Genomic DNA, 288358 nt, shown 5'->3' with positions numbered 1-288358 from the left:
AACATATTCCCAGGCAATGGGCATTGTGCAGTATGCAGATATACACTTAATGGTTATTGGCACTATTTCATAATGACTGCTTGTATTTGCTTTTTTCTTTGTACCTTGGGAGTCTGCAAGCTCACTTTTCGTTGTATTTATTTTTATGCACGATACAAGGACAATAAAGTTGAATTGAATTGAATTACCTGCAATCCCATGTGTCATTAGTGACACTAATAAATACACTAATGTAACTCAATGCATAACCCACTTTGTGACACGTTGGTTAGCACTGCTGCCTCACAGTGCCAGGGACCTAGGTTCAATTCCTGGCTTGGGCGACTGTCTGTGTGGAGTCTGTGTGTTCTCCCTGTGTCTGTGTGGGTTTCCTCCCACAGTCTGAAAGACATGCTGGTTAGATGCATTGGCCATGTTAAATTCTCCCTCAGTGTACCTGAACAGTGTGATGGCTAGGAGATTTTCACAGTAACTTCATTGAAGTCTTAATATAAGATACTTGTGACTAATAAATAAACTTTAACTTAATCTATTCAGGTAACAACTTAGCTGACTGCAGGTTCCCTGACTGTCAGTTGTTTTGCATCTCCATTGCGTTTAACAACTAACGAACATCACATGCTGGAAGATTTAAAAGAAACATTCTTTTAAAATCTTTTTTATTCATTCGTGGGACAGCATTTATTGCTCATCTCAAGTTGCCCTAGGAGGGCAGTTGAGAGTCAACCACATTGTTGTGGCTCTGGAGTCACATGTAGGCCTGACCAGGTAAGGACGGCAGATTTCCTTCACTAAAGGACATTAGTTTTTTTGTTCATTTTTATTCCAATTTCAATCAAATCAAGTCCAATTCAGAGTCTCAACAAGTTGGGACATTCCCGATCCAAGCTGACAAGACAGCTGTCTTGGCTTGATCTACGTGATCCAAGCTGATTGGAGTAGGCATAGCTCCTCCTCCAGGCCGAGATGCCGCTTTTAAAAATTACTTCAAATGAAGCTAAAATGTAACCTAATGACTTCAACCAAGCACAGCATGTCCATACTACACTTGCTCTTAGCCAAAGATACAAAAGACCAGATGGGTTTTTCTGACAATCCATTCATAGCCATCAGTAGATATTTAATTCTCAATTTTTTTTATTGAATTCAAATTCCACCATCTGTGGGATTCTAACCCAGGAACATTAGTTGAGTCTGTGAGTTAATAGTCTAGTGACACTGAGCCACCACCTCCCCTTGTGTTGCTCCCCCCCCACTCACCCACCTCAAGTGGTGCCCTGATGGCTGCCTGGGGACTTCTCCTGAGGGGGGGAAGCAGCTGGTGGTGACGCGGAACCTTTGTGCGGGGCTGCTGAGCTCCAGCCGGAGGGGATGGGGGGGCCGGTTTCCTGTTTCCGGTCCGTCGCCCTGGGCGCTCCGCCGAGGATGGGTCGCGGGGAGCTGCTGCTGTCGGCGCTGCGGGCGGTGAACCGGCTGCTGCGGGAGCGCCGGCTCCAGGCCGCCCTGGCCACCGTCAAGGGATTCCGCAACGGGGCCGTGTGAGTGCGGGGAGGGGAGGGGAGGGGAGGGGACGCTCATTCTGTCCTCAGGACCCCAACCTCCTGTCATATAAACAGAAAGCAAAGCCTTGCATTGATGTAGCGCCACCGGCCTCTTCAGAGGGATCTTGGAGTGTAGTCATCGTTATCCTATTGGATGGGGGTGGGTGCAGTCAATTTGTACATAGCAAGATCCCACAAGTAGCGGTGTCCAGAATCATAGGAGACCATTTGGCCCATCTAGTCTGCTGCTAACCCTATTCCCTTAGCCCCTCGTGTTTATCCTGCAGAGTGTGGGGATTTTCACAGTAACTTCGCTGATTTAATTTATTATTGCCGCACATATTAGTCTACACTCTAGCTATGACTGTTACAGTACATTCTGCACTCTCTCCTTTCCTTCTCCATGAACGGTATGCTTTGTTTGTATAGCGCACAAAAAACCAATACTTTCACTGTATACTGTTCATAGAGAAGGAGACAAGAGAGTGCAGAATGTAGGGTTACAGCCGGAGCTAGGGTGTAGAGAAAGATCAATTTAGTGCGAGGTAGATCCATTCAAAAGTCTGATGGCAGCAGGGAAGAAGCTGTTCTTGAGTCGGTTGGTATGTGACCTGAAACTTTTGTATGTTTTTCCCGGTGGAAGAGAGAATGTACAGGGTGCGTGGGGTCCTTAATTATGTTGGCTGCTTTGTTGAGCCAGTGGGAAGTGTAGATAGAATCGTGGATGGGAGGCTCATTTGCGTGATGGCTTGGGCTACGTTCACAATCTTTTGCAGTTTCTTGTGGTCTTGGGCAGAGCAGGAGTCATACCAAGCTGTGATACAACTAGAAAGAATGCTTTCTATGATGATCAGTAAAAGTTGGTGAAAGTTGTAGCTGACATGCCAAATTTCGTTGCAGTGTTAATGTAAGCCTACTTGTGAAATGTAAACGTTTTGCTCATCTCCCTGACTCTCAGGTCAGTTTAGCATGGCCAATCAACCTAACCCGCACATATTTGGACTCCTACAGTTACAGTTTAAAGTGTATTTATTTGTGTCGCAAGTAGGCTTATACTAACACCACAATGAAGTTACTGTGAAAATCCAGTGGTCGTCACACTCTGGCGCCTGTTCAGGTACACTGAGGGAGAATTTAGCGTGGCCACTGCACCTAACCAGCATGTCTGTCGGATTGTGGAAGGAAACTGGAGCACCGGGAGGAAACCCACGCAGATACGGGGAGAATGTCAGATCCACACAGATAGTGACCCAAGCTGAGAATCGAACCTGGGTCCCTGGCGCTGTGAGACAACAGTGCTAACCACTGTGCCACCCTGTTGTTTGAATGATGCCAACTGGGGGCTTAATATTTGAAGGCGGCGATGTGCGATCATGTCCAGCTTTTTGTTTGTTTGGGTGAGATTGATTGAGGGAATTAACATCAGTGCACAGCAAGATCCCACAAGCAACAGTATCCAGATAATCTGTTATTTCAGTGATTCTGATCGGAGGATTGGTATTTGTGCACAGCAAGGCTATGGGACAATTGCTGGCAAATGGGATTAGCTGGGAGGACAGGTGCTTCTCATGTGTCGCTGCAGATTTGATGGGCCAAAGGGCCTCTTTTGCATGGGATTCTGTGATAAGGTCCCATGAATAGCACTGTCCGGATAATCTGTTGTTTTGGTGATGATGATTGGGGATTACTATTTGTGCACAGTAAGATCTCATGGGCAGCAGTGCCCAGATGTTTTTTTAGAAAGTGATATTGATTGGAGATAAACCTCAACCTCACGATCTCAAGGAGGACTTGAACCTGGAACTTTGTGATTTCGAGGTGAGGGTGTTACCCATGCAGCCACAACTGATGCATTAGACTAAAATGTGGAGATGCCGGCTTTGGACTGGGGTGGACACAGTAAGGAGTCTGTCAACGCCAGTTAAAGTCTAACAGGTTTATTTGGTATGACGATCTTTGAGTGCTGCTTCTTCATCAGGTGAGTGGCCCCTTGTGATACCAAATAAATCTGTTGGACTTTAACCTGGTGTGGTGAGACTTCTTACTTAGACTGAAATGTATGCTGACAAGAGGAATTACGGAAGAACGTAGAATTTAGAAGCAGGACCTGGATGGTTTATCTCTGTGGAAAAGAAGATGGAGGGGAGGTTTTACAGATGGGAATTTGAGAGCGTGTGAACTAGCTGTCTGGTAGGGATACACGTTCTAGTTTCCTCAGCATGTTTGTGCCCTTACTAACTTAATATCGTCTGGTGGTCAAACACACCATCTGCCTGGGGTGTATGGCTCTGTGAATTACTGGTTAAGCTTGCTTTGCCATTAAAGAATTGTTCATTAATCAAATTTAAGTTGTTTTGTTAAATTTGGCAATGTTTGTGAGGATTATTTCTGATGAATTAGTCAAACTCTACTTTTTCATTCACTGGTAGTTGAGTTGTCATGGGAATTTCGGTGGATTAACAGTCTCTGAGAGTTTATTTATTGTAAAGTAGAATGTGGCTGGGGAGAAATGGATGGACAGAGCCCTGGAAAGCTGCTGAAGAATGTGCACTAATCCGAAATAAATCTCCTCCAGCTGCAGTCTTGCTGATTTGATCTGTGTACAGATATCAGAGGGAGCGGGACATGGTAGGGGCGACACGGTGGCACAGTGGCTAGCACTGCTGCCTCAGCGCCAGGGACCCGGGTTCAATTCCCGGCTTGGGTCACTGTCTGTGTGGAGTCTGCACGTTCTCCCTGTATCTGTGAGAGTTTCCTCCCATGGCCCGAAAGATGTGCTGGTTAGGTGCCTTGGCCATACTAAATTCTCCCTCGATGTACCTGAACAGGTGCCGTAACTTGGCAACCAGGGGATTTTCACAATAACTTCATTGCAGTGTTAATGAAAGCCTACTTGTGACACTAATAAATAAACTTAAAAAATGAAGAAGGCTGTAAGTTCTTTGCGTTCATAATTTGACGATCATATTGTGTGTAAGACTTACCTTTCTGCCACTTCATTTTAAGGTATCATTATGTTTTTAAATTAAATTCAGTTCAACTAGTTGAGCTGTGGCTCAAGTTGGTAGTATTCAAGACACTTGCACACAAAATCTAGATTAACGCTGCCAGTGCAGTACTGCTGTGTTTAAAATGCCCTTTTTTAGCTGAGATGTTAAGCTCCAACCCATTCCACCCTCTCAGTTGAATATAAAAGATTCCATGGTTACTATTTTGAACAGGAGTAGGGGAGTTCTCCCCAGTGTGCTGGCCAATATTTATCCCGAACCCCTCCTCACATTAAAACAATTATCTGGTCATTATTATATTGCCGCTGTGTATCCTACATTACAACCAAGGCTACATTTCAAAAGTACCTCATTGGCTGTGGGAGGTTCTTGAGTCATTAAAGGTGCTATAAAAATGCAAGTCTTTCAGTGGGTGATTTGTAACCACAAGCTGTTGAAGTGAGTGTTGGGCAGCTGAGGATATGCTGTCCACGAGTGACCCAAGTTCCAAAGGTTCTGTAACATCATTCTACAGTTTGAGTGAATGAAATAGACCAATTTTGCATTGCCCATTACATGTTATTAAATGACAGAACTAAAGCTATATGTGCTGAGGTTATATCCCCAGTGATATAGAATTGGAGATTAATCACACTAGTTATAAAGAAAATGGCGCTCGCTAATACAAACTAGATTTTAATTGCTATCCAATACTTCCCTCTGCCCTAACGTCACTCTATCTTTCCTGTACCAATATGTTTCTTCCTTAGTCTGGTCTCAATTGTCTAACAGTTAGAAGTAGGTAGAGGGGACAGCTGGAGTAATCATTGAGAGTACAAACCCCCCAGTTTCAACTATTAATTCAAATAATCCAACTGTTAAGAATGAGTTTTATTTTTAAAAAGTTATTTATTAGTCACAAGTAGGCTTACATCAACATTGCAATGAAGTTACTGTGAAAATCCCCTAATTGCCACTCTTTGGCACCTGTTCGCGTACACTAAGGGAGAATTTAGCATGGCCAGTTCACTTTTGGACATCTTTGGACTGTGGGAGGAAACTGGAGCACTGGAAGAAACCCATGCAGACATGGGGAGAACATGCAAACTCTACACAGATAGTGACCCAAGCTGGGAATTGAACCCGGGTCCCTGATGCTATCAGGCAGCAGTGCTAACCACTGTGTGCGTGTGTACTCCTTTGTTACAAGGAAGGAAATGATCTTTTAAGTAGATCTCACAAACATAAGAATATAACAAATGTGCTATGTCTGTGAGATATCACTTTCTTTTTGGAATTTTGTTTTATCAGTTTATATTTTTGAGCTGATGGGCTTTGGGGTTGGCGTATTAGATTTCTTGTTCTTACCTTTCCCTATTGTTAACTACCTGCACCAGGTGACATTCCAGGTAAATTGGTTGTCCTGAGATTAGGGCTGTCTTCATTCAGAAGGTCCTTTGGAAGATGTGGCAAGGGAAGAGATGGATCTAGAATTCTAAATGTGGTCAAAAATTTTAGTGAAGAAATTAGAAGCCTCCAGCATCTATAATTGGGTAATATTGTTTTGGAGGAAGGACGATGAGAATGGAACCTGCACAATGAGTACTTCATATAAATGCAATCTTGAGAAATGGGTGATGGTGAAGACTTCACAGATGTTTTCAGACCCTGTCAGTTTTAGGTGCACATTATGAATTGTGTGCAATTCCTTTTTAGGTATGGAGCCAAAATCCGAGCCCCGCATGCCCTAGTGATGACGTTCCTGTTCAAAAGTGGAAGGTAAGGGCTACTTGCCTGTTGTCTATACACATTGTCATTATTGGTGCTTTGCCTATCTCGATTGGAAAATTAGAATTACCCAGTGATTCCGAGGGATTTTATTTCCCTCAAGGTCAATGCATTTAGTTCCAGTATCTGCCATGGCTCAGTTGATAGCATTCTCTCCTCCCTGAGTTGGAAGGTTCTGCACTCAAGTCTAATACCAGGGCATGAGCACAAAAATCAAGGCAAACACTCCTAACTCAGTACAGAAGAATTGGTCCCATGGTGTTATTTTGAATCGTAGAATCCCTACAGTGCAGAAGGAAGCCATTTGGCCCATCGAATCTGCACCGACTGTCTGACAGAGCATCTTACCCAGGCCCACCCCATCCCCATAACCCCACTAATCCTCCTAACCTATACATCTTTGAACACTGGCGTCAATTTACCAAGGCTAACCCACTTAACCTGCACATCTTTGGACTGTGGGAGGAAGTTTGAGCACCCAGCAGAAGCCCCCACAGACACAGGGAGAATGTGTAAACTCCACGCAGACAGTCACTCAAGACTGGAATTGAACCTGAGTCCCTGGTGTTGTGAGGCAGCAGTGCTAACCACTGTGCAGTGAAGCAGAGTAGGGGATTTAATGTTGGTGTTCTGACAAAAAATTATGCCTCAATTAACATCACGTTGCTGTGTGTGGAAGCTTGTTTTGTGTAACTTGGCCGCTGTGTTTCCTGTGCGCTGATAGTGACTACACTTCAACAAGTACTTCATTGGCTGTATGGTGCTTTGCGATGCTATGTGGTCACGAAAGGCACTATATAAATGCAAGTCCACCCAAGTCTCAAATGTTGATTTATGAAGTTAAATCTGTTCTGCATACTAGGCCCATGCAGGCACTGGCTGTGCCCTGCACTGCTGTTCCCTCTGTGTTATGGCTGTGCAGCATTCTGAGTGTTCACACTGGCTGAGAACAAGTCTGGCCCCTGAAGTGTCACCAAGCAAAAAAAAAATTCAAAACTTCCAAGTGCTTAAAGAAATAAGCTGTCAGTAATAAAAAACAAATTTGATGGAATGTTGCTGGCGAACAGTTTTTTGTCTTCTGTTTTAAATATCGGCTGACTTAAAATTCTTCATAATGGTCTGATGACTGTCTGGCATTTATAGACTGCATCAGTTGTAAGCAGGGTGTTTGTGTCTGCCAGTCCCTGTGGAATGAGCAGGGAGTGTTTGTTGTTTTATTCTGAGCTGCGACACTGATGCTATAACCCACAGGGAGAAGGAAATTCAGGGCAAGAGTCAGCCCAGACTACTAGTCTTAGACATAGGATTATCAATGTCTTACCCTGTATCCTAGGATAGGGTTAGATTAGGATGCAGGAAATTAGTTAAACTGAAGCCTTGGAGAGCGGGTTAGGAGAGAAAAAGATTAGAAATAATGCTAATATTTGTCATTTTGTGTTCAGTCTATTAGACAAACTGAAAGCCATCGCACAAGCAACGTACACTCATTCCCGAAACCTGGCCATATTCGTCTTCCTGTACAAAGGGGTGCTGGCAGCACAGCAATGGCTGCTGGGTGAGAAATCACAGTTCCACTCGTTCTTCGCAGCTTGCATGGGAGGCTGGTTCGTGTTTGGAGACAACAACCACATCAACAGCCAGGTAACCAGGAAAGAAAACTGTTTGTTCCTCATGTATCAATAGAAGTGAAAGGGGTGGGGGTGGCCTAAACTTGAGCTTCTTGGCGACATTGCTTTGGAATTTGGCGTACGGGGTCTGAGTGTCATCGTATCTCATACATTACCTCTGCATTACCATCCCTTTCCTAAAGGTGGCGTCTTGCACTGCCATGTTCTCCCATTTGTGACACCTCATTCAGTTGGCCGGTTTTGTCAGAATGTTGAACCATACAGAGGTGTACTTTATATAACATATAAAACGTAAAGTTAATATTCTGGCCAGTATTTATCCCTGAACCAGCACCATTAAAATCAGATTATCTGATCGTTATCTCATTGCTACTTGTATGAAAATTGTCTGCCTTGTTTTCTTGCCGCAAGAGCAACTACATTTCAAAAAGTTACTTTATCGGGTGTATGGAAGTCCTGAGGTCCGACAAGGTGCTACATAAGTGCAAGTCTGTCTTAATGGTTTAACCAGTGCTGCCATTACAGTTGATGGGACTTGCTTGTTTTCTGATATATTTAGTTGCTATAAGATAAGATGTAAAAGCTACACCTGAGAACTGTTACACTAGTTAGATAATTTCATGGTTACTCAAGCGACAGCCTTTGGGTCACTGCCTGAAAATCTCTGGGGATCAATGTGCTGGATACCCGGTTTTATACACCTTCCAATTTTTCCATTTTGTTTTTCTTTTTCGCTACTGTGGCTTCTGGTATCACCTTTACTAGTGAGGGATGGGGTTTATTTATTAACCTAGTCAGTGAGTGTAGTCACTGGCCTATCTCTCACTTCATTCATGGGACATGGGTGTCACTGGCTGGCCAACATTTATTGCCCATCCCTAGTTGCCTTTGGAAGGCAGATGAAAGTCAACCATGCTGCTGTGGCTCTGGAGACACATGTAGGTCAGACTGGATAAGGACATTAGTGAAGCAGATGGGTTTTTCCGACAATCGACAATTGTTTCATGGTCATCACTAGATTCTTAATTCCAGATATTTTTTATTGAATTCAAATTCCACCAGCTGCCGTGATGGGATTCGAACCCAGGTCCCCAGAACATTAGCTGAACTTCTGGATTAATAGTGTAGCGATAATGCCACTAGGCTATCACCCCCCCTTGTACCTAACTCTGACTTGAGCCTCGTTCTGATCTACCTGGAGGTTAGACCATTTTGTGCAGTACACCGATTATAGCTGGGACCCTTGCTGGATCGATACCTTAACTGGAATCAGCACTGTCAGGGAAAGAAAGGATATTGGGTAAAAATGATGGATTAGTAAGAAGAATGGCAATGTGTGGGTGGTTGGCAGAGAGGGAATGGTCAGATAGTGCTGATGTAAAACAATTTAGCCGTTTTGGAACAATTTAGCGGCCTCCTTGTCTGGGTGCTAAAACAGAAAATGCTGGAAAATCTCAGCAGGTTTTCTAGCCACGTTTGCCCCAGATCTGGACCTGTAGGTCCACATCCTGTGTGCTACGATTCCTGTGGCAGGTGGGATGAGAAAACTGCCCAGAGCCAACGTTTCAAGTCTGGATGACTCTTCGTCAGGACTTCCAGCATTTTCTGTTTTTGTTTCAGATTCCATCATCTTCAGTATTTTATGTTTATCTTGTCACGGTGGTTAGCGCTGCTGCCTCACAGTGTCAGGGACCCAGGTTCAACTCCGGCTTCAGGTCACTGTCTATGTGAGTTAGCATATTCTCCCCGTGCCTGCATGCGTTTCCTCCGGGTGCTCCAATTTCCTCCCACACTCCAGTGATTTGCAGGTTAGAGTGATTGGCTGTGCTAAATTGCCCTTCGGTGTCAGGGGGATTAGCAAGGTAAATACATACGGTTATGGGGATATCGCTAGGGTGGGATTGTTGTTGGTGTAGACTCAATGGGCTGAATTACCTCCTCTTGCACTGTAGGGATTCTGTGTTTCTAGGTGCATTTGGATTTGTTAAATGAGATTTTAGAAACTTTGGTTAAATGTTGCTGGCTGGGAGGAATGTGATTTCAGCAGCATCTTTGCATTCCATTCCGTTAAATTGCTTTCTTGATTGCCAGATTGGTGTCTTCATCCAATCCCCCTCTCTCCATGTCTATGGTAGAATAGCTTTCTTTTGATAGGCGTTGTTTTATAATGTTCTGTCTCTCTAACTTCTATTTTCCCCACAGATAAACATGTACCTGTTGTCGCGGATTCTCTTCGCTCTTTCACGACTGGCCGTTGAAAAGGGTTACTTTCCTGAGACAAAGCGAGACCCTTTCCCACTGTTTGCTACATTGGTGTGGGGTGTTGTCCTGTGGCTGTTTGAGCACCATCCGCACACGCTTCAGCCATCGCTCCAATCTTCCATGACCTACCTCTATGAAGACAGCAACACTTGGCACGATATATCGGACTTTCTCATTTATAATAAAAAAAGCACTGGCAAATGAGTGGGGTTTCGTTCTGAGAAAAGTAACTTCTTAGCAGGATAATATTTCCATTAATTTTCTCTTCTGTCCTGAAGATGCCATTTACTGTAAGTGATTTAACACTAAATGCAGTTTGACCATGTGCTTGCAGGAGTTCCTGACAGTCGGAGGTGATACATCTTTGACCAGCAATTCTGTGCGCTTTTGAAAATAGCATTTCTCCCTCAAAAATGAACTGGTGAAACTTCCCTTATCCTCGATTTTAAGATGGTTACTAATCTGCTGGAGTGTTTCGATTAGCCTGGCAGGGCCCTGCTGCTATGGTTGAACAGGATGTGTGGTTTAGGTTAATGTCCTACACCTTGACTGCCATTAATGCTGCTTTGCGGAGCAGTCAGTGCTAGCTTTTTATGATTGATGGATCATATGGACTTATTTTTTATCTTGACTTATCTCCAAATCCACTTTGGGATAATATGGACTTATTTTTTATCTTGACTTATCTCCAAATCCACTTTGGGATACTTAGGCTTATCAGTGGCTGACAAATTGATGGGCTGGGGAGAGAGTGTGGAACAGTGTGATTATTGGGCCCAGGTACTTGTTCTTGAAATTGGTTTGTTTAATCTAGCTGAGTCTTTTAACGTGTACCGGAGAGAAACTTGCCCATCCCTGTGGGAGATCTCTGTAGCAAGAGAAAATTTATTACTAATGAAAGGATTAGTCTTTGATTTAATCAGGGCTTTTGTATAAATGTAGCATAACATTTGCCTCCTTATATTGTTGTCCACTAGATATAAAGGCCAGTGTTTCATTAGCCTTTTTGATTATTCTTGTACCTGTTGAAGCTGTAATTATCTGTTGTAAACCTGAGGTCATCCAAAATTCTGAGCTGTGTCCTAACTCTCAGCAAGTACTGTTCCCTGTCACCCCTGTGCATGCTGACCTACATTGTCACCTGTTCCAGCAATATCATGACTTTAACATTCTCGTCCTTGTTTTCTTCCATGGCCTCGCCCCTACCTCTGTAATCTCCTCCAGCCCCAAAACTTCCCAAGATATCTGCACTGCTCTGACCACAGTTGAGTTTCCCCAACTTTAATCACTACACTATTGGTGGCTATGCTTTCAGTTGCCTGATCCCCACGCTCTGGGATATCCTCCCTACACCTCTCCACCTCACTTTGTCCTTGGAGAGAATCTTTGACAACTTGCTTCTTTGAGCAAGCTTTTGATCATCTGCCCAACTGTCCCCTTGCGTACTTCGGTGTGATGCTTTGACTTGTAATGATCCTGTGAACTGTCCAGGGACTTTTTAGATATAGAAGGTGCTATACGAATTAATTGTTGCTGTACCTGGATCTCCAAGTCTCTTTAGACTTCCACTGTTAATAGCTTGGCACCATTTAGAAAATACCCTGTTTTATCCTTTTTAAGTCCATGGATAACATCACATATGATACAGGTCTGCCCGTGATATTGCTACATAATTTTATGTTTCCATTTACAATGCTGACTTTCTTCGTTTTGTGGGCAATTTTGGCTTTCTATCTAATTATCTTAAGTCATTAAAGAATATAGTGAGTGCGAGTAGTTGAGGCTCCTACACAGGTCACATCCTGCCCATTATCTCTCATCCTGCCGCTCACAGTCACTTGTCCAGCCAGGTCAATAATTGGGTGTTGTATATTTTGAACTTCTTTAGATAACAGCATTTCATAATCAACTTGAATCAAATGCTGTAGCCACTTCTTTATTCACTTTGTCAAAAAATTCAGTCAGATTCATCTGGCACAACCTCCCCATTCCAACTCCGAGCTGGCTCTGTCCAGCCAGCTGATGTTTGGTCACCGTCTCCTTAATTATAGACTCTTTGCTCCCGGTGAGCTCTCAGCCTGACTCATTCCAACTTTTCCAAAACCAGGAACTTCCTGGTTTTGCAGAATTTGGGTCCAGTCACATGCTTTAACACCAGAGTTTCTCTTCTAATAAATAAGACAGAGGCAAAGTTGTTTTGGGTCGAAACATTAAAACTCTGTCACATTTGTACAATGTTAGGAAAAAAAGTGTCAGTTTCAACTAAAGCTACTGAATGTGTAATTGAGAATTTAAAAAGTTTAGTGTGGTTCTCATCCACATATTTTAATTTTAAGTCTTAAAACTGAGTAGTTTCAAGATATTTATTGTACTATAATTTGTGTGTGCAGCTCACCAGTGAGTGGCTTAAAGACCAGCCTGCTGTAACAGTCAAAACTGTTTTTGTTAATTGATTTTCTTCCTGTTAAACTATTGTTTGCTATTGCACCTCTTAATATTTAATACAGATTATTGTACAATTTTTCCTTCTGTTTTGACTAGCTAATTAATGGTTGGTTTGTTTGCAGAGTGGATGATGCTCTCTGGGTGTGCATTTTACAGGTTCTGTCTCCGGTGTTAGACCATAAGACGACAAGATATAGGAGCAGAATCAGGTCATTTGGCCCATCGAGTCTGCTCCGTCATTCAATCATGGCTGATATGATTCTTATCCTCCTTCTCCACCTCTCCCCTGCCCCCACTGTACCCTTGATCCCCTTATTGATCAAGAACCTATCTACCTCTGTCTTAAGGACACTCAATGACCTGGCCTCTACAGCCCTCTGTAGCAATGAATTCCACAGATTCCCCGCCTTCTGGCTGATGAAATTCCTCCTCATTTCAGTTTTAAAGTAGCGTCCCTTCACTCTGAGTTTGTGCCTCTTGTGTTGGTAGCTTTGTCTGGTGGGGGTGGGTTGGGGAGAGCGGGGGGGGTAGACAATGGTCAGGGGGAGGGAAGCAAGAAGACTTGTATTCAAAACCTCTCAATGCTCAACCTCAGCTGAATAAAAGCCAGGAGGTAAATCACAGAGGACATGATAACAAAAAATATGCTTTTGCTTCATTTACTTTGAATACTTCTGTTATAAAAATATTGGGAATGGGGAGAAAAAGCCATTGGGACATAATCATCCAATTGGATGATGTCTGTTTGCTTTCCAATTGGTCTGGGAGGTGGTGCACTGTCAGGAAGGACGATGCAGGAACTATTGACAGGAATGACAGGGAGGTCACATGGTGAAACCTCTAGGATTACATCAAACCAGAGGTGGCAACCCTCGATCTCTGGGCTGACCAGAGTTTCACCTTCTGACCACTTTTCCATCAAATATGTTTCAGATGTGTATGTCCGTGTTGGAAGGTTTCGGCTCCGTTGTCACAAACTCCGCAGCCCAATATCGTGTTGCGCCTCCTCTAAATGTCGAGGCTCACGTACAAAAATAGCCTCTTGGACAAGGTGCCATGAGAGGCTGATGCCTTTAGCATCCAAAGATGTGCGGGTTGGGTTGATTGGCTATGTTAAATTGACCCTAGTGTTGGGGGGATTAGCAGGGTAAATATGTGGGGTTACGGGAGTAGGGCCTGGGTGGAATTGTGGTCGATGCAGACTCGATGGGCTGAATGGCCTCCTGCACTTGTAGCAATTCTATGATTCTCCACACAATGAAGCAACTTGAGATAAAAGTGAGGGACTTAAAAGTTTGGGTAGTTTTTTTTTGTTTATTTATTAGTATTACAAGTAGGCTAACATTAACACTTTAATCCCCTAGTCGTCACACTTAGGCACCTGTTGGGGTACACTGAGGGAGAATTTAGCATGGTCAATGCACCTAACCAGACTTTTGGACTGTGGGAGGAAACTGGAGCACCTGGAAGAAACCCATGCTGATATGGGATGAATATGCAAACTCCACACAGACAATGAGGCCAGGAATTGAACCCAGGTCCCTGGTGCTGTGAGGCAGCAGTGCTAACCACTTTGCCACCGTGTAGTGTTTGTGGGATGATAGTGGCATAGTCGTAATGTCACTGGACGCGTAATCCCAGAGGCCCTGGCTGATGCGTCTGGTCATTACCACATTGCTGTTTGTGGAAGCTTGCTAAGCACAGAATTGGCTGCTGCACTACAACAGTGACTACACTACAACAGTGACTACACTACAACAGTGACTACACTACAACAGTGACTACACTACAACAGTGACTACACTACAACAGTGACTACACTACAACAGTGACTACACTACAACAGTGACTACACTACAACAGTGACTACACTACAACAGTGACTACACTACAACAGTGACTACACTACAACAGTGACTACACTACAACAGTGACTACACTACAACAGTGACTACACTACAACAGTGACTACACTACAACAGTGACTACACTACAACAGTGACTACACTACAACAGTGACTACACTACAACAGTGACTACACTACAACAGTGACTACACTACAACAGTGACTACACTACAACAGTGACTACACTACAACAGTGACTACACTACAACAGTGACTACACTACAACAGTGACTACACTACAACAGTGACTACACTACAACAGTGACTACACTACAACAGTGACTACACTACAACAGTGACTACACTACAACAGTGACTACACTACAACAGTGACTACACTACAACAGTGACTACACTACAACAGTGACTACACTACAACAGTGACTACACTACAACAGTGACTACACTACAACAGTGACTACACTACAACAGTGACTACACTACAACAGTGACTACACTACAACAAGTACTTTAGCTGCAAAGCACTTTGAGAGACTTTGGGGTGAGATTTTCTGGCTTCCCAGCTGTGTGTGTCCCGCCAGCAGGAGGTGCGGCAGTGTTTGCTAGCGGAGGGATTCTCCAGTCCTGTGATGTCAATGGGAATTCCCCCATTGATATCATACGCCAGCGGGAAATCCACAGATCGGGGTACACTACCAGGCAGGACTGCAGAATCCTGCCAGTGTGAATGGCCAGAGGATTCCAGCTCTGAAAAGCGTTATATTAGTGCAAATGTTAAAACTTGGGATAAAGATGCACTTGCTTGATTGGCCAACTCTGGCAGTTGATGGGGGTCATAAAGAGTACTCATTAGTAAATAGTTCACTAATGACAAGAAATAGGAAGGTGCTGTAAAAAAAAGCCTCTGGAAATATTTGAGGAAGACTAATGTTTTCACCAACAGAACTTTTGTAGTGGGAAGTCTTGTGATGTAAGTGGGTAGCGTCCAGGTCTCTGAGCCAGAAGCTCTGGCTTTTAGTCCCACACCAGGATTTGATGGCCAAGGAAGTTATGTTGATGACGTGGCCAAACCCCAGGTTGGAGTATTGACCTGCAGATCCTTCCAAGCTGTGCTAATGGCAGATGGTAAGAGGAGATCCTTGGTCAGCCATGCGATGGAAAGAAAGTTGGAGTCTTGACCATCACTATCGCTATCTGCAGACTACAGAATGCATGTACAAGTGTATGTTTTCCACAGCAACTCAGACCTTCAGGGGTGACTGGTTGGGTCAGTTGGCCGGACAGCTGCTGTGTTGATCATTTTGGCACCAACGTGGCATCCGGTTGGAATAGAACCCTACGGTATAGAAGAAGTCCATTCGGCCCATCGAGTCTACTGACCACAATCCCATCCAGGCCCTATTCCTGAAACCCCACGCATTTACTCTGCTAATCCCCTGACACTTTATCGTGGCCAGTCAACCTAACCACACATCTTTGGACTGTGGGAGGAAACCCACACAGACATGGAGAGAATGTGCAAACTCCACACACTCAGTGACCTGAGGCTGGAATTGAACCTGGGACCCAGGCAATGTGAGGCAGCAGTGCTAACCACTGTGCCACCGTGCGACCCCAGATGGATTTGGAGTCTGCTCCTTGTGGAGAAGGTCATGATGCTGTGGTTGCCTTTGGGCTGAGAGCTGAAGAAGAAACAGTTTCTCAGCCCCATTCAATATGATGTCATTCAGGGGTGCAAGGGACCCCTTCTATGAAATCGGCAAGAACAGTGTTGCTTTCCGTTTGGAGGGGATCAGACTAATTAACCAGAAGAGCTTTCTGCAATCTATTCCAAACTACTTGCAGTCCATCACGTTCAAAGGGTGGCCTGGTGGCAGCTCCCACTTGTACTTTACCTGAGAATTTAGACACAACCCTTCCAAGACTTGAGTAGCAAAATAAAATTGAGGCTGACGTCCCATTGCTGTACATCTTTTAGATGTTAAGCTGAAGTCCCATCTACATGCATTGGTGGATTCATAGAATCCCTACAGTGCGAAAGGAGGCCATTCAGCCCATCAAGTCTGCACCAACCACAATCACATGTCCTGTAACCCCATTTTACTGTTTTACTGTTATCCCCTGATACTAGGGTCAATTTAGCATAGCCAATCAACCTAACTCCCATATCTTTGGACTGCAGGAGGAATTTGGAGCACCTGGAGGGAACCCACACAGGCACAGGGAGAATGTGCAGATTCTACACACAGTGACCTGAGGCTGGAATTGAACCTATGTCCCTGGTACTGTGAGGCAGCAGTGCTAACCACTGTGCCAATCCCTAATGTAAAAGATCTCATAGCATTATTTGGAAGAAGAGCAGGGTGAGTACTGCCTGCTGTCATGTTTAATATTTAACCTCAATTAACATCTCAAAAGATAGAGAATCTGGTCATGATGTAGGAGCTTTGAGAAGGCTAAGGAAATGTGGCATGTCTGCTATGGGTCTCACCAATTTCTATAGATGCACTGTAGAAAGCATCCTTTCTGGATATATCACAGCTGGTATGTCTCCTACTCTGATCAAGACTGCAAGAAGCTACAAAGGATTGTGAACATAGCCCATTCCATCATGCAAACCAGCCTTCCATCCATTGACTCTGTCTACACTTCCCACTGCCTTGGAAAAGCAGCCAGCATAATCAAAGACCCCACGCACCCTGAACATTCTCTCTTCCACCTTCTTCCATCAGGAAAAGATTTAGAAGTCTGAGAACAACCAACTGACTCAAGAACAGCTTCTTCCCTGCTACCATCAGATTTTGAATGGACTACCTTATATTAAATTGATTGTTCTCCATACCCTAGTTATGATTGCAACAGTATGTTCTGTACCCCCTCCTTCTCCCCTATGTACTCTACAAATGGTATGCTTTGTCTGTATAGCGTGCAAGAAACAATATTTTTGACTGTATCCCAGTACACGTAACAATAATAAATCAAATATTTTTCAACAAATGGGATTCAGCAGTGGGGATTTTAAATTGGCCTGAATTTCTGAATTTTAAATACAGTTCAGTGGTTTAGTAAATTAAGTGGCCTAATGTTTGCAATTTCTGAAAAATTGTCTCATCAGTAAAATATTTTGTTGGCATGGCTGGAATATAGAGTCATGTCAATGCAACAATCGTCTTGTTTCAGGCAGTGGGAGAGAAATGGTTCCTGGTCAGGATAGCTGGAGAACTTCCCGTCTCTCTCTCAAACCGTGCCCTGTGATCTTTTACATTCACCTGAGGGGGAAGGAAGATGGAGGCTTTGGTTTAAAGTATGGCATCTCTGACAGCGCAGCACTCACTCAGTACTGCACCAAGATATCTGCTTAGATCATATGCTCAAGTCCTGGATAAAAGCAAGTTACTGCAGATGCTGGAATCTGGAACCAAAAGAGAAAATGCTGGAAAATCTCAGCAGGTCTGGCAGCACCTGTAAGGAGAGAAAAGAGCTGACGTTTTGAAAAATCAGGCGGGATTTTACAGCCTCGCTCAGCCCGAAACCATAAAATGCAGCCTGAAATTAACAGACTGTTCCATTGTCCGCCCCCCCCCCCCCCACCTGCTCCAATTCCTGTGGTGGGTGGGGTACTAAAGTTCCAGTCATCGTCTGAGCAGCTAGCCAGTCAAACGCTCTCAGAACTATACATGTCTGGGGCAGCACTGCTGCCTCACAGCAGCGGGGACATGGGTTCAATTCCTGGCTTGGGTCAGTGTCTGTGCGGAGTTTGTACATTCTCCCCGTGTCTGCGTAGGTTCCCTTCCTCTGGTTTCCTCCCACAGTCTGAAAGATGTGCTGGTTAGGTGCATTGACTCGAACAGGCGAGTCAATGCACCAGAGTGTGGCGACCAGGGGAATTTCACAGTAGCTTCATTGCAGTGCTAATGTAAGCCTTACTAATAAATAAATGTTAATGTTTCTGTAAGATCGTCTTGCGTTATTCTAAACTCCAATGGCTATGGGCTCAATCTTCCCTAATGCAACTCCTTTGTCCCAGGAATCACTGAGTGAAAATCATCTGAACTGCCATCAATACAAAAATGTCCCTCCTTAAATAAAGAGGCCAAACTGTATGCAGTTCTCCAGGCAAAACTCTTGCAAGGTGCTGCATACCTGGTATTGTGGGCATGCTCAGAGTGGTGACCTTTCAGGTGTAGTTGACTCAAGGTTGCAATCACTGGGTAAGTCACGTGGAGGATTCCAGTATACCAGGAGCAGTATCCTAGAGCCAGCCCAATACAATTCTCACCAAATGTGACAGATGCACCATAGAAAACATTCTTTCTGGTTGTATCACAGCTTGGTATGGTTCCTGCTCTGCCCAAGACCACAAGGAACTACAAAAGGTTGTGAATGTAACCCAATCCATCACGCAAACAACCTTCCATCCATTGACTCTGTCTGTACTTCCTGCTGCCTCAGCAAAGCAGCCAGCATAATTAACGCACCCCAGACTTTCTCTCTTCCACCTTTCTCCGTTGGGAAAAAGATACAAAAGTCTAAGGTCATGTACCAACCTGCTCAAGAACAGCTTCTTCCCTGCTGCTGTCAGACTTTTGAATGGGCCTACCTCCAACTAAGTTGATCTTTCTCTACACCTTAGCTATGACTGTAACACTACATTCTGCACTCTCTCCTTCCCTTCTCTATGAACAGTATGTGTTGTCTGTTTAGCACGCAAGAAACAATACTTTTCACTGTATACTAATACATGTGACAATAATAAATCAAATCAAATCAAATGTCTTCATGCTTGGCATGAATCGTGACTTTAGCCCCAACGCCTGATTCAGCTGGCAATCAGGATTCCCACCATCAGCGAATGGGGCCGGTGAATCTATGGGATGGCACAGCGAAGATTCAAATTTTGATTCTCTCTTTTACGGAACTGCCTTAAACATACAGGACCGCTTGCTAATTATTTGTCATATCGACTGGACATTATTCATATCCAACAATTTCCCACAAAAAATACTCTTTAAAAATCCACCAAACTGCAAAATTATGAAGGAGGCTGGAAGCAAGTGCCTCAGGAAATCTCAAAAGACAATGAGATATAGGCTGGAATTTCACCAGCATGCCTATCCCGGAATCAGGGCGGGTGAAGCTCGTGGAACTAGCTCTGTTAGCCTCGGGTGGGAGAGTGCTTAAAGGGTGCAGATTTTTGGATAATGTTTAAAGGGGGCAGATTTTTGGGTAGTGTTTAAAGGGTGCAGATTTTTGGATCGTGTTTAAAGGGTGCAGATTTTTTGATCGTGTTTAAAGGGTGCAGATTTTGGCACAGTGTTTAAAGGGGGCAGATTTTTGAATAGTATTTAAAGGGTGCAGATTTTTGGATAGTGTTTAAAGGGTGCAGATTTTTAGATAGTGTTTAAAGGGTGCAGATTTTTGGATATTGTTAAAGGATGCAGATTTTAGGATAGTGTATAAAGGGTGCAGATTTTTGGATCGTGTTTAAAGGGTGCAGATTTTTGGATATTGTTTAAAGGGTGCAGATTTTTGGATCGTGTTTAAAGGGTGCTGATTTTTCGATAGTGTTTAAAGTGTACAGATTTTGGGATCGTGTTTAAAGTGTACAGATTTTGGGAATGTGTTTAAAGGGTGCAGATTTTTGGGTAGTATTTAAAGTGTACAGATTTTTGGATAGTGTTTAAAGGGTGCCGATTTTTGGATAGTGTTTAAAGTGTACAGATTTTGGGATTGTGTTTAAAGTGTACAGATTTTGGGATAGTGTTTAAAGGGTGCAGATTTTTGGATAGTGTTTAAGTGGTGCAGATTTTTGGATAATGTTTAAAGGGTGCAGATATTTGGATCGTGTATAAAGGGTGCAGATTTTTAGATAGTGTTTAAATGGTGCAGATTTTTGGATAGTGATTAAAGGGTGCAGATTTTGGGATAGTGTTTAAAGGGTGCAGATTTTTGGATAGTGTTTAAAGGGTGCTGATTTTTTGATAGTGTTCAAAGGGTACAGATTTTTGGATATTGTTTAAAGGGTGCAGATTTTTGGATGGTGTTTAAAGGGTGCTGATTTTTGGATGGTGTTAACAGGGTGCAGATTTTTGGATCGTGATTAAAGGGTGCAGATTTTTGGATCGTGTTTAAAGGGTGCAGATTTTTCGACAATGTTTTAAGGGTGCAGATTTTTGGATATTGTTTAAAGGGTGCAGATTTTTGGATGGTGTTTAAAGGGTGCAGATTTTTGGATGGTGTTAACAGGGTGCAGATTTTTGGATAATGTCTAAAGGGTGCAGATTTTTGGATATTGTTTTAAGGGTGCAGATTTTTGGATAATGATTTAAGGGTGCAGATTTTTGGATAGTGTTTAAAGGGTACAGAGTTTTGGATATTGTTTAAAGGGTGCAGATTTTTGGAAATTGTTTTAAGGGTGCAGATTTTTGGACAATGTTTAAAGGGTGCAGAGTTTGGGATAGTGTTTAAAGGGTGCAGTTTTTTGGATATTGTTTAAAGGATGCTGATATTTGGATAGTGTTTTAAGGGTGCAGATTTTTGGATAGTGTTTAAAGGTTGCAGATTTTTGGATATTGTTTAAAGGGTGCAGATTTTTGGATATTGTTTTAAGGGTGCAGATTTTTGGATAACGTTTAAAAGGTGCTGATTTTTCGGTTGTGTTTAAAGAGTGCAGACTTTTGGATAGTATTTAAAGTTTGCAGATTTTTGGATATTGTTTAAAGGGTGCAGATTTTTGGATATTGTTTTAAGGGTGCAGATTTTTGGATAATGTTTAAAGGGTGCTGATTTTTCGGTTGTGTTTAAAGGGTGCAGACTTTTGGATAGTGTTTAAAGGTTGCAGATTTTTGGATATTGTTTAAAGAGTGCAGATTTTGGGATAATGTTTAAAGGGTGCAGATTTTTGGATAGTGTTTAAAGGGTGCAGATTTTTGGAAATTGTTTAAAGGGTGCAGATTTTTCGATAGTGTTTAAAGGGTGCAGATTTTTGGATAATGTTTTAAGGGTGCAGATTTTTCGATAGTGTTTAAAGGGTGCAGATTTTTAGATAGTGTTTAAAGGGTGCAGAGTTTTGGATATTGTTTAAAGAGTGCAGATTTTGGAAAATTGTTTTAAGGGTGTAGATTTTTGGACAATGTTTATTGGGTGCAGATTTTGGGACAGTGTTTAAAGGGTGCAGTTTTATGGATATTGCTTTAAGGGTGCAGATTTTTGGATACTGTTTAAAGGGTGCTGATTTTTGGATTTGTTAACAGGATGCAGATTTTTGGATATTGTTTTAAGGGTGCAGATTTTTGGATATTGTTTAAAGGGTGCAGATTTTTCGATAGTGTTTAAAGGGTGCAGATTTTTGTATCGTGTTTAAAGGGTGCTGATTTTTGGATCGTGTTTAAAGGGTGCAGATTTTTTGATCGTGTTTAAAGGGTGCAGATTTTTTGATCGTGTTTAAAGGGTGCAGATTTTTGGATAGTGTTTAAAGGGTGCAGATTTTTGGATAATGTTTAAAGGGTGCTGATTTTTCGATCGTGTTTAAAGGGTGCAGATTTTTGGATAGTGTTTAAAGGGTGCAGATTTTTGGATATTGTTTTAAGGGTGCAGATTTTGGGATAATGTTTAAAGGGTGCTGATTTTTCAATAGTGTTTAAAGGGTGCAGATATTTAGATATTGTTTAAAGGGTGCAGAGTTTTGGATAGTGTTTAAAGGGTGCAGATTTTTGGAAATTGTTTTAAGGGTGCAGATTTTTGGACAATGTTTAAAGGGTGCAGATTTTGGGATAGTGTTTAAAGGGTGCAGATTTTTGGATAAAGTTTAAAGGGTGCTGATTTTTCGATCGTGTTTAAAGGGTGCAGATTTCTGGATATTGTTTTAAGGGTGCAGATTTTTGGACAATGTTTAAAGGGTGCAGATTTTGGGATAGTGTTTAAAGGGTGCAGATTTTTGGATAATGTTTAAAGGGTGCTGATTTTTGGATATTGTTTAAAGGGTGCTGATTTTTGGATAGTGTTTAAAGGGTGCTGATTTTTGGATAGTGTTTAAAGGGTGCAGATTTTTGGATAATGCTTAAAGGGTGCTGGTTTTTCGATAGTGTTTAAAGGGTGCTGATTTTTAGATAGTGTTTCAAGGGTGCAGATTTTTGGACAATGTTTAACGGGTGCAGATTTTGGGATAGTGTTTAATGGGTGCAGATTTTTGGATATTGTTTGAAAGGTGCAGATTTTTGGATAATGTTTAAATGGTGCAGATGTTTGGATAGTGTTTAAAGTGTGCCGAGTTTTGGATAATGTTTAAATGGTACAGATTTTTGGATAGTGTTTAAAGGGTGCAGATTTTTGGATAGTTTTTAAATGGTACAGATTTTTGGATAGTGTTTAAAGTGTGCCGAGTTTTGGATAATGTTTAAATGGTACAGATTTTTGGATAATGTTTAAATGGTACACATTTTTGGATAGTGTTTAAAGTGTGCAGATTTTTGGATAATATTTAAATGGTACACATTTTTGGATAGTGTTTAAAGTGTGCAGATTTTTGGATAATGTTTAAATGATACAGATTTTTGGATAGTGTTTAAATGGTACAGATTTTTTGATAGTGTTTAAAGTGTGCAGATTTTTGGATAATGTTTAAATGGTACAGATTTTTGGATAATGTTTAAATGGTGCGGATATTTGGATAATGTTTAATGTGTGCAGATTTTTGGATAATGTTTAAATGGTGCAGATTTTTGGATAGTGTTTAAAGTGTGCCGATTTTTGAATAATGTTTAAATGGTGCAGATTTTTGGATAGTGTTTAAAGTGTGCAGATTTTTGGATAATGTTTAAATGGTACAAATTTTTGGTTAGTGTTTAAAGGGTGCAGATTTTTGGACAGTGTTTAAAGTGTGCAGATTTTTGGATAATGTTTAAATGGTACAGATTTTTGGATAATGTTTAAATGGTACAGATTTTTGGATAGTGTTTTAAGGGTGCAGATTTTTGGATAGTGTTTAAATGGTACAGATTTTTGGATAGTGTTTAAATGGTACAGATTTTCGGATAATGTTTAAATGGTACAGATTTTTGGATAATGTTTAAATGGTACAGATTTTTGGATAGTGTTTAAAGGGTACAGATTTTTGGATAGTTTTTAAAGTGTGCTGATTTTTGGATAATGTTTAAATGGCACAGATTTTTGGATAATGTTTAAATGGTACAGGTTTTTGGGCAATGTTTAAATGGTGCAGATTTTTGGATAGTGTTTAAATAGTACAGATTTTTGGACAATGTTTAAATGGTGCAGATTTTTGGATAATGTTTAAATGGTACAGATTTTTGGGTAATGTTTAAATGGTGCAGATTTTTGGATAGTTTTTAAATGGTACAGATTTTTGGATAGTGCTTAAAGGGTGCAGATTTTTGGATAGTGCTTAAAGGGTGCAGATTTTTGGATAGTGTTTAAAGGGTGCAGATTTTTGGATAGTGTTTAAAGGGTGTTGATTTTTGGATAGTGTTTAAAGGGTGTTGATTTTTGGATAGTGTTTAAAGGGTGCTGATTTTTGGATAGTGTTTAAAGGGTGCAGATTTTTGGATAGTGTTTAAATGGTACAGATTTTTGGATAATGTTTAAATGGTACAGATTTTTGGATAGTGTTTAAATGGTACAGATTTTTGGATAATGTTTAAATGGTACAGATTTTTGGATAGTGTTTAAAGGGTGCTGATTTTTGGATAGTGTTTAAAGGGTGCAGATTTTTGGATAGTGTTTCAAGGGTGCAGATTTTTGGACAGTGTTTAAAGGATGCAGATTTTTGGATAGTGTTTAAATGGTGCAGATTTTTGGATAGTGTTTAAAGGGTGCTGATTTTTGGACAGTGTTTCAAGGGTGCTGATTTTTGGACAGTGTTTAAAGGATGCAGATTTTTGGATAGTGTTTAAAGGGTGCAGATTTTTGGATAGTGTTTAAAGGGTGCTGATTTTTGGATAGTGTTTAAAGGGTGCTGATTTTTGGATAGTGTTTAAAGGGTGCTGATTTTTGGATAGCGTTTCAAGGGTGCAGATTTTTGTATAGTGTTTAAAGGAAGCAGATTTTTGGATAGTGTTTAAAGTGTGCAGATTTTTGGATTGTGTTTAAAGGGTGCTGATTTTTGGATTGTGTTTAAAGGGTGCAGATTTTTGGGTTTTGTTTAAAGGGTGCAGATTTTTGGATTGTGTTTAAAGCGTGCAAATTTTTGGGCAGTGTTAAAAGGGGACGAGTTTTTGAATTGTGTTAAAAAGGTGCTGATTTTGGGCTCGTGTGTAAAGGGTGCAGACTTTTGTATTGTGTTTAAAGGATGTAGATGTTTGTACAGTGTTTAGAGCGTGCAGGTTTTTGTACTGTGTTTGTTTGAAGGATGCTGGCTTTGAGCTGCAGTTTAAAGAGTACAGAGTTTGGGTAATGTCTCAAGGTTGGATGGAGATTTCACTTCCTGCTTCCCCCTTCAGTTTGAATAAACCCGCCTCCCGGCTCAGGGGAAAGGCGTTCCCATGCCTGATTGGACAGCAGCGCCTGTCAACCTGAGGGTCGGACCAATGGGGTGCGGAAGGGGGCGGTGCTCCGAGTGTGACGCGGGCGGGTTGCAGTTTCGCGGCAAATATTTGGCGCGTAAAGTGTTGCAGCTCCATGGCCGCTTCCTGGAGAGAAACGCCTGCAAATATCCTTTTAAAGTGCAGCAAAGTGCCGGGTTAACAGGGCAAGCTGCTGGAACTATACTCATCTGTTCATGCCTTCCCTTGCAGCGAGAACCAGGATCCAACACAGCCACAAACAGGGACAAAGACTGTAACAAAAAAAAGCTGCAACAGTAGCAATGTCCAGACAGATGTTACCGGGGAAGCCCCAGCCCGCCGCCGCTGCGGCCGCTCCTGCCGATTCCCTGCTATCCAGCCACTCCGACACGGTGACCGTTCCTTGCTGCGGGCCCGAGGGGCTGCTCGGGCAGCCGCTGCTGATTCTCTCCTCCCCGGCAAGCGGGCAGCCCGAGCCGGAGGCAGAGCGGACCGGGCCGGGCTCGGGCTCGGGCTCGGGCTCCGGCGGCGGGGCGGAGGCGGCTCAGGGGCTCCTGCTGTTCGCTGCTACACCCCAGGGTCCCGGCTCAGCCGAGTGGGGGCAGCGGCCCCCCCTGGGGCGCCCACCGGTAATTGGAGTGAATGTATGTGTGTGTGTGTGTGTGTGTGTCCATCCCATCCACAGCAACATAACTGAGTGTAACTCAACAGATTGTCTGTATCTCTGTTTATATAGACTAAGCACCAGTGTCCACCCAGAGAGATGTTTGAGTGTATCTGAACAGTGGTGTGTGTGTACATCCCACCCACAGCACCATAATTAAGTGTAACTCAACAGATTGTCTGTATCTCTGTTTATAAAGACTGAGCACCAGTGTCCACCCAGAGAGATGTTTGAGTGTATCTGAACAGTGGTGTGTGTGTGTACGGTGAGTACACCAACATCCGTCCCAGAGGAACAACTGACTAACTCAACAGATCCTTATACCTTCTAGTTATCCATGTATGTATGTTTGTGTGTGTGTGTGTTATATATATAGACAATACCAATATTCAGAGAACTTTTCTGAGTGTATGTGAACAGTCCCATGGCTGCTTCCTGGAGAGAAAAGCCTGTTTTGTGTATAGTCAGAGCACCTAACCCAGAGCAACATAACTGAGTGTAGCCAGACAGATGGTATGTGTGTGTTGATATAGACTGACTACCTGTATCCGCCCAGAGGAACATAACTGAGTGAATAGATAGATCCTTGTATCTTCTAGTTATGTATTTATGTAGATTGACAGCACCAGTATCCATGCAGAGGAACATTTCTGGAGCATGTCTGAACAGATGTGTGTAGTCACAGCACCAACATCCCACCCAGAGGAACATAACTGTGTGGCAGAACAGAGATCCTTGTACTTCCTAGTTATACATGTGTGTATCTATGTTTATAAATACTGACAGCACCAATATCCATCCAGCTCAATGTTTCTGAATGGATGCCTCCCAGCACAAGGGACATGGGCTCAATTCCAGCCTCTGGTGACTGTGTGGAGTTTGTATGTTCTCCGGTGTCTGCGTGGATTTCTTTCGGGTGCTCTGGTTTCCTCCCACAGTCCAAAGGTGTGCAGGTTAGGGGGTTTGACCATGTTAAATTGCTCCTTAGTGTCCAAAGATGTGTGGGTTGATTGACTGTGCTAAATTGACCCTTGATGTCAGGGGGACTAGCTAGGATAAATGCGTGGGGATAGGGCCTGGGTAGGATTGTTGTCGATGTGGGCTCGATGGGCTGAATGGCCTCCTTCAGCACTATAGAGTGAGAGTGTGTGCGTGTGAGAGGGTACGTGTGTGTGAAGACAGCACCAACATCCTCTCAGAGCAACATAACTGAGTTCCTGAACAGATCCTTTCTCCCTTCCTTTCATTATACGTATGTGTGTGTTTATGTCTACTGACAGCACCAATATTCACCCAGAGGAACGTTTCTCAGTCTGTGTGAACAGAGGGCAGTATAGTTTAATATGTTTGCGTTCAAATATTTTCTGGAGCATTGAGTGGGAATGAGAACTCTTCATATTGGGCCAGCTGTTGCTGTAAAATTGGTTGTTTTACAGATGTTTTGAGTCTTTTAAGCAAGTTTTCTCTTGTTAGTTGATTGGTAAGTTATCTCCCACCACATATATGGCCCATGTTTATGTGTCCTTCGATTTTTTTTTTCCCATGTCTTGCAGTGGAACTGTTTTTGGGGTTAGGATGATACAGTCCTGTGCAAGCAAGTCAAGATGCCTAGATAATTTAATGAGAGGTGATGCCTACCTATCTGCACCAGTTACCCTGTCTGCGAAATCTCCTTGTGCTGGAGTGCCACTTAAAAGAAGACTTGAAGACAGGGCCTTCAGGAGTTAGTGAGGGCAGCACTGATCTGTATGCTGTGGTTTAAAACTGTTGTCCTGATCCCTTCGTTCCAACACTGCCCCCCCCCCCCCCCCCCCCCATCCCCAGTTTATGGACATTAAGTAATGTGGCTCTGGGCACCAGTCCTAGAATAGTAAGAAGTCTCAACACCAGGTTAAAGTCCAACAGGTTTAATTTGGAATCACGAGCTTTCGGAGCGCTGCTCCTTCCTCAGGTGAGTAGGGTCCACTCACCTGATGAAGGAGCAATGCTCCGAAAGCTCGTGATTCCAAATAAACCGGTTGGCCTTTAGCCTGGTGTTGTGAGATTTCTTCCCGTGCCCACCCCAGTCCAACGCTGGCATCTCCACATTACGTCCTAGAACAGGAAATCAGGGAATGGTAAATCAAAGACCTATGGGTGCTAGTGCCATAGACGCAGATTTTGTCCATAAACGCTACCTGAGTGTCAGGGAAATTAGCAGGGTAGATGTGTGGGGTTAAGGGTATATTTGGATCACCTGTCATGCCATCTATCTGCTTATGTGGCCTGGCATTAAATTTTCGCTAATGATGCTCCCACAAAGTGCCTTGGGATGTGTCGCTATATTAAAGATGCTTTATAAATGTAAGTTATTTAACTGTGTGAAAGGTGCTGCAAGTTGTTGCTGAGAACACTATCCCCTCCCCCCCGGATACTTTGCACGTTGAGTTCTTGCCTTTGTAAAGCCACTCCGGGCACAGCGGAAGCTCGAGGCCTGGTCACCTCGGGTGACTCTGCAGCTGTGGAGGGGGTGGTGAGTTACAGAAGTGCAGCCGGAGAGGCCTAGGAGAGCTGGCCGGCTGCACTGTGCTGGGAATCAGTGCCTCACAAGGTAAACAAAGGGCCCTAGATATCGTTGTGGAGGGGGAGGAGCTCCCAGGGTAAAAGCCATCCCTTTCCATCCTGCTGCCACAGTACTGTGTCTGAGGTTAGATAGCTGTTGTGGCAGGAATCACTCAGTCCTGAATTCTGCCTGCTTTGAAATTGAATAATTTTAAAAAAAAAAGCACATTTTTTTAACAAGGTTATTCAGCCACAATCTGTTTTGGTGCAGTAAAAAAGCTGACATTTGATTTGTTGCCCAGAGCTCAAACTTATTAAATTGCCACCAATTCTCTCTTGAAAAACAGTCTCCTTTCTCGGTGACTAATATGTCCAATACTAACTATACTGACTGTTTAAAAATTAAGTGTGCCTGATTTCTTGGAGTTCCTGAGACCTTCTCTAAACCCCCTGGTTGTTGATGCCATCATCACGTTGAGGATTTGCTAACTCATTCCCACCAGTTGTCCTTGAGCTGTCTGGAACTTATCTGGACGGACACATGAACAGGTGGGGAATAGAGTGATACAGGTGGTCGGTCTACATAGGACAACATGATTGGTGCAGGCTTGGAGGGCCCAAGGGCCTGTTCCTGTGCTGTACCATTTTTTATTTGAAGGGCAGAATGGCCTACTCCTGCTTCTATTTTCTATGTTACCAGAGTTGGCAGCTCAGGGGGCGGTTATTTTCCTCTTTAAATGGTGAAATAACATTCTATCTGATCAAGTAATAAAAAAAAACCCTTGGGTGTTAAGATGGTTGAGTGTGACGTGGGTATTGGGTCTGATTTGGTTTCTGGATAGTTGACTTCAGCCAGAGGACTGTTGTAATTTTGCTTCTGCTGGGGTAGGGAAGTGAAAGAATAGCTAGAGTTCTTGTTGGATCTTATTGTGAGGAAATTGTGGCACCAGAATAAAGAAGTCTTGCTACAACTGTGCTGGGCTTTGGTGTGACCACATGTGGAGCCGTGTATGCTGTTTGCTATCCACCTTTGACAAAGGAGATACTTACATTGGAGGGCGATACAGTGAAGGTTCACTAAATTGATCCCTGGAATAGGGAACTGTCCAATGATGTGAGGCAGAGTAAATCGGGCATGTATTCTCTGGAGATGAGAAAAATGAGAGGCGATCTCATTGAAATCTACAAAATCCTGAACGTATTTGATAGGGCGGATGCTGAGAAATTCTTTCCCCCTCGCTGGGGAATCTAAAACAGGGGGGCACGTCTCAGGATAAGGAGCCCACCATTTAGGACTGAGATGAGGAGAGATTCCTTCACTTCAAGGGTCGTGAATCTGTGGACTTCTCTACCCCAGAGGATTGCGGTTGCTCCATTGTTGAATGTATTTAAGACTGGAATAGATAGAGTTTTGGTGTCTGAGTGAATCATCGGATATGGAGAGAAAGTTAGAAAGTGAAGTTTCACTCATGTACTCCCTACTAGGGATGCTACAGTGACTTGATGTTGAGTTATAAGGAGAGGCTGGATAGACTGGGACTTTTTTCTCTGGAGCTTAGGAGGCTGAAGGGTGATCTTATAGAGGTCCATAAAATACTGAGGGGCAAAGATCAGCTAGGTAGTCAATATATTTTCCCAAAGATAGGGGAGTCTAAAACTAGAGGGCATAGGTTTAAGGTGAGAGATACAAAAGTATCCATTTTTTTCACAGAGGGTGGTGAGTGTCTTGAGGTAGTAGTAGAGGTGGGTACAATTTTGTCTTTTAAAAAGCATTTCGATAGTTAGATGGGTATGATGGGTGTAGAGGGATATGGGCCAAATGCAGGCAATTGGGATTAGCTTAGAGGTTTTAAAAAAGAGAAGATGGCATGGACAAGTTGGGCTGAAGGGCCTGTTTGCATGCTGTAAACCTCTGTGTGGGATGGGCAATAAATGCTCATGTTCCATGAATGAATGAATGAAAGAAAAACCTTCATTGGCTATTAAATCCTGGGGTGGGACGTGAACCTGGAGCTTTGGGCTCAGAGTTAGGGACTGTGCCACAAGATCGCATCCTATTTTGATAAACTGTTGGGCGGAGATGTGAGAGGGAGTTCCCTTCTCTTCTCTCTTCAGTAGAGTGAGTATTTTTAGACACTGCACCCAACAATATATCAGTATGTATTAAAGGTTATCTCACCTTGGCTGGCTAGCTGCTGGGGGTGACAGTGGGGGCAATGAGTACATTTATTCTGCCATGTTCCTGCCCTCGGTTGCCAGCTGTTTCCCACGCAGTCTGTTTCCTCTGAGCCATGAGGGGTGCTCCCTGCGTCATTAGAAGGTGGGCACTTGTAAAGGTAGGGGGTTGCCTCGTGAACAATATCTGGCAGGAGCTCTGTAGAAGGTACCTGGTGAAGAGGAATGGGGGAAACTGCGGCAGTCGCTGTCCTCACAGTAAGAAAGTTCCTTGTGGTCCTCTCTGCAGGTTAAGAGGAAGTTGGAGCTGGATAGTGATCATCAGTATCTCGCTGTGGAGATGGTGAGCCCCAGAGGGAAAGGGAAGACATCTGGGAGAGGTACGGTGCAAAGTAGCAACACTCGTTATGGGTTTGTGACCAGCTATAAGTGCCCAAGATAAAATTGCCGTGCTTTCCAAGGCTAGTTGTAAGGGGTGAGGAGCTTCGACTGGAGGCTTCAAGTCTTTCGCCCACTGCCGCCTCCTGGGCAGAGCTGAAGAAAATGACAAACTAGATGGTACATTCACCTCCTTTCAATCCATTGAAATCAGAGGGATGCTGTTAAAGACACAACCTGCCTTTCCCTCGTTACCCCATGTAGCTCACCAGGCCTTTGGGGGCAGTTCAATCATGTCCAGAAGACACTCGGACAGGTTTGTGGGTGGGAAGGGTTTGGAGGGATGTGGGCCAAACACAGGCAAATGGGACTAGTTCGGTTTAAGAAAATTGGCCAGCATGGGTGAGTTGGGCTGAAGGGCCTGTGCCCATGATGTGTATCTCTATGACTCTTTATGACCCTGGGTGTCACTGGATAAAAATAGTCATCAGTCTGGGAGAGCCAGTTGAGTTTGACCTCTGGGTCAATAGTGCAGTTCCATAATCACTCTGTCACCCATTGTTCTGCTGGGGAACCCTTTTTTTTAAACTTTATTGCCAACTGTTTGATTTATTGAGCTGCATGATTCAAAGGTCTGGAACGTGCGTGTGATTCTGAAATGTAGGTGACGTGATTCTTGTCTCTGATTGTCAGGATTTGCCAGTTGAAGTCTAAACCTCTTTTTTTTTTGTTCCCTCCTGGGATGGTTATGTCACCTGGGACAGGAGACCGTGGGTTACAGCCCCATCGCACAAAATTGAGTCCACAATCCAGTCTGAGACTTCAGTTCAGTATGGAGGGCGGGCTGCAGTTAAAATTCACAGGCATAAGTCGGAGATTCCTAGGGTACTGTTTTAAAGAGCAGGAGAGTTTGCACTGGCATCCTGACCAGTATTTATTCTTCTGCAAACATCACTAAATTTAAAAAAAAAGAGATTTTCTGGTCGTTATCACCTTGCTGTGTGTGTGGGAGCTTGCTGTGCACAAATTGGCTGCTGCGTTTGCCATGCAATTTGAAATGTCCTGTGTTGGGGAAAGGTGCTGGATAAATGCAGAGTATGGAGTAGCTGTGAACAGTAACACAGTATTCCAGGTGTGGCCTCACCAGCACCTTATACAGCTGCAACATAATCTCCCTGTTTTTAAGCTCCATCCCTCTAGCAATGAAGGACAAAACTCCATTTGCCTTCTTCATTACCTGCTGCACCTGCAAACCAACTTTGAGATTCATGCACTAGGACACCCAGGTCCCTCTGCATGACAATATGCTGCAGTTTTTTACTATATAAATAATAGGCCATTTTGCAGTTATTAAGAACATAAGAAATAGGAGCAGGAGTAGGCCATCCAGCCCTTCGAGCCTGCCCCGCCATTCAATAAGATCATGGCTGATCTGTCGCTGCTCAGTTCCACTTTCCCGCCCTCTCCCCATAACCCTTAATCCCCTCTCCTATCAAAAACCCATCAACCCGCGTCTTAAAAATATTTAGCGAGGTAGCCTCCACCACTTCAACGGGCAGAGAATTCCAGAGATTCGCCACCCTTTGAGTGAAGAAGTTCCTCCTCAACTCCGTTCTAAACCGCCCCCCTTTTATCTTGAGGCTGTGCCCCCTAGTCCTACTGTCTTTTTTGAGCGGGAAGAGTCTCTCCACCTCTATCCTATCCATCCCATTCATCATCTTATACGTCTCAATGAGATCTCCCCTCATTCTTCTAAACTCTAACGAGTACAAGCCTAGTTTATTCAGCCTCTCCTCATAGCTCAACCCCCTCAACTCCGGTATCAGCCTAGTAAACCTCCTCTGCACTCCCTCCAAGGCCAAAATATCTTTGCGCAGGTGCGGCGCCCAAAACTGCACACAGTACTCCAGCTGCGGCCTCACCAATGCCCTGTACAGCTGCAGCAAGACCTCCCTACTTTTATATTCAATCCCCCTCGCTATGAAGGCCAGCATCCCATTCGCCTTCCTGACCACCTGCTGCACCTGCAAGCTGGGTTTTTGCGACTCATGCACAAGGACCCCGAGGTCCCTCTGCACCGTCGCCTGCTGCAGTTTTTCGCCCCGTAAGTAATAGTCCTTCCTACCATTCTTCCTACCAAAGTGGACCACCTCACACTTGCCAACATTAAATTCCATTTGCCATTTCCTGGCCCATTCGCCCAACCTATCTAGATCCTTCTGTAGACTCTCCACACCCTCCGCACAATTTGCCGTTCCCCCAATCTTGGTGTCATCAGCAAATTTCGACACTCTACACTCGGTTCCCTCCTCCAGATCATCTATATAAATGGTAAAAAGCTGAGGCCCCAGCACCGACCCCTGGGGCACTCCACTAGTCACCATCCGCCAATCCGAATAGCACCCATTGACCCCAACTCTCTGCCTCCTATTTGACAACCAATCCTCTATCCACGCTAACACCCTACCCCCAACTCCATGTCCCTCGACCTTCTGCAATAACCTCTTGTGAGGCACTTTGTCAAACGCCTTCTGAAAATCTAGAAAGACCACATCCACCTGCTAAAATGGATGACCTCACATTTACCAACATTGTACTCCATCATCCAGACCCTTGCCTATTCACTTAAACTATCTATATCCCTTTGCAGATGTTCAGTGCCTTCTGCACACTTTGTTCTACCATCCATCTTAGTGTCATCTGTGAACTTTGACATACTATACTTTGTCCCCAACTCCAAATCATCTATGTAAATTGTAAACAAAGGGCTTGGAGGGAAACTTGCAGGCGTTCCCATGTCTCTGCTGCCCTCGACCTTCTAGATGTTAGTGGTCATGGGTTTGGAAAGATGCAGTCTGAGGAGCCTTGTTAAGTTTTTGCTGTGTATCTTGTAGATGGTGCACACTTGTGCCAATGTCCTTCGGTGGTGAGTATTTGTGGAAGGGGTACCAATCAAGCAGGATGTTTTGTCCTGGATTGTGTTAAGCTTCTTGAGTGTTGTTGAAGCTTCACCCACCCAGGCAATTCCATCACACTCCTGACTTGTCCCTTGGCGAACCTTTGGAGAGTTAGGAGGTGAGTTACTCACCAAAGGGCTCCCAGCTTCTGACCTAGGGGGAGGTTTCAGTGATGGTCATGCCATTGATTGGCAATGAAGAGATTCTCGCTTGGGACAATGGTCTTTACCTGGCACTTGTGTGGCACAAATGTTTCTTGCCACTTAACAGCGCCCAAGCCTGGATATTGTCCAGGTCTTGCTATATTTGGGCATGGACTAAATTTCTGAGAAGTTGCAATCATTAGTGAACATCCGACCTCCTAATCTTACGATGGAAGGAAGGTCATTGAAATCCTACGTTGCAGAAGGAGGCCATTCGGCCCATCGAATCTGCACTGACAACAATCCCACCCCAGACCCTATTCCCACAAACGTGCACATTTATCCCACTAATCCCTCTAACCCACGCTTCCTGGGACACGAAGGGGCAATTTAGCATGGCCAATCCACCTAACTCGCACATCTTTGGACTGTGGGAGGAAACTGGAGAACCTGGAGGAAGCCCACGCAGGCACGGGGAAGCAGCTGAAGATCGCTGGGCCTCGGGCACTACCCTGCGAGCTCCTGCAGTTGCCCTGGAGCCGATAGAATTAAAGACTTGCATTTTTCATGATGACCGGAGAGTTTACAGTCAGTGAGGATCTTTTGATGTGTGGTCATTGTCGCAACGTAGGGACCACAACAGCCAACTTGTGCACAGCAAGATCCCACCAGCAACCATGTGGTAATGGCCAGATAATCTGTTTTTAATCGAGTTGACTGAGTGGGGTATTACCTCCCTGCTCGTCTTCAGAACTGTGCCGTGGGATTTTTAACATGACCCGAGCAGCAGATGGGTTCCCAGTTTAGCATCTTATCGGAACCCCCTCAGTGCCATGCTGGGGTGTCAGCCTGGTTCTTGTGGGTGGGAGTGCTGCCAACTGTGCCACTGCTGCCAATGGGTGACGTGGCATGAAGTGTGGAGCCTGAATCTAGTTGGGCCAAAAGGCCCGTTGCTTTGCTGTGTGTCCTTTGTAATTCTATGTAAGTTCTTTTGCTCTTAGGCCTGAAATCACCAGTGGAGAAGACCCGATACGACACGTCGCTGAGCCTGATCACCAAGCGGTTTATCCAGCTACTGGCACAGTCTCCAGACGGCGTGCTGGACCTGAACTGGGCAGCGCAGGCTCTCGAGGTTCAGAAACGCAGGATCTACGACATCACCAACGTCCTGGAAGGCATCAAACTCATCACCAAGAAATCCAAGAATCACATCCAGTGGCTGTGAGTGGTGTAGCGACTTGAAGTTTAAACTTTAGTTATCAGTGTTATAAGTAGGCTCACATTAACACCGCAGTGAAGTTACTGTGAAAATCCTCTAGTCACCGCACTCTGGCACCTGTTGTGGGCACACTGAGGGAGAATTTAGCACAGCCAATGCACCCAACCAGCATGTCTTTTGGACAGTGGGAAGAAACTGGAGCAACCGGAGGAAACCCACGCAGACACAAGGAGAATGTGCATACTCTGCATAGACAGCGACCCAAGCTGGGAATCGAACCCAAGTCCCTGGTGTTGTGAGGCAGCAGCGCTAGCCACTGAGTATTTTTCCAACACTCTTTCGAAAGTTACTGTTGTTAGTTACAGTCGTATCTAGGGTGCAGAGAAAGACCAACTTAATGCAAGGTTGATCCATTCAAAAGTCTGACAGCAACAGGGAAGAGGCTGTTCTTGAGTCGGTTGGTACGTGACCTCAGACTTTTGTATCTTTTTCCCGATGGAAGAGAGAATGTCAGGGGTGTGTGGGGTCCTTAATTATACTGGCTGTTTTTCCAAGGCAGCGGGAAGTGTAGACAGAGTCAGTGGACGGGAGGCTGGTTTGAGTGATGGACTGGGCTTTGTTCATGATGCTTTGTAGTTTCTTGTGATCTTGGGCAGAGCAGGAGCCAAACCAGAAAGAATTCTTTTTATGGTGCATCTGTAAAAGTTAGTGAGAGTCGTAGCGGACATGCTGAATTTCCTTCGTATTCTAAGAAAGTAGAGGCGTTGTTGGGCTTTCTTAACTATAGTGTTGGCATGGGGGGACCAGGACATGTTGGTGATCTGGACACCTAGAAACTTGAAGCTCGTGACCATTTCCACTTCACCCCTGTTGATGTAGACAGGGGCATATCCTCCACTACGCTTTCTGAAGTCGATGACCATCTCCTTCATCTTACTGACATTGAGGGAGAGATTATTGTCGCCGGACCAGCTCACCAGATTCCCTATCTCATTCCTGTCCTCTGTCTCATCATTGTTTGAGTTCTGACTCACTATGGTGGTGTCATCAGCAAACATGAAAATCGAATTGGATGGGAATTTGGCTGTGCAGTCATAGGTGGAGAAGGAGTCTAGTAGGGGCTGAGAACACAGCCTTGTGGGGCACCGGTGTTGAGGATGACCGTGGAGGAGATGCTGTTGCCTGTCCTTGTTGCGGGCTGTGGGTTAGGAAGTTCAGAATCCAGTCGCAGAGGGTACTGGTGTTTGAAGAGACGAATCTATGGCAGGCGTTGTTCTTCCACCTGTCATGAGGTGTTATTGGGGGTTGCTGTTTTTGGCATCTGTTGCCAAGCTGCTCTCGTCACATAGATGGCAGCCAGTGACACCTGATGGCATAGTGGTAATGTCACCAGATGAGTAATCCAGAGGCTCAGGTTAATACTCTGGGTTCAAATCCCACCATGGCAGCTGGTGGAATTTGACTTTTAATTCATAAAATCTGGAATATAAAATTAAGTCTCAGTCATGTTAGTCATGACAACTAGCATTGACTGTTGTAAAAATGCCCTTTTGGGAAAGGAAATCTGTCCTCCTGACCTGGCCTTGCCGGATTCATGATGTGGAGATGCAGGTGTTGGACTGGGGTGAACACAGACTTGCCAGATTCACCAGACTGATCCCTGAGATGACAGATTGAGGTACGAGGTGAGATTGGGCCTGAATTCACTGGAATTCAGAAGAATGTGAGGAGATCTGTTTGGAACGTAGAACATTCCTGCATCAAGTTTGTCCAACTCGGTCAGAATGTTGTTCCCTCTGGGGGGGGGGGAGGGGTGTGGGTCTCAAGCAGGGGTCACAGTATCAGGATATGGGGTAGGCCATTTAGGACTGAGCTGAGGGCGACCAACTTCTCTCTGAGGGTGGTGAACCTGTGGAATTGTCTACCACAGAAAGCTGTGGAGGCCAAATATTTAAGAAGGAAATAGATTTCTAGATGCTAAAGGCACCAAAGAGTACGGCGTTGAGATGGAGGATTATGCTGAATGGCAGAGTGAGGTCAAAGGGCCGAATGGTCTACTGCTGCTCCTATTTTCGATGTTTCAATGGCCTACCTGTGACTCCAGATTGACATCAATGTGGTTGACCTTTAATTGCCCTCTGAAATGGCTGAGAAAACCAGTCAGTTCAAAGGCAGTTTGGAATGGGCAGCAATTGTTGGCCTTGCCCGCGATGCCCCACGTTCCACGAATTAATATATAAAAAAAATTCACTATCGTTGGCTAGTCGTGATGGTTGTGAAGTGTGGGTGAGTTACAGCTGTCAAGAAGGGAAACTCAACTTTCATCCTTGTTGTTTGCGGCACTTTCTGGGCATCTCGTGAAATAACAAAATTAGGAATGGACTGTCATTCCAAAGGCACAACTCCCAAATATCTCATCAAACAGAGACAGCTTCACTGGCTTGGGCATGTTCACAGGATAGATGGTGGGCATATACCCAAGGATTTTCTGCATGGTGAGGCAATCAGGGCACCAGTAGGGTGCCTGAAAGCTGACAGGACAGTCCTCAGCAATCATTGTGACACCCTCCTGTGTATCTACCAAAACATGGCCAGTTGGGTTTGGCACTGGAAGATCCCAGACTGATTGAGGCAATCGCTGCTTAAGCAAATTTTTAAAAGTTTATTTATTAGTGTCACAAGTAGGCTTACATTAACACTGCAATGAAGCTACTGTGAAAATATGCTAATCGTCACGTTCCAGCGCCTGTTGGGATACACTGAGGGAGAATTTAGCACGGCCAAACTACCTAACCATCACATCTTTTGGACTGAGAGAAAACTGGATCACCCCAAGGAAACTCACGCAGACACAGGGAGAACATGCAGACGGTGCACAGACAGCGACCCAAGTTGGGTCCCTGGTGCTTTGCGACAGCAGTGCTAACCACTGTGCCACCCAAATTCGCACTAAAAGGTTCCAAACAGGAACTATGGAGGAGTGGAGGGATTTAGGGATTCAGATACAAAATGATTAAAAGCTAGTGAATAGGTACAAAAAAAATAAAGAAAAGTTAACTGTAATGACCTGAATGAAACTCATGAGATGCGCCTCTTAGAGTATGAGCTCCCTGATTGAGATAATTATTGCCTGCCTTATGAAGGCGTCTCACCTGTGTGTTTATATTGAGGACTGTCTGACTTTGTACCTGAAGCACTCTTAAGAGTGGAATTGGGTTTGTAATGGAAGGAATCTGGTGAAGGAACACCGACCACTGAGGAGTTGCTTCTGTGGCGACAAGGAAAAAAATGACCCAAAGCAACTTGCTCGCTAACAGCTGACTTCTCTTGGGTTAAGCCATTTTCAGGCATCATGACACTATTTGGGAAATTGGAAGCTTTTGCCCCTGTTGTTGAGGACTGAGCCCAATATGTGGAACGCATGCGTTACATTTTTTAGGGCCAGTGACTTTGTGGCAAATGAATAGAAACAGTTCATTCTTCTGACTGCTTATGGACTGTCGATATTTGCCATTGTTCGCAACTCAACTTTCCCGGGGGCACCCGATACCAAAACATGCCAGGAATTTGCAGACCTAGTGAGGAAATATTAAGTCATCTCTGATCCTGAGAAGGTACTGGTTTTACTCGGCACTCCAGAAGAGGGAGGAGTTGAGATGACTGGCGGAAGCATGGAAATTCGGGGTGATGCTGAACGAAACGCTTAGAGATTATTTATCCCACGTACTGAACAATGTAACTATCCAAAATGTCTGTTAGCTGAAGCCCAACTGGACTGCAAACACAGACTCATTGTTGGAAAATGCTGCAAGTGGATGCTGCATAGGTGATGCAAGGTATCCAGATGGAGTTGGAAACCCATTGCAGTTCAACTGAGTTGGGGGAATCACCACTTGAGGCAGGTGATTACATAATCGCCCTCCGGAAGGATCCGGATCGAAGTAAACCCAGGTCTGCTCGCAGTGTTTCTTCAAAAGGAACTCTTCAAAAATGCAGCTAATAAAAATACAGCAAAACTTATTCCAACTTACAAATCGAAGAAAGGGTTTAATAAAGAAACATCATTACTCCAAGCTTGGGCCTCGCTCTGGGCCACTCCAAGCTCCCCCACAATTCTACATAGTTCCTTATTTATACTGAAGCAGCTGGTCAGCTGACTATTGCGTCACTTTAATTGGTTCTATGGTTTATTGAGTCAGCTGACCATTACATTTTATCCCCACTGGTCACATTACATCCAATACAAAGTTGTCACCGGTTACGTTCTGACACGCAGAATCGCCCCAAGCAAAGCCAGACTGTCAACAATCCCTTCGGAATCCCACCCGGGATTTAATTGTTCCCGGTACATGAAGTCGGAGCTGCAAAATAAACCTTCGAGACCTGGACTTAAGAAGATGATACGTAAGCCAGTGCGCAGGAGAGTGAACCTTCATCCAATGTGGAATAATTAAACTGTGATGCAATGTCCAAATCTGACCTAGTTAAAATAACCGTAGGATTAAATGGGCGCCCAGTATTAATGGAGGTCACCCAGCTGTATCAATGGTCGGAGGATCAGTGTTCCGTAAAATTCACACTGGAGTCCAATGTTTAACTTTAATCAAGACTGAAAACTTATGCAGGGGAATCTGAGAATCGTGGGTACAGTCTTTATTCTTGTCTCTTACAAGATGCAACTGGTTTGGTTACCATTAATGGTAGTGGAGGGCTCGGGCCTGGATTGGGTAGGCCTTGGACTAGGCTGCACTTGGATTAAGCAGGCCCATTCACGGGCTCGATGTTTGTAATCAGTGGACACCCAATCCAAGTGGATGGACGTCCATAGGGTGCATTCGGCAACCACAACAGTAACAGTAGAGAAACTTCTCACTTCCTTTTTTTTTGATGGGTGGGTTCCCAGCGGTGCTGGTCTCTGGCAATGGATCAGCTTTCGCCAGCCAGGAGTTCGCCTGGTTCATGAAATCGAATGGGATTTGACATATCGCTGTATCCATCCAGCATTGAAAGCCTTGTGGAGAGAGCGGCCCAGACTTTAAGTAACTTCAACCAGGCCCATGACGCTAGCCTCTTCGAGTATGAACTCTCTGGGCGGGCAATCAGAAAGCCTCACCTGTGTTTATATTGAGGAGGGTCAGGTTTACTGACACTCAGGAACCTTGACTGTGTCCCTGACACACTCTTAGGACTGAAATTGAGTTTGTAAATAAAGGGAATCTTGTGAAGAGACATCAGCCTCTTGAGTTATTTCATTAACATTATGTTGACTTGTGGCAATAATAAATTAAATCAAAAGATACATGTATTAACATTGTGAAAAGTATTGTTTCTTGTGCGATATATAGACTAAGCATACCGTTCATAGAGAAGGAAAGAAGAGCGTGCAGAATGTAGTGTTACAGTTGTGGGTAGGGTGTAGAGAAAGATCAACTTAATGCAAGGTAAGTCCATCCGAAAGTCTGACAGCAGCAGGGAAGAAGCTGTTCTTGAGTCGGTTGGTACGTGACCTCAGACTTTTTTGTATCTTTTTCCCGATGGAAGAAGGTGGCAGAGAGAATGTCAGGAGTGCCTGGGATTTTTTGAATATGCTAGCTGCTTTTCCAAGGCAGCAGGATGTGTAGACAGAGCCAATGGATAAGAAGCTGGTTTGTGTGATGGACTGGGCTTCGTTCACACCCCTTTGTAGTTTCTTGCGGTCTTGGACAGAGCAGGAGCCATACCAAGCTGTGTGATAGAACCAGAAAGGATGCTTTCTATGGTCATATGTAAAAGTTGGTGAGAGTCAGAATGGACATGCCAAATTTCCTTAGTCTTCTAAGAAAGTAGAGACATTGGGCTTTCTTAACATGTTGGCATGGGGGGAACCAGGGCAGGTTGTTGGTGATCTGGACACCTATGATGTAACTCCATGCTGGAACAGGGTCAAGGGGGCATCCTCCTGTTCTGATGAACTTATATTTTGTACAATGGTAATCCATTCAAAACTGGGGATAATTAGTGATGTTTTCTCAGTAAGACCTCCTCGCATTCTAAACTCCAGTGGGTATAAACCAAATCTGTTCCATCATGGGTGGTACGGTGGCACAGTGGTGAGCATTGCTGCCTCACAGCGTCAGGGACCTGGGTTCAATTCCTGGCTTGGGTCACAGTCTGTGTGGTGTCTGCATGGGGGTGCTCCTGGTTTCCTCCCACAGTCCAAACATTAGGTGCATTGGCCATGCTAAATTCGCCCTCAATGTACCTGAACAGGTGCCGGAGTTTGGCTACTAGGCTATTTTCATAGTAATTTCTTTGTACTAATGCAAGCATACTTGTGACACTAATAAACATTAAACTTCAAAGTGTATCTACACTTCAAAAGTGCTGCATTTGCTGTGAAGCCTGAGGTGGTGACAGGTGCTACATCACTGCAAGTTGGTGCATTTAATATTGTGATTTTACAAGCTCGTTTTCCCTCCGACCTGAGAGTTTGACTTGTCTGGGAAGGAAGGCTGACGGAGGGCGGAATCGAACCCGGTTCTGACTGATAGTAATAGATAAAGTGCAGAGTCATGTGAGGATGAGACAGCAAAGTTGTTGTGAACTGGGCAAGTGGGTTGCCATTTGACCTCCCCATTCAACTTGTGCAATTGGTTTGTTTTGCTAAGTGCAAAACTGTGAGCAGGCAGTCTGCGTGTTTTAGACTGTTTTTAGACTGCATATGGGTTCTGATAACTGCAACACTGTTCTGTAGGAGACTCTCTTACCTATGTGACTTTTTTGGTTAGAGGGTGTGTGAGTGGGGGAGGAGGAATGGGGTAATGAGGTTTGCCATTCCTAGCTGGGGCATTGAGAGAACCCAAGATACAACGCCCAGGGCTGCACCCCTTGCTGCGTGATACCCAAGCAGCATTCCTGACGTGCGATAATCCTGGAGTTGTATCATCAAGAAAGCCCGCCACTGCCTCATCTTTGGACTGTGGGACTGTCGATCGCTGTTAAATTTTGTTTAGTAACGATAGGTAGATAACTGAACAGGGTCAAGGGGGCTTCAGTAAGAAGTCTTTGAAAAATCACTAAGAAATCTCACAACACCAGGTTAAAGTCCCAACAAGTTTATTTGATAGTAAACCCCACAAGCCTTTGGGGTTTGCCTCTTTGTCAGGTGAGTGGAAAGTTCTGGTCTCAAACAGAGCATATAAAGGCACAAACAGTTTACAGAGTACTGATTGGAATGTGAGTCTTTACAGCTAATCAGTTCTTTAAAGGTGCAGACAATGCGAGTGGAGATAGCATTAAGCACAGGTTAAAGAGATGTGTATTGTCTCCAGACAGAACAGTAAGTGAGATGTTGCAAGCCCAGGCAAGTCATGGGGGTTACATATAGTGTGACATGAAAAATCACCAGGGTAGGAAGTACTGAATTAAGATGATGCAAATAAAACAAGTAAAGTTTGTTTATTAGTGTCACAAGTAGGCTTACGTTAACACTGCAATGAAGTTACTGTGAAAATCCCCAAGTTGCCACACTCTGGTGCCTATTCGGGTACACTGAAGGAGAATTTAGCATGGCCAATGCACCCTAATCAGGACATCTTTCTGTTTGTGGGAATCCAAAGATGTGCTGGTTAGGTTGATTGGCCATATTAATTGACCCTAGTGTCAGGGGGATTAGCGGGGTACATATGTGGGGTTATGCGGATAGAACCTTGGTGGGATTGTGGTTGATGCAGACTTGATGGGCCGAATGGCTCCTGCACTATAGGGATTCTGTGAATTCTAAACCAGAGCATCTGGAGGAAACCCATCCAGGCTCCCCACTGACAGTGACTCAAGCTGGGAATTGAGCCTGAGTCCCTAGCAGTGTGAGGCAGCAGTAATTCTAACTGTTGCATTACAATTAAAATTAAACCAAAATAGAATGTAATACAAGGATTGCACAATTATGACCATTTCAGTATTGCTAACAATTACAATATGTTGCAAAATGTAGGTCTTTCATTAGTAGAATAAAATGTTGCAGCAACAAGCCTTTGGCTGTTTCACAATGTTAAAGATGCTACGTAATGCAAACTCTTGTTTTCTGGGGAGTTTTAGTGTGGATGATTGAAGTGACATTGTTGACGGGCAGTGTTTGTCATTAACCTGCTTCTGAAGTTCAGAAAGGCCAGTTGCACAAACGTTTCCTGAATGTAAACGGAAGTCTTTTTCTTCCCGAGATTACAGCGTTGCGTGCTGACCCTGCACTCGCAGTGTCATCACCTGCTTCACATTCTGAAGGAATGGGGCGTCAGATTAACCTGTTCCATCCCAGTTACCATCAGTGACGTTTGTTCCCCCCCACAGGAGAACCTCTTTCAGTCTTGCTTTTGGGTTAGGTTGCTTGGCTGTGCTGAATTGACCCTAGTGTTAAGGGATTACCAGGGTAAAAGTGTGGGGTTATGGGAATAGAGCTTGGGTGGGATTGTAGTCATTGCAGAGTTGATGGGCCGAATGGCCTCTTCCTGCACTTTAGGAATTCTGTGATTCAACAGCACATAACTGAGTGTGGCAGAACACATAGATCCTTGTACCTTTTTAGTTATACATGTATGTGGATGTGTTTATATATACCCATAGCACTAATATTCATCTGGAGAAATGTTTCTGTGTGTGTCTAAACTCATCATCAGCATGTGAACTCTTGAATCCAATTCTGGGTGAGTGCTGCACTGTCAGTCTCGAGATCCTGCACCCTCTAAGGTGAATGTTAATGTTTGTTTATTAGTCACAAGTAAGCTTACATTAACACTGCAATGAAGTTACTGTGAAAATCCCTTAGTCGCCACACTCCAGCACCTGTTCAGATACACCAAGGGAGAATTTAGCATGGCCTATGCACCCAACCAGCACATCTTTCAGACTGTGGGAGGAGACCAGAGCACCCGGAGGGAACCTATGCAGACACGGGGAGAACATGCAGACTCTGCACAGACAGTGACCCAAACCAGGAATCGAACCTGGGTCCCTGGCACTGTGAAGCAGTAGTGCTAACCACTGGGCCACCATGAAAGATCCGTGGTGTTTGAAGAGGAGCAGGGAAGTTGTGGGTGACGTTTTGTATTTGTTTCAAGAAGGTGGTTCACCATCCCATTCTCAGGGGCAACTAGGGATGGGCAATAAATGTTGGCCAGCCAGCGATGCCCATGAATGAATGAATAAATTGATTTTTGTCCCTCAGTTGATTATTAATGTCATGGATGTTTGTGGGAGCTTGCTGTGCACAAAATGGCAGTTGTCTTCCCACAGTTATGATATTTCAAGTGCACTTCATTGGCTGATATGCCATGTCTGTTTTCATTTGGTTGGTTGGCCATATAAATGCAAGTTGTTGTTGCATTGCACTGTTGAGTTAGTATGGGCGGGGGGGAGGGAGATGTAGCTGATTTTTCTCCAGCCAGATCAGGAAGGGGTGGGAAAAGTATATGGAAGGTAATGAGGGCAAGTGGATGAGGCTTTTCCACATTAACCGCCCCGTCTCCCATTTGAGGTGGCTTGTGTTGATAACTTGTCTGTCTTCCTCCCTTTGTTCCCCCAGGGGTGGCCATCAGTTCCTGGACGGCGAGATGCTGGCCCGGTACCAGACTCTGGTGAAGGAGATTGCTGAGCTGGATGAAAACGACCGGAAGCTGGAGGAATTGATCCAGAGCTGCTCCCTGCAACTCAAACTGCTGACGGAGGACTCGGAGAGCCAGAGATATCCTTATGCTTACTCGGGGAAACCAACGGCAGCTTGTACTGAATGGGATTGGCTCTCGTGTGCTTTTAGATGTTTCATCTCCTGTCTCTGCTTCACCCCTTTCTTTCCCCCAGTGTGACTCACGAGGTCCGAATTGCAAGAGCACCAAATCTCAAAGGGAGCAACAATTTATACTGCACAAGAGAGTGCTGATTGGCAAGTAGACTCTGATTGGAAGAGCTGTTGCCATAGAGAATGCATCAGGGAACAGTTAACTGCCAAAGTTGACTTTAAACTAGGCAGATTGATTCAGATTGGTGAAGACGTGATGTGGAGATGCTGGTGCTGGACTGGGGTGAGCACAATAAGAAGTCTCACAACACCAGGTGAAAGTCCAACAGGTTTATTTGGGAACCTGAGACTCCAAAAGCTTGTGTTGCCTAATAAACCTGTTGGACTTTAATCTGGTGTTGTGAGCCTTCTTGCTGTGAAGGCGCTAATATGGGTACATGTTCACACATTCCATCTTTGTCAGTTAAACAAAAGCTTGGGGTTCAGTCACTTCCTGGTTTGCTCATCATGACAATGCCTTGACCAATCAGAATCAACCTGTCTTGTACAGTATAAATTGCTGTTTCCTTTGAGATTCGGTATTCTTGCTGATGAGTGCAAGTCGAAAAGCTTTGACAATTGTCTCTTTTGACCTCAATAATCAGGCTCTGTACTACCAAGTGACAACCAATGATTTCCTACGCTTTAATGCACATTGGCAAGGCTGCCGTTTAATCGCCAACCTTGGTTGCCCCTTCTCAGAAGGTGGTGAGCTTTACTTCTTAAACCACTGCAATCGAGAGAGACAACTGACGGCAAGCGAGAGGAGATCTGAGGAGTTGGGGCGAGTGAGAATGAGAGAGCAGATTGCTGAGGGTAGTGGAGTGGAGGGAAGATCCAAGACACTGGCTGTGGAAGAGTCAATGAGGCAAACTGAGTGGTGGGATTGGAAATGGTTGGAGTGGAAATCAGGGTACGCAGAGACTTATAATAGGAAGGGGGAGAGAGTTTCAAAGCTGGACTACTGGACAGTCTGTGGAGTAGCATTAAGCTGCGTTTGATCTTGACTTTGGGGTGAACTAACATTTGAGGCCAATAAAGGGAGAAATTCGGGGGCGCAAAAATAGCAATTTAATTTAGATGTTAGGAAGCGATGAATTCAAAGCAAATGTTACATATGAGGGGGGGAAGCGTGTGGTTATGTCGCAAGGGTTAGATGAGGAAGTGTGAGTGGGGGCTCCTTCGCACTGGCGAATTATCTCATTCTGGGTCACAGAATCATATAATTCTACATACTCTTCTAGCGTAAACCAAATTGCAGTGGGCGGCATGGTGATTAGCACTGCTGCCTCAGCGCCGGGGAACATAACTGAGTGTGGCAGAACAGATAGATCCTTGTACCTTTTTATACATGTATGTGGGTGTGTTTATATATACCCATAGCACCAATATTCATCCAGAGGAATGTTTCTGTGTGTGTCTGAACAAAGAAAAGTACAGCACAGGAACAGGCCCTTCGGCCCTCCAAGCCCGTGCTGATCATGATGCCCTGACTCCCCCTATTCCTTCCCTATGTATTGGGATACAGTGAAAAGTATTATGTGCTATATAATTAAAGCATATTGTATATAGAGCACATAGGGGAGAAGGGGACAGAATATAGTGTTGCAGTTACAGAGAGGGTGAAGAGAAAGATCCGCTTGATACGTGGTAGGAGCATTCAAAAGTCTGGCAGCAGGGAAGATGATGTTCCTGAGTCAGTTCTAGAATGATGACTCTTTGTAGCCTCTGGTTCATGAAGTCTTAGAGAATTCTGGCCTGCTGCCTTTGGAGATGATTGTTTCGGCAGGGAGCTGTGAGGAAGACACTTGATCAACATCTTGCTTTCTCGTAAATTTCTGTAACCCATTGCCGTAAGGCCAATATCGTCTAGTGTGGAAGAGGTGGATGTTACCTGGCTCAGTCTGTCTCAGCTTCTGGGTTTGCTTGACTGCTTGCACTCTGGGCTACCAGCTTTGGATGAGTAGATGCAAATGTACAGTGGTGACCATGGGGTACGGTTGGTAGGTGCCCTCAGACTTTTGTATCTTTTTCCTGACAGAAGAAGGTGAAAGAGAGAATGTTCAGAGTGTGTGGGATCCTTGATTATGCTGGCTGCTTTCCTGAGGCAGCGGGAAGTGTAGACAGTGTCAGTGGGTGGGAGGGACTGGGCTACATTCACAACCCTGATGGGGGAGGGAGCTTGGTTGCAGACAAGTGCTGTACTGGAGATGGAATCCGATGGCGATGGTTTGGGATTGGTGCTTGGAGGTGAGTTCCTGAAGGTCACTGTGAACTGCTGGAAAATGGGCGTGTGGTGTTGATGGAATCTGAATGGTTGGAGTGGGATGGTGGAGAGAAATCAGCTTCCATTAGGGCTACTTTGATCGTGAGCAGAAGTTGTTTTGTTCTGTCCGGCTGGTATGGAAACTGTCCAGATTGATTTCCGTGCTGCTGCTTACACTCTGAATCATCGAAAACTGGGGCGCAGAAGGAGACCATTCAGCCCATTGTGCCCGTGTCAGCTATTAAAGAGCTGCTAGCTATCCAGAGTTCCGTACTCTGTAGATTCCAGCTCTTGTTCCGTACTCTGTAGATTCCAGCTCTTGTTCCGTACTCTGTAGATTCCAGCTCTTGTTCCGTACTCTGTAGATTCCAGCTCTTGTTCCGTACTCTGTAGATTCCAGCTCTTGTTCCGTACTCTGTAGATTCCAGCTCTTGTTCCGTACTCTGTAGATTCCAGCTCTTGTTCCGTACTCTGTAGATTCCAGCTCTTGTTCCGTACTCTGTAGATTCCAGCTCTTGTTCCGTACTCTGTAGATTCCAGCTCTTGTTCCGTACTCTGTAGATTCCAGCTCTTCATGTTCATGTCCACATGTTTATTAAACGGAGAAATTCTATTCCTTTCGGACAGTTCCAGAGCTAGCCACCCACTGGCTGCAAAAGATTCTCCCCCAGCTTCCCTATCTTCTACTGATCAATTTAAACCTAATCTCCCTGGCTATTGGCTTATCCAGTAAGGAAAATAGTCCCCTCTTCTCCACTCCAGACAGGCGCTGGGTAATTTGATATACCTCCATTATATCTTTCCCCCATTCTCCCCTGTTCCAAAGCGAACAATCGCAGCTTGTCCAATTTTTTTTCCCCTAGTTAAAGTTTCTTCTCCTGGCAACATGTTTGTACATCTCCTCTGTACCCTCCCTAGTGCGATCACCTTCCTGTCCAGAACTTAGATCCAATGCACCTAAGCAGCATGTGGATGGAAACTGGAGCACCCGGAGGAAACCCATGCAGACATGGGGAGCACCCGGAGGAAACCCATGCAAACTCCACACAAACAGTGACCAAAGCCAGGAATCGAACCCGAGTCCCTGGCGCTGTGAGGCAGCAATGCTAACCTAAAGGGAAAACATCTTGTATACTCTTTCAATCCCAGTTGAAGTCAGCAGAGAGTCATACTGTAAAGCTGGTGGCCTGCTAGAACCCACAGTCAGCTCGTTAGGTTAAACTTCCCCACAGGGTATGTGTGATCCTATAATCAACAGAGAGCCTTGTAGCTTTGATCCATGGATTCAAGTGGACCCCAATCCAAGGCAAAATGGCGGATTTATCCAGAGACTGCGTCTCCTACCAATCCCTAAAATCTCTCAAAGTTGGGCTCACGTTATCAGAATGGGATATTTGCTCCTTTGCCTCCCGACCCCTCCTCTCCAGACACTTGGGCCTCGTAAGAGGAATTTCCTGAGGTGTCCCACTGGGTGCCCTGTATTTAGTTGACCTCACTCAACCAATGCATAGGTTACATTATTCTGTATCAACCCTGCGCCGTATACAGCCTGATGCTCCATGCAAAGTCGTGGCCAAGTCATCCATTCCCCAGCGCTAACATTACTTGTTAAATGATTCCTGTTTTAAACTTACTTGCTATTGGGACCTGTTGATACCATACCGGGATCTCTGTCAGTTACTGTATTTAGACTTGAGCTAATACGGCTTTTGGTTCCAGTGCTGAGTTGGTTGTGTGGTGTTGAGGAAGGTGCGCTGGGCCACATTATTTCTGGTAGTGTAAGATAATTCCTTGACCTTCTCGCACGTTTGCCTACGTCACTTGTCAAGATTTGCGTAGTATTGAAAACTTGGCTGATGAGATGGTGATGGTGATTAAAGCACCAGCTGATACCAAGCTCCAGGTGACTGATCCCTCTGAGGTAAGCCATGTCCGTAGAATTACTTGAATACGTCAATGGCTGAGTTCAAACAGAACCCTGGAGTCTCCAGGAATCAAAGATTACTCTTCAGGAGGGGTGGACTGGGGGGGCAATCAGCCGTCATAAGAACTAGCAGCAGGAGTAGGCAATTCAGCCCTTGATCCCACTTAACACGATCATGGCTGATCTCACCTCAGCCTCAACTCCACCTTCCTGCCCTTCAAACCCATTACTAATTAAGAATCTCATCCTTAAATTTACTCAAAGCCCTGGCATCCACTACGATCACGTGAGGCAACCTCTAGGAATACATCCAAGCAAAGTTGGCAACCGTCTACCCCTCTCAGCCCTATCCCCCTTGGTCCTCAACTGGAAAGAGTTGAACGTAGCCATCGTCTCAAGCTGTGAACAAACCATCAGCTATTGCGAGACTAGAAAGTCCCAAGACTGGTTTGACGCAAACAATGACACCATCCAAGACCTCATCGACAAGATGAGGAACATTCTAGCAAAACAACATCACCGGCAAGACAAAGAGGAAAGCTCACCCATTAGCAAAGATGGAGGAACCATGACGAGCCAAGGATACCAAAACCAATGGTGGTCGAGGAAGGCAAAGGAGCTGCAACTCCTCACCGACAGGCACGACACCTGGTGACACCCAGTGCCACCAAGGCAATATATGGACCCAACACCCTAGGCCTCAAACCAATGCAGAGTAAGGAAGGGACCCTCTTGAGAAACAGAGAGCATCAGCTTCGATGGAGAGAACACCAAAATCATGATGTAATCATAGATGATGGTATGTTTGAGGAAATCTCCTAACTCTCCACCAAAGATGACCAAACCGTGGACGTTTTCACTGCTCAACAACTTCAAGAGAAATTCCAGGAGCAGCATCAAACACCCTACACAGCCATCATCGATCTGACCAAGGCTTTCAACTCGTGGGGAAGTACAATGGACAACCCTGTCAAAGGTCAGCTGGCAGAGAGATTCATCCATATCCACCGACTCCTCCACAACAAGGGCCAAAATTCTCCCATCTTGTCCACTGTGGGAATCTTAACAGGTGAGACAGAAAACTCCGCAGATAGTTCAAAGGTTTGTTGTGCTCGGGCGGTTATTGGGGCACATGGGTCTGGAAAATCCTGCCCAAGATGTCAGCATGATGTGGAGATGTCAGCGTTGGACTGGGGTAAACACAGTAAAAAGCCTGACAACACCACCAGGTTTCAGTTCAACCAATTTTATTTGATAGTAAACTCACAAGCTTTTGGAGTTTGCCCCTTCATCAAGCGAATGGAGAGTTCTGGCCTCAGACAGAGCATATGACAGCACACACAGTTTACAGATCACTGAATCATTCTAATCAGTAAACTGCCTGTGCTGTTATATGCTCTGTCTGAGGCCAGAACTCTCCGTTTTGCTTGACGAAGGGGTTGACCTCAAGCTTGCGAGTTTACTATCAAATAAATCGGTTGGACTTAAACTTGGTGTTGTCAGACTTCAAGATGTTGGCAGCAGCCTTCACCGACAGGAAATAAAATGGAAATCTTCAAGAATGGAGTTGATCAGGGATGTGGCATCACCCCAGCCCTTTTCTCGATTGTCTTTGCCACCATCCTTCACCTTTTTTGGGAACAAGCCTCCCAGTGGAGTGGACACGTGCTCCAGGATGGGTGGAAAACTTTTCAACCTCAACCAGTTGAAATCCAAGAAGAAAATGACATTGACATCGCTGTGCGGGTGACGTAGCCATCTCCACTCTTTCAGAAGAGAATCTCCAAGCTACACTGGATGCCAAAACAGAACATGGGTGGGGGGGGGGGGACTGGTAATGTTAAAATGGCGACGCGGGCTCGTTGGGCCAAAGGGCCTGTTTCCCCGGGCTGTTTTTGTTCTTTGTTCTTCTGTTCAGAAACTTACCAAACAATCAATCTCAGCCTTAACCTCAAAACTCCAGTCCTTTACCAATCCATCCCAGGGCAAGGCTGGAGATCTCCCTCTATCAAGTTCAATGGAGAAACCCCTCCAGTAGTGGAACATTTCCCCCACCTGGGGAGCCACCTTTTAGCTAAGGCTGACATCAGTGCGGAGACCTAACATCGTGTCCAGTCCCCGTGCATTGCCTTCAGATACCTAAGGATGAGAGTCTTCGATGATTGCGACATCTGTGCTGATGGAAAGATCTCGTGTACAAGGCAGTCGTCCTCCCAGTTCTTCTATACAGCTCAGAAACTTGGACTATGTACAGGTATCCGAGGTCACCATCGCAGACGTCAGATTAACCTTCTCGATTGTTAACCCACGGGAAGTGACTGGCCAGGATGGGGTATCCGGATGAGTGCTCAGATCCTAATGTAGATCAGCTGGCGGGAATATTCACAAACATCTTCAACCCCTCTTTACACCAATCTGAGGCCCCTACCTGCTACATGATGACCATCATCCCTATACCAAAGAAAAACCAGGCAGCGTGCCTTAATGACTATCACCCGGTGCCTCTGACATCCATCGTTGAAGTGCTTCAAAATGTTAGTCATGGCACGAATCAATTCCAGCCTCTCAAATTGCCTGAATTCACTGCAGTTCACATGTCACCGCAACAGGTCTACAGCAGTTGCCATTTCTTTGGCCCTGCACTCAACCCTAGAACGCCTGGACGTCGATGTCAGACTCCTATTTATTAACTACAACTCAACTCCATCTTTCCGTGGAGTTTGCACATTCTCCTCGTATCTGTGTGGGTTTCCTCCCACACTCCAAAGATGTGCAGGTTAGGTTGGTTGGCCACGCTAAACGGCCCTTCGTGTTCTGAGATGCGTAGGTTAGAGGGATTAATGGGTAAATGTGTAGGGATAGGGCCTGGGTGGGATTGTGGTAGGTGCAGACGTGATGGGCCGAATGGCCTCTTCCTGTACTGTTGCTGTGATTCTATGAAACTCATCTCCAACTCCGTGGCCTTGGGCTCGGCTCTTCCCTGTGCAACTGGATCCTGAACTTCCTAATCCAGAGACTGTAATCAGTAAGGATAGGCAACAACACCTCCACCATCATCCAGTGCCTACAGGGCTGTGTTCTCAGCCCCCTGCTATACTACTTATACAACTATGACTGTGTGGCCAAATTCCCCTCCAAGTCGATTTTCAAGTTTGCTGACGACACCACTGTAATGGATCGGATCTCGAACAGAGTACAGGAATGAGAGAGAGAATCTGGTCGACTGATGCAGCGACAGTAATCTCTCCCTCGATATCAACAAAACGAAGGAGATTGTCACCGACTTCAGGAAGCGTAGTGGAGAACATATCAACAGGGACAAGGTGGAAATGGTCGTGAGCTTCAAGTTCCTAGGTGTCCAGGTCACCAACAATCTGTCCTGGTCCCTCCACGCCAGTGCTATAGTTGAGAAAGCCCACCAATGCCTCTGCTTTCTCAGGAGGCTGAGCAAATTTGGCATGTCAGCTACGATTCTCTCCAACCTTTCCAGATGTGCCATAGAAAGCACTTTTTTGGTTGTGTCAGAGCTTGATAGGCTCCTGCTCTGCCCAAACCACAAGAAACTACACGGGCTGTGAATGAAGGCCAGTCTATCACTCAAGCCAATCCCCCATCCATTGACACTGTCTACACTTCCCACTGCCTCGGAAAAGCAGCCAGCATAATTAAGGACCCCGTGCACCCTGGACATTCTCTCTTCCACCACCTTCCATGGGGAAAAAGCTATAAAAGTCTGAGATCATACCAACCGACTCAAGTACAGCTTCTTCCCTGCTGCCATCAGACTTTTGAGTGGACCTACGTTGCATTAAGTTGATATTTCTTTACATCCTGGCTATGGCTATAACACTACATTCTGCACTCTCCCCTCTATGAATGGTATGCTTTGTATAGTACACAAGAAACAATACTTTTCATTGTATGCTCATACATGTGACAATAATAAATCGAAACAAAACACCACTTCAAGGCTCTGGAGAAATACCATTGATGCTCTTTGAGATGCATTCTTTGCATTAGCTGGGAGGACAAGCTTACTACCGTCGCCATCCATGCAGAAGCAAAGAACACCAGCACTGAGGCCGTGAGCATCTGAAACCAACTCTGTTGGGATGGCCCTGTGCTTAACATGCCAGAGACCTGACTGCCAAAACAAATCATCTTCGCCCAGCTCAAAGAAAACTCAAACGAAAAGAGGACAAAGGAAACACTTCTAAGACACCCTCAAGAAATGCAACCCAGAACCAGGGGCCACAGTCTGAGGATTCAGGGTAGACCATGTAGGATGGAGATGAGGAGACATTTCTTCATCCAAAGAGTGATGAGCCTGTGGAATTCATTACCACAGGAGGTTGTTCATAGCAAAACATTGAACGTATTCAAGAGGTCCACAACCCTTGGGGCAAATGGGATTAAGGATTATGGGGAGAAAGCAGGATTAGGCTATTGAATTGGACAATCAGCCATGATTGTGAATGGTGGCGGAACAGGTTTGAAGGGCCAAATGGCCTCTTGCTCCTGTCTTCAATGTAGATGTCAATGCCTGGGAGACCCTTGCTCAAGAGACCTACTTGGGGGAAGCTCCTGATGGAAGGGACATAATTCTTTGTGGATGCCTGATGGTAAGAAGAGGGCTGGAGAGGAACCTGAGAGAGGAATATGAGCGATCCAGAGTTCAAGGGCCGAACCCACCTCCCAGAAACACCTGTCAAGTGTGCAGACAGTGACTGTAGAATCAGGTTCACCAGTCACGCAAGAACCCACCCATGACCAGTGACAGAGCGGACAATCATACTTGCCAGTGAGTGACCACTGAAGAGAATGAAAAGTGATTTAAGACTAGATTGATTTATCTCCAAGTCTTCTCTCCCAACCTACCCGCTGACACTGAGGCCATAGATCATGTCCCAATTTTAACCTTGCCCTGGACCCCTCAACAGGAGGGTTCAGTCCCTCAAATGCCATGATTGGTCTGAGCATTATTCCACCTGATCACGTTGGTTCTGTGACGCTAATACCCCCAGCCTGACACACACAATCTGAGTTTTGACCTTTTTCTCAACTTCAGCAGATTTTTGGGGCGAGAGCTTCCACATTTCCACTGCGCTTTGAGTAAAGTACTTCCTGACATCACCTCGGATCTCCTTTTAAGCCATTGTTTCCTCCTTGTGCTATTACTCACGCAATGGTTTCAGTTAATTAGGTTTAATTTTTGTCACGGGTAGGCTTGTGTTAATGCTGCAATGAAGTTAGTGTGAAAATCCCTGTAACGACTTTAATCAGACGATTGAGGTGGGCCTGGTTAGAATATGAACTCTCTGATTAAGGGCCAAATTAATGGGCCAGTTAGGGAGCCTCTTGCTTTGTACTTAATCTGTTCCTCTGGACTCCGAGCGTAGGCTGCTAACTGCGAGCACTCGGCATGCTGCTGCCAGACTTGTGAATAAAGGGATTTTGGTGAAGGGACTTCTGCTCCTGAGGATTTCCCAGTCACCACACTCCAGCGCCTGTTCGGGTACACTGAGGGAGAATTTAGCATGGCCAGTGTACCCAGCCAGGAGAAGGAAGCTCTCTGTGGTACCGAGAAGAACTAGCATAGTAGGAAGCTGATCTGGTGTCATTCCTGCCTCTCTCGGGCTTTATTCCACTCTGCTGTGGTGCATTTAAACATTGAGCCGCTACAGGTGGCAGTGATCTAACTGTGGAAAATTGGATCTGTAATTGTGTGTTTTGTCTCTTCCTCCTCCCTCCCTCCCTCTGAAGGCACTGCAGATCTCATTGCAAAGCAGCAGGGGACCGGTGGATGTGTTCCTGTGTCCGGAGAGCAGTTCAGGCACCTGCAGCCCCGTGAAAACACTTACCAGCCCGGTCAGGGTCAGCCCCATCAAGATTAGTCCTGTCAAGGTCAGCCCCATCAAGATTAGCCCCATCAAGATTAGCCCCATCAAGATTAGCCCCATCAAGATCAGTCCCATCAAGATTAGCCCCATCAAGATCAGTCCCATCAAGGTTAGCCCCATCAAGATCAGTCCCGTCAAGATCAGCCCTGTCAGGACCAGCAGCCTTTGCAAAGTGACCAATCAGGAACTACCAGGACGCATATCCCAGGGCACAACCCTCTCGTCAACTTCGAGTCACAACCAAGGTCTGTGCTTTTCCTTTTTTGTCAACCCTTCCTCTTCTGACGCTCGCGCTGTGTCCTGTGGTTCAGTGGATAGGATTCTCACCCCTGAACCTGAAGATTGTAGGTTCAAATGCCACTCTGGAAACTGGAGCACGTCACCTTAGCTGATATGAAAGTGCTGCGCTGTTGGAGGCCATGTTTCAGCTGAGGTGTTAATGGAGGCCTTCTCTGCCCTTTAGACCGTAAGACATAGGAGCAGAATTAGGCCACTCGGCCCATCGAGTCTGCTCCGCCATTCAATCATGGCTGATTTATTTTTTTCTCATCCCCATCCTCCTGCCTTTTCCCCATAACTCCTGATCCCCTTATTAATCAAAAGCCTATCTATCTCTGACTTAAAGACACTCAATGACCTGGCCTCCACAGCCTTCTGCGGCAAAGAGTTCCACAGATTCACCACTCTCTGGCTGAAGAAATTCCTCCTCGTCTCTGTTTTAAAGGATTGTCCCTTCAGCCTGAGGTTGTGCCCTCTGGTTCTAGTTTTTCCTACCAGTGGAAACATCCTCTCCACGTCCGTTCTATCCAGGCCTCACAGTATCCTGTGAGTTTCAATAAGTTCCCCCCTCATCCTTCTAAACTCTTAATGAGTACAGACCCAGAGTCCTCGTGCATGGATGCATGTAAAAGATCCCACGGCACCATTTCAGCTAGCAGGTAAGGTTTCCCCTGTATCCCGGCCAGTGTTTATCCCTCGACCAACTTCACTTGAAAATGGTCACGATCACATTGCTGTTTGTGGGATCTTGCAGAGATTGCACGCAGTACAGCAAAGACTATACTCCAAAAGGGCTTTAGTGGCTGTAAAACTCTTGGGGTATCTTGAGGTCCCAAAAGGAGCTGGAGACGTTCTTTCTTAAAGCACCTTATGTGATATTTTTAACGATGTACATTATAGCAAGAGTTATGCGTTGGATCTGTCGAAGACACAAGAAAGGGAGGCGATGGCCTCGTGGCCGTTATTGCTGGAATATTAATCCAGAAACTCAGCTAATGTTTTGGGGACCCAGGTTCGAATCCCGCCATGGCAGACGGTGGAATATGAATTCAATAAACAATATCTGAAATTAAAAATCTACTGATGACCATGAAACCATTGCCAATTGTCGGAAAAACTGGTTCACTAATGCCCTTTAGGGAAGGAAATCTGCTGTCCTTACTTGGTTTGGCCTACATGTGACTCCAGAGCCACAGCAACGTGGTAGACTCTCAACTGCCCTCTGAAATGGCCAAGCAAGCCACTCAGTTCAAGGGCAACTAGGGATGGGCAATATCTGGTCAACTAGAGATGCCCATGTCCCACAAATAAAAAGAAGACCAGTCTTGCATTAGTTCTTTGCCAATATGTTGACTTGCAAAGGTCGTTTGAAAGTTTACATTTTAGTTTTGGTTTGTGGTAACTGGGATGTTTTTAACTTGGTGACTTTTCAGGCATAATGCGTGCGATGGTGAGATCCAATCATTTTCTTTAGTTTGTACTGACGTTTAGTTCTTTCGTTTTCACAGGGACTCACCTGGCAAGTAATCCATCGTCCCCATTGGCTGGAGTTGTGGACATTAATCTTTCACCTTTGACCTCAGCTGCCAGCCTACTGCAGCAGACGGAAGATGCCCTCCTCCCCGTCCCATTTGATGAGATGTTTGTCAATCTCTCTCCCCCGTTGTTTCAGGATTACCATTTTGGCCTGGATGAAGGAGAGGGGATCAGTGAGTTGTTTGACTGTGACTTTGACACATTACAACCCTTGGAGTTCTGAGTGGGTGTTTGTAGGTAAGTTGAAAGCAAAGTCTGTACTGTCCTGAGCCTGGAATGTTCCAGGACATCTTTTAGAATTATAAAATCTCTACAGTGCAGAAGAAGGCTGTTCGGCCCATCGAGTCTGCACTGACAGCAATCCCATCCAGGCCTTATCCCCGCAACCCCACACAGTTACTCTGCTAGCCCTTCTAACCTACGCCTCCCGGGACACCCAGGAGCAATTAGCACGGCCAGTGCACCTAACCTGCACATCTTTGGAATGTGGGAGGAAACTGGAGCACTCAGAGGAAACCCACGCAGACATGGGGAGAACATGCAAACTTCACACAGGCAGTGACCGAAGCTGGGAATCGAACCTGGGTCCCTGGCGCTGTGAGGCAGCAGTGCTACCCACTGTGCCGCCCATTCATCTCATGACCAGAATTAGCTGGATTCCTTTCAGTTGTTCTATGGGCTACTGAGTTACAAAGGTTTCTGACTTTGTATCCATTACAGCTGGGGCCGTGTTGAGTGACTATTTCTAGTTGCCGTGAATTTGCTCATTCTGTAGTTTTTGCTCTGTGTTAAGGTGGCCTCTGTACCACGCCACAGGAGCACAAACAGCACTTCCCCCTCTCTTGTCCATTAGCTTCCCTGGCTTTATTCTTTTATGGGATGTGAGCATCGCTGGCAAGGCCACCATCTCTTGTCCATTCCCAATTACCTGGAATTGAGCCCCTTGCTAGGTCATTTTGCAGAGCAGTTAAGAGTCAACCACATTGCTGTGGCTCTGGAGTCACATGTAGGCCAGATCAGGTAAGGACAGCAGATTTCCTCCCCCAAAGGACATTTGTGAACCAGATGGGTTTTTCTGATATTTGATGACCGTTTTGGGGCTCACCATTACAAAGAACAAAGAGCAACCCAGCACGGGAAACAGGCCCTTCGGCCCAACGAGCCCACGCCGCCCTCTTAACAAAGCATTTTCCTACACCTACCTTGACCCGTGTGTATGCGAATGGTACCCCTATTGTAACTAGATTCAGGGGAGAATAGTGTAGGGTCAATTTGGTACGCCAATCAGCCTAAGAGCACATCTTTGGGGTGTGGGAGGAAACCGGAGCACCCGGAGGAAACCCATGTAACCACAGGGAGAATGCGCAAACTCCCACAGACACTGGCCCAAATCCAGAGAATAGCTCTGTGTGTGTTCCTGGTCTATCAACTTGCGGATTTATGAATTGAATTTAAATTCTACCAGTTGCGATGGTAGGATTTGAAACCATGGCCCAGGACAGTAACCTGTCCCTCTGGATTAAGAGTTCAGTGATATTACCACTCTGCTGTGGACACCACCTCATGTGGCATCTGTCTGTGCATCCTCAATGAATGACTGACTGGGAACAAGGCCTTGCCTGGTGACACGGTGGCGCAGTGGTTAGCACTGCTACCTCCCAGTGCCAGGGACCCGGGTTCAATTCTCGGTTTGGGTTGCTGTCTGTGTGGAGTTTTCACATTCTCCCCGTGTCTGCGTGGGTTTTCTTCCACAGTCCGAAAGACATGTTGGTTAGGTGCTTTGGCCATGCTAAATTCTCCCTCAGTGTACCTGAACAGGTGCCGGAGCATGGCGACTAGGAGATTTTCACAGTAACTTCATTGCAGTGTTAATGTAAGCCTACTCAATAAATAAACTTAAAACAAATGCCAAATTTCAAATGACCACAACTACTTGTACTACAGGAGAAAAGGTGCTGGTTGGTTGACAAGTTGATTCTAATTGGCTGGAGTGTTGCTGTGTAGGATGCAACTGGTTACTCCAGGCTCCCCAAGTTTGGAAAAGGATGCTGATTGATTGGCAAGTGGATTCCGCTCGAGTTATTTCCATGGACCCTTTTCTCATGCAGCAGAAATTGTTGCTCCCTTTGAAATTTGGCTTTCTTGTGTCAGTCCTGATGAGTCCAAGGGAACAATTTTTGACAGCATATTTCTTTTTCAGCAATACTGCAGTTTTATGTTTGTTATGAAAGTGTTTTCTTTTTAAATTCCCTGATCAACCCCATTTTCTTTTCCCTCTTGTTTGTTTTTGTCCTTGCAGTGCCTGAAGCCCCTCTTGCTGGGTCGTGGTTTGAATTTTCCTGACACCGCAGGGGGAATTTTTCTGGTGTAGGTTATTCGGGGAGGCGGGGGTGGGGTGGGGTGGGGGAGAGCTGGACTTGCCGCGGGACGGCATGCCCTGGGGGAGGGCTCTGAGCTCCTGGAAAGCCAGGCACCGGCCCATCTCGGAGAGCTGCTCTGACTGACTTGCCCCAGTGAAAAGTGCCCCTCACCCGAGTTACCGGCGCCACGACGACCGAAGGAGGCAAGTGTTCCTACGCAAAGATTCACTTCACGAGGAGAAACTGTTTCTGCCGCCCGAGAGGTGCCAACCTTTCAGTTGGAGTTGGAGTGAGATGTTAGACTGCCTCGCTGTTTGCAGGAGTGATGCCGATGCTGCGTTACCATGGAAATGGGGCCTGGTGCTGAGGGCCTCGCCCTCCCTTGGGTATGTTTGGAAGCCAGGCGTCGCGATAACCGTGGCTCTTACTTTACAAGGTCTGATTGGAAGCCGGCTGAGTGGACCAGGGCGGCTTGACTTTTCCCCCGTTTCCAGTGCCGATCCTGAGGTTGTGACGGGCCTAGCTCGTGTGCAGGAAAGGGGAAAGGCAGCCGGAGACCAATAACCGAGTCAACAGGCCTCCATCCCCATCTCCCCTCACCAAAACCCAGAAACCTGTCCCGCTTACCCAGGGAGCTGTGGCACAACCCTATGGCCAGGGGTGACTGTCTGTGAACTGTTGCGGTTCTGCCACTTGTCCACCCCTGAGTGCTCGGGCAGGCTGTGTTTGAGTGGCCTCCAGGAACCCTAAAGAGGGAGAGAGATAGAACTTGCATTTACATAGCAACTTCATGACCATCAGCAACAACAATTTAGTGCCTTTAACCTACAAAGTTTTCCCAGGCACTTCACGGGAGCATTGTAAAACCAAGTACAACACCCAGCCATGTAAGGAGGTGTTAGCTTAGATCATGTAACCTGGGCATTCTTTCTTCCACCTTCTTCCGTTGGGAAAAAGGTACAGAAATCTGAGGTCACATACCAACCGACTCAAGAACAGCTTCTTCCCTGCTGACATCAGACTTTTGAATAGGTCTACCTCGCACTAAGTTGATCTTTCTCTACACCCTAGCTATGACTGTAACACTACATTCTACACCCTTGCCTTTCCTTCTCTATGAACGGTATGCTTTGTCTGTATAGCACGCAAGAAACAATACTTTTCACAGTATGCTAATACATGTGACAATAATAAATCAAAATCTCGATGGGAGTGTAGGTTTTAGGGAATGCCTTAATAAAGGGGAATGAAGTAAAGAGGCCTAGATGGTGACACAGTGGGGTGGTACAGTGGTTAGCACTGCTGCCTCACAGCTTCAGAGACCTGAGTTCGATTCCTGGCTTGGGTCACTGTCTATGTGGAGTTTGCACATTCTCCCCATGTCTGCATGGGTTTCTTTGGGCGCTCCGACTTCCTTCCACAGGCCAGAGATGTGCGGATTAGGTGGATTGGCCGTGTTAAATTGTTGCTTATTATCCAAAGATGAGTAGGTTAGGTGGGTTAGTGAATGTGTGGGGTTACTGGGATTGAGTGGGGGAGAGGACCTAGGTAAGTTACTCTATCAGAGAGTCAGTTCAGATGGGCTGAATGGCCTTTTCTGCACTGCAGGGATTCTATGATTTGTAGGGAAGGAATTCTGGAACTTGGTATCCAAGCAGCTGATGGCATGGCCACCAGTCCTGGAGAAATTAAAATGAGGGACGGTCAAAGAGGCCAGATTGAGATGAGTAGAGATATCGTGGAGGGTTGTGGAGCTTAAGGAGATCACAGAGACAGAGGGGGACAATTTAAAAACAAGAATGAAAATTTTGAAGTCACGTTGTTGTTTGAACAGGAGCCAGTGTAGATCAGCGAGCAGAGAGGGAAACGGGACGTGCGGTGAGTTGAAGGCATGGGCAGCAGAGTATTGGGTGACCTGAAGTTTATGGGGGAGTGGGCGAGCAGTTGGGGTGTGTTGGAATAGTTGAGTCTAGAGGTAACAATGGCTGATGAATGAGGTTATGGGTAACTGATAGGTGTCGGGACAAAGTTGGGAAGCAAGACGGATTTGGGAATGGGCGGTCTTGGTGATGATGCATGTGAATTTAGGAGCACAAAGTCAGATCTGGTGTGGCACTTGGGTTGTGAACATGACTGGTTTAACCTCAGCCTTTTGCTAGGGAGAGGTTATGGAGCTGATGGTTAGGCAACGGAGTTTGAGTGGAGTCCGGAAACATTGCCTTCAGTTTCCCCAACGTTAAAGTGGATGAAATTTGATTTATTATTGTTACATGTGTGGCGATACAGTGAAAAGTATTGTTTCTTGCGCGCTATACAGACAAAGGACTCTGTTTATAGAGAAGGAAAGGAGAGGGTGCGGAATGTGGTGTTACAGTCATGGTTAGAGAAAGATCAACTTAATGCAAGCTAAGTCCATTCAAAAGTCTGACAGCAGCAGGGAAGAAGCTGTTCTTCAGTCGGTTGGTCTCGTGTGGCCTGCCTCCTGTTGGGGGGGGGTTTGTGCGGTCTGCCCCTTGCGCTCTATCTTTCCTCTACCCCCTCCCTTTATGAATAAAGATGAGTTGATCGCTAGCCTGTGGTGCCTGCTGCTGCTCCCCCTTTTCATTCCCCTGTTCATTCCTGCCGGCCATTTCCAAGGGATGGATGGAAGTGGGTCAAAGGTGTTCCCCCAGACTAGAATCGTAGAATCGTACAGTGCAGAAAGAGGCCATTCAGCCCTTCAAGTCTGCATTGACCACAATTCCACCCAGGCCCTAAACTCATAACCCCATGCATTTACCCTAGCTAGTTCCCCTGGTAGCCAGGAGTTAACTTTGGATGATGATGAAATTGCACATTTTAGGCGTTTGGAGTATGAATTTGTGAATTTTAGATTTGATGGATTTCCCTTTCATAAATATTACGCATTCCTGAGATGTGGGCATCACTGGCAAGACCAGCATTTGTTGCCCATCCCTAATTGCCCTTGAAAGGGTGACTTGCTGGACGGGGTGCCAACTATGATTAAATGGAGGTTTCATCACATGACCTGCCTCCCACACACTCCAGCAATGAGTCTGCCAACAGATCCATCCTTGTGATGCATGGCCTTCCGACACCAATTGGAAAGCAAAAGGACTCTATCCAATTGGATAATGCTTGATTCTGTGCCAAACAGTCATCATTTTCAATATCTAGTAGAGAGAAATCAGAGAATCCTACAGTGTAGAATGTGGCTATTTGGCCGATTGAGTCTGTACCGACCGCAATCCCACCCAGGCTCTATTCCCGTACCCCCCACATGTTTACCTTGCTAATCCCCTGAATACTTGAGGGCAATTTACCACGGCCAATAAACCTAACCCGCACATCATTGGAGTGTGGGAAGAAACTGGACCACCCGGAGGAAACCCACACAGACACGGGGAGAGCGTGCAGACTGTCCACACACACACACCCGAAGCCAGAATTGGACCCAGGTCCCTGGCGCTGCGAGGCAGCAGTGCTAACCACTGTGCTGCCCCTAAAATGTGCAAAGGAATTTTTTAAAAAACGACCATTTTTAACATCCACGGGATTTTTCTCCAGGGTTTTTTTTAAAATTCATTTGTGGGACATGGGTGTCGCTGGCAAGGCCAGCATTTGTTATCCATCCCTAGATGCCCCTTGGGAAGGTGGTGGTGAGCTGCCTTCTTGAATCACTGCAGCCCCCGTGCTGTGGGTTGACCCACAATGCGGTTAGTGCCACACACAGCAGTGTCCTGGAGAATGATCTTCAATCCCTGGAGGTTCCAGGTCTATCTTGAGACTTGGTACCCTGCTCACTTGGCCGTTTCAGAGAATAGATACACATCGACCACATTGCTGTGGCTCTGGAGTCACATGTAGGCCAGACAGGGTAAGATGGCAGATTTCCTTCCCGAAAGGACATTGGTCGGAGAAACCTAGCTGGTTCACTAATGTTAATTTCAGGATCAATGTAAGAACATAAGAACATAAGAAATAGGAGCAGGAGTAGGCCATCTAGCCCTTCGAGCCTGCCCTGCCATTCAATAAGATCATGGCTGATCTGTCGTGGCTCGAATGAGACTAACTCTTTATTCCATGTTTGTTGATCAATTGAATTTAAATTCCCCCAGCTGCCATGGTGAGATTTGAACTAGTAGGTCTGGAGCTTTAATTCTAGCCTATGAATTACCAATCTAGTAGCCACCCTGTTGTTCCCTTTAGGTGGCACAGTGGTTGTCAGTGATACCTCACAGTGCCAGGGACCCAGGTTCGATTCCCTGCTTGACTCACTGTCTGTGTAGAGTCTGCGCGTTCTTCCCATGTCTGCGTGGGTTTCCTCCCACAGACTGAAAGACATGCTGGTTAGATGCATTGGTTGTGCTAAGTTTTCTCTTCGTGTACCCGAACAGGAGCTGGAATGTGGCCACTAAGGGATTTCCACAGTAACTTCATTGCAATGTTAATGTAAGCCCACCTGTGACACTTATAAGTAAACGTTAATGTTACCAATTCACCATTTTGCAAATACAGTTCCTTCAGCACTAATCTGAGGGGGCACTTCTTTTTCTCAGTCCTGTTCACCCCCTCCCCTGAAGAAGACCCCCTTAAGGGAAGCCTTCAGCCCCCAAGAAGTGACTCGATGTCCATGTGTAAAGCAGTGTGATATCTATGAGGTTTTTCCATTCTGAAGCACACCACAGTATGCACTGCCCATCAGGGCAAAAAGAGAATTTGAGGCAGGTTATTGTAAATAATCATTCGAATCATCTGAATGAACAGCCTCTGTTTTTTTTGACTGCAGCATGAAGCTGTCAATGGCCTGCTCTGCTGCTGCTCTTAATCTGGGTAAAAAGTCTGACAACACCAGGTTTTAGTCCAACCGATTTATTTGATAATAGACTCACAAGCTTTCGAGGTTTCCCTCTTCGTCAGGTGAATGGAGAGTTCTGGCCTCAGACAGAGCATATAAAGCACAGACAGTTTAGAGATTACTGATTAGAATGCGAATCCTTACACCTAACCTGCTGTTCAAGACCTGAAGTGGCTGACAATGTGAGTGGAAGGAGCACTGATCACAGGTTACAGAGATGTGTATTGTCTCCAGACAGTACAGTAAGTGAGGTTTTGTAAACCCAGGCAAGTCACAGGGGTTACAGATAGTGCGACATGAACCCAAGATCCCTGTTGAGACCGTCCTCATGTGTCTATCAGTCTTGGAGAGCAGAGGCTGATAGCCAAGTTCCGCACACATGAGGACGGTCTCAACAGGGATCTTGGGTTCATGTCGCACTATCTGTAACCCCCGTGACTTGCCTGGGTTTACAAAACCTCACTTACTGTACTGTCTGGAGACAATACACATCTCTGTAACCTGTGATCAGTGCTCCTTCCACTCACATTGTCAGCCACTTCAGGTCTTGAACAGCAGGTTAGGTGTAAGGATTCGCATTCTAATCAGTAATCTCTAAACTGTCTGTGCTTTATATGCTCTGTCTGAGGCCAGAACTGTCCATTCACCTGACGAAGAGGGAAACCTCAAAAGCTTGTGAGTCTATTATCAAATAAATCGGTTGGACCAAAACCTGGTGTTGTCAGACTTTTTACTGTGTTTACGCCAGTCCAACGCCGGCATACCCACATCATGGCTCTTAATCTGGCCAGCAGGTGGGGCAGACGTGCAGCCTGGGAGAAAGTGCTCGGTAAAAGTTGGAATTATTTATCATGTTTATACATTTTCCTGGTCCCTACCCTAAAATTCCACAGCTCAGATTTATTATTAATCTGTTCCATGCCTTAGTTTTCGTGCTTGGACCTTGGGTTTAAGATGTACCTTGTCCAAGGAATACATTTCCGTCTAAAGGGTCTCTAAAGTAAAATATCTCATCTGGTTTAATTACCAAAAGAGACTGGGGTTAGGGGTAACGTGTCAATACACTCCTGGTGTCTCCCTCCCTCCCTCTACCCCTCACCCATATCCCTGCTCTCAGCTTCGCTCACATTCACTCCTTCATCCCTCTCTTTCCACATTCTCTTTTCCCCCTCCTTTTCCTTTTCTCCCTCTCTCCCCACCTTCTCTCGCTCTCCCTCTCTCCCTCTTTGCCCTCTCCCTCGGCCCCTCCTCTCACTCCCTCCCTCCTCTTCCTCCTTTGGCTCCCTCCCTCCTCAGGCTCTTTCTGTCTGAGCTCACAAGATCACGAGAGGCATGGGCAGAGTGGACAGTCAGAAGCTTTTTCCCAGGGTGAAAGAGTCAGTTACTAGGGAGCAGAGGTTTAAGGTGCGAGGGGCAATGTTTAAAGGAGATGTACGAGGCAGGTTTTTTTTTTACACTGAAGGTGGTAGGTGCCTGGAACTCGTTGCCGGGGGAGATAGTGGAAGCGGATACCGTAGTGACTTTTAAGAATGGGGGTAGAGGGATATGGTCCCCGGAAGGGTGGGAGGTTTTAGTTCAGTCGGGGCAGTGTGGTCGGTGCAGGCTTGGAGGGCTGTTCCTGTGCTGTAGTTTTCTTTGTTCTCTGTCCTACTCGCGTAGTCATGATGTGGGAATGCCGGCGTTGGACTGGCGTAAACACAGTAAAAAGTCTGACAACACCAGGTTTTAGTCCAACCTATTTATTTTGGACTAAAACTCGCGTAGGAGCAGAAGTCGGCATATTCATCTTCCAGCCTGCTCTGCCATTCAATCAGATCATAGCTGATCTCTCCCTGGTCTCAAACCCACCTCTTCCCCCCCATCCCCTTATCCTGTTTTTATTTATTAGCAATGTATCTATCTCCTCCTTGAAACCGTGCAACGATTCAGATCCCACCGGGCTGTGGGGCAGCGAGTTCCACAAATTTGTCACCCCTCTGCGTGAGATCGTCCTATCGGGGCTTGGAATTGTTTGATTAAACCAGCTACCGGTTACCATGACAATGTTGCTAAAATCACTGCTGTAGCCTTTAACCGACCAAAGTCAGGATTCCTTTCCGTGAAATAACAGCCTTGTTATTTGCTAAAGAGACCCTTTTAAAATAATAAAGATCTAGTTTGAAATGTGGCAGTGGGAGAACCCCGGTTCCGTTCCGCTCCCCTTCCCCTTGCCCCATTGAGTCTGTCATCCCACGGGAAGCTGTACGATGGAGATCTCGGTGAATGTCTTTGGAGAGAGCTCACCTGAGGTTTGACTCTTGTGGGAATGACACAGCCTCTTCCCGAGTCCCTGGTTGTTGCAAACCTCTACCTGTTTATACCTCATCAGTATCACTTTAACTGACACACACCCATCACGGCTTCTGAATGAATATGGGACAGGCTTCCGATCCTCCTCGGCACTCAGAGACTAAAGGGATTTTAAGAGTTTTGCGTGCGTGTTTTTCAATTTTCTTTCTACTCCTCTGCCCCCCACTGCTGGGCCCTGAGCCGTTTGGGAGCGGGTGCGGGTAGCTGGCTGGCCCGCTGATGTCTTTTCCTTTTGGGCACCGTTCATGTGTACCACACAGTCTTGGGAGCTGTTGGAGTGAGTGCCCGGCATCCTTCCCTGTGCATCTCAGTGGAAGCCCTCGACCAGTCTGACCACCACCCTCCCACACCGCAGTCATAAAAAAAAGAGACGGCTGTTCGGCCCATTGAGTCCATGCTGTGCGGTTACTGTCCCTCCTCTCATTAGGTGGAGATGCTGGCGTTGGACTGCGGTGGGGGCACAGTGAGGAGTCTCGCAACACCAGCTTAAAGTCCAGCAGGTTTATTTGGAATCGCGAGCTTGCCTCCCTGATGAAGGAGCAGCGCTCTGAAAGCTCGTGATTCCAAAATAAACCTGTTGGACTTTACTCTGGTGTTGCGAGACTGCTTACTGTGCCCTACTGTCATTGACCGAGTGCAGTTACCATCCAGCTACCCCCTTCCCCACCCACCCCTTTCACCACATCTGTGTGATGTAACAGGCCCTGTCGCAATTTGGGGGGGTGTGTGTGTGTGTCGGGGGGGGTGGTGGTGGTGTGGGTCAGAAGACTGCTTATCATGTTTGTAGGTGGAAAGGCAAATGTGTAAGCTGAAAGGGTGCCTCTGTGTTCCCCATCGAAAAATCCATGTATATGTTAATGAAATAATTCTCTCTCCCAGAGATTTATTATCTCACTCACAGATTAGACTTCAACACTGTCATCTGAGTTTATTGTGTCTTGATTAAGCAAAAAAAGACATCAGTTGCTTGTGTATATGTGTTTGTGTGTGTGTGTACATGTTTGTGTGTGTATATATATACATATATATAATATATTTTGTTTGTATAAAGTTTTAACATCAAAATTAAAAACCAGCTGTAAAACGCATCTGTCTCTGTGCTTGTGATGTCAACTACAAGAGGGCGCAGGTTTAAGGTGAGAGCGGGGGTAAGTTTAGGGGGAGAGCTGAGGTGTTGACCTGGATTTTATGTTCAAGTTTCTGAAGTGGGATCTGAACCTACATTCAGAGGTGAGGGTAACTTGGGAAGCAGGTGTGATACTGGGAGAATTTGGACTCATGTTTGGTGGGGACCGGTCACTGCGGAGCATTGTCACTCTGGACAATAGTAAAAGAACACAATATGCTATTGTATGGGGCCATGGTTTTCCAGGGAGGAGTTTCCCATTGTAAGGTGGCAGTGAGGAGAATTTTTCTTTGTTTCAGAAGGTCATTAGTCTGTGGAGCTCGCTTCACCAGAATGCAGTGGAGGCTTGGTCATTGAATATTTAACTTCATTGGTTAGCGTCACAAGTAGTCTCACATTCACACTGCAGTGAAGTTACTATGAAAATCCCCTAGCCGCCCCACTCTGTTTGGGTGCGTTGAGGGAGAATTTAGCGTAGCCAGTGCTCCTCACCAGTATGCCTTTCAGATTGTGGGAGGAAACCCACGCAGACAGTGACCCAAGCTGGGAATCGAACCTGGGTCCCTGGCGCCACGAGGCAACAGTGCTAACCACTGTGCTACCAAGTTTTATAAAGTTTATGCTGCGCAGCCCTATATATCCAACGCAAGAGTTAGATTCTTGATCAACAAGGAAGTTGGGGGGGACTGACAGGAAAATGGAGTTGATCAGCCATATTTTTATTGAATGGTGGAGCAGGCTCGATGGGCTGAATGGCCCACTCCTAGTTCTTGTGATTTTGTAAAGTATCTTTTGCTGTGGTAACCTCTGGAGTCCCCCAAGTAAGGGCTTTCTCTTGGCCCTGTCTCTCCTATTGCTCATCTACATGCTGCTTCTTGTGAGGTTCTATACGTATGTTTATGATACCCAGCTCACGGGAAGCCTGGTGATACAGTGGTTAGCACTGCTGCCTCACAGCACCAGGAACTGGGGTTCGATTCCAGCCTCAGGTCACTGCCTTTGTGGAGTTTGCACATTCACCTCGTGCCTGCATGGGTTTCCTCCGGCTGCTCCAGTTTCCTCCCCCAGTCCAAAGATGTGCTGGTTAGTGGATTCACCATGCTAAATTGACCCTGGTGTCATGGGCATTTGCAGAGTAAATATGTGGGGTTACAGCTATAGGGCCTGGGTGGGATTCTTGACATAGATGGATAGGTGGATAATTTTTTTCCCCTGGGGTGCAAGTGTCGTGAATGAAGCCCTGCCCATCACGCAAACCAGCCTCCCATCTATTGACTCCGTCTACACTTCCCGCTGTCTCAGCCAGCATAATTAAGGACTCCACTCACCCCAGACATTCTCTCTTCCACCTTCTTCCGTCGGGAAAAAGATACAAAAGTCTGAGGACACGTACCAACCCACTCGAGAACAGCTTCTTCCCTGCTGCCGTCAGACTTTTGAATGGACCTACCTCGCGCTAAATTGATCTTCCTCTACACCCTAGCCATGACTACATTCTGCACTCTCTCCTTTCCTTCTCTATGAGCGGTATGCTTTGTATAGCACGCAAGAAGCAATATTTTTCACTTGTATGTTAATACATGTGACAATAAATCAAATCAGTTACAAGGGATTCAAAGTCAGAAGGGGAAGTTTTTCACGCAGAGAGTGGTGGGTGCCTGGAGCGCGCCCCCAGAGGGGGTGGTGGAAGCAGACACATTAGCAACATTTCAGAGGCATCTGGATGGGTGCATGAATAGGGAGGGGATAGAGGGATACGGCCCAAGTAAGGGCAAAAGATTTTTCATTGTGTTAGGGTATCATTACCGGCACAGGCCTGGAGGGCCGAAGGGCCTGTGCCTGTGCTGTACTTTGTTCTTCGGAGTCAGTACAGACGCGACGGGCCGAACGGCCTCCTCCTGCACTGTGGCGATTCTATGATAATCTGCCTGTGCCAGCAGATGGTTAAACGCAGCAAAAGCTGCAGTGACGGGCAGTCTGAACTGGGTGTGCGGGGCCAATCAGTGTGGTGGGCACAGAGGCTGGGCATTGTGTCTGAAAGTTCAGCTGCTGCTAATAACGCTGAGTGTGTTTTGAATGGAAGAGTGGTGTTGGTGGAGGGGGAGAGAGTGTGTGCGAATGTGTAGCTCAAGCAGTAATCAGCTGATACTTCATTCTCGATCTAACACAGCGAGAGACAACAACAGGAGAAGGTTTCTGAACCTGAGCAGCTTCTGAAGATCGAAAGAGGGGCCAAAGAAAATAATCTGGATGATTATTGGGGGGGGGGACGCAGATTGAGCTGCTGTGTTGTCTTTTTCTTTAATTAGAGGTTCCTGGTGTGTGTGGGGGGGGGGTTTTCGTCTCTTTTTTTTACCTTCTTGCTGCTCTTCGATTTGATCCAGAGATGATGGCTTGCACAGAAATGATCACACTGTGTCTCCAGGCGGGGAAGCACGCAGAGAGTAAGTCTGCTGTCGGCCAGGCCAGCACGGGTGTGCCGGTGTTTATTGATGTGAGTATAACCGCAGGACGCAGCCGGTCTGCTTACTTCTCTTTTCGGTGTTTGATTTTTAAGGGGAGAAGGGGGAGAGAGAGAACCACAGAATCCCTGTGCGTTGTGCTGCTTTACCAGCCTGTGAAACCTCACTGCTACTCCCAAACGCTCTTGAGCCGTTTAGCCTGTCTGTAACTAAATGTGGCTAAGCGCAGCGGGGAGGGTGTTTAGGGACCCGGGTCCCCCTCTGCGTCTCTCCGTGTTGTGTCCTCTCCCCACTCCCTCCTTGGAGTTCTACCATCGGATAGGCACCTTCCTCCAGTGAGTGCAAGTTAAATCCGCGAGGGTGTGGAACAGTTCTCAGCATTTAGGAACTTCTTGGAGCAGCTTAGCGTCAATTTTAAAGTTTCAAAAATTGATCTCTTTGGCGGTGATTGTGGGTGAGGAGGGGGTGGGGTGGGGTGGGGAGGGGAGATTGCTGTTTTCGGTCCCCTCTCTTCACTCCCAAGGTTAGAATCGTAGAATGCCTGCAGTGCAGCTGGAAGCCACTCGGCCCATCGAGTCTGCACCCACAACAATTTCACCCAGGTCCTATCCCCATAACCCCACATATTTACCCTGCTAATTCCTCTGACACATGGTCAATCCACCTAACACACACAGCTTTGGACACTAAGGGGCAATTTAGCATGGTCAATCCACCTAACCCACACATCTTTGACACTAAGGGGCAATTTAGCATGGTCAATCCACCTAACCCACACAGCTTTGGACACTAAGGGGCAATTTAGCATGGTCAATCCACCTAACCCACACATCTTTGGACACCAAGGGGCAATTTAGCATGGTCAATCCACCTAACCCACATATCTTTGGACACCAAGGGGCAATTTAGCATGGTCAATCCACCTAACCCACACATCTTTGACACTAAGGGGCAATTTAGCATGGTCAATCCACCTAACCCACACATCTGTGACACTAAGGGGCAATTTAGCATGGTCAATCCACCTAACCCACACATCTTTGGACACTAAGGGGCAATTTAGCATGGTCAATCCACCTAACACACAGCTTTGGACACTAAGGGGCAATTTAGCATGGCCAATCCAACTAACCTGCACATCTTTGGACACCAAGGGGCAATTTAGCACTACCAATCCCCCCAACCCATACATCCCCAGATTGTGGAGGAAACTGGAGCACTCGGAGCCAGGAATCGAACGCAGGTCCCTGACGCTGTGAGGCAGCAGTGCTAACCACAACGCTACCCTGTTTGAAAGAGTGACAAGTGTAACAGTATGGTATTGGCCTGACCCCCTCCCTCGGGTGAAGCAGCTGTATTTCTGTTTACCTTCCACACTGCAGCACTTTGAGTGTTTCCCTGCATGATGCTGTGACTGTTTGAATTCGGCAGGTTTAAACTGTGAAACTATCTCAAGGCAATTGGTAAGGTCTGAGGATAGTTACAGTAATATTGAACTGTGCTCTGTTCGTGCATCTAGGAAAGTTGCCCAAGAATGTTTTGCGCCCCCCCCCACCTTGGTTGCATCCTCTGTTCTGACAGAACACTACTGCGAAATCCAGGCTGACACTCGAGTGCGGCAGTGAGGGAGTGCTGCACAGTCAGAGGCGCTGTCCTTTCTGAGTCGGATGTTAAACTGAGACCCTGTCAGCCCTCCCAGGTCGATATAAAAGATCTCATGGCACTATTTCGAAGGTGGACATGGGGGTTTGTCCCCTGTGCCTTGGCTAACATTTAACCTGCACCAATATCATTAGAATGTGGAGACGGGGCCTGAGTGGGATTGTGGTCGGTTCCGACCCGATGGGCTGAATGGCCTTCTTCGGCACTGTAGAGATTCTATGAATAAGAATTGCAATGACAAAATAGTTCAAGTGCTGAAAATCTGAAACAAAAACATAAAATTCTGGGAAAGCTCAGCGGTCAGACAGTGTGTGTGGGGGGAAGAAACAGTCAGTGGTTTGGGTTAGTGACTGCACCTCAATAATTATCTCACTGCTGTTTTGGGCTCTTGCTGTGTGGCGATTGGCTATTGCACTTTCTTATCATATTGACCGCAATTCACGGTGAAGCAATGGCCTGGTGGTATTAGCGCTAGATTGTTCATCCAGAAACTCTTATAACTCTCTGAGGACCCGGGTTCGAATCCCATCGTGGTGGAAGCTGGAATTTGATTCAATAAAAAAAGAATTTGTAATTAAGATTGTACAGATGACCGTGAAATCATTGTCGATTGTCAGGAAAACCCATCTGGTTCACTAATGGCTGTTAGGGAAGGAAATCTGCCGTCCTTACCCGGTCTGGCCTACATGTGACTCCAGAGCCACAGCAATGTGGTTGACTCTCAACTGCCCTCCAAGGGCAACTAGGAAATGGGCAACGAACGCTGACCAGCCAGAGGGGGTTCACAAGAATGATCCCAGGAATCAAGGGTTTATCATATGAGGAACGGCTGAGGACTCTGGGTCTACACTCGATGGAGTTCAGAAGGATGAAGGGAGGATCTAACTGAAACTTACAGAATACTGAGAGGCCTGGATAGATGGATGTGGAGAGGGTGTTTCCACTGGTGGGCAAGACTAAAGTTAAAGTTTATTTATTAGTCACAAGTAGGCTTACATTAACACTGCAATGAAATTCCCTTAGTTGCCACGTTCCGGTACCTGTTCGGGTCAAGGCACCTAACCAACGCGCCTTCCAGACTGTGGGAGGAAACCGGAGAACCCAGCGGAAACCCACACAAACACGGGGAGAACGTGCAAACTCCACACTGTGACCCAAGGTCGGAATCGAACCCGAGTCCCTAGCACTGTGAGGCAGTGATAGGTCCTCTAGAACTCGAGGACTTATCCATTGATCAGGTGTCTCCAGGGTCCTAAAGTTCGCCAATTCTGAAAGATATTGAATTAAAGCATTGTTAGAGAGTTTAAAAGAGTTTGAATGAAATTTGAAAAGTATAGAACAAAGTAATAGAATCTGAAGGTGTGCTGAGCACAGCTTGCAAGAAGTTGTCTTGTTACGAAAGCCCTCTGCTTTCTCAGAAGACTAAGGAAATTTGACATTTCACCAACTTTTACAGATGCACCATAGAAAGCAGTCTTGCTGGTTGTATCACAGTTTGGTATGGCTCCTGCTCTGCCCAAAACCACAAGAAACTACAAAAGGTTGTGAATGTAGCCCAATCCATCTCGCAAACCAGCCTCCCATCCATTGACTTTTTCTACACTTCCTGCTGCCTCGGCAAAGCAGCCAGCATAATTAAGGACCCCTCGCACCCCGGACACTCTCTCTTCCATCTTCTTCTGTTGGAAAAAAGATACAAGAGCCTGAGGTCATGTACCAACCAGCTCAAGAATAGCTTCTTCCCTCCTGCCATCAGACTTTTGAATGGACCTACCTTGCATCAAGTTCTCTACGCCCTAGCTATGACTGTAACACTACATTCTATATTCTCTTGTTTCCTTCTTTATGCATGGTACGCTTTGTATAGCGTGCAAGAAACAATATTTTCACTGTATACTAATACATGTGACAATAATAAATCAAATCAATTTTGGAGTGAAGGAATGTTCTTTTAAATCTGAGATGAGGAATTTCTTCAGCCAGAGGGCAGGGAATCTGTGGAACTCTTTGCCATGGAAGGCTGTGGAGGCCAGATCATTGAGTGTCTTTAAAACAAAGATAGATATTTCTTGATCAATAAGGGGATCAAGGGTTACAGGGAGGAGGCAGGAGAATGATAAGAATTACATCAGCCAAGATTGAATAGTGGAGCAGACTCAATGGGCCGAATGGCCTGATTCTGTTCCTGTATCTTATGGTCTTATGGAGATGCCCATGTCCCACGAATGAACAAAAAAAGGAACAAATGCTTCCTGGGTTGTAAAACAGTTGGGGTTGTGAATGGCGCAATGTAAACACAGACCTTCTCTCCCTGGTTTACACTGATCGGAATTTATTTTGCCCATGATGCCACAAGAGTTTGGGAAGAATATTGAGCATGGGTTCTCCTCCCGACTGCTATCCAGGACCCCATCGTGGAAATGTGCACATTCGAACATCAGCTAAAGGCAGTATTGGGCTTGGATCCTCTGCTGCCAAATTGTCTATCTGCATTCACACACGAGCAGAGTTTGAGGGATGGATGAGTACCCTACTCCATTCTCTCCTCCAGAAAGCATGGAAGGCTGGGTCATTGAATTTATTTGTGGCTGAGTTAAATTGATCCTTGTTTGGTGAGGGAGGTTGCTTTGCCCAGGATGGGGTCAGGCTGTTTGAGTGCTGTTGGAGCTGCACTCATCCAAGCAAGTGGAGAATATTCCATCACACCCCTGACTTGTGCCTTGATCAGACTTCAGTAGCTCAACAGGTGAGTTTTGTTTTGCAGAATTCTGAGCCTCTGAACTGCTCTTGTAGCCACAGTATTTATGTGGCTAATCCATTCGGTGTCTGGTCAATGGTAACAGCCAGGATATTGATTGTGGGGGATTCAGCAATGGCGATGCCATTGAATGTGGTTGGATTGGAGATGATTGGATTCTTTCTTGTTGTATTCGGACATTGCCTGGCACCGAAACATATCTACCAAAACAGAGCTTTTACTGACTGTGTGCAGTTCTAGTCACCCGATTATAGAAAGGATATTATTAAACTAGAAAGAGTGCAGAAAAGATTTACTAGCATGCTACCGGGATTTGATGGTTTGAGTTATAAGGAGGGACTGGATAGACTGGGACTTTTTTCTCCCGAGTGTAGGAGGCTGAGGGTTGACCTTACAAAGTAACGAGGGGCATAGATCAGCTAAATAGTCAACATCTTTTCCCAAAGCTGAGGAGTCTAAAACTAGAGGGCATACATTTAAGGGGAGAGATACAAAAGGATCCAGAGGGGCAGTTGTTTCACACAGAGGGTGGTGAGTGTCCGGAACAAACTGCCAGAGGTAGTAGTAGAGGTGAGTACAATTTAGTCTTTTAAAAAGCATTTAGATAGTTACATGGATACGATGGGTATAGAGGGATATGGGCCAAACAGGGGCAATTGGGACTAGCTTAGGGGTTTTTAAAAAAAGGGCAGCATGGACAAGTTGGGCCGAAGGGTCTGTCTCCATGCTGTAAACCTCCGTGACTCTATGACTTTCGGTGACTTATAGCATCAAATCTTGAAAGAGGTGAAGCTTTTTATTTTATTTATTAATGTCACAAGTAGGCTTACATTAACACTGCAATGAAGTTACTGTGAAAATCCCCTAGTCGCCATGCTCCGGTCAACTGAGGGAGAATTTAGCATGACCAATGCAACTAACTAGCACGTCTGCCAGACTGTGAGAGGAAACCGGAGAACCCGGAGGAAACCCACGCAGACACGGGGAGAACGTGCAGATTCCACACAGACAGTGACCCAAGCCAGGAATTGAACCCGGGTCCTCGGTGCTGTGAGGCAATGGTGCTACTGTTGCACTGTGTTGCCCGTGTTTGGTGAGGAAATGCCAGATTCAATTTTAATAACGTACCTCGATTCTGTAGTATTGAAGTTTGAACAAGACTTGAAACTGCTCCGAAATTTCTCACAAGCCTTGGCTAATGTTCCTCATGGAAAGTCCTTGTTCAATACTACAGAATTGGGGGGTGGGGGGGGGGGGACATTGTTAAATTGAATTTGGCATTTCCTTACCAACTAGCGTGGCATGGTGACACACTGGTTAGCACGCCTGCCTCACAGCTGTGGAGTATTTTTCCTGAAACGTAAGAAAGGAAGGAGAGTTTGTACTTAGCAGCGTTGGGTTAGCAGATGAGTGGGTTTGTGGAAACGGCCGCAATCTAAGGGTGAGATTTAAGTGAGGAGGAAAGGATGGTTAAAAGCTCTTCATGTTCATCTTGCAGCAGGCTGCCTTTTCCGAGAGGATGTAAAGATCTTTGAGTATTTTTCAAGCTGCTCTCATCCGGATAGGTGGGAGTATTCCAATCGCTCTCCTGTCTTGTGCCAAAGCTAACAGGCTTTGGAGAGGCAGGAGGAGAGTTATTTTTTGCTTGTTTCAAACACTTACCACCCTCTGAATGAAAAAATATTTCCCTCTCGCCTTAAACCTATGCCCTCTAGTTTTAGACTCCCCTATCTTTGGGGAAAGATATTGACTATCTAGCTAATCGATGCCCCTTATTATTTTATGGACCTCTGTAAGGTCATGCTTTAGCCTTCTAAGCTCCAGGGAAAAAAGTCCCAGTCTACCCAACCTCTCCTTACAACTCAAACCACCAAGTCCCAGTAGCTTCCTACTCTGCGCAAGGCACCATGTTTCTGGCACGCTCCCGTCCAGGATTTTCACAACCTCCTCTTCAAATGGGGAGAGTAGATGGATAAAGTGTGGACCTCCCCCTTCCTGTGGCCTCCTGCTCCCTGTTACTGTGAGTCACCTGACCTTGCAGGAAAGGAGGAAGCCAATCATTCGCGGGGATGTCTGTATGAACGTGGAATGGTGGTGTTGGCGTGTGGAAGCTGTGAGAGGGTGAAGGCGGGTACAGTAAGGTAGAGGCAGGTGGTGCGATGTGGCTATTGCGATGTTGGGAGCACCATCAGATTTCAATGGGTAATAGATGCCAAGGCAACAGAATGTTTGGGAAGATGAGGAGTTAGTGTTGCCATCAGAAAAGAAATAGCACCTGGTCAGACTGTTGCCTCATTCTTCAGTGAGGGGAAGATGGAGAGGCAGGCTAGCAGTTTCCACTTTGGCTGCCATCAGTGATCTTGGTACAGTTTGGGGTGGCACAGTGGTTAGCACCGCTGCCTCACAGCCCCAGGCACTCGGGTTCGATTCCCAGCTTGGGTCACTGTCTGGAATTTGCACGTTCTTCCCGTTTCCTCCGGGTGCTCCGGTTTCCTCCCACAGTCTGAAAGACGTGCTGGTTAGGTGCGATGGCCATGCTAAATTTTCCCTCAATGTACCCAAACAGGCGCTGGAGTGTGGTGACTAGGGGATTTTCACAGTAACTTCATTGCAGTGTTAATGTAAGCCTACTTGTGACAATAATCAATTAATAAACTTTAAAAAAATGCGCTCAACTATACACCCATTTTGGGGCGAGCTTTTTCCACCTCAAGTTTCCACTGAAAATACAGAAACGGTGGCACAGGAGGCCATTCGGCCCATCAGGCCTGCACTGACACCTGGGGCCCTGTTACCCCATCTATTTACCATGCTCAACCCCCCCCGCCGGACAAGAGGGGAAAATTATCATGGTCAATCCACCTAACCCGCACATCTTTGGACTGTGGGAGGAAACCAGAGCACCTGCAGAAAACATGGAGAACATGCAGACTCCACACAGACACTGACTCAAGCTGGGAATTGAACCCGGGTCCCTGGCGCTGTGAGGGAGCAGTCCTAACCACTGTGCCACCGTGCACCCTTAATTATTTGCATGTCGCCAAATGCAAAGTCTAGCATGGACCAGTGCAATCGAATGGCATTTCAGAAAGTAATTGTGAGAAGAAGTAACACTTGCATTAAAAAGAAATCCAATTTGGTAACCTGGTCGATTTTTTTAGGGCATTTGAAAATGGATTTATCTCAGTAGAGTAATGGGTTAATGAGACCATGATGTCAATGGTGATGTGAGTGTGATAATAAGAATCATCAAATAGAGAGGCTCCAAGAGAGCAAGATACAGAATGACATCTGTCCTGGAAACTGCGTGCTTACCCTGAGCTCTTTCTAAATAGTTCAGTATGAGTGGTTTCTGAAAAACTCTATACCAGCTACCACAAGTCCCTCACAGAATATACAAAATTCATCAAGGGATGGTAAGACTATACCTGCTCCTATTTCATATGTTCTTATTAGAACCACTAGCTAACGTACCAACACTGACACGTTTGCATGGATTCCAAATGGTGTCAGTCTTCTAACTCCCCTTCATTTGGGGTTATGTACCCCTCCGTGTACTGCATAGAGGCACCTCATAGTCACTTCACACAAACGGGCACTCATGCAGAGACCAGAATGAACCTTTCAGACTGGTCGAAAATGGATGCAAAATTGGCTTGCAGAGGGTGGTTGTAGAGGGTTGTTTTTCAAACTGGAGGCCTGTGACCAGTGGCATGCCCCAGGAATCGGTGCTGTGTCCGCTGTTGTTTATATTAATGATTTGGATGAGAATTTAATAGGCATAGGTTAGTAAATTTGCAGAGACACCAAAGTTGGTGGCAGATTGGACAGTGAAGAAGGTTATCCAGGATTGCAACAGGATCTTGATCAATTGGGCCAGTGGGCTGACGAATGGCAGATGGAGTTTAATTTAGATAAATGCGAGGTGATGCATTTTGGTAGGATTTACTCAGTTAATGGTAGAGCGTTGAGGAGAGTTACAGAACAAAGAGATCTAGGCATACAGATTCATAGCTCCTTGAAAGTGGAGTCACAGGTGGACAGAGTGGTGAAGAAGGCATTTGGCATGCTTGGTTTCATTGGTCAGAACATTGAATACAGAAGTTGGGATGTCTTGTTGAAGTTGTACAAGGCGTTAGTCAGGCCATACTTGGAAAACTGTGTGCAAATCTGGTCACTTTATTATCAAAAGGATATTATTAAACTAGAAAGAGTGCAGAAAAGATTTACTAGGATGCTATCGGGACTTGATGGTTTGAGTTCATAGAATAGAATCCCGACAGTGCAGAAGGAGGTCATTCGGCCCATCAAGCCTACACTGACCATAATCCCACCCAGGCCCTATCCCCATAACCCTACTTATTTACCCTAGCTAGTCTCCCTGACACTAAGGGGCACTTTAGCATAGCCAGTCAACCTAATTTACACATCTTTGGAGTGTGGGTGGAAACTGGAGCACCCCGGAGGAAACCCATGCAAACCCACGGGGAGAATGTGCAAAATCCACACAGATAGTGGCCCAAGCTGGGAATCAAACCTGGGTCCCTGGCGCTGTGATACAGCAGCGCGAGCCACTGTGGCACCGTGCCTTTAATTTACAAGGAGAGGCTGGATAAATTTGGACATTTTTCCCCTGGAGCGTAGGAGGAGACGTAGGGGTGATCTTATAGAGGTCTATAAAATAATGAGGGGCATAGATCAGTTCGATAGTCAACATCTTTTTCCAAAGGTAGGGGAGTCTTAAACTAGAGGGCATAGGTTTAAGGTGAGAAGGGAGAGATACACAAGTGTCCAGGGGGGCAATTTTTTCACACACACAGGGTGGTGAGTGTCTGGAACGAGCTGTCAGAGTCAGTAGTAGAGGCGGGTACAATTTTGTCTTTGAAAAAGCATATTGACAGTTACATGGGTAAGATGGGATTAGAGGGATATGGGCCAAATGTGGGCAATTGAGATTAGCTTAGTGGTTAACAAAAAGGCAGCGTGGACAAGTTGGGCCAAAGGGCCTGCTTCCTTGCTGCAAACCTCCATGACTCCATTTAGGAGTGAATTATCAGATCTGACACAGTGTCCACATTGAATATTAATTAATTGCTTAAAAACTGCCATTAAATGTTTTACTGCCGGCTCTGACTCAGCGATTCCCACTTGGAAGCTATAATGGGAAGGAATGTGGGATGTGGAAATGTCAATGCAGCGAGACGATATCAAGAACCCTCGAGACTAATTGGGAAGAAGCACTATTCAGGGTAATATAAAATAGCCTTGCATCGCATCGAGTTTGCACTTTGCCTGCAGCGTGAGCACAGGAATTACCAATCGGTCAGACAAGGAACAAAAATATATTTCAGGAGCTTGTTAAAGGATGGATTTTAGAAAGGGGGGTTTGACAGGAAGCGATTTATCAAAATTGAATTGCTGGAACAAGATTAGGCCATTCCATCCCCTGAGGCTGTTCCCCATTCAATGGCTGCCACAGCTTATTCTAACTCTAGTTACTCATCTTGCCTCTGTGTCCCTTAACAAACAAGAATCAATTTGTCTTAGTTCCGACATTTTTAATTGAGCACAGCTTCAGCAGCTTTCTGCAGCAGCCGGTTCCAGGTTTCAACTCATCTTTGCGTTGAGGAAGCACTTAGAATCGTTACAGTGCAGAAGGAGGCCATTCGGACCATCGGGTCTGTGCTGACCAGGCCCTAATCCCGTCACCCCACATATTTATCCTGCTAATCCCCCTGACACCAAGGGTCAATTTAGTATGGCCAATCAATCTAACCTGCACATCTTTGGACTGTGGGAGGAAACTGGAGCATTCGGAGGAAACTCGCGGGGAGAACCAACGAACGGGAGTGTACTGCTGGCGGGAACAGAATTCTGGCCAAGTTGTCTCCCATTGAAGGTGGAGATGAGGGGAATTGCTTTATTTCAGGAAGCCATGAGTCTGTGGAATTCCCTTCTCCAAACAGCAGTGGAGGCAGAGTCACAGGATGGAAATTTCTGGCCCAGTTATTGCTGGGCATCGGTACAGGCGGGACTGGAAAATTTGGAGCGCCGTTAATAGTCAACAGCTCTCTGAATGCTCTCACCCCACCTGTGACAATGCCTGTCAGTGTGAGGCCTGAAAAATCCCAGCCACTGAGTATTCTAAGGCAGAGATAGACTTGGGAGTCAAAGGGTTAGACATGTACATAGAATCCTACAGTGTGGGAGAGGCCACTCAGCCCACTGAGTTTGCACTGATCACAACTCCACCCAGGGCCTATCCTCATAACCCCTTGCATTCACCCTAGCTAGCCCCTCTGACCCTAAGGAGAAACTTAGCATGGTCAATCCATCTAACCCACATGTTTTTGGACTGTGGGAAGTGGGGGTTAGGCAGAAAATTGGAGTTGAGGCCACAATCAGGTCAGCCATGATCTTATCGAATGGCAGAGCAGGAGTGTGGGACCGAGAGGCCTACTTCTGTTTGTAACTACGTTTGTTTGGGTCGACCATGATCTAACTGCCTGCAGTGGAACAGGCTGAGGGGGGCCGGGATGAATGTCCTACTCCTGTTCCTCTGCTGCGCCGCTCTGTCATATTGCAAATAAGAAGAACTTGTCCCTGCAGCAGAGGGCACAGATTTAGCAAAAGAACCAGAGGTGACATGAGGAACCTTTTTTTTAACACAAGTTGCTGTAATCGGGAATGCACTTCCTGAAAGGCCGGTGGAGGCAAGTTCAGTGGTGACTTTGAAAAAAGAAGTTAGGTTTTCTTTTGTTGCAGGGCTATGGGGAAAGAGCAGGGGATTGGAACTAATTGGATAACTCTTTCAAAGATCTGACACAGTCTGGATGAGAGGGTAGACCTCCCTCTGTGCTGTATCAATCCCAGATTCTGCTCCGTCTCATAGCTGTCGTGGGATCGTGCTGTGGGGAAAACATTTGCTGCTTTTGCCCATGGAAGGACAATCACTACTCCTCAAAATAGTCCATCGTTTGCGAAAGGCTGGGAAAATGTGTTTGCAAAGATATGATACAAAAGCAGTCACCTTCCTCTAAAGAAAAGTCACGCATTCGGTATTATTTTAATGACTCACCGGGTAAGCTGTTGAATGCTCCTGACCTTGCGACACAGGTAGGCGTGCTGTCGAGGTACTGATGGTTGTCCCTGAAGGATTAATTAAAGCTTCATTTCTGCAAGAACTATTTATGGATCCTGCAGTTTCGCGTTCCAGCAAATCTTGAGCTGAAGCGCATCAACTTTGTTGAAATGCGATTTATTCCATTTCGCACACAGTCCTCTGTGAGCATTTTGATTTTGCGTCAATAAATACTTAGTGGCCAATGGATATATTTTTATTGGAGTCAAAAGCGAATGTGGTCTTCAGGTGAAGCTGGGGTAATGGTTGGGAGAAAGTGTACAGATATAATTTCATCAACATTCTTTATATTTTTGTAGGCGATTTGATTTTTATGTTATTGTATGGTTCAATAACAAGACGTCTGCCAGTTTGGGAAGCAGGGACTTGGAGATGGTTGAAGCAGAGGGACTTGTGGCAGTTCAGGCGGAGGAGCTGGGAGATACAATTGATATGCCATCATTGACAAGAGGGTGTAATTACAGTGCGACAGGTTCTATACAAGTAGATTCCATCATCAATCCACATTTGGATTTTACATCATAAAATATTTACATTTCTATAGTTCCTTTCATGACTTCAAGACATCCCGAGCCACATTACAGCCAGTGAAATACTTTTAAAGTGTAAGGTAAAGTTTATTTATTCGTCACAAGTAGTCCTACATTAACAGTGCAGTGAAGTTACTGTGAAAACCCTCTAATCGCCGCACTCCGGCGCCTGCTCGGGTGCACTGAGGGAGAACTTACCGTGATCAGTTCACCTAACCTGCACATCTTTGGATTGTGGGAGGAAACCGGAACACCCGGAGGAAGCCCACACAGGCACTGGGAGAATGTGCAAACTCCGCACAGGCATTAACACTGCGATGAAATTACTGTGAAAATCCCCTAGTCGCCACACTCTGGCACCTGTTTGGGTACACTGAGGGAGAATTGAGCATGGCCAATGCGCCCAACCAGCACATCTTTGGAATGTGGGAGGAAACCCATGCTGACATGGGGAGAATGTACAGATTCCACACAGACAGTGACCCGAGACCAGAATTGAACCCGGGTCTCTGGCACTGTGAGGCAGCAGCACTAACCACTGTGTCACTGTGCCGCCCCAATGTAGTCATTGGTTACAGTGCAGGAAACTGCGTGGCAGTCAATTCCTGCACAGCAAGCTCCCAAAAAAAGTGATGCAAGTTGAGGAATCGCTATTGACAAAAACACCATGGAGAGCAACCTCCCTCCCCGCCCCCTCACTGTCCCAGTACACCCTCCCGGCTTGGTTCTGCTTTGAAATGCCGACATGGGATCGTTTACATTCATCCAAAAGAGCAGATGGAGTCTCAATGAAATGTGTCATCTGGAAGACTGTGGGCACGATTTTACTGCCTGTTCATGAGTCACTGCAAGCGAGGGTGGAGAATTTGCCATTCAGCCAAATCTCCATTCCCTGCAGCGGGACTGGAAAATCTCACAGGCTTGAACCTGCCAGAAGATTCTGCCCAGCATCCCTGAGAATGCAGCCTCAGTGCTGTATTGGTGCGTCAGCTTAGATTAAGGACTTGAGACTCTAGCCTAGGACTTGAACCCACAACTTGCTAACTCTTTTTTTTTTAATTCATTCATGGGGTGTGGGTGTCGCTGACTGGACCAACATTTATTGCCAATCCATGAGAGCATTTGAGAGTCAACCACATTGCTGTGGCTCTGGAGTCACATGTAGGCCAGACCGGGTAAGGATGGCAAATTTCCTTCCCTAAAGGGCATTAGTGACAGGTGGGTTTTTACACCAATCGGCAATGATCGTCATTAGACATTTAATTCCAGATATTTATTGAAATCAAATTTCACCATTTGCCGTGGTGGGATTTGAACCCAGGACCCCAGAGCTTTACCCTGAGTCTCTGGATTGCTGGTCTCGCGACAACACCACTGTGCCACTGCATCCCCTCAGCAAAACACAGAAAATAGAAGCAGGAATAGGCCATTCGGCCCCTTGAGCCCACTTTGCCATTCATTTTGATCATGGCTGATCATCAAATTCAATATCCTGATCCCACCTGCCCCCCCCACCCCCGATACCCTTTGATCCCTTTAGCCCTAAGAGCGATATCTAATTTCTTCTTGAAATCAGACAACGTTTTGGCCTCAACCACATTCTGTGGTAGTGAATTCCACACATTCACCACTCTCAGGGTGAAGAAATTTGTCCTCACCTCAGTCCTAAAAGGTTTACCCCTTATCCTCAAACTATGACCCCTGGTTCTGGATTCCCTCACCATTGGGAACATTCTTTCTGAATCTACCCTGTCTAACCCTGTTAGAATTTAATGAGTTTCTGTGAGATCCCCCTCACTCTTCTAAACTCCAGTGAATATAATCCTAACTGACTTAGTCTCTCCTCATGTGACAGACCTGCCATCCCAGGAACCAGCCTGGTAAACCTTGGCTGTCCTCCCTCTATAGCAAGGACATGAACATAGAACATTACAGCGCAGTACAGGCCCTTCGGCCCTCGATGTTGCGCCGACCAGTGGAACGAATCTAATGACCCTCGAACCTAAACTATTCCAATGTTATCCATATGCCTATCCACTGACCATTTGAACCCCCTTAAAGTTGGCAAGTCCACAACTGCTGCAGGCAGGGCATTCCACGCCCTTACTACCCTCTGAGTAAAGAACATCTGCCCTATATTTATCGCCCCTCAATTTAAAGCTATGTCCCCTCATGTTAGCCATCACCATCTGAGGAAAAAGGCTCTCGCTGTCCACCCTATCTAATCCTCTGATCATCTTGTTTGCCTCAATTAGGTCTCCTCTCAACCTTCTCTCTCACGAAACTAACCTCAAGTCCCTCAGCCTTTCCTCATAAGACCTTCCCACCATACCAGGCAACACCCTGGTAAACCTCCTCTACACCCTTTCCAATGCCTCCACATCTTTCTTATAATGTGGCGACCAGAACTGTACGCAATACTCCAAGTGCGACCGCACCAGAGTTTTGTACAGTTGGAACATGATCTCATGGCTCCGAAATTCAATCCCTCTGCCAATGATTCAATGGTAACTTCAAAAAGGAGAATTAGCTAAATACTTGAATTGGGGAAGAGGAGTGGGGGGGGCGCGGTGTGAGTACGGGAATTGCTGGGGGTATGTGGAGAGAACCAAAGAGTGGCACTAGTTTTATCACTCTGTCAAAGAACAGGAACAGACGCGCTGTGCCAACTAGTGACCTTCTGTGCCGTAAGGTGCCATGAATATAAATAATAAATTACAGAAAACAGGAGTAGGAGAGATTTAGCAGATGCCAGACATGGCGAGGTCAGACCAAGTTCTATCTAAACGGCAAATTTAATCATTGCCCTGACAGTGTCAAGGCAGTGAGTACACAAGATCCTTTAATTGGCCGGTTCAAGTCTGCTGCTGATTGGTGGCAATGTGGTTGCTAAGGGAACCTTTGCTCTGTGTAGGAATTTTTTTCTGCGCTGTGCTGGATGAATGGGAAGCAGCTGCTCAAATTTAAATATTCACTGTTTGATTACGCTCGTAAAACAGAAACTGTTCTTTAGAAATCCACCCTTGACAAGTGTTGTTTCATTGGCTGAGCAGATGCGCTAACGTACGGTGGTGATACATTTTTGCAGCCAATTTGTCATGGATATTTTCAGATAGCGATCCCCAAAACAACATCTGGGCATCATTAAGGGGGAGAATTAGAATTTGGGCTCAGGGTTAGGCCTGGACAATGGGTTAAGATTGGGTATGGGCTTAGGGTTAGGATGGGAATAGAGGGATATAGTTCCCCCAGAAGGGTAGGGGATTTTTAGTTCAGATGGGCAGCATGGCCGATGCAGGTTTGGAGGGCCGAAGGGCCTGTTCCTGTGCTGTAATTTTCTTTGTTCCTTATTTTCTTTGTTAGGCATTGGGCTGAGGGTCACAGTTGAACTGAGGGTTAAGGTTCTGCTGAAGATTAGGGTCAAGCTGAGGCTGAGGGTTGGGATGAAATGTTGGGATGAAGGGTCGGGATGAAGAGTTGGGATGAAGGTTCGGGAAGGCCTGAGAGTTAGGATTGTTTCTGGGGGATTAGGGTTACATTGAGGGTTAAGGTGGGCTTAGGTTGAAGGATGGGCTGAGGGTTAGAACTTCCCTGTGCTTTTCATGTCCAAATCATCCGATCTCTTGTAAAACTGCAGGAGGCCACTTTGGGAAATGGAACACCTGCAGTACGTGTGGGTGGCAGTAAGTCAAGACTGAACCAACAGTGAGTTTTGTTGGTGGTAGATTGTTATAATTCATGGGGTCTAATTACAGTGTTAGCAGTGAGCACAGCAGGAACCTGATTGTATATTTACTCGTTAACCACCTAATGAAGCCATTTCAATGAAGTCAGTTTGAAAAGAAACACAGGTTGGGTGTGAGCTATTTGTGATTTACTCTCGCTGGGTTTTCCTATCGCTGGCATCCAGCCCCTCTCCTCGAGTGAGGAGCCTGGATATGTTGATCCCGTCCGACTAAGCTGGAGCTGAATCCAGTTTTCAGAGGTGAAGGCCAGTGTATCAATTTCTGTTCTTTTGTCAAAAGACAAAAGGGGTGGCACACTGGTTAACACTGCTGCCTCACAGTGCCAGGGACCTGGGTTGGATTCCCAGCTTGGCTCATTGTTTGGCTCGGAATCTGCACACTCTCCTCGTGTCTGCATGGGTTTCCTTCGGGTGCTCCGGTTTCCTCCCACAGTCCGAAAGATGTGCGGGTTAGTTGCATTGGCCGTGCTAAATTCCCCCTCAGTGTACCCAAACAGGAGCCAGAGTGTGACGACGAGGGGATTTTCACTGTAACTTCATTGCGGTGTTAATGCAAGACCATTTGTGACACAGATAAATAAACTTAAAAACATCTTGCACCGGGAATTTGCATGGAAATGGTCTCATTCCAACACCAGAACTTTGGCAGAAACCAGTGCCTGGTGGAGAGCACGTGGGCGCTAAGGAAATTCTCAGTGTTGGTTTCCACCATTTGGATTGAATCCAAATTCCAAAGGTGACAGAGGCAGGGGTGTGGCACATACGGTCGAGTTCTGAGAGTGTAATGGGATTTGATATCAGACAGTTGTGTGAGGAGGGGGGCTCATCCAATATTGACCATTTTACATTGTGACAATCAGTCTGGAGGACACCCACCCCTGCAAAAACCACCCCCCCCCCCCACCCACTCATCTTTCCATGGGACCAAATTACTTAGAATTTATAACACTTAGATAGGCCATTCAGCCCAATGGTTCTGTTTCTTTTTATTCATTCGTGGGACATGAGTGTCGCTGGCTGGGCCAGCATTTATTGTCCATCCTTAGTTGTCCTTGTACGGCAGTTGAGAGCCAATCACATGCAGACCAGACCGGGTAAGGACGGCAGATTTCCTTTCCTAAAGGGCATTAGTGAACCAGATGGGTTTTTTTCCAACAATTGACAGTGGTTTCATGGTCATCAGTTGATTCTTAATTCCAGATTCTTTCCTGAGTTAGGTTTGTGCTTCGGGTTAGGTTTGGAGAAACAAGAGCCTTGTATTTGTGAGGATGTATCTTGGCTATGAGTGACTTAAGATAGGTGGTCTTCTTTTGCTAAAACTGTTTATTTATAGAATTTACAAAGAATTATAGTAAGCTCATGGTGTTCAGGACTCACAGAGTGTTCTGTAATCAGCAGTCTTAGAGCCTCTCGGACATCTGACCCCTGATGGCACAGTTGTATCACTAATATTAGCATGGTCTCATTGACATAACCATTAACCTATTACTCAACATCCAGGTGGCACAGTGGTACAGTGGTTAGCACTGCTGCCTCGCAGCGCCAGGGACCCAGGATCGATTCTTGCATCGGGTAATGTCTGTGTGTCATTTGCATGTTCTTCCAATGTCTGCATGGGTTTCCTGCGGGTTCTCTGGTTTCCTCCCACAAAGTGCTCAAGTTAGGTGGATGGGTCATGCTAAATTGCCCCTTAGTAAAGTGTGTAGATTAGGGGAATTAGTGGGGTAAATAGGTGGAGTTACGGGGATAGGGCCTGAGTAAAATGATCTGTCGGAGAGTTGGTGAAGACTCGATGGGCCAAATGGCCTCCTTCTGCATTGCAGGGATTCTGTGATGACTAAGCTGTATATAGGCTCCTTAGAGTCCAAAGATGTGCCGATTAGGTGGATTAGCCATGGTAAATTTGCGGGGTTGTGGGGATAAGGGGGTGGGGGTGGGTCTAGGTGACTTACTCTTTTGTAGAATCTGTGTAGACTCACTGTGCCAAATGGCCTCCTGTAGGGATTCTATGGTTCTATGGTAGGTGTTCTATGGTTCTATAGTAGGGGCTGTATGGTTCTATGGAAGGGGTCTTTGGTTCTATGATAGGGGTTCTATGGTTCTATTCCTCAAGATTATATTGAGCTTCACTAGATGTCCAAAGATGTATAGGTTAGGTGGATTGGCCCTGCTAAATTGCCCCTTAATGTCCCAGGATGTGTTGATTAGCGAGGCAAATATGTGGGGTTACTGGGATAGAGCAGGGGGATGGGCTAGATGATTTGATTTGATTTATTATTGTCGCATGTATTGGGGTACAGTGAAAAGTATTGTTTCTTGCGCTATACAGACAAAGCATACCATTCATAGAGAAGGAAAGGAGAGAGTGCAGAATGTAGTGTTGCAGTCATAGCTAGGGTGTAAAGAAAGATCAACATTAAAGATTAATGTGAAGTAGGTCCATTAAAAAATCTGATGGCAGCAGGAAAGAAGCTTTTTTGAATTGGTTGGTAAGTGTTATTAGACTTTTGTATCTTTTTCCTGACGGAAGAAGGTAGAAGAGAGTATGTCATGTTGCATGGGGTCCTTGATTATGCTGGCTATTTTTCTGAGGCAGCGGGAAGTGTAGACAGTGTAAATGGATGGGAGGCTGGTTTGAGTGGTGGTCTGGGCTCAATTCCGGAGAGGGAGCCCGAGAAACGGTTATCACATCCAAGGAAGGCAACAAGCACGCAAATTACCCATTCCTGACTTGGGGAGGTAGTGACAAAAAATAACAATACAGGACTCTTTCAAGGCCCTATAATTGGAATAAATACACTTTAAATCACGACCAGTTGTAGTTTCTTGTGGTCTTGGTCAGAGCAGGAGCTATACCAATCGGTGATATACCTAGAAAGAATGCTTTTTATGGTGCATCTGTAAAAGTTGGTGAGAATTGTAGCGGACTTGCCCAATTTCCTTAGTCTTCTGAGAAAGTAGAGGCAGACATTGGTGGGCTTTCTTAACTGTAGTGTCGGCATGGAGGAACCAGGACAGCTTGTTGGTGATCTGGACACCTAAAAACTTGAAGCTCTTGACCATTTCTACTTCACCCCCATTAATGTAGACAGGGGCATGTTCTCCACTTTGCTTCCTGAAGTTGATGACTATCTCCTGTTGACATTGAGGGAGAGACTATTGTCGTTGCACCAGTTCACCAGATTCTCAGGTGAGATGCTTTGTCGGAATGTAAGTGCAGACCCGATGGGCCAAATGGTCGTCTTCTACACTATATGGATTCTAAGAAAGAAAAACAGTGCCTCAGACCAAGGACAGAGATGTCAGTGTGAGGGCGAGGTGGGAAACTAAAGTGACAGGCCACTGGAGGTTCAGCTTGCAAACTGAATGGTTGTGTTCCACAAAGCAGTCATCCAGTGGTCTCCCCAGTGTAGAGGAGATCGCATCGTGAACCGAGAAGACAACAGATTAAATTGAAAGAAGCAAAAGTTAATCACAGCTTCTCTTGGAAAGAGAAAGAGATTAGAAAGAGTGCTGAAAAGATTCACTAGGATGCTACTGGGACTTGATGGTTTGAGTTATAAGGAGAGGCTGGATAGACTGGGACTTTCTTCTCTGGAGCGCAGGAGACTGAGGGGTGATCTTATAAAGGTCTATAAAATAACGAGGGCGCAGATCAGCGAGATAGTCAATATCTTTTCCCAAAGGTGGGGGAGTCTAAAACTAGAGGGCATAGGTTTAAGATGAGAGGGGAGAGACGCAAAAGGGTCCAGAGGGGCAATTCTTTCACACTGAGGATGGAATAGGCTGCCAGAGATAGTAGTAGAGGCAGGTACAATTTTGTCTTTTAAAAAAGCATTTAGACAGTTACATGGGTAACATGGGTGTAGAAGGATATGGACTAAATACGGGCAATTGGGATTAGCTTAGTGGTTAAAAGAGAGGCGGCATGGACAAGTTGGGCCTAAGGACCTGTTTCCATGCTGTAAACCTCTATGAATGTATGATTCTATGAGGAATTGGGGCCTTGGACAGTGAGGAGTGAGGAGGTAAAAGGGCTGATGTTCACACTCCTACTTTCTCGTGGGAAGGTACAGTGGGAAGGGGATGGGATTTTTGGGGGTGATTGAGGAGTGGACTAGGGTGAGAATCACGGAGGGAAAGTCTATACTGAGATTTTTTTTTGCTCCATGTGATTCCCCTCTCACCCCTCCTATTCTCTACAAACGAACCCTAGTACAATCTTGCCAGAATTTTACCACCTCACCTGCCCGAGGCTTGTAAGATCCCACCTGAGGCCAACGTAGAATGCCATTCTGCGTGCCAGTAAAATTCCGGTATCTTTCTCTTTTTCCTCCTAACCAAAATGTACAGTTTCACATTTGTCAAAACCGATCAGCATTAGGAATAGAAATAAAAGTTGCTGAGAGCAGTATTATGTATTGTTGGAGTAGCGATGAACTGTACTAACCAGGTTCAAGTGGAGAAAACCTTGATGGCAAAGCAATGGGGATGACTGTGAAAGCAGAATGAAAGGGGCGTGAGCCGCTGTTTTGCTTCTGCTGCAGTGCGGCACACAAAGGAAGATTCAATAAGATCAAATAATGATAGGCTGCAGATACGCGGAGTGTTAAGATTTGGAAAACCCACGCAAGTGACAAGCACTAAACAGATTGCGGGGCGTTTTGGGTGAAGCTCTGAAATTTGCTCCAAGAAAGATAGAAACCATAGAACCCAAACAGGAGTTGATAGCAATCCTACGCGGGGTGCAAAGAATGTATTCAGAGAATTAAAGACAAGGTGATTCGAGAAAAGTAATTCCAGTTTAGTGTAACAATTGAACAGTGCTGTCTTAAGTTGTGAGATGCAAGGGCATTAGGGAGTAGCTGTTTCAGTGTTGTTACTGAGTATTAATGAGGATTTATTCATACAATGTCTTCTTGACCCACTCTACCCTGATGAAGCTTTGTTTTCCTTGGAGAGTCTTCAGGTAGTCGGCATAGTTTAACTTCAAACAATTTATTAAGAACTATTTACAAAGACCTCACATTAAGCATGTGCCAGAACACAGACTGTTCTCCTTTGCTCAAAGAACAAAGTAAAGAACAGAACAGGAACAAGCCCTTTGGCCCTCCAAGCCCATGCCAATCATGATGCCCTAACTAAACTGAGAAAAGCCTTCTGCCCTTACTGGGACCTTCTATTCCCTCCCTATTCATGTACCTACTCAGATGTCTCTTCAATGCTGCTTCCACCACCTCCTCTGGCAGCGCATTCCAGGCATCCACCACTCTCTGCATGAAAAACTACCCCCTTACATCGCTCTTAAACTTTCCCCCTCTCACCTTGAACCTGTGCTCCCTTGTAATTGACACTTCCACCCCAGGAAAACAGCAACAGTCATCTTCCTTCCTTCCCTAAAGAACATTTGTGAACCAGATGGATTTTTAAGACAATCGATGATGGTTTCGTGCTCATTATTAGACTTTTAATTCCAGAGTTTCATTGAATTCAAATTTCATCATTTGCCGTGGTGGGATTTGAACCCGGTTCCCCAGATCATTACCCTGGGCCTCTGGATTGCTAATTTACTGAAAATATCACTACGCCATTGCATCCCCTTTAAGGCAGTCAACCAAGGCTGAAATCAAACCCAGATCCCTGGAGTTGTGAGAGTAGAAATAGTATAAACGTGGGTTTCATTAAAAAGTTTAAGTTTCAATTATTTATTTGTGTCACAAGTTCTGATCAGAACATATAACTGCAGCACTTAGACTTCTAGTTTAAGTATTAGTGCCACAAGTTGGCTTACATTAACACTGCAATGAAGTTACTGTGAAAATCCCCTATTCGCCACACTCCGGCGCCTGTTTGGATACACCGAGGGAGAATTTATCACGGCCAATGCACTTAACCAGCACATCTTTCGGATTGTGGGAGGAAACCAGAGCACCTGGAGGAAACCCACGCAGACACGGGGAGAACGTGCAGGCTCCGCATAGACAGTGACTCAAGCCAGGAATTCAACCCAGGTCCTGGGAAGTGTGAGTCAGCAGTGCTAACCACTGTGTCACCACGGCGCCTTTTAAAACGATTAATATAGGTCATGAATTCCAGTCCATATGAAAGAGAGGAGGCTTTGATCCCTTCCGTCACCCTGTTTTTCAACCGAGACCCCACAAAGAAAGATCAGTTGATGCACATACTCCTTCATCTGAGTCCATGTCTCAACCACCTCTACAAAGGAGGCTAGTTTGCCTGTTAGATGCAAAACAGAGCATCAAAGGAAAGGGTCTCAGTCCCAAGATTGCAAAGAATACCCCCGCTCCCCCGCCGTACTAGATCCCTTGTCAAACAGCGTTTTCAACAGTTTTTGCTCATTTGAGTAAACGGAGCGAGAAAAGTTTGTTTTAAACGTGTGTCCTGTTTTTATTGTGGCCTGCTTTTTTTTTTGCGTGTGTGACCTGGTTTGTTTCTAGCCTGGTTTTGCTGTATGTGTGGCCTGGTTTTGCACATTGCCTTCCTGATTTTGGTACTTCTCAATCTATGCATGGCTCTTTGGGCATCACTGACAAAGCCATCATTTATTGCCCATCGCTATTTGCCCCTGAGGAGATGATGATGCTGTTTCTCCAGGAGCCTATGAGGTGATTGAAGTGTTGCTGTCAGGTCTAAGGGATGGAATCTGGATGGGGATCTCATCTGTCACTTGGAGAGCCAGCGAGAGACCCACACTGCCTCTTTTCCAGATAGGCCTCCAATTGGAGACATTGCCTCTATTCATGGAATGCAGGGATGTTGTTTTCTCTGGCTGGGGGGTCACAGTCTCAAGATACGGAGTAGGTCATTCAGGGCTGTGATGAGGAAAGCTCTTCACTCAGAGGGTGGTGAACCTGTGGAATTCTCTACCCTGGAAGGCTGTGGAGGCTAAGTCACTGAATATATTTAAGAAGGGAGATTTCTAGACGCTAAATGTGTCAAGGGGTATGGGATGAGTACAGGGTATGGTGTTGAGATAGAGCATCAATACTTCTGTAGTATTGAACCATAGTGAACAGAATAGCACAGCGGAAGCCTGCTGGGCCCGTAACTCAGAGTTGATGCATCAAAACCATCTTCTGCTATTTACGGTTGGGGGGGTTGGTTTAGCTCAGTTGGCTGGACAGCTGGTTAGTGATGTGGAGTGCCACCAACAGCGTTGGTTCAATTCCCGTACCGGCTGAGGTTATTTATGAAGGCCCTGCCTTCTCAACGTTGCTCTTTGCCTGAGGTGAGCTGATTAAATCACCAGCAGACATAACCTATGGTCATCTGTGACAATGGCGACTTTAGCTATTTTTCATTTGAACCATGGAATCTCCACGTTGCAGGAGGCGGCCGTTCAGCCCATCGAGTCTGCAGCAAATCTCCAAAAGAGCATCTCACCCAGGCCCGCACCATCCCTTCCTCCCCATCCCCCTAACTCTACACGTTTACCATGGCCAATCCACCAACGTACACAACTTTGGACCGTGGGAGGAAACCGGAGCACCTGGAGGAAATTAGGAGAACCTTCGAACTCCACACAGTCACCCAAGGTCTGAATCAAACCCCGGCCCCCATCGCTGTGGCCCTGTGCTGAATGGTGGAGCAGGCTCGAAGGGCTGAATGGCCTACTGCTAGGCCGTTGTTGTTGTGTTTGTATATTTAGCATATTGCTGAAGAAAAGGAGATATGTAGTCGCTTTTTGCCTTGCACTTATCAGGTTATTTTGCAACATTACCAATATAAGTGGAAAACAGCAATTTGTATTGTGTATTCATATAGCGTAAATTGTTGTTCTCCCCTTGCATTGGTATTCCTGTGAAATGACCTGATGAGTGCAAGTTGAAAAACTTCGACAGACCTCTTTTCTTTTTCAGCAATATTCCAGTTCTGCACCACCATAAAGCTGGATTTTGCATAGATTTTTGGCCCACACTTTTCGGGCCATAAACCAATTTGCTGCGATCGATGCCACTGTAGAAGCGTCTGTCCAATTAGCCGCTAGTCAGCCAGCCAAATGCAGCAGGAAGCACATGGCAGAAGAAACCCTGGAGCGATTCAGGGTGATTAATCGAGAATAAGGTGGCAAAAAGCTGTCTCTCAGAGAGGTGACTACAGCTGCCATGTTACTGCTTTCCAGTGTGTTAACTAAATAACTCTGCACTTTGTAGTCTAAAGGGTTCCATTCAGAATTGGTGAAACAGACTAATGAAGATTAACTTGCCCATATTTCAGAATTGGTGAAACAGACTAATGAAGATTAACTTGCCCGTATTTCAGCAACGAGCTTCTCTCTTCGAAAACGGAGTTATTTCAGGAAGTATTTTCTGCTTGGAGTTGCCAATCTTCCAGCATTGCCCTGGAATCTTCAGGGATTAAAGATTCATCTCCTGGATTCTCCAATGAGCAAATCCCGGGAGATAAACAAAAGGGGCATTTTCTTTGTCTTCCGGCTGTAACAGTAGACTTGATGGGCCGAATAGCCTCCTTCTATACTGTAGGATTCTATGAACAGTGTTGAAGATGAGGTGCTAATTGGGATTGTTGGAGATGAGTGGTCATGATAAAAACCCAGGGGTAAGCCCAACTCACAGCTCTATCTGAGGCCCAGAAACATCCCCCACACATTCAAATCCCCAACTCTCTGTGTGCTTATTGCTTCTGTTTATTATCTCAAACCCCGCTCATCGCCAACCCATCCATGTCCCCATTTGGACCTAGCAATGGTTGTCAATCCTACACTGTGCCAGTGTGACAAGTTACTGTGTAAATCCCCTAGTTGCCTGTTCGGGTACACTGAGGGAGAATTTAACATGGTCAGTGCACCTAACCAACACATCTTTCAGACTATGGGAGGAAACCAGAGCACCTGGAAGAACAACGTACAGACGGCAACAGACTGTGACCCAAACCAGGAATCGAACCTGGCTTCCTGGCGCTGTGAGGCAGCAGTGCTAACCACTGTGCCACCATGCTGCCCCAATGGTATTTCTGCCCAGGGACCTTTTAGTGTGTTAGGCGAACATGATGATCACCGCAGCAACTGCCTCGGAAGACTGTGCGATCAAGAGCCACTTTAGAGACAATAAGCAGGATTTTCCCAATGGACTGCTTGATAGAGCAGACGCAGCACGGTTTCCTTAAAGGGAAGTCGTGTCTGACAAATTTACTGGAGTTCTATGAGGATGTGTCTAGGGCAGTGGATAGAGGAGAGCCGGTGGATGTGGTCTTTCTGGATTTTCAGAAGGCGTTTGACAAGGTACCTCACAAGAGGTTATTGCAGAAGGTAAGGGGGCATGGAGTTGGGGATAGGGTGTTAGCGTGGATAGAGGATTGGTTGTCAAATAGGAGGCAGAGAGTGGGGGTCAATGGGTGCTATTCGGATTGGCGGATGGTGACAAGTGGAGTGCCCCAGGGTTCGGTGCTGGGGCCTCAGCTATTTACCATTAATATAGATGATCTGGAGGAGGGAACCGAGTGTAGGGTGTCAAAATTTGCTGATGACACCAAAATTGGTGGAAAGGCAAATTGTGTGGAGGGTGCGGAGAGTCTACAGAAGGATCTAGATAGGCTGGGCGAATGGGCCAGGAAATGGCAAATGGAATTTAATGTTGGCAAGTGTGAGGTGGTCCACTTTGGTAGGAATAATGGTAGGAAGGATTATTACTTACGTGGAGAAAAACTGCATCAGGTGACGGTGCAGAGGGGCCTCGGGGTCCTTGTGCATGAGTCGCAAAAACCCAGCTAGCAGGTGGTCAGGAAGGCGAATGGGATGCTGGCCTTCATCACGAGGGGGATTGAATATAAAAGTAGGGAGGTCTTGCTGCAGCTGTATAGGGCATTGGTGAGGCCGCAGCTGGAGTACTGTGTGCAGTTTTGGGCGCCGTACTTACGCAAGGATATTTTGGCCTTGGAGGGAGTGCAGAGGAGGTTTACTAGGCTGATGCCGGAGTTGAGGGGGTTGAGCTATGAGGAGAGGCTGAATAAATTAGGCTTGTACTCGTTAGAGTTTAGAAGAATGAGGGGAGATCTCATTGAGACGTATAAGATGATGAAAGGGATGGATAGGATAGAGGTGGAGAGACTCTTCCCGCTCAGAAAGGATAGTAGGACTAGGGGGCACAGCCTCAAGATAAAGGGGGGGCGGTTTAGAACGGAGTTGAGGAGGAACTTCTTCACTCAAAGGGTGGTGAATCTCTGGAATTCTCTGCCCGTTGAAGTGGTGGAGGCTGCCTCGCTAAATATTTTTAAGACGCGGGTTGATGGGTTTTTGATAAGCGAGGGGATTAAGGGGAGAGGGCGGGAATGTGGAGCTGAGCCAAGACAGATCAGCCATGATCTTATTGAATGGCGGGGCAGGCTCGAAGGGCTAGATGGCCTACTCCTGCTCCTATTTCTTATGTTCTTATGTTATTTCAGGGTCAATGAGAGGTCAAAAGCCCATGCAGTATCATAGAGGCACACAGTGCAGAAAAGGCCCTTCGACCCATCGAGTGTGCACTGACAATAACTACCACTAAGGGCGCACTAGTCCCATTTTCCTATATTTGTCCCGTATCCTTCAATGTTCTGATGTTTCAAGTGCTCATCCAAATATTATTGTGAGATTTCTGTCTTCCACTACCTTCCCAGGCGTCGCATTCCAGCTTCCCACCGTCCTCTGAGAGAAAAGGTTTCAATCCCCTCTGAATCTCCTGCTCCTCACCCTAAAATATTGCCCCGTCCTGATTGACCCCCCAATCAAGAGGAGCAACTGCTCCCGACTCATCCTCTCCATACCCCTCATAATCTTACACACCCCAATCGTTACCTCCCTCAGCCTTCTGTACTCTAAAGAAAACAATCCAAGCCTATCCAGTCTTTCCTTAGATCTCAAATGCTCCATCCCAGGCAACATCCTGGTGAACCTCCTCTGTATCCCTGCTAGTGCAATCACATCCTTCCTTTAGTGAGGCGTTAGGAGAGGTCACCTGATTTCCCCAGAAGTGGCCAGTAAATAGCCAGAGGATAGGTTGGCATCCAGTTAAAGTTTATTTATTTATGAGTGTCACAAGTATGATTACATTAACATTTCAATGAAATTACTGTGAAAATCCCCTAGTCGCCACTCTGTGCCTGTTCGGGTACACTGAGGGGTAATTTACCATGGCCAATGCACCCAACCAGCACATCGTTTGGACTGTGGGAGGAAACCGGAGCACCCGGAGGAAACCCATGCAGACATGGGGAGAACATGCAGACTCCACACAAGCGGTGACCCAAGCTGGGAATCAAACCCTTATCCCTGGCACTGTGCGGCAGCAGCTCTAACCACTGTGCCAAGGATGGTGAGTAAGGTCTTGAAGTTGAAGGGCCAGTCGGAGGCACCCCTTGCAAGCATAGATGGCAGGTGAGAGTGAGGGGACCCTCTCACTGATTTTAATGCAAAAAACATCTTCAGTTGCTGGGTTACCATTTGTGAAGTGGAAATCCTTTCACGGCAGGGCCTACAGTTGCAGCTGAAGCCTGGCCAGGGGAGAAACCACTAAATCGGTGTGCTGTAGGCAGCTGTACTATTCCCCAACGCCATTGAGAACCTGCAGGACAAATGAACTACCCAATTGACCTTAATAGACCATTCTTAACAAGCTGATTGGCTACCATGGGTGATTAACCCTACCTTCCCCCAGCACGCCGCCATCATACTTCAGGGAAAGTGGCTGGCTGGGCGAGAGAGGGGGAAGGATTGGGGGGTGGGGACGGGGGGGTGATGCAGATGAGGTGGAGTCAGGAAATTGCCACGCCAGCCGTGGACTTACACATCCACCCTTTTTTATTCATGCACGGGACATAGGTGCCGCTAGCTGGCCAGCATTTATTGCCCATCCCTAGTTCTGGGGACCCAGGTTCGAGTCCCGCCACGGCAGATGGTGGAATTTGAATTCAATGAAAGATATCTGGAATTAAGAGTCTACTGATGACCGTGAAACCAATCTCAATTGTTGGAAAAACCCATCTGGTTCACTCATGCCCTTTTAGGGAAGGAAATCTGCCATCCTTACCTGGCCTGGCCTATGTGTGACTCCAGAGCCACAGCAATGCGGTTTGCTCTCAACTGCCCTCTGAAAATGGCCTAGCAAGCCACTCGGTTGTACAAGAGCAACTAGGGATAAGCAATAAATTCTGGCCCATGACACCCATGATCCATGAATGAATAAAAAAAGGTTTGTCCAATCCCCTGCTTCCCATCTCACTAACCAAACAATGAAAGAGACATCTCCCCGAGTCAATAAAATTAGGAAACAAATCAAATGCAAACCTTGGTCTAGGTTTTTTACTAGCTGAGATTTAAAGCATCAAACCCCTTCTTCCCTTGAAGCAGTTGTGATGTTCTGTTGTTGTAATGTTTTGTTTGCGATAACTAATATCAAAGGAAGGAGAAAAAATGTCCTCTGGTGTTTTATAGACACAAAGTGCGTCACGGTGCTTTGAACTGAGCAGTGCGAGCAGCTCCCTCATTTTGAAGTTATTTTGCCTGCTCAATTGAATATTCTGTTTTCCGATTCTATTCAATAGGGGCAACTTCCTTTCTTTTGTCTTATTGTGAGAGACTAATTGAATTCCACCTTTTCTATCTGTTTCAGACACAAATTGAGGAAGGGTTTATGAATTTTTCTAAGGTCCTGGTGTCACTAATGCTGGCATCAGCTCCAGTCCCTCACCCACACACCCATTCAGCAGACATTAAGTGTAGGCGTTAAGCATTGGCAAAATGCGACGGATAACATATTTGTTCTCACTGGATGTTACACTCACACGCACACACACACACACACACACACACGTACAGACCAACACAGACCCACACAGGCACATACAGACACACACACATGCACACAGTCGCTCCCCGCCTACACTCTGTCAGCAGTACATCAGTGGGTAGAACTTCCATCTTCAAGTTCTGTTTTACTCAATTGTGGGGCACTGGCTGGCTACCATTTATTTCCCTAATAGCCCCTTGATAAGATGGCGGTGAGCCGCCTTCTTGAATGACTGCAGTCCATGTTCTGTGGGTTGACCCGCAATGCCATTAGAGAGGTAATTCCAAGATTTTGACCCAGCGTCTGTGAGGGAACGGCCGACATGTTTCCAAGTCAGGATGGTGAGTGGCTTGGAGGGGAACTTGGAGGTAGTGCTTTTTAAAAGACAAAATTGTACCCGCCTCTCCTACTGCCTCTGACCGCTCATTCCAGACGCTCACCACCTGCTGTGTGAAAAAATTGCCCCTCGGTGCAGACTTGATGGGCCAAATGGCCTCCTTCTGTGGGGATTGTATAATTCGAAGTGATCCTCATCTCTGAGAGGCTGCCTGTGAAGATGGAAGATAAAATACAAGTTCTTGTTTCCTGAAACAATAGGCACCATGGTCAAGAAATCAAAGAATTCTCTTCTGAGAGTCGGACAAAAGTAGCCACCCATTTATTGGTATTGGTAGCCACCCAAAACATTTTCAGTCGCCCCATTAACAGGAGAAATTGACCTGTTTGCTAACTGAACTCTGTACTGAAGGACTCCTGTTATTCTGCCAGTTTATATAAAATACTCATTGGCAACAGTGCCGTAAATTTAAAATATACGCCTTGTAAAATTACACTTAGCACGTCAGATGTACAAGTTTCAAGTATCATTTCAAACATCATCATACAAGTCAAAGGTTTCCCAGTGCAGTCTACTTTCTTATACAGTGTATTTACAAGCACTCAACATAGTTGATGACTTACTCCTTCTAGATTGAAATATTTATGGGTTTGGAAGATGCAAGTCATAGGAACATAGGCCAGTCAGCTCCTCGAGCCTGCTCTGCCATTCAATAAGATCATGGCTGACCTGTGGCCTAACTGCATGTATCTGTCATAGGCCCATATCCCTTGATAACCCTGCTCAATAAAACTTCGTCTATCTCAGACTTAAACCCAATGATTGAACCAGCATCCGTTGATGGTTGAGGAAGATTGGGAGTTTAAATCCCATTCCTGATATTCAGGTTGATGGCCCAGTGCCGTGCCGAGGGAGTGCTGCGCTGTCGGGTTTGCTGTCTTCTGAATGAAACTTCAAAGCGAGGTGCTGTCTACCATCTCAGAAAAGATCCCAGGTCGTCCCAAAGTTTAGCCTCACCCCCAGGATGCACTCTTTCCATTGGTCTCTTAACCCTCAGCCCCTCCACAAACTTTTCAACTCCTCTCTCACTCCCCCACTCCTTTCCATCCCTTGTATCTCTTGCCAGGGCCTGCCAGCTTGGCGAGATGCCCAAACCTGCTCTAGTGTGTCGCACATCTATGTCCCAAGGTGCCTGTCTTCAGTTCAAAGGCTCGGATGCAGCACATGGCCCCCTGGTTGGGCCCTACCCCATTTTAGCCAAGAGGGTCATGGAATCAGACAATAGGGGCAGGATTTTATGGACTCGCTCATCCCGAAACCATAAAATCCCATCTGAGGTCAACAGACATTTCCATTGCCCACCCCACGCCCCCCACCCCGCCCACTCCGATTTTGTGGCAGGAGCGGCAGTAAGATTCTGGCCTATATTTCAGTCTGTCATTTCCAAATTGAAAGCAGATTTGCTGTCAGCAAAAGTCTTTTTAATAAATACATGCGCAGCAATGCAGTAATCAGCTTGCCTCCAGGCTGCTCTGAAAGACTTGCTTTCTCAATGCATTCTGCATTTTAAGATGCAAAAAGTAGGTCAACATCTTCCAGGTTTGCCAATGAGTATTATATATATATATACTGGCAGAATAACAGGAATCTTTCAGTACAGAATCAGCAAACAGGTCAATTTGCCCTGTTAACGGGGTGACTGACAATGTTCTGGGTGGCTACCGATAACAGGCGAACCTTTATCCAATTCTCAGAAGAGAATTCTTTGATTTCTTAATGCCTATTGTTTCCCGCTTTCAGGAAGCAAGAACTTGCATTTATCTTCCATCTTCATAGGCCGTCCCTAGGGATGAGGATCACTTTGAATTATACAATCCCAACAATGCAGAAGGAGGCCATTCGGCCCATTGAGTCTGCATTGAGGGACAATTTTTTCACTCCGAGGGTGTCTGGAATGAGCTGCCAGAGGTAGTAGTAGAGGCGGGAACAATTTTGCCTTTTAAAAAGCATGTAGACAATTACGTGGGTAAAATAAGTGTAGAGGGATAAGGGCCAAACGCGGGCAATTGGGACTAGCTCAGTGGGAAAAATTGGGCAGCATGGACAAGTTGGACAGAAGGGCCTTTCTCCGTGCTGTGAACCTGTATGATCTCTATTTTCTTTGCTAATCCCCCTAACCTGTACATCATTCTCCCCTACATGGGGAGAATGTGCAAGGTCTACACAGTGACCAGAGGCCAGAATTGAACCTAGGCCCCTGGTGCTGTGAGGCAGCAGTGCTAACCACTGTGCCGACTTAGAATCATAGTGTTCCTGCAGTGCAGAAGAAGGCCATTCAGCCCATCGAGACTGCACCAGCAGCAATCCCACCCAGCCCCTATCCCATAACTCCATGTATTTACTGTGCTAGTCCCCCTGACACTAAGGAGCAATTTAGCACGGTCAATCCACCTAATCCGCTGCTTCAATTCTAGAAAGAGAGGCACAAATACAGCAGCTTTCGTAATCTCAGGACTTCTCAAAGCTTATTCTAGCCAATGAAGTGACTTTCTTGTTAATGTGCATTTGCTATGTTGGAAACACAGCCTATTTGAACATTACCAAAGCCCCACAAGCTGATTGCCTGGGACCTGATAACCTGATTTAGTGAGGTTGGTTATGGGATAAATACTGGCCAGGACACCGGGGGAACTCCCCTGATCTTCTTCGAAATAATGCCACGTGACCTCTGACTGCCACCTGAGATGACAAATGGGGCGTCTGTTTAAGGTGTCAGCACCCCCAACAGTGAAGCATTCCTTTGGTAGGCACAGTGTTTCCCTGAATTAGAGCCTTGAGGGAGGAATGCTTAGTGCTGCTGCCTCACAGTGCCAGGGATCCGGGTTCGATTCCAGGCTTGGGTCACTGTCTATGTGGAGTCTGCAAGTTCTCCCCGTGTCTGTGTGGGTTTCCTCTGGGTGCTCCGGTTTCCTCCCACACTCCAAAGATGTGCTGGTTAGGTGCATTGGCTAAATTCTCCCTCAGTGTACCCGAACAGGTGCCGGAGCGTGGCGACTAGAGGATTTTCACAGTAACCTCGTTGCAGTGTTAATGTAAGCCTACTTGTAACACTAATAAATAAACTTAAAAAAACTTTAAAAACTTAAACTTAAAGCGGGTTTTCCCCAGGCATAGTAAGAAGTCTCAGAACACCAGGTTAATGCCAGATTTATGGTTAACACCAGGTTAATGGTTTATTTGGTATCACAAGTTTTTGGAGCACTGCTCCTTCATCAGGTGATGAATTTACAGTGCTCTGAAAGCTTGTGATTCCAAATAAACCTGTTGGACTTTAGCTGGTGTTGTGAGACTTCTTATTGTGCCCACCCCAGTCCAATGGTGACATCTTCACATTATGTTTCGCAGCCACAGTTGCCCTAACAGAGAAATGTAAATGCTGGTGTCTATTGAGGGCTGGGAGCTGAGTTCAGGATTCTTTGTTGGGGTGCATTCTGCTTGAGAGTTGGTCTGTTTGGTGTTTGTTGACAATCAGCGAGGGGAGTTGGGGGTGGTGAGAGAGAGATTAAAACTCTCACACTAAAGCATTGCTACCGAGATAGTTTACGCTGCTTCCTATAATTGAGTCAAAGTTTCCAAACATTATTGCCTCAGTTCCCCCAGCAGAGACACTGCGCTATCAGCATGCACAGAGTTAGACAGTGGCTCCTTTTAGCACACACAACAACGGTTTGGTTTCTACTCTCGACTGAAGTGAGGGATTTGAAAGATCAAAGTGGCAGCTGCTGCCTGATCCATCCAGCCGACTGTTCCCGAAGCAATTCGAAACGCCCGCAACTCATTTATCTGCTTTTTAAAAGAATGATTTTATCCTCAGCACTAAAGCTTCAAAGCATCAAAGATTTTATTTTCTGAAACACCTCCATCATCGGCAGAGTTCCTTTCAAACCCTTTACTCAAAGCCAGTTCAGTGACTTTGAAGTAATGATTTCTTCTTCAGTAGGATCACAGATTCAGTTGATGGTTTACACTGGGACAGCTTACCTCAACAACAACACTTTGCATTTAAATGACGCCTTTAATGTAGCAAAACGTTCCTCGCGGGAGCACCACTGAGCAATATTTGACGCTGGATCCACGTAAGGCACGGTGGCACAGTGTGGGTGGCATGGACGAACATTGCTGCCTCACAGCTCCAGGCACCCAGGTTCAATTCTGGCCTTGGGTCACTCTCTGTGCAGAGTCTGCACGTTCCCCTCATGTCTGCTTGGGTTTCCTCCGTGTTCTCCGGTTTCCTCCCACACTCCAAAGATGTGCGGGTCAGGTGGATTAGTGGAATAAACACGTGGGGTCACAAGGATAGGGCCTACGTAGGATGCTCAGTTGCAGAGTCGGTGCAGACTCGATGGGCTGAATGGCCTACTTCTGCAATGTGGGCTATGATTAAATATGATTAAGTGTTGAGATATTAATTAGAACATAGAACATAGAACACTACAGCACAAACAGGCCCTTCGGCCCACGAGTTGCGCCGATCACATCAACACCTACCAATCTATAGACCTATCTATAACCCCCAATCCCATTAAATCCCATATACTCATCCAGAAGTCTTTTAAAAGACCCCAGCGAGTTCGCCTCCACCACCACTGATGGCAGCCGATTCCATTCACTCACCACCCTCTGAGTGAAAAACTTACCCCTAATTGCAAAAGAACCAAATGTTTGGTCAATGAGGCAGGTTTTCTAAAGGGGGGAAAGAGAGATGGACAGGCAGAGAGGTTTAGGGAGAAGTTTCCAGACCTTGGGCGCTAGGCAGTTGAAGGGTTGGTCACTAATGCTGGCATGATAAAACTTGGGAATATGCAAGGGACTTAAAGAGTGCCAAGATATCTCCAAGGGTTGTAATGCTGGAGAGATTACAGCAATAAGGATAGGGGTTTGAAAGCAAGGTTGAAAATTTTAAGATTGAAGCTTTATTGAACCCAGAGTCAGTGTAGGTCAGTTCTTGGGTGAATGGGACCTGTGTCCCGGTTAGTACATGGGTAGCAGAGTTTGGGATGCGTTCAACGTTTTGTGAAGAGTGAAAGGTGGGAGGCCAGGCCAGCCAGGAAAGTATTGGCATAGTAAAGTAACCAAATAAATTAGGGTTTTTTTTAATCAAGTTTATTTACTAGTGTCAAAGTAGGCTTACATTAACACTGCAATGAAGTTACTGTGAAAATCCTCCAGTCGCCACACTCCTGCGCCTGTGCGGGTATACTGAGGGAGAATTTAACATGGCCAATGCACTTAACCAGCACATCTTTCAGACTGTGGGAGGAAACTGGAACACCCAAACACCCAACTTCTAACCTCCTACCTCCCAATTTACAATTACTCTACCCAACTTTCCAACAATAGCGAGTGTGGTCATAGCTATTCTAACAATCAATTTACGATAATCAGGCAAGCTTGTAAAGTTTATGATTTCTGGAAGTGACAGGGAGCCTTTTTCTGCAAACAAAAGGAATATGCTCAAGCTTTGCGTTTGTTTTTTGAATGATTAGGGGGCTTTGGGAGTCTATAGTTCCCCATTGCTTTCCTCATAGCAATGCCTCAACCAATCAGAGGTAACTTGCCTACAAATCAGTGCCGTTTTCTCCTGCAGCACAAATTGTTGTGATTGTTTGAAATTTGGCATTCTTGTGTTTGTCCTGATGAGTGTGAAAGGAAAAGCTTCAGCAACATGTCTAACTTTTCAACTACGTATGTGGAGGTGTTGATACCAAGACACAAAAGACCTGCACAAAAGATATCCAACATGTATTCAGCCTATACCTGGTGTATACTATGAATTAAAAGAAAGGCTTGTATTTATAGTCCCTTGCCATCCTTGTCAGAAACATCTCAATTACTTCTCATCTGATGCACTGGTTTGAAATACTGTTCAGGTAAGCACAGTGACCATTTTGCGTGCATCGAACCAAATCAACAGCAACAACCGGTTAATCTGATTTTGGTGTTGATCCTGGAAGAGGAAGTTGGCCAGGGGATCAGGAGAACCCGTTGCAACTCCTCATTGGAGAAACATCAGGAACTCATGATCCCCATTTGAACAGCCAGGCGAGAAACAGAAACAAAGACCTGGATCTTTCATAAGGACAGAATATTCGAGTGATTCGGGGCAGCATGATGGCACAGTGGTTCGCACTGCTGCCTCGCAGTGCCAGTGACCCATGTTCAATTCTGGCCTTGGGTCACTGTCCATGTGGAGTTTGCATGTTCTCCCCATGCCTGCACGGGTTTCCTCTGGGTGCTTTGGTTTCCTCCCACAGTCCAAAGATGTGTAGGTTAGCTTGATTGGCCATGCTAAATTGACCCTAGTAGGGGGATTAGCAGAGTAAATACGTGGGGTTGTTAGGAAGGCTTATGGGATGTTAGCCTTTATAGGAAGGGGCTTAGAGTATAAAAGCTGCCGTCTAATGCTTCAGTTATACAGAACGTTGGTTAGACCGCATTTGGAGTACTGCGTCCAGTTCTGGTCACCTTATTACCGGAAGGACGTGGAGTCTCTGGAAAGGGTGCAGAGAAGGTTTACCAGGATGTTGCCTGGCATGGGGGGACTGGGTTACGAGGAGAGACTGAGGAGACTGGGGCTATTCTCCTTGGAAAGAAGGAGATTGAGAGGGGACATGATAGAGGTATATAAGATACTGAAGGGAATAGATAGAGTTAATAGTGAGAGACTGCTCCCTAGACTGGGTACGAACACAAGAGGTCATCACTTAAGGGTGAGGGGGGGGAGGTATAATTTGGAGGTAAGAGGAAGGTTCTTTACACAGAGAGTTGTCGGGGTCTGGAATGCGCTACCGAGTAGGGTGGTGGAGGCAGGCACGTTGGACTCGTTTAAGATGCAGTTAGATAGGCATATGAGTGAAACGGGAATGGAGGGATATGGTAGGGGCTATTAAATAGGGTTAAACCTCGGGAGACACCGGAAGGGCAGGCTGTATAACTAATATGTTTTGTCTTTATTCCACAGGTGGAGGTCCACCTCGTGTCAAGCGAGGGGCATGCACACGGCGGGTTGTGCGTGGGCTGCTCTTGGAAGTCCAGGAGTGGCCTAGTACTTCATGTCGGTGTGTGTGCTTGATCCTGGACCGATAGACGGGCTCCACAACAGCTCAGTGACTAGCACTGCTAGCTGTGCAGATACATGGATTTGAGCCTGTGTCTGTGGGAGTTTGCGCATTCTCCCTGTGGTTGCGTGGGTTTCCTCCGGGCGCTCCGGTTTCCTCCCACACCCCAAAGATGTGCTCTTAGGCTAATTGGTTTCCACCAAATTGACACTATTTCTTCCCTGAATCTGACTGAGTAGGGTCCCATTCGTAGACATGCAGGGTAGAATAGGTGTAGGGCGATGTGGCGGCGCGGGCTCGTTGGGCCGAAGGGCCTGTTTCCCGTGCTGGGTTGTTCTTTGTTCTTTGTTCTTTGTTCTTTGAATAGGGCCTGCGTGCGATTGTGGTCAATGCAGACTCGATGGGCCGAATGGCTTCCTTCTGCACTGTAGGGATTTTATGAAGCAGTGTTGTCGTTGCAAGAAATGTGCCAGCCAGTATTCACATAGCAAGATCCCACAAACAGCAAAGTAATAATGTGTTTTTATGCTTTGAATGAGGGGTAAATATTGTTCAGGACACCTTGAGCATTGAGTACAGGAGTTGGGACGTTATGTTCTATATGTGCAAGTCATTGGTAAGGCCTCATTTGGAATACTGTATCAAATTCTGGTCACCCTACTATAGGAAGGATGTCATTAAACTGGGAAGGGTGCAAAAAAGATTTATGAGGAGGTTACTGGGATTGGAAGTTTTGAATTAAAAGGAGAGGCTGGGACTGGTTTCCTGGAGCGTAGGAAGATGAGGGGTGACCTTATAGAAGTTTATAAAGTTAAGAGGGGCATAGAGAAGCTGAATAGCCAAGGTCCTTTCCCCAGGTTAGGGGAGTCCAAAACTAGAGGACGTAGGTTTCAGATGAGATGGGAAAGACTTAAAAGAGGTCTGAGTGGCAATCTTTTCACATAAAGGGTAGCGCATATGTGGAATGAGCTGCCAGAGGAGGCTTTTATCCATGGGACATGGGCATCGCTGGCTGGCCCTCATTTATTGCCCAAGCCTAGTTGCCCAAAGGCAGTTAAGAGTCAACCACATTGCTGTGGTTCTGGAGTCACATGTAGGCCAGACCAGATAAGGATGGCAGATTTCCTTCCCTAAAGGGCATTAGTGAACCAGATGGGTTTTTCCGACAATCGACAATTGTTTCATGGTCATCAGTAGATTCTGAATTCTGGATATTTTTTATTGAATTCAAATTCCCCACCTGTTGTGTCAGGATTCGAACCCAGGTCCCCAGAACATGAGCTGAGTTTCTGGATTAATAGTCTAACTGCAATATTACTTGGTAGAGGTGGGTACAATGACAACATTCAAAAGACATTTGGACAGGTACGTGGATAGGAAAGGTTTAGAGGGATATGGGCCAAACGCAAGCAAATGGGACTAGTTCAGTTTAGGGAAACCTCGTTGGCGTGGGCGAGTTGGGCCGAAGGGCCTGTTTCCGTGCTGCGTATCGCTATGACAAGCTTAATCTATTTTATCACACTGCTCATACTCTAACTTCCATCATTTTGCAGTGGAAACATTCAGGAAATAATTTTTACAAGTGTCAAGTGTGTTTTGAAAGCGGCAGTGGGTTTTCTGTATCTGTTGAGATTCATTTTGGAATAATGAGTAGAACATTTGGTGAGTGGATTCAGTAATGGAGAATTAAATTGCCACTGTAATCAAGTGGTATCAAACATGCTGGACATTATTTTATAATGTAAAGGAGATGCCTCTTGTTACCGAGGGATGAGTGTGTCTGTGATTCTGCCCGTCACAGGACTGACTCTGCTTAACCTGTTCCAAACCGCGACGAGATTGTGGATAATAACATTCAGGTAGAAAAGAAGCTATCATTTATTATCTGCATTTATATAGCACCTTTAATGTAGTAAAACATCCCAAGATGGTTCGGCAAAGCACAATCAAACCAAGTTTCACTCTGAGACGTATGAGGAGACAATAGGATAGGAGAACCACAGTTTGATCAAGCAGGTAAGCTTTAAGGGGTCTCTTAAAGGAGGGGTTGGAGAGGTAGAGAGGTTTGAGGAGGGATTTCCCGAGCTTAGGGCCCAGTTAGCTGGATGGAGGGCAATGTACTACATTAAAGGTACCATACGAATGCAGATTGTTGTTGAGATGCGTACTTATGCAAGTAATCTCGACTTCATTTTGGTTCACAGAATCGTAGAATCCCAACAACACCCACAGGAGGCCATTCAGTCCATCGAGCCTGCGCCGACTCTCCAAAGAGCATCTTACCCAGGTCCACTCCCCTGTCCGATCTCCATAACCCTGTGCATTTTACTATCGCTCATCCACCTTAGCGGCAGTACAGTGACACAGCAGTTAGCACTGCTGCCTCACAGTACCAGGTTCGACTCCTGGCTTGGGTCACTGTCTGTGTAGTGTTTGTACATTCTCCCTGTGTCTGTGTGGGTTTCCTCCGGGTTGTTTCCTACCGCAGTCCAAAGATGTGTGCGGGTTAGATGGATTGTTCATGTTAAATTGCCCTTTAGTGTCAGGGGAATTAGCTAGGGTAAATGCATGGGGCTGTGGGGATAGGGCCTGGGTGGGATTGTGGTCAGTGCTGACTCGATGGGTCAAATGTCTCCCTTCTGCACTGTACGACTCTATGATTCTAACCTGTACATCTTTTGACTGTGGGAGGAAACGGGAGCACCCAGAGGAAGCCCACGCAGACACGGGGAGAACGTGCAAACTCCATGCAGACAGTGACCCAAGGCTGGAATTGAACTCAGGTCCCTCGTGCTGTGAGGCAGCAGTGCTAACCACTGTGCCACCGTGCTGCCCCAAAGTAATGGCACCTAATGTGGGGCTTGAACCCACGACCCTGAGATAAAGGGCAGAATTTTCCCATCCCGCCCGCCCGGGAATTGAAGCGGAAGGACATGGACCTTGCGGAGGTCTGTTGACCTCGGGTGGGATATTCTAAGTTTTGGGAATGAGCGAGGCCAGAAAATCCCACCCATCGAGTCTCATGCTCTACAGGCTGAGCCAGCCAGAAATGCACTAGTTCCTCAAACATAAGATAACTCATTGGCTTTACAGTTCACTGGCTGAGGCTTTCCAGTAGTAAATCCTAACAGTCGATCATTAAAACAAGTGGGGTTAAGTTGGGCTTTTACAATGGGGCAACCAGAGCCACAACACTACACAAGAATGAAAGGCTTCCCTCCCCACGTCAGCGCCCGGGTGACCAGTTTCTGTGCAGTGAAGGTTTTATTTTTGAACTGCAGTGTGAAGAGAGGCACAGTGGGACTGTGGTTAGCACTGCTGCCTCATTGCTCCAGAGACCCGGGTTCAATTCCTGGCTTGGGTCACTGTCTGTGTGGAATTTGCATATTCTCTGCGTGGGTTTCCTCTGGGTCCTCCCACAGTCCAAAAGATATGCTGGTTAGGTGCATGCTAAATTGTCCCTTAACGTCCCAGGATGTGTAGGTTTGAGGGATTAACGAGGTCAGTATGTGGGGTTATGGGGATAGGGCCTGGATGGGATTGTTGTCGGGGCAGATTTGATGGGCCGAATGGCCTCCTTCTACGCTGTAGGGGTTCTCTGATTGATCAGTCTCTCTCTCTCTCTCTCAAGGCGATCAGGAGCATGGTTTTTGTATAGTTGGATTGACAAATAATAAATACTCCACTGGAGTAAATTGTTACAACCTAGCAAAAGAAGAGGATTAAAATTAACACTCAACTCAACAGGAACAATTTTTATCCTAAGAGGTTAATTCATTTCGAGGAGAGTAAATATTTATGTTACATATTAAAAAGCACCATTCCAGCTGAAAGTTGTTGCTATAGTAACTCGACATTTGAGGCATTCTGAGTGATACAGCCCATAAATTAGATATCGTACATTTGTACACAGAAGCCTGCTTAGTCTGGAACAGAAAGCTATTACCATGTGCTGCTGAAAGGTTGGTAGGAACAGAGTCAATGGTAATCCTCAAGAAGAAATATAGATGTATACTTGATTTGATTTGATTTATTATTGTCACACATATTAATATACAGTGAAAAGTATTGTTTCTTGCGCGCTATACAGACAAAGCATACCATTCATAGAGTGCATAGGAGAGAAGGAAAGGAGCGCCTATAGGCCAACACTCTACCACCTTGCCTGCCCCGGAATTGGGGTGATTGAGGCTCCCAGAACGGAAATCTCCAATAGCCTTGGGCAGGATTTTACGATCTTGCTCAAATAAGGCTGAAAGATCAACTTAATATATGGTAGGTCCATTCAAAAGTCTGCCGGCAGCAGGGAAGAAGCTGTTCTTGAGTTGGTTGGTACATGACCTCAGGCTTTTATATCTTTTCCTGATGGGAGGAGGTGGAAGAGAGAATGTCCGGGGTGCGTGGGGTCCTTAATTATGCTGGCTGCTTTGCCGAGGCAACGGGAAGTGTAGACAGAGTCAATGGATGGGAGGCTGGTTTGCGTAATGGACTGAGCTATGTTCACGACCCATGCAGTTTCTTGTGGTCTTGGGCAGAGCAGGAGCCATACCAAGCTGTGATACAACCAGAAAGGATGCTTTCTACGATGCACCAGTAAAAGTTAGTGAGAGTTATGGCGGACGTGCCAGATTTCCTTAGCCCCCTGAGATAGTAGAGGTGTTGAAGAGGAAATAAATTGCAGGGTTGTTGGAAAAGAGCAGGGTGGCTGACTAATTGAAGAGCCTTCAAGGAGCCAGCAGCAACACAATGGGTTGAATGGCCATATTTTCTGCTACAAGATTCCATGCAAAGAAGGATTTTGATATAGGGATCACATTGCATTCACTCTTTTCTCCATGTATTGCTCTCGATTGCATGAACACCTCCAGATTAAGCATTGTGGTTGTGCTGCATGACAAAGCAGTGCATCGTCAAAGCTCCGAAACTCTCAGAACCTGGTTTTTATCTGCTGCTGAGTTGGGGTAGGTGAGTCATCAGCAATTTCAGTCGCTGACCTTCAGCATTCAAAGCCAACTGCATCAACACTTTCCTCCATGGCAAATGATTCTTTGTTGAATTTTGATTAACAACTGTGAGTGGCCTTTCTCAACTCAATAGCAGTGACGGGCTTCCAGAATAGAGCCTGAAAGTCTTGAAATGGCACCGTTTTAGACCTGAAATTGAAAAGGGGAGAACCTTGAAAGTTTGACTTTGTGATTTACTGGCATGCGATCAGACACACCACCGTCATAGATCACAACAAACAGAAATCACACAAAGCAACTTGTCCCAATTGGATATGTCATAGGAATGACAATTAGCCCATTTTAAAATCAAGTATCTAGTTTGAAGTTTATTTATTAGTGTCACAAATAGGCTTACATTAACACTGTAATGAAGTTACTGTGAAAATGTCCTAGTCGCCACACTGTTCGGGTGCACTGAGGGAGAATTTAACATGGCCAATGCACCCTAACCAGCACGTCTTTCGGACTGTGGGAGGAAACCGGAGCACCCGGAGGAAACCCACGCAGACATGGGGAGAACATGCAGACTCCACACAGACAGTGACCCAAGCCGGGAACCGAATACAGGTCCCTGGCGCTGTGAGGCAGCAGCACTAACCACCGTGCTCCATGCTACATAGGCTAACACTCCAGCACTGAGGGAGTGGCTCTGTCAGAGGTGCTGTCTTTTAGATGAGACCTGTCTGCATTCCCAGGTGGATGTGAAAGATCCCATGGGAATATTTGAAAGAGGAGCAGAGAAGTTTTCAGTGGCTTGGCCAATAGTTATCATTAGGCAGATTGCCTGGTCAATCTCAGGATGCTGTTTTGTGGGATCGTGCTGTTCGCTGCAACGTTTCAAACAGAATGACAGTGAGTGCACATCCCAGTGTTTTCATTGGCTGTAAAGCATTTTCAGCTGTACTTTGGTTGTGAGCTCAGTAATTTTCTGTAGACTGTGAAGGACATTGACATCCCTCTTCATCAGAGAGATACAGAGGGTTATATATAGCTTGAAGGGCATCATTCTGTCAGGACAGAGCAAGGCAAGGCCTCCACGGGCTACCACAGCCGGTATGGGGGTCGAACCTGCCCCACCGGTGTTATTATTCCGCACTATAGTCCAGCCATTAGGTGAAGTCACCACAGTCCCAGATGACCTTAGGTTGCTCTCCCCTTATGAGGGAGAAAGCTGATTGGTGGCAATTTAACCTGAGGGTCACCACTCCTTAGGCAAGGGGCAAGGTTAAGAAGGAGGGGTCTTCACAAATAAACTCTTGCTGGTTAGGAAATTGAACCCATGCTGTTAGTATCGCTGCATCACAAGCCAGCCATTCAGCCAGCTGAGATAAATCGAACCCTAGTCATGCCTAACAGCAATGTCTACACTTCAAAAGAGCTTTCTCCTTTGTACAGTGATTAGGGAAGTTGTGGGGGGCAGTGTGTGCCCGGTAAAGGGAGTGGATCGCCCCTTGTAATAGAATCATAGAATCCCTACAAAGATGTGTGGGTTGGGTTGATTGGCTATGCTAAAAGATTGTCCCTAGCATCCTGGGATTCTGAGATTAGAAGGATTAGCGCGTAAAATATGTAGGGATATGGGGGTAGAGCCTGGGTGGGATTGTGCTCGGTGCAGACTCGATGGGCCGAAGGGCCTCTTTCTGCATTGTAGGGTTCTGTGATCTATGATCTGATCTACAGTGCAGAAGGCGGCCATTTGGCCCATCAAGTCTGCACTGACCACAATCCCACCCTGGCCTTATCCCTGTAACCCCACATATTTACCTTGTCAGTCCCCTGACACTCGGGTCAATTTAACAGGACAACCAACCTAACTCACCCACCGTTGGATTGTGGGAGGAAACCAGAGCACCTGGAGGAAACCCACTCAGACACAGGGAGGATGTGCAGCCTCCGCACAGACAGCGACCCAAGCCGAGAAGTGAACCCGTGTCCCTGGAACTGGGAAGCGGCAGTACTAATCACTGTGCCACCATGCTGCCCCTTTCACAGCACAGTTCACTTTCCTTGTGGATCTCAGTTTCACTCTCAGCGATGAAGCTTCGGGGCATTGGAGTTTTAAACGGGGTGGGTGGCAGATTCAGGATAGCCGAGAACTGCCACGGCTTTGCCTCTACCCATGAAGCAGACTTAGGTCTGGCTCACTCTTTGAGATTCCGCCAACAGGAAGGGAAATGCGATTGTAAAGCCTCCAGCAAACCTCCCGGCGGCAAAGAATTCAATTATTTAAATGTGATCTCCATCATCCTCACAGCATGTCTGGTGCTATCCAATTTCCCGTTGGATTGGAACTCAGTTAAAGATTAAAATGAGATGAGCCCCACACAGCACATTTATCACCATCTCTACAGCGCTGCCCGTGCCTTGGGATTGATTAGATATCCTGGGGAGATGAGACATTCTGGTTGTTGAGGAGATTGCATCTGCTTTTAATCCTCAGGAGAGGCAAGGCTGATGAAAGCATGCTGCGGCACTTATCCACAAGCATCTTCTGGTTCATGAGCCAAAGTTACAGGAGAGTCCGTTTAGCTCAATTGGCTGGACGGCTAGTTTGTGATGCAAAGTGACATCCATCAGCGCAGGTTCAATTCCTGTACTGGCTAAGCCTTGTATTCTCAGCCTTGCCGCCTTGCCTGAGGTGTGGCGACCCTTTGGTTAAATCGTCACCAGTCAGCTCTCCGCTGTCAAAGGGCGGAGCAGCCTACGGTCATCTGGGACTATAGCGACTTTACTTATAACTGGAGGGTGAGGAGTTCGCACAAATCTCTTGACAACTTCCATTGTCAAAGACAAACTACGTTGGACTGAGTTTGATACAGAGGTTAGTACTGTTATCTCACAGCACCAGGGACCTGGGTTCGATTCCTGGCTGGGTCACTCTCTGTGTGGAGTTTGCACATTCTCCCTGTGTCTGCGTGGGTTTCCTGTGGGTGCTCCAGTTTCATCCCACAGTCCAAAAGAGTTGCAGGTTAGGTGCATTGGCCGTGCTAAATTCTCCCTCAGTGTACCCAAACAGGAGTCATAGTGTGGTGACTAGGGGATTTTCACAGTAACTTCACTGCAGTGTTAATTTAAGACAGCTTGTGACACTAATAAATAAACTAAATATTTACCTGAAGGGTTCAGATTTTTCTACTGGTCCCTGTAGGTTTAACCACATGTATACTTGTACTTTCTCTTTGATTTATGGGAGAGATATTTAATATTCACAATGGCACAGTGGTCAGCACTGCTGCCTCAGGAGTGCCAGGGACCCGGGTTCGATTCCTGGCTTGGGTGACTGTGCAGAGCCTGTACTTTCTCTTTGTGTCTGTGTGAGTTTCCTCCGGGTGCTCCAGTTTCCTCCCAAAGTCCGAAAGATGTGCTGGTCAGGTGCATTGGCCATGCTAAATTCTCCCTCAGTGTACCCGAACAGGTGCCGGAGTGTGACGACTCGGGGATTTTCACAGTAACTTCATTGCAAATGTAAGCCTACCTGTGACACTAATAAATAAACTTTATTCCTTTTCCAATTGTCGATGTTTTTATCGGAGATATGTAGGTTGATACGGTGAAGTGAATCTCAGCCAGCTCCTGACAACACGTAAAGTTGCTGGGTTGTGTAAGAATGATGACAATTTTTTAAACAGTTATGGGACGTGAGCATCGCTGAATCAGCATTTATTGATCATCCCTCCATTTCAGAGGGCAGTTGAGAGTCAATCCCATTGCTGTGGCTCTGGAGTCACATGTAGGTCAGACCAGGTAAAGATGGCAGATTTCCTTCTCTGAAAGACATTAGTGAACTAGTTGGGCTTTTATGATAATTGACAATGGTTTCACGGTCATCAGTAGATTCTTAATTTCCAATGTTTACTTAAGTCAAATTTCACCTTCTGCCATGGTGGGATTAGAACCTGGGTCCCCAGATCTTGCTCTGAGTCTCTGGATTACGTCACTGCCTCCCCATATGAGACCTTCAGCCTCTCTGACGTGCCATGCCTGTAGCTACACTGGTGAGAACTCCTGTACTACTTTAAGTACAGGTCATGGCAATATATACATGAATATACATTTTACATTCCCCATTGTGTCACAGCGGATGGGGAGATAATGACTGGGCTCATAATCCAGAGGCTCAGGTGGCCTGAGAAGGGAGCATGGGTTCAAAGCCCACTGCGGCAGTTGGTGGAATTTAAATTCAATCTGGAATCGAAAATAATGATGACGGTGAAAATTGTCATTGAATTGTGGTTTATTAATGCCCTTAAGGGAAGGAAATCTGCTGTCCTTACCTGGTCTGGCTTACATGTGACTCCAGACCCACAGCAATCTGGTTGACTCTTAACTGTCCCTCTGAAATGGCTGAGCAAATTTTTCAGATCAAGGACAATTAGGGGTGGGTGACGAATGCTGGCCTTGTCCCTGACCACCCACACCCTGTGAAAGAATAATGAAAAAATGCATGGCTGAATTCCAAAAGAAGGGTTAAAACTATTTTAAATCTGGCAGTGTGGAGTGGTTTGTGTTTTTGCTTTTTCTTTTTGGTGCAGGGAACATTTCACTGTTGGCACGGTGGTACAGTGCTTAGCACCGCTGCCTCATGGTGCCAGGGACCCGGGTTCATAGAATCTCTACAGTGCAGAAGGAGGCCATTTGGCCCATCAAGTCTGCACCGACCACAATCCCATCCAGGTCCTATCCCTGTAACCCCATGTATTCACCCTTCTAATCCCCTGATGTTAAGGGGCAATTTAGCACGGCCAGTGCACGTAACCTGCACATCTTTGGTGTGTGGGAGGAAACCGGAGCACCCGGGGGAAACCCACGCAGACATGGTGAGAATGTGCAAACTCCACACAGACAGAGGCTGGAATTGAAGCTGGGTCCCTGGCAGTGTGAGACAGCAGTGCCACGATGCCTCCTGTTCAATTCTGGCCTCGGGTGACTGTCTGTGTGGAGTCTGCATGTTCTCCCGGTGTCTGTGTGGGTTTCCTCCGGGTGCTCCGGTTTCCTCCCACAATCCAAAGATGTGTGGGTTAAATGGATTGGCCGTGCTAAATTTCCCCTTAGTCTCAGGGGGCTGCAGAGTAAAGCTGTAGGGTCATGGGGATAGGGCTTGGGTGGGATTGTGATGGGTGCAGACTTGATGGGCTGAATGGCCCCAATATGCATGTAGAGATTGATCCATGATCGCTTCATACCGAAAGGCAGTATTGAGACAGAATGAATCTTCAATCGCCAGTGTCGCACACAGTTCTCTGGTGGAGGAGACACTAAAGGAGCATCCTGAGGGTGACCTGAGTCCACCAGGAGTTTAATCCCTGGATCAAGCTCTCCAGCAGGGAGAAGCCGTCACGTGGAGCCCTGCTCCTGAATCTCCAGCTTGTCACTCGTAACGAGGTCTCCTGTCCTGCGGAACTCAGATTTGCAGGCAGATACCTGATTTCAGAGTGGATCCGAATGATGGATGACCCGATGCTACAGATCGCTTAACCCACACAGAATGTGCGGCTCACGTTTAAATCAGGAGCGTCACATTACATTTCCTGCTCAAAGGCCAGTTGTAAGTTGCAAAAACCCGAAGATTTTGCTCCAGTTTAGGTGTTGGACATGGGGGGTTAATTACCAGTTCAGCTTTTGAACAAGAGCTTTAAGTGCAGGGTGTACTCAATCCCGTTTACACCCTTCAGGCAGAATGAATGATTAATATGGCAGGAGGAGATAGGGGTTTGTTGCTTTCAACAACCTGGAGGCTCAGAAATTTGGAATTATCTGCGGCTCACATTCTATATATATCTTCCAAAACACATTGAAAGGATTTGCCTGGAAGATCGTTTCGCAGAATCCATACACTGCATTTGGCCCATCAAATCTGCATCGACCACAATCTACCCTCATACACTAACCCTAGCTAGTCCCCCTAACACTAAGGGGCAATTTAACAGGGCCAATCCATCTAACCTGCACGTTTTTGGACTGTGGGAGGAAACCAGAGCACCCGGAGGAAACCCACGCAGACACAAGGAGAATGTGCAAATTCCACACAGACAGTGACCCGAGGTGGGAATCGAACCCGGGTCCCTGGCGTTGCGAGGCAGCAGTGCTAATCACTGTGCCACCGTGCTGCCCCCAAGTGAGGAAAAAATAATTGGATTCGCTCAGCTATTTTCAGCATTGAATTGCAGTGTCTCTCTTTGTCTCCCTGTGTCTGCAGTCTAACGTTGTCAGCGCTGGAGCAGTTGGTAAAAGTTGGAGGAAAGGATGTGACTTGATTGTGATTGGGAATGTGCGCTGGCTTGGATAATATTGGGATGTAGAGGAGAGTAGAGAATTAGAGGAGTCTTTTGTAGGCTGTGTACAGTGAGACCCACAGGCTGGGCATTGGGGTTGCGGTCAGCATGTTGACACTGGGGTAGAATTGGGTCCCTAACATCTCCTGATGGGAAACTATCACCCAACAGCGATTTTACCCGATGGCCAATGAGTGTCGGAGGATGGTCTTGCTGTCCAGTTAAGGATGGCGTTCATACTATAAAATTTGGAGGGCCAATCAGAGGTCCAGCAGCCCTGTAGGAGCTGCAGCCTGTTACTGCAGGCCCGAGAGGGGGAGTCTGCCTCTCGAGTGCCCTCCCTTGCTGCAACTTCTAGAAATTTAATCTTGGAAACCGCACTGACTGCGGTCAGTAAGTGACTGGGGTTCAATTTAACCCGTGAAATTTGTAATTATCAAGTAAAAATGAGATGTATCTCTTGGGGCTAAAGAGAATCAAGGGATATGAGGGGAAGGGGGGATCAGGGTATTGAATTTGATGATCAGCCATGATCAAAATGAATAGTGGAGCAGACTTGAAGGGCCGAATGGCCTACTCTTGCTTCTAATTTCTATGTTTTCTATTTTCCGCTCACTGTATTTTGGTAGAAAAATAATCCTGCTTTTTAAATTCTGCTCTAATGCTTTCCCTTTTAAGATGCATGTAGGCACAGCCAGATGTTTACCCTCAAGGTGTAACAGCTGGTCATACACAGCAAACAGAGGTTAGAGGGATCGGTGTGTGTCAAAATCTGCTGATGTGCTTTCCATGAGTGCTCTCATCCAGAAGGACATGGGTAGCAGATATACGTAGACCCTGCCACCTGCAGGAATCCCCCCCCCCCCCCCCCCCCCCACCATGGGCAGTATGGTGGCACAGTGGTTAGCACTGCTGCCTCACAGTGCCATGGCCCCGGATTCAATTCCGGCCTTGGATGACCATCCATGTGGAGTTTGCACATTCTCCTCGTGTCTGCATGGGTTTCCTCCGGGTGCTCCGGTTAGGTGGGTTAGGCGAATTGGCCATGCTAAATTGCTCCTTAGTGATCAAAGATGTATAGCTTAGGTGGATTGGCCATGCTAAATTGCTCCTTAATGTCCAAAGATGTGTGGATTAGATGGATTAGCTGCAGTAAATCTGTGGGGCTATGGGGATAGGGCATGGGTAAGATACTCTGTCAAAGAGTGGGTGCAGACTTGAAGGACTGAATGGCCTCTTCTACATTGTCAGGATTCCACAATTCTATGATTTCTAAATCACTCACCATCCTGACCCGGAAATACATCATCGTTCCCTCATTATCGCTGGGTCTAAATCTTTTAACTCTCTTTGCAACAGCACTGTGGGTGTAACTACACCACCTGGACTGCAGCGGTTCAAGAAGACAGCTCAGCGCTACCTGCTCAGGGGCAGTTAGGGATGGGCAATAACTGCTGGCCTGTCCAGCGACACCCACATCCCTGGAAAGATTTTCAAAAACTGCCTCCAGCGTTGTTCCATAATGAGATATTTACTGCCAATTTTATCATGTGACCCTCCACCCCACATACCTGCATCTTAAAGAGAATGTAGCTTGTAAGTGGTTTGTTTGCTTTCTGTGTAGTGCTTTCATGGTTACTGCACAGCCATGCTGTGGCACAGCTTAGAGCTGGAGGGAACATTTGCCTGTGGCGTGAAAGTTGCTATATAAATGCAACACATTCGAAGCTTTGCTTGTTTTTAGAAAGTGGCGGTACACTCCCAACTGTTAAACAAATTTGTTAAGCAGCGAAAGAACAGGGAAATAGTATCAGTTACACAGCATGCATGTTTACAGTAATTGCTGAGTTTAGCTCCCTCCTCAGATGTAACAGACTTTGGGACTCTAGTGTTAAACTATGATTCCCTTTTCTTCGCTCTCTCTGGAAGCATCCTTCACTGGAAAAACCTTCCTTCAAGATTTGAGAGATTCACTCATAAGAACAAGACGCGTTGATCAAATACTTCGAAAGATGGGATCGAGTAGATTTACTGATTAATGCATTCTTGAACAAATTCCCAAAAGATTGAACTGATGATTTTGGGAGCTCATTCAGACCCTGGCTAAAAGTCTTGATGAGTAAAGTAATCTGATATACAATTTGGATGAGTAAAACTGGCTTCATAGAATCAGCACAGCTTGGTACTGCTCCTGCTCTGTCCAAAATTGCAAGAAACCACGAAGGGTCATGAACGAAGCCCAGTCCATCACACAAAACAGCCTCCCATCCATTGATTCTGTCTACATTTCCCGCTCCCTCGGAGAAGCAGCCAGCATTATCAAGGACCCCCATGCACCCTGGACATTCTCTCTTCCACCTTCCTCCATCGGGAAAAAGATACAAAACCTTGACGTCACGTACAACTGACTCAAGAACAGCTCCCCCCCTGCTGCCGTCAGACTTTCCTTCTCTATACCTTATCTGTGTAGTGTGCAAGAAAGAATGCTTTTCACTGTATAATAATATAGGTGACAATAAATTAAATCGAATCAGGGCAGAAGGAGGATATTCGGTCCATCAGGCCTGCACTGGCAACAATCCCTGTAACCCACATGTTTACACTGACACTAAGAGGCAATTAGCATGGCCAATCCACTCAACCCGCACGTTTTTGGAGGAAACTCATGCAGATATGAGGAAAACGTACAAACTCCACAAAGACAGGTGCCCAAGGCTGAAATTGAACCCGGGTCCCTGGCACGGTGAGACAGCACTGCTAACCCCTGTACCACCATGCCACCCCAACCACAGCAATGGTATGCCACCATTAAACAAACCAGCTCCATTCTAAATTTGAACAAACGTGTTTCATTTTGAATAACACTAATCTGCTGTTGAGTTAAGGCAAGAAGGGAGGGAGTTTCCCCAATCCCCCGCTGAAAATAAGGCAGGAAATCTCCATGGAAATTCAGGGTGAAATGGTTTTCCCTGCAGGCTGGTCCCTGTATGAGGTAGTGGCATAGTGGTATTGTCACTGGCCTAGTATTCTAGAGCGCCAGCGTAGTACTAGGGGACCTGTGTTCGAATCCCACCAAAGCAGGTGGTGGAATTATTCAATAAAAATCTGGAATTAAAAGCCTAATGATAACCGTGACACGATTGATCGAAAAACCCATCTGGTCCGCTAGTATGTTTTAGGGAAGGAAGGTTGCTGTCCTTACTTGGTCTGGCCTACATGTGACTCCAGAGACACGGCAATGTGGTTGATTCTGAAATGCTCTTTGAGCAAGGGTAATTAATGATGGGCCATATCTTCTGGGCTAGCCAGCAACACCCCACACCTGATGAATGAAAAAAGTTTAAGGTGCTGCATATCCACAACAGTAACATACCTTTCCTTAATCGTTCTTTCTCACTTTTGAAGATGATATAATTCGCTGGGTTCCAACAGCTCCCCAACAAGAACATTTCAATAAACATAAGAACTTAAATCACAAAAAGGGGAATCATAGAATTCCTGCAGTGCAGAAAGAGGCCATCTGGCCCATCGAGTCTGCACCGACCACAATCCCACCCAGGCTCTATCCCCCTATCCCTACATATTTACTCGTTAATCCCTCTAACCTACGCATCTCAGGACCTTAAGGGAATATTTTAACATGGCCAATCAACCTAACCCACACATCTTTGGACTGTGGGAGGAAACCGGAGCACCCGGAGGAAACCCACGCAGACATGAGGAGAATGTGCAGACTCCACACAGACAGTGACCCAAGCCGAGAATTAAACCTAGGTCCCTGGAGCTGTGAAGCAGCAGTGCTAACCACTGTGCTGCTCATCAAGCCTGTACCAACAACAATCCCACCCACGCCCTATTTCCATAACCCCACATATTTAAACTGCTAATCCCCTGATGCTAGGGTCAATTTAGCATGGCCAATCAACCTGCACATCTTTGGAGTGTGGGAGGAAACCCACACAGATACAGGGAGAGCTCCAACCCAGCCAGTGACCCAAGGCTGGAATTGAACCTGGGCCCCGGCGCTGTGAGGCAGCAGTGCTAACCACTGTGCCAGTCAACAAGGCAATGTTGACTTATCCAACAAACCTGAGGCCTAGGTTCCATGACCCCCACCTCTCCACCAGATCTTCGACAAAGGATACGTGTCCATCGCTTGGAACGTAGTTGGATCTTAAAGTCTGTGAAACATGCTGGCTGTTATGAGTTGAAAGGAATGCTTAAGGGGCTTTTTGTCTAGGCAGACCCTCTGTCTCCTGCTGTTTGCCCTGCGTTAGCAAATGCAAATGGCCTTTGTATAACTCTATTTGTAGTTGGGCTTTGAAGTCCCCAGGTGACTGTTAGTGGTTGCTCAGAGATAATGAGCTATACGTTTGCTGAAACTGCAAAGTAGCCTGTTTTGTTCTGGAGTCACAGATGGACAGTAGCTTCAGCCATTTTAAGGATATTTTTCGGCCAAAGTCTGGTTTTACAATTTGGAAATAAATGTGGACAGGATTTTCCGCCTGCTCCTGCCAGTGGGATGATCCAGTCCTGCTGACCCCTGCTGCAGGTCCCTGGGTGATGGAAGGGGTGAACAGTGAAGAGCTTTGGGATATCTGAGGTTCTGAAGGTGCTATGTAAATGCAAGTTCTTTCTCTGGAGTACAGTACTGGAGTAACAAAGCAGAGTTCACGAGTGTATTTCAGGCACACGCATGACTGGGAATGCCCTCGGAACCGCTCTCATTTCCCACAGTAATTGTAATTTATGGCATCAGCGGAGATTTTGCCTTAAAATTCCACAAAATTCCAACAGTTTTTAAGAGATGCAGTCTTCATGGGAAATATCAGATGATTGTACAAAACAATTCACAGCTAGATCAGTGATAGTTTGCAGGGAGGGAACAATCCCTGCTTGTTCTGGCCTACACGTTACTTTGGTTGACATGTGACTGGCTCACACATTATTCTGGCTCACATGTTACTAAAGATCCTTAGGCAGCACCTTCCAAACCCTTGACCACTTCTATCTAGAAGGACAAGAGCAGCAGACACATGGGAACACCACCAACTGCAAGTTCCCCTCCAAGCTACTCACCATCCTGACTTGGAGATACGTCCTTCGCAGTCGCTGGGTCAAAATCCTGGAAGTCCCTCCCTAACGGCATCGTGGGTCAACCCACAGCATGTGGACTGCAGCGATTCAAGAAGGCAGCTCACCACCACCTTCTCAAGGACAACTAGGGATGGGCAATAAATACTGGCCAGCCAGCGACGCCCAGGTCCCACGAATGAATTAAAAAAACTGTCTCACATGTGATTTTGGACCACATGTGACTGGATTACATGTGAGTCTGGCCCCCGTGTGACTCTGCACACATGACTGGCTCGCATGTGACTCTGGTACACGCATGACTCTAGACTACATATGACAGGTTCACATGCGATTTTGGGACATGAGACTTTGGACCACATGTGACTGGCTCACGTGTTTCTAGCTCACATCTGACTCTAGCCCGTATGTGACTCTGGCCCATATATGACTCTGATACACACATGATTGGCTCACATTTGACTCTGGTACAAGTATGAGTCTGGACCACATGTGAGTGGCCCACCTGTGATTCTGGCCCCACACGTGATGTTGAACTGGCTCAGGGAGCCAGTTGGCCTTTCAGCTTTCCCTGGCTCACCCCTCAGCAGTGAATTATCCACCACACGCTGATCCTCACTCTGGTTTAATCCAGGGAATCACGCTGCCTCTGGCTTGACCAGTACCAGGAAAAACACAGGAAATGATTCTCTCTGCATCAGGATGCAGTAATGGAATCTTAACTCCTGTGGACCCATAACACTTATTGGAATAAATGTCAGGGCCCAAAGAAAACATTTGTGTTGCTTTGTGATGAATGATAATGAATTGGCCAAAGTTAACGACTCATTCATACTGCAAATTAACATTGTTTTAAAATTCTGACAGCAACAATAAAATCTGATTCAATACTGATTAACAGCTCTGATGTTAAAGCATTGGAAAATTCCGGAGTGAATTTGATGATTGGAACCAGCTTAAAAACAAGGGACGTGTTTTCTTTGTTGAGTTAGGAACTGTAATCATTTACCACATTTTGGACAACATTTTTCTTCAATTCATTTAAGGGATGTAAGGCCAGTATTTATTGGCCATCCCTAGTTGCCCTCGAGGAGATGACGGTGAACCACCATCTTGAATTGTTGCTGTTCCTGTGGTGTAGGTACATCCAGCGTGCTGTTAGGGAAGGACTTCCAGGATTCTGACCCAGTGATAGTGAAAGAACGGTGATATATTTCCAAGTCAGAATATTGAGTGGCTGGGAGGGGAGGGTGAGGTTACTGGGTTAGTAATCAGGGCGGCACGGTGGCACAGTGGTTAGCACTGTTGCCTCACAGTGCCAGGGACCCTGGGTTCGATTCCCGGTGTTGGGTCACTGTCAGTGCGGAGTTTGCACATTCTCTCCGTGTCCGCATGAGATTCCTCTGGATGCTCCGGTTTTTTCCCACAGTCCGAAAGGCATGCTGGTTAGGGTGCATTGGCTGTGCTAAAGTGTCCCTCCGTGTACCAAAACAGGCGCCGGAGTATGGCGACTAGGGGATTTTCACAGTATCTACATTGCAATGTCAATGTAAGTCTATTTGTGACACTAATAAATAAACTTTAGAATGTGTTGAAACTCCACAGTGGTGAGTTTGAATCCAGTTCTTATTTAAACTTGGAATGGAAGAGTGTAAGTGACAGTGAGCTGGATGCAAATCACTCCTCGGCTTGTTAAAAAGACCCAATGGTTTATAATTATTTAGTCGCCCACTCTGGTTTTTGTCTGTGGGAAGGGTAGAAGTTTGGGCGTGCTTTATGTCAGCTGTGAGGAGATGGTAGAAGGGATAAGGCCTTGTCCCAGTCTGCAGGTAATAATCAATTCTGCTGCTGAAGGTGGCAGTGTTTTAAATGGTTGTTGACTTTGTTCAGTATATTGAGCATGCCATGGGGAGGGGGGAGATCGAGAGGGCAGGACACCTTCAAATTTATGACAGACTGACTTCTTATTCACGACGTAACCCCTTTCCTGCACGATGTCCTGTACGTCTGATTGGGTGCACAGCAGCCCCCCCTCCTCCCAAATGTCCTACCCACCCCCCCCCCCCCCCCCCCCACCTCCCCCCCGCACTGCTATGTGTCTACCTTTACGCCAGGCAGCAGCTAATTGGCCGTCCAACACTCGACCCGCCATGCTGAGGCAGCAAGGGAGATAGCGAGTGGGTCACTCACTTTTCACCCACCTCCCTCACCCCCTCTGAACACCACACACAACAGCCAGTCCGTGAGTGAGGGACTGGCGGCCGACCTCACTGGAGTGAATGGAAGCCATGGAAGTCCCACCCCCCAGGAGGTTGGGGGCAAGGGGGTGCCCCTGGCACTGCCCAAGGGGCAACTTGGCACTGCCCATCAGGCATTGGACAATGCCAAGAGGTGGGACCAAGGGGGGGCTATTGGTGAGAGTTGGGGGGAGGGTCGGGTGGTTGTCAGGGAGATTGGGGAGGCCAGCATTTGGGGTGTGAGGGGGGTAGATAAGCGAGTGATACGGGGTTGGTGTTCTGTCTAGTGATTGAGCTGGCCACCGATCGGTAGGCCAGAAGTGCAGGGCCACTGCACGTGCACCGATCTCCGCTCTGACAGATCGGTGCGTGTGAAGTGGCCTGCTCAGCCCTATGCTGTCGGCCTCTCCAGCGGGGATTGGCCCTCTCCCCAGATTTTTAGCGCGAATGCCCCTCGGGCACTTTGCACTGCAGGGAGTGTGGGAGATTCATTCTGAAAAATCCCGCCAAAAAAAAACCAGCGGAAGTTACTCCAGTTTTTCCATGATTTCGGCATTTAGAATTTTTTGGGAGAATCGCCCCCATCACCTTTGAGACCAAGAGGATAGGGCTGTCTTATATTCAGGGTCGACTTATATGCCACAATCTACGGTAACAACATAAACTTGCATTTATATAGCACCTTTTAATTTAGTAAAACGTTGCAAGGTGTTTCACAGGAGCATTGCCTATCAGAATTTGACACCGAGGCAGATGTTAGAACTGATAACCAAAAGCCTATTCAGAGGGCTAGGTTCTAAGGAGCCTTTTAAAGAAAGCAAGGGAGAGAAAGCAAGGTTCAGGGAGGAATTTCCAGAGATCAGCACGGCTACCAGTGATGGAGTGATTAAAATCAAGGATGCTCAAGCTGGCAGGACTGAAAAAGCTGGAAGAGCTGACAGATGACAGGGGAAGGCCTGGAGGAGATAGGAAGACGAGGCTGAAATGGAGACGTTGCTTAAGCGTGTGCTAAAGTAGATCGTTAAGCGCAGAGGTGATGGGTGACTGGGCCTCGGTGTGTCTGTAAAGCACAGTGAATGACAATAATTACAGGGTAAAATGATAAACGCAGCAAGTACAATGCCAAAACCATCATGGTTGCCCTGGCAACGGGCCCTGCAAGACACCTGGAGAATGTTGGTTGCAGAAGAAAGTCTAATTGGAGACGCAGAGTGAATCCCCGCTGCCTTCACTGCGCGAGGGAATCGATTCCGCAGCAGGTTTGAGCAATGAGATGGCCCAAACACCCTGAATTTCACAGCTGCAGGGCTGACACTGCGGTGTTGGCGATGTGTATTTTTAAATGCTCGTGCTCTGTGTGAAGCCGGTAAGGCCACCTTCTCTGCCCCAGGTGCCACAGGCTTTGGGCCTTCTCTAACCCACCAGCAGTCTGTGGTGACCGCGTGCTCACAGCAGGAGAAAACTAGCATATTTCGTCCCGCCAGTGACGAAGGATCAGCAATATGTGTCGATACCCAGCTCGGCTCATTATGTGTGCAAAGCCTGCACATTCTCCCCGTGTCTGCGTGGGTTTCCTCCAGATGCTCTGCTTTCCTCCCACAGTCTGAAAGACGTGCTGGTTAGGGTGCATTGGCCTTGTTGAATTCTCCCTCAGTGTACCCGAACGGGCACCGGGGATTTTAACAGTAACTTCACTGCAGTGTTAATGTAAGCCTACTTGTGACGCGAACAAACGAACGTGATTTGGAGGGGAATTCAGAAATGATACAATAGTAATTGGAAGCATTGGTGGCCACCAGTTGTTTATATAATAAACTATAATGGGGTTTATTTACAAGCAGATAAATCCACAGAGCATTTTCACAACGGTAACATTTCCAACTTTAGGATCTACTCTCTCTACACTGAGGTTTCCATTCTCATTCCCCATTGGGCGATCAGGTCACATGACCCTCCCGATGTACACCCCTTAAAGGGGCTGGCTGCCACAGACACTGTTCGCAAAGCGCTGCTGCTGCTTTCAGTTGCGTTATGGTAGCTTTCGCAGTGGGCAGGTGACGTAACCTTAGCGATTTTTAAAATTTAATTTTCGGGATGTGCGAAGTTTGCACATTCTCCTCGTGTCTGCGTGGGTTTCCTCCGGGTGCTCCGATTTCCTCCCACAGTCCAAAGATGTTGATTGGCCACGCTAAATTGACCTTAATATCCTGAGATGCACAGGTTAGAGGGATTAGTGGGTAAATATGTAGGGATATGGGGGGTAGGGCCTGGGTGGGATTGTGGTCAGTGCAGACTCGATGGGCCGAATGGCCTCTTTTTGTCATCCAGGCTCGACAAGTTGGCATAGGACCAGGAGGAGCACCGGTCTGAGCAACAAGAGACAGCACTCAGCACTTCCTTGCCTGTCCCCATAACCCTTGACTCCCTTATCAGTCAAGAAGCTGTCCAACTCACCCTTGAATATGTCCAGCCTCCCAATCCCCAGGGCTCTCCGTGGCCGAAATTTCCAAAGGCTGACAGCCCTTTGAGAGAAGGAATGCGTCCTCATCTTAAATGGGACTCTCCTTGCCTTTAAGCCGATTTCCCTTTTTCTAGATACACCAACCCCCCCATGGGAATAAACATTGCCCCCTCCAAGTCCCCTCAGAATCTTATATGATTCAACAAGATTATCCTCCGATCTTCTAAACTTCACCTGCTTGGCAGCTACTTCATCCCAGTGAGAGGATTTGAATACAGGTATAGGGATGTTTTACTGCAATTATATAGGGTGTTAGTGAGGCCACACCTGGGGAATATTGTGTCCCGTTTTGATATCCTTATTTGAGGAAGGATGTCCTTGCTATAGAGGGAGTACAGCAAAGGTTTACCCAGGCTGATTCCTGGGATGGCAGGTCTGTCATATGAGGACAGACTAAGTCACTTAGGATTATGCTCACTGGAGTTTAGAAGAGTGAAAAGGGATCTCTTATAAAATTCTAACAGGGTTAGGACAGAGTAGATTCAGAAAGAATGTTCCCAATGGTGGGGGAGTCCAGAACCAGGGGTCATAGTTTGAGGATAAAGGGTAAACCTTTTAGAATTGAGGTGAGGAGAAATTTCTTCATCCAGAGAGTGGTGAATGTTTGGGATTCACTCCCACAGAATGTAGATGAGGCCAAAACATTGTCTGATTTCAGTAAACTCTTGGGGCTAAAGGGGTCAAGGGATATGGGGGGAGAGGGAGGGGATCAGGATATTGAATTCGATGATCAGCCATGATCAAAGCGAATGATGGAGCAGACTCGAAGGGCTGAATGGCCTCTTCCTGCTTCTGGTTTCTATGTTCCTATGTTGTTTATCTGATGTTGCCATCAAGAATTATGAATCAGTTCTTTACTGTCTGCAGTGTAATTTTACCATTCAATTCAGCTTTTCTTCAGTGGGAAGTGTTTTTCTAGCAGGTGCCTTGAAATTGATTGAATATAAAAGCTGCTTTGTGAGGCAGAATTGCTTCTCAGTGAGAGAGATTTGGTGTTGAGTGAATTCAGCTGCGCTCGGCAGATTGAATTGGAATCAGTGCAGTCTACAGTGGCTGGGTACGAGCCAAACAAGCTCTCAGTGAGAGCGTTATTCCTGGAATCTCACCTGATCCTTGAAGATGCTGGGGCCTAACACTGTGTAAGCGAGATGACTCCATCACAATAGGGGCAAATGACAATAGTTTCTGAAAAGTTATGTCTGAACCAGAAGGATGAGTCACTATCATAAGACAAAACTTGCATTTCTATAGCACCTTTTGCAATTTTTGTAATAAGTCTGCAAAGGCAGAAGTCCCGTCACCCTTTATTTACAAACTCTTAACAGCGATACACAGAGTGCTGTCAGTCAGCAGTCTACCTCCGGGTGTGCCAGAGGAACTGACACGCCCAGTTAAATACAAGGAAAAGACTCCCTGACTGGCCCATTAATTGGATCCTTAATCAAGGCGTTCATACTTCAATAGGCCGACCTCAACGGTCTGATTGAAGTCATTACAATTTCATGTCATCAAACTTTACAGCCAATGGTATACTCTTTTGAAGGATAGTCACGTCTTGTTTTTATATTGGCCTTGGAGGGAGTGCAGAGGAGGTTCACTAGGCTGATACCGGAGATGAGGGAGTTGGACTATGAAGAGAGACTAAATAGACTGGGTCTGTACTCATCGGAGTTTAGAAGGATGAGGGGGGATGTTATAGAGACGTATAAGATAATGAAGGGGATGGATAGGGTAGAGGTAGAGAGATTCTTCCCGCTTAGAAAGGATAGCAGGACTAGAGGGCACAGCCTCAAGATAAGGGGGGGGTGCAGTTTAGATCGGAGTTGAGGAGGAACTTCTTCACTCAAAGGGTGGTGAATCTCTGGAATTCTCTGCCCGTTGAAGTGGTGGAGGCTACCTTGCTAAATATATTTAAGTCACGGGTAGATGGGTGTTTGACAGACAGGGGAATTAAGGGTTATGGGGAGAAAGCGGGAAAGTGGAACTGAGCCACTTCAGATCAGCCATGATCTTATTGAATGGCGGGGCAGGCTCGAAGGGCTAGATGGCCTACTCCTGCTCCTACTTCTTATGTTCTTATGTTTATGATGCAAGATGACACCTTTGCTTGTGGTAATAAATTAACTTTATTACTAACACATTTTCAGAACATGAGCACCCAACTGCAAGGCATCTACAGCCTTGTTCCAATCTTCCCTTGCACATGGTATCTGCCCCTCAACCATCAGGTGACCCATTAAATACAGAGCCGTATTGTATCTAATACTGGGACCCATTACCACAATAACCCTAATATCATGACAGTCAGGGTTGCAACATAGGAAACACGGCAGCCAATTTGCAAACAGCGACTCCCTTTTAAGGAGGTTTGCGTTCAGGTGGGCAGCATAGTCGCTGTAGGCTTGGAGGGCCGAAGGGCCTGTTCCTATGCTGTAATTTTCTTTGCTCTTTGTTCTTTGTTCCCACAAACAGTGATGAGATAATCTGTTTCACTGATGTCACTTGAGGGATAAATATGCAAGGTACCGGGGAGAATTCTTCACTTTGAATAGTGCCGTGGGCTATTTAGACAGCTTAACATCTCATCTGAAAGCTGACACCTCCCTCGGTACCGCATTGCAGTGTTAGCCTTTAAGGTTAAGTTTACTTACTAGCGTCACAAGTGGGCTTACATTAACACTGCAGTGAAGTGATTGTTAAAATCCCTTAGTCAGGTGGCACAGTGGATAACACTGCTGGGGATCCGGGTTCGATTCATGGCTTGGGCCACTGTCTGTGTGGAATCTGCACATTCTCCCCATGTCTGCGTGGGTTTGCTCCAGGTGCTCCGGTTTCCTCCCACAGTCCGAAAGATGTACTGGTTCGGTGCATTGGCCATGCTAAATTCTCCCTCAGTGTACCTGAACAAGAGCCAGAGTGTGGCGACTAGGGGATTTTCACAGTAACTTCATTGGAGTGTTAATGTAGGCCTACTTTTGACACTAATAAATAAATTTTAGTTGCCACACTCCGGCGCCTGTTTGGGTATACTGAAGGAGAATTTAGAACGGTCAATGCACTTAACCAGCACATCTTTCAGACTGTGGGGGGGAACCGGATCACTCAGAGGAAATCCATGCAGACATGGGGAGAACATGTAAACTCCACACAGACAGTGACCTAAGCCGGGAATTGAACCTGGATCCCTGGGGCAGTGAGACAGCAGCGCTTGCCACCATACCGCCTCTAAGTTAGGTCAGGTTATTAAAGAATAATAAATCAAAGCTTGCCAAGGGTGTTAAGTAAGCTACAAATCAGCCTTAATATAATTGAATGGTCGAACTTCAGGGATTAAGTTTGCACATTCACCCTGTGTCTGCATGGGTTTTCTCCGGGTCCTCCGGTTCCCTCCCACAGTACAAAGATGTGTGGGTTAGGATGATTGGCCATGGTAAGTTGCCTGTTAGTGTCCTGGGATGTGTCGGTTAGAGGGATTCGCGTGGTAAATATGTGGAGTTGTGAGGATAGGGGCCTGGGATGGGATTGGTGTCGGTGCAGACTCGATGGGCTGAATGGCCTCCAGCTGCACTGTCGGGGTTCTATGATTCTACTTCTATGAACGGCCTACAGAGCTGTTGCCACGTTCCTTTGATATTATGAGGCACTCAACCTGTTCTGTTTTCTTCGAACAAATCAGATGTGATTACAAGCCGTAACTGCTGCTGATAGTTTTGCATTCTGAGAGTGATGTAGCTGAGTGCAATTGTCCTCTCAGGACAGCTGCATTGATCCTTGATGGCAAGGCAGAAGATTATATTGTGCTTTTCACAACCTTGCTAAAGGTGCACTACCCATGCAATTCCATTAATGTTTGCTTTCTCATCTCTCTGTTTTCAGATTTTTCGAAGAGCAGACAAGAATGGTGAGTCAACAGTCTTTTAACAGCTTGTGTCTGAGTGCCTGGTATTACCTCTTTATTCATTCGTGTGGCGTGGGCATTGTTGGCAAGGCCAGCATTTTATTACCCATCCCCAAGTACCCTCAATCACGAGGCTATTCAGAGGACTGTTAAGAGTCACGTTTTTAAGGGACAATTCTCCACGTGGGGAGCTGTGCACTCTCTGACTCAGTAATCAGATCTAAATGGCAAATTCTTTATTTATTTGGTTTATTTATATCTCAGAAGGAGGCAATCGGTCCATCAAATCTACACTGACTCTCCCCAATAGAGCGTTCCACCCGGACCCTATCCCTGTAACCCCAGATATTTACCCCAAACCTACACATCTTGGGACACGAAGGGACAATTTAGCATCCACCTAACCAGCACATCTTTTGGACTGTGGGAGAAAACCGGAGCGCCCGGAGGAAAACCCACGCAGACACGGGGAGGATGTGCAGACTCTGCGCAGACAGTGACCCGAGGACGGAATTGAACCGGGGTCCCTGGTGCCAAAGCAGCAGTGCCAACCACCGTGCCATTGTGCCACCCCAATATATCTAAGTATAAACAATTCCCCTGAGTACAACAATTAGAGTATGGAGGGAATTTTAAACAATAAAAATGTCAGTGAAATTGAAGAGCTTTCTGTGAATATATGTGGCATTATATGATTTGGAATGTTTTTGCAGTGTAATAAATCTGGGAACACTCAGGTGGAAATGAAGCTTGGCTGATTCAGGCGGTGACCTGTCCACTTCTACAACCCCCTCCCCCGTCTGCCAACCCCCAAAATAATTCCCTGCCTGCACCCCGACCCCTGTCCTTTAAAATTAGGGCGTAGGTTGTTGCAACCTTCGTGAAGAGCCCTGTAGATGTTTGGATAATTTTAGGACCTGTCTCCTCTTCTTCTTACAGATGACGGTAAATTATCGTTTGATGAGTTCAAGGCCTACTTTGCGGATGGGGTCCTGAGCACCGATGAGCTACGGGAGCTGTTTCATAAGATTGATAAGCATCGCACAGAGTAGGTACCACTTCTGTTAAATTTGGCGTCCGTGTGCCTGACGGCTTTGGAAGGGAGATGTTGAGTGTTGCTTCTCAGAAAAGCGAGAAAGCATGACGTTTATAAAATATCTTTCAGAAGCACAGAACATCCAATAGCTTTTTACAGCCAATCAAGTATGTTTGATATATGGTGATGTAGGAAATGTGATAACCAATTTGCACACAGTGACACGATGCTGTCCAGATAATTTGTTTTTGTGATATTGATCGCAGGATAAATATCAGCCAGGATGAACATCAGAAAGGGGCCCAGCATGTGTTAATAGAATTCATAGAATCCCTACAGTGCACAAGGAGGCCATTTGGCCCATCGAGTCGCACTGACTACAATCCCACCCAGGCCCTATTCCCGTAAACCCTCATATTTGCCCTGCTAATCTTCCTGACTCTAGGATTAATTTAGCATGGCCAATCAACCTAACCCACACGTGTTTGGACTGTGGGAGGAAACCAGAGCACCCGGAGGAAACCCACACAGACAAGGGGAGAATGTGCAGACTCCACACAGACAGGGACCCAAGCCGGGAATCACACCCAGGTCCCTGGCGCTGTGAGGCAGCAATACTAACCAGTGTGCCACCATGCCGCCAGATTTGTAAACCTGCAGTGGCTCAGTAATCATCTGATCCAGCAAATCTGTTGCTTGGCACGCGGAGCTGTGACTTAAGTACATTCGATGGTTCCTGTGCCCGGAATGAAGTGTTGCGCACTCCAAAATGTCACATTCGAAGATGAATCGAATGGACAAACAGAAGAATAAAGATTATTCTCAAGTGGAGTTAATGATAATTCTGCCAATATTGTAAGGGCTTGGCTTTCTGCTTCTTTTCATTTGATTTGCTTTGATTTATTATTGTCACACGCTTTGGGATACAGTGAAAAATATTGTTTTGCAGCGCCATACAGAGTATGTAGGGGAGAAGGGAAGGAGAGAGTGTAGAATGTAGTGTTACAGTCATAGCTAGGGTGTAGAAAAAGATCAACTTAACGTGAGGTAGGTCCATTCAAAAGTCTGGTGACAGCAGGGAAGAAGCTGTTCTTGAGTCGGCTGGTACGTGACCTCAGACTTTTGTATCTTTTTCCCAACGGGAGAAGGTGAAAGAGAGAATGTTTGGCACATGCACCCTCTGTTCTCATGTCAGTGAGAGGTTTCTGTTCATTAGGTACTGGCATCTTGAGAGTTTCAGCAGCCCAGGCTATATGGTGACTACATTGTGCTTTACTGGGTCAGGCTGGTGTTCTGCCTCTGTTAGATTCAGAGACATTACATTTCCTTGTGATCAGCAACTGGTAAGTCAGCAGTTTCAGCCACTCCCTCTCCAGCCTTGAGATCGGGTACTGGGGAGTTAGCTATTTGTTCTGCAATTGTCCCCCTGGTCGTTGTTAGAGTTTCCGTCACTGCTTTCTCTTCACGGCAGTCAGTGTGTGCAGTGGGTTATCCGATGACATCACTGACCTGACCAGAATGGTCAGCTAGATTGGCATCCTGGTCACATTTGTCTGGAATTTACTACCCCAAAGTGCAGTGGGTGCTGGGATAGTGAGTACATTTAAGAAGGATTTAGACAGATTTTTAATTGGCAATCGGTTGCGGAGCTATGGGGAGAAGGCAAGAAAATGGGAATGAGGAGCATATCAGCCGTGATTTATCATTATTTATTTATTAGTATCATAAATAGGCTTACATTAAAACTGCAATGAAGTTACTGTGAAAATCCCCTACTCGCCACACTCCAGCACCCATTCGGGTATACTGAGAGGGAACTTAGCATGGCCAATCCACCTAACCAGCACGTACGTCTTTTGGACTGTGGGAGGAAACCGGAACACCCAGAGGAAACCCATGCAGACACGTGGAGAATGTGCAAACTCCATACAGTGACCCAAGCCAGGAATCAAACCTGGGTCCCTGGCACTGTGAGGCAGCAGTGTTAACCACTGTGCCACCGTGCCGCCGCGATTGAATGGCAGAGCAGACTCAATGGGCCCAATGGCCTAAATCTGCTCCTATATCTTATGAACTTATGAATGTTCTAGTCACCCTCATCAGCGGTACCCTCGTTTACTCTCCCTCCAAGAAGAAGTGTGAGGTTTGGAATTTCCTCCTGATGCTCAGTGTGATCAGTGATGGTTTGCTCTCCTTTGTCATCAGTAATGCTTGTTCCAGATTATCCTCCTGTGGAACATCAGAACGCTCGGTTATTACTCGATCGTTAATTCTAAACACCCTCCAAGCATTCCAGATAATGAGACAAGCAAGAACAGGAGTCAACTCTTTAATTCATCCGACAACCTCTCTTTATTTAACACTTGAGGTACCAACTTAAACAGTTGTAACTCTCTTTACTCTTTTACTGAAGTAAGTCGACTCATAACACCAGGTTAAAGTCCACCAGGTTTATTTGGAATCACGAGCTTTCAGAGCGCTGCTCCTTCTCTCACCTGATGAAGGGGCAATGCTCCGAAAGCTCGTGATTCCAAATAAACCTGTTGGACTTTACTGGTGTTGTGAGACTTCTAACTGTGCCCATCCCAGTCCAACACTGGCACCTCCCCATCACCTTTTACTGAACTTCAACTCTTAACGGAACATTAACTGTAACTATTTAACTGAAAGTAGATACTACCGAGTTTAGGAGAAACCTTGGCTAAGAAATATCCCTGATGTAGAATCTATCTTCTCTCTGAAGAATCCTTCAGGGCACACTTCTTATGTTGGCGAATCTGTATAGAGTTGTTGTTGGCAAACAAAAGACTGTGCATGCTTTTTATCTACAAATTCTTCACTCGCTTCCAGAAGATTCTCAGTCATCTAGCCAATTGTGTAACCAGAAACCGGTCACATGGCTCAATCATCTACTGAAATTACTTTTAAATGATGCTGTTACGCTTGGTTCAGATTGCATGTCCCTCACGTAATGGCAATAAAATTCAATGCCATCAAGACTACGCAAAAGTTATCAACGTCCCATATTTGATCAACAAAGGAAGCTTTAGACTACAGTCATAAGAAGTCATAGAATCCCTACAGTGCAGAAGGAGGCCATTTGGCCCATCAAGTCTACACTGATCACAATTCCACCCAGCCCCTATCCCCATAACCACACATATTTATTCTGCTAATCTGCTGACACTAAGTGCCAATTTAGCACGGTCAATCAATCTGACCCACACATCTTTTGGATTGTGGAAGAAGACTGGAGCACCTGGAGGAAACCCTCACACACACAGGGAGAATGTGCAGACTCCACACAGACCAGACAATAACCCCAAGCTGGGAATCGAACTCGGGTCACTGGCGCTGTGAGGCAGCGGTGCTAACCACTGTGCCACTGTGACGCCCAGTTTCCAGTCCAGAACCCTGATTCAGAGTAACTTTACAAGCTGCATCTGGGTTTAATTACAAATTGACCAAAAATCCCAGCATGCTTAATTCTCAGCGTGAATAGCCATTTTAGAGCCACTACTGCCATTATTGTTGTTATATCACTGTTGGAGTGGTTCTTTCTCTGTCTGCACTATATGGAGATTAGTTCAAGCTGTTCCAGACTGATTTGCTTTTCCACAGATAATACTGATTAATGAATCTGCAGAGCTATAGAAACCTTTCTGTTTAATAAAGGGGAAATCTTGATTATGGATAACGTAGAGAATATCGGTAAGTTCTCCGCCAGCACGTTGGTGTATGGTGATCATCTGCCCTCGTACCTTGATTGGGGCGCCCCTGGGTGGTAAAGTTGAGTTGTAGATGGTTGGTGAAATTCAAGCTTCAGTCGCACTTCCATGTCAGAAGGAATTGACACTGCTGTCCCCGTATCCAACTTAAAATTCTTATTGTGGCCATTGGATATGATGGTGGTATTTTACCATCGCATTGTGCCCATTTCTGGGGGCCCTTGGCCGGTCAGAGAGGGGGGTCGGTGGGTGGTGGATCTCGGGCAGTAGGCCCCTACGATTGCAAGGGGGGAGCTGCTTCAGGCTGCCTGCAGCAGCAGGGGCCTGACAGATTTCTCTTTTCTGTCAGACTCCTGCTATTGTTAATGCACATGTGCAGCATCAGAGGTCTGCACATGCACACTACCTCCCTCTGTAGGCTTTCGGGCACATTAAGCCCCACCCACAGGCTTATGCAGTGAGCAATGGACTTAGTCAAAATTTGGCAGCCAGAGTACGTATGGGGGAGTGGGGTTGGGAGTGGGGGGGGGGGGCCCTAGAAACACATCCAAAAAATGGATCTGAAACTCTCTCCAGTTTCAAGCCCGCCCAGCACTTGGACAAACAGTGGTGAAATTCCAGCCGATATCTCCACAGTTCAGAAGATCTTCTTGGATTTTGCAACCTCACTCAAGAAAGCTACTTCCTATCCCTCCATATCTTCCGTTTCCTGGGTACTGCTTTGATCTGATTGGTTTCTTCTTAATGTTTTTAGTAGCAGGTTTTTTGTTGTGACATTTTAAAGTGGTTACCTCTCAGGCGGGTCTGACAATCTGCATGTATGGTGGGACAGTCTTTGTGCCTTTGGGATATTTTTGCAGCCACAATGGGAATAGCGGATAATGGCAGTGACTGCCCGGTCTAAGAACAAAGAATAAAAGAACAAAGAAAATTACAACACTGGAACGGGTCCTTTGGCCCTCCAAGACTGCACTGACCAACTTCCTAAGTCTGCTTTTTAGTGGGTACGCTGCTAACTCTATTGCTCACAAACTGGACTGATTCAGTGGCCTGACTCCACAATGGCTCTCTGTCACCCAAGATTAATACTCAGTTCCGCTTCTGTAGCTCAGCCTGTCTCACTGATTGAACTGCCTTAGATAGTGTCATTTCTCTGGCCTGCTGAAAGTTAGACGAGGATACCCACCACAATACGGTTTTGAATGCTACCTCCTTTAGCCCTTCATACTCACAACTACCAGCCAAGCAACATCAGTCATTGCTGGAAATACCTACATTTTCTCTGGATTACTGGGAGTGCTAGTTAAACTGTGTCCAGTCCATAATAATGTTTTTCCAAAGACTGAAATACGAGGCCTTAATAACCTCTTTGTAGGTCACTGTTGTAGGTGGCACAGTGGTTAGCACTATTGCCTCACAGCGCCAGAGACCTGGGTTCAATTCCTGGCTTGGGTCACTATCGGTGCAGAGTCTGCACATTCTCTCCATATCTGCATGGGATTTCTCCAGGTGCTCCGGTTTCTTCCCATGGTCTGGAAGACGTGCTGGTCAGGTGCATTGGCCGTGCTAAGTTCTCCCTTGAACACCACCTGCTATCAATTCAAATTCCCATCCCACTCTGTTCAAAACATTGACCAGATGTATAAACAGGTAAAACATAATTTGAGTGTACTTGGATCTTCTACTTTTCTGTCTCTAGTTGATATTCCGAAATCAATGAATGGAATTTGCATATGCAAAGCACGACACACATCCTGCATGGCTCAGAACTGAGTTGAGTAGAAGTTCCTCAGTACACATGTGGCTTATAATCTCCCATCCCATCCCTCCTCATCAGCACTGGACTGGATAGTCACCAACATAAATACTTCCCCAATTTGTTTCTGCGATCCTCGACTCTGGCTTTTGAAAGTGACCTCTGACAATTAGGTTTTCTCTTCAAACTTACATTTTTGATTGTTGGCAGGGACAGATTAATTGTGCTTCTTTTACATGCTGTCAGGGTCTACCTATGTGGATGAGCTCTTTGAGGCTGTCTCAGACACAGACTGACTGATGGGCTGATCGATCGCCTTCAAAGTAATGAGCGGCACGATGGCGCAGTGGTTAGCGCTGCTGCCTCACAGTGTCAGGAACCTGGGTTTGAGTCTAGCCTTGGGTCACTGTCTGTGTGGAGTTCGCATGTTCTCCCTGTGTCTGCGTGGATTTCCTCCGAGTGCTCTGGCTTCTTCCCACAGTCCACAGATGTGTGGTTAGGTTGATTGGCCATGCTAAATTGTCACGGGGATTAGTAGGGTAAGTATGTGGGGTTGTGGGGACAGGGCCTGGGTGGGATTGCTGTCGGTGCAGACTTGATGGGCTGAATGGCCTCCTTCCGCACTGTAGGGGTTCTAGGGTCTCATAAACACTTGCCATAAACTTGTCATCAGAAATTAGGCAGGGAGGGAGACTATCTTCCTGATGACCTTCAAAATCTTCCAAAAATGACTGTCAAAACACACATTGTTCCAAAGAAAGACTAAAAAAGGAAGAGTTATAACAGCTGCCTGTGGCTGTAGCTCTCTGATCCAACACAAATCAATCCTGTCAGCCTCTTGTCCTTTGATTTGTAGCTGGACTGTAGTCTGAAGAGCCCTGAGACAGGATGAGGGCGCCATCGCTTGACATTGCAGTGTTTAACCTGAGGCACACAGCCCAGGGCAATTCAGACATCAGCGCTATGTTGTTGGCTTCCAGCACTGGCCAGGAAACCAGTCTGCGCTCCTGAATGCTGCAGACAGCCTGTGAATATGGAAACTCCACTTGCTTGTTTCGTAAATGTAACCAACTAGACAAAAAATGAAAGGTGCAACTGCAAGGCACTTCTCATCAACTCATTGTTATGTAGAACCGAGGAGCAGGAGTATGCCATTCAGGCCTTCACGCCAGCCCTGCTATTCAGTATGATCATGCTGCTCCTCTATCTCAGTTTCCCACTTTCTCCCATCCCCCTTGTTGCCTTTAAAACGTTTATCTATTTCTTGAATATATTCAGTGACTTGGCCACTGCAGCCTCCTGTGGTAGAGAATTCCACAGGCTCACCACCCTTTGAGTGAAGACATTTTTCCTCGCCGTAGTCCTAAATGGTCCACCCCGTACCCTGAGACTGTGCCCCCTGGTTCCAGGTCCCCCGACCAGGGAAAACATCCTCCCTGCATCACATCTGTCCAGCCCTGTTAGAACTTTAACAGGTGATTGACCACGAGGCTGTTTTATTCTATTGGCTTAATCAACCTCACCCCCAAGTAGGTTTTACACATCACACGATGCCACATCTGCCTAATGCTGCCAGTCACTAAATCTGGTGGGTAAGTTCAGGAGGAGGAGACCTAACCTTGAAATTGGAATTTGGCTGTGGCAAGGGTGAAGTCAGGAAGCACCTCATTACACAAAGGGAACTGAAAATCTGAAATTCCTTCCCACCCGCCCCCTCCCCACTCACCTCTCCACCCACCCACCCCCTCCCCATCCGCCCCCACCCCATCCGCCTCCCCCTCATCCATCTCCTCCCCACCCGCCCCCTCCCCATCCGCCTCCCCCCATCCACCTCCTCCCCATCCACCCCCTCCCCACCCACCCCCTCCCCATCCACCTCCTCCCCACCCTCCCCCTCCCCACTCGCCTCTCCACCCACCCATCTCCTCCCCACCCACCCCATCCACCTCCTCCTCATCCACCTCCTCCCCACCTGCCCCCTCCCCATCTACCTCCTCACCACCCGCCCCCCCCCCTTCTTCATCCACCTCCTCCCCACCCACCCACCCCCCTCCCCATCCGCACCACTCTAAATATTGACACAAGAGGTGTCAATTGAAAATGTTAAGAATGAGATTGATGCTTTCTTAAGTGCAGCGATTAAGAAAGATTAAATTGAGGTGGATGGTTGGAATTAAGACACAGATCACTTCTGTGATCTTGCCGACTGGTGGACTAACCTTGAGAGACTGAATGGCCTATTTCTGCTTCTGCGTTCACGGTTTGTTTCTTTAGGCAGTGCTCGATGGGATGATATCCATGGGGATGGAGGGGGTGGGATTTCCCAACTGTGCTCATCCCAAAGCCAGAAGTTCCCAGCCTGAGGTTGGTGGACCTGTACAAGGTCCGTGTCCTGCCCGCTACAATTCCCGTGGCGGGCGGGATGGGAAATTTCCGCCCCGTAGAGTCATGTTTAGATTGTGAGTCCAGTCACACGACCATTACATTACATTACCCTCGGACTGTGCCAGTCACCATAACCCACAAAGTTTATTTATCAGTCGCAAGTATTTATTAGTCACTCTTTCAGTTCTTTCTCTATGAATGGTATGCTTTGTCTGTATAGCGTGCAAGAAGGAATACTTTTCACTGTCTGCTAATACATGTGACAATGATAAATCAAATGTAAGGTTTACATTAACCATGCAATGAAGTTACTGTGAAAATCTCCTAGTTGCCACGCTCCGGTACCTGTTTGGGTCAATGCACCTAACCAGCACGTCCCTCAGACTGTGCGAGTAAACCGGAGCACCCGGAGGAAAACCCACACGGACACAGGGAGAACATGCAGACTTTGCACAGACAGTGACCCGGGAATCGAACCCAGGTCTCTAGCACTGTAAGGCTAGAGCTAACCGCTGTGCCACCCATGGTCTCATGATCATTTCAGGCTGAAGGTATCAAGCTGGAATAGTCTAGAGGAAGGCTTGTAGTTTATACCATTGTTTTAAATATTTATGATTAACGTTGATTAAAATAATTTGAACCATTGCTAAAACCACTGTTGTAATCCATTCTCACTCTCTCCTTAAACAGCAATTTGGACACAGAGGAATTGTGTGGTAAGTCAGCAGTTTCATTCTCCCCTCCCTCCTTCCGAATGATGAATGCCCTTTTGCCTTTCCAGTGATTTATGTCTGTGTGAATCCCGGGGGAGCTGTGACAGCAATAACTTGTTACGCAGGCACTTTAACAGCCCTCAGATTCCTTGTTGTTTCTTCTGAAGGGATTTTTGTCATGTACTCGGTTAATCTGCACTGTATCTGTCAAATCTGATTCCTCAACTGTAAAGATAGACAAAGCTACTGGCTATTTTTTTTTCGCTGGGACACGTAGAGCGATGTTGTGCATCAATTGTCTGGGGGCTGTTGTGGTGCAAAGTGCAAACAATGTCAGGGAAAGTGAGTCAGCTCTTCCCCATTCTTTGCACCGTGCCAATTGCTTGAAGAGGTCAATGTCTCTTGTTAAAGTAAAGTGAGATTCTTTGTTTCTTTCATAATGTGTGCGCACCCAGGATGTCACAGGTCTGTTGCGACCACATTTAGACTATTGTAAGCAATTTTGGTCCCCGTATCTAAGGAAGGATGTGCTGGCCTTGGAGTGAGTCCAGAGGAGGTTCACAAGAATGATCCTGGGGTTGGAAAGCTTGATGTATGAGGAGCTTCTGAGAATTCTGGGTCTGTACTCGATGGAGTTTAGAAGGATGAAGGGAGGATCTCATTGAAACTTATGGGGTACTGCGAGGCCTGGACAGAGTGGACATGGGGATGATGTTTCCATTAGGAGAGACTAGGGTCTGAGGACACAGCCTCAGAATAAAGGGATGACCCTTTAGAACCAAGATGAGGAGGAATTTCTTCAGCCAGAGGGTGGTGAATCGGTGAAATTCATTGCCACAGAAGGCTGTGGAGGCCAGGTCATTGAGTGTACTTCGGACAGAGATAGATATGTTCTTGATTGGTAAAGGGATTCTACAGGGAAAAGGTGGGAGAATGAGGTTGAGAAACTTATCAGCCATGATTGAATGGTGAAGCAGACTTGACGGGCTGAATGGCCTAATTCTGCTCCTATGTCATATGCTCTTGTGATCATCATAAGACATAGCCATTGGTGCACTTGTGTCTTCTCTCTAATCCTTAATATTTGCTGCACAGCTTCCTTTCCAGCACAAATAAAGCAAGGTTTTCAAGTGTGGGTCACAGGACCACTGGAGCATAGGAGGTTTAGGGGTGATCTTATAGAGGTCTATAAAATAATAATGATAGTCAATATCTTTTCCCAAAGGTAGGGGAGTCGAAAATTAGAGGGCATAGATTTAAGGTGAGAGAGGAGAGAAACAAAAGGGTCCAGAGGGGCAATTTTTTCACACAGAGCGTGATGAGTGTCAGGAACAAGCTGCCAGAGGTAGTAGTAGAGGCGGGTACAATTTTGTCTTTTACAAAACATTTAGACAGTTACATGGGTAAGGTGGGTGTAGAGGGATATGGGCCAAACACGGGCAATTGGGATTAGCTTAGTCATTTAAAAAAAAGGGTGCCATGGACAAGTTGGGCTTGTTTCCAAGTTGTAAACCTCTGTGACTCTATATCATATAAAGTTGCAATCTGTTAGTGAGTGGCATTTTAAATAATTTATTCTTTTATGGGATGTAGGCACCATTGGCAAGGCCTGCACTTGTTACCCATCCCTAAGTCCCCTAATTGTAGGAAGGTATGGGTGTTCATCTATATTTCTGTGTTTGTATATGATGAAAATAATATATTTTCCCGTGAAGTGACATTTTGGATTTTGTTTAACCGTCACAGCAAGGATTTGGGTGGCTTCTAAATGCTGAATTTTTCAAGCAAAGTTTATTCACACACGCTGTTCTTTATACAAGGCAGAAAGTGGTTACAATAGCAATGAAGTAAACTTTGATCTAACAGAGAAAAAGAAAGAATGAATGAAGGAAAGAATTGCATCTGTTTGATGCCTTTCACAAACTCAGGGTGTTCCAAAGTGCATTAGAACCATTGAAGTGGCTTGAGAGTGATGCTGTAAAGCCTGGAGGGAGGATTCAGGTCACCAGATTAGCAGCACCTCTGGGTGTGTTTCGGGTGAGATGGATCTGACTCCACGTGCTATCAATTCTACGAACCACAAACAGGAAAAAATCAGCTGCTGACAAATGTCTCAACCTCCTTTAAGCTTGATTCCAACAGTACCTGGCCCTGTATAAGATCGGATAGACTAGAAGCCTCTTTTTTTACTATGATAGTCATGTTGAAGGTTGCTGATCCTTTCAAACTGCGCCTGGACGCACGCTGCGGTGATGGTATTCAGCTCGCTATTTGTGTCCGTGCGTGGACCTTTGAGAAGAGTGGAACCAGCAACTTGCTGTGCATGTTGTGATGAATGATGTGCTCTCATTAGTTTTGTAAACACAAACGCTCAGCTACAAATGCCTCGACTGCTGTCGGCATCCCCATAATCCTACAAAATTGCGATCTATAATGAGTTACTTTAACACAAAAGCAACAAATTACTGGGAAGCATCTTAAACATGAAAGAGAGTTTAATTCTGAGGAGGACATGGATTGAGATTCAGTCCTCGTGAAGAAGAATTGATTTTTTTTCAAAATGAATTATATGCTGATAGACAGGGAATGAAACTGAATCTTTGTATTGGAAAGATCTGTTTTATTGAGTGTTGCAATCTCAGTTGATGTTATAACTGGACAGTAAGATCCCTGAATGGAGCCCTGCCTCAAAAGGGGTGGCACGGTGGCACAGCGGTTAACGCTGCTGCCTCACGGCACAAGGGATCCGGGTTTGATCCCAGCCTCGGGTGACTCTCTGTGCAGAGTTTGCATGTTCTCCCCATCTCCGTGTGGGTTTTCTCAGGGTGTTCCAGTTTCCTCCCGCAGTCCAAAGATGCGCTGGGGGATTATCAAGCTAAATATGTGGATTGTCAGGGTAAATATGCATGGGGATATGGGGATAGGGCCTGTTGTCAGTACAGGCTCAATGGGCCAAATGGCCTTCTCCTGCACTGTAAGGATTCTATTCTTAAAGACTGTAACTTTTGCTTTTTTGAAGAAAAAATGGAGGAACAGGGTCACGGGATCACGAATTAGTTCCTAACAAGAAAAAATGTATTAACTATGAAAGGGTTATTTATGATACAATATTCCCTTATATCCCCTTAGCTTTGCCAATATACACAGATTTTATGGATAACATGGATTATAAGGTATATCTTAAGCTATAATGGCCTCAGTAACACAAAGTCCCTTTAAACACACTGTTTGGCTGTAGCCAAACACACACTCCATTCTGAACCTAAGCAAGCGCCTATGAATTTTTCCTCAGAATCCCCCTGGACGATCTTTATACTGTGAGCTTCACTGAAATCTAGCTTCTATACAAGTGATTTTAAATTCCACTTTCAAAAAGCCACTTTCAAATCTTCTTTTAATTAGTGCGTTCTCTCAGTTGTTTGTCTATCAAGAATTTGCTTACAAGTTTACACCTTTTCCCTTCAGAGTTTCTTTGTCTTGATGGTTGCACCAATTCTTCACTATTGTTAACTATTGATTCCCAGACTATATTAAGATGGCACCAAACATTTGGTTTACCTCTAAAGTCTGCTTTCCCACTTTAAATCTGGCTACTGCAGCTGTCTCTTAAACTCACAAGACTTTGCATTTCCCTTGAATTCTCCTCTGAACAATACCTTGTTTCTCTTCATGATCTCTGTTCCCTTAACTTTAGTCTTCCTGAAACATTCTTTCCGTCCAAATTCCATGGTTGTCTGGACTGTATCTGTTTCTTTGGGAAGCCTGCCTCTTTGCAGCCTCTTTGACCTTCCCAGTCTTTCTACTGGCAGAGTTGAGAGATGTTCACTTCCCATTGTCCTATCCCCAACAGGGGGAGGCAGTGGCCTAGTGGTATTATCGCTAGAGTATTAATCTAGTAAAGCTAATGATCTGGGAGACACAGGTTCAAATCCTACCACAGCAGAATTTGAATTCAATAAAAAATATCTGGAATTATGAATCTACTGATGACCATGAAACAATTGTTGTTGTTGGAAAAATCCAGCTGGTTCAATAATACCCTTTAGGGAAGGAAATCTGCTGGCCTACATGTGACTCCAGAGCTATAGCAATGTGGTTGACTCTCAACTGCTGTCAGGCACTAGAGATAGGCAATTAACTCTGGCAAACAAATTCAACTAAAACTATATTCAAAAAGTCTCCCTACTTATATAGGGCCCTTGGTTGCTAAGCAATGACTTTATCCTTCTACCAATTCATTTACTTTTCATACCATAACCCTCTCTAAACACAAAAGAAGCACAGTTGGAACTGATTCACACACCTTGGTCTAACATGAATCTAACTATAGGTTTACCCTTCCTTACACAGAAACACTAGATTAAACTTACTTAAAAGTACACCTTATATCAAATATATACCAATACAATACCCAGGCCCCTATACCTGTAACCTCACACATTTCCTATGGCAAACCCATCTAACCTACACATCTTTGGACAGTGAGGGGCAATTTAGCACGCCCAATCCACCTAACTTGCATGTTTCTGGACTGTGGGAGGAAACAAACTATAGTAGTTATAGCAGGCGAGAGGCTGGGAATCCTGCAGTGAGTAACTCATCTCCTGAAATTCTATCCACCATCCACAAGGCAAACGTTAGGAGGTGATGGAGCACTACCCTGGGTGAGTGCAGCTGCAACAATACTCAAGAAGCTGGATGCCATCCAAGATAGAGCAATCTGCTTGTTAAGCACCCCATCAACCACTTTAAGCACACAGTGCTGCCATCTACAGCAACTCACCAAAGCTCTGTACACAGCACCTTCCAAAACCAAGACCACTACCACCTGAAAGGACAAAGGCAACAGACCCAGGGGGGGCATCTGAAAATTCCCCTCCAAGCCACACACCATCCTGACACATGGAAATATGTCTCTGTTCCTTCACTGTCACTGGGTCAAAAGCCTGGAAAGCAGCAGAGATTCACCAGGATGTTGCCTGGGATGGAACATATAAGTTATGAAGAAAGGTTGGATAGGCTTGGGTTGTTTCCTCTGAAGCAGAGAAGACTGAGGCGTGACTGGGTTGAGGTGCTCAAGATTATGAGGGGCATGGGCAGGGTGAACCGGGAGCAGCTGTTTCCCCTTAGTTGAAGGGTCAGTTACGAGAGGACACAAGTTATAAGTGTGGGGTGGGAGGTTTAGGAGGGATTTGAGGAATAACTTTTTTACTCAGACGATGTGACAGTCTGGAATGTAGTGCCTGGGTGGGTGGTGGAGGTGGGATACCTCACAGCCTTTAAGAAGTATCTGGACGCCATAACATTCAAGGCTATGGGCCAAGTGCTGGCAAGTGGGATTAGTTGGGCAGATCAGGGCCTTTCATGTATAAGTGCAGACTCAATGGGCCGAAGGGCCTCATAAGAACATAAGAAATAGGAGCAGGAGTAGGCCATCTAGCCCTTCGAGCCTGCCCCGCCATTCAATAAGATCATGGCTGATCTGAAGTGGATCAGTTCCACTTTCCCGCTTTCTCCCCATAACCCTTAATTCCCCTTGCCTATCAAAAACCTATCAACCTGCTACATTTAGCGAGGCAGCCTCCACCACTTCAACGGGCAGAGAATTCCAGAGATATACTGCCTCTTCTGCACTGTAGTATTCCATGACTCTGTGATGCTGAAATCCCTTCCTAACAGCACTGTGAGTGATCCTACATCAGACAGCTGACCACTACCTCCACAAGGGTAATTCGGGGCATGCAACAAACTTGCCAGTGCCACTCACTACCCGTGAAAGAGGAAAAAACACACACGCAAAAGGCTATTAGTGAAAAAGCAGCACTCCTCATGTCAATTCAACCTTCCTTAGCTCAAGAACATTGAAGCCAATTGCAGCATTCCTTTCGTGACTCAACTGGCAGATCATAAATTTACAGAACGAGGCCATTCAGCCCATCCAACATGCACTGAGATTTGTCCCCAGTGAATTTAATCCAATTTCCCTCCTTGTTCCTCAGATTGTTATGATCTATCAAGCAGCTATCTTTATTCCCAAATGTGGGAATAAGGGCAGGGATGGAAAAGAATCTAGGGTTTGTCTGACTGGACACTATATCAAAGGAGGGAATTTTAGCCAACCTTTAGCCAACCATGCAACCGGCCACTCTTGATTTCGAAGCAGTATAAAATCACATGAGATTTAAAACTTACATTTGAATCCAAATTCGGGAGATTGGGATCAAAGATTATGGAGTGAAAGCAGGATGAGGCTATTGAGTTGGATGACCAGCCATGATCGTGATGGATGGCCTCCTCCTGCTCCTATCTTCTATGTTTCCAAGTCTCTGAACCCCCAACAATCTTCCCGTAGATGGGTCAGATTAACATTTAATATCTAAGACTCAGTTGCCAATTCCTTCAAATGGGTATCCATCTCTCTCTCAAGCTCGCACAGAGCAGGAACTGACCCTGAGACCCTCCTTAACTGTATGGCTGTGTTGTAAAATTGTTAAAACCTGCCGAAACGAGAGGTGAGGTTCATTAATTGTGTCACTTATGATGTTATTCACTAGTCTAATTCCAGTCTCTAACATACTCTGTGGTACCTATGATCCTTCCTATGGTACATGAGGAGCCTTGTGTCGGAAAGGTTGCGGACTTAACTCACAATCCGGAGACTTGAGCACCAAACTCTCGGCTTAGGTTTTGAAGGAGTCCTCCACTGTTAGAGTTAGAACGTAGGAACTAGGAGGAGGAACAGGGTATCTGGCCCCTTGAGCCTGCTCCACCATTCCATAACATTATGGCTGACCTTTTCATGGACTCAGCTCCACTCTCCCGCCCGCTCACCAATAACCCTTAATTCCTTTACTGTTCAAAAATTTATCCATCTTGCCTTAAAAACATTTACTGAGGTAGCCTCAATTGCTTTACCGGGCAGATTCACAACTCTTTGGGTGAAGAAGTTCCTCCTCAACTCAGCCTTAAATCTGCTCCCCTTTATTTTGAGGCTATGCCTCTGAGATCTAGTTTCATCTGCCAGTGGAAACAACTTCCCTGCTTCTATCTTATCTATTCCCTTCATAATCTTATATGTTTCTATAAAATCGCCCCACATTCTTCTGAATTGCAATGAGTATAGTCCCAGTCTACTCAGAGTCTCCTCATAGACCGTCTTTTGCATGAGACATTACAGTAAGGCCCCACTTGCCCTCTTAAGAGACCATAAGCTGATTGGTCAGTATGACAGTGCTGTATGTGGGAGCTTGCTGTGCATCGCTTCTTTGCCAGATCTCCAGCAGCAACTGCACTTCAGTACATTTGACAGGTTGTAAAACACTGCGGGACATCCTGAGGTTGTGAATTATTGGAAGTACGTTCTTCCTTTATAGAAAGTTTAGTGCAAATAAATAAGTTGCCCTGAAGCTTTGTGAAAGAGAAGATTAAAAGCTTTTGTTTTTTGTTGTTTCCCTAGAGTATTTTTCTGAACATTTAGGGGAATATGAAAGTGTCCTGTCTGCCCTGGAACAACTCAATATCTCCATTCTAAAGGCCATGGACAAAACCAAAAAGGTACGTTACAATCTGACTAACAAAGAATCAAACAGCTTATCCTGATTTAAAATGTTTCACTGGTATTTCTACTTGCCGAGCGTTGCGTTGCCATCCAGGTATGACCTTGTGGCCAGCATCGGATTGAACAAAAACGCTTAAATTTACATGGGCTGGAATTCTCCGGCCGTTCACACCAGCAGGATTCTCCAGTCCCGCTGCAGTGAACAGAGATTTAGAGTCTTAGAGGTTTGCAGCATGGAAACAGGCCCTTCGGTCCAACTTGTCCATGCTGCCCTTTTTTTAAACACTTAAGCTAGTCTTTGTTTGTCCGTGTTTGGCCCACATCCCTCTACACCCATCTTACCCATGTAACTGTCTAAACACTTTTTAAAAGACAAAATTGTACCCGCCTCTGCTACAGCCTCTGGCAGCTCGTTCCAGACACCCACCACCCTCTAGGTGAAAAGATTGCCCCTCTTGTCACTTTTGTATCTCTCCCCTCTCACCTTAGACCTCTGCCCTCTAGTTTTAGACTCCCCTACCTTTGGGAAAAGATGTTGACTATCTAGCTAATCTATGCCTCTGATTATTTTACAGACCTCTATAAGGTCACCCCTAAGACGCCTGCGCTCCAGAAAAAAAAGTCCCAGTCCACCCAGCCTCTCCTTATAACTCAAGCCACCAAGCCCCGGTAGCATCCTAGTAAATCTTTTCTGCCCTCTTTCTAGTTTCTAGCGCCAAATTCTCCATCCTGGCTTGCAGCGGCCTGGAGGGCGTGAACGGCTGGAGAATTCCGGCCACAGAATGTACAGCACAGCCTCTCAGCCAGAATACTCGAGGAGATCATCGTTTATGCTCTGTATAAGACTCCCCTTAATTCATCTCACCCTGTCAGCTTATCTTCTGTTCCCATCTGGTGTTTTTTTTTTATCTAGTTTCTTCTTGAATGCATCAGTGTTATTCATTTCAACAACTCACTCATGTTCCACATTCTCTCAAATCTCTGGGTGAAGAAATTCCTCTTCAATTCCCTTATTGGATTTACTCGTGACCATCTCATATTCATCTCCTCCAGTTTTGGCTTCTCCGGAAATGGATACAGAATACATGTTATTTTCGTAGAATTATAGATTACCTATAGTGCAGAAAGAGGCCATTCTGCCTATCGAGTCTGCATGACAGCAATCCCACCCAGACCCTATTCTTGTAACCTCACACGTGTACTGTGCTGATCACTCTGACATTCCCCTGCACTAAAGAGCAATTTAGCATGGCCAATCAACCTAATCCGCATATTTTCAGACTGTGGGAGGAAACCCAGAGCACCCGGAGGAAACCCACAGACACGGGGAGAACCTGCAGACCCCACACAGACAGTGATCCAAGCTGGGAATCGAACCCGGGACCCTGACATTGTGAGGCAGCAATGCTAACCACTGTGTTGCCGTGCCTCCTTTAATTTCTCCTTGTGGGTAAAAATTCACCAGTTTGGCCAGCCTTTGGGGGGAGTTTTCCCGTCCCACCTCCATGGGATTAGTAGTGAGAGGGTGGGCTATGCAAAGGTCCGTTATCCTGGGTGGGAATTTTCCCACTTGGAGGTGAGTATTGCTGGAAAATCCCACCCTTTAAGTCTGAGAGAATTTGCATTGACTGACATTATCACCAAATTATAGAAACTTCAAGACAGGAGGAGGCTATTTGGCCCGCTGTGTCTGTGCTAGCAATACTATCACATTGGGTCCATCTGCTCAGATTTCCCCATACCCATTGGTACCTTTATTCTTCAGATGCTCATACAATTTGATCTAGAATGCTATGAATGGTGTGACTGGTGACCTAAACCTTGGACAAATAATATTACAAATGCAAAATAATGCAGATATTCGAAATCTGACATAAAAAACAGAAAATGTTGAAAGCACTCGGCAGGTCTGGCCACGTATGTGGAGAGAGGGTTAATGGGGGTAATTCTCCCATCCCGCCCGCCACTGGAGTTTTAACTGGCAGGTTGAACATAAGAGCATAAGAAATAGGAGCAGGAGTAGGCCATCTAGCCCTTTGAGCCTGCCCCGCCATTCAATAAGATCATGGCTGATCTGTCATGTCTCAGTCCCACTTTCCCGCTTTCTCCCCATAACCCTTAATCCCCTTGCCTACCAAAAACCTATCTACCTGTGTCTTAAATATATTTAGCGAGGTAGCCTCCACCACTTCAACGGGCAGAGAATTCCAGAGATTCACCACCCTTTGAGTGAAGAAGTTCCTCCTCAACTCTGTTCTAAGCTGCGCCCCCCCTTATCTTGAGGCTGTGCCCCCTAGTCCTGCTGTCCTTTCTGAGCGGGAAGAACCTCTCTACCTCTACCCTATCCATCCCTTTCATCATCTTATACGTCTCAATAAGATCCCCCCTCATCCTTCTAAACTCTAACGAGTACAAGCCCAGTCTATTCAGCCTCTCTTCATAGCTCAACCCCCTCAACTCCGGTATCAGCCTAGTAAACCTCCTCTGCACTCCCTCCAAGGCCAAAATATCCTTGCGCAAGTGCGGCGACCAAAACTGCACACAGTACTCCAGCTGCGGCCTCACCAGTGCCCTGTACAGTTGCAGCAAGACCTCCCTACTTTTATATTCAATCCCCCTCGCTATGAAGGCCAGCATCCCATTTGCCTTCCTGACCACCTGCTGCACCTGTAGGCTGGGTTTTTGCAACTCATGCACAAGGACCCCCAGGTCCCTCTGCACCGTCGCCTGCTGCAGCTTTTCGCCCTGTAAGTAGTTGTCCTTCCTACCATTATTCCTACCAAAGTGGATAACCTCACACTTGCCAGCATTGTATTCCATCTGCCAGGTCCTCGCCCACTCGCTCAGCCTATCTAGATCCCCCTGCAGACTTTCTACACCCTCCGCACAATTTGCTGTTCCACTTATCTTTGTGTTATCAGCAAATTTCGACACCTTACACTCAGCTCCCTCCTCCAGATCATCTATATAAATGGTAAATAGCTGAGGCCCCAGCACCGATCCCTGCGGCACTCCATTAGTCACCAACCGCCAATCTGAATAGCACCCATTGACACCCACTCTCTGCCTCCTATTTGACAGCCAATCCGCTATCCACGCTAACACCTTACCCCCAACTCCATGCCCCCTAACCTTCTGTAACAACCTTTTGTGCGGCACCTTATCAAACGCCTTCTGAAAATCGAGAAACACCACATCCACCGGTTCCCCTCTATCCACCGCACTAGACACATCCTCATAGAATGTGAAACGCAGAGAATGTGAAACGCTATTGATGGTTGGGCGGGAATTTCCGGCTTTTAGACCCACGCAGCCGGGAATTCCGCACAATATTTCAATCCTCGGAATAGTTTTCAGGAAGGTTTAAAGAAGGAGGAAGAGGTAGTGAGGTGGAGATAATTAGAAAGGGAATTCCTGCCCTCAGGCTCCAATCAGCTCAAGCTGCGCCCGAGATGGAAATTGGGGATGTACGAGAGGTCGGAATTGGAGGTTTGTGGGACTGGCTAACCAGATACTTCTTCATTCACACAAAGAAGCACAATAACGTGCAGACGTGACAATAGGCTGCGACAGTGAGAGAGATCAAAGAAATGGAAAGAGATATCAGTCAGAGCGTGGAGGAGGTGAGGGGAGGGTGAAGCAACTGGAAGTGGAGGTGTCCAGGAAGGTGGGGTAATGATGTAAGGAGGTCAGCACCAAATGGACAGAGTGCCTCCGTATGGCGTCGTCCTCATTCTAGACACCAAACCATTCCCTCCGCACCCACTCAGAAACAGCAGCACACTCATCTCACACCACCACTTCACCCTGTCGGGTGGCAAATGGGAGCTACGGTTAAAGTCTGACGGTCCAAAGATGGGCGGGTTAGCTGGATTGGCCATGGTAAATTGCCCCTTGGTATCAGGGGTTTTAGTGGGGAAAATACATGAGGTTGCGGAGTAGGATTATTGTTGGTGCAGGCTTGATGGGCTGAATGGCCTCTTTCTGCACTGTAGGGATTCTATGATTCTTGAAGACCAAGGGCCAGCAGGTAAAGGGTCAGATAGAAAGATACCGTACCACCCTATCCTTCTAACTTTTCTATCTTTACCACCCTTTCAGGCTCTGAGTTCCATTCCAAATCCCTGCCAACTTCTGGGTGAAAACAGTATTCTCCAATCCCCGCTGAACCTACTAATCAGTATCAATGCCCCCCGGTGAAGGATCCTACACCAAGGGAGAATGGGGCCTTCCTACCCACTCCACCTGGAGCTTAGAGACTGCAGTCTCCTCGGCCTCCTCAATTCCAAAGTCTTTCCACAGCAGAATGCAGAAGGTGGGGCTCAGCAGAGCCGGAGGGTAAAGCAAGAAATTAAATTTGTCTCAGAGTAACTAACCGATGCTTGGTTGTTGGTGTTCCGCAGCAACATGTTGTTACATAAAGAAGCTGATTACTATAATTTTGGATCAGGTAATTGCCCAGAGCTGTCCATTGGTGAGAGAGAGCTAATAATGGTCATGTCTTTTCCTAATTGACTCACACTATCTTAGGCTCAGACTAATGAATCCCTGGAGGAATTAAAATCCACAAGTGTCAAAGACGTGCTTTGTCTGTAATCACCGTAAATGGGACACAGAGAGAAAAAAACCTTCGGATCTCTGCCAACAGGGACAAACACACTGTTTGCATTGTGATAAACAGACTCCCACTTTAATCCTTCTGCCTTGCATTTTTAATGTCAATTGAAACTCTGTAAATAATAGATCTTAATCTGAACCGCTCCCGATTTCATTTAACTTATTTTTGCTGTCCTGCTTTTAAGATCGTTCCCTATTTCTCCCTCCTCTCCCCTCCCTGAAATCAACTAGTCTGTACTCAGGCTGTACTTGAGGTGGGCACAGTGGTTAGCACTGCTGCCTCACAGCGCCAGGGACCCGGGTACGATTCTGGCCTTGGGTCAGTGTCTGTGCTGAGTCTGCACGTTCTCCCCGTGTCTGCGTGGGTTTCCTCAGGCTGCTCCGGTTTCCTCCCACTGTCCAAAGGTGTGTGGGTTAGGTGGATTGGCCATGCTAAATTCTCCCTCAGTGTACCCGAACCAGGTGCCAGAGTGTGGCGACAAGGGGATTTTCCTATCGCAGTGTGAATGCAAGCCGGCTTGTGGCGAATCAATAAACTTTACTTTTAAGATTCAAGTCAGATCGTTTGGGGGACGATTTCAGAAAGATCTTCTTCACAGGTGGAAATCTGAAACTCTCAAAAAGCTGGTGGGGCTGCGAGACAAATGGAACTTTCGAGACGTAGAAAATAAAACAATACAGCACAGGAACAGGCCCTTCAGCCCACTATGCTGTAGCGAAAATGATGCCAAATTAAACTAATCCCTTCTGCCTGCCCTTGGTTCATATCCCTCTATTCATTACATATCCATGTACTTAACTAAAAGCCCCTTAAACGTCCCAATTGTATCTGCCTCCATCACCACCTCTGGCAGCGCACTTCAGATACCGCCCGCTCTCCATGTAAAACACTGGCCCTGAACTTTCCCCCCTCTCAATTTAAGCGTCGTACGGTGGCGCAGTGGTTAGCACTGCTGCCTCATAGAGCCAGGGACCCGGGTTCAATTCTGGTCTCGGGACCACTGTCTGTGTGGAGGTTGCACATTCTCCCCGTGTCTGTGTGGGTTTCCTCCGGGTGCTCTGCTTTCCTCCCACAGTCCAAGGGTGTGCGGTTAGGTTGATTGGCCGTGCTAAATTGGCCTTTAGTGTCAGAGGATTAGCAGGAGAAATATGTGGAGTGAAGGGAATAGGGCCTGGGTGGGATTGTTGTCGGTGCAGATTCGATGGGCCGAATGAGCTCCTTCTGCACTGTAGATTCTATGATTCTATGCATGCCACCTAGTGTTAGACATTTCAACTCTGGGGAAAAGACTCTGACTGCTAAACCCACCTATGCCTTGCATAATTTTATAGACTTCTATCAGGTCTCCCTCAGCCTCTGCTGCTCCAGAAAAAAATCAATCCTAGTTTGTTCAGCCTCTCCAGACGCTGGGCGGAATCTTCCTGACTCCTGTACAATGGGAATCATTCCAATTTCCACGCCCACCACCAAATGCAGGCTTCAGTATGGACTATTCCGCCCTAAGATTGATGTGTTTTCTCTAGGTAAGTGTCGCAAAAGTGAAGAATGCTCCCGATGGTGGGGGAGTCCAGAAGTAGGGGTCACAGTTTGAGGAGAAGGGGTAAACCTTTTAGAACTGAGGTGAGGAGAAATTTCTTCACCCAGTGGGTGGCGAATGTGTGGAATTCACTCCCACAGGATGTAGTTGAGGTCAAAACGTTGTCTGATTTCAAGTAGAAATTAGATGTCGCCTTTGGGGTTATGGGGGAAATGTGGGATCAGTTTATAGAATTTGATGATCAGCCATGATCATGATGAATGGCGGAGCAGGCTGTAAGGGCCGAATGGCCTACTCCTACTTCCTCTCTCTATGTACTATGGGTGGATGAGCTGAGGCACAGGATGGAGTAGGTATCGTGACTGAATGACGGAATTGACTTGGAAGGCTGAATGGCCTGCTCCTCTTCCTATGCTCTCCTCACACATTCCAAAGATGTGCGGGTTAGGTTCATTGGCCATGCTAAATTGCCCCGGAATCGGGCGGGGGGGCTAGAAGGGTAAATACATTGGGTTATGGGGACAGAGGTAGGGTGGGATTGTTGTTGATGCAGTGGCCTCCTTCTGCACTGTAGGGATGCTATGATTCCACGTGTGCCTAGTTTGCAGTGATGTGGTCTGCAGTGATTGAAGTCTCCCGGGATTTATGCACGCACGCTATAGCTAAGCTGCTCGAAGATCACTGGGCCACGGTGTGTCCATTAAGTTGCAGCAGAGAAATCACATTACAGGCATTTTTCTTTTGTATAAAGAATGATCTAATGGAAGTCTGCCAATGTGTATCAGGCTGCAGAATTCATGACCAGAAGGCCCGAAAAATAAGAGTGAAAGCCTTTCCAGAATTTATTAGTGTTTTGGGGCAAGTTCATTACCAAATTTTTACAGCACGGGAACTAGCCCCGCACCCCAAATGTACCACTCTCCGCCCTTCATCACAGAACCCAAATCAAAATATCCGTCTATTCTTTTCTCCCTCAAGTGCTTATTTAGCTTCCTCTTGGGCGCATTTCTACTATTTGATTGAACTATTCCATCTGACAGCGAGTTCTACATTCTAACCACTCTCCCAGCAAATAAGTTTCTCCTACATTCCCTGTTGGATTCTTGGTAACCATCTTATATTTATGATCGCTAGCTTTGCTCTTGCATGCACATCTTCGCTGTCTTTATCTTGGCAAACCCTTTCGTAATCCTTAAGACCTCTTGTCAGGTCAACCCTCAACCTTCTCTTCTCCCCAGAAAACAGCTCCAACTTGTTCAATCTTTCAAATAATAAAGTGTCACAGTTTCTGCAAACCAGACTGGGAATTTTTTTCCCTGGGGGCTGAGGGGTGATCTTATAGAGGTCTACAAAATTATGAGGGGCATAGATCAGCTAAACAGTCAACATCTTTTCCCAGAGGAAGGGGAGTCTAAAAGTAGAGGGCATAGGTTTAAGGTGAGAGAGGAGAGATACAAAAGGGTCCAGAGGGACAATTTTTCCACACAGAGGGTGGTGAGTGTCTGGAACGAGCTGCGAGAGATAGTAGTAGAGGCGGGTGCAATTTTGTATTTTAGACCATAAGACCGTAAGGCCTAGGAGCAGAATTAGGCCACTCGGCCCATCGAGTCTGCTCTGCCATTCAATCATGGCTGATATTTTTCTCATCCCCATTCTCCTGCCTTTTCCCCATAACGCCGAACCCCCCTGTTAATTTTAAAAAGCATTTAGACAGTTACATGGGTAAGATGGGTATAGAGGAATTTGGACCAAATGCAGGCACTAGCTCAGTGTTAAAAAAGGGCAGCATGGACAAGTTGGGCCAAAGGGCCTGTTTCCATGCTGCTAACCTCTATATGGGGGGAGTGCCTTATGACGGTGTGATGCACTGTTAACTCGAGGCCCTGGCAGTCCTCCCAGGTTTAGAAACATAGAAAACAGGAGCAGGAGTAGGCCATTCAGCCCTTTGAGCCTGCTCCATGTTGATCATGGCTGGGCATCAAATTCAATATCCTGATCCCATTCCTCCCATCTTCCTTAATCTCTTTAGCCCCAAGAGCAAGATCTAATTTCTTCTTGAAATCAGATAATGTTTTGGCCTCAACTAGTTTCTGTGGTAGTGAATTCCACTAGTGAATGGGAGAGGCAAAGGCCTATCAGTATTATCATTAATCCAGGGACTCAGCTAAAGATCTGGAGACCCAGGTTCGAATCCTGCCACGGCAGGTGGTGGAATTTGAAGTCAATAAAAGATATCTGGAATTAAGAACCTACCGATGGCCATGAAACCATTGTCAATTGTCAGAAAAACCCATCTGGTTCACTAATGCCCTTTAGGGAAGGAAATCTGCCATCCTTACCTGGTCTGGCCTACATGTGATTCCAGAGCCACAGCAATGTGGTTGACTCTCAACTGCCCTCCTAGTGCAACTTGAGATGGGCAATAAATGCTTCTTCCCACATACCAACTGACTCAAGAACAGCTTCTTCCCTTGAGTTAGCCATCACCATCCGAGGAGAAAGGCTCTCACAGTCCACCCTATCTAACCCTCTGATCATCTTGTATGCCCCGATAGCACTTCTAGGGCGAAATTTTCCAGTCCTTCCCACTAGTGGGATTTTCCAGCCCAGCTGAAGGCTGTGGCGTGTTCCCCAGTGGCGTGTTCCCCAGTGGCGTATTCCCCAGTGACATGTTCCACAGTGGCATGTTCCATTGTGACATGTTCCACAGTGACATGCTCCACACTGGCATGTTCCCCAGTGGCGTGTTCCACAGTGGCATGTTCCATAGTGACATGCTCCACAGTGGCATGTTCCATAGTGACATGCTCCACACTGGCATGTTCCCCAGTGGCGTGTTCCACAGTGGCATGTTCCATTGTGACATGTTCCACAGAGGCGTGTTCCCCATGTAGGCACGGGGAGGATGTGCAGACTACGCACAGATAGTGATGCAAGCTGGGAATCGAATTCAGGCCCCTGGCGCTGTGAGGCAACTGTGCTAACCACTGTGCCACCATGCATAGCAGATCGTACCAAGCTCAAAGTTAGTAAACCAAGCTCAAAGCCTGCCAGTTGATCTGGAGAAAGAGTGAGGCAGGAGGGGCCCCAGTTGGGCCTTTGCCCTCAGCTGCTGGTCCTCAGTTCTGCTGACAAAATATGTGCTTTAACCATATGAAGTGTTGGCTTGGCGTGTGATCTCCATGATTAATGCACTGTCTGTGTGTTCCAAAATTGATTACATTCACTCATGTCTGGAATTCTCAGAATGATTAGGCTTAATGACCCATCTCCAACAGGTGATTGTCAAAGATGCCTTGCCAATGAAACAGGAGATGTGAATCCTTCACAGTCCCCTGAAGTCCTTGCATTTGATAGGTTTCACAGGCAGATTGCCTCACTCTAATGAACATGAATGTGGAAAGTGTAGCAATGTATATTGGAGTTAGCCATTTTGGGCTACGAAGTCAAATCACTTTAGTGTCCGTATACCTTTAAAAGTTCAGTTCAGGTTTCCAGCGGGTACATTAAGAATGATTATTTGTTACGAAGTACATCTTCACGACAGATTGATTTCGGTGGGAGCAGGAGTGGGAAATTTAGCCCAGGCTGGGAACACATGGTAGGCCTTGGGGGTACAGGTATACAGGTCACTGGAAGTGGCAATGCAGGTGGAGAAGGTAATCAAGAAGGCATATGGCATGCTTGCCTTCACCGTCTGGGCATTGAGTTTAAAAATTGGCAAGTCACGTTTATAGAACCTTAGTTAGGCTGCACTTGGAATATAGTGTTCAATTCTGGTCGTCATACTACCAGAAGGATGCGGAGGCTTTGGAGAGGGAACAGAAAAGATTTACTAGGATGTTGTCTGGTACGGAGGGAATTAGCTATGAGGAGAAATTGGAGAAACTTGGTTTGTTCTCACTGGAGCGACAGAGGTTGAGGGGCGATCTGACAGAAGTCTACAAGATAACGAGGTGCATGGACAGAGTGGATAGTCAGAAGCTTTTTTCCAGAGTTGTTATTTATCTAACTTGTGAACAGGGATTATTACAATCGATCAACATAAATATAAACAAAGCAAACTTTGGGAATCTGGATTTAACCTTTGTATATGTAACCAATTCCTGCCGCACATCTTTGAATACATTTTGAATTTGATCTGATTTATTATTGTCGGTAGTATACAGTGAAAAGTATTGTTTCTTGCGCACTATACAGACAAAGCATACTGTTCATAGAGAAGGAAAGGAGAGAATGCAGAATGTAGTGTTACAGTCATAGCTAAGGTGTAGAGAAAGATCAGCTTCATGCAAGGTAGGTCCATTCAAAAGTCTGATGGCAGCAGGGAAGAAACTGTTCTTGAGCCGGTTGGTACGTGACCTCAGACTCTTGTATCATTTTCCCGATGGAAGAAGGTGGAAGAGAGAATGTCCGGGGCGTGTGGAGTACTTGATTATGCTATCATCCAGCATAGCCTGAATTTACCTCGATTAAAACAAATCAAGCAGTGAAAATGATTTTTAGTTCATACTTTAACATTAATTTAAAAGCCTTTTGTTTCAGCAACATCAGTTGTCATTTATATGCAGTGTGATACTGAGGGAGTTCTGCAAAACCAGATGAGATATTGAACAGATTGCTTTCTCAAACAGATATAAGAGACCCCACAGCGCCATTCAAGGATGAGGCAGGAGAGTTCTCCCTGGTGTCCTGTTAATATTTATCCTTCCACCAGCCGCAGTAACAAAAAACGGATTACCTGGTCATTATCTGACTGCTGTTTACGGGGACAGCAGTGGAGTGGCTGTGACAAGTAGCCTAGTAACCAAGAGGCTGTGAGTTTAAATCTGTTCATGGCACCGTATGACATTTCATTTTATAATGTGTGGGCTGGAAGCAGAATGGATGTCACGTAGAATTCAACTGGTTCCTTCAGGGAAGGTCTGCTCCTGACTCCAACTGGCCCATCTGTTTGGAATAGTAATGAGCTTAAACCCTTGAAGTGTAATTAATATTTACACAAATGTATATACTCACGGTGAATACCAAGATAGCGTCAGATGTTTTACATTACAGTTGGGTGCATTCAGATATCTCTATTTTCTTCACAATGCTGTTGCTTTTAAGCTTAACTGAAGCCCATTTTGGCTGCGCCTCCCTTTTCCATATCTCCGGGCCGGATTTTCCCGTAGGCTTTAGGGCCCTGACGCCAGGATCAGTTGGAAGCCCTGTGCCCGCCGGACGGCGCAATCCCTCCAGGACTAACGTCCCTCATATTCTGCTCCCACCCCACTGCGGGAATACATCGCGGGCGGGAACGGATAATCCGACAGACCTTGGACAGGAATTCCTGACCCCAAATCTTGTCCACCGCAGGCCTCTAATCAGGCCTACACTTGGATTGTCCACGCTTTCCGCTGCCTCGGTAAAGCAGCCAGCATAATCAAGGACCCCAGTCAGGGTCCTTAGAGTGATCTGCACCCCAAAAATACAGCAACTTTTGAACAAAAAAGAGTTCTGGTTGTATCACAGCTCGATGCGGCTCCTGCTCTGACGCAATAAACTACAAAGGGTCGTGAGTGTAGCCCAATCCATCACGCAAACCAGTCCCCCATCCATTAACTCTGTCTACACTTCCCGTTGCCTCAGACAAGCAGTCAGCATAATTATAGACCCCACGCACTCCGGACAGTCTCGTTTCCACCTACCTTGCGTTAAGCTGATCTTTCTCTACACCCTAGCTATGAGTGTAACACTACATTTCTGCACCCCCTCGTTTCCTTCTCTATGAACAGTATGCTTTGTCTGTACAGCGTGCAAGAAACAATATTTTTCACTGCATCCTAATACATGTGACAATAATAACTCTAATCAAATCAAAGTTAGAGAAGGGATCGGTCTGATAGCAAGTGTGGAGACAGTGATTGAGGAAAGGGGTACAGCAAAAAAAGAGAGGGTTTGTGAAAGGGTGGAAGGCAGGAGAGATTAAATTGCAGTTGGAATGGTGGGTGCAAGGAGGAGATAGCAATGGGGCAAGTGAAGAAAGTGGGGTTTAAATGAAATGGGAACGGCGATAGCAGAATCATCACCAATAGCTGTTGTCCAACCTAACGGGGCAGAGATTGTAATCTGAAACTGTTCAACTCGATGTTGGCTGCAATTCTCTGACCGTTCGCGCCAGCGAAATTCTCCCATCCCACCGGCAGCGCACCCCTGCCCGCAGGTTTCCCACCAGCGTGGGACGATGGCAATGCGAATCCCCATTGATAGCAGCAGGATCCCATCACCAGCAAACAACATGCCACCTCCCACCAGCGGGAAACACGGAGCTGAGAGACTGGAGAATTCCTGTGCTGTAAAGCGGCCAATCCAAAAATTAGGCTTTGTTCCTCGAGTTTACATTGAGCTGGAACAGTATTGGAGGCCAAGGGTAGTAAAGTCAGGGTGGGGCAGAGAATTAAAATGGCAGGAGGCTGAGGGTCATGCTTGTGGACAGAACCAAAGTGACCCCCTCCAAAAATTGCCCCATTTGCATTCGGTCTCCCAGGGTAAAGACTGCTCTATGAGCAGTGAACACAGTACACTAACGTTAGGGGAAGGCGATGGCCTAGTGGTATTATCGCTAGACTATTAATCCAGAGACTCAGCTAATGGTCTGGGGACCCGGGTTCGAATCCCGCCACGGCAGATGGTGGAGTTTGACTTCAATAAAAAATATCTGGAATGAAGTATCCATTGACCATGGAACCTATAGGGAAGGAAATCTGCTGTCCTTACTTGGTGTGGTCTACATGTGACTCCAGAGCCACAGCAATGTGGTTGACTTTCTATTGCCCTCTGTAATGGCCCACCAAGCCATTCAGTAAGGGCAATTAGGGATGGGCAACAAATGCTGGCCAGCCAGTGACATCCATGTTCCATGAATGAATATGAAAAAGAATTGAATGAAATACAAATAAATTGCTGTTCCACTCAGAAGGAGAGTTTTGGACCTTAGGAAAGGGAGGAGGTCAAAAGTTAGGTACCTCACCTCTTCCATGTGATTCCTTCCACAGTAGCGTGTGGCTGACTCTTAGCGACGTGCAAGTTACGCAAAGAAATGTAACATTAAAAAGCCCATCGCTACCTTCCCCTGCTTGGACCAAACAGGACGGCAGCATAGCTGCCTCACAGTGCCAGGGAGCCGGGTTCTATTCCTGGTTTGGGTCATTGTCTGTGTGGAGTTTGCACCTTCTGCACTCCCCAGCCCTCCAGTACTAGGTTTTTTCAGCAGGAGAAGCATCCTATCAGTATTTACCCTGTCAAGCCCCCTCAGGATCTGATGGGTGGGATTTTACAGCTTTGTTTGTCCGTAAAATCCAGCCTGAGGTCAACGGACATTTCCGTTGTCCACCCCTTGCCCCCTCCGATTCCCGTAGTAGCCGGGGCGGTAAAACTCTGGCCCATATGTTTCAACGAAGGGCGGCATGGTGGCGCAGGACAGCACAGTGGCACAGTGGTCAGCACTGCTGCCTCACAGCGCCAGGGACCCGGGTTTGATTCTGGCTTGGGCCACCGTCTGTGTGGAGTCTGCACGTTCTCCCCGTGTCTGCGTGGGTTTCCTTTGGGTGCTCCGGTTTCCTCCCACAGTCCGAAAGACGTGCTGGTTTGGGGCATTGGCCATGTTAAACTCTCCCTCAGTCTATCTGAACGGGTGTCGGAGTGTGACGGCTAGAGGATTTTTACCGTAACTTCATTGCAGGGTTAATGTAAGCCTACTTGTGACACTAATAAATAAACTCAAAAAAAAAAGCAGCATCGTTTGTGTACAAGCAAAAATTAATCCTGAGTTGTCCAGCAGGCCTGTGGGTGTACCGGATATTATGTAGGCCTCACCAGTGAGGAGAGTCAAACATATTTCTGCAGTTAACTCAGAGTGGCATGATAATTGTTTTGAATTAATACCTTTTTGAACATGTGAAATTGGGTGCAATTTGAGCTCTGTGATGTGGGAAATCGCTTTAGTGCCGTTTCTGAGGGTGTTAAATTTAAATTAGATCGACCAAATTGTAAAATGTTCATGGTGATTTGCAGTGGCTCATTGTATTTTTAAATTAGCCTGTGCTAGGTTTGTTTTGAGTTGTTTTTTTTTTGCACAGCGGAGGGTGGAAGTAATCCTGGAGCCTCGACTGGCTTCGTGTTCCCGGTGATGTTTAACTGACATGATGGAGCGCCCGGTGTAAAATAATCTCACTGGAACTCGCCACAGGAGTGTAAAACATTGACCGCTGAACGAAAGCATTTACTCTGTTGTTTTACCGTAGCATTCCTGCCCCTGAGTCAGTAGTTTGTGGGTCTGAGTCGCACTTCGGAGACCCCGAACACAAAATTTAGGCCCACCCTCCCAGTGTGGAGGGAGTGCTGACCCGCTGGAGGTGCCGCCGTCAGGACGAGCATTTAAACGGAGCATTTTCTGAAGGGCAATTGGAGTGGATAAAAAATGGTGACATGGACAAGTTGGGCCGAAGGGCCTGTTTCCATGCTGTAAACCTCTATGGCTGCAATGCAGCAAAACTATCCGTACCCTCCCAGGGGGCTTTTAACTGAAGACCCAACATCCATTTCCATCAAGTCTGTCTGTGCCTGGCCAAGGCAACACAGCCTTAAACCTCCTTGCCTCGGTTGTCTTCTAAACAAAGTCAGGGGGCTTGTTTCACCTTAGCCAGTTAGTAATTAAGTACGTAACAGTTAGCCCCTCACTATTGACCCGGTCTCGTGAGCTATAAAACTCACGTCTTCCACCTTGCAACCTGAATAACCTGGGCTTGTACTCGTTGGAGTTTAGAAGAATGAGGGGAGATCTCATTGAGACGTGTAAGATGATGAATGGGATGGATAGGATAGAGGTGGAGAGGCTCGTCCCGCTCAGAAAGGACAGTAGGACTAGAGGTCACAGCCTGAAGATAAGGGGGGGGGGCAGGTAAGAACGGAGTTGAGGAGGAACTTCTTCACTCAAAGGGTGGTGAATCTCTAGAATTCTCTGCCCGTTGAAGTGGTGGAGGCTGCCTCGCTAAATATATTTAAGATGCAGGTAGATAGGTTTTTGAGAAGAGACGGGATTAAGGGTTATGGGGAGAGGGCGGGAATGTGGAACTGAGCCACGACAGATCAGCCATGATCTTATTGAATGGCGGGGCAGGCTCGAAGGGCTAGATGGCCTACTCCTGCTCCTATTTCTTATGTTCTTATGTTATGTTTTTATGAGAGCGATCCAGTTGCAAAATACCATGTGCCACTCAAAGTTCCTTAAGAAAGGCCTTTCTGGCTTTGTGAATGGAAAGCCATTCTATCTATGTATTAGTGTACCAATCGCCTGATCTTGCGGGCTTTTAGGCTGCAGTGTGGGTGAATACAGGGGTGGGGCAGCTATGTGTACACTTGCACTGGCACTCAGTGCCAGTTCCCTGGCTCAATGTGCCCTAGGCCCAACCATCTCCAGCTGCTTCATCAATGGCCTTTTGCTCCATCATAAGGTCTGAAGTAGGGATTGATGTCCACTGATGATTGCACAATGTTCAGCACCATTCATGACTCCACAGATACTGAAGCAATCTATGTCCAAATGCAACAAGACCTGGACAATTAGATAATTAGCATTTGTGCCACACAAGTATCAGGCAATGACCATCTCCAACAAGGGAGAATTCAATAATCTCCCCATGACACTCAATGGCATTACCATCCCCCAAATCCCCCACTATTAACATCTCGGGGGTTACCATTGACAAGTGACTGAACTGGACTAGAAATATAAATACTGTTGGCTACAAGAACAGATCAGAGGCTGGAAGTCCTGTGGTGGGCAATTTGCCCTCTGACTCCCCAAAGCCTGTCCACCATCAGTTACCAGTCAGGAGTGTTACAGAATCCACTTGCTCGCGTGAGTGCGTCTCCAACGATGCTCAAGAACTTCCACACCATCCAGGACAAAGCAGCCCATATGATTGGAGCCCATCTACCAGCTTCAGAATCCACTCCTTCCACCACTGACGCAGTAGGGTAACCGTGTGTACCATTTACGAGATGCCTGGTAGCGACTCACCAAGGCTCCTTAGGCAGCACCTTCCAAACCTGCGACTTCTACCAACCAGAAGGACAAGGGCAGCAGATACCTGGGAACAGCACCACTTGGAAGCTCCTCTCCAAGCCACTCACCTTCCTGACTTGGAAATATATCACTGTTCCTTCACTGTCACTGGGTCAAAATCCTTGAACTTCCTTCCTAGCAGCACCCTACACCATGTGGACTACAGCGGTTCAAGAAGGCATCTCACCACCACCTTCTCAAGGGCAACTAGGGTTGGGCAATAACAATGCCAGCCTGGCCAGCGACACCCACATCGTGTGAAAGAATTTTAAAAAACTGTTTGTTTCCAGCCTCAGTAACGATCTTTGTCCCATTATTGCCAGAATGAAACCAGTTACACTCGCTCACTCAATAAAGCTACAATTCTGACAGGTTGTGGGTTTAATAGAATAGTTTATATAAGAAATAAGACAGCTGGAGTATGTCGCACTGCCAGGTTTGAAAGAGTTTAGCTCCTCTATTAATACATTCTGAGCACAGTCTCCACACTGTACAGCTTCCTTTCAAAATAAATTGCTCAACTTTCCTGTCAACCTCTTTTAACCGTTTGCTTACGTGACCCTTTGAGAAACCCTTTAGAACATAGAACACTACAGCACAAACAGGCCCTTCAGCCCACAAGTTGCGCCGATCATATCCCTACCTACCAGGCCTATCTATAACCCTCAATCCCATTAACTCCCATGTATTCATCCAGAAGTCTCTTAAAAGACCCCAACGAGTTCGCCTCTACCACCACTGACAGCAGCCGATTCCACTCACCCACCCCCCTCTGAGTGAAAAACTTACCCCTGACGTCTCCTCTGTACCTGCTCCCCAGCACCTTAAACCTGTGTCCTCTTGTAGCGACCATTTCAGCCCTGGGAAATAGCCTCCGAGAATCCACCCTATCTATTCCTCTCAACATTTTATAAACCTCTATCAGGTCGCCTCTCAGCCTTTGTCTCTCCAAACAACTTTGGAGACCAATAAAAATCAGTGATGAAATGATATGGTTTGATCCTAGTTGAAACAGATGCAGTGTTAAGGTGTTCAGAATTGTAAAGGTTAACGTTTGACTGGAGAACAGCACCGCCCACCAATATGGTGTAGAGAGACACATGGCAGCAGAGGCAAGACTGTTCTATGGAGAGACTTGAGTAGAAGTCAGCATGGAGGTAGCATGGAGGTTTAGGGCTATCCTTTCTACATGTGTATATAGTTACGCAGTTGCCAATAAACACTACTGTTCAACATTGTAAGCCTCTGAACCTTGTTGTGAACAAACACAACATGGTGGCAGCTCATGAGCAAACGCAGAGCCCTAGAAACTGGTGAAGGATAAAGTGAGGAAAATTAAAGCAGCAACATCCTGTCTTGACAAGTGCACCTGAACCAAAAACATAGCTGGAGATCACCTAATAAGAAGCAGATGGAAGGGCAGGGGAAAAAAATCCACTCATGGCTAAAAGTCTCCATCACAGCGTGTGGAGGTCCCTGGTGAACCCCCCTCGATTGCAGAGTCTAAGGACCTGGCAGGGAAGTCCAAATGTTCAGTTCCAAGGCTGAGCTAGCCTTTCAGCATCTGTAGGATATTAATCAATCAGACCGTTCTGTTTCATTAATCATTGTGGACAGCCTGGCCACACCAAGCAGCAGCCGAGCTCCAAGGGAAAAAAAGGATGAAAAACTCAACCAAAGCCCGCAAACGCTCTTACATACTCTGAAAATATTGTAAAGGGCCCAAATCTTTCATTGGAACATTTGCTGGAAGAAATCAGTCCCTCCAAGATAGAGTCCGTGACTCCTACAGGAACCAGCTGTAAACCTCAATCCTGTGTACAGTTCTGGGTCACCCTATTACAGAAAGGATATTATTAAACTAGAAAGAGTGCAGAAAAGTTTTACTAGGATGCTATCAGGACTTGATGGTTTGAGTTATAAGGAGAGGCTGGATAGACTGAGACCTTTTTCCCTGGAGCGTAGGAGACATAGGGGTGAACTTATAGAGGTTTATAAAATAATAGGCAGGTTTTCTCTCCAGATCTTACGACATTCTGTCGAGAAAGTAAAGCCGGGGGGTCCTGTTTCACACCATCATTTTGAGGGGCGGAGCCAAAAGCCGCCAGCAAAGCCTGGCTCCCCAGAGATCTGAAAAACTGCCCTTTAAAAACAGCTCCCTGATCAGAGGGAGAAATAACCTTCCTCCCACACAGTGGCGGAGGCATCAGGGGCTACCCCCACTCCCCGATACCTACCATCCGCCACCGACAGTCATTGTTCAGACCTCCTCTGAGCGAAGCAAAGATAAAGAAAAGTTCAACTCCTCCAAGGAATGCACAGAGCGAAACAGGTGGAGGCAACCGAATGTCGGAAACACGGAAGACCACGATTTCATCTCCAAGCCAGCAACGCTTGTCCAAAGCAACAAAGCCTACCCCTTCTCCAAATGTGACCAGACGGACGAAATATCAAGCGCCCAGACCATCAGAATTTAGAGACTGGGAGGGGTGGGGGAGAGGGGTGGTGTAGTGGGGGCATTGTACTGTCATGAAGACTTAGGGGAGGTGTAGTGTCAGTATCCTTAGTTTAGCAAGGGTTAATGTGGGACTGGAGAACAGTATTGTCTGCAGTATGGTGTAAAGCGACGATTTGCAGTAGAGGAAACAGGCTTATATGGACAATTTCAAGCAGACGTCAGCATAGTATCCCTACAGTGCAGAAGGAGGCCATTGGGCCCATCGAGTCTGCACCAACCACAATCCCACCCAGGCCCTATCCCCGTAACCCTACATATTTACCCTGCTAATCCCCAGACACTAGGGTCAATTTAGCATGGCCAATCATCACAACCCGCACATCTTTGGATTGTGGGAGGAAACCAGAGCACCCGGAGGAAACCCACGCAGATATGGGGAGAATGTGCAAATTTTATTTCTTTATTCCACATAGACAGTGACCCGAACCCAGGTCCCTGGTGCTGTGAGGCAGCAGTGCTAACCACTGTGCCACCATGCCGCCCAACATGAAGATAGCTCCTAGTCTGGCTCATGCTTTGTACATGTGTGTATAACTAAGTGCTCCCAAGAAACACTGCTTTTCAATCTTAAAAACCTCTATATCTCTTTGTGAGACTCGCTGAATAAATATCTTTCTCTATGACTCAGATTCCTCAAAGAGAGTTTGATTGGTATTTCATCTCCTGCAGTGTGTCAGCGTGGATCTTTTCATTGTAGGTGTTATGATTGGTTTGATTCAACAATACTGACAGCATTGTTTTAATCTGAGATAAATATACCCACTGCGCACATACATTCCTCGCCTCCTCTTATGCATCCCCTCTAATCATTACTGTATCCTTTTTCCCTGTCTTTTTTTTGCCCTTGCTTGTTACTAGTATTCAGAACTGCAGTCCGCGCCGGTCTCCGCTGTTCAATCTTCTTTTCTGCTAAGAATTGTCTTTTTCATTCTTTATTCATGGATATCTTAGCTCCTTACTGCAGGCCGATCACTAAAACATTTAAAACCGTTAGAGTGCCCAGGAGGAAGCAAGGACATGAAAATTGCAAATAATAACCCAGACATTATTTATGAAAGAGCAAACTTGCATTTTTACAGAGCGCCTTTCACAACCATAGGGTGTCCCCAAAACCAAAAGAGAAAATGCTGGAAAATCTCAGCAGGTCTGGCAGCAAGGAGAGAAAAGAGCTGACGTTTCGAGTCAAAGCTTTGTCAAAGGACTTGAAACATCAGCTCTTTTCTCTCCTTACAGACGCTGCCAGACCCGCTGAGATTTTCCAGCATTTGCTGTTTTGATTTTAGATTCCAGCATCCGCAGTAATCTGCTTTTAAGATAGGATGCCCCAAAGTGCCTTACGCACTATTGCAGTGTAGGGCCCTGTTGGAAGGGGGCGGCACGGTGGCACAGTGGTTAAGACTGCTGCCTCACGGCGGCAGGGAGCCAGGATCGATTCCCAGTTCGGGTCACTGTCTGCGTGGAGCCTGCACATTCTCCCCGTGTCTGCGTGGGTTTTCTCCCATTTCCTCCCACCGTCCGAAAAATGTGCCGGTTAGGTAAATTGCCCCTTGATGTCCCAGGATGTGAAGGTTAGGGGGATTAGTGTGGTAAATATGTGGCGTTACGGGGATAGGACCTGGGTAAGATAAAAAACAGGTGGGTCAGTGCAGCCTGGATGGGACAAATGGCCTCATTCTGCACAGTAGGGATTCTGTGTTCTGTAGGAAACTGTATCTGAACATCATTCAAGAAAGAAAAGCTTTTGTGTTTATTTGATGCTTTTCACAGCTTCAGAATATCCCAGTCTGCGCTGAGATAGAACAACTGACACTTAGACAAGTGTGAATTTACTGAGATGCACCAACAGGGACTAATTAAAGGCAACTCGTGTTTAACTGTCTTGGTTGGTGCTGTGCTTGGTTGGTGAAAGGAGATCAGGAGTTCAAACTTCAGCGGTGGTGGGTCATTTTTATTTCGGTTTAATGTTTTAAGCTTCATTTATGATATTTTTGTTTTGGGTGGTTCCCCTTTAAGGGGCTGTCCCTTTTACTTGGCCCCTCAGTTTATTAAAGTTTAACTATCAGTGTCACAAGTAGGCTTACATTAACACTGCAATGAAGTTATTGTGAAAATCCCGTAGTCGCCACACTCCGGCACCTGTTTGGGTACTCTGAGGGACAATTCAGCACGGCCAATGCCCCTGACCAGCATGTCTTTCAGAGGAAACGGGAGAATCTGGAGGAAACCCACCCAGATACGGGGAGAGTGTGCAGACTCCGCAAAGGCAGTGGCCTAAACTGGGAATTGAACCCGGGACACTGGCGTTGTGGGGCAGCAGTGTTAACCAGCGTGCCACCCCAGTTGTTTAGATTTATTAACAAGTTGATGCGGGGAAGAAAGAAATTGCATTTAAGTAGCTCCTTTCATTACAGCAAGCCCCTCTTGAAGCACTTCACAAACAATGAGGAATTTTTCAAAGCGTAGCCAATGTTGGAAACGCAGTTCCTGCACAGAGAGACCCAGTAGATGGGAATAAAACAATAATTTTCTGCTTTCATTGCAGTGCTCAGGGGTTCGGCAATGGCCAAGACATTGGTAAAAACACCCTGGAAAGAGCGGTGAATGTTGGAAGCTTGTTGGCCATCGGATCCCTGCCACTTGCCTGGGCCTTCACACGCCCCCTCGTTACTCTGTGGGCACGGTTGTTTTTTTCTGGATGGCTGTCTGACTGCTTCTGCTTCGCTTTGGCAGGAATATCAGAGCTCCTCGACGCTGGAGCAGTTTGTGACCCGTTTCCTGCTGCGGGAGACCATGGACCAGCTGCAGTCCCTCCAGAGCTCTCTGGAGTGCGCGATGGACGCCATCGAGGAGCAAACCAGCCGTGAGAGGTGGGTCATGGTCGGCAAGTTAGACGGTCCGACTCTGTTCACTGGCAAATCAGGCTGGGTGCAAAGTCCCCCGAAACCTCTCCCTTTACCATGTCATCGCCATTATCCCCCCTCACCCCAATCGCCATGCCCCTTCCATAGGCCCTCGCCCCTCTCATGTCCAATCATCCACTGACAACAATCCCACCCAGGCGCTATCCCTGTAACCCCTCATATTTAACCCGCTAATCCCTCTAACCGATGCATCCGAGACACTACAGGGCAATTTAGCACGGCCAATGCACCCAACCCACACATTTTTGGACTGTGGGAGGAAACCGGAGCATCCAGAGGAAACCCACGCAGACACGGGGACAATGTGCAAACTCCACACAGACAGTTTTCCAAGCCGGATATTGAACCCGTGCCCCTGGTGCTGTGAGGCAGCAGTGTTAAGAACCATAGAACCCTACAGTGCAGAAAGAGGCCCTTCGGCCCATCGAGTCTGCACCGACCACAATCCCACCCAGGCTCTACCCCCATATCCCTACATATTATACCCACTAATCCCTTTAACCTCAGCTACCCTGGACACTAAGGAGCAATTTCTTAGCATGGCCAATCAACCTAACCCGCACATCTTTGGACTGTGGGAGGAAACCGGAGCACCCGGAGGAAACCCACGCAGACACAAGGAGAATGTGCAAACTCCACACAGACAGTGACCCAAGCCAGATATTGAACGCGTGTACCTGGCGCTGTGAGGCAGCAGTGTTAACCACCGTGCCATCCTTAATAAACTGTGTAATAAAATGGAAAAGCAACAAAGTTGGGTTAAACTTGGATGAATTTAGATATTGAGCTTAACATAAACCTCTCCCTTTACCATGTCATCCCCAATACCCCACCTCATCCCAATCACTGTGCCTCTTTCATAGTCCCTCACCCCTTTGCCCGCTCATGTCCAATCTCCCAACCCCATAATCCCCTCATCTCGTGCCCTCTCATCCCTTCTGTACACTTTTAACCCCTTGCCCACGCACCCAAATCCTTTAACACTTCACCAACCAATGCACACTCACCCACCCACCCCCATAATCCCCAGCCCACTCATGTGGACTCACCCACCCCGATACACTTTCACCCTGCATGCCTACTCATGCAATGTTTACAAAGTATGGAAACCTCAAGCCCCTAAAATAACACTGGGAGGTTTTTGAGATGCTCATGAAACTGTCAAATAAACAAAGTCATTCAAAAACCACTTAAAATATTATCCTTTTAAATGGTCATGGAACAGTCAAAATAAATAAATTAATAATCCTCTTGACAGCTGTGTTAACAACTCCTGCTGAGCTAAATCAATTGTGGGTTTTGGAACATGGCCAAGCATTCATAATGCAGAAGGACTTGTTAGTAGGGTGGTGAAAAGGGCACACTTACCTTTATCATTCGAGGCATAGATTACAAAAGCAGGGAAATCGTGTTGGAGTTGTATAGAAGTTTGGTGGGGCCACACCTAGACTACTGGGTGTATTACTGGTCACCACATTATTGGTAGGATGTGATTGCACTGGGGGGGGGGGGTGCGGTGCAGAGGAGATTCATCAGGGATGGAACATTTAAGTTACGAAGGGAGGTTGGGTAGGCTTGGGTTGTTTTCGTTGGAGCAGAGGAGACCGAGGGGTGACCTGATCGAGGTGTACAAGATTATGAGGGGCATGGACAGAGTGGATAAGGAGCAGCTGTTGAAGGGTCAGTCAAGAGAAGGCACAAGTTCAAGGTGAGGGGCAGGAGGTTTAAGGGGATGGGAGGAAAATCCCTTTTAACCCAGAGGGTGGTGCCAGTCTGGAGTGCGATGCCTGGGAGGGTGGTGGAGGTGGGATGCCTCACATCCCTTTAAAAAGTACCTGGATGAGCACTTGGCACGCCATAACATTCAAGGCTATGGGACTAAGAGCTGGCAAATGGGATTAGGTGGGAGCTGAGTGTTCCTAATGTGTCAGTGCGGACTCGATGGGCTGAAGGGCCTCCTCTGCACTGTGTGATTCTATGATAATGGGATTCCACTGTGCAGCTCGATAAGCAAAGCTTCCAGTGCTGAATACAGTGAAACCTTTGAAAGTTTGATGCCTTTGAAGGAGCTCAACCATCTGCTTCAGCTGAAAGCCAGGAATAGATGTTTGAGTAGCATTCTAACCACCTCAACCATCTGTTCAAAATAAGGGAACAGATGTCTGAGCAATACATCAAAGAAAAGATTAAATCACAGAGGAAAATTCATATAGTCAAATCAGAATACCATCACTATTCAATGCTCCAGGGAATATTGTCCCCCAAAATTTTGTTTAATTCAAAAAAAGGTGCAATGCCCGGACATGTTCCTCATTCTCCAAGGCAGTGGCTCAACCAGGATTCACCTGCCAGCCAATCAGCATCCTATTCTCGTGCAGTTGCTCCCTTTGAAATTTGGCATTCCTGCATTTGTCCTGATGAGTGCAAGATGAAAAGCTTTGACAGCATGTCTCTTTTTCAGCAATACTCAAGTTCTGTGTTACTGAGCAGCTGCTGGAAATGTTCTTTTTCTGTTCTGTGCTGTCTAATCAAACTCGCCTTCAGTATCTGGTTGTCAGCGGAATGACAGCAGACAGGAGTCAAAACAGCTCAAAGACCCAGCTTTAGCAATATCTAAATCAAAAGGCAAATTTAATAGCGTAAAAAATTTCCCCTTTTAAGCTCAGCTTGTGTAACAGGTACTGGGACAGCTAGTTTTGATATATATGGTGAAATATTCATCTATTGTAGTTCAGACACTAACTGCCTCTGAAAAGCACCCCAGACATTCTCTCTCCCATCAGGAAAAAGATACAAAAGTCTGAGATCACGTACCAACCGATTCAAGAACAGTTTCTTCCCTGCTGCCAACAGGTCTTTGAATGGACCTATTTTATATGAAGTTGATCTTTCTCCACACCCTAGCTATGACTGTAACACTTCATTCTGCACTCTCCCCTTTCCTTCTCTTTTATATACTCTACGTACGGAATGTTTTGCCTGTATAGCGCGCAAGAAACAATACTTTTCACTGCATACCAATATATGTGACAATAATAAATCAAATCAAAAACATTCCCCTAAATGTCAAAATATTTCTGAAATTATTGGAAGGTTTTTGCCTCTGGAAGTCTATTCTGTTTTTGATCTCTCTCAAAGTGCTGATGGTGATCCAAAGGAGGGAGTTTTTTTTTATTAATGCCGCAAATCATTCTGATCTAAAATGCGCTGAAGCAGATTCAAATGTAATTCCCAAAGTTAATTGGACCAATAGTGTTTCTTTAGAAAAAGGACATGTTGCAGGGAGTTGGGGGGGGTGAGACCAATCGGATAGCTTGTTCAGACAGGAAGCATAGGCAAGATAGGTCGAACGGCCTCCCTTCTAGAAACATAAGAGGAGGCCATTTGGCCCTTCAAGCCTGCTCCGCCATTCATCACAATCATGGCTCATCGTCCAACGCAATCGCCCAATCCTGCTTTCTCCCCATAGCCTTTGATCCCATTCACCCCAAGTGCTACACCCAGCCGCCTCCTGAATACATTCAATGTTTTGGCATCAACTACTTCCTGTGGTAATGAATTCCACAGGCTCACCACTCTTTGGGGTGAAGAAATGTCTCCTCATCTCCGTGCTAAGTGGTCTACCCCGAGCCCTCAGACTGTGACCCTGGTTCTGGACTCCCCCTGTGCTGTCTGACTCCGTATTGTGCTCACTTCCACAGACAGGAGCAGGAAGTGCCGGAGATCCCGTCCATCCATCGGCCAAGCAGACGGTGCGGTCGTAGGGCTCAGAAGAACATCTGCCTGTCTCCCAGTGATCCATACTCGGGGATCCTTCACTCAGGTACCTGACAACTCATCCAGATGCTCCGGGATTTTGTTTTTATTCATTCATGAGATGTGGGCATCGCTGGTCAACATTTATTGCCCGTCCCTAGTTACCCTCTGAGAAGGTGGTGGTGAGCTGCCGTCTTGGATCGCTGCAGTTCACGTTCTGTGGGTTGACCCACAATACCGTTAGGGAGGGAATTCCAGGATTTTGACCCAGTGACTGCGAAGGATATATTTCCAAGTTAGGGATGGCGAGTGGCTTGGAGGGGAACTTGCAGTTGGTGATGTTCCCATGTATCTGCTGCCCTTGTCCTTCTAGATGGAACTGGTTGTGGGTTTGGAAGGTGCTGTCTAAGGATCTTCAATGAATTCATAGAATCATAGAAACCATACAGTGCAGAAAGAGGCCATTTGGCCCATGGAGTCTGCACCGACCACAACCCCACCCCCATATGCCCAAATAAACTAGGCTTGTACTCGTTAGAGTTTAGAAGAATGAGGGGAGATCTCATTGAGACGTATAAGATGATGAATGGGATGGATAGGATAGAGGTGGAGAGACTCTTCCCACTCAAAAAAGACAGTAGGACTAGGGGGCACAGCCTCAAGATAAAAGGGGGGCGGTTTAGAACGGAGTTGAGGAGGAACTTCTTCACTCAAAGGGCGGTGAATCTCTAGAATTCTCTGCCCGTTGAAGTGGTGGAGGCTACCTCGCTAAATATTTTTAAGACGCGGGTTGATGGGTTCTTGATAAGAGAGGGGATTAAGGGTTATGGGGAGAGGGCGGGAAAGTGGAACTGAGCAGCGACAGATCAGCCATGATCTTATTGAATGGCGGGGCAGGCTCGAAGGGCTAGATGGCCTACTCCTGCTCCTATTTCTTACGTTTACCCATTAATCCCTCTAACCTACGCATCTCAGGACACTAAGGGCAATTTTTAGAATGGCCAATCAACCTAAACCGCACATCTTTGGACTGTGGGAGGAAACCGGAGCACCCGGAGGAAACCCACGCAGACACGAGGAGAATGTGCAGGCTCCACACAGGCAGTGACCCGAGCCGGGAATCGAACCCAGGTCCCTGGAGCTGTGAAGCAGCAGTGCTAACCACTGTGCTACCGTGCCGCCCCAGCAACGCAGCAATGCATCTTGTAGACTGCACACATTGCCCCTACTGAGCGTCGGTGATGGAGGGAGTGGATGTTTGTCGATTAAAACAGTGAATAAAACTCTAGCAGTGGAACTAGTACAATTAACGTCACCATCATCTTCAGGGTTCACCCTCTATATATACATATATATATATTTGAATTGATTCACAGAAGTTCATTATACAAATTCTGTCTGTCTGACAGATTTGTACTCATGATGTGGAGATGCCGGTGTTGGACTGGGGTAAACACAGTAAGAAGTCTCACAACACCAGCTTAAAGTCCAACAGGTTTATTTGCAGTAAATTTGTTTCTCGTTGAATTATTTGTTGAATCCACTGCCACCCAGTGGATATAAGAACTCATTACACCAAGGCAAAAAAATCCAGCGTTGAATTACAGGTCAAATACTTTTTATCCAGCAGTTCCCTCCCAATTGAATAAGGGAACTGTAGACATAAAGTAAATACAGCTGGGTGAATGGAAGGCATGGTTTGAGGATCTCAGTGGGAATTATCGTAAATGGCTGGAAACACTACCTAATTCTGGTTCTGGAATTGAATTAGCGGAAGAAAAGTAAAGTTTATTTATTAATCACAAGTAGGGCTTACATTAACACTGCAATGAAGTTACTGTGAAAATCCCCTAGTCGCCACTCTCCGGCACCTGTTTGGGTATGCTAAGGGGCAATCTAGCGTGGTCAATGCACCTAACCAGCACGTCTTTCAAACTGTGGGAGGAAACCAGAGCACCCAGAGGAAACCCACGCAGACACAGGGAGAATGTGCAGACTCCAACAGTGACCCAAGTAGGAATCAATTCCTGGTCCCTGGCGCTGTGAGGCAGCAGTGCTAACCACCGTGCCTCCTGTATGTTAGGACAGGAAATGAATGACAGAGATCCGTGTGTGTAGGCACACCCACAGCGCTGTTAAGGAGGGAGTTAAACCCAGCGATGGCTGATGTACTTCCAGGATGGTGACTGGCTTGAAGGGGAACTTGAAGAAGGTGTTGTTCCCGTGTGTGTGTGTGTTGCCCTGGGCAGTTGGCAGAGCTGGCAGGTTTAGAGGGCGCTGTTGAAGAAGACTTGACGAGTTGGTGCACCGCAACACATAGATCGTCCCTCGACCCCTGGTTCTCTGAAATTCTCTCCCTCAACTTCTGCAGCTCTGTCTCTCTCACTCCACTCCTTTAGGTCATTGCTTGGAGCAGCTTAGATCGCCTGCCCTGACGCCTATTGTCGGATGCTGCTCCTGTGATGCAGCATGGATCTTTCGTATTGTTCCTGGCGCTATATCAATGCAAGTTGTTGTTATCAGAGGGGGGGAAGAAATCTGTGCGTGCGTGCCCGGGTGGAGAGGGAGACGGGAGAGAGGATTTAAGATTTTTTTGTCTCAGATTCTGATACGGTTCTCCAGTGAGTCTGGGTGCTGATTAAGGAGCTGGTGACCTCTTGCCCCTTTGAATAAGGACCGTCTTGTTGGCCAACAAGGGGCATACACGTGGTGGGTCGTCCGAGGGCTGCTCTTGGATGTTGCTTCGAGAGTTGCCTGGCGCTTCACGTCCGTTAGTGTACGCTTAAACTGGACCAACTGAGCACGTCAGCTCAGTGACTATCACTGTCTGCTGTACAGTTACAGGGACCCGGGTCGGATCTCCGGCTTGGATCAACGTCTGTGGGAGTTTGCACATTCTCCCTGTCCTTGCGTGGGTTTTCTCCGGGTGCTCTGGTTTCCTCCCACACCCCAAAAACGTGCTTTTAAGGCTGATTGGTGTCAATAAGTTGTCCCTGAATTGGATCTCCCTTAATCTGGCGCACATATAATTCCCTTTATTGTGGAGTTCCACTAGAGGTAGACTAAAACGTCGACGATCGACGAAAGACTTGAATAAGGCACTCACTGAGTGTTAAAATGGGCTGTGCGTGCTTAGAGGGCCGAAGGTCCTGTTTCCTGTGCTGTGCTGTTCATTGTTCTTTTAAAGTAAGGCCATTAAAGTTGAGGAAGCAGTGAGGCGGAAAAATATTATCACCAGCAATAAATTGTATTGATATGGTGCTGTCAACATATTTACATGTCCCAAGGTTATTCACAGGTGCACTAACCAAATAAAAATACTCTCTGCTTGTGTGGATGTCCACAATCTTCTTGGAGATCCACACGTGGTGTGGATGACTACGGCTCCATCATAACAGTGTGTACCGTCTACAAGCTGCACTGCGAGAATTCACCAAGACTCCGTAGGCAGCACCGTCCAAACCCACGACCATCTCCGTCTGGATTCATTGTATCATAGAACACCCCCGGTGCCGAAGGAGGCCGTTTGACCCATTGGTCCTGCAACGACACAATTCCTACCCCCAAAAATCTTACCCCGCTAGTCCCCCTGACTGTAAGGGGTAATTTAGCATGGCCAATCATCCCAACCCACACGTCTTTGGAGTGTGGGAGGAAACTGCAGCACCCGGAGGAAGCCCACACAGACACAAGCAGAACGTGCAAACTTCACACAGATAGTAGATAGGTTTCTGATAGACAGGGGAATTAAGGGTTGTGAGGAGAAAGCAGGAAAGTGGAACTGATCCACTTCAGATCAGCCATGATCTTATTGAATGGCGGGGCAGGCTCGAAGGGCTAGATGGCCTACTCCTGCTCCTATTTCTTATGTTCTCATGTGACCCGAGGCGGGAATCGAACCTGGGTCCCTGGCGCTGTGAGGCAGCAGTGCTAACCACCGTGTCACCGTGGACAAAGGCAGCAGATAAGCAGAATCAGCACCACCTGGAGGTTTCTCTCCAAATCACTCACTACCCTGATTTGGAAATATATCACCGTTCCTTCCTGGATTTGGAAGGTGCTGCCAAAGGAGCCTTGGTGAGTTGCTGCAGTGCATCTTGTAGATGGTACACACAATTGGCATGTTGGCAGAGGGAGTGAATGTTTAAGGAGGCTGATGGCGTCATTGGGACAAAATCATGGAACTCCCCTCCCTAACAGCACTGTGGGTGTACCTACGCCACTTCGACTGTGACAGTTCACCGCTACCTTGTCAGTTAAGGATGGGCAATAAATGCTGGCTTAGCCATGGTGTGGCACAATGGCTAGCACATCTGCCTCACAATGCTAGGGACCTGGGTTCAATTCCACCCTCGGGTCACCGTCTGTGTGGAGTTTGTACATTCTCCCCGTGTCTGCGTGGGTTTTCACCCACAGTCCAAAGATGTGTGGATTGGGTGGATTGGCCATGCCAAATTGATCCTAGTGTTAGGGAGACTCGCAGGGTAAATATGTGAGGTTGTGGGAATAGGGCTTGGGTGGGATTGTGGTTGGTGCAGATGCAATGGGCTGAATGGCCTCCTCTGCAGTGTAGAAATTTGACGATTCTATGACCCATGTCCTGTAGATGAATAAAACCAAAATCTGATACTGAGTCAATGTGAGAGAATGGGAGAAATGACCAAATGTTAGTCAAGGAGTTTGATTGTAAGGAAGGTTATATTGAGTTATGTAAGCAAAAGATGATGCACTGTTTGAGCTGATAACTGAACAATGACCTCTACTCTGTTAAATTCATTGGAAAAATATAGATAATATATCAAATGCATGTTGCTACTATAATTGTTGCTACAATTACTGCTGCTTTGTATTTTTTTAAGTCATTCTATGCTCCCACCTTAAGCGTTTTAAACTTGTAAACCTTTGTGCTAAGTATTTGTGGGGCTTCATTGTTCTGTTTAACTCTTAAATTTTAAATACACTTATCCCACAGTCCAAAGATGTGCGGGTTAGGTTGATTGGTCACGCTAAATTGTCCCTTAGTGTCGGGGGAGTAGCCAGGGTAAATACATTGGGGATAGGGCCTGGGTGGGATTGTGATTGGTGTAGACTCGATGGGTCAAATGGCCTTCTCTTGTACAGTAGGGATTCTATGATTCTATGAATGAGTCAAGAGAGGGAAACTTTGACAAGATAAAAGCAAATTAACCCTTGATATCAGTGTCAACTGATGATACTCCAGCAGTGTACTGCTTTCTTTTGGTTTTATTCAAATCTTTATCCAGTTAGAGCTATTCACCTGCAGAATGGCCTCTGGGGTTGCTCAGGGATCTATTTTGGGTCCGTCCCTATCTCTCATTTACAATCAGCCCCTCCATGTCAATGTGTGAAAACATATTGGGTTCCTCCTGTGTACTGACCACAGCCCACTCCGCCTCATTACCATCCCCACTGAACATGACAGAATGATTCTATGTGAACACAAAGTAAAAACCGAGCGTTTAGAAAATTCCACAAGGTTCAAGCTTCAGGTTTTTAGGTGTCCAGATCACCAACAATCGCTCCTGGTACCCTCCGTACCGACACTATAGTTAAGAAAGCCTCTATTTTCTCAGGAGACTAAGGAACTTTGGCATGTCAGCTATGACTTTCACCAAATTTTACAGATGCAACATAGAAAGCATTCTTTCTGGTTGTATCACAGCTTGGTATGGGCTCCTGCTCTGCCCAAGACCGCAAGGAACTACAAAAGGTCATGAATGTAGCCCAATCTATCACGTAAACCAGCCTCCCATCCATTGACTCTGTCTACACTTCCCACTGCCTTGCCAAAGCAGCCAGCACAATTAAGGACCCCACGCATCCTGGACATTCTCTCTTCGATCTTCTTCTGTCGGGAAAAAGATACAGAAGTCTGAGATCACATACCAACTGACTCAAGAACAGCGTCTTCCCTGCTGCTGTCAGACTTTTGAATGGACCTACCTCACATTAAGTTGATCTTTCTCTACACCCTAGCTATGACTGTAACACTACGTTCTGCTCTGTCTCCTTTCCTTCTCTATGAATGGCATGCTTTGTCTGTAAAGCGCGCAAGAAACAATACTTTTCACTGTATGTTAATACGCGAGACAATAATAAATCAAATCAAGATAATTAGAAGGTTTTCTTTCCGGAAGGAGAACAGAGATAATGTGATGGTTGTGGCTGGCTGTTTTAAGAGATAAAACAGCATTATCATTTTACGTGGACTTTACTCAGATGGGACTGAAACACAGCAGTTTTTATGATGTCTCAGTAACTGGAACCGTCTCCTGAATGATTCTTTTCCTCATCCTAGGTGTCTGCGTTGAACCGGAGGGTCAGTGGGTGACCCAAGTGAACCGCCTGCAGCAGTTGATTGACAGGTTGGAGTGTAAGGTATGAAGCTGTCATTTTTCGCAGCTTAACATCCAGGCTGGCACTCCCAATGCAGTGCCGAGGGAGTGCCACACATTCAGAGGGGCAGCTTTCGAAGGAGATGTTAAACCAGGGATTGGCAACCTTTCTGAAATGGCTAAATCTTCATTATTCACTCTAATTTAAGGTACTGCACACCAGTAATACATGTTTAAAGGGTGGCACACTGACACGGTTAGCGCTGCTGCCTCACAATTCCAGGGACCCGGGTTCGATTCCCAGCTTGGGTCACTGACTGTGTGGAATCTGCACCTTCCCCCCGTATCTGCATGGGTTTCCTCCAGGTGCTGTGGCTTTCTCCCACAGTCTAAAAGATGCCGTGCTAAATTCTCCCTCAGTGTACCCGGACAGGCGTCGGAGTGTGGCGTCTAAGTGATTTTCACACTAACTTTGTTGCAATGTTAATGTAAGCCTGCTTGTGGCACTAATAAATAAGACTTTAATATGTCTGGGGAGCCAGTGACATAGTGGTATTGTCACTAGACTAGTAATCCAGGGTAATGCAAAATACAGTACAGCACAGGAACAGGCCATTCAGCCCTTCAAGCCTGCCCCCACCACGCTGTCCTATCTGGACCAACACATGTATGCCCTTATTCCCTGTTTGGTCATGTGTCTATCCAGATACGTCTTAAATGTGGCTAATGTGTCTGCCTCAACCACCTCACTAGGCAGTGCACTCCAGGCCCCCACCACCCTCTGTGAAAAAACTTCCCCCGCACATCTCTACTGAGCCTCTCCCCCCTTATATTGCACCCCCTTCTAATTTCATTCCTGCCTTGGGGGAGAAAGCTTCCACCTGTTCACCCTACCCAAACCCCTCATAATTTTATTAACTTCTATCAGCCCCTCAGCCTCCATCTTTCCAGCGAGAACAATCCCAGTTTATTCAATCTCTCCTCATAGCTAATACCCTCCACACCAGGGACCCGGGTTCGATTCCCGGCTTGCATTACTGTCTGTGTGGAGTCTGCGCACTCTCCCCGTGTCTGCGTGGGTCTCCTCTGGGCGCAGTGATCATAGAATCCCTACAGAAGGAAGCCATTCAGCCCATTACGTTGTACTGACCACATCCCACACATTTACCCTGCTAATCCCCCTGACACTAGGGTCAATTTAGCATGGCCAGTCAACCTAACCCGCACATCTTTGGACTGTGGAAGGGAAAAGGACCTGGGTTCAAATCCCACCCCAGCAGATGCTGAAATTTGGATTCCAATAAAAATAAAACTAGAAATTAAAAATCATTGCTGATTATCATTAGAAGCCCATCTGTTCACTGATGTCCTTCAGGGAAGGAAATCTGCCGTCCTTACCCAGTCTGGCCTACACGTGACTCCAGAGCCACAGCAATGTGGTTGATTGTAAACTGCCCTCTGAAATGGTGAGGCAAGCAGCTCAGCTCAAGGGCAATTAGGGATGGGTAATAAATGCTGGCCTAACCAGCGACACCCACGTCCCATGAATTAATAGAAAAGATATTGTATTGTAAATTCATAAGATTTTTAAAAGTTTAATTTAAAAATAAATTAAAATTCATGTAACATAGTGTTCATGTAACATAAGGGTACAGAGGAGATTTACAAGGATGTTGCCTGGACTGGGAGGCATGCCTTATGAAGTTAGGTTGAGGGAGCTGGGACTCTTTTCCCTGGAGAGACGTAGGTTGAGAGGCGACCTGATAGAAGTTTAGAAAATGTTGAGTGGAATGGATAGGGTGGATTCTCAGAGGCTATTTCCCCGGGTTGAAATGGTCGCTACGAGAGGACACAGATTGAAGGTGCGGGGAGGAAAGTACAGAAGTGATGTTAGGGGTAAGTTTTTCACTCAGAGGGTGGTGAGTGAATGGAATCGGCTGCCGTCAGTGGTGGTGGAGGCGAACTCGCTGGGGTCTTTTAAAAGACTTCTGGATGAGTATATGGAATTTAATGGGATTGGGGGTTATAGATAGGTCTATAGATTGGTAGGTGTTGATGTGATCGGTGCAACTCGTGGGCCGAAGGGCCTGTTTGTGCTGTAGTGTTCTATGTTCTATGTTCTATAGTGGAGAACATGTCCCTGGCTTCATCAACAGGGACAAAGTAGAAATACTTGAGAGCTTTAAGTTTTTAGGTGTCCAGATCACCAACAACCTGTCCCCCCGTGCTGACACTATGGTTAAGAAAGCTCGCCAACGCCCCTTCTTTCTTAGAAGATTTGGTGTGTCCATTACGATTCTCACCAACTCTTACAGATGCACCTAGAAAGCATTCTTTCTGGTTGTATCACAGCTTGGTCTGGCTCCTGCTCTGCCCAAGACCACAAAAAACTATAAAGGATCATGAATGTAGCCCAGTCCATCACTCAAACCAGCCTTCCACCCATTGACTCTGTCTACACTTCCCGCTGTCTTGGCAAAGCAGCCAGCATCATTAAGAACCCCACACACCTCGGACATTCTCTCTTCCACCTTCTTCCGAATACATATACCAACCGACTCAAGAACAGCTTCTTCCCTGCTGCCATTAGACTCTTGAATGGACCCACTTCGCATTAAGTTGATCTTTCTCTACACCCTAGCTATGACTGTAACGCTACATTCTGCACTCTCTCCTTTCCTTCTCTATGAACGGTATGCTTTGTCTGTATAGCGCGCAAGAAACAATACTTTTCACTGTATACTAATACATGTGATAATAATAAATCAAATCAGAATTCAGATCTTACCGGTTCTGTGTGATCCTGGCCTCCACTTCTCCAGACTGAACTTTCCAATGTTTGGAACGTGTTTAGATATTTTTAGCTGTACACAAGCGTGACTATTTGTTAATTGACTCCGAGGGGCTCAGAGAATAAATGACATGTTTGAAAGTACCTGCTCACACCGGTATGTGGATCCAAATACCAAATGCATTGCAATGTTCTTCAAGCTGTTATCTTTCACTTTCAGGGGCCTTCTGAGGCCCCGTGGTTTTTCTGGTAGCTTCAAGTGCACTTTGCAGTCCTCGGAACACAATCACGCTTGGTTGATTGGCCGTGCTAAATCGACCCTAGTGTCAGGGGGATTAGCAGGCTACTGATATAGGGTGGGATTGTTGTTGGTGCAGGCTCGATGGGCCAAATGGCCTCCTTCTATACTGTAGGGATTCTATGATTGTGTGAACGTTGCCTGGTATTGAGGCTATTAGCAATGAGGAGAGATTGAATAAACTGGGATTGTTCTCCCTGAAATGATGGAGGCTGAAGGGCTGACAGAAGTGTGGAGTTTGCACATTCTCCTCGTGTCTGCGTGGGTTTCCTCCGGGTGCTCCAGTTTCCTCCCACAGTCCAAAGATGTGCGAATTAAGTTGATTGGCCATGCTAAAATTGCCCATTAGTGTCCTGAGATACATAGGTTAGAGGGATTAGTGGGTAAATACGTCGGGATATGGGGATAGGGCCTGGGTGGGATTGTGATTGGTGCAGACTTGATGGGTCAAATGGCCTCTTTCTGCACTGTGGGGTTTCTATGATTCTGTGGTCAAGAAAATTATTCCCAGGTTTCATTTCTAAAGTAAAGTTTATTTATTAGTCACAAATCGGCTTACATTAATATTGCAGTGAAGTTACTGTGAAATTCCCCTATCGCCACACTCCAGTGCCTGTTCCAGTCAGTGCACCTAACCAGCACGTCTTTGGACTGTGGGAGGAAACAGGAGCACCCGGAGGAAACCCACGAAGATATGAGGAGAACTGCACAGTCACCCGTGGGTGGAATCGAGCCCAGGTCCCTGGCGCTGTGAGACAGCAGTGCTAACCCACTGTGCTACCGTGCCGCCCCCATTTGAAACTGTCGTTGACATGTGATAACCAGCACTTTCACAGCAGGAGACAGAGGCAGCTCAGAGCTCCGCTTTGAATAATCCCAAATCGGCCAGTCCGAGAAGGCTGAGGTGAACGGACTTTACTTTCTTCCGAGCTGATTTGTTGACGAACATTCCCCACGACTTAAAGTGAAAAAGGAATCACAACAGGCAGCACACACGATGTCCAAGGCACTGGGCTGCCCTGCGACCTTACCCACAGCTGGAATTATCCAGTCCCGCTGCTATGAATGGGGATTTGGCTGAGTGCCAAGTCTCTGTTCTTGCTGCCTCACAGCGCCAGGGTCCTGGGTTCAATTCCAGCCTCGGGTCACTGTCTGTGTGGAGTTTGCACATTCTCCCCGTGTCTGCCTGGGTTTCCTCCGGGTGCTCCGGTTTCTCCCCCACAGTCCAAAGATGTGCGGCTTAGGGGGATTGGCCATGCTAACCTACCCCTTAGCATCCCAGGATGTGTAGGTTAGATGGATTAGCTGCGGAAACTGCTGACGTAAACAGCAATCGGGAACATATCCTCACAAGTTTGTGGAACCCTACAGCGCAGAAGGAGGCCATTCGGCCCATCGAGTCTGCACCGACCACAATCCCACCCAGACCCTATTCCTGTAACCGCGTGCATTTACCCTACTTAGTTCTCCTGACACTGAGGGACAATTTAGCATGGCCAATTCACCTAACCTGCACATCTTTAGACTGTGGGAGGAGACCGGAACACTCGGAGGAAACCCACGCAGACACGGGGAGAATGTGCAGACTCCACACAGACACTGACCCAAAGCTGGAATCGAACCTGGGTGCCTGGCGCTGTGAGGCAGCAGTGCCAACCGCTGTGCCTCCGTGCCACCCTAGTTCTTCCTAGTAATGAATAAAACACAAACGCACACTATTTAAATTCCACACACCTTCTGTTAATGTAACGTACCTTCTCCAGAGAAATAAATGAAGAAATGTCAGGTTTTAAACTTTTCTTGCTGTGGGCGGAAGTAGCAGTGTGAGTACTGCCCAGAATCATCTCGCGTACCTCCTTTGGCACCCATACCATTGGTTATCAACCCTTTGTTCAACCAAAGGCCTCATCTGTCCTCTTGTGTGGACCTAAAATATCCCTCAGTGTAAAGAGGAAGGGAGTTCTCCCAGAACGCCCTGGTTAATACTCCACCCTCAAACGACATCCCTTTAAAAATAAGCCAATCCGACCATTTATTTCATTCACATTTGTTTCATCTGTGGAAAGGAAAAACAGGGGACTCTTGCAAATAAAACTGTGCCACAGAGGCAACTACGGCCGCACTAAAGGATCATGGGAATGAGGTGGTCTCTCTATGTGACCTGCCCCCTGGAAGGAAGCCTCTTGGTAATCACATCGCAGGAGCTGGAGCCTGGCAGCTGACAACAGACATGTTCACCCTTTCTATACCTCTCATAACTTTAGACACTTCTATCAGCCCCTCAGTCTCCATCTCTCCAGGGAGAACAATCCCAGTTTACTCAATCTCTCCTCATAGCTAATAGCCTCGATACCAGGCAATGTTCATAGAATCCCTACAGTGCAGAAGGCGGCCATTTGGCCCATCGAGCCTGTACCAACAACAATCCCACCCTATCCCAGTAACCCCGCATACTTATCCTGCTAATCCCCCTGAAACTAGAGTCGATTTAGCTTGGCCAGTCAACCTAACCTGCACATCTTTGGGCTGTGAGAGGAAACACGGAGGAAACCCACGCAGACACGGGGAGAATGTGCAAACTCCGCACAGTCACCCAGGCCGGGAATCGAACCCGGGTCCCTGGAGCTGTGAGGCAGCAGTGCTAACCACTGTGCCACCGTGCATGGCCCTCTGAGGGCTGGACAGCGGCGGGGCCCAGCTTGTGTGGTTGTCCTGTGATTTCAAAAGAATGGCTTTGAAAGTATTGACCAACTAAAATAAGGAAAGCAACTGGATTATCACAGTGCTGCCTTTGGGATCATGCTGTGCATACAATCTTTACTCCAACATTTCAATGACTGTGGGGACATCTGAGGTCATAGAATCCCTACAGTGCAGAAGGAGACCATTTGGCCCATCATACCTGCTGTGACAACAATCCCACCCAGGCTGTATCCCCATAAATCCATGCATTCACCTTAGCTAGTCACCCTGACACAAATGGACAATTTAATACGGCCAGTCTGCCTAACCCGCACATTTTTGGACTTTGGGATGAAACCGGAGCACCCAGGAGAAACCCACGCAGACATGGGGAGAATGTGCAAACTCCGCACAGACAGTGACCCGAGGCCGGAATCGAACCTGGGTCCCTGGCGCTGCGAGGCAGCAGTGCCAACAAAGGGGCGGCCATAGTTGCCTCCGTGGCTCAGTTTTATTTACAAAGAGTCCCCTGTTTTTTTCCACAGATGAAACAGTTCGCCAAATTACATGTGTTGTTTTTAAGAAACTGGTGAAGTACTGGTGAGGCCACAGCTGGAGTACTGTGAGCAGTTTTGGTCGCCATATTTGCGAAAGGATATATTGGCCTTGGAGGGAGTGCAGAGGAGGTTCACTAGGCTGATACCGGAGATGACGGGGTTGGACTATGAGGAGAGATTGAATAGACTGGGTTGGTACTTGTTGGAGTTTAGAAGGCTGAGGCGGGATCTTATAGAGACGTATAAGATAATGAAGGGGATGGACAGGGTAGAGGTAGAGAGATTCTTCCCGCTTAGAAAGGATAGCAGAACTAGAGGGCACAGCCTCAAAATAAGGGGGTGGGCAGTTTAGATCGGAGTTGAGGAGGAACTTCTTCACTCAAAGGGTGGTGAATCTCTGGAATTCTCTGCCCATTGAAGCGGTGGAGGCTACCTCGCTAAATATATTTAAGTCACGGGTAGATAGGTTTCTGATAGACAAGGGGATTAAGGGTTATGGGGAGAGAGCGGGAAAGTGGAATTGATCCACTTTAGATCAGCCATGATCTTATTGAATGGCGGGGCAGGCTCGAAGGGTTAGATGGCCGACTCCTGCTCCTATTTCTTATGTTAAGAAAAAGGCATGTTAATGAAGGAGAATGCAGTTGAATAGGGGGAAAGAGCGGGGGACTGGGAATCCACCTGGTTGCCCTCCGGAAGAGACAGTACAGAGCCGATGAACTGAATGGTTTGATACTGTGCTCTACCACACTGTGATGTTGTTCTGTGAATTTAAGACAGCAGGGAGAAAGAAGGATATTTATAGGTGCCCAGGGAAAACACCGTATGAGGAAAGAATAGGTTGGCTAAAGGCCACTTTTCAGATCTTTATATCCAAGGACAACGTGCATTTATTCGGTGTTGTTTCGTCTGATTATATTGGTGTGTGAAAAAAATTCATCTGATTCATCATGACAATGACTTGCACAGTGCACTACTGCTTTTTTCAAAGAAGCCTGAGGCGTGACTGAAGGGTGATCTAATTGAGGTGGTTAAACGATAAGATAAAGAATTTATTTCCTTTTGTGGGGGCGGTTCGGGGGGGGGGGGGCGAAATCGAGAACAAAAGGCCATAATCTTAGGGCTAGGCTGAATGTCGCAGTCAAAACAGGAAGCAATTTTTCACACACAGGGGAATGGAAATGCTTCACCCCTTCATGGTCGCTGAGTCACTTGGAGCTTCCAAGTCTAAAATCGATGTACACCTTTTCTGGATAAGGAGTATCGGACAGAAACGCGGAGCTGAGCAAAGGAGTGGCCCACGATATAATGAAATGTTGAAACAGGTTCGCGGGACTGAACACTCGACCTCTGAACCTTTGGCTGGAATTTCAGCGGCACGCCCGCCCCGATTCCCGGGAACTGGCAAGGCTCGGAGAACAGCATCCTCCACTGGCCTGGGACGGGATTGTACGAACCACAGGCAGACGTGCCGGTGAAATTCCGCCCAGTGTCACAGATTTTCCATTCATCTAAGGGTGGGGGGGGGGTGCGGAGGACTTATAAGAGTGGTGACACGAGTAGGCTGTTAAACAGACAAGACAAAGTCACTGATACGTTGAGGTAGACAGTTTTTGTTTGGCTGAATGCCATAGAGATTTTTTTCAGCGCCCTTTCCCGTCCGTGTGTACCTGTCCAAATGTCTTTTAAATGTTATAATGGTTGGTTTGAGGCTGCTCGCTAGAAGTGGAAAATATCCCACCTTCTCGTCACGTTGAATATAAAATTTCACTGTGCGTCACGCCCAACTTACTGACCAACTAACCTTTTTGTTACGTTTACTGTAGACCCCAAGACTGGAGCCCCTAAAGGAAGAAGTCATTGAAGAAGCGACTAAATCTGTAAGTTTGAGTGAAGCCTGGCTCCTGGTGGATTGTCTCACAAACCCCACTGGTCCTGTCTGGCTACGTGTTGTGGCAATGGCTCAACACATAGGGGCAGGGTGAACCTGTATCTGAACTGAACCAGACCTGCAGAGTACACAAGGCGGGGGCTATGTTTGGAGTTGCAGAAAGGCACGAGAAATAGCTGAGCATTAAAACACAACGTGGGAGACGTGAGGTGAAAACTGAAGTCTCCGATACTGCCAACAACAGGCACCCCATACAGGGCCCCTTCTTGGCACCACTCAGTTCACATAACGTTACTCTCAAACTGATATCTCTGTCCCAGTTGCTTGCTAAACATTGACCAATGTGCCACCAGGAATGGTTTCAAGTTTTGGAGTACAGGAGATGGCAGCCAGGGCAGGGAAGGATGGGGGGGGGGTGGTGTGGGGGGGCACAGTCTGTGAAGGAGGTGAACACAAGAAATAGAAGCAGGATTAGGTCACCAGGCCCCCTAAGCCTGTCCCGCCATTCAAAGTTAAAGTTTATTTACTAGCTACAAGTAAGGCCTGGTCACCACACTCCGGCACTGTTTGGGTCAATGCACCTAACCAGCATGTCTTTCGTACTGTGGGAGGAAACCGGAGCATCCGGAGGAAACCCACGCAGACACGGGGAGAACGTGCAAACTCCACGCAGACAGTGACCGGGAATGGAACCTGGGTCCCTGGCACTGTGAGGCAGCAGTGCTAACCACTGTGCCATCGCATTGCCTAATACAATCATGCTGATCTATGCCAACGTCAGCTCCCTTTTCTGTGCCATTTCCCCTTAGCCCCCTATTCCTCGATCTATCAAATATTTCTCCAATCTCCACTTTAAGTACTTCAGTTGATCCAGCTTCTAGCACCCTTTGGGGCAGAGAATTCCAGAGACCCCTCACTCTTCTGTGTTCCCTTAGAAGGAACTCTTCAAAATGCGGTTAATGAAAACACAACAAAACTTACTCCAACTTATAAATCAAAGAGAGGCTTTAATAAAGAAATATCACCCTGGGCCACTCCAAGCTCTCCACAATTCTACGTAGTTCCTTATTAATAGTGAATCACCTAATCAGCTGACTGTTACATCACTTTAATTGGTTCCATGGTTCACTGGGTCAGCTGACCCTTACATCTTGTTCCCTTTGGTCACATTACACCCAATACAAAGTTATCACTAGTCACATTCTAACATGCCAAACTCCAAGGAATACAGATAAGATTGTGGCAGGCATAAATAAGGAAGATGTGGAAAATCTGTTCCCATGAGCTGATGGTGTAAAGTCCAAGGGACCTATAATTAAGATTTGGATAAGAGATATGGGTGGGAGGGATGTGAGGAAGAACTTTTTTACACAGCGTAGGGTCCATTTACTCATTCAAATAGATGAGGGGACAGCATTTGGGACGAGTTTTAAAATAGTTTTACTGAACAAAACTTTAAAAAAATATTAACACGACAGAAATGAGAAGAGAGCAGACTTGGAGAATCGCTTACCAGCCAAAACAGTCTGGGCAAAAACATGTATGGAAATGAGCGAAATCTGAGAACTAGACTAAACATGTACTGAAACGAAAATATATTTCAATCCTTATCTTGTTATCAGAAATATTTTTCTCATGCTGTCTCTGCCTGCAAAAAAAGTTCTTGCAGCAGCTATTATCAAAAGCTTGTTTTGCCTGCATTGTGTACCCTTTAGGAATGCAGCCAATTTCTAGCTAACTCAGCATGCCTTTTGAATTTTAAAATGTAGTCAAGTCAGCAGTGTTAGCTACCCCCCTATAGTCTTAGCATTTAAAGTAATTGCATAGGCAGAAATATCAGGAAATGAAGCCTTTGCAGAGACTGAAGCAAACAGGGCTAATCATCCATAGGATCTCTCACACAGTGAGCGCTAATGGCCTGGAACTCATCGCCTAAGAGGAAGCAGGGATGATCACTCATTCCAAAAGGAAAAGAGTCGAGGGAATAAAGCCTTCAGACCACGATGGGGGAATGAAAGTTCCTCACCTGATTCCCCCTTTTTTCACAGCTCCCAAGCGATCCCGTAGCAAGGAACAGGAAAGATATACACTCACACAGGTCTCATTCATTGGTCCAAAAACCCCCAGCTTCTCACCCCACTGGAAGAGTTTAATTAAGCTGTTTCCTATACAGTAGCTTTAATGGCATCATAATTTTACACTGGGGAGTTAAAGACCTTCCTGCACTGTTCAGTTACTTGCGGGAGGCGATGGCCTGGTGGTATTATCGCTGGACCATTAATCCAGAAACCCAGCACATTGCATGGACGTATGAATAAGGAGGGGATAGAGGGATATGGACCAAGTAAAGGCAGAAGGTTTTTTTAAAGCTTTGGTTAGGGCATCATGATCAGTGCAGGCTTTCATGGGAAGGGCCTGTTCCTGTGCTATACTTTTCTTTGTTCTTTGTTCTCTTTGCTCTTTGTTCTGGGGACCCACGTTCGAATTCCGCCGCAGCAGATGGTGGAATTTGAATTCACTAAAAATGATCTGGAATTAAGAATCTACTGATGACCATGGAACCGTTGTTGTTTGTCGGAAATACCCATCTGGTTTCAGAGTGTCTTTTAGGGAAGGAAATCTGCCGTCCTTACCTGGTTTGGTCTACACGTGACTCCAGAGACACAGCAAGTCTCAACTGCACTCTTAAATGGCCTAGCAAACTTCTCAGTTCAAGGGCAACTAGGGATGGGCAATAAATGCTTGCCAGCCAGCGATGCCCATGTTCCACGAATGAATTTATAAAATTATGTGAGTGTGGTAATTGATCAATGCTTACTGTACTTGATTGGTTAAGTCTGGGTGTGGACTCAGAGCAAAGTAAACAAGCACCATAGAAATGACTCGAGCTGGAGTTGGGGTAAGCATGGTGCAAATATTCTGGGCTTGCAGAGATATTTGAAAACTCTTATAAATAAACCTACTGCACACTGAAAAGCTGGTGTCGTTTCTGGGGCAAGTAAATAATGCGACACTTCCCGTTCCTTTCCCCTACACAGCACATCTTGGTGGTGCAGCGGCAGATGTCAGTGCTGGAGGAAGAAGTGGAGGAATTCCGTCAAGCTCTGAAACAGTACGTGGAGTCGGCAGCCAGTCAGTGTGGCAGTCTGCAGTAAGTGGGATGCTTATCTTGTTCTGAATGCCAGTCATCCAGAGACAGTGTTACACAATGCACAATCTCACTATTGTACAGATAAAAATAAAACTGCCCAAGATTAGAGAGATAAGAACATTAGAACACAAGAAATAGGAGCAGGAGTCGGCCATCTAGCCCTTCGAGCCTGCCCCGCCATTCAATAAGATCATGGCTGATCTGAAGTGGATCAGTTCCACTTTCCAGCTTTCTCCCCATAACCCTTAATTCCCTTGTCTATCAGAATTCTATCTACCCCGTGACTTAAATATATTCAACGAGGCAGCCTCCACCACTTCACTGGGCAGAGAATTCCAGAGATTCACCACCCTTTGAGTGAAGAAGTTCCTCCTCAACTCTGATCTAAACTGCGCCCCCCCCCCCACCTATTTTGAGGCTGTGCCCTCTAGTTCTGCTATCCTTTCTAAGCGGGAAGAATCTCTCTAACTCTACCCTATCCATCCCCTTCATTACCTTGTAAGTCTCTATAAGATCCCCCGCTCAGCCTTCTAAACTCTAACGAGTACAGACCCAGTCAATTCAATCTCTAGAGATCTAGATTGGAAGCTCTGGATAAATGTCACCTGTTCACAACGTCACTGGGTTGCATCCATTTTGTTTGTGTGGTTCTTTATTTGTGTAGTCTTTTTGTCTCCAGTCACAGGGGTGCAGTCCAGTAGATGCTGGTTGCCCCTGAGATTGCCCTCAGGTAGCCAGTGTGAACCTGGATTTGTCACAATCCTCTGTTACTGACCCCCCCTCCCCCCAGTGTTGCTGCGTACGCAATGTGAACGTATCTTTCTTGGTCATGAGGTCCAGGGTGTGACTCAAACCTGGAGCTTTGAGCTCAGGGACAGAGACACTATGCACTGAACCACAAAACCCTTTGTTTAAGGGGATGCTAGTTAACAAGGTGAAAGGAACCAAATGTCATGTTGATAGGGTTAGATAGGGCAGCACAGTGGCACAGTGGTTAGCACTGCTGCCTCACAGTGCCAGGGACCCAGGTTCGATTCCCGCCTTGGGTCACTGTCTGTGCTGAGTTTGCATGCTCTCCCCATGTCTGCATGGGTTTCCTCCGGATGCTCCAAGTCTTCCTCCCACAGTCCAAAGATGTGCAGTTTTGGTGGATTGGCCAGGCTAAATTGCCCCTTGATGTCAGGGGGACCAGCTAGGGTAAATACATGGGGCTATGTGGATGGGGCCTGGGTGGGTTGTGGTCAGTGCAGAATTCATAGAGTTATAGAAAACTTACAGTGCAGAAGGAGGCCATTCAGCCCATCGAGCCTACTCCGACAACATTCCCACCCAGACTCCGTCCCCATATTTACCCTGCTAATCCCCCTGACACTAAGGGGTAATTTAGCATGACCAGTCAACTGAACCTGCATATCTTTGGAGTGGGAAGAAATCGGAGCACCCGGAGGAAACTGATGCTGACAGGGGAGAACATGCACAGATAGTGACCCGAGGCTGGAATGGAATCCAGGTCCCGGGCGCTGTGAGGTAGCAATGCTAACCACTGTGCCACCCCAGAGGAAGAGGTGTGGGAAGAAGGTCATGTAGAAAACAACACAAACTATTTGGGCCGAGTGGCCTCTTTCACTGCTGCATGTTCTCTACCCACAAACCCAGCTCAACAGCTGTAATACTTGGATTCCAACTGAAGAGATCTATAGCTTTGGGCTCATTGGGGGAAGCTCTGGATGGATTTTATGAAGAGTAAGTTTATACCTTGTGTTAGTTTGATATTTGATCTGTTCTTTCCCATCCAGCATCTCGGTTCAGAAGCTGGGAAATGAGACCTGCTTCATAGTGTATGAGTTCTGGAAGGACAGGACCTCGTGGAGGAGGTAAGACCATTATTACTGATCCAGCTCAGAGCTGTCCGAAAGCGGGCCAGGTTTTACTGCCGGTGACAGGTTTCCAATCCCGCCCGCTAAGGAATTGCGGGACAAGACCACGCAAAGGCCCGCTGACCTGTGGTGGGATTTCTCGGTCTTGGGGTGAGTGTGGCTGGAAAATCCCACCTTAGTTTTCTGCTTCCACAAGTCAAATAACAAAGCAAAAATAAAAGGGGGCCAGAAATTCCCACAACAATACCAGGCCTACAGGTAGCCCCAGAAACCACAGCCATACACATGGGCCCAGACAGATAGTCCCAGAAACCACAACCCAGACAGGTAGCCACAGAAACCACAGCCATACACATGGGCCCAGACAGATAGTCCCAGAAACCACAACCCAGACAGGTAGCCACAGAAACCACAGCCATACACATGGGCCCAGACAGATAGTCCCAGAAACCACAGTCCAGACAGGTAGCCACAGAAACCATAGCCACACACCTGGGCCCAGACAGATAGTCCCAGAAACCACAGCCCAGACAGGTAGCCACAGAAACCACAGCCATACACATGGGCCCAGACAGATAGTCCCAGAAACCTGAAATACATATGGATCCAGACATCAGACATCAAGAACCAGACACATACATAGTCCCAGACAGCAGATCTATGTTCTTTGGAATGCAAAGAACTTGTATAAATAAGACTATCGAGCCAGTAATTCTAACATACTAAATTATGGCTAATATTTGTATTAATACTTATTATTAATAGTGCCACGGTGGCACTGTGGTTAGCACTGCTGCCTCACAGTGCTGGGGACCTGGGTTCGATTCCCAGCATGGGTCTATGTGGAGTTTGCACGTTCTCCCCTACACGTAACACAAATAAATAAACACATACGCGGGAACCCTAAACCCAGATGCAAAAAGGTAGACACTGACTTCCTTCATTTGTATAGAAAGAGTCTATTCATGCACACAGCTCCATGTTCAAGTGCACGCTCACAATCGGAGTGGATTACGTCAGAGCTCACTAAAGGGATGGTGTTATCAGTGTCTGTCTGGCAGTGACGGTCAATGACGTCGCAGAGTGATGAAGCATGTTCTGTTTATCTTATACCATGATGTGGAGATGCCGGCGTTGGACTGGGGTAAACACAGTAAGAAGCCTCACATCACCAGGTTAAAGTCCAACAGGTTTATTTGTTAGCAAAAGCCATTAGCTTTCAGAGCGCTCACTGCCCCTTCGTCAGGTGAGTTACCTGATGAAGGGGCAGCGCTCTATAACAAGCAGCTTTTCTCTGAACACATTACTCACACACTGGGGCACAGTTCAGGGGATAAGCTATGAATCTGTCAGAGAGACAGCACTCCACTGGTAGCTTCTATGCTGATAGCAATAAATTGTTGGCAGTTTTCGTGACGAAACGGACAAAAGAACAAAATAGAACCAATTTCACCTCCAGCTGACTGGCCACCAGGAAACAGAATCATCCGTCACTCAGAGACCACTGTTGCCAACTCTCCAGGATTGCCCTGGAGCCTCCAGAAATTGAAGATACATTGCCTTGATGACGTTTATTTATTAATGTCATAAGGAGGCTTATATTAACACTGCAATGAAGCTACTGTGAAAATCCCTTAGTCGCCAGACTCCGGCGCCTGTTCGGATACACGGGGGGGTGGGGGCGGGGGGTTAGAATTTAGCACGGTCAATGCTCCCTAACCAGCACGTCTGTGGGGGGAAACCGGAGCACCCGGAGGAAACCCATACAGACATGGGGAGAATTTGCAAGCTCCACACAGACAATGACCCAAGCTGGGAGTTGAACCCGGGTCCCTGGCGCCGTGAGGCAGCAGTGCTAATCATTCTGCCGCCCATATTGGACGCAACACCAGAACTATGAAAATCCCAGAGGTATTCCAAAGAGAGTTTCCTTTTCATTTCCTTTGAACGCTTCAGTTTATTAATTCTAATTGGAGACGCAGTGGAGGGCAGCACAGTGGCACAGTCGTTAGCACTACTGCCTCACAGTGTCAGGGACCTGGGTTCGATTCCGGCTCAAGTCACTGTCTGTGTGGAGTCTGCGCATTCTCCCCCTGTCTGCGTGAGTTTCCTCCGGGTGCTCCAGTTTCCCCCCACTGTCCAAAGATGTGCTGGTTAGGAGGATGGGCCATACTAAATTAACACTAGTGTCAAAGGGATTAGCAGGGTAAATATGAGGGATTACGGGAATAGGGCCTGGGTGGGACTGTGGCCAATGCAGACTCGATGGGCCGAATGGCCTCCTTCTGTGCTGTACGGATTCTGCGAAAGACTGATTCAGTGAGCTGGGGAAAATATTCAAAATAGTGCAGATGTTGGAATCTGAAACAAGAACAAAAAATGCTGGAAAATCTCAGCGGGTCTGGCAGCATCTGTAGGGAGAGAGAACTGAAGAGAAGGAGAAATACGTTGGACATTAAACTGTACGTGTGAGGGTTTGTGTGTAAGCTCAAATTTTGTAACAATTGTGAAGTCAATTGTGAACCGTTCGCACTGATTTACGGGATACTAACTCAATGTGTGGAACCCACAGCCACTTGCAAGCAAACTACAGCAAGGCTTTCCAGAGAAACAATGTGGACTTCCTGGAGACACCAGAACTCATGACAACTATGCTGCTTCCTGGTAAGGCCCTATCGCATAAGAGGTTTCACGGTATTCGCTGAGGTGACCTCAAGGGTGAATCCTAAAGTATAGGAGGGCCACATGTAGGATCTAGAGGACAACTGAGGGATGCTGCATGGTCAGAGGTGCCATCATTCAGTTTAGCTGTTAACACAGGCCTTGACTGAACTCTCAGCCGGGTCTAAATGATCCCCTGGCACATGTCTGAGAGTAAACAGGGGAGGTCCACTTCCATCTCACCACAATTTCCCATAGACACTGTACCCCATCCAACCCCTTTTCCAGTAGACACTGTACCCCATCCCTCTCTCTTCCCACAGACGCTGTACCCCTTGCAACTCCCCTTCCCACAGATCCCGTACCCCCATTCTTCTCCCTTCCCATACATACTATACTCCATCCAACCACTCTTCTTACAGACACTGTACCCTTTCCAACCTCATTTCCCGCAGACAATGTGTCCTATCCAACCCCTCTTCCTACAGACACTGTACTCCATCCAATTCCGCTTCCCACACTGTATCCCATCCAACCCCACTTCCCAAAGAGACTGAACCCCATCCAACCCCTTTTCCTCCAGACACTGTACCCCATCCAACCCCTTTTCCTCCAGACACTGTACCCTATCCAACTCCCCATCCCAGGTGGCACGGTAGCACAGTGGTTAGCACTGCTGCTTTACAGTTCCAGTGACTTGGGTTCGATTCCCGGTTTGGGTGACGGTCTGTGTGGAGTTTGAACATTCTCCCTGTGTCTGCGTGGGTTTCCTCCGGGTTCCTCCTACAATCCAAAGATGTGCGGGTTAGGTTGATTGGCCATGCTAAATTGCCCCTTAGTGTCCCAAGAGGGATTAGTGGGTAACTATGTAGGGATACGGGGGTAGGGCCTGAGTGAGATTGTGGTCAGTGCAGACTCGATGGGCTGAATGGCCTCTTTTTGCATCATATGGTTTCTATGATTCTATGGCTGTACCCCATCCAAGTCCCCTTCCCATAGACACTGTATTCCATCCAATCCCTCTTCCTACAGACACTGTACCTCATCCAACCCCTCTTCCTACAGACAACTGTGAACCATCCAAGCACCCTTCCCACAGACACAGTACCCTTTCCAAATTCCCTTCCCAGGATAATTAAGGACCCCACGCACCCGCACATTCTCTCTTCCACCTTCTTCCTTTGGGAAAAAGACAAAAGTCTGAGGACATGTACCAACCGAGTCAAAAACAGCTTCTTCCCTGCTGCCATCAGACTTTTGAATGGATCTATCTCTACACCCTGGCTCTGACTATAACACTACATTTACACTCTCTCCTTCCCTTCTCTGTGAACAGTATGCTTTGTCTATACAGCGCGCAGGAAACAATGCTTTGTGACAATAATAGCAAATCAAATCAAATCAAAATGAAATGAAATCAAGTCCCCTTCCCAGAGACAGGTGAGAACAGCTGAGCGTAGATGGATTTGCCCGAGTGAGGAGGATAGCTTCTTGAGGGAACAGAGGACAGAAGGAAATCTATTACAGTGCTATGGATCAGAGGAGGCCTGGGGCAAAGGGAATGATTAGGATCCTTTTGATTAGTTCACTCTGCTATCAAAGTCAAATCTTTTTGATGCACTACGCACTGAGCTATTTTGCCACCTGTACCAACAGTGCCTTGATTTAAAAAAAAATCCTAGTTTTCAAATCCCTTCATGACCTTGTTTCTCTCTATTTCTGTAACCTTCATCAGTTTACAACTCTCCAAGTCTCTGCATTCCTCCAATTCTGCCCTCCTCAACCCCTTCCCCCTCATTTCAGTCACTTTGACAGCCCTGCCTTCAGCTGCCTTAGCCCCAAATGCTGGATCAAGTGTTTCGCCTTTCTATCTTTTTGTTCCTGCTTTTCAGATGTTTCTTACCACCTACTTCTTTAACCAAACCTTTGGTCACCAATTCTTCTTATCACCTTCTGTGGTTTAAATAAATGTTTGACAATGGATGGGATACTGTGTCTGTGGGAAGGGGAGAATTTACTGTGGACAGTTCTGGGTCACCGTATTATAGAAAGGATATTATTAAACTAGAAAGGGTGCAGAAAAGATTTACTAGGATGCTACCAGTACTGGATGGTTTGAATTGTAAGGAGAGGCTGGATAGACTGGGACTTTCTTGCTCTGAGTGTAGGAGGCTTAAGGGTGATCTTATAGAGGTCTACAAAATAATGAGGGGCATAGATCAGCTAGATAGTCAATATCTTTTCCCAAAAGTAGGGGAGTCTAAAACTAGAGGGCATAGGCTTAAAGTGAGTACAGTGAGGGAGAATTTATCATGGCCAATGCACCTAACCAGCACGTCTTTCGGGCTGTGGGAGGAAACCCACACAGACACGGGGAGAACGTGTAGACTCAGCACAGACAGTGACCCAAGCCCGAACCCAAATCGAACCTGGAACCCGGCGCTGTGAGGCAGCAGTGCTAACCACTGTGCCACTGCGCTGCCTGCATTGCATGTTTCTCATGAATTATATGAGTCATGCAAAGAGGGAAGTTAACCTTCTCGCACTAGCATCTAGTTTTGATCATTTTCATCAGGAGAGATACAAAAGGGCCCAGAGGGGCAATTATTTTCACTCAAAGCGGGGTTCGTGTCGGGAACAAGCTGCCAGAGGTAGTAGTAGAGGTGAATATAATTTTGTCTCTTAAAAAGCATTCAGTTGCATGGATAAGATGGGTATAGAGGGATATGGGCCAAACATGGACAATTAGGACTAGCTTAGTAGTTAAAAACTGGATGGCATGGACAAGTTGGGCCGAAGGGCCTGTTTCCATGCTGTAATCCTCTATGACTCTATGGGCCCTGTTTTACCATTTTGATTCTAACTACTGCGCGGACTTGAAACCGGGAGTGTTTCGGATCCGACTTTTAGACCTGTTCTCAGGCGCTCCCCCCCCCATACTCTGCCTGAAAAAATATCAGCGATTCTGAATCGTGGTGCAGAGGCCAGGGTTTAACCTGCCCAAAATCCTGCAACTCTGATTGGAGCCTACAACTGCGCACGCGCAGAAAGAAAAAGATAGAATGTGGCTCCCCTGCCACATTGCTCCCGGGCTGGATAATGCCTCCCCCTGGCCCCCACCGACATTGCCCCACCTCCACAACATTACCAATCCATTTATCCCCACACCCCCTCCACCACCCAGACTGATCGAGGGCCCCTCCACCTCCCCCTCACAAACAGAGTGGCAGCAGACCCCCCCCCCCCACCCTTTCCCCCTCACTGATCTCAGGCAGGGTGGCAGCAGACCCTCCTTCCCTCCCCCTCATCACCGATCTCAAGCAGAGAGCTGTCGGACACTCGGCACTTAACTCCTCACTAACTGGAGCACCCGCATTGGACATTTGTAGGGCGTGTCTGTTCCACGCAGATTCCGAATAGGTGAACGCAGTGGTAAAGGGGGATGTGCCGGTAAGGTTGGGCGTGCAGCCCGTTCAGTCAATTTAAGTGAATGCAACTGCATTTAAATAGCCACTTACGGACCTTGGTAATAGGGGCAACTGGCGCGGAGGTGGGTACAACAATGGAGGGAAGTGGGAAAAGTATGTATTAATGAAGAATGAGGATCAGGAAAGTGAATCAGAATTTAGGAACAATGCACATTTGGGAGGTCTCACCCAGCGATGCCACCTTCAGCATCTCATAAATGGACAAATTGAATTCCATGTTTCTGTATTGGAATATTCTGATTGTATCGAGGAAGATCTCTCTGGCAGTTACAGATTCCTTTTCCTCTTAATTCTTATCTCGAGTTCACAAACACAGAACTTAAGAAATTAACAGTAAAATACCACAATTAAACACCACAAACTTGTTCGACACAAACTGAACCCCACTCAGATGAAACAAAATGATTTTTCTTGGTCCTGTATCTTACTACTTTTCTTAATTTCAGTAAGATCAAACAAAATGTAGCCCAGCAGGGCGGAATAGGGTGATGAAAATGGTCGAAACTAGATGCTAGTGCGAGAAGGTTAACTTCCCTCTTTTGACCCGTATGATTCATGAGAGATGTGTAATATGGGCGGCACGGTGGCACTCAGTGGTTAGCACTGCTGCCTCGCAGCACCGGGTCCCGGGTTCGATTCCCAGCTTGGGTCACTGTCTGTGCGGAGTCTGCACGTTCTCCCCGTGTCTACGTGGGTTTCCTCCGGGTGCTCCGGTTTCCTCCAGCAGTCTGAAAGACGTGCTGGTTGGGTGCATTGGCCGTGGTAAATTCTCCCTCAGTGTATGTGAACAGAGTGTGGTGACTGGGGGATTTTCACAGTGGGTGATCGGGGCTGTCCATGAGGTGGGGGTGAGGCTAACCACTGAGGGAGGGTTGGGGAAGACATTGGGAGGCCGGCAATGAGAGGGGGCAGTGTCCACGCGACGATCTTACTGCGAGATCAGCACACCCGCAATGGTGCGCTTCTGATGCCGGCCTCTCGGGTCGGATTAGGCCCAACCCCCGCCTCCCCAACCTTGTGGTGTGTATCCCGTTGAAGTGGTGGAGGCTGCCTCGCTGAATATATTTAAGACGCGGGTTGATAGGTTTTTGATAGGCAAGGGGATTAAAGTTTATGGGGAGAGGGCCGGAAAGTGGAACTGAGCCACGACAGATCAGCCATGATCTTATTGAATGGCGGGGCAGGCTCGAAGGGCTAGATGGCCTACTCCTGCTCCTATTTCTTATGTTCTTATCCCCCCTGGGGGGGGGGATACTCTGTAGCACAGAACGCCAGAAAATTCACCTGACTAAATGCACCCAAAAAGTGAGCGGGGAAATCTCGCTCACATTGCAAGAAACTTGTGCAACACAAACTGGACCTCAGTCAGATGGAACAAAATGTTTATTTTTGTGGTCCTGTATCTTAGTACTTTTCTTAATTTTGATGATGTGGAGATGCCGGTGTTGGACTGGGGTGGGCACAGGTTTATTTGTCTTATGTGGAGATAAAGAAGCAACATTCAGAAAACTTGTGCTACCCCTCACCTTATGAAGGGTAGCGCTCCGAAAGCTCATGCTACCAAATAAACCTATTGGACTTTAACCTGGTGTTGTGAGACTTCTCACTGTTTCTTAATTACAGTAAGTGCAAACAAACAGAGCAGAAAACGGTGATGAAAGACAAGCGAGAAAATCTCTCATTTTCCCCACCTGTTGGACACTTAGTTTTCTTTTTAAAATTAACATAGCAGTGTCAATTCGCTATGACAATGGGTGAATGAACACCGCTCAACAAGCAAGAGTGGTGGTGAACACTTCAGCGGTCACGGGCATTCAGCCTCTGATCTTCGGGTAGGCGTTCTCCAAGGCAGCCTTCACGACACACGACAGCGCAGAGTCGCTGAGCAGAGACTGATAGCCAAGTTCCGCACACATGAGGACGGTCTCAACAGGGACCTTGGGTTCATGTCACACTATCTGTAACCCCCACGACTTGCCTGGGCTTGCAAAATCTCACTAACTGTCCCGGTTGGAGACAATACACATCTCTTTAACCTGTGCTTAACCCTCTCTCCACTCACATTGTCTGTACCTTTAAGACTTGATTACCTGTAAAGACTCACATTCCAACTATTACTTTGTAAATTGAGTTTGTGTCTTTATATACCCTGTTTATGAATAGAACTCCCATTCACCTGATGAAGGAGCAGCGCTCCGAAAGCTAGTGGCTTTTGCTACCAAATAAACCTGTTGGACTTTAACCTGGTGTTGTGAGACTTCTTAATGTGTTTACCCCAGTCCAACACCGGCATCTCCACATCAAGGTTATATTGACCCAGCGAAGTCGTACTCACACCTAAAGTTCCCCCTTTCTACAGTGGGGTAAATTCCCTAGTCCTGCTCGCCGGGGGAATCAATGTGGGTGGGATGGGCAAGTTCAAAAGTCCTCGGGCAGGAATTTTCAGGCTTGGGACGGGCACAGATGGAAAATTCTAACCAGTGAGACTGCCCACAGCAGAGGATGACAGCCAAAGTTGCAGGAACATCTATCGAAATAAGAGGAGGCCATTCAGCCCTTCAAACGTGTTCCACCATTCAATAGGATCATGGGTGCTCTGTATGCTAACTTGTTGTAAATCCGGATCCCTGAATACTCTTGGCTTAAACAAAATTGACCTTTGATCTGGTAACCTGACATGGGGAATTAGATTACTGTGCGTACATGCAGAAAGATATTTGCATAAAGTCAACTTGTTATTGTTAATAGCTATTTGGATTTGGATATCAGACATCTACACATCTATGTTTAACTCAAGATGTGCGTATTGCTTCCGATTTCTACTTTATTCCCGTCAATGATGTTATTGTTAAGAGCTTGTCGTATTTGCATTTACATTCCTGTGCTTTAAACTGTCCTCTGTGTTACTGAGAAGTGTTGCTGTTGTCCTAAAGGTTGTGAGACGTGTACAAGTGCACTGAATTTTCCAGAGATCTCCCTGTTTCTAGCACATCCTACTCCGCCCTGAAGGATGGATGACTGATTGAATTCTGCTAGGATTTGAATATACGGACTTGGGTGCAATTAAACTGAAGGTTCAAACTATCCGACCTTTAAAAGTAACTCTCCTGAACAAAGCTATAGAGGTTTTAGATTGAGAATGGGGCTAAGTGGAAGAATAGAGGCAACATAACTCATATCTTGAATCTATCCTCACTGTTACAAAGAACAAGGAAAATTACAGCTCAGGAACAGGGCCTCCAAGCCTGTATCAACTGGACTAAAGACCCCTACCCTTCCGGGGACCATATCCCTCTATCCCCATCCTATTCATGTATCTGTCAAGACGCCCCTTATAAGTCACTATTGTATCTGCTTCCACTGCCTCCCCCTGGTTACGTCACCTGTGAGTGCTTGTTGTTGGCAGTAACCAGCCAAATGAAAATGTGAAAAAATTGGAACACTTCACTTCAAAAAGCTCACAGTGCCAGGGACCTGGGTTTGATTCCAGCCTTGGATGACTGTGTGGAGTTTGCACGTTCTCCCCTGCGTGCTCCTGTTTCCTCCCACAGTCCAATATGAGGGAGTTAGGTGGATTGGCTATGTTAAATTGCCCATTAGTGTCCCAAGATGTCGAGTTAGGAAGATAAATGTGGGGTTATGGGGATAGGGCCTGGGTAAAATGCTGTCATAGTGCAGACCTGACAGGCCAAATGGCCTCCTTCTGCATTGTAGGGATTCGATGATTAGGTCAGGGGTCAAAATCAGAATCTCTTACATTAACCAAAAATCACCATTTCTAAACATGTGTGGGTGAGGTGGTGGGGGAGGAGAGGGGATGGGGGGAAATGGCCCGTTGGGTATATAGTTAAAGAGTTGAGGATTATTAGAATTCTCTAGCTTCTCAGTTGCCTGAGTAATTTGAAGGGAGAGGTGGACAGATCTTTAATTAATAAGGCTTTGAAGGGTTATTGGTGAGCGAGCAGTGAAGTGGAGTTGAGACCTTGAGCGTATTAAATGGCGGAGCAGCCTCGAGGGGCTGGACTGCCTACTCTTGCTTCTAGTTCTCACGTTCTTATGTTGAATAGGTTCAAGACAGAGGTTGTTAGTATTTTTAGGTATCGAGGGATGTGGGGATAGTGCAGGAATTTGGGACAGAGGGAGAAGACTAGCCATGATCTTGTTGCGTGTTGGAGTAGGCTCAAAGTTTGACTCCATTTCCTATTTGCTATGTAAAGTTAAATGTAAAAGTTTGTTTATTCGTCACAAGTAAGGCTTACATTAACATTGCAATGAAGTTACTGTGAAAATCCCCTAGCCGCCACAATCCGGTACCTGTTTGGTTCAATGCACCTAACCGGCACCTCCTTCAGAATGTGGGAGGAAACCGGAGCGCTCGGAAGAAACCCACACAGACACGGGGAGAATGTGCAAACTCCACACAGACAGTGACCCGAACCAGGAATTGAACCCAGGTCCCCGGCGCTGTGAGGCAGCAGTGCTAATCACTGTGCCACAGCGCTGCCCCTTGCGTGATGGACTGGGCTTCTGAAGCCCAGTCCATCACGCAAACCAGCCTCCCAAGCATCGACTTTGCCTACACTCCTCGCTTGGGCAAGGCTTGTAAAATTCCACCCGAGGCTAACGGAGAATTCTGTTCTGTGAGCCTCGCTGCCCCAATTCCGGGGTGGGCATCCCAGTAAAATCCTGGCCACTCTCTTTCACCTTCTTCCTTCGGGAAAGAGATACAAAAGTCTGAGGTCACGTACCAACCGACTCAAGAACAGCTTCTTCCCTGCTGCCGTCAGACTTTTGAATGGACCTACCTCGCTTTAAGTTGATCTTTCTCTACACCCTAGCTATGAGTGTAACACTACATTCTGCACCCTCTCCTTTCCTTCTCTGTGAACGGAATGCGTTGTTTGTATGGTGCGTGAGACTTTTCACTGTATACATGTGACAAAAATGAATGAAATGAAATCAAAACAATATTCTTATCTTTATTATTTCCAGCGTCCTGGTGGATTACGAGCAAAAACAGCAACTGATCCCTTTGCTTTTGAAAGCATCACCATTCTTAAGGATCTCTCGTGAATCATCGTCCTCAAGACTGGTTGATGTTGCCTCCGGATCCAATGGATAAGATCCAAACCTGCTGCCGCCAAGCAGATCCTTTTAGACAAGTCGCATACTCAATGACAAGTAGCTACAATGTATTTTGGTTGCTGAAATAATTTATTGTGAAATGCAGATAGGGGTGCAGTTGATCTGTGATCCCAGTGTGATGACTAAAGATGAGTTACGTTTACCTGTTTGCAGTCACTCCCCACCCCTGCTCATCCCTTTTCTTGTCACAATTTTGAACTTGGTAGTGATGTCAGAAGATCACTCACACCCGACGCTGATGTTTAATGAGCCACCTCTGGCCCAGTGCGTGAAACGGAAACATCCCCCAGCCTTTGGGACTGGAGCGCTCGGGGCCGAGAATAATATGATCAGCTCTTTCAAAGAGTCAGCACAGGTACGGATGGGCCAAATGGCCTCCTTCTGTGCTACGCAACTCTATTATTCTAACATTTATCTTATCTTTGTGTAAACGTTGGCAGGTGAGCTTGTATGCATGGACAGTTATACACTTTGACTTTGCAATTATACTTTCCTCTCTGTCTAACCCATCGACATCTGTACGGAACGGGTCCCAACTGTGCCAGACAAATAAAATGTATGGGGTAGTAGGGAGGGAGAGGGATGGAGGTTGGATCCTGATTTATTTATTTTAGTCCAAGTCAGACGGTCTGCTGTTTATCTGCGTGTATTGGAAATACAGCTATTTATTTGCTTATCGCACCAAGGAACAGACTCCACTCTAGACTAATCAGACTCAGAGCTCCCTCACAGCACCAACAATGACCCCTCAAACAACCCCTGACCTCCTCCCTCCACCTCACAAAGAGGGCGCTCTGAGTCTCCATCATGGCAATGGTCAGGTGGTGAGATGCAACCTGTTGTCTGCCCACCTGTGAGATACGAAGAGTGAGGCTCCGTCCACAATGTCCCTGACATCCGGGGTTTCTCCTGTTTCACCCTCCTCCTGACCACGTGTTGTAGGGTGGCACTGCGGGAAGCCTGAGACCCCAGTTGGCGGAGAGTGTGTGGCACAGTGAGATCCCAACCAGTGAAGTGGGAGGTAAAGATTTCTGATAGACAAGGGGAATTAAGGATTATGGGGAGCAGGCGGGAAAGTGGGATTGATCCACTTCAGATCAGCCATGATCTTATTGAATGGCGGGGCAGGCTCGAAGGGCTAGATGGCCTACTCCTGCTCCTATTTCTTATGTTTTAAAGCCATTCTGGTCTTTCCCCCCTACAAATGCTTGTTGGCAGGAGCTGCCTGAATCAACAATCAGTAGCTACAGGGAGGATAGATCCATACAAAAGATCCATTCATTGCTCTCTCAGTGGCTTCATACCGCCTAGAGGCTCTTTATGATCAGTCGGTACATGTTTATTCCTGAAGGATTGCTGTCGCTGCACTCACACCAAGTCCCATTCACCCAACACCCCTTTGCACACTGACTACATTGGCTCTGTCTCTGAGACAACACATGGATGTAAAAAATTCTCACCTTTACACAGACTCCAGGGCCTCCTCTTCATTCTTCTAACCTCCTCCTGCCCCAGAACAATTCAAGATGTTTGCGTTCCTCCAGTCCTATCTGGCTCCTTGTCCTTTCCCAATTCTCATCGGTGATTGTGAGTTCTGCTGACACGGCGCTAACCCTCTCTCTCTTTCTCTCTGCCTCTCCGCACCACCCCCCCCCCCCCCACCCCACCCTCCCCCTCCTTTATGACACTCTTTAAAACCTACCTCTTTGACCAAGCTTTTAGTCACCTATCTCAATATTTCTTCACGTGGCTTGGTGTCAGATTGTGTTTGATAATGTTCCTGTGAAGCGCCTTGGGATGCTTTACTAGCTAAGGGGGCTACATAAATGCAGATTGTTGTTGTTGTCTGTGAGCACGGAGGGGAAATGTCCCCCCTTTAGTTGTACATTTAATTTTAAGTTAAACCATGGTGGAATGGGGAGCGGAAAGAATGCAGCAGATTGGAACACTGCGTCTGTAATCTGGTCTCGAAAACACTCCTAGTCAATGGGACGAAAGTCAAATTAATTTAGGGGGTTAACTCCCTATTCCCAGGGTATGTGCTTTCATGATCCAGAGTTGGATGTAAACTCACACTAAATTGGCAGTGTTAGTTGGGTGGCACAGTGGTCAGCACTGCTGCCTCACAGCACCAGGGACCCGGGTTCAATTCCCGGCTTGGGTCACTGTCTGTGTGGAGTCTGCACATCCTCCCCGTGTCTGCGTGAGTTTCCTCTGGATGCTCCGATTCCTCCCACAGTCCAAAGATGTGCTGGTTAGGTAGATTGGCCATGATCAATTGCCCATTAGTGTCAGGGGGACTAGCCAGGGTAAATGTATGGGGGGGGAGCGGGTAAGGCCTGAGTAGGATTGCTGTTGGTGAAGACTTGATGGGCCGAATGGCCTCCTTCTGCATTGTAGGGCCTCTATGATTCTATTCAGTGACGTCTTAGGAAAGTTGCCCCCTCCAGAGGCAGGTACTCCTCTGCAATTGTTCTCTTCCCAGGTTCCAGGTTCTGTTTATGTCGGTCTTCAGCCAGAAGCTGAATCCTGAATCTCCGTCACTCTAATCATATTTTAGAAAGCTGATAGCCAGCAACAAAGAGACACACTTTAGAAATTGGGGGCAAAGGCAATGCTGTAGGGCAGCTTTACTCATAACATGCATCTACTGTCAGTAGTGGTTAGCACAAGCTGCCTCACAGCGCCAGGGACCCTGGTTCGATACCAGACTCGGGTCACTGTCTGTGTAGAGTTTGCACATTCTCCCCGTGTCTGCATGGGTTTCCTCTGAGCGTTCCCGTTTCCTCCCACACTTCAAAGATGTGCAGGTTGGTTTGATCGGCTGTGCCAAATTGCCCCTTACCCTCCAGGATGCATAGGTCAAAGGGGAAAGTATTATGGGATTATGGGAACAGGGCTTGGGGTGGGATTGTTGTTGGTGCAGACTCAATGGGCTGAATGGCCTCCTTCAGCACTGCAGGGATTCTATGAAAATAGAAATCTCCCCCAAAAAGCTATTGCGGCTGGGGGTTCCATTGAAAATTTCAAAGCTGAATTTGCTTGATTTTTTTGTTAGGTTATGGATATTAAGGCGAGTAGAACAAGACAGGCTATTAAGATATAGATTCACCAAAGGGCTAATCACAGCACCAGGCATCCGGGTTCGATTCCCGCCTTGGGTCAACATCTGTGTAAAGTCTCCACATTCTCCCTGTGCCTGCATAGGCTTTCTACAGGTGCTCCAGTTTTCTCCCACAGTCCAAAAGACGTGCTGGTTAGGTACATTGGCCATGCCAAATTCTCCCTCAGTGTACCTGAACAGGCTCCAGAGTGTGGCGACTAGGGGATTTTCACAGCTACTTTTAAGTTTAAGTTTATTTATTAGTCACAAGTAGGCTTACATTCACACTACAATGAAGTTACTGTGGAAAATGTAAGCCTACTTGTGACATTAATAAATAAATTAAACTAAACTAAACTAAAACTAAGCTAAAGATCTAGTTAAGCGGCAATGGAACAGGCTCGAGGGGCTGAATGGCCTGTTTGTGTTCCTGGGGGGATCATTTAGCTCAGTTGGCTGCACGGCTGGTTCGGGATGTGAAATGATGCCAACAGCGCGAGTTTAATTCCCACATCGGTTGAGGTTATTCACGAAGGCCTCACCTTCTCAACCTTGCCCCTCACCTGAGGTGTGGCGATCCTTGGGTTAAATCAACACCAGTCAGCTCTGCCCCCCCACAAAAGGGTCACCTGGGACTAGGGCAACTTTGCCTTCAGTTCTCAGCACTACAGCGTCCATCCCTTCAACAAGTCCAAGTTCATCCAACCGTATAAATAAAGACACCTGCGGAGAAGTGGGTTATCCCTTTGGGAATTGCCAAGGGAAATGGGTTATCCCTTTGGGAATTGCCAAGGGAAATGGGTTATCCCTTTGGGAATTGCCAAGGGAGGTGGGTTATCCCTTTGGGAATTGCCAAGGGAAATGGGTTATCCCTTTGGGAATTGCCAAGGGAAATGGGTTATCCCTTTGGGAATTGCCAAGGGAGGTGGGTTATCCCTTTGGGAATTGCCAAGGGAAATGGGTTATCCCTTTGGGAATTGCCAAGGGAAATGGGTTATCCCTTTGGGAATTGCCAAGGGAAATGGGTTATCCCTTTGGGAATTGCCAAGGGAAATGGGTTACCCCTTTGGAAGTTGGGAGGGTAGGATTCTGATTTTGTGCTCCTGACAGTGCATATTTGAAGACTGGGCCAGGAAATTCTGATCAGTCACCACATGCCCAAATGTTCCAAGTACGTCATCGATAGGCAAGACTCTCAAGTGAGAGAATGAATCTGTAAAATTAGACCTTAGCTGGAAATCACTCTGAGGATGTATCACCTCACACCCAGGGCCGCATGTGAGGAGAGGGAGATTAAATGCAAAACAAAACTTTAAAATGTAAAGAAAGAGAAATATTGTGAGAGGCCTTATAACACCACAGCTAGTTTTCTTTTCACAAACACATATTTCAATTAGTGATATGACTGTAATCCTGTAGGTGAATTGTTGTTATGTCGGTAATAAATAATATATGAACACACGAGGATACCTGTCTCCTTATTTGATCCCAAACAGCTCTTTGGTTAGACCTGTCGTGACTCATTGCGTCTGGTAGGTTCTTCGCCTGAGCTATGTGGCTTGCTGAAATGTTTAGACTATTGCCTGACCAATTAACATTCCACATGCCAAATGCCCGCCCAATCATGTGTGCTGTGGTTTCGGGCCTGTGAAAATCGGGCTTTTCAGAGGCCAACAGCCAAAGTAAGTCACAACGATGATGGGCTTTGGGAGGGTTTCATGGCTGAAACCAGGGACGCTGACAACTCAAGGCTTTTTGTGGGAGTCAACCGAGTGTCATGGCTCCACACATATAGATTTGCTCAAACTTACCCAACAGGTTCCATTGAGCGCGGGTCTTTGTGTGGCCGATGCTCTGCTCAGTAGACTGTTGAAATTGCAGTTTGGCTTAGTGGCATTACATTTACTCATTAAAATGGTGGTTATAGAGTCATAGCTTCATAGAGGTTTACCACATGGAAACAGGCCCTTTGGCCCCAATTTGTCCACGCCACCCAGTTTTTACCACTAAGCTAGTCCCAATTACTTGCATTTGGCTCATACCCCTCTATATCATCTTACCCATGCAACTTTATAAATGCTTCTTAAAAGACAAAATTATACCTGCCTCTACTACTGCCTCTGGCAGCTCGTTCCAGACACTCACCACCCTCTGTGTGAAAAAATTGCCCCTCTGGACCCTTTTGTATCTCTCCCCTCTCACCTTAAACCTATGCCCTCTAGTTTTAGCTTCCCCTACTTTTGGGAAAAGATGGTGACTGTCAACTTTATCCATGCCCCTCATTATTTTATTGGCCTGTAGAAGATCACCTCCAGGTGCCAGGAAAAAGAGTCCCAGTCCATCCAGTCTCTCCCTATAACTCAAACCATCAAATCCTGGTAGCATCCTAGTGGGTTGTAGTTGAAATAATTCCTCCAAGGCCATAGTCCCTTTACCAAACTTAGATTCATTTACATAGCCTTCAAAACTCAGACAGGTACTGCCTCGTACAGAGTAACCCTGACACTCCACATTATATACACAGGTCTCCCTGTTTGGACAAGTCATTACTTCCTTAATCAGGGAGCTTGTATTCTAAGAGGTCCACATTGTGGGCCCTGTTAATTTTATTCATTCATGGGACATAGGCATCGCTGGCTGGCCAGCATTTATTGCCCATCCCTAGTTGCGCTTGGAGGGCAGCTGAGAGTCAACCATATGTCCGTTGCTCTGGAGTCACATGTAGGCCAGACTGGGTAAGGATGGCAGATTTCCTTCCCTAAAGGACATGAGTGAACCAGATGGGTTTTCCAGCAATGGTTTCATGGCCATCAGTAGATTCTTAATTCCAGATATTTTTTATTGAATTCAAATTGCATCAACTGCCGTGTCAGGATTCGAACGTGAGTCTCCAGAACATCAGCTGAGTTTCTCGATTAATATTCCAGCGATAACATCACTGAGCCATCATCAAAGTCATGGCATTAGAGTTTAAGGAATAATTGTCAAAAAATGGCAAAATAATCTTACGTCAACAGGAAACATCATGAGTTAACTAGTCTAGCCAAGATAGCCTTTGTCTAAAATACACTAAGCAGGATACTGCAAGTTAGATCAGCTGATGCAGTATTAAACTATGACTCTTTGATGTGATTTTTACCCCAGTTCTCTAGGACCCATAGTACCCGCACTTAAGTATTTAAAATAGTTAAGTGTGGGTGCTATGATTGCACAGTGGCAAGTGGCTAGCACTGCTGCCTCATAGCGCCAGGGACCTGGTGTTGATTCTCAGCTTGGGTCACTGTCCATATGGAGTTTGCACATTCTCCCCGTGTCTGCATGGATTTCCTCTGGGTGCTCCAGTTTCCTCCCACAGTCCAAATATGCGCGAGTTAGGTGGATTGGCTATGCTAAATTGCCCCTTAGTGTCAGGGGGACTAGCAGAGTAAATGTATGGGGTTTTGGAGATAGGGCCTGGGTGGGATTGTGGTCGGTGCAGACCCGATGGGCCGAATGATCTCCCTCTGCACTATCATATTCCATGATTCTACAAAAGAACCATGGACAGAAAGCCGAGATATTTGAATCATTGATAGTCAAGGGTGAGGTGCCTGAAGATTGGAGAGTGGCAAATGTCGTGCCTTGTTTAAAAAGAGTTGCTTGGGAACTACAGGCCGGTGAGCCTCACATCTGTGGTGGGTAAATTGTTGGAAGGTATTTTGAGAGACAGGATCTACAGGCACTTAGAGACACAAGGACCGATTAGGGACAGTCAGCATGGCTTTGTGAGTGGAAAATCATGTCTCACAAATTTAGTTGAGTTTTTTGAAGGGGTAACCAAGAAGGTAGATGAGGGCAGAGAAGTTGATGTTGTCTACATGGACTTTAGCAAGGCCTTTGGCAAGGTACCGCATGGTAGGTTGCTGCATAAAGTTAAATCTCACGGGATCCAGGGTGAGGTATCTAAATGGATACAAAATTGGCTTCTTGACAAAAGCCAGACGGTGTTGGTAGAGGGTTGTTTTTCAAACTGGAGGCCTGTGACCAGCGGTGTGCCTCAGGGATCAGTGCTGGGCCCACTGTTATTTGTCATTTATATTTATAATTTGGATGAGAATATAGGGGGCACGGTTAATAAGTTTGCAGATGACACCAAGATTGGTGACATAGTGGAAAGTGAAGAAAGTTATCTCCAATTGCAACGGGATTTTGATCAATTGGGCCAGTGGGCTGACGAATGGCAGATGGAGTTTAATTTAGACAAATGCGAGGTGATGGTAGGGCATTGGGGAGAGTTACAGAACAAAGAGATCTAGGGATATATGTTCATAGCTCCTTGAAAGTGGAATTACAGGTGGACAGAGTGGTGAAGAAGGCATTTGGCATGCTTGGAATAGTTTAGGTTAGAGGGTCATTAGATTGGTTCCACTGGTCGGCTCAACATCGAGAGCTGAAGGGCCTGTATTGCGCTGTAATGTTCTATGTTCTATGGTTTCATCGATTAAAACATTGAATACAGGAGTTGGGACAACTTGTTGAAGTTGTAGAAGACATTGGTAAGGCCACACTTGGAATACTGTGTGCAATTCTGGTCACCCTATTATTAAGGATATTATTAAGGATATTATTAAAGTAGAAAAAGTGCAGAAAAGATTTACTAGGATGCTACCGAGACTTGATGGATTGAGTTATAAGGAGAGGCTGAATAGACTGGGACTTTTTTCTCTGGTGCATAGGAGGCTGAGGTCTATAAAATAATGAGGGGCCTTATAGAGGTCTATAAACTAATGAGGAGCATAGACAAGGTAGATAGTCAATATCTTTTCCCAAAGGCAGGGGAATCTAAAAATAGAGGGCATAGGTTTAAGGTGAGAGGGGAGAGATACAAAAGTATTCAGAGGGGCGCTTTTTTAACACAGAGGGTGGTGAATGGAACAAGCTGCCGAGGTAGTATTAGAGGCGGGTACAATTTTATTTTTTAAGAAGCATTTAGATAGTTACATGGGTTCGATGGGTATAGAGGGATATGGGCCAAATGCGGGCAATTGGGACTAGCTTTGGGGTTTTAAAAAAAAGGGTGGCATGGACAAGTTGAGCCAAAGAGCATGTTTCCATGCTGTAAACCTTGATGACTCAATGACTGTACATTTTGAAGAATGAAGGGATGAGGCCCACACAACCAGACAAGTCTGTCTTTAACCACTTCTCAGATGGAGAACTGAACATGACACTTTAGCTCCATCATATCCTATGGTCAAAGTCGGGGTGTAATGGGAGAGAGTATTCAAAAAGTGAGAGTATAGTTAAGAAATGTAAGCAGACAGGCTGTACTTAATCCACCGAGGTTCCATTCAATGAATGGGCACTACAGGAGGGGAAATATGCACTCGATTTGCCTCAGAGTGAATTCCATGTTTGTGTAAGCACCTACTCACGTCCACTCAGCTTTGAATAACAGTTGCTGGAGTTATTTCTAGGTATGAGTTTTCGTTTAATTCAGATAAGGCTGTCAATTCTAATGCAAAAATGTTGTACAGACACTTAGAGAATTCCCACACCAACAAAGAGCAGCTTCCCATTGCATGCTGGGGAGCACGAGCCTGCTATAGCGCTTAATCTTTGCATTATTTGCATGAGCTGTTTGCTGTGTTTTGTCCAGCTGCATCGACACGATGTTGCAATAGATCGGCAGGTAAACTTTGCATCGGGAATTTACATATTATGGTGCAGAAGCCTGATAAGAATCCCTTTTGCATATACCATGAGGAATTTAAATGAATCTGTTGACTTTTTTAAAATCTTGTGGCCCAGGCTGAGGCATTGAATGTTTTGTCCATTCTTTACTTGTTTGTTTTCATTCTTCTTTCCCTTGTTCTCTCTCTTTCTACCATCTGCTCTGTCCCTATTACCAAATCACACTTTGGTCTCTCCCCCTACTCTCTGAGACTTTCTTCTCCGTTGGGTTTCTCACTTTGCTCCACTTTTCCTCTTGAGAATCATTGGTGACCACCTATACCACAGCCCTGTAAACCCCAGTCCAAGTTGCTCACCCAAGTATCTTTCCTTCTATCCCTCCCTCAGTCATCTGCCCAGAATGACTCCTCATCCTTGCTAATTTCAATCTTAATCTCAACCCCATTTTCTTCCTGCTCTCCCTTCATTTCCCTCCTGTCCACCCAAAATCTCTCTCTCCATGGAAACTCCCAAGACAATCCCATGGCTTTACCAGTTCATACACTCTCTCAATCACTTCAGGAGCACTGTGGATGGTTCTGGGCGCCACACTATAGGAAGGATGTGAATGTGTTGGGGAGAGTATAGAAGAGATTTACAAGAATGGTTCCAGGGATGAGAAACCTCAGTTACAAGGATAGATTGGAGATGTTGGGAATGTTCTCCTTGGAGAGGAGAAAGCCAAGAGGACATCTGATTGAGATGTTTAAAATCATGAGGGGTTTGGACAGAGTAGAGAGGGAGAAACTGCTCCCGCTGGTAAAAGAATCAAGAATGAGAGGGCACAGATTTAAAGTGATATGCAAAATCGGCAAATGTGATGTGGGAAAATAACATTTTTTGCCCAGCAAGTGGTTGGGGTCTGGAATGCACTGCCTGGAAGTGTGGTGGAGGCAGCTTCTACTGAGTCTTTCAAGAGGGCGTTAAATGATTGTTTGAATAGAAACGATGTGTAGGAGTACAGGGAAAAGACAGGAGAATGGCACTAAGCCACGATGCTCACTGACAGAGCCAGTGCTATTATGATAGGAAAACAATTCTGTATTTCTGTTGTGTCCCTCGCCGTCTCCCTACCCTCCTCCTTCAGAGTCCATCCCTGGAAAAAGCTGTTCCCCAAGTTACTTAACTTACTCTTTCACGGGAAGCGGGCACCACTGGCTGGACCAGCATTTGTTGTCCATCCCTAATTGCCCTCAATCTGACTGACTTCCCATTTCAGAGGATGAATAAGAGTCAACCACACCAAATCTCCACTCACTGCAGCGGGATGGGAAAATCCCACCGGCATGAGTGGCCGTAACATTCCGGCCTGTGCAGTTGAAGTGATTCTTTTTATTGTGATTTGCCACGCTTTTGGCAAACTGCACACACGCGTTCACCATTTCCCAAATTTGCACTCCCATTCCAGACTGATACATCTCGAGCTCTTCTTCTGCGTGTTTCTGTGCTTTTTTGTGTGTGTTGAAGGAATTATGATCTTTTCTCCCTTAAAGAGGACGTCGTCTGCTACATGAAAGTTCCACATGAAAGTTCCTGTCCTCTTGTACAGCAGATGGGCCTTTAACACTGGTGTCTGGCTCAGTGTGCTCTGGTTTGGGATTGCTCAGAGATTCTTGATGACCTGGTTCCCAGTGCCATTCCATATCACGTTGTTGAGGTTCTCTGAGAGTCGCTGTCAGGTCTGACATTTGCGGAATGAATTTCCCAAGATAGCTCCACCATTCCCAAAAAACCCTCTCCAAGTCTTCCTTACATTCAGGGAGTGGTACGTTTACACCTGCTTCCGTTTTATTCTGATCTGGCTTCACTCCCTCACTTTGTGAGCACGTGTGCCAGGTATTTGGTTTCATGAAGATCTATCTTGCTCCTTTGGCTTTCAGTTCTTCTCTCGATCTTGCCAGCACTGGCCTCAGTCTGTGGCCATGTCCTTCTCCCCAGCCCAGCACAACATCAATATAGGTTTCCACATCCTTTCAATTAGCAGGTCCACTGTTCTATGGAATGGCTCAGGAGCTGAATTGATACCAAAAGATAAGTATAAAAACTTGTAGCAACCAAAAGGTGAGCTGAAGGCACAGAGATAGGAAGCTGCCAGAGACTGAACTCTAGTATTTACAGTAAGAAGTCTCACAACACCAAGTCCCAGGTTCTACCAGGTTCTATTCATGATCCACCTCATGAATAAATATTTAACATCGACTAGCTTACACATGGGGTGGGATTTTATGGCCTCGCTGGAGCGAGACTGGAAGTTCCCTCCTGAGATCAACGGACATTTCCGTTGTTGGCCCCTTTCCCACTCCGATTCCGTGGCAGGCGAGGCCGTAGAGTTCCGGCTGTGAGCTCTTCCACTGTGGACCACAGATAAAGCTGCCTTTGCACTGCCTGTTTAAATCCCTGGAAACCAGACAGACCCGCAGATTTCCACCTGATTTTACTCCAATTACAATCGGATTAACCCACCTCGTTGGAACGTCCATTTTCCCGATGATGCGAGGTTTCTCCATTCTGTCCAACTCTGCCGACCTCCCGGCACTTTCCTGGCTGGGGCTAATTTGGGTGTCACAGTTTTGTCAGTCTTGTTGGTGCGTTCTCCCTTTAGGCAATCAATCCCCTGGAACACATCTTTGTGCTCACTCAGGGTGTCCTCAGTGGAGACGATCACTATTCTCTTGAGTAGCTTTAGATTTTCACAAGCTTTGATTCCAAGAATGTTTTTTCTTATTCATTTGTGGATCACGGGCACCACTGACTAGGCCAGCATTTATTGCCCATCCCTAATAGCCTTTGGAGGGCAGTTGAGAGTCAACCACATTTCTGTTGCTCTGGAGTCATATGTAAGCCAGACCAGGTAAGAAAGACAGATTTCCTTTCCTAAAGGACATTAGTGAACAAGGTAGGTTTTTCCAACAATCGACAATGGTTTCACGGACATCAGTAGATTCTTAATTCCAGATACTTTTTATTGAATTCAAATTATACCATCTGCCGTGGTGGGATTTGAACCCGGGTCCCCAGAATATTAGCTGAATTCCTGGATGAATAGTCTAGGGATAATACCACTCGGCCAGCGCCCTTCCTTTGTATCAGTTTGGAAATGGAAGTGCTTGAGACTGATTTATAATTCACTTTATCTGTGCATTGGTTTTCTACGCAACTTCTCCACCTTTGTAAGTAGACAGTTTCATATTTGCTTCAGTTAGCTATTCTCCTTTTCCTGTCTCACAATACATGCTTACTGGAATGACAGTTGCTTGTGGACCTGTGTCAAGCTTGCTATTCACCAGCATGTTGGCAATTCGTAAACCAGTTTTCCATTTGTCTTCTTCTGCCCACTTGATTGGCACCCCATCTACAATCATCCACTCCCTCCACCACCAACGCTCGGTAGCAGCAGTGTGTACTGTCTAAAGGTGCACTGCAGCGATTCACCAAAGATCCTTAGACAGCACCTTCCAAACTCATGACCACTTCCATCCAGAAGGACAAGGGCAGCAGGTACATGGGAACACCACCACCCGCAAGTTCCCCTCCGAGCCACTCGCTGTCCTGACTTGGAAATATATCACCATTCCTTAGCAGTTGCTGGGTCAAAATCCTGGAATTCTCTCCCTAACAGCATTGTGGGTCAACCCACAGCACGTGGACTGCAACGATTCAAAAAGGCAGCTCACCCCCACCTTCTCAAGGGCAACTAGGGGATGGGCAATAAATGCTGGCCAGCCAGCGACGCCCATGTCCCACAAATGAATTTTTAAAAATTGAGCTTATTGCACCCATTAGATGTATCTGCAAACATCTGCACTTCCTTCGATTTACACATCTTAGCAAAGTGGCTTAGTTTATCACAGATATTTTACTTATTAGTCACAAGTAGGCATACATTAACACTGCAATGAAGTTACTGTGAAAATCCCTTAGAATCTTACACTGTTTTCCATAGGCGAGACAACCACGTGGCAAGTGTTGTGTTCTGCATCGACTGCCTTTAAATGTTTCAATGGCCGAAAAACAAATAGACAGCCTGAAGGTAAAAAGAATAAAACTGCCATTAAAACATTTAAAACAATGAACAATAAAAATGTTCACCAATATCATCATTGTAAACTAACTTTATTAAGAACAGAATATGTACACAATCGCAGACCTGCAGCCTGGTTACAACTCATATTTAAATGCGCGATCTGATCTCTTACATTGCCTGCTTCAGTCCCCTGAAGGGTTCTTTGCATTCACCTGACATCCCATATCAGAGCAATGGCAGCCGGAGATGTCCTTGCCATATGCTCTGTGCAGCCATCAGTCTCAGAGCTCAGAACCTGATGAGCGGTAAGTAATGAATTACAGAATGGGTGCCCGCACGAACGATGGCTGGTGCTTAAGCACCCTCGAGTCGCAATACCTGGTGATCACAATGCGAATTATGGGGGAGCATGGAGAACGATGGGATAGTCTCGCAGTAATACCACCTGGGAATGAGACGTATAAGACTTTCTGAAATTGGAGGATGGTTGGTCCTTCACATTCCATGGTCGGGTTTAGGCACTGTCATTGCGTGGATTCCAAAATTAGTTTGGCAATTTTCAGGACATCCGGGGTCACTGAAGGTGATTGGCATTTGCAACAACTTTCCTGATCAAGGTGCATGGAGGAGTGATCTCGATGGGCCAAATGGCCTGCTCATGCTCCTGTGTCTGATTCTACCTGAAAGCACTCTCTTCAAGGTCATGCCCCAACAAGAACAGGTGTGAGGGCGGCATTAGTATCTCTGCCGAGTTGTGAATTCATGTTATTCTCACTGTGCCGTGTGTGATTTTGATTTGATTTCATTTGATTTATTATTGTTAGCGTACAATGAAAAGTATTGTTTCTTGTGCGCAATACGGGCAAAGCATACCGTTCACAGAGAAGGAAAGAAAAGGGTGCAGAATGTAGTGTCACCATCATAGCTAGGGTGTAGAGAAAGATCACCTTAATGTGAGTTAGGTCCACTCAAAAGTCTGACAGCAGCAGGGAAGAAGCTGTTCTTGAGTTGGTTGGGACGTGACCTCAGACTTTGTATCTTTTTCCCAATGGAAGAACGTGGAATAAAGAATGTCCTGGGTGGGTGGGGTCCTTAATTATGCTGGCTGCTTTGCAGAGGCAGCGGGAAGTGTAGACAGAATCAATGGATGGGAGGCTGGTCTGAGTGATGGACTGGGCTTTAATCATGACCCTTTGTAGTTTTTTGCGATCTTGGACAGAGCAGGAGCCATACCAAGCTGTGCTACCGCTGGAAAGGATGTTTTCTATGGTGCATCTGTAAAAGTTGGTGAGAGAGTGGTGGACATGCCAGATTTCCTTAGTCTGAGAAAGTAGAGGTGTTGGTGGGCCTTCTTAACCATAGTGTCAGCGTGGAGGGGACCAGGACAGAGGGACCTTGTGAGAGTGTGGGAATAATTTCATTTCTACTTATTGCTGCCTGAAGCTGTGTGAGAGAGAAATGTTGTGCAGGTTCTAATAGGTGCATTTGACCTAAGGGATGCTGTATTTCAGCACAGTTTGGCAGGTGATCAAAGCACCAGCAGGGCAGATATTGAGAAGCGCAGCTGAAATCATCTGTCATCAGTCCAGGTATACAGGAGAAAATTATAATACGTATTCCAAATAAGGTGCCTGCCAACCAGAAAACAAAACAGTAATCAATAGCTACCAACCGCTTACTCTGCCTGTTAGATTGTCACGGGCGTGTCTGTCACACCTTTCCAATGATCTTTTCCTCTGTGTCTTCTATAACAAAAACACGTGGGAGTGGTTCAGAACATAGGCACAGTGAGAGCTCCTTAAGAATTGGCCACAAACAGGTAACAGTTACCTCCTGTGGATCGCGTGTCAGCTAACCATTCCAATTGTGCAAATCATTCCTTTCGATGAATAGATCTGGCTGATGCTGAGGAACTCTCAAAGCCATATCTGTGCAGTCAACAGCCCCTGGCATTTGCATAAATAAATCACATATTCTGGCTGCCTAGCCTTTGGGATCCAGTTGGAATTAAATGTATTAATCCGCTCTCCTGGGGACAGCACCCGTCAACTGCCGGGTACACTTGCATACCACTGACTGGAAAGATGCCACACAGGTCGCCAGTGGAACCCTGGTAAGAGCCGACGGGGAAAAGGTTTCAGGCTGTGAATAAAGAACAAAGGAAATCTCCCAGCACAGGAACAGGCCCTTCGGCCCTCCAAGCCTGCACTGGCCAGGCTGCCCCACTTAACTAAAGCTCCCTGCCCTTCCGGGGATCGTATCCCTCTATTCCCATCCTATTCATGTACTTGTCAAGACGCGCCTTAGAAGTCACTATCGTATCCGCTTCCACTACCTCACCCGGCAATGAGTTCCAGGTACCCACTACTCTCTGTGTAAAAAATCTGCCTCGTACATCTCCTTTAAACCTTGCCCCTCACACCTTAAACCTATGCCCCCCAGTAATTGACTCTTCCACCCTGGGAAAAAGCTTCTGACTATCCACTCTGTCTATGCTTTGTATAACCTTGTAGACTTCTATCAGGTCTCCCCTCAACCTCCGTCGCTCCAGTGAGAACAAACCAAGTTTCTCCAACCTCTCCTCATAGCTAATGCCCTCCATACCAGGCAACATCCTGGTAAATCTTTTCTGCACCCTCTCCAAAGCCTCCACATCCTTCTGGTAGTGTGGTGACCAGAATTGAACACTATATTCCAAATGTGACCTAACTAAGTTCTATAAAGTTGCAACATGACTTGCCAATTTTTAAACTCAATACCCCGGCCGATGAAGGCAAGCATGCCATATGCCTTCTTGACTACCCTCTCCACCTGCATTGCCACTTTCAGTGAGCCACTGTGCGGAGACTGCATGTTCTCCCCGTGTCTGTGTGGGTTCCCTCCGGGTGCTGTGGTTTCCTCCCACATTCCGAAAGGTGTGCTGGTTAGGTGCATTGGCCGTGCTAAATTCTTCCTCAGTGTACCTGAACAGGCGTCGGAGTGTGGCGACTAGGGGATTTTCACAGTAACTTCATTGCAGTGTTAATGTAAGCCTACCTGTGAGACTAATAAATAAACTTAAACTTCAAACATCGTTCCTTTCCAGTTGGCTCCCTGAGATATTACAGTGCTAATGTGGCCTTGAGAATGGGTTCATGTTGTTCCTCTTATCTGAAGACATGCTTAGATACTTACGGCAATGTTCAGCTCCATGGTAACAATCACATGGTACAATAGGATATATAGCCATCATTTCTATCAGAGGTGAAAGTGATATTTCTCTGTAAATCCAACTTTCATTTTGTTTTTCTAATTCAATATGTAGGATTTTTGCAGTTTTTAAAAATATTCATTCATGGGATGTGGACATCACTGGCTGGGCCAGCATTTATTGCCCATCCCTAATTGCCCTTGATAAGGTGGTGAAGAGCTGCCTTCTTGAATGTCTGCAGTCCATGTAGTGTAGGTACACCCAGTTTGCTGTTAGGGAGGGAGCTGCAGAGTAACACGGAGGGGGGCGGGGTAGAAAGTGCTTGGTGCACAGGCCAATCCCACACATGTCTCCTGGAATTTTACCATCTCGCCCGCCAGAGGCCAACAGAGAATGCGGTTCTGTGAGCCTTGCCCGCCCTGATACTGGAGTAGGCGAGACGGTAAAATTCCAGTCATCATGTCTGCAGTGCTAACCACTGTGCCACCATGCCACCCTACTTTATAAAACGATACTTTAAACCATAAGCCTGTGGTACATTCGCACAAGTCCCTTCCGGACTTGATAGGACGCTGGACCCGCTCAGGGGTCTGCTTTGTAAAGGACTCGGGATACAAGTTCCACCTGCTTAGGTCATTATCGCCGTGGGAACTACAAGTCCCACTGGAAGGTTAATCAGGGATTCCCCGTGTAAGTCCTGGGGATTATCAAAAGCTGAAGGATGGATTTTAATACTTCATCGCAAGCACATCTAGATGGATTTCTCAATGTGAGAAAGTTCTACCTGCTCCTTAGCCACAATACCTCAGACACGGATATCACAACCTCGCCACCAAACAAAAAAATTACCCATTCTGAAATTTGTCTGACTACTTAGAAGCTACAGCTGAAAGTTACCCAACCGGCAAAGGCCATTGCACTCGGAAAGGAATTCTTAAAACCCTGGGGACAACCTGAGGATGTGTTTGGGTACTAGATAAATGCAAACATTTTCTCTAACTAAGGCAAAGTAATTGTGATGGAATTTTCCACAGGTGGGATTTTGTGCTCCCGCCAAAGTCAATAGACTTTCGAATGGCTCGCCCTGTTTTACAGCTGTAACCCCTCCAAAATGGGGGGGGCGGTTATAAAATTCAACCTGACACTTTGAAAGCCAACTTCTAATTGTAATTTTAATTGAACTCATGTCACAGGCCCAATCACAGAAGGACGAGAGCTGCAGATACATGGGAACACCCCCCACCTGCAAGTTCCCCTCCCAGCCTCTCACCGTCCTGACTTGGAAATGTATCGGCCGTTCCTCTGCAGTCGCTGGATCAAATTCCTGGAGTTCCCTCCCTAACGGCATTGTGGGCCAACCCACAGCGCGCGGACTGCAGCGATTCCAGAAGGCAGCTCACCACCACCTTCTCAAGGGGCAACTCGGGACGGGTAACAAATGCTGGCCCAGCCAGTGACGCCCATGTCCCACGAATGAATGAAAAAAATGACCTGTCCCGAGCCAACCCAGGGATGTTATGTATTAGTAACCCTAGTCAGGGATATGAGCTGCTAAAAAATACCTCCAAATTTTCATGTTGCCTCCCCCCCCGCCCCGAGCAATGGAACATTCTGGATGAAGCAGTGCCTCCTTTATCGCTAAGCATGGTTTATTGGCAGAGGGAAGATTTAAAGGGCTGCTAGCACGCTTTAGAAGTTATTTCATCATTACAGCATTAAGCATTGCTCCGGAGTTGGGTAACTGCTAGGCCTTGTCGCTGTGACGCAAGCAGCTATTGTCTGAGACATTAGTATGCAGCTAGGGGGAAAGCTTACAGATGGTGGTGTTACCTTACTTCGCTCAATTTATCAATATACCTCATCGTGCTTGAATCCTTAAGCCTTTCTGCTCACTCTATGGATTAATGCTCTGAACTGAACGGTCGAAATGGTCCCTGATTTTTATATCAGCTTTTAATCGCTGTAACTTTAGTATTTGTTTCAACATCACAGGCGAGATTTGTCCCGAGGACGTGGAGATTCCCTGGAATTTCCGATTTCACCATTCCCCCAAGTGTTAGAGCTAATCTCGGCCTTGTTTCTCAGCACTTTCACTGTCAGTCTTAACACGTTCAGAGAAAAGTCCAGTGACTTCTTTTCTCATTGCCACAATAGCTACATTAGGGGTGGCACGGTGGCACAGTGGTGAGCACTGTTGCCTCACAGTGCCAGGGGCCCAAGTTCGATTCTGTCTGTGCGGAGTCTGCACGTTCTCCTGTGTCCACCTAAGCCTATTTTTAATAACATTGTAGGTAAACAGCACCTCTGAGACTGTTAGTGAGCCAAAATACAGTAGGTTTTATTTCAAAAGCTTTTGGGAGAAACCTAGCCCCTAACAGCTGCTTACCAGGTTTCTCGCTGAGCACTAATAAGTGTGAGTGTTTATACATCATGATTCTCAGCACCAGTCACGACGCAAACACTGGTATCAGTTAGGACTCGCAACGTTTCCGCTCCCAGCCAGGATGCTGCCCCTGGCTTCAACCAGGACTCACAGCCTGTCTGGCAGCTTCAATCACGATGCAGACATCAGTCTGTCATGATTCACAGCCTCTCCAGTGGCTTCTCCGTTGAAGTAACTTGTGCGGTCGCGCCCGTCTCAGCAAGACTCCCCCTGCCAAAAAGCCGATATCGCAATCTACCATCTGCAACTGTTTAACGATGTTCAATTAGCACAAACTGGTACGGTTTGCAATGTCTGCCAAATAACACTCACATTTGACTATCTGTCTTTATGGAATGAAAGTTAAAGAATGAAGGACGCGAACAAGTAAGGAAAACATGAATAAATAATTTATAGCGATACCAGGAGCACTATAAGCTTGAGGAGATCGGCCACGAGGAAAGGTTATGTTTGTGATACATGCTAGGTACAAAATGCATTAAATACATTAACCCTTTCCTTACTTCAATAATAATTAATATATAAGGAGTTACACGGTGAACCCCTGATTGACCTGTCCATAGGCACCATGAAGGAAAAACACAAATCTTTGCGGATAGACACAAGTCTGGAAAAGCTCTAATTCCCACTGCTTTTTCTCAAGGTGATAAAGCTACATTATGGAGACTCATTAAGAATACAGTTCCTCGGCTGGAAACAGTAATCATTCTTATAAATTTAAGTTTTATAAGTTTAAGTTTTGTAAGTTTACTTATTGTTGTCACAAGTAGGCTCACACTGCAGTGAATTTACTGTGAAAATCCTCTAGTCGCCTGTTTGGGTACACTGCGAACTACACCGAGTACACTGGAGAATTTAGCATGGCCAATGCACCTAAACAACACATCTTTCGGACAGTGAGGGGAAACCGGAGCATCCGGAGGAAACCCACAATTCGATCAGGACAGCGAGTGTCAGCAGGGAACCATGAAGAAACTTCTCACCAAGTCTGATCCTGGCTGACTTGTTAGTGGGATGTTTGCCATATGCAAACTGCTGAAATAGTTGTGTCAGCTGCGGTTCCGTTGGCAGCACCCTTGTGTCTGAGTCCTTGGGTTCAAGCCAGGGCAAGAACACATTCCAGTACAGTGAGAGGAAGTACTATACTATCTTTCAGGTGGTATAAGGTTGAGACCTTGTCTGTTTTCTCAAGTCAATATTTTTGCTAAAAACCCCTGGCGCTAATTTGAAGAAGAGCAGGAAGGTTAATCCTGATGGCTCGGTCCATACTCATTCCTCACTCAACATCAAAAGTCATAGGTAGAGGAAGGATTGGAATGAGGCGCTCACTGAATGTTAAAATGGCGGCGCGGGCTCGTGGGGCCAAAGGGCCTATTTCCTGTGCTGTGTTGTTCTTTGTTCTGTCACAGAATCATGGGATCCCTACAGTTCATCGAGTCTGCACCAACCACAATCCCACCCAGCCCTTTCCCCATTTACCCTAGCTAGACCCCCTGACACTAAGGGGCAATTTAGTACGGCTAATCCACCTAACCCACACATCTGGACTGTGGGAGGAAACTGGAGCACCCGGAGGAAACCCACGCAGACATGAGGAGAATGTGCAAACACCACACAGACAGTGACCCAAGCTGGGAATCGAACCCAGGTCCCCAGCACTGTGAGGCAGCAGTGCTAACCACCGTGCCACCTCATAATGATCTGATCATTATTACTATTTCTGTGAGGTTGTTGCCTGCGACTGTTGTGTTCCTTGCATACCACCAGTGTCCGTACATCAAAAAATACTTCAATGGCTGAAAAGCGCTTTGAGATATTGAGTGGTTGTGAAACACGTGAGATAAATGTAAGTTATTGTTGTTAAATTTCAATTATCAAAATTAAAGCAAAACTGGGTAAAATATTTAATCAACTCTGCTACTATTCATTTACTTATTTTTACTCTTGAAGGAGTTCAACTCCCGTTTTTTCCAACTGTAAACCCTCTATTTATCCACCTGAAGAACTACAAAAATATAGAATATATTTTCAGTTTCCAAAATCTAATGAGTTATCAAAACATTTTTGGTAAGGTTTACTTTGACAGTTTCTTTCCCACTCTTCAAGATTCGTTTGGAATTAATTGGGGATCTCTCGCTGCTAAGTTTTAAGTTTAAGTTTATTTATTAGTGTCACAAGTAGGCTTACATTAACACTGCAATGAAGTTACTGTGACAATCCCCAAGTTGCCACACTCCGGTGCCTGTTTGAGTACACCAAGGGAGAATTTAGAACGACCAATGCACCCAACCAGCACGCCTTTCAGACTGAGGGAGGAAACTGGAGCACCCAGAAGAAACCCACACAGACAGTGACCCAAGGCCAGAATCGAATCTGGGCCCCTGGCGCTGTGAGGCAGCAGTGCTAACCAATGTGCCACCGTGTTGCCCCTGTTTGCTTTGACAATTTCTTTCCCACTTCCCATGACATGGTTGGCATTAATTGGGGCTCTGAGATTGCCACCCCAATTAGAATCATTGAACCCTACAGTGCAGAAAGAGGCCCTTCGGCCCTTCGAGTCTGTACCAAACACAATCCCACCCAGGCCTTACCCCATATCCCTACATATTTTACCTACTAATCCCTCTAACCTACGCATCCCAGGACACCAAGAGGCAATTTCTTAGCATGGCCAATCAACCTAACCCGCACATCTTTGGACTGTGGGAGGAAACCGGAGCACCCGGAGGAAACCCACGCAGGCATGAGGAGAATGTGCAAACTCCACACAGAGAGTGACCCGAGCCAGGAATTGAACCCAGGTCCCTGGAGCTGTGAAGCAGCAGTGCTAACCCACTGTGCTACCGCGCCGCCCTTCTGAGGCTGTGCAGCTAGACCTGTCCCAAAAGGCTTCAAGTTCCTAACAGCCAGCCATTGAGTCCGGCGTTAGAATGCCATGAGACTGTCTTTTTGTTCATTCATGGGATACGGGCATCGCTGGCTGGGCCAGCATTTGTTGCCCATCACTAATTGCCCTCCGACTGAGTGACTTGCTAAGACATTTCAGAGAGCAGGTAAGGATCAACCATATTGCTGTGGATCTGGTGTCACATGTAGACCAGATCAGATAAGGTGGCAGGTCTCCTTCACTGAAAGGGCATTAATGAACTAGGTGAGTTTTTACAGCAATGGACAATGATTTCACAGTCATCATTAAAATTTCAATTCCAGATATTAATTCTGTTCAAATTTCACCATTGCCATGATGGGATCCAAACCCGGGTCTCCCGAGCATTACTCCGGGTCTCTGAGTTATTAGGCAACATCACTATGCCACTGCCTCCCCAGTTGCCTATACTTAAGTTCCGCGGTGCTCCCTGCGCATGGCAGGTGTTAGTATGGTATAGGGAAAAGGAGCATGTGCTGTCTTTACTAACATCATGATGGCAAAGAAGGAATGTAGGGGAAGGGATAATCAGCCGTGGTTATCGAAGGAAATAAAGGAGAATATTAAATTTAAAGCTGATGCGTTTAGAGTGGCTAAAAGTAGTGGGCGAGTAGAAGATTGGGAGAGGTTCAAAAATCAACAAAGAATGACTAAGAAGTTGATAAAGAAAGGAAGGATAGACATAAGAACATAAGAAGTAGGAGCTTCATAGGCTATGAAGCTAAACTAGCACTAAATATAAAAAAGGACAGTAAGAGTTTTTACAAATATATGAAGAGGAGGAGGCTGGCTAGAGGTAGGAGATGAGGAAATGGCTGAGGCCTTAAATAAGTTTTTTGCCTCGGCCTTCACGGAGGAGGACGTGAATAGTTTGCCGGATATTAAAGGTAGAAGGATGGTAGGAGTTGAGGGCCTGAATGCGATTACTGTCACTAGAGAGGTAGTGCTTGATTGACTAGCGGGACTAATGGTGGACAAGTCCCCAGGACCGGATGGAATGTATCCCGGGGTTCTGAAGGAAATGGCAGAGGTGATTGTAGATGCCTTAGTGGTTATTTACCAAACTTCGCTGGATTCCGGGGAAGTGCTGGAAGATTGGAAAACGGCTAATGTTACGCCGCTGTTTAAAAAAGGTAGCAGGCAAAAGGCAGGGAATTATAGGCCGGTTAGTTTAACATCTGTTGTTGGAAAAATGCTTGAATCCGTCATCAAAGAAGAAATAGCGAGGCACCTGGAAAGGAATGGTTTGATAGAGCAGACGCAGCACGGATTCGTTAAGGGGAAGCCGTGTTTGACAAATTTATTGGATTTCTATGAGGATGTGACTAGTGCGGTAGACAGAGGGGAACTGGTAGATGTGGTGTTTCTCGATTTTCAAAAGGTGTTTGATAAGGTGCCGCACAAAAGGTTGCTTCAGAAGGTTAGGGGGCATGGAGTTGGGGGTAAGGTGTTAACGTGGATAGAGGATTGGTTGTCTAATAGGAGGCAGAGAGTTGGTATCAATGAGTGCTTTTCTGATTGGTGACTAGTGGAGTGCCGCAGGGATCGGTGCTGGGGCCTCAGCTATTTACCATTTATATAGAAGACCTGGAGGAGGGGATTGAGTGTAGGGTGACAAAATTTGCTGATGACACAAAGATGAGTGGAAAAGCAAATTGTGCGGAGGGTTTGCAAGTCTGCAGAGGGATCTGGATAGGCTGAGCGAGTGGGCGAGGACCTGGCAGATGGAGTACAATTGTTAGCAAGTGTGAGGTTATCCACTTTGGCAGGAATAATAGTAGGAGGGATTACTATTTAAAGGGCGAAAAGCTGCAGCATGCTACGGTGCAGAGGGACCTGAGGGTCCTTGTGCATGAGTCGCAAAAACCCAGTCTGCAGGTGCAGCAGGTGATCAAGAAGGCGAATGGGATGCTGGCCTTTATAGCGAGGGGGATAGAATATAAAAGCAGGGAGGTCTTGCTGCAACTGTACAGGGTACTGGTGAGGCCGCAGCTGGAGTACTGTGTGCAGTTTTGGTTGCCACACTTGCGCAAGGATATTTTGGCCTTGGAGGGAGTGCAGAGGAGGTTCACTAGGCTGATACCGGAGATGAGGGGGTTCGACTATGAAGAGAGACTAAATAGACTGGGTCTGTACCCGTTGGAGTTTAGAAGGATGAGGGGGGATCTTATAGAGACGTATAAGATAATGAAAGGGATGGATAGGGTAGAGGTAGAGAGATTCTTCCTGCTCAGAAAGGACAGCAGGACTAGAGGGCACAGCCTCAAGATAAGGGGGGTGCAGTTTAGAACAGAGTTGAGGAGGAACTTCTTCACTCAAAGGGTGGTGAATCTCTGGAATTCTCTGCCCATTGAAGTGGTGGAGGCTGCCTCGCTAAATATATTTAAGACACGGGTAGATTGGTTTTTGACAGACAAGGGAATTAAGGGTTGTGGGGAGAAAGCGGGAAAGTGGAACTGACCCACTTCAGATCAGCCATGATCTTATTGAATGGCGGGGCAGGCTCGAAGGGCTAGATGGTCTACTCCTGCTCCTATTTCTTATGTTCTTATTTTCTTATGTGGAGATGCCGGCGTTGGACTGGGGTAAACGCAGTAAGAAGTCTGACAACACCAGGTTTAAGTCCAACCGATTTATTTGATAGTAAACTCACAAGCTTTCGGGGTTTGTCCCTTCCCTTTACTAACACCACACAGACAATAAGTTTAAACCTACTGATTATCACCTTTGCCAATCTGTTTAGCAGCTCAGTGAGAGGCAATGGTTTAAGTTCTGATATATAAACTAAAAGGTTCGGAATTCACGCACCTGCTCACAAAACCCACTCTGATTCCAATTAATTTGAACAAAAAATATTTGCTGTCGAGTCTATCTTGTCTGCCTGCCAACTCCATCCGTCTGGCTACTCCGAGCAGCTGTTCCTGGTACGTCTATGTTCCTCATTGTCTACTTGACTGACAGAAAGTTTTTTCTCTTATGTGGTGCCTGCAGGGTGCCAAGCAGCTGGGCTGAACACTGAGGGGTGAACAGCAAGCGGAACCTTTACAGCCACACTGGGCAGGGAAGGTGCGAGTGAGCATTCACTCCTCTGTTTTTTGCTTCTTCGGCAGACTGGCCCAACTGCCCACGATTTACAGCAACTCCATGAATTCCACCGTAGGTGCGGCCACTCAGCTGCACAGGCTCTCCGAAAGCTGATTTACAATCCTGTAGAACATGAGCGAGGCTTCACAGCTCTCAGTTGGGAGACATCTCCTCCAGTGATACCATACAGAGAGCGAAACAGCCGCTGAAACTGTGCTACGAACCTGTCCAACATTCCTCAACAGCAAGGATAAAACCCGGGCAAGTGTGATAACCTTGTTCACACATTCCCAGGCAATTTGTTAAGGCATAATTTTTCATGCTTCCGGGAACTTTCCTGGTGTTCTGCTCCTGTTCCTCCCTTCATACAATATTGTGCGTGACTGTAATTTTAGTCCAAAGTACAGCGCTTAGCACTGCTGCCTCACAGCACCAGGGACCCAGGTTTGATTCCTGGTTTGGGGATAGTGCACGTTCTCCCTGTGCCTGCGTGGGTTTCCTCTGGGTGCTCCGGTTTCCTCCCACAGTCCCAAAGATACACTGGTTAGGTGCATTGGCGGTGCTAAATTCTCCCTCAGTGTGCCCAAACTGGCACCAGAGTGTGGCGACTAGGAGATTTTCACAGTAACTTTATTGCAGTATTAATGTAAGCCGAGTTGTGACTAATAATAAACTTGAAGTAACACTGGAGCAGAGTGACTAGGAGAGATAGACATTGCCATAAATTAGAAATGATCTTACGCAAGTGTTATCTTGCAAACACTTGTGTTTTTTGATTCGATTTGATTTATTATTGTCACATGTATTAATATACAGTGAAAAGTATTGTTTCTTGCACGCTATACAAAGCATACTGTCCATGGAGAAGGAAAGGAAAGAGTGCAGAATGTAGTGTTACAGTCATAGCTAGGGTGTAGGGAAAGATCAACTTAGTACAAGGTAAGTCCATTCAAAAGTCTGACGGCAGCAGGGAAGAAGCTGTTCTTGAATCGGTTGGTACGTGACCTCAGACTTCTGTATCGCTTTCCCTACGGATGAGAGTGGTAGAGAGAATGTTTGGGGTGGGTCCTTAATTATTCTGGCTGCTTTTCTGAGGCAGTGGGAAGTGTAGATAGAGTCAATGGATGGGAGGCTGGTTTGCCTGATGGAGTGGGATCCATTCACAGATTTACATTTATACTGGAATCTCTCTTTATTAAAACAGTGGATGGAAGAATCCTGTGTAAACAGGATAATTTATTTACACTGTTATCATGCAGTGCAATGCTGCTCCATGTATTACCATAAAGGAACATCCAGAATCTCCAATGAACACTCTGGTGAACGCAGATGTTTTTGTCCAATTCTGTCCCCTTGTGCATTGCTGATCTCCATCGCTCCTCTGCTGCCAGCTGTGCTTTCAGCCACTTAGACTTTAAACACTCTGAAATTTCCTCCCTAAACCTCATCCCCTCTATACCGGAATCGAACCCGGGACCCTGGTGGCTCGATGGCACAATGGTGGCATGGCATGGTGCCACAGTGGTTAGCACTGCTGTCTCACAGCGCCAGGGTCCTGGGTTTAATTCCGGCCTTGGGTCACTGTCTGTGTGGAGTTTGCACATTCTCCCCGTGTCTGCGTGGGTTTCCTCCAGGTGCTCCGGTTTCCTCTCACTGTCCAAAGATGTGCAGGTTAGGTGGATTGACCCTACTAAATTGCCCCTTAGTGTTAGAGGATTTAGCAGGGTAAATATGAATGGTTACGGGGTAGGGCCTGGTGGAATTGTTGTTGGTGCAGGCTTAATGGGCTGAATGGCCTCCTTCTGTATGGTAGAGATTCTATGATGATTCTATGATTCCTCACTTTCCTCCTTCAAGACATTCCTTAAAACCTTCCCGATAGACTAAGGACGGAATTCTCCCATTTTGAGACGAAACATCTCCAGTAGCGCCTGTCCTGTTGATCAGAATGGTGGGATCCCACGCCGGATTCTGCGTTTGGAAGCTTATTAATTATGCACGAGCAAGTTCCCCTCTGACTCTCCTGATGGGTTGGAGCTGTCCCCCTGAACCCATCACCTGTGCGTCACCCATGTCCACTTGGACCACTGCCACCCCCTACATCTGACATCTGCACCTGTCCCCTTCCAGTGAACGCTGTAGTTTCCCTTTGACCCTCTTTCATGCAGCCTTGTTGGGGTCCAACATCCCTCCCATTGGTCTTCCCTCTGCCTTCCATTCTTTGTCATCTTCCTGCACCTCTTTGCCCCTCTGCCTGTCTTTGTGAGCCCTCAGCCTTCTCCCCATTCCTTGCACAGCCTCCATGCCCCTTATTCACCCCCCCCCACTACCCACACACATCACTGTCCTCCTTATCCATCCCCCCCCATTACACACAGACATCACTGTCCCCCTTATCCACCCCCCCACTACCCACACACATCACTGTCCCCCTTATCCACCCCCCATTACCCAGACACATCACTGTCCCCCTTATCCACCCCCCATTACCCACACACATCACTGTCCCCCTTATCCACCCCCCATTACCCACACACATCACTGTCCCCCTTATTCACCCCCCATTACCCACACACATCACTGTCCCCTTATCCACCCCCCCACTAACCACACACATCACTGTCCCCCTTATCCACCCCCCATTACCCAGACACATCACTGTCCCCCTTATCCACCCCCCATTACCCACACACATCACTGTCCCCCTTATCCACCCCCCATTACCCACACACATCACTGTCCCCCTTATTCACCCCCCATTACCCACACACATCACTGTCCCCCTTATCCACCCCCCATTACCCACACACATCACTGTCCCCCTTATTCACCCCCCATTACCCACACACATCACTGTCCCCTTATCCACCCCCCCACTAACCACACACATCACTGTCCCCCTTATCCACCCCCCATTACCCACACACATCACTGTCCCCCTTATCCACCCCCCCACTAACCACACACATCACTGTCCCCCTTATCCACCCCCCATTACCCACACACATCACTGTCCCCCTTATCCACCCCCCCACTACCCACACACATCACTGTCCCCCTTATCCACCCCCCATTACCCACACACATCACTGTCCCCCTTATCCACCCCCCCACTACCCACACACATCACTGTTCCCCTTATCCACCCCCCATTACCCACACACATCACTGTTCCCCTTATCCACCCCCCATTACCCACACACATCACTGTTCCCCTTATCCACCCCCCCATTACCCACACACATCACTGTCCCCCTTATCCACCCCCCACTAACCACAGACATCACTGTCCCCCTTATCCACCCCCCATTACCTACAGACATCACTGTCCCCCTTATCCACCCCCCCCATTACCCACACACATCACTGTCCCCCTTATCCACCCCCCCACTACCCACACACATCACTGTCCCCCTTATCCACCCCCCATTACCCACACACATCACTGTCCCCCTTATCCACCCCCCCACTACCCACACACATCACTGTCTCCCTTATCCACCCCCCATTACCCACACACATCACTGTCCCCCTTATCCACCCCCCATTACCCACACACATCACTGTCCCCCTTATTCACCCCCCATTACCCACACACATCACTGTCCCCCTTATCCACCCCCCATTACCCACACACATCACTGTCCCCCTTATTCACCCCCCATTACCCACACACATCACTGTCCCCCTTATCCACCCCCCATTACCCACACACATCACTGTTCCCCTTATCCACCCCCCCATTACCCACACACATCACTGTCCCCCTTATTCACCCCCCATTACCCACACACATCACTGTCCCCCTTATCCACCCCCCATTACCCACACACATCACTGTCCCCCTTATTCACCCCCCATTACCCACACACATCACTGTCCCCCTTATCCACCCCCCATTACCCACACACATCACTGTCCCCCTTATTCACCCCCCATTACCCACACACATCACTGTCCCCCTTATCCACCCCCCATTACCCACACACATCACTGTCCCCCTTATTCACCCCCCACTAACCACACACATCACTGTCCCCCTTATCCACCCCCCACTAACCACAGACATCACTGTCCCCCTTATCCACCCCCCCATTACCCACAGACATCACTGTCCCCCTTATCCACCCCCCATTACCTACAGACATCACTGTCCCCCTTATCCACCCCCCCATTACCCACACACATCACTGTCCCCCTTATCCACCCCCCCACTACCCACACACATCACTGTCCCCCTTATCCACCCCCCATTACCCACACACATCACTGTCCCCCTTATCCACCCCCCCACTACCCACACACATCACTGTCCCCCTTATCAACCCCCCACTAACCACACACATCACTGTCCCCCTTATCCACCCCCCATTACCCACACACATCACTGTCCCCCTTATCCACCCCCCATTACCCACACACATCACTGTCCCCCTTATCCACCCCCCATTACCCACACACATCACTGTCCCCCTTATCCACCCCCCATTACCCACACACATCACTGTCCCCCTTATCCACCCCCCATTACCCACACACATCACTGTCCCCCTTATTCACCCCCCATTACCCACACACATCACTGTCCCCCTTATCCACCCCCCATTACCCACACACATCACTGTCCCCCTTATCCACCCCCCCACTACCCACACACATCACTGTCCCCCTTATCCACCCCCCATTACCCACACACATCACTGTCCCCCTTATCCACCCCCCCACTACCCACACACATCACTGTCCCCCTTATCCACCCCCCACTAACCACACACATCACTGTCCCCCTTATCCACCCCCCATTACCCACACACATCACTGTCCCCCTTATCCACCCCCCCACTACCCACACACATCACTGTCCCCCTTATCCACCCCCCACTAACCACACACATCACTGTCCCCCTTATCCACCCCCCCACTACCCACACACATCACTGTCCCCCTTATCCACCCCCCCATTACCCACACACATCACTGTCCCCCTTATCCACCCCCCCACTACCCACACACATCACTGTCCCCCTTATTCACCCCCCACTAACCACACACATCACTGTCCCCCTTATCCACCCCCCCACTACCCACACACATCACTGTCCCCCTTATCCACCCCCCCATTACCCACACACATCACTGTCCCCCTTATCCACCCCCCACTAACCACACACATCACTGTCCCCCTTATCCACCCCCCATTACCCACACACATCACTGTCCCCCTTATCCACCCCCCCATTACCCACACACATCACTGTCCCCCTTATCCACCCCCCCAATACCCACACACATCACTGTCCCCCTTATTCACCCCCCATTACCCACACACATCACTGTCCCCCTTATCCACCCCCCATTACCCACACACATCACTGTCCCCCTTATCCACCCCCCATTACCCACACACATCACTGTCCCCCTTCTCCACCCCCCACTAACCACACACATCACTGTCCCCCTTATCCACACCCCCACTACCCACAGACATCACTGTCCCCCTTATCAGCTTTCCCGCTGCCCAGACTGATCACCACCCCTGCCCCATCCCCTCCCCACCGATCACCCGCAGAGTGGCGGCGGACCCCCTGTCTCCCCACCAGAGATCCATCTGCCACCTCCACCCCCCCACCACCAGACAGCCATCTGCCCCCCCCCACCAGTAAGCGATAGGGCCTCCCCCCACCGAGATACATCTTACCTGCCTCCCTCCTCTCTCCCCAGACAATGACCTGGCCTCACTCCTCCTCACCCCTCCGGCAACGAACGGGCCTCAGACCTCCCCCCCCTACCCCCCAGAGAATGGTCTGGCCTCACTCCTCCTCCCTTCCAGAGGAACGTCTGACCCTCCTCCTCCTCCTCTGCCCCCCAACCAGACAGCGATCCGACCTCACTCCCCTCCTCCACCCCCAAAACCAGAGAATGAGCTGACCCGCCTCTCTCCTCCTCCCCACACCACTGATCTGAGCCAGAGAGCCGTTGGAAGCTCTGAACTCACTGTTCAGCAGCTGGAGCGCCCGATTCAGACTTTTATTTAGCAGGTCCATTATGGCGCGGTTCTGGATTGGTAAACGTGGCGGTAAAGAGGGAAACACTGATAAAGTTGGGCGGGCAGTTCATTAATTCAATTTAAATACACGCAAATGCATTTAAATCATCGTTGCGCCCATTTTGGGTGCGAAGTGTATCGCCGCCGTTCCTGGGTTTCGGTGAAGTGGCAATCTGCGCACGCGCGGGTGCGGATCGCGATAATGGCCTCACACCCGACTTTAGCACATTTTCGCACCTGAAAACGGGCGTGAGGTTGTGGTAAAATAGGGCCCATCGTGTCTGGTTTTGGTTTCCTTATTTGAGGAAGGGTGTAGTGAGACTGGGAGCAGTTCGGAGAAGATCCACCAGATTCCAGGGATGACGGCATTGAGATACGAGGAGAGATTAAACTGCTTGAGCTTGTACTCGCTGGAGTGTAGAAGGATGAGAGGGAACCTGAACGAGGTATATAAAACTTTAAAAGGACTTGATGAAGTAAATGTAGCCCAAATGTTTCCCCTTGTGGGACAATCTAGAACAAGAGGTCACAGGTATGGGTTGGGAGGCGGTAGATTTAAAACTGAGATGCGGATGAACTACTTCTCACAGAGGGTGGTAAAACTGTGGCACTCGCTGCCCCATAGTGCAGGGGAGTCCATATCATTGAATGGTTTCAAGAAGGAGATGGATATGTTTCTAATTAAAAATGGTAAAGAGGGATGTGGGAACAGGTGGGGAGGTAGATTTGAGAACATAAGAAATAGGAGTAGGCCATCTAGCCCCTCGAGCCTGCCCCGCTATTCAATAAGATCATGGCTGATCTAAAGTGGATCAGTTCTCGCTTTCTCCCCATAACCCTTAATTCCCTTGTCGATCAGGAACCTATCTACCCGTGATTTAAACATATTCAACGAGGTAGCCTCCACCACTTCAATGGGCAGAGAATTCCAGAGATTCACCACCCTCTGAGAGAAGAAGTTCCTCCTCAACTCTGATCTAAACTGCAGCCCGCCCCCCCCACCACCCCCCCCGCCACTTATTTGGAGGCTGTGCCCTCTAGTTCTGGTTTCCTTTCTAAGTGGAAAGAATCTCTCTACCTCAATCCTATCTAGCCCCTGTCTATTGAGGGGCTGGATAGTCTATTGAGACCAGGGACAGATCGGCCATGATCTGAGTGAATGGCGGAGCAGGCTCGAAGGGCTGAATTTTGCCAAGTTCTAATCCTAATTCCTATGTTCTGATGTAGTCTTAGAATCAGCACGGCTCACTCCAGCGCATACACATCTGAATGAGATGGTTATAGGGCTTGTTACAGGAAGCACGAGCACTTCAATATAATAATAAGGGAGCAATGTCTTTTGGATGAAATAAATAAAGCAAGAGCCTTTTCAGGTGGAATTTAATATCCTAATTTGACTTTAGGTATAGCTGAGCGTGGAAAGATCATAGAACCCTATAGTGCAGAAAGAGGCCCTTCGGCCCATCGAGTCTACACTGACCACAATCCCACGCAGGTCCTGCCCCCAATATCCCTACATATTTTACCTGCTAATCCCTCTAACCTAAGCATCCTAGTGCACTAAGGGACAATTTTTTTAGCATGGCCAATCAACCTAACCTGCACATCTTTGGACCGTGGGAGGAAACCGGAGCACCCGGAGGTAACCCGCACAGACACGAGGAGAATGTGCAAACTCCACACAGACAGTGACCCGAGCCAGGAATTGAACCCAGGTCCCTGGGGCTGTGAAGCAGCAGCGCTAACCACTGTGCTACCGTGCTGCCCACAAAGATGATTGTTCAGTTGCATGCTGTGGATGATGAATGTAAATTTCCCTTTGAATGTGGGTGGAAAACTGGCTGAAGTGAATTAGTTGTGTTTATGGAACTCCAGTTTCATGCCCCACCCATTGTACATTTGCCCGTGACATTCTCTGCTCATACCAGCCCATTCAACACTTGGCCAATCTACATTCATTGTTTCTAACCCAGTCTGTAATAAAACCCCACTGGTTATACATCCTCCCATTATATAACAGCACCTTACACACACTATTCATTATATATTCAGCTATAATATAGCCCATTATATAATAATACCTAGTGGCACAGTGGTTAGCATTGCTGCCTCACAGCGCCAGGGACCCAGGTTTGATTCAAGCCTGAGGTCATTGTCTGAGCAGAGTCTGCACATTCTCCCCGCGTCTATGTGCTTTTCTCTGGGTGATTTGTTTTCATTTATTACTGTCACATGTTTTAGCATACAGTGAAAAGTATTGTTTCTTGCGCACTATACAAAGCATACCATTCATAGAGAAGGAAAGGAGACAGTGCAGAGTGTAGTGTTACAGGCTAGCTAGGATGTAGAGAAAGATCAACTTAGTGAGAGGTGGGTCCATTCAAAAGTCTGACGGCAGCAGGGAAGAAGCTGTTCTTGAGTCGGTTGGTAGGTGACCTCAGACTTTTGTACCTTTTTCCCGACGGAAGAAGATTGAAGAGAGAATGTTCGGGATGCGTGGGCTCCTTGATTATGCTGGCTGCTTTGCCGAGTTAGCGGAAAGTGTAGATAGAGTCAATGGATGGGAGGCTGGTTTGCGTGATGGATTGGGCTACATTCACAAGCTTTTGTAGTTTCTTGTGGTCTTGGGCAGAGCAGGAGCTGTACCAAGCTGTGATATGAGAAAGAATGTTTTCTATAGTTGATCTATAAATGTTGGTGAGAGTCATAGCTGACATACCAAATTTCCTTAGTCTTCTGAGAAAGTAGAGGCATTGGTGGGCTTTCTTAACTATAGTGTCGGCATGGGGGGGACCAGGACAGGTGCTCTGGACACCAAAAACCTGAAGCTCCCCACCATTTCTACTTTGTCCCCATTGATGTTTTTGATAAGAGAGGGGATTAAGGGTTATGGGGAGAAAGCGGGAAAGTGGAACTGAGCAGCGACAGATCAGCCATGATCTTATTGAATGGCGGGGCAGGCTCGAAGGGCTAGATGGCCTACTCCTGCTCCTATTTCTTATGTTCTTATGTTCTTATGTAGATAGGGACATGTTCTCCACTATGCTTTCAGAAGTCGATGAAAATTTGTTCTGTTGACATTGAGGGCGAGATTACTGTCGTCACACCAGTTCACCAGATTCCCTATCTCATTCCTGTACTCTGTCTCATCATTGTTTGAGATCTGACCCACTACAGTGGTGTCGTCAGCAAACTTGAAAAGCGGGTTGGAGGGGAATTGGGCCACACTGCCATAGGTGTATAAGGAATATAGTAGGGAGTTGGAGGAGGTGTTGTTGCCTATCCTTACTGATTGTGGTATCTACGTTAGGAAGTTCAGGATCCAGTCACAGAGGGAGGTGACGAGGTCCAGGCCACGGAGTTTGGAGATGAGTTTCGTCGGAATAATGGGTGCTCCGGTTTCCTCCCACAGTCCGAAAGATGTGCTGGTTAGGTGGATTGGCCGTGCTAAATTCTCCCTCAAAGTGCCAGATTTTGATTTGATTTATTATTGTCACATGTATTAACATACAGTGAAAAGCATTGTTTCTTGTGCACTGTACAGACAAAACATACCATTTTTAGAGAAGGTAAGGAGCGAGTGCAGAATGTAGTATTACAGTCATTGCTAGGGTGTGGAGAAAGATCAACTCAATGCAAAGTAAGTCCATTCATAAGTCTGACAGCAGCAGGGAAGAAACTGTTCTTGTGTCGATTGGTACATGACCTCAGACTTTTGTATCTTTTTCCTGAAGAAGGTGGGAGACAGAATGTCTGGGGTGTGTGGGGTCCTTAATTATGCTGGCTGCTTTATTGAGCAGCAGGAAGTGTAGGCAAAGTCAATGGAGTGTAGCGACTAGGGGATTTTCACAGTAGTGTCATTGCAGTGTTGTATCTCTAATGCCCTCAAGGGCTTCCAAAGCATTTAGTGAATAATGAAGTGGTTTGGAAGTGTAGATGCATTGGGTGGAGTCTTGGGCAGAGGTGACCAGGGTCTGGCTGGAGACCCAGCGAGAGCCCCTGTTTCAGCTCTCTTAGAATCATAGAATCCCTATAGTGCAGAAAGAGGCCATTCAGCCCATTGAGTCTACACCAATCCACCAGATCCTATCCCCATATCCCCATGTACTTGCCCTGCTAATTCTCCTGACACTAAGGGGCATAAGAACATAAGAAATAGGAGCAGGAGTAGGCCAACTAGCCCTTCGAGCCTGCCCCGCCATTCAATAAGATCATGGCTGATCTGTCGCGGCTCAGTTCCACATTCCCGCCCTCTCCCCATAACCCTTAATCCCCTTGCCTATCAAAAACCCATCAACCCGCGTCTTAAAAATATTTAGCGAGGTAGCCTCCACCACTTCAACGGGCAGAGAATTCCAGAGATTCGCCACCCTTTGAGTGAAGAAGTTCCTCCTCAACTCTGTTCTAAACCGCCCCCCCTTTATCTTGAGGCTGTGCCCCCTAGTCCTACTATCCTTTCTGAGCGGGAAGAGTCTCTCCACCTCTAGCATGCCCAATCAATCTAATCCACACAACTTTAGAGTGTGGGAGGAAACCAGAGCACACAGAGGAAACCCACACAGACACGGGGAGAACGTGCAGACTTCACACAGACAGCAGCCCAAACCGAGAATTGAACCCAGGTCCCTGGCACTGTGAGACAGCTGTGCTAACCACTGCGCCACCGGTGACACAGTGGAAGTTCTCTTAGGGAAGCCCCCCCTCCCTGCCCCAGGACAGTGGTGGGCCTTCCCAGAGATGGGGTCTAGGAATGGAAGTCCCATTCACTGAGGGCTACCAACCAATTAGAGGCCAGCTGCTCAGTTGTATGTCAGAGAGTGGGTACAATACTCATGTGAACATCATCAATGGATTCCAGGTCCGTAGGAGACTGATGGGAGTCACCAGGCAAGGGGAGGGGGTGTCGTTAGCAGCAAGGACAAGGGTCTGAACCCCCCCCCTTTTGAATGAGGGACCCTGCTTAGGCCCACAAACAGCCCTCCATGAGTTGCTTGCAATACTCCACCCCATCCTATGGTGACCAATCCCCCCCACCCCCCACTCCCCCATGCCCAACGCTGGGTTAATGCAACAGTCTTGAGTTAAGATCCATTCCTGCTGTGGATTTAATCGAGGTGGAAATAGCTGATGGCAGCCCTCCACCCACCGCCCTCCTCCAGCCTGTCCCCTGCCATCAGACCCACTGTGGGGGAAGGACACAAATCCCTACCCATAGTCCCCGGTGTGAGCATAGTAAGATCCCACAATCATGTGATGTGAGCAGAGAGTCTGCTTTGGTGATGTTGATTTTGAGAGGTAAGTATTGGCCAAGCCTCGGGGCCTTGGTTTAGCATCTCACCTGACACACAGCACTTCTGACAGTGCAGCACTCTCCTGGGGCGACATTGGACGTTAATCAGCTTTTATTGCCTATGGATTGAGTGGCTTGGAGGCCACGTCACAGGGTAGTTAAGAGTCCACCAGGTTGCTGTGAATCTGGAGTCATAGAATTCCTACAGTGCAGAAGGAGGCCATTCAGCCCATTGAACCTGCGTCAACCCTCCACCAAGCCTTATCCCTGTACCGTGTCAACAGATTTCTTCCCCTAAAGGGCAATAGTGACCAGGTGGGTTTTTTTACAACCACCAGCATTGGGTGGCACGGTGGCGCACCGGTTAGCACTGCTTCCTCACAGCACCAGGAACACAGGTTCGATTCCTGGCTTGGGTCACTGTCTGTGTGGAGTCTGCACGTTTCCCCCCCCCCATCTACGTGGGTTTCCGCTGGATGCTTCTGTTTCTCCCACAGTCCGAAAGACATCCTGGTTAGGTGCATTTGGCCACGTTTAATTCTCCCTCAGTGTACCTGAACAGGTGGTGACTAGGGGATTTTTTTACAGTAATTTCATTGTGGTGTTAATGTAACTTGTGACTAATAAATAAATTTTAGGCAATGGTTTCATGGTCATCAGTAGACTTTTATTAAATTCAGATTTCACCATCTGCCTTGGCCCACACTCAACCCCCCCCAGATAATTACCCTGGGTCTGTAGATACTAGTCTAATCCATTAGATTGCCTCAAATCTTTGGACTGACACCTGGATTCACAACCACTCAATTCACAGCACAGGTGAGCTGACACTGTGGCCTGTCATTCTTTAACTTCGCCCCCCCCCCCTCCAATCTATTTATTTTCAGAAACTGCTTAAATTGAAAACATCTCCTATCAGCCAAATCCGGATTATTCGCAATCAGAATATTACAGCGAAACTTTCTTTGTTGTCCAAGGACAAAAGTTTTGCGGGGTGGGGTGAGGCGGGGGGGGGTGGTGGTAAGTGGGGGGAATGTGTGACTGTACGTGCAGTGTGTGTCATTGCGGTGTCATTTTCGCTCCAAGGGAGTTTCTACAGCTTTCAGAACTGCCTTTTATGGGAGTACAGTCTGATTTTTTTTTTCCCTCGCCCTCTCACAGGATCTGGCCGGGCTCCAGGTCCTGCCCTCTGCTTTACTATGGGAGTTTCCAGACCAAATGAAACCGCGTCGGGTCGCCTTTTAAAACTGCCCCAGAGCTGGAAGGATCCACTCTGCCAGGAGAGCCAAAGCAGAAAATACGGAAGTAGGGAGCCTGCCACTGAAACGGACAAGAATGTATTTCAAGGTAACTTGGGGAGTGATACTGAGCTGAGGGCCCCAGTGTACACTCAGTCTGAACTCCCTCTTCTGCTGTGTGTGTGTGTTGCTTTTTGTTTTACAAACTTATCTTTAATCAACTCATTCAACGCCTATGCTGTACTTTATGTGTTTGCGCCCTGGTCTTGCTTATCGTTAGCGTTCGCTTCTCGGGTTAAAATAGGGACAAGGGATAAATCCGCTTGCAGCAGGCTGCTGGCATCTTTTCAATGAGGGCACTTTTCAGCAAGCCTGAGGAACGCCAATTTTACTTCTCCAAATGGTTCCCTGTTTCCATGACTGCAGTCCCTCAGACAGTGAGCAGTGTGTCTGTTCACTCACACGAGTTTCTAACTGCTGCCCGTTTATTTCAAAGACTTTGTTTTTAAAAAAAAGTGTTTTCCCAGTTATTGATTGTGGGTCAGAGTGGGTAGAACTGTATACGCAGCGTAACGAAGGAAGGGCTCCGTTAGAGATTTCTTAAAAGTGTCACAAGTAGGCTTACATTAAAACTGCAGTGAAGCTACTGTGAAAATCCCCTAGTCGCCACGCTCCGGTGCCTGTTCGGAAACACTGAGGGAAAGTTTAGCACAGCCAATATCTGATATTGTTAATAGCTCCCTCTCGTCCCTATTGTATATTTTTTTCCAAAAATGTACTTTATTCATAAAAATCTCAAGTAATCTATTCCAGATGCACAGGGCTTTGAGTAGCAAAACAATGTGGAATCAAAACATTTTTACAGATCTGTACAAATTACAGTGACTACATTTCAATACTTAAAAATTTAATGGAGATGAAGGGAATGAATTTTGATCTTATTGAAACATTTTCTGCCCCTCCCACCTGCTCCTTCATTCAGTAACATCACAGTTAACCTGACTGTTGCCTCAACTCCACAGTCCCATCCACCTCCCCTCCCCCAAAACCTTTGATCCCCTTGTTAGAAAAATCTACCCACTTCTGCCTCAAAAATATTCAGTTTAAAGTTTTATTTATTAGTGTCACAAGTAGGCTTACATTAACATTGTAATAAAGTTACTGCGAAAATCCCCTTGTCGCCACACACTCCGGTGCCTGTTCGGGTACGCTGAGGGAGAATTTAGCACGGCCAATGCAGCCTAACCAGCACGTCTTTCGGATTGTGGGAGGAAACCGGAGCACCCGGAGGAAACCCACGCAGACACGGGGAGAACGTGCAGACTCCACACAGACAGTGACCCAAGCCAGGAATTGAACCCGGGTCCCTGGTGCTGTAAGGCAGCAGTGCTAACCACTGAGTGCCATATTGTCAGCGATGCCTCCTTTGGTTGTGGTATTAAAGCCATATCAATCTGATAGATGGCTGTTGAGGGGACTGTGGAACTATTCGAAGAAGAGTAGAGGCTCTCTGTGACCCTGCTGGCATTCTTCAATCACATTAGATAATCTTTCATAAAAAAAACCCAAACATTTCGAAATGGTCATTTCATTCCAGTTTTGTGCATAGGTCCTGTTGCGTTCTGAGGTGCTCCAATACAATAGTCAATCATTTAATTATGTTTGTGGGGATCTTGCTATATGCAAAATAACATCTGAGTTTGCCTACGTTATATCAGTCGCTGCAGTTCATTGAAACGGCTTTGGGATCTTTCTACACGTTATTAAAATGTAAATCATTTGGAAATAAGACATAAGGATAAGAAAGAGTTGCATTTATATAGTGCTTTTTCACATACATCAGATGTCGCAGAGAGCTTTACAGCCAATGAAGTACTTTCAGAGTGTAGTCACTGTTGTAATGAAGGAAACACAGCAGCCGGTTTGCGCACAGCAAGATCCCACAATCAGATCAGTGAACCAGATAATTCCTTTTTGATGTTGATTGGTAAGTAAACATTGGCTTTGTCGCCTGACGAAGGGGCAGCGCTCCAAAAGCTAGTGGCTTTTGCTACCAAATAAGCTTGTTAGACTTTAACCAGGTGTTGTGAGGCTTCTTACGAAGCAAACATTGGCCAGGACACCATGGGGAACTCCCTTGCTGCTGTACAAAAGAACGTCCGTATAATCGCTTACATCCAGCCGAGGGAGCCTTGGTTTCACGTGTCTTCCAAAAGAAGGACGGCACAGTGTTTAGCCCTACTGTCTCTCAACACCGGGGACCCGGGTTCGATTCCCGGCTTGGGTCAGTGCCTGTGTGGAGTCTGCACATTTGATGCACGGGTTTCCTCCGGCTGCTCCGGTTTCTTCCCACAGTCCGAAAGACGTGCTGGTTAAGTGCATTGGCCGTGCTGAATTCTCTCTCGGTGTACCCGAATAGGCGACTTTTCCCAGTAACTTCATTGCAGTGTTAATGTAAACTGACTGGTGACACTAATAAATAAACTTTAAAGACTGAAATCAGCGGAAATATCTCCCTGCCAAAATATCTTGAGAGCTTGGCATGGAGGTGCTCTGTGTGCCTGGGCTTGTACAAGGAGTAGCATTTCAAGAGCATTGGCATTCAGTGGGAACTCATGTGGTGTAAAAGTGTATAAGTAGCAGGATAAGTGAGTGAAGCATTGAGGTGGGTTGGGAGATGGTGATAGATTTTGGGTGAAGGTTGAACCCCTTGTGACCATTTTAATTAATTTACACTTTCTGATTATCCGTGAGCTAATAAGATACTTGGACTTAAGTGAAGGAGATTTATTACCAGTTGATTTGCAGATGGTTGGATGACAATCCTATATTATAACATTCTGTAGCAGAGTGAATTTGCCTTAAGGTTGCAGAACCAAAAAGTGAAGAGATCACTTCCTCACTGTGGCTGAAATAACCTTGTAAAAAAGAGAATTGGAGATTGGACCATCCAGTCAATGTGGCCTTCTGCCAATTGGGGAAATTCCTCTCCATCCCCGGAACCAGAGTTATTCTTTTCTCTCGAATTAACTTGGGTTGTTTGTTTTGAGCTTTGCCGTTGCATGGTCAGAGACCCCATCTTACAGTGGAGCAATTATCTAAAGCTTTGTCTGCCCCTTTCAATTAGACATGAAGAAAGGCTTGCACCCTGGCAGGCACTGAACTTTCATCCAACACCGGTGAAAACTCTTTACTAACACCGGTAAAAATATAGAAATATAGAAGATAGGAGCTGGAGGAGGCCATTTGGCCCTTTGAGCCTGCTCCACCATTCATCACAATCATGGCTGATTGTCCAACTCAATAGCCTAATCCTGCTCTCTCCCCATAATCTTTGATCCCATTCGCCCCAATGCTATATCTACCTGCCCTCTTGAATGTTTTGGCATCAACTACTCCCTGTAGTAATGAATTCCACAGGCTCACCACTCTTTGGGTGAAGAAATGTCTCCTCACCTCCGTCCTAAATGGACGTCGTCCCCTGAATCCTCAGACTGTGACGCCAAAGTATTTTGCGAAGAATCTGATTGCATTGCCTGTGCGTAGAACCTTGCTATGTGCAAATATGCTGCCACCTTTCCCTACGTTGCAAACTAACTTCCACTGAAACATCTGGCATAGCCTGAGGCCCAGAGAGGCCCTCTCTCCAAAGCCTTTCCATCTGTAAAAATGGATCACCCGGAACAGGACTCCATTCTATAGCTGAGGGAGAACTAGGATGCCATCAGACTTTTGAACAGACCTACCTCACATTAACCATCGAATCATTGAATCTACAATGCAGAAGGAGGCCATTTGGCCCATCGAGCCTGCACTGACAACAATCCCACCCAGGTCTTGTCCTGTCTCTGTAAGTCCATATATTTACTCTCGTGATCCCAATTTATCATGGCCAATCAACCTGACCCACACATATTTGGAACATGGGAGGAAACCGGAGCAGCCGGAGGAAACCCTCGCAGACACGGGGAGAATGTGCAAACTCCACATAGACCTGAGACTGGAAATGAACCTGGGTCCCTGGCGCTGTGTGGCAGCAGTACTAACCACTGTCACTGTGTCGGCAAGCTATTCTTTCTCTACATTCCAGCTATGACTGTAATACTGCATTCTAAACTCTCCCCTTTCCTTCCTATGAATGGTATGTTTTGTCAGTGCAAGAAACAATACTTTTCACTGTATCCTAATACATGTGACAATAATAAGTCAAACATACAAGTTCAACGTAATCTAGGTGCCCTTATTAATAAAGCCTTTGTGCCTTTATTAACCACTCTCTCTACCTGTTCTGCCACTTTCAGTGACACAGGCGCACATACAATTAGGTCCCTACACTCCCTGTGTACACTTTATTTCAGTCTCTCCACGTTCTTCCTACCAGACAAAATCGCTGCAGCTTTCAGTGTAGTGAACTTGATTCGCTACCTGTTCATCGATTCCACTAAATTGTCTGTGTCCGTTTGAGGCTCTATGCTATTCTCCTCACGGTGCTTTGATGTTTCACAACATCTGCAGACTTTGAAATTAAGCTCTGTACATCTGGATCTACACATGAAATGGGTCCAGCAAGTCAGGAAATTTCTAGACTCGAGCTGCCCACCTTGGCAGCAAAAGCCCAGTCTTGGTGTGTCATTATTCCACAGAAGGAGGCCATTCAGTCTATCAAATCCATGCTGGCTCTCATCATAGAACCCTACGGCACAGAAAGAGGCCCTTTGGCCCATTGAGTCTGCATCGAACACAATCCCACCCGGGCCCTACCCCCCATATCCCTCCATATTATACCCACTAATCCAATACATCCCTGGAACTAAGGGGCAATTTCTTAGCATGGCCAATCAACCTAACCCGCACATCTTTGGACTGTGGGAGGAAACTGGAGCACCCGGAGGAAACCTATGCAGACACGAGGAGAATGTGCAAACTCCACACAGACAGTGACCCGAGAGGGGAATTGAACCCAGGACCCTGGAGCTATGAAGCAGCAGTGCTAACCACTGTGCTACCGTGCTGCCCATTCTGTAGAGCAGCCCATTCCCCTGCTATATCCCCACAGCACTGCAATTTTATTTCCCCAAGCGCCCATTCAACTTCCGTTTTGAAGTCGTTTACCGTACGCGATTACACCCGACTCCCACCGCAGCGAGGACGGAGAATTTGGCGGCCAGCCAAATTTCTGTTCACTGTAGCCGGACCGGAATGGGGGTAAGATTCCAGCCCTCGTGTCTGCTTTCTCCATCCTCGGGGTCAGAATTCCAGCTCATTACCACTCACTGCCTTAAAGAGTTCTTCCTCTCATTCTCCCTGTATCACTTCCCCAAAACCCTGGTCTCTGTGCCATCAACCAGTAGTCTTTGTCTACTCTTACCTACACCTGTCAAAATGTTCTGTAGAGCGTGGAAGTGACATATTTGCAGAATTAGGGAGTATTAAATGTACTCCCCCTCCCGTCAGTCCATCCCATTCCCATCAGTGTGATGTCAGCAAAACCTACATGTAATGCAATTCTGATTTGTTGCATCAGTAACATTCTGGGAAAGTTTGCTCACCTGTTTTCCATGTTTAATCCCTAAGAAATGAATTGATGTAAATACAAAGCACAGCAACCGTCAATAACACTCTTCAAAACGCAAAAAGGTTAACGGCAACACATGGTTTTTCTTGTTCAATTGCAACATGACAGCCAGCTGTATTTGACAAGTGAAGTAGAACTATTAATTAGTGACACAGACTGCAATAATTTAATTTGATTACATGTTTTAACAAGTTTGGATATTTTAAAAAGCCCATTGCAGGCTTGTGGGTGTTGCTGGCTTGATTGCTTGTCCCTGATTGCTCCTGGGGAACAGTTTTGGTCCCTTTATTTGAGGAAGGATGTAGTGGCAGTTCAGGGGAAGTTCACTAGATTGATTCCAGAGATGAGGGGCTTGTTGTACAAAGAGAGACTGAACAGATTAGGTCCTATACTCTCTGGGATTTAGAAGAATGAGGGGAGATCAAATTGAGGTGTTCAAGATGATACAAGGTTGTGGATAAAGTAGACGTGGAGCGGATGCTTCCTCTTGTGGGGCATCCTAGGACAAGAGGTCTTTGGATAAAGGGGAGCAAATTTAAAACACAACTGAGGAGGAACTACTTCTCCCAAAGAGTTGTGAATCTGTGGAATTTTCTACTCCAAAGTGTGGTGGATGTTGGGACAGTGAATAAATTTAAGGAGGAGTTAGACAGATTTTTAATTGATAATGGATTGAAGGGTAATGGAGAGAAGGCAGGAAAATAGGGGTGAGGAACACAGCAGCTATTATCGAAGGGCAGATTGGACTCGATGGGCTGAATGGCCTAATTCTGCTCTTACATCTTATGAACTTGCGAGAAGGTGGTGGTGCGCCATTTTCTTGAACTGTTGCAGTCCATGTGGTGTAGGTACATCCAGCCTGCTGTTAGAGAAGGAAAATTTTGACCCAATGTCAGTGCAGGAATGGCAATCTATTTCCAAGTCAGGATGGTAAATGGTGGGGAACCTCCAGGTGGTGGTGTTCCCAAGTGTCTGCTACCCTTGTCCTTCTGGATGGTAGTATTTGTAGGTTTGGAAGGTGCTGTCTAAGGAGCCTTGGTGAGTTCTTGAGATGCATCTTGTAGATGGTACACACTGCTGCTACTGAGCATTGGTGGTGGAGGGAGTGACTGTTTATATTGCAGTACTACAGTACAGATAAAGGTAAGTACTATTTACGCTTTTAAGAAACACTTGGGCATTTTGGTTCTATTCCTGCTCCAGGTTAAGAGTTACCGGGGCTGATTATATTCTTGGTCTCCCCTACGGGACAGGATATGATGGCCACGAGTCAACACACCAGTTGAGTTCAAATGCCACCATCATCCATTGTGAGCTGCACTGAATCTGATTATTTGTGGGTAAATACCCGAATGAAAATGACAATGAAAAGTGCAGGGGGTTATTGTAAATTAAACCCTAACTGCTCACAAATGTTGTTCACAACAAAGAACCATCTACTTGGCTTGGCTTACTTGTGACTGAAGTCCCAGGTGTTGATGTTGACTCTTTATGCGCCTCAGGGCAGCTTGGGATTGCGAGCTTTGGCCATGTCCCAAGAACAGATGTACTTTGAGAAAAAGTACGCTGCAGTCGCAACCCCTGATGGACCTGAAATACCTGTCTCGAATCACCAACAATGTGGATTACATAAGTCACACCTGGGAAGGCTGAACCCAGGCCAGTAGTGCAAATCAGGCTAATTTACTGAACTATCCCTGCATCTAAATGTCAGATTAAAATGTCCAGGGTGGGGTACTGGAAATTCTCTCTCCTGCCCAACTCTGACGCCTTAGCCTGAAGATAAAGAATAGTGTTGTTTCGCAGCCTGTCCTTGCTACCACATACTCTGCTGCAGAACACTGGAATGAAAGTTCAGTATGTCTGGCTATCTAATAGGGGGTTCGAATCCCTACAATGTGGAAGGAGGCCATTCAGCCCACTGAGTCCGCACCCACTCTCTGCTAGAGCATTTTACCTAGACACTGCCTTCCACCCTATCTCTGTAGCTCCACGCACTTACCCCACCATTCCTTACCCATCTTGGGATACTATGGGACAATTTAGCACAGGCAGTCCACCTAACCTGCACCTCTTTGGATTGTGGGAGGAAACTGGAGCACCCGGAGGAAATGCGTGCAGATGTGGGGAGAACGTACAAACTCCGCACAGTCACCCGAGGCTGGAATCGAACCCGGGTCCCTGGTGCTGTCAGGCAGCAGTGCCACCTTGCCGGCAATTCCTGATGTTGTCACAGAAAGTACGATTACGTAAGTTCTTTTCATGATCTCCAGTTGTCCCAAAACACTTTGCAGCCAATTTTGTAATGCAGACACCGACACTGTGATAGCACACATCACCTGTTTTAGTGATATTGTTCATGGCTAAATATTGACCTGGACATAAGACCACAAGATCATCAGACTTAGGAGCAGAATGAGGCCATTCGGCCCATTGAGTCTGCTCTGCCATTCAATCATAGCTGATATTTTTCTCATCCCCATTCTCCGGCCTTTTCCCCATAACCCCTGATCCCCTCATTAATCAAGAACCTATCAATCTCTGTCTTAAAAATACTCAGTGAGCTGGCCTCCACAACCTTCTGCGGCCAAGAGTTCCACAGATTCACCACTCTCTGGCTGAAGAAATTCCTCCTCATCTCTGGTTTAAAAATTTGTCTCTTTAGCCTGAGGTTGTGCCCTCTGGTCAGGAGATCAGGAGATCTGTCCCCTCAAATAGGATCATTGGATTGTTTACTTCTACCTGAGAGATTGACGGTATCTCACCTTATCATCCCCAGAGGTAGTGGCAATTAGTATCACTACAGCTGGGATCTAAGGTAGATCCAAAATCTGTAATAGTCCTTAAGGAGGAACTGGATGGATACAGGGATTTGGAACAAGAATTCCAAAGAGTGGGAAATGAATGATCAGAAGCATAGGCTGTCAAGGGTGGGATATACCACAGGGAAGAGTGTTCTCATTGCAAAGAGTTCGCACTGGAAAATTAACTTGGGAGCAGTGATTATTGGCTAGAAGCCATCAGAACATGTAACAGAGGGCAATATGGTGGACAACCAGTTCATGTGGGTTTTTAATGGTATACCTGATGGAAGATTTCGGCTAGTTCACAAAACAACTCCTCTTTGAGTAGGGTTACATTAGAGACAGCTTGATCAGTGAAGGATTAGGTTGATTGGCCATGCTAGATTGCCCCTCAGTGTCAAGGAGATTAGCAGGGTAAATATGGTGGGGGGAGTAGTGGGGGGAGTTGTGGGGGGGGAGCAGAAGAAGAGTGGTTACGGGATAGGGCCTGGGTGGGATTGTTGTTGGTGCAGGCTCGATGGGCCAAATGGTCTCCTATTGCACTGTAGGGATTCTATGATTCTCGGAACTATAGCAGTTATGTGAAGTCAAAATGGCAAGGACAAAAATGTCAAAGAGAATCATATATAGCGGAGGCGGAGGCCATTTAGCCCATTGAGTCCACACTGACCACAATCGCACCCAGGCCCTATGCCTATAACCCCATGCATTTACCCTAGCTGGTCCCCCTAACACTAAGGGGCAACTTAACATGGCCAATCCACCTAACTTGCACACCGTTGGACTGTGGTTGGAAACCGGAGCACCCGAAGGAAACCCACGCAGACACAGGGAGGACGTGCAACAGACAGTGACCCAAGCCAAAAATCGAACCCGGGTCCCTGGTATTGTGAGGTAGCAGTGCTAACCACTGTGCCACCGCGCCTCCTTGCTCTGAGTTGCTCTGAACTGAGCCACCGAAGGTGAGAGGCGTTGGCCTCAGAAACTCAGGGTGAGAATTGAAAGGAGGAGGTATTTTCATTTGCCCCACTTGACGGTGAGGAGGAGACTGAGGCCTAACTGATTGGGCTGCTCCATTGCGAGAGAACTGGAGCCTGTGACCATGTGACATCGTTGGTTAAAGAATAGAGAACGTTGAATGATGGAGGAGAAACAGATGAGTGGGAAAACAATCTGGGAGGACACCTGAGGCAGTGGAGAAAACATCTGAGAGATTGAACTTTGTTCTTAACCCACACTTGTTTGTAGAATATTTTACAGAGCCCACCAACTCGGAAATATCAGAGGCGGGCGGGAGCTGGTGTGTTGTTTGCCATTCTCTGGAATTCTCCAGTCCTGCTGCTGTCATTGGGAATTCCTATTGATATCTCCCCATGCCAGCGGGAAATACAGACCATCATCTGTGAATTTGCCTGCGATAGATATCAAATGCTATGTCTTTAACCTGGGTTACAGAAGGTCAGCAAAAGATTTCACATCGGTTCAGCATCTTGGATCTTTTTTATGTGCTTATTCACCTTCTCCCTTTGGGTAGATCTTGTCTGCGGCTACCCAACTATGGTGGCACAGTGGTTGGCACTGCTGCCTCACAGCGCCAGGGACCTGGGTTTAATTCCGGGCTTGGGTCACTGTGCAGAGTCTGCACATTCTCCCCATGTCTGCGTGGGTTTCCTCTGGATGCTCCGGTTTCTTCCCACAGTCGGAAAGACGTGCTGGTTAGGTGCTAAATTCTCCCTCAGTGTCCCCGAACAGGTGACGGGGTGTGGAAACTAGGGGACTTTCACAGTAACTTCATTGCAGTGTGAATGTAAGCCACTAATAAATAAACTTTAATAAATTGTGCAGGGTCTGAGGAAGAGATGGGCTTGATGTCCTTTGTTTAGTTGCATGATTTCAGGTATTCCTGTGGGATTTGTGCTCCCCTCAAACAATTGTGAGATATTGGTGACTCTGCAGACCATAAATGGGAATTTCTTTTCTGTTTTCTCCTCTCCCTGGCCAGGCGAAATGGATTGTCTGTCTCATGTTGCTCTCGAAAGTTGCTGTGTCCAGTGGAGCCCAGAGGCGATGTGCTGAACCCTCCGATAAGCAGCTGTCAAATGAGTTGGACTATTGGGCCCCGACCACGGCAACGATCAGCGCAAAGCATCTAATACCCGGGGAAGCATTCAACGCCTCTCTCATGCACACGTCTCAGATAGGGGAAAGGAGCACTTCTCCATGGTCTTATAGGTAAGTGTAAAGTAGCACCTGATTATAAAACTCACCTCAGTCTTGCATTCGATGCAAACTCTTTGTTGCTTCTTTCCTAATACAGAAACTGTTGGGAGTTGGTACAGTTTATTAATTTATGTGATGTGGGCATCATTAGCAAGATTGGCCTTTAGTGACCGTCTCCAACTGCTCTTAAGAAGGTGTTGGTGAGTTGCCTTCTTGAGAACCCAGTGCTTGCCCATTTTAGCATCATGGCGGCACAGTGGTTAGCACTGCTGCCTCATAGTACCAGGGACCTGGGTTCGATTCCCAGCTTGGGTCAGTGCCTATATGAAGTCTGCACATTCTCCCCGTGTCTGCATGGGTTTCCTCCGGGTGCTCCACTTTCCTCCCACAGTCCGAAAGGCGTATTGGTTGGGTGCATTGCCCATGCTAGGGGACTTTCAAGGTAACTTCATTGAAGTGTTAATATAAGCCTACTTGTGACACTAATAAAAAATAAACTGAAACTTAAAACTTACAGGGCAGTTAAGAGTCAGCCTCTCTGCGTTGAGTCTGGAGTCCCATATAGACCAATCAGGATAAGATTAATAGAATTCCTTCTGTTTTCCATATAACCGTACGGAATCATAAAGAACAGAAAGATCCCAATCTATGCGTTGTACTGAAGCAGCTAATATCAGGGATTGGCCATTTGGGAAATGGTGCAGTTGGCCTCAGTTCCCCTTTGATCACCATCCGGGGATCCCTCCTGCAAAATACAATCATAGAATCCTACAGTGCAGAAGCAGGCCATGCAGCCCATCGAGTCTGTTCTGACCACAATTCCACCCAGGTTGTATTCCCATAATCCCACGCATTTACCCTAGCAATTCCCCCAGACACTAATGGACAATTTAGCATGGCCAATCCACCTAACCCACACATTTTTGGTCTGTGAGAGGAAACCGGAGCACCTGGAGGAAACCCATGCAGACAGGGGAAGGATATGCAAACTCCACCCAGATAGTGACCCAAGCCGGGAATCGAACTCGGGTCCTATGAGGCAGCAGCACTAACCACTGTGCCACCCTATGATTCAACGATTTAACCAGTGTTCCAAGTGTGAATGTGGGATGAGGCCAAGGTACACAGCAGGTTTACTGAGTTGATACCTGGGGGAGAGACTTTAGTCTGGAATAGCTTCTAAAAAGGGAATGTATAAATACAGGCGAAGAAAAAGCTTTACGTGATAACTGCCTTATAAAGTTAGCGCTTTCAGGGGGCTTGCGTAGGCAAAAGAGCCAAATGGGCTTCCTTACGGATGTAATAATCTATGATTGGACTGCACCGCTCCATTGAAAAAAAAAAGATAATTGTCCCATAACAGCTAGAGGGGCTTTTAAAAATATAATGAGTTGTCTATGATCTGGAATGCTGTGACTGAAAGGACTGATCTGGAACTGATTGAATTGTAACATCCCTCCCTGAAAGGCAGACAATTTCAGGGCAATGAGGAAAGAGCAGGGGGAGTGGAACTAATTGGAGAGTTCTTTTAAAGATGTAGCACGGGTATGTTGAGCTGAAAGGCCTCCCATGTTGGAAGATTCTGAGCTTCTTGCAATAACCTGCCAGTAAGAGCATCTGGTCTCGCACCACATGGGATACCATTGCAGGCGGGTGTAGGAATGCCTGAACCTGTACCTGAGGAACAGTCCTCGCTTTTCAGTAGTTGCTTCCCACATAACACAGTTTACGCACATTCTGGTATAACACAGACTGTTCACAACCCCCTTTGGGCAGAACCATTGCGTTAAACGTATCTCAGTGACAACAGGAGGAGGCGAGAATCACCTTCTGAATAGATTCCAGTTTATGTATCCTGTAGAAGTCACCCTACAGAAGGAGGCTGTTTGATCCAACACGTCAAGAGCTGGCATTGACGAGATTAATCTCCTTGCTCTCTCTGTGCAGCCTTTTGTCACTATCTGCTTCAATATCTATCTACCTTTCCTTTCTCAATCACACAGTCCAAAGATGTGCAGGTTGGGTGCATTGACCATGCTAAATTGCCCCTTAGTGTCAGAGGGATTAGCAGAGTAAATATGTAAGGTCATGGAGATAGGGCCTGGGTGGGGTTGTTGTTGGTGCTGGCTTGATGGGCTGAATAGCCTCCTTCTGCACTCTAGGGACTCTATGAGCTTTGCACTGTGAGAGGCAACCAGAGGAATCCCATGCAGATACAGAGAGATCGTGTGAACCCTACACAGTCACCTGCGGCCAGAATTGAACCTGGGTCCCTGGTGCTGTGAGGCAGCAGTGCTAACCACCGTGCCACCTTGCTGCTCCTTTATCTTCTCCCATTGCTCACTGAACCCAAGTTTAAAGTTTATCTATTAGTGTCACAAGTAGGCTTACAGTAACATTGCAATGAAGTTACTGTGAAAATCCCCTAGTTGCCACACTCCGGCGCCTGTTCGGGTTACACTGAGGGAGAATTTAGCACCTAACCGGCACGCCTTTCAGGCTGTGGGAGAAAACTGGAGCGCCCGGAGGACACCAATGCAGACACGGGGAGAATGTGCACACGGACAATGACCCAAGCCAATAATTGAACCTGGGTCCCTGGTGCTGTGAGGCAGCAGTGCTAATCACTAAGTATACTATCCATTAATGAGGTTGTGACATGGAACCATTGGTAAGCAGGTTGTAGTATTTCATTTCCTCCTATGTTAATATTTATCCTGCCCTGTCTTGCCTTTTACAAGAATGGAAATGGGCCTGCAAGGAAGCCCAAATTCTGCAATGCATAATTAACGCATTCCTCACTATTGCCCTCTCAAAAAGAACAAAGAACAACCCAGCACGGGAAACAGGCCCTTCGGCCCAACAAGCCCGCACCGCCGCATCACCCTACACCTATTCTACCCTGCGTGTCTACGAATGGAACCCCTAACTTAGCCAGATTCAGGGGAGAATAGTGTCAATTTGGTAAAACCAATCAGCCTAAGAGCACATCTTTGGGGTGTGGGAGGAAACCGGAGCGCCCGGAGGAAACCCACGCAACCTCATTGCCTGAATTCTTGACAAATTGTACCTGGTGTCAACAATACAATGCAGAAGGTGTAAATGTAAGAACGCTTTCATTTCTGACTGAATGCCATTCTAATTATTGGTTTCCGTTCTTGAAAGAAGGCAGACGAATTAATTTACTAGACGATGTTTCTTTGCGCTTTTCAAAACCATCTCAACTAGTTCATTGGCTGTAGAGCAATTTGGGAATCCCAATGGAATGCAGTCACTGTTGTAATGGAGAGATCTGGCTTGTGCTCAGCAAGCTCCCACGCAGAGCAATGCAATATGTAAAGCTGCTAATCTGCTTTAACTGTTGATGGAGGGATTAATGTTAGCCAAAGGTATAGAGGTGTACAAAATTATGAGGGGAAGAGATAGAATGGACTTGATAAAATTGTTTGAATTCTAGAACCAGGGGACATAGATTCAAGATGAATGGCAGCAGGTGTAGAGGGGGCATGAGGAAGAACCTTTTTTACACAGAGGGTGGTGGGTGTCAGGAATTCACTGCCCGAATTGGTGGTGGAGAGACCCCAAACTCTTCTGTTATAAATTACCTGGATCTGCATCTTAAGTGCTGTAAACTACAGGGCTATGGGCCTGGTACGGGAAGGTGGGATTGGAAAGGGCACCAGGCTGTCCCCAGCCTGACATGGACAAGATGGGCCGAATGGCCTCCTTCTGTGCTGTATCTGCGCAGTGCTTCTAATAGAGGGAGAAACTCCCCCTGCTCTTCTGCGTAATAGTGGCCAGGGGATCTTTTGGATTCAACTGAGAGGGTCGCTGGGGCCTCGGTCTAAGACCTTACCCGAAAGGCAGCTTGATCAGAATGGGAGTGTCGACATGGATTACTCACTCCGATCTCTGGAGTGGGACTTCCACCCGTGACCTTCTGACTGCGGAGACAGGAGTGCCGGCCAGCGAGTCATAGCAGGAGGTCAGGGGTCAGTTGGCGCTCCGGTACTGATTTGAGCCGCTGACCAGTTCTCACCATCCAGGCTGTCATGTGACTGAGGAATAATAGTTAGCTGCTGTCTGCGGTGAATCAGTATGAGGCAGAAAAGAATAAAGAATGTGGGACAAATGCTGTTTTTTAAGTGTCAGTAATGTGGAGGGAGTGTAGAGGCTGGGATTATTTTCATTGGGTTTATAAATAGAGATACTGGGTGGGGTTTTCCAGCCACACTTGCTCCAAACCAGAAAATCCCACCCGAGGTCAACAGATGTTTGCATGTCCCACTCCCCCGCCCTCTACTATTCCCGAGGCGGGCAGGACTGGAAAACTCCCCCCACCCCCCCCACATTGAGTACAAAAGTAGCAGGGAAGTTAGACTGAACTTTTATAACGCCTACTTAGGCCAGAGTATTGTGTTCAGTTCTGGTCATCGCATCTTTACAGGATGTTTGGGGGGGGGGGGGTCCTTGAGAGAGTGCAGAGGAGATTTTCCTGAATGGTTCCAGGGATAAGAGGATTTTCGTTTGAAGGTTATGTTTGAAAAAAATATTGAGGTCGTTTCCCTCTGAGCAAAGGAGATTTGATTGATTTTTATAAGATTATTACCATTTAGAATAAGGCAGGGGAGATCTCATTGAGACGTATAAGATGATGAATGGGATGGATAGGATAGAGGTGGAGAGACTCTTCCCGCTCAGAAAGGACAGTAGGACTAGGGGGCACAGCCTCAAGATAAAGGGGAGGCGGTTTAGAACGGAGTTGAGGAAGAACTTCTTCACTCAAAGGGTGGTGAATCTCTGGAATTCTCTGCCCGTTGAAGTGGTGGAGGCTGCCTCGCTAAATATTTTTAAGAAGCGAGTTGATGGGTTCTTGATAAGAGAGGGGATTAAGGGTTATGGGGAGAGGGCGGGAAAGTGGAACTGAGCCACAACTGATCAGCCATGATCTTATTGAATGGCGGGGCAGGCTCGAAGGGCTAGATGGCCTACTCCTGCTCCTATTTCTTATGTTCTTATGTTATGTTCATTTTGAATAAGGTAGGGGAGCAAAGCTGTTCCTGTGAGCAGATGGTATGAGGACAGAGGGACACAGATTGAAGGTTTTCAATGAGACTTGTGGTGGGAGGGTGGGCGGGAATGTGCAAGAGAGCGTCGATGGGAGTAGGAGGAGCAATTTGAAGGGGAACCTTTCACACGGTGGGTGCGAATGACCTGGATCCATGGGCCCACAGGGGTGGTGGAAGCAGAGATGATGCATGATTTCAAAAACAGATTTGTTGGGCCCTTGAAGAGTATTACCCTGCAGGACAAGGGCAGAGAACATGTAATAATACAGAACAGGAACAGGCCCTTCAGCCCACCATATTCTGCTGAACCTGACGCCAAATTAAACTAATCCCTTCTGCCTGCCCTTGGTCCAGACCCTTTATCCCTTGCACATTCATGTGCTCATCTAAAAGCCCTCTAAATGCCCCTATCGAATCTGCCTCCACCACCCCTAATTTGATTTGATTTATTACTGTCACATGTAATAACATACAGTGAAAAGTATTGTTTCTTGTGCACTGTGGGGGAGTGAGTGGGTGGGGGGGGGGGGGGGGGGTGTGGGGAGTTTTCCAGTCCTGCCCGCCACAGGAATAGTAGAGGGCGGGGGAGTGGGACATGCAAACATCTGTTGACCTTGGGTGGGATTTTCTGGTTTGGAGCAAGTGTGGCTGGAAAACCCCACGCAGTATCTCTATTTATAAACCCAATGAAAATAATCCCAGCCTCTACAGTCCTTCCACATTACTGACACTTAAACAGCATTTGTCCCACATTCTTTATTCTTTCCTGCCTCATACTGATTCACCACAGACCGTTCATAGAGCAGGAAAGGAGAGAGTGCAGAATGTAGTGTTACAGTCATAGCTAAGGTGTAGAGAAAGATCAACTTAATGCAAGGTAGGTCCATTCAAAAGTCTGACAGCAGCAGGGAAGAAGCTGTTCTTGAGTCGGTTGGTACGTGACCTCAGACTTTTGTATCTTTTTCCCAAAGGAGGAAGGTGGAAGAGGGAATGTCCGGGGTGCGTGGGGCCCTTAATTATGCCGGCTGTTTTGCCGAGGCAGCGGAAAGCGTAGACAGAGTCAATGGACGGGAGGCTGGTTTGTGTGATGGATTAGGCTGCATTCACGACCTTTTGTAGTTTCTTGCGGTCTTGGGAAGAGCAGGAGCCCATACCAAGCTGTGATACACCCCGAAAGCATGCTTTCTATGGTGCATCTGTAAAAGTTGGTGAGAGTCGTAGCTGACATGGCAAATTTCCTTCAACTTCAGAGAAAATAGAGACATTGGTGAGCTTTCTTATTTGTATTGTCGGTATGGGGGGACCAGGCCAGATTGTTGGTGATCTGGACACCTAAAAACTTGAAGCTCTCGACCCTTTCCTCTTTCTGGCAGCATGTTCTAGACACCTAGTACTTGCTGTGTAAAAAAAAAACTTGATCCTCACATCTCCTTTCAACTTTCCCCCCCTCACCTTAATTGCACGCCCCCTAGTATTAGACATTTCAACCGTGGGAAAAATATTCTGGCTGTCAAACTCTGTTTACACCTCTCAATTTTATAGACTTCTATCAGGTCTCCCCTCATCCTCCATTGCTCCAAAGAAAACAACCCTAGTTTGTCCAGCCTCTTTTTGTAGCCCATACCCTCTAATCCAGGCAGCCTCCTGGTAACCCTCATCTGCATCCTCTCCAAAGCCTCCACATCCTCCCTGTAATGTGGCAACCAGAACTGAATGCAATACCATAAATGTGGCCTAACCAAAGTTTTATAAGGCTGCAAAGTGACATCCTGGCTCAATGCCCTGACCAATAAAGGCAAGCGGGCAGATGGGACTGACTGGGTTGTTGCATGAAGAGCTGCCATGGAGCCAATGGCCGAATGGCCTCATTCTGTACCACCAATTCTTCCAAGAGGGTAAAGCTGAGTTTTAATAGTTTGTAATAGCAAGGGGTATTCATGGAGTAAAGATAGAGGAACTATCTCCATTGGGAGGGTTTGGAGGACCTCAGTTTTAAGATAATTGGCAAAGGAACCAGAGGAGTGATGAGAATATTTTCACGTGAGTTGCTCCGATCTGGTTCATGTTGCTCCTGACAGGGTCATAGAACCCTTTAAGTATAGAAAAAGGCTGTACTCTCTCATATCTATACTACTGGTATCTAACACTAAGGGGCAATTTAGCATGGCCAATCCACCTAACCTGCATATCTTTGGACTGTGGAGGGAAACTGGAGCACCTGGAGGAAACCCATGCAGACACGGGGAGAATGCGCAAACTCTACATAGACAGTGGCCCAAGCCATGAATCGAACCTGGAACCCCTGGCGCTGTGAGGCAGCAGTGCTAACCACGGTGCCATCATGACGCACAAAAAAGAGAATTGGATAAATGGGAGAAATGATAGTGGAGTTATGGGGAATGAGGGGGGTATAGTGGCACAGTGGTTAGCACAGAGCCAGGAACGGGGGTTTGATTCCTGGCTTGGGTCACTGTCTGTGTGGAGTTTGTACATTCTCCCCATGTCTATGTGGGTTTCCTCCAGGTGCTCCAGTTTCTTCTCACAGTCCAAAGATGCGTGGCATAGGTAGATTGGCCATGCTAAATAGCCCCTTAGTGTCAGGTGAACTTGCTAGGATAAACGCATGTGTTTATGGGGATAGGGCCTGAATGGGATCGTGGTCGGTGCAGACTTGATGGACTGAATGGCCTCCTTCTGCACTGTAGGGATTCTATGATTCCAAGCTTCTATGAGGAGGTGGTATGGGTCTAATGGGATAGAGCTGACACATGCACAATGGGCTGAATGGCCTCTCCACGCCCTTCGTAGAGTCAGAGTTGTGGGGAAGTGGCTGATCTGTATATGTGTTGTGTCATGTTTTAGCGGTGAAGCTTAACGGCTTGACTTATTTCTGGAATAAACACAATAGCAAAGCTCAGCCCAGTTTGGTTTATCTGGAATTTCTGCTGTTACAACATTGATTCTTCAGGCAAGTAAAGCCCAAATTAGAGTTACCACAAGCTGTGTCATGCTGCAGGTGGTATGCGCTCCTGAGTAAGTTAAAGATCACGTCACCATAGTCCCCGGTGACTATGGGCTGCTTTGCCCATTGAAGGGGGAGAGCTGACTGCTGGTGATTTAGCCTGAGGATCACCACACCTCATACAGAGGGCAAGGTTGAGAAGACGGGGCTGTCATGAATAACCGCAGCCAGTATGGAAATTGTTAGCGCTTTTGGCGCCACGAACCAGTTGTCCAGCCAACTGAGCTAAACCGACCCCTGCTCTTCGAGTATACATAGAACACTACAGCACAAACAGGCCCTTCGGCCCACAAGTTGAGCCGATCATATCCATACCTACCAGGCCGTAGAACTATCTGTAACTCCCAATCCCATTAAATCCCATGTACTCATCCAGAAGTCTTTTAAAAGACCCCAGCGAGTTCGCCTCTACCGCCACCAATGGCAGCCGATTCCACTCACTCACCACCCTCTGAGTGAAAAACTTACCCCTGACACCTCCTCTGTAAAGATCTATATACATCTCCAGTATATCTCTATCCAGTATATCGATATAGATCTCTATATATCTGTATAGATCTCCAGTATCATGCCAATAACTCTTAGAGGGACTCTTCATTAAAAACAGCGCTCATATAGGGAGAGATTTTCCAGCCACGCTCGCTCCAAAGCCAGAAAATCCCACCCGAAGTCAATAAACCTTTGCATAGTCTGTGTCCCACCTGCTACCATTCCTGTGCCGGGAGAATTCCACCTATAGGAACAGGAGTTAGGCCATTCAGTCCCTCCACCTTCAACATGTTGATATAAAGTGCAACTTATTTAAGCCCTGGTATCTTCTGGTGAAAAAAGTTGCACCACCTCCCCCCAGGTCAATGTAGTCCAAGTGACGTACAACATCCAGATCTGAATGGAATAGCCCAGACAGGGTTGTCAGGTCCATTCATTCCTTTGAAGAGATGAGGGGACAGGGCTGGTACAAGTTTGAAAATTATTTTCTTCTATTGAAAATCATTTTTAAAAATTAACATGCCAGAAGCAGAGAGGCGAACTTGGAGACTGGCTTCTCCACCATGCCCTCTATTCAAAGAACTGAACTGAACATGAGCTTAACTGAACACACACACACACTAGAGCCAAAATATATTTCAACCCTTATCTCATTATTGGAAGTGTTTTTTGCATGCTGTCTCTGTCTAGAGATACAATCCTCGTATTTTCTGTTAGGGGAAACTGTTGTTTGCCTGCATTGTGTACCCTTTAGGAATGCAGTCAATTTTTAGTGAACCCATCATGCCTTCTGATTCTCCATGTAGTCATCTTAGCTACAATTGTTCAGCTTAGCATTGTTGGTTAACTCCTACAGTCTAATGTAACTGTGCATAGGCAGAAATATCTTAAAATGAAGTCTTTACATAGACTGAAGCAAACAGGGTTAAGCATACACAGGATCCCTCAAGGGTCTAACCTGAATTGCCACATGGCTTCCATCACTACATAATGGAGCATCCTTGAGTTAAAGGGGAACATTCCATTAATATTTAAACTTCTTTTCTTCAGCTGTGTTCTGTCAGGTATAGTTCTCCTGGGGGGTAATGGCTGACCTGGAATATCTTGCCACAGGCATTGGAAGGATTGTTAATGTAAGCCAACTTTGTGTCAGGGGGACTAGCTAGGATAAATGCATGGGGTTATGTGGATGGGGTCTGGGTGGGATTGTGGTTGGTGCAGACTTGATGGGCCAAATGGCCTCCTTCTGCACTGTAGGATTCTATAACATACCACACTGTCAACTCGCTGCAATTTCTAAATTCAGGCTCCGAAATTTCTCTGCTCATCCCTGTTTCTGCCCATTTCAGACAATGCGTTGTGGAAATCTCATTGCTTCCTTGTTGTTTATTGTGTAATTTGTACTTCAAGTTGTGAAAATAGTGACTCAACTCAGCTAATGGGGGACTGAGTAAAGGTGTCTCTTGCCCGCAGACACCTGACGGGCTGGGGTTTGTTTAGCATTCCAGGAGACAGTGATGGAGCTATTATCATTGGCTTTTGGGTTGGGCAAGGACAAGAAAAACATAACCATCCAACTGTTGCAGAGGAATAGCCAGATGCCATTCGGCCCATCAATCCCATTCTACTCTTCATCTCTTTAATAGTTGACCTGTCTTTGTTCCATGATACCCCTCACTGTCAGTCTCGATCTTACAATCTCCAATTGACCCAGCACCGCAGTCTTTTTGGGAAAGAGAGCTTGGGATTTCCGTGACTCTTTGGGTGATAATATTTCCTAATTTTGCTGCTGGACTGGCTACCGCTAATTTTAAGGTTGAGTTCTCTTGAACTGGTTGTTCCCCACCTAAGGGAGCAGTTTCCCTGTATCTACCTATAAGGTAGATTAGTCAACATCGTTTCCCAAAGGTACAGGAGTCTAAAACTAGAGGGCATAGGTTTAAGGTGAGAGGGGAGAGGTACAAAAGTGTCCAGAGGGTCAATTTTTTCACATAGAGGGTAGTGAGTGTCTAGAACGAGCTGTCAGAGGTAGTAGTAGAGGTGGGCACAATTTTGACTTCTAAAAAGCACTTAGACAGTTAGAGGGGTATAGAGGTATGTGGGCCAAATGTGGGCAATTGGGACTAGCTTAGTGGTAAAAACTGGGTGGCATGTTGGGCTGAAAGACCTGTTTACATGCTGTAAACTTCTATGACTCTAAGCGTACCTTATCGTGGACACACACATAGACTGAATGGCCTTGTTCTGTTCTGCACGATTCTATTCTTCACGGTGGCACAGTGGCTGGCACTGCTGCCTCACAACACCGCGGACCCAGGTTCAGTTCCAGTTTCCAGTGTCTGTGCGGAATCTGCGCGTTCTCCCCTGTGTCTGCGTGGGTTTCCTCCGGGTGCTCCGGTTTCCTCCCACAGTCTGAAAGACATGCTGGTTAGGTGCATTGACCATGCTAAATTCTCCCTCAGTGTACCCGAACAAGCGGCGAGGGGATTTTCACAGTAACTTCATTGCAGTGTTAATGCAAACCCACTTGTGACACTAATAAATAAACTTTAAAAATTTTCGAATATCCTTCCATCTCTGAAAGACATTAAATTCTAGATTTCTTTGTGTCTGGGTGGGTGACTATCGAAGGTACAACTTGACCTTGTCCTAATTCTTTGTCCCTTTTCGATCTGCAGAGTAAATGAAGATAAGGCACGCTACCCAAGGCAGCTAATGGAAGCGTACTGCTTGCACAAAGGCTGTTTCGGGCCTGATGGGCGTATGGACAACACTGTAATGAGCGTACCCTATCACACAAATGTTCTGGTGCTGAGGAGAGCAATGAGATGCAAACACAAGACCTACATCTACAAACTGGCTGAGGAAAAGGTCCCAATGTTCTGCGTGTGTGTGGTGCCCGAAGAAGCCAGGGCTTAACAGGAGCAGCTGAGATCCCCGTGACGTGAATGTAGCAGTCATTGTAAGATTTGTGAAAAAGTATTTCTGCAGGCCAGCAATAAATATGCGGAATATTTTGATTATCTCCTGAAATCCAACTGTGTTTCTTGCTCTCCCACTCATCGACTCTTAAGGTAACACACAGTTTCCAGGGGTGAGTCACCCGTTTTGTTGGGCCCAACTTCAGATACAGCTGAGGTTTAACCCTGCTTTTTCTGTTAGCGGGGCACAATGGAGTAACACTCAGGGAGATGGAACACCAATTTAAAGATGTGCGGGTTAGGTTTGCCGTGCTCAATTGGCCCTGAGTGTCTGGGGGGTTTTCAGGGTAAAAATGGGCAGTTATGGGGATAGGGCCTTTATGGGATTGTGCGGGCTTGATGGGCCAAATGGCCTCTTTCTGCACTGTAAAGATTCCATGGCTGGCATTTTCGGCCTCGCTCATTCCGAAACCGTAAAATCCCACCCCGTGTCAATGGACCTTCCAATGCTCCACCCCTCACCCGCTCCGACTCCCACGGTGGACGGGCCAGTTAAATCCCAGTCTGTGATTCTACGAAACGTGTGAAAGAACAAGCTCTAGTTGATTATTGTGTGATCCCTGGGTGGAAGGAAAGGGATCTGATGCATCACCACACATCAATAACAACTTGCATTTATATAGTGCCTCTTAACATGGGAGCAGAGTTTAGGGAGAGGGGTGCGGATAACTTGCCCCCCCCCCCCCCCCATCCCCCATCCCCCCCCCACTCAACATCAGCCTGCCCTGTAGCCATTACATGTTGCGGGGATTGAGGGGGGATGGGGATTAATGAACCTACCCCAATATTGTGAGATTAAGACTGAAACGAAGAGGAACTTCTTCACTCAGAGGGTGGTGAATTTTTGGAATTCTTGGTCTCAGGGGGCTGCAGTAGATCAATCACTGAGCATGTCCAATGCTGGAGACCAATGGCATCAAAGGATGTGGGAATAGAACAGGAAGGTGGAATTGAGCTAGATAATCAGTCATGAACGTACACCTACTTGTGACTAATCAATAAAGTTTAAGATTTAAATTGAATGGTGGAGCAAGCTCAATGGCCTACTCCTGTTCCTGTGGACTCCTGTTCACTACTTGTGAGACTTCCACCCCTCACCGGGGCACAGTCCTGCCGTCTCTCTGGACCTCCCAGCCAGTTGAATTGTCATGGGATGTTTCGCAGAGAAAATTTGACACTGAGTCACATCAAGCTGGGTCAAAGAGAAGGTTTTAAGGAGGAGAGAGAGAGAGATGGAGATGTTTAAGAAGCAAATTCCAGACCTTGAAGGCGAGGCAGCCAAAGTTCCAACCACCAATGGTGAAACAATTAAAAATCAGGGACCTGCGAAAGGCCAATGGATGAGCACCGATATCCTGATGGATCGTGCTGCCAAGGTTTTACTTCTTCCATTCATCAGAACAAACACAAGGATGCTAAATATCAAACAGTCACAACAGTTGTTTGAAATTTGACATTCTTGCATTTGTTGTGTTGAGGGAAAGAACAAAAATTTCAGCAACATGTCTCTCTTTTCAACAATGCTCGAATTCTGATCAAGTAAGCGATCAGTTGATTATATCTGAGGATTGTAAGGCTGTTTTCATTACAATGAGAGAATCTTGATTCTTACATACCATTCCTCCAAAGGGGATAATTAATAAAACCTGTCAACACCAATATCAGCTTTGTTTATTGTTCAACGTTCTGGGGGGGGAGGTGAGTGGGCAGGCGACGGCAGATACATAGGAACAGGAGTAGGCCATTCAGCCCATCGAGTCTGCACCAACAGTCTAACAGCACATCTTACGCAAGGCCCCGTAACACCACATATTTGTCCCATCTTGGGACACTAAGGAACAATTTAGTATAGCCAATCAATCTAACCCACGCATCTTTGGAGCGTGGGGAGGAAACGGAGTGCCCAGAGGAAACCCATGCAGACACGGGGAGAATGTGCAGAATCCACACAGACAGTGACTCAAGGCCGGAATCAAACTCGGGTTCCTGGTGCTGTGAGGCAGCTGTGTAAATTACTGTGCCACCGCACTCACGCTGTACTACCTCGCCCTTTCCCTACCCCCCACTCCCCCAAACCACACCCCCCCCCCCAACTCCCCCACCCCTCTGCCAGTACGCAGGCTTGCCTGGGGGAGCTAATGGTCCTACCGGCAGACTAACCTCCAAAGGAAGCTTTGGTAGAAGAGTCCACACACGGAATCCTAGTCAAATCCCAAAAGCAGAAGGAAGAGTGAAAGATTTTGATTAAGACACCTCTTACTCTTCTATCTACAGTGAGTACAAGCCTATCATGTCTGACCTCTCATAAGACAACCTGGCCATTCCTGGTGTTAGTCCAGTAAACACACTCTGAACTGCTTCTAATTTACACCCTTCCTTAAATGAGAAGACCAGTACTCCAGATATGGTCTCACCAATGCCCTGTATAACTGAAGCTTAACCTCCCTACTTTTGTACTTAATTCCCCTCACAATAAATGAAAACATTCTATTGGTTTTTCTAATTACTTGCTGTACCTGTACACCAGCCTTTTGTCATTCGTGCACTGGGACACCCAGATCCCTCTGAATCTCAGAGCTCTACAATCTCTCACTATTTGGATAATAAGTTTATTTTTTATTCTTCTTGCCAAATCCATATTTCCATACATTACACTCCACTTGCCAGATCTTTGTCCATTCCCTTAACTAGCTATAGTATCTGCCATCTTACCCTGTCTGGCCTATGTGTGACTCCAGAGCCACAGCTGACTCTCAGCTGCCCTCTGAAATGGGCTCATTTGTGGGACATGGGCATCATTATCTGGCCAGCATTTATTGCCCATCCCTAGTTGTCCTTGTTCAGAGGGCAGTTGAAAGTCAACCACATTGCTGCGGCTCTGGAGTACATGTAGGCCAGACCGGGTAAGGACAGCAGATTTCCTTCCCTGAAGGACATTAGTGAACCAGATGGATTTTTGCATCAATCGACAATTGTTTCATGGACCAGATAAACTTTATCCCAATTTTGATTTGATGTGATTTATTATTGTCACATGTATTTGTATACAGTGAAAAGTATTGTCTATTGCGCGCTATACACACAAAGCATACTGTTCACAGAGAAGGAAAGGAGTGCAGAATGTAGTGTTACAGTCATAGCTAAGGTATAGAGAAAGATCAACTTAGTGCAAGGTAGGTCCATTCATCAGTAGATTCTTAATTCCAGATTTTTTTTTATTGAATTCAAATACTACAATCTGCCGTGGTGGGATTCGAACCCAGGTCCCCAAAACCTTAGCTGAGTTTTTGAATTAATAGTCTAGTGACAATACCACTAGGCTATCATATCCCCTGCATAAACCATTTCCTTTGATCTAATGCAATCTTTAACTTCTTTCATTAAGCAAGGTTGATTTGCCCTTTGCTTTGGGTATGTGAGGTTAATGTATATCTGCCGTGTGGGGTACAACAAACATAGGTTTTTATTTAGAAACTTTCATTATGGGAGAAGCGCAGGGTATCAAACACTTCCTACAATTCCTTCAAAACTGGACGTGCCCAATGTGCTTTGATCAATGTTCGGAAGAAAACACCAACACTGGAAATCTAGCGTGCCTTTGAACTGTTATGATTTGGCACACAGCCAAGTAAATCTTGTTTTCAAAGGCAAATGCTGGTAACCTGGAACAAGAGCAGGAAAAGCCGGTCGAACAGCCTCAGTGGGAAGGGAAAGGCTTAATGTGTCGGGTCTGTTGCTATTTCAACAGGGTTGGGAAAAATTTGAGATGCAACAGGATTTAAGCAAAGATGGAATGGTTGGAGAGAGGGAAGATAAATAGGCTGGAAAACCGGAGAGATTAAACAACACAAGGGATCATAGCACATGGCAAAAGAACCATGTTTACATTGCCTGGAACTTTAATGGTTTCGGTTAGAAAGGCATTTGGGAAATGCTTAAAATTCCACAAACAAACCATAATGGAATATCATTGTTTATTGCAAGGGGAATTGAATATAAAAGAAGGAATGTTTTGCTACATTGCGTAGCATGTTGGTGAGACCACACTTTCTTGATTCACTCATGGGATGTGGGCTTCGCTGCTAGACCAGCATTCATTTCCTGGCCCTAATTGCCCCTCGAGAAGGTGGAGCTGCTTTCCTGAACTGCTGCAGCCCATGTAGTGTAGATACACCCACAGTGCTGTTAGGGAAGGTGTTCCAGGAGTTTGACCAGTGACAGTGAAGGAACGGCCGATATATTTCCAAGTCATGACGGTGAGTGGAGGGGAACCTCCAGGTGATGGTGTTCTCAGGTATCTGCTGCCCTTGTCCTTCTTGATCAGAGTTTCCCAAACTGGGTTCCATGATACCAGACTCAGGCAGGGGCTCCATGGTAGGTCGGTCCATTTTCAACTTTAAAAATGCCCCCCTTTCAGCTTGACCAATCAAAAGTGGTTTTTTTGACTTTGTTGGCCACCGATAGGTTTACTAATCAGCCTATCAGCAGCTGATGAACTGGGAAGCCAGCATCTAATTGGAGGAGTTGGAGAGAGGCCTGGGCAAGGGCTGAAAGGGCCAAGGGAAGCCCAGGGGCCCAAGGGAGGTGGGAGCCAAGGCTGAGAGGGAGCAGGCCAGCGAGTGTCCTAGAGGGGTAGAGACCATGGAGGCCCGAGTGAGGCCGGGGCTGCAGGGGGCCCAAGAGAGACGTGTGAGCCTACGTGAGGGGTGAGTGACGGTGTGTGAGAGATCTTTGAGTGTGTGTGTATGTGTGTGTGTGCGTGTGTGCGTGCACGAAAAGTATATATGTGCGTGAGAGAGCTGATTTGATTTGATTTATTTTTGAAACATGTATTAGCATACAGTGAAAAGCATTGTTTCTTGTGTGCCACACAAAAAAAGCATACTGTTCATAGAGAAGGAAAGGAGAGAGTGCAGAATGTAGTGTTACAGTCATAGCTGGGATGTAGAGAAAGATCAACTTAATATAAGATAGGTCCATTCAAAAGCCTTATGGCAGCAGGGAAGAAGCTGTTCTTGAGTCAGTTAGCATGTGACCTCAGATTTTTGTGTCTTTTTCCCAATGGAAGAAGGTGGAAGAGTGTGTGTGTGTGTGTGTGTGTGTGACAGAGAGAGAGAGAGGTGAGACCTGTACCTTGTGAGTAGTGGACAGGCTCTGGGGAGTCAGGAGGGGATTTGCCCACCTCCTAGCCTCTGCCCTGCTCTCGTAGCCACAGTTCTGGTCAGTGGTAACCCCCAGGATGTTGGTAGTGGGGGATTCAGCGATGGTAATGCCATTGAATGTCAAGGGGTGATGGTTAGACTTCTCTCTTGTTCGAGATGGTCAATGCCTGGCACTTGTGTGGCACGAATATTAATTTCCATTTATCAACCCAAGCCTGGATGTTGTGTAGATCTTGCTGCGTATGTCATGGGGAGGAACTTGGCACTAATTCTAACTATTAGGGAAACTATTGGAATTGGGTACAATGCTGTGTTTATACCCCCAGCTAATTTCACATGTGGCTGAAGTTAAATAGGCCAGTGGTGTTAAAATCTATCGCAAAAACCCACGCTCCTTCCCCCTCCGCTCAGATTCGGAGGATCCATGCAGGAAATAGTCAGTGAAGCTGTTGTGAGTATCAGGTGTTTTCAGTTGGTTTTATTTGAATAACGTCTGGAGATTATAACAACAATAGTTATTCAGTTCTCTGAGCGGCTCTCCCAAGCTTCTACTCAGCCCGTGCACCGGAGAGAGTTCCCGCCCTGCCGACACATGATCCTTTAAGCAGCCGGGTCACCACATCATCATGTGACCACTCGGTCAACACCTTCCCTGGTTAAGTTGGGCCAACAGCTGACACTGAGTCGTAGCAGCGTGCGCAAACAGTAACTGCATGTGAACCAATTTTATAATATACGGATTGAGCAGGCTTACAATACGTAACTGTTTACATGGGGTGATGATGTGGAGATGCCAGCGTTGGACTGGGGTAAACACAGTAAGAAGTCTCACAACACCAGGTTAAAGTCCAACCGGTTTATTTGATAGTAAACCCACAAGCTTTTGGAAACGCTGTTCCTTCGTCAGCTGTATGACTGGGTCTGGGTCTGTACTCTTTGGAGTTTAAAGGATGAGGGGGGATCTTATAGAGACATGTAAGATAATGAAGGGGATGGATAGGGTAGAGGTGGAGAGATTCTTCCCGCTCAGAAAGGATAGCAGGACTAGAGGGCACAGCCTCAAGATAAGGGGGGGTGTGCAGTTTAGATCGGAGTTGAGGAGGAACTTCTTCACTCAAAGGGTGGTGAATCTCTGGAATTCTCTGCCTGTTGAAGTGGTGGAGGCTGCCTCGCTAAATATATTTAAGACACGGGTAGATAGGTTTTTGGTAGGCAAGGGAATTAAGGGTTATGGGGAGAGAGCGGGAAAGTGGAACTGAGCCACTTCAGATCAGCCATGATCTTATTGAATGGCTCCCCTGCCAGCAGCAGAATTACGATCTGGAGCCTTCCTCAATGTCTCACTCTGGTGTGACTTTATATTACTCAGCGTGAGGTGTCGCGGGCTGTAGCAAGCCACTTCCTTGAAAAGTCAAATATTTGAAGCTTTTAATGATAATTTTTGCAGCCACTCTGTATAGGTACAGCTGACAATTGAGCCTTCAGGCCTCTGAAGGCTCTAGCAATCTGGCAGTAGGCAAGACTATGCAAATTGCACTGTGTTAATTTGCAATGACACCACATTGTATAAGTTTTCTTTGTTCTCTGAGAAGAAGCTTCTCTAATTATAAAAACATAGCAAATAGGAGCAGGGGTAGCGCATCCGCCTCCACCACCCTGCTTGGCAGTGCATTCCAGGCCCCCACCACCCTCTGTGTAAAACACGTCCCTCTGATATCTGAGCTAAACCTCGCCCCCCTCACCTTGAACCTGTGGCCCCTCGTGTTTGTCACCTCTGACCTGGGAAAAAGCTTCCCACTGTTCACCCCATCCACACCCCTCATAATTTTATACACTTCTATTAGGTCTCCCCTCATTCTCCGTCGAAGGACACCTGACGAAGGAACAGCGTTTCCGAAAGCTTGTGGGTTTACTATCAAATAAACTGGTTGGACTTTAACCTGGTGTTGTGAGACTTCTTATATGGGGTGAAACATGGATTAAGCTGCTGCAGCTGGTGCATAGCCCATCGCGTCTAATCCCTCCGCCCCAAACCTGTCTTGCTGTTTAAAAGCTGAAGACCGGTTGTAGACTAGTTCGTTACATAATCCTGGAAACTTGCACTTGGTCTGATCATAGGCCTTGAGCGTGCGATGATGCCAGCTGGCTGGATACTCTCTGCCCTGGGTGATCTGGGCAGAGAGTACCCAATGGGTGCAGGTCTGGCTGTTTAGACCACTGGAGGAACTTCCATTTCCACTTAGTAGGGGGCTTGTGTTGTAGTCTGAGTGGCTGGAGTACTGCGGCATTTGTTGGTGCTGGTTTCCGATGCCTGAAGTGGGTGACTTTGATTTTGTATATAGTGGTTTGGATCCTGACCATTTAACCAGGTGTTAGAAGACCGTGTCACGAGCATTGTGATCGCTGTGCTGCTTCTGCTCCATGAGGGCACCCCTCATATTGGTTTCGATGTTTGTCAGCAAGTGAGCCTTGTTATTAGGAGTTGCAGACCTAATATAGCTTGAAGAGAGATTGAACGGTTTAGGCCGATACTCTCTGGAATTTACAAGAATGAGGGGAGATCACATTGAGGTGTACAAGATGGTACAGGCTATGGATAAAGTAGATGTGGAGCGGATACTTCCTCTTGTGGGACATCCTAGGACAGGCGGTCTTAGGGATAAGGAGTAGCAAATTTAAAACAGAATTGAAGAGGAACTACTTCTCCCAAAGTGAGTCTGTGGAATTCGCTACCCCAAAGTGCGGTGGACACTGGGACAGTGAGTAAATTTAAGGTGGAGTTACAGATTTTTAATTGGTAATGGGTTGAAGGGTTATGGGGAGAAGGCAGAAAAATGGGGATGAGAAGCGTATCAGCCATGATCGAATGGTGGAGCGAACCCGATGGGCTAATTCTCCTATATATTATGAACTTATGAATCTGCAGTCCCTAGAGAACAGGCACTGTGCTGATGAGGGCTGACTCTGTCTCTGCAAACATCACAGGCTGAAGACTGCAGCAGTGCAAGCTGTGTGATCTTGAGCACATTTCGCAGCTTAGCTTGAACTCACAAGGGCGGCATAATGGTTAGCATTTGCAGCCTCACCGCACCAGGGACCTGGGTTCAGTTCCCGGTTTGGATCACTGCCTGTGCGGAGTCTGCACGTTTCCTCCGGGTGCTCCGGTTTCCTCCCTCGGTCCAAAAGACGTGCTGGTTAGGTGCATTGGCCGTGCTAAATTTGCCCTCAGTGTAGCCAAAAAAGGCGCCAAAGTGTGGCGCCCATGGGATTTTCACAGTAACTTCATTGCAGTGTTAATGTAAGCCGACTTGTGAATAATAAATAAACTTTACTTTTTTATTTCTTCTCTACTCAATGGTAGAGAAGAAACACTTGGGGAAGTGGGATGACTCTCCATACAACTCAATGGGCGAACCACTCATCATTTTCTGGTCCCACTGAAGTCACTGGACTCCTGGCTGGCTCTCTGGGCCCACTGTCACAGGCCAGAAAATCCTGGCCTTACCGTTTGTTGTACCTGCGTGCTTACTTTCAGCTGCTGTTGGCCTTCATTGTGACAGGATTTGAGTGGAGGAATAGAGGTGTTTTGTGCAGTTGTATAGAGCGTTGGTGAGGCCACACCTGGAGTATTGTGTGCAGTTTTGGTGTCCTTATCTGAGGAAGGATGCTATAGAGGGAACACAGCGAAGGTTTACCAGGCTGATTCCTGGGATGGCAGGTCTGTCATATGAGGAGAGACTAAGTCGGTTAGGATTATATTTTAGAAGAATTTAGAATTTAGAAGAGTTTAGAAGAATGAGGGGAGATCTCATTGAGACGTATAAGATGATGAATGGGATGGATAGGATAGAGGTGGAGAGACTCTTCCCGCTCAAAAAAGACAGTAGGACTAGGGGGCACAGCCTCAAGATAAAGGGGAGGCGGTTTAGAATGGAGTTGAGGAGGAACTTCTTCACTCAAAGGGTGGTGAATCTCTGGAATTCTCTGCCCGTTGAAGTGGTGGAGGCTGCCTCGCTAAATATTTTTAAGACGCGGGTTGATGGGTTTTTGATAAGAGAGGGGATTAAGGGTTATGGGGAGAGGGCGGGAAAGTGGAACTGAGCCACAACAGATCAGCCATGATCTTATTGAATGGCGGGGCAGGCTCGAAGGGCTAGATGGCCTACTCCTGCTCCTATTTCTTATGTTCTTATATTCACTGGAGTTTAGAAGAGTGAGAGGGGATCTTATAGAAACTCATAAAATTCTAACAGGGTAGATTCAGAAAGAATGTTCCCAATGGTGGGAAAGTCCAGAGCTACGGGTCATAGTTTGAGGATAAGGGATAAACCTTTTAGAACCGAGGTGAGAAATTTCTTCCCCAAGGGGATAGTGAATGCATGGAACCACAGAATATAGTTGAGACCAAAACATTGTGTGATTTCAAGAAGAAATTAGATATAGCTCTTGGGGCTAAAGGGATCCAAGGATATGGGGGGGAAGGGGGATCAGGATATTGAATTTGATGATCAAGATGAATGGTGGCGCAGGATCGAAGGGCCAAATGGCCTACCCCTGCTCCTATTTCCTATGTTTTTATAATTAGAGAAGCTTCTTCTCAGAGAACAAAGAAAACTTATACAATGTGGCGTCATGCAAATTAACACAGTGCAATTTGCATAGTCTTGCCTACTGCCAGATTGCTAGAGCCTTCAGAGGCCTGAAGGCTCAATTGTCAGCCGTACCTATACAGAGTGGCTGCAAAAATTATCATTAAAAGCTTCAAATATTTGACTTTTCAAGGAAGTGGCTTGCTACAGCCCGCGACACCTCACGCTGAGTAATATAAAGTCACACCAGAGTGAGACATTGAGGAAGGCTCCAGATTGTAATTCTGCTGCTGGCAGGGGAGCCACAATAAGTTTCAAATTCCCTGGGTAGGGTGGAGTCAATCAGTTAAGGGTTTCCAGCCACACACGTGACAATGTTGTGACCTGAATTTTCAGCTTATCTCTCTGAAGGTGTGGCTGGACTAGAGGGCACAGCCTCAAGATAAGGGGGGAGCAGTTTAGGTCAGAGTTGAGGAGGAACTTCTTCACTCAAAGGGTGGTGAATCTCTGGAATTCTCTGCCCGTTGAAGTGGTGGAGGCTACCTCGCTGAATATATTTAAGTCACGGGTAGATGGGTTTTTGGTAGGCAAGGGGATTAAGGATTATGGGGAGGAAGCAGGAAAGTGGAACTGAGCCACTTCAGATCAGCCATGATCTTATTGAATGGCGGGGCAGGCTCGAAGAGCTAGATGGCCTACTCCTGCTCCTATTTCTTATGTTCTTATGACAGGTGAGCATTGCCACTCGGGGGGGTTTGCTGAATGGATACTCTCTGCAGCCGTTTCCTGCAACGACGCCGAGGACTCCACCACGGCAGGGGAAATTCCTGAGCACCCGTTAACCCTTTCCAATCCCTCCCCTACCATGCACACCAGTGGTGGGCCACGTCTAGCTTGGAGGCACCCCACCCATGTGGCCTGTCTGAGTGCGGCCCACAAGATATCTTGTTGGCCACACAGTATAAGTGAAGTACTTTCTTCCATTCTGAGGAAATCCCAGGATATACCATCATTTTGAGGAGAAGAGGTGGGGGAGGAAACGACTCTTGAGAAGCTTTTGCCATTCCATTAAATACAGAATCCCTACAGTGCAGAAGGAGGTCATTCGGCCCATCGAGTCTACACAATCTCACCCAATCCCTATCCCCATAACCCCATGCATTTAACGAGCTTGTCCCCCTGGTAACTTAGATTTGATTTGATTTGTTATTGTCACACGTATTAGTATACAGTGAAAAGTATAGTTTCCTGCATGCTATACAGACAAAGAATTTTTATTTTTCTGATTTATGGGATGTGGGCATCGCTCGCAAGGGCAACGTTCCTTTCCCACCTTTAAAGTTGGTGATAAGCTAATACTTTAAGCTACTGGAGACTTTATGGATTTAGACTCCAGGGGCCCGATTTTACCAGCAACTTGCACCTGTTTTTGGACACAGAAACTTGGTAAAGTCAGGCACGAGGCGAGTAGCACAATCCTCGCCCGTCTCTGCGCCCGTTCCCCCTTTACCAAGGCCCGAAAATGGCCGCGATCGGGACTGCGCCCGAAACGGGTGCGACAGCCGTTTAAATGCACCTGCACGCGTTTAAATTGACTCAATGAGCTGCACGCCTAATCTTACCGGCATTTCCTCCTTTACCACCGCCATCCAAACTCAGCGCAAAACAACTATCCCATCCAGGCCCTATCCCTGTAACCACACATGTTCACACTGTTAGTCCCCCTGACACTCAGATAGAGCAATGCCAATAATCTGCGGTTAGCTGCCTTGGGTCTAAATGATGCTGAACTCCAGAGGGGCTTCGTACGTGCAAATCTCAACGAGATCTCCTCTGCTAATTGTCTTGAATGAGAAAATAATGAACCTCTAAAACAAACACAGTAGAATGAGATAATAAACCGTAACACGGTTTAATTTTACACTTCTATCATTCTTACCTTGGTGTTCTTATTAGTTCTTGGGATATAGGCATTGGGGGCGGACAGGGTCAAATCTTACCCCTTACTGCCCGCTGGCCTCCACTCTCCATATATCCTGTTCAGCCGTCAGTGTAGCCTGGGCTTCAGACATCTCCATAACTGATCATAGAATCCCCACAGTGCAGAAAGAGGCCACTTGGCCCATTTAGTTTGCACTGATCACAATCCCATCCAGGCCCTATCCCCGTAACCCCACACATTTCCCCTGCTAATCCCCCTGAAATTAGGGTCAATTTAGCATGGCCAATCCACCTAACCCACACACCTTTGGACCGTTGGAGAAAACCAGGGCACCGGAAGAAACCCACGCAGACACGGGGAGAATGTGCAAATTTCTTACAGACCAAGGCCAGAATTGAACCTGAATCCCTAGTGCTGTGAGGCAGCAGTGCTAACCACTGTGCCACTGTGTCGCCCGAGGTTGTGGGTTTGGAGGGAATACGAAAGTTTGGAAGTTAGTAGGGGACTTAAATTATGAACCCATTACTCCCGGTCCCCTGCCCTTTCTTAGAGCCCAACAGGTGCCGCCCATTCAAGCATTTCTCCAATTTCCTTTTGAAAGTTACTCTTCATGGTAGGTTGGTAGAAAAGATTAAGGCTCATGGGATACGTGGCCAGGTATCTAGAAGGGTAGAGAACTGGCTTGCTAAGAGGAGACAGAGAGTAGTAGTGGAAGGGTCCTTTTCTAGCTAGAGGTCTGTCACTAGTGGTGTGCTGCAGGGCTCAGTACTGGGACCTCTTCTCTTTGTGGTATATATAAATGGCTTGGGAGAGGGAGTAGGTGGTGTGATCAGCAAATTTGCTGATGACACTAAGATGGCTGGATTGGCAGGCAGTGAGGAGCAGTGTCTGGCAAAACAATGGGATATTGATAGGCTGGTATATTGGGCAGATATATGGCAAATGGAGTTTAATCCGGATAAATGTGAGGTGATGCATTTTGGCTGGAATAATGTAGGGGGGAGTTATATGATAAAGGGTAAGCCTATAAAGAGTATAGAAACACAGCGGGACCTGGGGGTGCAAGTGCACAAGTCTTTGAAGGTGGCAGTACAAGTGGAGAAGGTTGTGAAGAAAGCCTATGGTATGTTAGCCTTTATAGGAAGGAGTATAGAATATAAGAGCTGGTGTCTAATGTTACAGTTGTACGGAACGTTGGTTAGGCCGCATTTAGAGTACTGCGTCCAGTTCTGGTCGCCTTACTACCGGAAGGACGCGGAGACTCTGGAGGGAGTGCAGAGGAGGTTTACCAGGATGTTGCCTGGTATGGAACGACTGGGTTATGAGGAAAGATTGAGCAAATTGGGGTTGTTTTTCCTTGAAAGATGGCGACTGAGGGGGGATCTAATAGAGGTATATAAGATTATGAAGGGTATAGATAGAGTAAACAGAGGTAAGCTATTTCCTATGTTAGAGACACACAGTACGAGGGGCCATGGGCTTAAGGTGAGGGGGGAGAGGTATAACACAGATATTAGAGGGAGGTTTTTCACACAGAGGGTAGTGGGGGTATGGAATGCTCTGCCAAGTAAGGTGGTGGAGGCAAGCACGCTGGAGTTGTTAAAGGATAACTTAGACAGGCACATGAGTGGGTTGGAGATGGGAGGATATAGGAGATTGTTTTAAATAAGGTTCATTAGCATTGGGACGTCCCTGGTAAGGTAAAAGGATGTGGTATGATAATAATGTTTTTCTCTTTTAATTCATAGGTTTTAAGTCGGTCCGCCTTGTTGTCTAACGAGGGGCATACACGTGATGGGTCGTACTTGGGCTGCTGTTGAATGTTCGAGATTGGCCTAGTGCTTCATGTCGTTAGTGTGTGCTTAAACTGGACCAGATGCTGGGCAAGACGACAGCTCAGTGACTATCACTGATTGCTGTGCAGACATATGGATTTGGGTCGGTGTCTATGGGAGTTTGCGCATTCTCCCCATGCTTGTGTGGGTTTTTTCCGGGTGCTCCGGTTTCCTCCCACACCCCAAAGATGTGCTGTTAGGCTGATTGGCGGTAATAAATTGTCCCCTCAATGTGGAATGCCATAAACAATAGATAAGGGTCATGGGTGGAGGGGGGGACTGGTAATGTTAAAATGGCGGCGCGGGCTCGTTGGGCCAAAGGGCCTGTTTCCAAGACTGTTTTTGTCCTTTGTTCTTTGTTGTTTTTATCCCCCTTTCAGGCAGTGCATTCCAAATCAACTCGCTGCATTCACATAATTTCTTCTCATCTTGCCCCTGGCTCCTTTGTCAATTATCTTCAAAAGAAAATGTAAAGGACCAAAATAAACCTCACCTCAAAATAAACACAAAGAACTTCCTGAAAATATCTGTTTGAAGAAGAAATTGCCTCAAGAAACTAAGGTAATGAACAAAAGAACATGGAAATTCCAAACATCTGGCGGCATGGTGACACAGTGGTTAGCACTGCTGCCTCACAGCACCAGGAACCCGGGCTCGATTCCCGGCTTGGGTTACTATCTGTGTGGAGTCTGCACATTCTCTGTGTGGATTTCCACTGGGTGCTCCAGTTTACTCCCACAGTCCAAAGATGTGCGGGTTACGTTGATTGGCCGTGCTAAATTTCCCCTTAGTGTCAGAGGATTAACAGGGTAAATACGTGGGGTTACAGGATAGGATCTGGGTAGGATTATGGTCAGTGCAGACTCAATGGGCTGAATGGCCTCCTTCTGCACTGTAGGGATTCTATGTACTTGATGGAACGGCAAAAGTGTCTCAAAAATCTTTTCCTCTCCTTAGTATGATGACATATCCTGGGATACAGAATGAAAGAAAGATTTCCATTTACATTGTGTGGCCAACAAAATGTCTTGTGGGCCGCACCCAGATCCCAGAGAGGCCACACGTGGTCTCCTGACCACAGACTGCTCACTATTGTTACAGAGTCATCGAGGTTTACAACATGGAAACAGACCCTTCGACCCAACTTGCCCATGCTGTCCCTTTTTTTTAAACCCTGAAGCTAATCCCAATTGCCCGCATTTGGCCCATATCCCTCTACACCCATCTTACCCATGTAACTGTCTAAACGCTTTTTAAAAGACAAAATTGTACCCGCCTCTCCTACTACTACCTCTGGCAGCTTGTTTCGGGCACTCACCACCCTCTGGGTGAAACAATTACCCCTCTGGACCCTTTTGTGTCTCTCCCCTCTCACCTTACACCAATGCCTTCTAGTTTTAGACTCCCCTACCTTTAGGAAAAGGTATTGACTGTCTAGCCAATCTTGCAGGAAGTTTGCAGGAAGCACTGCCAGAGCCAATGAGGATGCCTTCTGGGAATGTTTCATTGAAACATTCCCAGGAAAATCTTCCGAGTCTCAACTGCAACCTTTCACTTTCCTGCCACAGTGGGGCAACACTGTGCCACATTCGAGATAGAGCAACGCCAATAATTTGCAGTCTGGTGCCTTGGGTCTAAATGATGCTCAACTCCAGGGGGGGTTTCATATGTGCAAATCTCAACGAGATCTCCCCTGCTAATTGTCTTGAATGAGGAAATAATGAATCTCTAAAACAATCATGTGATACACAGTAAAATGAGATAATAAACCATAACACGGTTTAAATTTACACTTCTATCATTCTTACCTTGGTGTTCTTATTAATTCTTGGGATATAGGCATTGGGGGCGGACAGGGTCATATCTCACCCCTTACTGCCCGCTGGCCTCCACTCTCCATATATCCTGTTCAGCCGTCGGTGTAGCCTGGGCTTCAGACATCTCCATAACTGATCATAGAATCCCCACAGTGCAGAAAGAGGCCATTTGGCCCATCTAGTCCGCACTGACCACAATCCCATCCAGGCCCTACCCCCGTAACCCCACACATTTCCCTTGCTAATCCCCCTGAAATTAGTGTCAATTCAGCATGGCCAATCCACCTATCTCACACATCTTTGGAGTGTGGGAGGAAATCGGAGCACCCGGAAGAAACCCACGCAGACACGGGGAGAATGTGCAATCCCCACCCAGGCAGTGACCTGAGGCTGGGATTGAACCTGGGTCCCTGGCACTGTGAGGCAGCAGTGCGAACCACTGTGCTACCGTGCCACTCCAACTTGTTTGTGTTATCTGAAAGAAGGCACCTCTGACAGTGTAGCACTCTCTCGGTACTCATAGAATCATAGAATCCCTATGTTGTAGAAGAGGCCTTTTGGCCCATTCAGTCTGCACTGATTCTGGCTTTGTAACAGAGTATCTTACCTAGGCCCTCTCCCCCCGCCCTATCTCTGTACTCCACACATTTACCATGGATAATCCACCTAACCTGCACATCTTGGGATACTAAGGGGCAATTTAGCATGGCCAATCCCCATAACTCATATATCCTGGGATACTAAGGGGCAATTTAGCATGGCAATCCCCCTAACCCACACATCCTGGGATACTAAGGGGCAATTTAGCATGGCCAATCCCCCTAACCCACACATCCTGGGATACTAAGGGGCAATTTAGCATGGCCAATCCCCCTAACCCACACAACCTGGGATACTAAGGGGCAACTTAGCATGGCCAATCCCCCTAACTCACATATCCTGGGATACCAAGGGGCAATTTAGTACGGCCAATCCCCCTATCTCACATGTCTTTGGAGTGTGGATGGAAACCGGAGCACCCAAACCCACACAGACACGGGGAGAATGTGCAAACTCCGTAGAGACAGTCACTTAAGGCCGGAGTTGAACCCGGGTCCCTGGCGCTGTGAGGCAGCAGAGCCACCTTGGCACCCTACCACTCTGGAATGTCAAGAAGACCCTGGATTGGGAGCTGAATCCAGAACTTTCAGACTCAGGGATGGAAGTACTACGCCTGGAGATGGGCCCAATGGCCGCCTTCTGCACTGTAAGGATTAGAGAGCTGGCAATTTCTTACAGTTTCAAATAAAATTCATCCAAAATACCTTCGAGCAGCCAATTTATTTCAAAATCAGCTGATGACTGTAAAAACTAGCTCAAGGTGTTTGAAGAATGTATAACAGGGAATTATTTCTGAAGAGTTTTCCGAGAGCTGGAATATTATTGGCTCTCAGGACATCGGGACAGTGTGCTGTCTGGCTCAGTCTTCTGGAAGATGACCAATCAGCAGGCCAGCAGTGGGGAACATGCCGCAGAGGAGGATGGTGCGACATGACCACGAGATAAAGCTGAAGGAGCTGTCAGCAATTCCTTGTCCCTGAACACTGTCAGTGTGCCGTCTCCAGAAGCTGTTGCCTTTTCCCATTTATGCCAACCCATGCCTCTATCTGCCCCCGGCCTGTCTGAACTTCTACCTGCCCCCAACTGCAATGCCAAGTTAGCGCCTTTCCACCCAAACTGTTCCAACCCAGGCCAACCAATCATCATCCCATCCATCCGCGCAGACATGGGAAGAATGTGCTCCAACCAGTGACCCAAGGCTGGAATTGAACCCAGGTCCAATAGTGGATAGTCAGAAGCTTTTTCCCAGGGTGGAAGAGTCAACTACTCGGGGGCAGAGGTTTAAGGGGGCGAGGGGCAAGGTTTAAAGGAGATGTACGAGGCAAGTTTTTACACAGAAGATGGTGGGTGCCTGGAACTCGCTGCCTGGGGAGGTAGTGGAAGCAGATACAACAGTGACTTCGAAAGGGGCAACTTGACAAATACATGAATAAAATGGGAAGAGGGATATGATTCCCAGAGGGTAGGGGGTTTTAGTTCAGTTGGGCAGCATGGTCAGTGCAGGCTTGGAGGGCCGAAGGGCCTGTTCCTGAGCTGTAACTTTCTTTTATGTTCTTTCCTGGGGTATGAGAGAACTAGGACATAGGTTTAAGGTGCGTGGGGAAAAGTTTAGAGATGTGTGAGGCCAGTTTTTTTTCCGCAGAGGGTGGTGAATGTCTGGAATGTGCTACCCAAAAGAGGTGGTTGGAGAAAGTATGATAGTGACATTTAAGAGGCAACTGGACAAATACATGAGTAGGATGGGAATGGAAGGATATGGAGTCTGTAAGTGCATACGGTTTTAGTTTAGGCAGACATCATGATTAGCAAGGGCTTGGATGTCCTGTGCTGTGCTTTTCTTTGTTCTTTGGTCAGTCATAGAATCCCTACAATGCAGAAGGAGGCCATTTGGCCCATCAACTCTGCACTGACCACAATCCCACACAGGCCCTATCCCCATAGCCCCATCCATTCACCCTAGCTACGCCCCCTGACACTAAGGGGCAATTTAGCACGGCCAATGCACCTAAACTGCACATCTTTAGACGATGGGAGGAAACCGGAGCACCCGGAGGAAGCCCACGCAGACACGGAGAGAGCATGCAAACTCCAGTCAGTAACCCGAGCCGGGAATCGAACCCACGTCCCTGGTGCTGTGAGGCAGCAGTGCTAACCACTGTGCCACCGCGCTGCCCCACAGCGACTACACTTCAAAGATACTTCACTGGCTGTTGACTGCTTTTGGGTGTGCCGAGCTTGCGAAAGGCGCTATAGAAATGCAAGTCTTTACTTTCAGCCGAAGCTCACCTGCAGTTGAATGCAAACTCACGGGGCCCACAAAACGCTTCAAGTTTTTACAAATATTTATTTACATATACAACAGAGAGAAGGAAAAAAAAAATACAATACCCGATTCAAAGAAGCACTGCTTTGAAAATAACAAAGACGCGGAGGTCTGTTGCTAATCTTCAATAGTTAGTCACTGCTTTAAAAGAAGCTAGGTATGGAACTGTACTTCCAACATAATGTAGCAGCCACTTGCCCTTCACTGGCCTGCTTCCACCCCCCTCTTTGTTGGTGGGACAAAGAGCTGGCGTTTGAGAATGACCAGACTACTGGCCAACCCAATTTTCACACACAGGAACCTGCCAGCAAGAACCGGGGCTGGTTTCCAATTCCCTCCAGCATAACGACACTTGCTGGTGAGCAGAGCAGGCCACCCCGTTAGTCCCGATGGACAACTCACGTACAGGGTAGATCTTGGCCCTCCTTTACGTTGAAAGTACTTTCCCGACAGGTTATCTGCCCGTTCCTCCAACGGCTCAGATCAAATCAATTTCTGGTTTCTCGAAGGCAAGAGTAAACTCGTGACTGATATTTCACATCTCTTCCTTGCCAGGAGCCTGAGACCACAGCTTGTGATGCCAACAATCCTGATCCTTACCTTTTACGCAGACATGCCTGGACTAAACATGACACTGTATTTTAAAGTTTATTTATTGGCGTCACAAGTAGGCTTACATTAACACTGCAATGAAATTGCACGGTGGCCCAGCGGTTAGTGCTGCTGTCTCATGGCGCCAGGGATCGAGGTTCGATTCCTGGCTTGGCTCACTGTCTGTGTGGAGTTTGCACATTCTCCCCGTGTCTGCGTGGGTTTCCTGTGGGGGGCTCTAGTTTCCTTCCACAGTCTGAACGATATGCTGGTTAGGTACACTGACTCGAACAGGCATCGGAATGTGGCGACTGGGGGATTTTCACAGTAACTCCATTGCTGTGTTAATGTAGCCTTATTTGCGACTAATAAATAAACTTTAACTTTAAAGCTACTGTGAAAGTCACACTCCTGCGCCTGTTCGGGTACACTTAAGGGAGAATGGCCAATGCACCTCACCAGCACGTCTTTCAGGCTGTGGGAGGAAACCGGAGCACCCGGAGGAAACCCACACTGCCAAAGCGTAACTGTGATACGAGCGGAAACTATTATTGTACACACTGTGGAGGGTTGGGCCTTTGTACGGCTGGGTGACACGCAACAGCGAAGACTGGAAACCAATTTCACATCTCCAGAAAGTCAATGGAAGTGAAAATGGGAAGAGATATAGAACAGGCTCCTGATCTGTCACTGGATTCCACTGCACAAAGTCAAAACCAATGTGCACATTGAGGCAGGGATAACAATTCATTAAGATCCATTATCAAAACTAACAGCTCGGAGCTGGGATTCTCCAGCCCCGCTGCAGCGAACGGAGATTCAACTGAGCGCCAAACCCTCCGTCCTCGCTGGCAGCGGTAACAGGGCACGAACAGCCGGAGAATTGTGCAGGGAATCTTTTTTTAAAAATGTTTCACAGTTTGCAAATATATCTGATTTCGCTCGGGTAATCAAACATGTGAATGCTGCTCGATGGGATAACTCTGTCCATCCCAAAGATGGAGAAAGGAAGTTCGGCGGGATTCTCCGGTCTCCTGGCCACACCTTTCCCCGCCGGCGGGAGGTGGCATGTTGTTTGCCAGCAGCGGGATTCTCAGGTCCTGTCGCTGACCCATTGACGTCACTCCCATGTCAGTGAGGAAACCTGCGGGTGGGGGTGGGCTGCTGGCGGGACTGGAAAATCCCCAGTGAAAATTACCCCAGTGCGTCCAACAATGAGGTTATTTTTATTTATTTGTTAGTTTATTTCTTTGTTTATTAGCCACAAGTAGGCTTACGTTAACACCGCAATGAAGTTACTGTGAAAATACCCGAGTCGCCACACTCCGGCGCCTGTTTGGGTACACTGAGGGAGAATTTAGCATGGCCAACGCACATCTTTCGGACTGCAGAGGAAACCCACGCAGACATGGGGAGAACATGCAAATTCCACAGTGACCCAAGCTGGGGATCGAACCTGGGTCCTTGGCGCTGTGAGACAGCAATGCTAACCACCGTGCCACCCTTTATTATCAGCTGTATCACATCTCCTGCTCCTCCTTGGCACAACCAGATCCCCAGGAGTGACTGCCAACCATTGACTGTGTTACATCCTTTGGTCATACCTCATCAATATCATTTCTAACTTGACCTTTTCCTAGGGGATTCAGCTTCCTCTTTGACGGGTTGGATAAAACCTGAAGGTTTACGAAGAGTGTGGCTTCATATTAGAGATTTCAGTCAAGTGACCAGAGCCTGAGATTTCCAGCACACTGATTAAGCTTAGGTTGGGTTACTGCAATGGGAAGTACAACAATAGCTTGAGGAGAATGGCCAAACAGACAGGCCAATTTTCTTTTTTTTGGATTTGCCACTCCATTTAAAAAAAAAACAACTCTGAAAGTTAGGGGAAGTTTAGTCAGAGAGTGGACGGAGATGGAATTTGAACAACGTCTTGAGAAACCAGAAATCAATCTTGCACAAACCTGAAATGACATATTGCACAATTTGGGACAACAAGAGTCACCAAACTACAGGCTGATTAATTCTTCATGTTATACCAGCATAACATTGACACATCTTTGAGGATAAAAAGCAGAAACGAAATGCTCCGTGGGTTTTTTTTTCCTGTTGGGATGATAGCTGTGGTCAGGTTAAAAAGGTTCCTGAAACTTCCATCAGAGTTGTGGGGACAAGAGTGAAAGGCAAAGCTTTTACGGACCCGTGTGTCGTAATGAAAGAATGGCCAGTGTTGTAATCGCTCATGCTCGAAATGGACCACGGGGGAGGGGGGGGGTGGCGCTTGGCCATGGATTGTTACAATAGCTTTTTGTTTTGTTACATCCAAGCCCACGTGCTGACGGTTGGAGAGCTCAACACGTGCGAAAGGAGGGACGGGTGGCAAGAGAAGCAGTGAGGGTGATTTTGGGCCGTTGTGTAGAATTCCATTGGCTGGGATTTTCCATTCCCGCTGGGTCATTCCACTGTGACGGGTGTGGGGAACCATTCAAATGGCCCTTAACTTTGGTGGGACTGGAAGATCCCACTGGGGAAGGGGGGGGAAAGGAGGAGGGGCCAGAAGATTCCCACCACAGAATATGCTGCACAGAACGTGGCCATTTGGCCCTACTACAATGTGTTGGTGTTGTGCTAGCCCATTCCATCTATCCCACCCCAGTCTTTCTGCATATCTTTTTATCCCTTTTTCTCTCACGTATTGGTCTGGTTTTCCTTTGAAAATATTTGACCTATTTGCCTCCACCACTTCCTGCAGAGTTTTAAATTCCATCCACATTCAAAGGAAAATCTCTCCTTATTTTCCAAATCGGCTTTCGTGGTTCAAGGGGCAATTTTGAATCAACCACATTGCTATCTGTCGCTCATTGACCGTGAGGCAGGAGAGGTGTAAAACAGAAGTAACCCCATATTCTCTGTCATTCTCTATCGCCCAAAGTTTAAATTAACCCCAGTATTTTCATAGAATCCCTAGAATGCAGAAGGAGGCCATTCAGCCCATTGAGTCTGCACCAACCCTCTGAAAGGGCACCTTACCTTGGCCCACAGCCCTCATCCTATCCCTGTAACCCATGCATTTCCAATGGCCAATGCACCTAACCTGCCCGTCTTTCGGACTGCGGGAGGAAACCCATGCAGATACGGAGAGAACGTGCAAACTCCACAATCACCCAAGGCTGGATTTAAACCCGGGTCCCTGGCACTGTGAGGCAGCAGTGCTAACCACAGTGCCACCGTGCCTCCCCTGCCCACTTTAATGCTTTTCTCCAATTGATTAGAGCTGAATTCTCTGGCTTTGGGTGCCTGTGCGAAACCTGCACATTCTCCCCATGTCTGCATGGGTTTCCTCCGGGTGCTCTGGTTTCCGCCCACAGTCTAAAGATGTGCAGGTTAGGTGGATTAATGGGGTAAATAAATGAGGCTTTGGGGATAGGGCCTGGACGAGTTGTTCTGTTGGAGAGTTGGTGCAGACTCGATGGGCCGAATGGTCTCCTTCTGCACTGCAGGGATTCTATGATTCTGAGAGCAATGTAAGGCTGGGAAGAGATGACCATTACACTGGTTACGAATAAACAGCTAACCCATCTCCACCTTACACTACTTTACCAAATTCCATTAAAGACTAGTCAGGGAGATGGGGGGCAGAGGGGTCCTCTCTAATAGTAGTCCAGAATTTCCAGCAGTGTAACTTTACCAGTCCAGTTCATTAATCCTCAGAGAAGGAAAAGAGAGAAGTTTATGAAGGGAAAAGATTAAAGAGGGTCAGCTATTCCACAATATCAAAACAAGTTGGTCTCATGCTTCCTCCCATTCCTTTCCTCTCCTGAAGACTTTACATAGAACTTACAGCAAGTGGATGGCAAAATATGGTAGCATAGCGTTTATATCATTGGACTCGTACCCAGAGACACGAGTTCAAATCCCACCATAGAACATAACAGCGCAGATCAGGCCCTTCGGCCCACGATGTTGCGCCGACCAGTTACAAAACAATGACCCACTAACCTAAACCAATCCCTTCTCGTCCATAAACCTATCCACGGATCTCTTAAACGCCCCCAAACTAGGCGCATTTACAACTGCAGCAGGCAGGGCATTCCAATCCCTCACCACCCTCTGGGTAAAGAACCTACCCCTGACATCCATCCTATAACTACCACCCCTTAATTTAAAGCCATGCCCCCTCGTGCTAGATTTCTCCATGGCAGCTCTACAATTCAAATGCAATTAATTTAATTTAAAAATCTCAATAAAAAGCCTGTTAAGGTGACTTTGATTGACTGGAATTGTGGTTAAAACCCATCTGGTTCACTAATGCCCTTTAAGGTAGGAAATTTGCTGTCCTTACCCGGTCTAGGCAACTTGTGACTTCTGACTCACAACAATGTGGTTGACTCTGAAATGGCCCTAGCAAACCACTCTGTTTTATTCAAAGTGGTGGCTGATCACTAATCTCTCAGGGGCAATGGAAGAAAATGCCCACCTGTGGGTTCAGTAGTCCTGTGGTATCGTTGGTAAGGTTGGCCCTTTATCCTGTCTCTGGTGGATTTAAGAATGCGTAGGAAGAGAGTAGAAGGGATCCAGACATAATTCAGCACCGCTTTTTCTCAATAGCCACAAGTGACAAATAATAACATTTCCCAGTTCTCCTCCTGTCCCCACCTCAACCTACTGTGTCTTGGAAAAATCCCAGAATAAATAGCCTCTGCACTCTCATATTTCTTTTCTTGGGAATCAAAGGAATGATGGAGGAAATAAATGAAAGTTTGAGGAAGGATGTTGGGCTCCAGAAACCTGTCTCCTTGGAACTGTAGCATCCCCACAGTGCAGAGGGAGGCCATTTGGCCCATCGGGTCTGCACCAACAACAATCCCATCCAGGTCCTATCCCTGTAATCCCACATATTTGCCCTCCAAATCGCACCTGACGCTAGGGGGCAATTTAGCCTGGCCAATCCACCTAACCCGCACATCTTTGGACTGTGAGAGGAAACCGGAGCACCCGGAGGAAACCCACGCAGACACGGGGGAGAACGTGCAAACCTCACACAGGCAGTGACCCGAGGCCGGAATCAAACCCGCGCCCCTGGCGCTGTGAGGCAGCGGGGCTAACCACTGTGCCACCCGTGGAAAGGTAGGGGCGTTGAGTTTAAATGGGAGAGCAGCACAGAGGACATCTTTGGGAAGGGGATGGGGCGGCGGGGGGGCAGGGGAGGAAATAAAAAACTGTTGCAAGAATCTACGCCGACACCTAGACGACAAGCCCAGCCTACAGGCCCTGAGTACACAGGAAGACAGGAGTGAATTCAACCTGATTACAGTCAGAAAATAGGCAATTAAATCCAACCGCAGCACAAGCCAATGACACAAAAAACATTTAAGAAAGAAAAAACAAGTCTCCATTTATCAGTTGCATACACAAACTCTTCTTAAATTAAAAAGAACATTTGAAAAGAAACCCAGAACAGGTAAAGGATTCAGTCACCACAACACGACAGCTTCACAGGACAAAGAAGGGGCATGCCACCACGGGCTGCTTCAGACTAACGCCAACACCACAGCCCTTCACATTGACCGTTCACAAGTGAAACAAACACACTGTACTTCTCCTTCACTGACAGAGACGCACAGCTCAACAGAGGGATTCGATTAT

General features: G+C 46.6%; 4 protein-coding genes across 4 annotated transcripts; all 4 read left to right on the top strand.

Annotated features, from left to right (window-relative positions):
* The first annotated feature begins 1411 nt into the window (after positions 1–1411).
* pxmp4 (peroxisomal membrane protein 4) lies at positions 1412–12727 on the top strand. Its single transcript, XM_080204648.1, has 4 exons — positions 1412–1538; positions 6245–6307; positions 7759–7957; positions 10147–12727. Exons 1-4 carry the CDS (start codon positions 1426–1428, stop codon positions 10408–10410), a joined length of 639 nt encoding a protein of 212 aa, XP_080060774.1. The 5' UTR covers positions 1412–1425; the 3' UTR covers positions 10411–12727.
* Positions 12728–25145: 12418 nt separating this feature from the next.
* Positions 25146–59210, top strand: LOC145353816 (transcription factor E2F1-like). Its single transcript, XM_080204646.1, has 9 exons — positions 25146–25668; positions 30709–30799; positions 34899–35118; positions 44673–44831; positions 48997–49111; positions 54878–54988; positions 55124–55259; positions 56802–57066; positions 59129–59210. Exons 1-8 carry the CDS (start codon positions 25342–25344, stop codon positions 57050–57052), a joined length of 1410 nt encoding a protein of 469 aa, XP_080060772.1. The 5' UTR covers positions 25146–25341; the 3' UTR covers positions 57053–57066; positions 59129–59210.
* Positions 59211–69870: 10660 nt separating this feature from the next.
* Positions 69871–206279, top strand: LOC145353815 (N-terminal EF-hand calcium-binding protein 1-like). Its single transcript, XM_080204645.1, has 13 exons — positions 69871–70016; positions 131085–131109; positions 132046–132154; positions 140702–140727; positions 148181–148278; positions 169794–169930; positions 173686–173807; positions 180060–180139; positions 188251–188304; positions 191354–191466; positions 193263–193340; positions 195916–196007; positions 204485–206279. Exons 1-13 carry the CDS (start codon positions 69909–69911, stop codon positions 204517–204519), a joined length of 1077 nt encoding a protein of 358 aa, XP_080060771.1. The 5' UTR covers positions 69871–69908; the 3' UTR covers positions 204520–206279.
* Positions 206280–241674: 35395 nt separating this feature from the next.
* On the top strand, positions 241675–263895 carry LOC145353618 (interleukin-17A-like). The gene is made up of 3 exons (XM_080204384.1): positions 241675–241802; positions 252075–252304; positions 263551–263895. The coding sequence occupies exons 1-3, from the start codon at positions 241791–241793 to the stop codon at positions 263789–263791; spliced, it is 483 nt and encodes a 160-aa protein (XP_080060510.1). The 5' UTR covers positions 241675–241790; the 3' UTR covers positions 263792–263895.
* Positions 263896–288358: the final 24463 nt, after the last annotated feature.

The sequence above is a fragment of the Carcharhinus amblyrhynchos genome, chromosome 16 (genome assembly GCF_965287045.1).
Source record: "Carcharhinus amblyrhynchos chromosome 16, sCarAmb.v2.hapA, whole genome shotgun sequence".
Classification (NCBI taxonomy): domain Eukaryota; kingdom Metazoa; phylum Chordata; class Chondrichthyes; order Carcharhiniformes; family Carcharhinidae; genus Carcharhinus; species Carcharhinus amblyrhynchos.
This window is presented reverse-complemented; position numbering and strand designations above follow the sequence as displayed.

Bases quoted from the DNA above. Each gene is read 5' to 3' on its own strand.
- pxmp4 (XM_080204648.1), top strand. From the start codon at position 1,426: ATGGGTCGCGGGGAGCTGCTGCTGTCGGCGCTGCGGGCGGTGAACCGG. The intron at 6,308-7,758 runs GTAAGGGCTACT...TTTTGTGTTCAG, and splicing joins TTCCTGTTCAAAAGTGGAAG to TCTATTAGACAAACTGAAAG. The intron at 7,958-10,146 runs GTAACCAGGAAA...TTTTCCCCACAG, and splicing joins ACAACCACATCAACAGCCAG to ATAAACATGTACCTGTTGTC.
- LOC145353816 (XM_080204646.1), top strand. From the start codon at position 25,342: ATGTCCAGACAGATGTTACCGGGGAAGCCCCAGCCCGCCGCCGCTGCG. The intron at 25,669-30,708 runs GTAATTGGAGTG...TCCTCTCTGCAG, and splicing joins CCCCCCTGGGGCGCCCACCG to GTTAAGAGGAAGTTGGAGCT. The intron at 49,112-54,877 runs GTAAGCCATGTC...CTCCCTCTGAAG, and splicing joins AGGTGACTGATCCCTCTGAG to GCACTGCAGATCTCATTGCA.
- LOC145353815 (XM_080204645.1), top strand. From the start codon at position 69,909: ATGATGGCTTGCACAGAAATGATCACACTGTGTCTCCAGGCGGGGAAG. The intron at 140,728-148,180 runs GTAAGTCAGCAG...TTGTTTCCCTAG, and splicing joins GGACACAGAGGAATTGTGTG to AGTATTTTTCTGAACATTTA. The intron at 191,467-193,262 runs GTAAGTGGGATG...TTTCCCATCCAG, and splicing joins AGTCAGTGTGGCAGTCTGCA to CATCTCGGTTCAGAAGCTGG.
- LOC145353618 (XM_080204384.1), top strand. The intron at 252,305-263,550 runs GTAAGTGTAAAG...TTCGATCTGCAG, and splicing joins ACTTCTCCATGGTCTTATAG to AGTAAATGAAGATAAGGCAC.